Source organism: Myodes glareolus, chromosome X, assembly GCF_982192425.1.
Source record: "Myodes glareolus chromosome X, mMyoGla1.1, whole genome shotgun sequence".
Taxonomy (NCBI): domain Eukaryota; kingdom Metazoa; phylum Chordata; class Mammalia; order Rodentia; family Cricetidae; genus Myodes; species Myodes glareolus.
In genome coordinates, this window is record NC_142053.1 from 26943931 (window position 1) to 27232288 (window position 288358).

General features: G+C 38.7%; 1 protein-coding gene and 1 non-coding gene across 14 annotated transcripts; both read right to left on the bottom strand.

Moving 5' to 3' along the window:
* Positions 1 to 41722: 41722 nt before the first annotated feature.
* Positions 41723 to 238644, bottom strand: Klhl13 (kelch like family member 13). Of its 13 annotated transcripts, XM_087902655.1 has the most exons (10): positions 212014 to 212152; positions 208630 to 208728; positions 135522 to 135593; positions 109995 to 110060; positions 77390 to 77531; positions 61015 to 61147; positions 60236 to 60432; positions 51799 to 52594; positions 45578 to 45691; positions 41723 to 43295 (listed from the first exon to the last, which is right to left on the bottom strand). In XM_087902655.1, exons 3-10 carry the CDS (start codon positions 135569 to 135571, stop codon positions 42808 to 42810), a joined length of 1986 nt encoding a protein of 661 aa, XP_087758781.1. In that variant the 5' UTR covers positions 135572 to 135593; positions 208630 to 208728; positions 212014 to 212152; the 3' UTR covers positions 41723 to 42807. The 13 variants fall into 13 exon arrangements, with proteins under 13 accessions (XP_087758781.1, XP_087758782.1, XP_048306333.1 ...); XM_087902656.1 differs by lacking the exons at positions 208630 to 208728; positions 212014 to 212152 and adding an exon at positions 238397 to 238644; XM_048450376.3 differs by lacking the exon at positions 109995 to 110060.
* Positions 238645 to 266045: 27401 nt separating this feature from the next.
* Trnat-agu (transfer RNA threonine (anticodon AGU)) lies at positions 266046 to 266119 on the bottom strand. The gene has a single exon. It is a non-coding gene; the product is annotated as a tRNA-Thr (tRNA).
* Positions 266120 to 288358: the final 22239 nt, after the last annotated feature.

Genomic DNA, 288358 nt, shown 5'->3' on the forward strand with positions numbered 1-288358 from the left:
CCATGATCCTCTCAATAAATAAATGACTATCTTAAGTGAGTGAAGGAAAGAATGAAAGAGACATAAAAATAAAGGGCAGGGAACTTAGAATACACTAGATTTTAACTTTTGTTCTTTACAAAAGTTTTTTTTGGGCTTTTATGAGCTTTATGGGCTCCAGGCCATAATCTTCTGGAAATAAGCAAGATTAGGACACCTACTACAGGGAGGCTCTCTACCTCATGGAAAAAGTTCTGAGATCTTTCTTCGCTGACTGGTTGACTTTAGCCGAAAATGGTTGTTGGCAATCGACTGTTTGTGCTATATCTATTAGTACAGTATTTTCTTCTTAGTGTGTTAATATAACGAATAATGGGTATGCATATAGAAAAGTTTAAGCTCCCATTGTGATAACAGTCTTAGCATTTATTCACCTTCATTACATAAAGTAACTTTGACATTGGTGGATTCTGCATCCAGAAATTTTCATTCTTGTATTCAGTTGATAAATCGTACTGACCTTAAAGATTGGTTGTTGACTACACCCGGGGAAAGATTTTGTGATGGCACTAATTGAAAGAGATACTTTAAAAGCACCATATCTATTCAGAATTTTTCCTCACAAGCTTATTTCTAGGAAAACTTTCAGAAGATGAGTATAGAGTCTAGTTTTTCATGACAACCAGTTAAACCAAAACCACAGATAACCTGATGTTTTTCATCCCAACTCACTCCAATGACAGCTACTAACTTAAAGCAATAACCCTTCCCAGAGGTGGGAAACAGGGACCCACAGAGACCACTCCTTGACTGACTTAGAGAAAGATGGGAATATTCACTTCCTTATTTGATAAGAAAGAACAAAATGAGCTGAAAACAAACAATAGAGTTTATATTGTCAAGTAAGAAAAAAAAACTCTCATTTTTTTCATCCAGGGTTTAAGCTATACATTTTTCAGATATTTCTATTTCCCAAGAACATTACCACAATATTTATATACAATCCCATTCTTCATGTATACCACTCATATAGTCCAGCTTTCTCCTTGTGATTAGAGTAACCTCAACTCTGAGGCTAAAGGCGTTGTCTCACAGTATTAACGCTATATTCCACAGTAAGGAATTTCCTCCCAGACTTGCAGATTACAAAGCACCTGCTTTCATACATACCCCCAAAGACTTCTTTGCTCCCATTTAGTCTAGGAGTTCATAAGGCTCTTAAAGAGTTACATGCCTCTGAAATTGTATGCACTAAGTATGAACATTATGTAAAGGTACTGACACCCAAAGCCCTGTGCCATACATATCCTTCATGGTTACCTAATTCAAAGTGGGACCTTCCATTGAAAAGGACTTTCCTGCTCTGTTCCTACCTAAAATTCCCGCAAGTGAGAAAGGCATACTCTCAAAAGGAGCAAATGAAACCAATCGGTGCAGCGCCGCACCTTCTATCCCATGGGCTAGGAGCCTTTGCCCAGCTTTCCACATTGACACATTTTCAGCTTGCTTGTTTGTCTAAGAAGAATGCTATCTGCATAATGGACAACAGTTTGGAATTCAATTACTCTATTTCATTATCTCCTTGAGTACATTGGAATTTATCAGCCCATGTGTCCTGACTACCAATTGGAAAACGTCATCCCCACCTCCCATTGTAAGAGAGTTTAAATGGAGCTAGTCAGTTGGGTGTCAAGAGGAATACAGAACGAACACACACCATAAATTAACACTGAGGAGCTAAAAAAGATGCTGAATAAGTTGGGTACTCATCTCAAGAAAATACTTAGATGCATCTTCTCTGATAAGCCATCTATAATGAAGACATTCGCCACACTCAGAAGGGATATCCGTGGGTGGTATGTACAGATTCTGACAGAACTATTTCTTTTTTCCAAAGTCCTCACTCTGCTTCACCACAGTTCTGGCTCAAGGTTGGTTCAACAAGAAGGGAAAGCATCTGGGCCCGCAGGATGGCTTGGTAGGTAATGGCATAGGCCTCTGTGCCTGACAGCCTGAGTTTGAGCCCACATGCTGGAAGGAGATAACTGACTCCGGTACATGTTCCCTGACCTCTGATGCATGCATGTATGCATACACATGATAAAGCAATAAAGACAATCTTTAAATAGAAAAGCAAGCACTTCGATGCTCACAGCTTAGCTCTTTGTTCATATAAAACTGCTGTATGACACACGAGGCTACTTTTGCAAGAAAAGATTAACTAGTAGTTCATGTCAATGAATTTTTCACAGACTTTGTAACAACCAGCAAACATGAGAGGTACTTAGCTGAGCGTCTGTGCGCTGAAAGATAAACAGACAAGCCAATCAATCACCCAAGAAGTGGGAGAAACAAGAGTGGAAAATACAGCAAAAAACAAGAGGAAAAGGACAGTTATACGTAGAGAGGAAATTCTATAAATTTAAATAATATATGGAAATCAAACTTTTAAAAGAGTGCTCATTCACACTTCAGAGTCCTATTCTTCCTTGAAATCTACATCAAGTAGATAATACAAAGAAAAAAAATCTCACAATGGTGATGTTTTTGTGTGTGGGAGGTGGCGGTTTCGAGACAGGGTTTCTCTATAACTTTGGAGCCTGTCCTGGAACTAGCTCTGTAGACCAGGCTGGCCTTGAACTCACAGAGATCTGTCTGACTCTGCCTCCTGAGTGCTAGGATTAAAGGTGTGTGCCTCCACTGCATGGCTCCACAATCGTGATTTTAATACAAGCAGTTGAGAAATAATGTACTGCCTTTTATGATCAGCTTCTTACATTTCTGTTTTCTTTCTTAGGTTTCTAAAATACCATCTCCAGCCCTCCGGTGGAACCTAGCCCAGAGTCACACTCCTGGCTCTTTAACTCATGGATATTGATACAGTGTACTCAAACATGTCACATTCATAGCTCAGACTTTTCTGACTGTGTCTATGGAAGGCTTAAAGAACTGATATTAATAATCCCAGTGCCACAGACACTGAGAGAAACAATTAATAAATGGAACCTCCTGAAACCGAAAAGCTTCTGTAAAACAAAGGACACAGTCAACAAGACAAAATGGCAGCCTACAGAATGGGAAAAGATCTTCACCAACCCTACATTGGACAGAGGGAGAACTTGAGAAATTAGTCATCAAAAGAATAAATAATCCAATAAAAATTGGGTGCAGACCTAAACAGAGAACTCTCAACAGAGGAATCTAAAATGACTGAAAGACACTTAAGGAAATGCTCAACATCCTTAGCCATCAGAGAAATTCGATTCAAAACAACTCTAAGATTTTACCTTTACACGTGTAAGAATTGCCAAGATCAAAAACACTAATAACTTAAGCTGGACAGCAAGTAAAGTAAGGAAAACATTCCTGTATTGCTGGTGGGAGTGCAAACTGGTACAGTGCTTTGGAAATCAGTATGGTGATTTCTCAGAAAATTAGGAAACAAGCTTCTTCAAGACTCAGCAATACCACTTTTTTATACCCAAAAATGCTCAATCATACCACAAGGACATGTGTTCAACTATGTTCATAGCAACATTGTTTGTCATAGCCAGAACCTGGAAACAACCTAGATGCCCCTTAAGAGAAGAATGGATAAGGAAAATGTGGTACATTTACACAATGGAGTACTACACAGTGGAAAAAAATGACATCTTGAAAATTGCAGGCAAATGATTGGATCTAGAAAACATTATATTGAGTGAGGTAACCCAGACTCAGAAAAACAAATACAATAAGTACTCACTCATAAGTGACTTTTAGACAGAAAGCAAAGAAAATCCAGCCTACAATTCACAATCCCAGAGAACCTAGACAACGATGAGGACCCTAAGAGAGACATACATGGATCCAATCTACATAGGAAGTAGAAAAAGACAAGATCTCCTGAATAAGTTGGAAGCATGGGTCATGGGAGAGGGTAGAAGGGGATGGGGGAGGAAGGGAGGGGAATAATTCAATAAAAACAATAAAAAATTGTTATTAAAACACTCACTCTCAGAGAAACAGGGTAATTGACTCAGAAGCATTCACTCCATTCTTTGGATTCCATAGAGCTGGTGACAACATCTGGAAGGATGACAGCTTTAAAGAAAGTCAAGTTTAGATGAACCAAAATACCATATATTTATACATAGACAGGATATCATCCTTTATATATCTATTATATATAAATATATATTATATATATAAAGGATGACAGCTTTAAACAAAGTCAAGTTTAGAACAATCAAAATATCAGATATATGTATATGTGTATATATATATATATATATCAACCAAAATAACATATATTCCAACCAAAATGCCATATATATACATATATATATATATATATATATATATATATATATATATATCAATGACATGTTTCCAGTTAGTGATAGTAAGTTTATATTGCCAGAGTCTGAGAATCTCCAAGGCCTCTGATTCCTGCCATTTGGCAAGAGACACCACACTACAGACCAAACAGAGCCTAAATGATCTTGAAGTTTGGGAGCCCTTTCACCTTTGAAATCACTAAAGGTCTTTTATTTGTGAACCCTCATCTGTATATATGCAAGAGGGGTGAACACCTGTAAGGTACTGTGGTTCAGGGTACCCTCACCATATGCTATTGTAGAATGTTCTGAGAGATAGGTTCCGGTCTCTATAGCTTTTTCAAATGATCTGTTTAAGGAACTAACCTGAATCCTCATGGTTTGAGATATTCAGGACATAAGACCTATGAAAAGATCCCTGGCACACAGTCAAAGGTAGTGGTTACCCCCAAATTCTATAAAGACACAGTGTCACAGATGAATCATGGTTGAAGTTCATTTGGTGAGGGGGGCTGACTGATTAGAAGCTAAGGACTTTTGTTTGTTTTGTTTCGTTTCACAAGGAATGTGTTTTTGTCTAATGTAGTCTACGTTGTTTAAAAGCTGCAGAGTCGCCCAGGCAATTCTCTGCAATTGTCATAAATAGAATCCCAATCAATGTAGTTTTGTGAACACCCAGATCATTGTAAATGGCAGAGATTCAATGTCATCAAAGGCCATGGTTCCTTTAGAACTTAAAATTAGCAGAATCTTCCATAATCCTCATTGTCTTACCTTGTTTAAAAACAAAATTCAATGAGATTTTCTTACTTGGTTTAAAATTTATAAAATTTTAAGGATAAAATTTTATTACAAATGGCCAAAATGCAGACTGACTATGATGCCCAGCCCTAGTTGATATATCTACAGCACAGCTTCTGTACCTAAGGTTCAGGGAACCAAAGAAGCAACAGAAAAATTGTATGACCCAAAGTACTAAGATTTATGCTGTGGTGGCACTCTGTTTCCTAGAAATGACAGGGAAGCTAGACCCATGAAATCTCAACAACATGGCTGCCTACTCAAGACATGAGCAAGGATAACAATAATAATAATAATAATAATAATAATAATAATAATAATAATAATAATGTGCTAAGGTACATGGCGGAAAGTCAAGGAGGCCACAACCCTACACAAAGAACCACAGGTAACCAAGGGATGCTGAGAACAGGAGAAATAATCTTCCCCAGAGATGAACCCCTGAATGGGTTATCCAATAGCACGTCATCATTCCTGAAATCAAATGCATACAAGCAATAATAAACAGACTAAGTGAACCATATTTTAAGCATTTATGTTTATATTGTATATCAAAGAAAAGCTGGCCATGAGTTAAAGAGAAAACAAGGAGTGGGGACATGGGAAGTGATGGGAGAAAAGGGAATGAGGGAAATGATATGATTCTATTTTCAAATAAACACTAAATTAAGTGAAGTAAATATGAAAAAATGTGAAATAATGTATTTTATGCTATCCTAGGCTTTGAATATCCTATTTAATAAAGTATGTTTTAAAGTAAAATAAACTCCTTACCCTAAAGTAACAATACAAGTAACAGTATTACAGCTGTAACATGTATATCCAAGTCTATAAATTCCAGTGAGATTTCTTTTGTAAATATTGAACACAATTCACAGGGTTCCTTTGCCTTCTACACTAAACACAGAGGTGGTAAATCAACCTGGACACAGAATGCTTCAAAAAAGATAAAAACTACAACTGCCCTCTGAGCCTACTGGTTATGGCAGCCTGTATCTAGGCAACTGAATAAGAAGCACGTGTCACCATACTCAATGTTAAACCCCTACTATCCTGGCTCTGCCAACCAATAGAACACAGAAGGAGATATTTGACATTGAAAGGAGAATTCTGTTTACGTCAGTCTTTAAACTGAGTTTTGCTGATCCTATAAACTACACCATTCAGAGTACATTTACTTAGTGTGCTGTAATGAATACAAAACTTGGAGTCAAGTAAACTAAGTTTCAAGTCCATTGTGCCACATAGCAGCTACCACTACCCATTAGAGAAAAAGACTGACTAAGCTATTAAAACAAATGTGGGGAGGCAGGGAAGTGGGGAGGCAGTTATGGTGCTCGCCACCAAGCCTAACAACCTACATTGGATTCTTAGAACCACATGGTGGAATGAAAGAAACAAATACTGAAAGCTAGCATCTGACCCCCACACAGGCACTGTGGTACACACAAGATGTCCTCATCACACCAAAACATACAAGTGAACAACGAAAGCATGACACACATACGCCTGAATCCCCCCCCCCCATCAACAATGAGCATGACGGTACTTGGTGTTGACAACCATTCAAGAAATGATAACTGGTCCTGGAGAGGAGGCTCAGTGGTTAAGAGCATTTACTGTTCTTACAGAGGCCCCAGGTTCAGGGCCTAGTACTCATATCAGGTGGCCCACAACAGCCTGCAACTCCAGTTCTGGGGGATTTGATGACCCACAGCTTCAGCTGGCACCTGCATACATATGATTCATGAAAACATATACACATACACATAGAAATGTGTATTTCTTTTAAAGAAAAGAAAAAATGAATATTCTAAGCAATATTTGAAGTGTTTTCTATACAAAATATATACTGAATAGATATATTTTAAGACAGATTTATATAAATAAAATAGATATATTTATATATCGTATTTATTATATAAGTATAATAAAAAGATTTAATAAATATATAAGTATCTATATATAATAGATGATGGATATATAAAACTCTATAATAAGATAATCAACGTTTGCCAAATGCTCAGTGCCCCTCAGTGTTCTAATAGCATACACTGACGTTTAAAATTTCCTATAACAATTTTATGAAGTGAGTGCTGTTATTCCATTTGGACATGTACAAACTGGGGCTTAAAAAGGTAAGCACTCAGGATCATGAAGCTGAAAAGTAGCATAGCTGGACTCAAAAGCAGACAGTCTGATTTGAGAGCCTTTGGAAGCTCTAGCAATTCACTGTATGCCAGACTTTTATCCATTACAGTGGGGAGGTGGCAAGGAACCATACAGAAGCTCAGGTTAGAAGAACAGAATATCCCTTATTAGGTTTCCATGCTCTTTCTGATTCTGTCCTTGGATGTTGTATATGTGTAATATCGAATCCAAATAACAATAATGCTTGATGTTTTGTGGCTCTATAGACTGAACCTAGTTTCTCTCACAGGCTAGGCAAGTGCTCTTACATGTAGGCACAGTACCCAAATTTTTTTTTCCAGACAGGATCTTGTTAAATTCCCTGAGCTAGTCTTGAAATCACGGTCCTCCTGCCTCATCTTCACAAGTGGCTATGATGACTTGCACTCCCAAGCCTGGATAAAATTGTTTATAGACTATAGCAGTAGTACCCTCCAAATTACCATGGTTATCTTTCCTGTTCTCTATAAATGCAAGTTTCTCTTACTCCAAACTTTGCCTTCTTTGCAATTCTTCCTAGTCATTCCTTAGTGCCCATGCAGACATCCACCTCCTATCCCCAGAATAGATTGCTACACAGAAGAAAATGGGCACATTAATTATTCTCTCAGTATAATCTCTGCATTGAGACATTTTCCCCCAGGGTCCAAATGAATATTTTGTCTGGAAATGATCTTTCTCGTTTTCTTTTAAAAAAGAGTAAATATCAGGACATATTAAATTCCACTCTGAGGGGTTTGTTTCAGACCTGGGAATCAAGGTGCTTTCTTTTCCTCAAAAGAAGAATCATTTATCCTTCATCATCTTGTGAGTTATGACCTAATAGTTTTGCCCTATCATTGTAGATATAATGTTTACTCTCTTTCTCTTGGATCTCCAAACATTAGAGACACACAGACAATGTATATTGGTAGGGGGAATCTTGATATTTCTGAGGATTTGAAATATGGAAAGACACGGGCAGGGAGCAACATCCCTTTGAACAATAACTCCCCCAAATGGTACAAATTGTTCAGAGCAATTGGACAGACTTAATGACAATCTTAAAGACCACTGGGCTTTAGGAGGTACTGAAATAATTTTTTCTTAATTCAACAGAAAATATTTTATGTCAATGGTTAAGAGCATTTGTTGTTCTTACAAAGTACCTGAGTTCTATTCTCAGCACCCACGTGGCAGCTCACAAACATTTATACTCCAGTTACAGGAGATCTGATGCCCACTTCTGACTTCTGTGGGCACCAGGCTCACACAACGTACACATACATACATGCAGGCAAAACATTCATACACACAACATTTTAAACTCTTTAATTTTAAAAAATAAACAGAAACATCATGATAGTGACAGCTGATCTCCCTTGCATTCTTTGGGGAACAGGCAGACAGCAGTTAATAAAGACGAGCACAAGGGGTAAGCGAGGTAGCATAGGTAAAGGTTTTTGCCACCAAACCTGATGGCCTGAGTTCAATCCCTGTTATCCATGTGCTGGAAAGAAAGGATCAGTCACCTCAAGTTGTCCTCCGACCACCATGTGTATGCTGTGGCATGCATGCCTCCCAATACGATAAATAAAAAATGCAATAAAAATTGCACAATGATGACAGTGAGATAACCCATCAAATAATGGTGTTTCTCATCAAAACATATGCCCTGAATTTGGAGTTGAGAAACTGGAATTCACACAGCGGAAAGAGTGAGCCAACTCCTGCAAGTCATCTTCTGAACTCCACATGGTGCATTTGTAAACAAAAATGAACAAGTAAATACAGTTTTTAAAGATGGGCATAATATGAAGGGACTCTTTCCCTGTATAACATGGAAGGACTGACTACTGGGCTCAGTTGATCAAGAACATGGGTATGATGACTATTCTTGATTGTCAACTTGACTACATCTAGAGTGCACTATAATGCAGAAATCGAGGGCACACCTGTGAGATATTTTTTGATTGGTTTAAAGTGGGTGAAACCACTTCGATCTAGTCTGGACCTTTGAGGTAGGAAGACATGTCTTTGTTCCAGATCTTGAGGGGGAATTACACACCTTTAATCTGAACCACACCTTCTGCTGGAAGCCTATATGCTGTATAGTATATCAGGACATGGAAGAATGCCTTTGCTCTTTTTCTGCTTCCTCTTACCTTGCTAGCACATTCGTTCCTTCCCTGCATTAGAACCTACTTCTTCGGGATTCTAGTGTCTACTGAAGCCCAACTGAGGCATCCAGCCTTGTGAACTGAGTAATTTCTGGATTCTTAAACTTTTCATTCATGACCAGCCATGGTTGGATTAATTAAACCCTAGCCTGTAAGTGATTCTGATGAGTTCTACTACTCTGGACAACCCTGACTAATGCAATGGGTCTTGACTGAAAAGTTTGTAAAGGAAGGCAGCATGTTTTACTTCCTTCATGACAGTGCACTTACCAAAGAACAAAAAGCATCTATAATACTCTGAGTAGATATGAATAAACCTATCAGAAGAGGTTGTAGCATTAAGAACCCAATCTAATCATGTTTTTCTTCAAAATTTCTACTGTGCAACTAAAAATGTGTTGAATGACAAATAAAATGAGTGACACAATGAAGCAAAGAAACAATTAACAGGTATTTAGAAAACAGACGCTCAGCAGCTGGAGAGATGACTCTGTGGTTAAGCAAATTGGCTGTTCTCCAGAGGATCCAGAATCAATTCCTAGCACCCACATGGCAGCTCAGAATTGTCTGTAACTCTTGTTCCCTGAGATTGACAGACTCACAGACATACATGCTCCAATTCATATACAACGAAAAATTAATATTAAAACAACAACAACAAAATGCTCTTAAATTTGATGGAGAAAAAATGGTTATAGATTACAAATTTAGAAATTGTAAGTATGGCTCAACTTTGCCAGTTTAGCTGCTAAGCAGGTCACTGGTGTAGGAAGTCCTTCTGTATAGGTGTTGCTTTTATTGGTTACTGAATAAAGAAGGTGCTTTGGCCTGTGATAGAGTAGAATAGAGCTAGGTGGGAAAACTAAACTGAAAGCTGGGAGAAGGTAGGTGGAGTCAATAAGAAGCCATGGAGCCACCGCAGGAGACAGACGCCTGACAGAACCTTACCAGTACACCACAACCACATGATGGTACACAGATTAATAGAAATTGATTAATTTAAGATATGAGAGCTAGCTAGCAATAAATTTAAGGTATTGGTCAAATAGTATTGCAAACAATGTAGTTTCTGTGTGATTATTTTGGGTCTGGTAGCCAGGAACAAACAAAAAACCTCCACCCACAGGTCACAAAATCTTGGGATTTAATAAAACTGATAAATGGAAGTGGTAGAAACATCTACAATATCTATTTCATTTCCTGGCTGCTCATTCACTCATTCATTCATTTTACTGAAAATGATTGAATGTTGACTGTAACTCAGATCCTGGAAAAAGGAACAAGCAAACCCTGAGCTCACTTTCAGGCACAGCCCTTGGAATACTTGCACAAATAGAAGTAACCCCTTGATGATGACTGTTCATCTCCCTTGATAAAACACTATTTACTCAGCACTATTTCTAACAGGTACTGTCCTAGATATTCTTCATAAATTACAAAATCCCTTGGGAAGATTGATCATATGGATCCTCATTTTTGCAGGTGAGAATACTATAGTTCTGAAAGCTTGAGTAGCCCACCCAAGATCGCACACCTTGTTAAGGGGCCAAGCTAAGATTTCAGGCCCAGACTGAATGCGAAACTACAATGTTTTCTACCCTGCCACACTGCCCAGGTGTGATGTTACTATTATCCAGATGGCTTTTGTCCTAATGAGGTACACAAGCAACTGATTATTTTTTCAGTCAAAAATGCAATTTTTGGTACAATCCAGCTTTGGAGCAGGATGACAAAGAGGCTTTGTTGACTCAGGCCTGATACAATGCAATCTGTCTGAATTGTCCCTAAAAAATGAGTGTTGGAAGCGAAGATGACTAATCAATCCAGTGATAGCAGTGATAGGCAAAACCAAAAGGCACGTCAGTCTCCTGGGAGCCAGACGAGATGACACAGGCAGCATTTGTCACCAACAGAGAAAAACTTTTTTTTTTAAAAAAAGAACTTTTTAAATATAAAATGCTAAGATTTCTTTTATGCATACGAATGCTTTGCTTACATACATGTCTATATACCACATGCACACCTGTGTCTGCAGAGGTCGGAAGGAGGCAGCAGATCCCCTGGAGCTACCCTTATGGAAGGTGGGAAGTCACCCATTGGGTGCTAGGAATTGAACACAAGTCCTCTGCAAATATAGTAACTGTTCATATTTGCTGAGCCACCTCTCCAGCCCAGAGAGAAACTTGATGCACATAGTCCCTGGGACTCAATGTCACACCAACTACGGATCAAAGGAAAAAAGTGTTTCCACTTTCCCCTCAGGGATTATCATGAGCATTTAGTATCACTGGGGACAGGGCAGTTGGTCATAATGCAGCCTGAGAAACTGTTCTGGTTTGCTTGTGTTGACTGTGGAATCAGTTTAAATTTTTGCCTTGTCCAAGTTGGAGTCACTACTACAAAGTCAACATTTAAGCATCAACTCATTGATTCGCACATAGACAAAGCAATGATATTTCTAGCACAAGAGCTCGAATAGAAGAATCTAGTACTGTGTCCACGATTATGACTACACTCATTGACAATTAATCATAGGTCAGAGTTGAACAGGAGTTTAGAAAATATCTGACCTAATTCTCACTTTACAGAGAGTCCAAAGGGAGCTCAGGAAGAGAAGTGGCTTGCTCACAGTAACATGGCCATTGCCTACTAGACACTGCAGAAAAACAGCTATCATGGGGTAAAAGGGAAGGGTTAACAGGGGTCAACTGATCTCTTCATTTTTCTGACAAAATCGTTTCACCAAGAGAGTATGTGAGTTACTTTGTGTTAAAGATAGAAGAAACAGAAGAATTGGAAACAAAATATCTTGACATGACAATAAACTAGCCTTGTGACCTTTCATCCACTCCTTTGACCTCCCTTTGGTCATCTATAAAGAAAGAATACTACTGTCAATACAGTTCACTTCCTAGGGCCCTAAGACAAACAACGAGATAGAAGATAAAAGAAATGGGCATGTTCTGAGCCAAAACGGAGAATTGCGCCCAAAATGTTTTCCAGTTAAATTTTTAATCAACTAACTCCAGTAACAGCCCTCAAAAATCTATGCTGGCTTTCTTCCCTAGGATGTCACTCAATACTAAGGCCTACTGTTTTTAGCCAGTGCCTATGAAAACCTAAATCTTTGAGATACAAGTATAATCAGAAAATGTCTAACAAATAAATTCTTTCTCCTAACCTCCCACCAGAGTCCCTTCTCTCTCAGTCAAGATCTTTTTTGGTTGTTACTTGGCTTTCTCTCTGGAGTCTAAAATTCTTTATTGTATAATGACTCACTGTAAAATGGGAAAAATACCCTGTAGTCTGTCACTTTTTAAGGAGGTACTGCGTGGGGTATTAATTAATACAGGACAAATGTATTACATTTTAAAGGGTTTTACTGTCAAGTTGGCAAAGCATCAGAAGGCAGTTGGGGGTCAGAAATTTATCCTAGGGATAATCTTGTGCCATTAAGAAGTAGTAGAAAACATCATATATGCTCCCCTTTCAATATTTATCATTCATGAATCTGAAAAGAAATTGCAAATCTACCCTTCTAATCTCTTTAGTTATATTGTACATATATGCAAACAGACATGCAACATAAGCACATACATACTCTTCCTGGCTTGGTGTGAGGAAAAGCCTGGTTTTAGTGCTTCATGAGAGGCTCCGGCAGTAGCAGATTATGTAGTTCCACCAAGCAAATCAGAGTGATTTTTCTTTTTTTGGGGGGAGGAATGCATAGTTGCTCCAATTTTCCTGTCTAAATTATCCCAAGCCCTTACAGTCTTGATATAGTTCCCTTAAAGATCATTACTCATGTTACCGAGTGGGCTGCAGAGTGATTGTGCCTACGCAAGGTATTCTTCTGGGTGTTTGAAAATGACAGCAGTTAGCTCTGGTACTGAATGTACTGAAATTAACTCAAACTCACAAAGTTTCATCAACACCATTTAAGGAAAGATATTTACCCCGCAACTTAAGTAAGGGTAAGGAAGGTGGAGTGATGGGAAGCATTAAGTAATTTATAACTAAAAATGTTGAACTCAGATGACTGTCTATAACTTCACACAACCCCCCTCCCCCTAGGATGTTTGGCAATTTGCAATACGGCCATTCAAATGTGTGTTTAAGATAAATTACTAATGCAAAATAAGAATTTGAGATAAAAGGATCACCACATTCTCCCAACTCCAATTTGGCACATAAGGATTACCTGCCATGTGTAACTAAGATCAAACAAGAGCCTTTTTAAAAGAAACCAAGGAAATGTTTATCTAAGCACAGAATAGGGCCTTATTATTTTCTAGAGCACAAAAAAAATGTTTAAAGATGGTGTGGTTTATAACACTCCCCAAGAAGTGTCTTGGGTCTTAATTAGCTTTATCCCTTATCTCTGGTAAAACAGGCCCACAAAGTTTTCTGTGTCAGCAAAGGCATTTGAAAAATAGGTGATCAGTCACCTGGAAGATATGTGAGCTCATTTCCCTCCTGTTTGAGGCTTATTATTGGCAATGTGTGTATGTTTGTACGTTTTGACTAATAATTATGCAGAATTATGGGAGATGCAGTGAGAAACACTGGTTCCATTAAATTAGAAAGGAATATTCTCCCAATACTTCTGTCGGCCCAGTATCATCATAAACATGATTTACAAAATGAATTCAAGTCATTTTAATGGAAATAATTCTCTAGATTGGATAATAGACTTCCATTCAGAAGTTGACTCCACTTCAGTGAGTTAACTGAACAAACAACAGTGAGTTAGTTGAAACATTTACTTTAAAATGCATACGTAGAAAGGATCACTTCTTGCAGCATCCCCTCAACAAAAGTATCTGCGAACATTCTGTGTGGCTTCCAGTTTTCATTAGTCAGCTCCAACATTTTGGAATTTTGGTGACTGTATCCATTACCACACTCAGAAACATAATATTATCACTATTAACAGGATCTTGGTGCCAGGTTCTCTACATTAAATATTATTACCTGTATATGAAATGTACATTTTCAAATGTGGGTAATTTAAATGGTCTGAAATATTTTATGTTAAGTATAAATGCTGACAAGGGAGGGGCGTAAATAGGTGTATCTCTGAAGCATGCAGTTCAGCCAGTCTAGCCAATCAGTGAGCTCTAGCTTAGCTAAGGTTCACTTAGTGCAGGGATTCTCAACCTTTCCAATGCTGTGACCCTTTAATACAATTCCTCATGTGATGGTGACCCTACAACCATTCAATTATTTGGTTGCTACTTCATAAATGGAATTTTGCTACTGTTATGAATCATAATATAAATATGTGAAATGTGACCCTCAGGGGGTTGAGAACCACTTAATTAGAGCCTCTGTCTCAAAAGTTAAGGTAAGGAAAGGAGTGGAAGATGCCCACTATCCATCTGTGGCCTCCACATATGCACAAATATGCAACAGCCCCATATATTCACATGTACATACAACTACACAAAACGAATAATACATTAATTAACTAAAAACATTTTGCCCATATTTTACATAGTTCTTGTATGAGTCTGGAGCTAAAAATCAGAAAACAAATCAGTTTGCCTCAGTGCCCTCTTGCTCGAAAAAGTCCTAGCAGCACCATGAGTAGCATATGAGTAGCATATTTGTATTATTGGTGCTCAAGGGATTTATGGTTATCATGCCAGGCAGGGAGTTATTCTTTTGTTGTATTTGTGGCTAAGTGTGTTTTATCAAAGTTCAAGAATATCTTTGAGACAGAAAAAAAGGAACAGAGAATGGGGGGTGCAAAACCCACTCTCACCTTCTGTGTGATCCTCCTTCTCAGAGATATGCCATTTCCTCTGCCCTATAGCATCCTTTTTATATGCCTCAGGATGGTCACCAACCCAGCAGTTTCTCAACATCCTGCTCCTGCCTGTGTACCAGCCTTAACCTTCCCCAGAGACAATTTGAACATGGATCTCTCTCATGCGGAATCAAACACAGGATGAAGTCTATGTACATACCCTCCTTTAGAATTCATAGCTGTGTTTTCTTCCTTCTTTTTATTTTTGCTTTTCTGAGATAGGGTTTCTCTGTAGCTTTGAGGCCTGTCCTGGAACTAGCTCTTGTAGACCAGGATGGCCTTGAATTCAGAGATCCGCCTGCCTCTGCCTCTGCCTCCCAAGTGCTGGGATTAAAGGTGTGTGCCACCACTGCCCAGCTCAAAGCTGGGCTTTCTATAAAACAACTAAGTAGCAGGCCTATTTTGAACATTTCCTCCCTGCTTCGTGGTAAGCCTCTATCCATTTTAAATAGGTCACATTACACATAGATACAACAAGACAGTCCAATAGATTCAAACTGTACCTTTTGCCTAATCTTTAGATAATCAAAAGCAGGCCAGTTTGTAAACAAAGAGGTTAAAAAATTGTTATTGAGCAATAATAGTTAAAAGTATTTAGCATTGTAGTATTAAGGAAAGCCCAGACATCAGCGAGGAGAATATTACATCATCTTAGAAGCACACTACAAAACACCAGACGACATCACATGGATGACTGTGGCGCCGGGGCTGTAGTTGTATCTATGTGTTGTGAAGCTTTGAGCAGTTGACGTTAGCATAACCTTGCCTTCTTACTGAGGATTTTTCCGTCCTATGACTATTGAAATAACTAATGAGCAGGACATTGTGGTGTACACCTTTAATTCTAGAACTCTAGAGGCTAAGGTAGGTGAACCTCTGTGAGTTCTATGTAATGAGTTCCAGGCTGGCTTGGGTTACAAGGTGTGATCCTGTCTCAAAAAATAAAAAATAAATAAAAGTTTAAAAAAGCATAATGATTGATAGAAGTTCAGCACAAGCATAAGTGGGCTATAAAAAGCAACAATTAAAGGTATAATAGCTAACAACACAAAGTTAAAATCAAATAAACATATATGAGATCGAATTCTAGCTCTACCTACAAGAAAAATCTTAGATCATGACCAAGATATATCTCCTTTCTTTAACTTGGTCTCACTGTATGGAAAACAAGGAGAACAGTGAGTTAACAAATAAAATGTGTACAATATTCTGTGTAAAATAACTGGCCTGTAACGTAAGTGTTCTAATTTAATATGTAGGAGTAGGAGGACTAGAAACAGGAGACCTGGATATAGAAACGGATCCATCCCGGACTGGTTCAGGATCAGGAATATTAGTTCTCTGAACATCAAGTTCTTCACCTTATCCATGGACATGGAGATGATCAGCCCCTGGCTTCAATGGTCTTTTAACAGAAATGAAAGTTGAAAAACACTGGTTAAGCATTTGGGTTTTTTTCAATAGATGAGAGAATATGAAAGCAAAGAGTAAGGAGCTGGAGAGATGGCTCAGTAAGGTTAAGAATGCTTGCTCTTCCAGAGGACCCAGGTTCAATTCTCAGCACTCACAACTGTCCTGTAACTCCAGTTGCAGAGTATCTGACACTCCTTTTGGGACTCTGTGGAAACTGCATTCATGTGTGCACAGGCATACATGCAGGGAAAACACACACACATATACAATGAATTTTTTTTTTAAAAAAAGAAAGTACGATCTTGAAATTTGCAGGCAAATGGATGGATCTAGGAAAAATCATATTGAGTGAGGTAACCCAGACCCAGAAAAATAAATATAATAATAAGTTCTCATAAGTGACTTTTAGACATAAAGCAAAGAAAAATCAGCCTACAAATCACAATTCCAGAGAACCTAGACAACAAAGAGAACCCAAAGAGAGACATACATGGATCTAATCTACATGGGAAGTTGACAAAGACAAGATCTCCTGAGGAAATTGGAAGCATGGGGGCCATGAGAGAGGGTTGAAGGGGAGGGGAGAGGAAGGGAGAGGAGCAGAGAGAAATGTAGAGCTCTCTAGCTCAGTAAAATCAATAAAAAGTGATTCACAATATTCCCAGAACCTGGAAACAACTTAAAATCCCCTAGACCAGAGAATGGATTAGGAAAATGTGGTACATTTACAAAATGGAGTACCACAGAGCAGAAAAAAAAATAACATTTTGAAATTTGCAGGCAAATGGATGGAGCTACAACAATGAAGACCCTAAGAGAGATATACCCGGATCGAATTTACATGGGAAGTAGAAAAAGAGAAGATCTCCTGAGTAAATTGGGAGCATGGGGACCTTGGGAGGGGGTTGAAGGGGGAGGAGAGGAAGGAAGGGGAGCAGAGAAAAATGGAGAGCTCAATAAAAACAATTAAAAATAAAAAAGAAAGTAGAGAGTAAGATATAAAGCGAGAATGCGTTGACTCTAAGCTTAGGATTGCGTAACTATTGATGCTGGGCAAGACAAAAGAACATTTAAAGGTAACTTTTGCCAAATCATGAAAATAGGTGATTCTTTTCCTCTTTCACACTAATCTTTAACTTTCTTGGCCAGCCAAAGTGGACAGAAGTTTTCTCTTCCTATTTTCTGTATGGAATTACTGGGGCACAGATTTTATAACTAGAATTGTTCTTAGTATTTTATCTAATCCCAGTTTTCTACAGGAGGATGAAGTTCCGTTATTTGAAAAAGGAGGTAAGAAAATCGAGGGACAGAATGCTAAGGTGGCAGAGAGACAGAGGGACATGTAAAAGTAGAATTCAGATTCCCGAGTCAGTTAGTGCCCTTCCTTATAGGGGAAAATCTCCTAGTCCTTTCTTCTCGTTAGCCTTAGTTCTACCTTGGATTGAATTAAGAAAGAGGTTTATGCTTACAAATTCCCTAGGTATCTCCCTTGATAAGATATTTACCTTTTCATGTCTGATGTAGCCACGTGCACATTCGTGAGCAGTCTCTTGCAAACTGTGCATTATATTTCACAATTGTGCTGAAATTGCAACAGCAGTTGGACTGCATTCATCTCACTGGGTCCGTTTCAATAGACTGCAATACCATTACTCTCACCCCCATAATTGGATTTGAATAAAAGAAAAAAGGAACAAGTGGCTTTATGTATGGTAACAATCATTAAAACCCTCAAGTTGGCCAAATTTCTAGGGAAAAAAATATCCTGCCCAGAAACAACAGAGCATGTTTGAGAGTCAAATGCATTTCTATGGAGAATGTTTGGAGCCACCCTATAAATGCGACTTCTCCTTCTCTTGCTTGGGACTTCTTCTAAAGGCCTGGAAGCACTTAAGTTACCTGAAGGACATTTTTTAATAACAACATACTAGGGGAAAAGGAGGAACTTGGTTTCCCTCAACTGGTTTCCAAGGAGCTCGAGACACAGTACAAAGGGGATGGTATGACAGCATTTCAATTAACAAAGTCTCCCCCGAAGTTCCACTGATACCACTATCACCTGAAAGACTTGGCAGTAATAAGAGACCACTGGAGTGAATGGGTGACAGCTTACCAAGGCCCAAGCTTAAGTTCTCAGAAGAACATTTTGTTTGACTTTCTGGGGATTCAGGATGGGATCAGCTGTTCAAAAGACTGGCAATCTGCAGCAACCCAATGAATCACACTGTGAAATGTTTTCCTGCTGAGGTAGAGCTTGCTTTGAATAGCCAAGGAAAATGTTGATCCTAGCCTGTATGTATGGCACTTCCTTCTGCCTTGGTGGAGTACTTCAGTCTTTGGTGTGCCTTTCAAAGACGGTAGCCACCCCAACCCCCCAAGCAAAGAAAAGAAAGAGAGATAGAAAATTTAAAATTGAGAGAGGGATCCAGTAGACAAATACAACACCCATCATGTCAAATGTGGTAATGATGCTGATCACACTGATAATAGACTGAACTATTTTACTCAGAACAAGGTGCTTTTTAGCAAATCGTTTTAGCATTCATAACGTCCTCAGATTCATACTAGTATATCTTACCTTCACCAGCAATGAAACTGAGACTCAAAAAAGATGGAGCAACTTACTTGAGTTTACAGACCCCCTTAGTGACAAGGAGAAGTAGGCTCCAGCAAATATGAGTGCCAACTTACCTCTTAGAAGCTAAATATATGTTTAATGTTAAAAGCAAGATGATAACTGAAGCTGGGGAGCAAGGTCATGAAACGAAGCATATTAATACAATTCCACGTGCTGAGCCAGGCCTGTGTGCAGGCCTGTAATCCCAGTTATTTAGGAGGATAAAATGGGAGGATAAGCAGTTCAAGGTTTTCTTAAACTACAGATGAGTTCAAGACCAGCTTGAGCAACTATCATGATACTGTCTCAAACAAACAAAAATAAAAAGTAACCGGGCATGGGATGTATGCCTTTAAGAGGCAAGAGAGTCTCCATGAGTTTGAAGGCAGCTTTGTCTACATAGTAGGTTCCAGCATTCCCTGGTCCTGCACAGGTCTGTACCAAATCTTCTGTGCATAAAGTATGGCTTCTGATTTAGCATTTTTATGGGACTCCTGAGCATGTGAATGAGTGGGTCTCTATGCTCTATTCTCTTGGGCTCTTTTCCTTCTGTTGGTTTGTCTTGTTCAACTTCAATGTGATGCTTTTCATTTCATCTTATTATATTTTATTTGTTATATTTTTAAATGAATGAATGAATGTCTAGTCACTAGAGTAAAGGTTAACAACTGAGCTGTCATTTATACCTATTGGGAGAGAGAAAAATCAGTTTTCTCCAATGGAATGATACTGGGTGTATCAACCACTCCAGGACAAGCCTCATGTTCAGGAGTAGTTGACCAACATAAAATGGAATGCCACAGTTTTGTTGTTGTTGTTGTTTTGGATTTGTGTGTGTCTGTGTGTGCATGCACATGTGCGCACACACATACACACACTTTTATTTGGTTACAGTTTGGTGGGGTTTTTAGTTTTGTTTTTTTTTCTTTTTAGATGTGGTTTTATTTTGCTTTTTTGGTTTGGAGGGGTTTGTTGTATTGGGTTTTTGTTTCTTTTTTGAGAAAGAACCTAAAAGTTGGGTGGGTAGAAACAGGGAGGGCATCTGGAGAGACTTGGGAAGGGGAAGAATATGATCAAAATATATTTGAGGCTGAAAATGACTTTAAAGATTAAAACCATAATAATAATAAATAAAATAAAGCAATCTAAATCTCTGATATATGGGGAAGCTCTTTTTTAGCTTAGTAAAGCCAGCTTCAGTGCATAAAGCCTCTAGAGGAGTGATGTGCTCCTTTAGCTTTCTAGAGCTGAGATCATCTCTGCAGCATCCTCGACTTTGCATACAGCTTCTGTTGAGCCTGCCCCTAACAGGGAACTCACTGAGTTCATCTCATTCATCCTGCCATCCTGTGTCCACAGATCTAATTGGCAGAAAGGTATTGATTCTCCTACGTCTATGATTGTTTTCTTGCTTTAAACCTTCTAAAGCTGTTTTATCCAATTCAGCGGCCAGCAGTCAGATGCTGACATTTGAACCTAAAGTCATTCAATCAAATAAAAAATTAAATGTAAATCATAGTACCACAGAAGCTGGAGCTATTTGTCTAGTGCTCAGTATCCATTTGTGGGTTTCACATAGCAGCTTCCTTGTTGAACACTGTAGCCATTGAATGTTTTCATTATCTCAAAAAGTTTTATTAGGCTGGGAGGTGGGGGTGCATGCCTTTAATCCCAGCACTTGGGGAGGCAGAACAGGCAGATCTCTGTGAGTTTGAGGCCAGCTTGGCCTACAGAGTGAGTTCCAGGACAGGACAGCCAGGGCTACACAGAGAAACCCTGTCTCAAAAAAAAAAAGAAAGGAAGAAAAAGAGAGGAGGGAGGGAGGGAAAGAGAGAGAAGAAAGAAAGAAAGGAAGAAAAGAAGAAAGGAAGAAAGGAAGAAGGAAAGAAAGGAAGGAAGGAAGGAAGGAAGAAAGAAAGAAAGAAAGAAAGAAAGAAAGAAAGAAAGAAAGAAAGAAAGAAAATGGTAGCCCAGTTCCTCCAACTTTGGGAGAGTGATCTAGTTCCTATAGCTACGGTGACAAGTTACTAAAATATTAGGATCTTTAGGATCTTCTATAGATAACAAAGACAGACTTTTATTATCTCATGGTTCTAAAGATCGGAGGAGGTCAGATTCAACTGGGCTGCGTGCTCTGCAATTCACAGGGCTGAAATCAATCTGGTCTGGGTTGGCTCTTACAGTCCTCTAGAAACTCAGAACACCTTCTTTGAAAGGCTGGTATAATTATATTGGTCCCATCTGGTAACCACCATGGTTTTAATGCTTCTTACAAAATCTTCTTTGTGGAAATAGTTACAGTCTGTGGGCCACAGTGGGCAGTACTGGAGAACCATTTTAGAATTCAACCTACCACAAAAGATTTCTGCTATTCCAATGTGTCTACAACACTCATGTCTTCCAGAGAACTCTTTGACCCCGGTAATATCTTCCTTTGGGTTTTGCAAAAAGAGGTATCACCTCAGCAGCAAACATTTCCAAAGCATAATTCCAACCAAAACTTGATAAGTCACATAAGAGTAGTTTGAGGCCTTCTAGAGGCAGACACAGGAATAAAGCCAAAACTCAATAATTAACGATCCTCTTTTCCCTCCAATTCATTGGTCAAAGAGACTAGGATAACCACAATTATTTAATGGTATTAGTATGTGCTAAACTTATGTTCAATTAGAAAGTTTAGTCTAAGGAGAGTTTAAATGGGAGCAGCTTTATGTGACTAAACTATAAGGCATCTATCATGCTACGTTTAGTACAATATAAAACGACGGCTTTCCACAACTCTTACCCAATTCTTCCTTTACATTTGCCAAATTTCACACACACCACCACCACCACCACCACCAACAACAACAACAACAACAACAAACCAGCAGCAACAACACCAAAACACTGACCACATTTCCCTCTGTCCTAGCTTGCTTTTGCTGCTGTGATGAAAACCCTGACCGAAACCAACCTGGGGAAGACAGAACCTATTTCTTATTGTTCGTAGTCCATTATAGAAGGAAGTCAGGAACATGGACAAGCTTGAAGCTGAAACCACGGACGACCGCTGCTTACCGGCTTGCTTCCTCTGGCTTGTTTGGCTAACTTTCTTATACAGCTCAGGCCTGTCTGCCCAGGGATGACACTGCCCACAATGGGCTGGGTCTTCCAACAATCAGCATCTAAAAAAGTGCCCCCATAGGTATACTTACAGCCCAGTGTGATGAAGACAATTCCTCGATTGAGAGCCCTTCTTCCCAGGTATGTCTATATGTCAAGGTGACAAAAGCTAATCATGATGCTCTCCTTTGTGATTTCATATATGAAACAGTTATTAAAACTTAGACTACCCTAAGAAGTGTAAGGTGTTGTTCTTTTTACAAAAGCTGGATATGAGACTAGAGAGATAGATGGCTCAGTGGTTAAAAGTACACACTTCTCTTGTGAAGAAAACAAGCTTGATTTCCATACCGACATCAGGCAGTTCACAAGTTCCTGTAACTCCAGTTCTAAGAAGATCCAATGTGGGCACTGCACTGATGGGCACATATTCCCAAGACACACAGAATTTCTCTCTCTCTCTCTCTCTCTCTCTCTCTCTCTCCCTCCCCCCCCCCTCTCTCTCTCTCTCTCTCACACACACACACACATACACACACACACACACATAATAAAAACAAAATTTTAAGAGTGTGCTATGACTTCATGGATGTTCTCTTGTCTGTGTTGGCATAGCAACAACACCGCTGGATGAAGAGCTACTTACTTACTGGTGCTCAGTGGCTGTTGAAGGAGGGCTAAGCAGCAATCAGCTTCCTCCAGAGATGGCTCCAACATGGGTGACTCAAACCTAAGTGGTCAGTCGTGAGCAAATGTACATGTGAGTAATGGTAAAAGAACTCTGTAGATTGTGTGTGTGTGTGTGTGTGTGCATGTAAAACAACAAAAGTAAAGATGGGAGAGACGAAGAGATGGCTCAGTGGTTAAGAGCATCTGCTACTCTTCCAAAGGACCAGAGTTCAGTTCCCATGAGTCATGTCAGGTGATTCCTGTAACTCCAGCTCCAGGAGATCTGAAATCCTCTTCTGGCTCCTGCAGGTACCAGAACCCATACAGATAAACAAACAAACAAATAAATATCAAGAATAAAGAAAATTAGGCCATGAATTTGGAAGGGGGCATGGGAAGATTTGGAGGGTCAGAAAAAAAGAAAGTGTGGGAGAGAAAAAAAACTTCTAAATTGATCTTCCTAATTAAGAAAACATTGAAACGGTAAACCAATGAGAACATTAATGCAGCCAGAATGTCCAGAGGTGATATGTTTAAAAACCACCACTAAACCTCTTCCCTTGGAGAACTCTTGTTCTTCTAGAAGCAAGTCTATGGATCAAGGTTTCATGCTTCCTCCTCTTGGATAAATAACCATATCTATCTTCACCTACTTCAGGATCAGCAGGTCAGTAAGAGAAGAATAAAACAAACAAACAAATAAACCAGCTAACACTGACTTGAATGCCATCTGAATGGCTAAAAGTACTATGCGAATGACGGGCGATGACTGTGTCACCCGGGTCAGAAAGGGAACCTACTTCACTGGATTCTCAGTTTCCTCAGGCAGACGCATGTGGATATATGCTGCACTTTCATCATTGTTCAAAGAATATTGATGTACGATTAATAAAAGCTCACAGACAGTAACTGGGATTCAGTCTGAAGATCAGAAAAGCAAAGCAGCCAGCCACTGTCTCTTACCTCGACCTCAGCCAGAAAATGGTGATCCTGCCTCCAGGAATCTCAGAATGAGATTGTGTCTGAGAACTGTCTCCTCCCGTTTTATAATCCTCTCTAGTTCTGGGATTAAAGGAGTGTACCACTACCGCCTGGTTTCTATGGCAAACTCGTGTGGCTACTGGGATTAAAGGTGGGTGTTATTGCTGCCTGGTCTGTACAGCTGGTCAGTGTGACTGTTTTACTTTTCTGGTCCTCAGGCAAGTTTTATTTATTAAAATACAAGTGAAATGCCACTGCAGAAATACGATTCCAGAATAAAGTGTTAGGTGCCATGAATAATTTTCTACTTTTCTGAACAATATTGCTTTTAGTAAAAATACATCCATCAGCTCTACTAGTAAGTGATACCCAAACAATGAGGGGTTCTTGACTATCATTTCCAGCAGATAATTATAACACCCTGTATTATTCTTTATTCCTTATATCTAAAAGAATGACATATGTGCTGGCAAAGATAATACTTGTGAGACCATCCCTAAATATTTTGCAAATAGCTCTCACAAACCACCACTGTCTCCCGAATTCGTTCCACGTCTTGCTGCCTCTGAGGAAGTTGTTCTTTATTTGCTCTCCTTGGCTCAGGTCTCCCTAGGGTGCCATTTCCTCAATATGGACACTTGTGGTAGAAGTATCGCGTAACATTTCTAAGCTGTAAAGTGTTAACATTAACCAATGTGATTTTTTTCTAAAGAGGTTAGGATAAGAGAACTCAGTCTCACAATCACATTCATCTCTCTGAATCATTCCCCAGCATGGCCTGGGGTTCTCACTAACCATGTGTTCAAATTCCCACAAAAACAGTCTGGTTGCCAAGGCCCAAGAGGAAACACAGGTCAGCGTGTTAAATACTTTTCTTGTCCTTATGGCAAAACACCTAACCTAAACAACCTAAAGGAAGCAGTTCTTATTTTGGCTCACCACTTCAGAGGATTGCAGTCCGTCATGGCAGGGAAAGCCTGTCTGAGCCGCACAGTCTATGGTGTGGAGGCATGTGGAGGTGACTTCTTCACATGGCTCAAACAGGAAGCGAAGACAGAACACAGGGAAGAAACAAATGGCCATAGCTTTCAAGGGCCCATACCTAGCGACCTACTTTTACAAGCCAGGCACCACCTCTCAAATGCCCCACAGCCTTCACAATAGTGCCACCAATTGATAGTGAAGCATTATAAGATATGAGTGTGTGTGTGTGTGTGTTGGGGGTGGACTTTTCAGACTTCATCATTTTCAGCCTTGTAGCAAGGCAAATGCTGAATTTAGCTCCAGTATAATCAGCTTACGCTTTTCAAGTTCTCCAGCAAGCTATATCTGCATGTTTTAACTAACTAGTTCTATAATACTTTTTTTAAATCGCAGAAAATTTACCCAAATAGCCCAGCAGTACCTTTACTACCCTTTCGCTTGATTCCCTTAATGCTAACAGCTTGCAGTACCTTGGCAAAATGGGCAAAGCAAGGACACCACATTGGCTCAGTACAATGAGACGCAGACCTTACTGGTATGTTACAGAGCTTCTTACACTAATCTTCATTTTTTCTTCTCAAATTCAACCCAGTTCCTAGATTGTCATAGTTGTTGCAACACTTTGGCCTTCCCCAGTATGGGACTGACTTTGTCCTCAAATTGACACTTTTGATGAGTATTGTTCAATTATTTTGTTGGATGTTTCTCTATTACCTCAGGTCATTCTATAACTCTCACTAGGCATCTTGGTCAGGTTTATGTTTAACACTTGTCTCTAGTTAAGTACTGCCTACGTATTTGTTTCCACTTATGGCCACTTCCAATTTGTCCCCACTCTTCTGCCAAAATGAGGTTTGCTGTTCTTTGGCTGTCTCTGGAGAATCACTTTGTGATGTGCTGTGAGTAATGAGACTGCAGTCAGGACAGAAACTGGGAAGCTCATTGATATGGTAATCATGCATCTGTGTTAGCTTGCCTAGTTTAATTATGACAGAGGACCATAGCAAAGCTGAACAACAGGGTACAGGGGTGCAGTCAAGAGTCAATAATGTATGCATTACATGAAAAGCCATGGAAATGCAAGGCACAAGATAACCAGACAATGTTAATTTGAGCCAGTCCCATCCGAAGATAAGAGAACCTTCCAAGTTCTGAGAGTGGCTGGGCATATGAAAGGCAGTGGACACTGCCTGTCCCACCATAAAATAGAGAAAAGGCAGTGCCTGGAAAACCAACCTTTAAAAATCTCCTAATACTGGACTTGGGTTCCCTCCCTATAATAGGGGATAACAAAGCCATCTGCACTTACCTCCAAGGTCTGTTGGCAGTGAGCGTGGGGATGCAAACAGGCACAGTACAGCTCAAAGTAAAAGGCACTGGACATTGGAAAAGACTTCGTGCTGCCAAACTCCACAGAATGATTTGATGGCAATATTTAGGTTGCCAAAAAGTCACTCTTCTGATGGATCCACTCAGCAATACAACTGCAAGGCTTCTACTTCAGAGATCATGTTGCCAGTGAAGGCTTGCTCTGTCGTGGGGCTGTGACATTTGGCTCTTCTCTGCTTTCATTGTTCTTTTCGCGATCCCTCTAACACTCTCCCTTTCTAGCTGTGACTTACTTTTTATTTACAATTTTGCTTTTACATACGAGAGAATTTTTATCACATTCTTGCCCTTCTCCCAGCTCCTCACAGATCCTCCTCACCTCCATACCCCATCCAACTCCCTCAACTCCTCTCTGTCTCTGCTAACCGCTACTGGGAGGAGAGAGCCAGGCTGCTGTAGGGACAGCACTTGGTCAGTGCTGGTCAAATGATGGTCATATTGCTTTACTTATCTAATTCAATCCTCCCAATAACCCAGAAAAGTAAGTAGCACAGACATTATTTCCACTTTAATAAGAAAAATAAGACAATTTAAATGGTCTGTTTGAGATCACATGACAGTTGATCTTCACACTGCTAAGCCTGGGGAAGTGAAATTTGTCCCATGCCACACTAAGCCTGGGACAGTGAACTCAAGAGTCTTCAAGGGTATCAGAAGATGGGCAAGCAGAAGGTGTTGGACAACAGCTGTGGTGAAGACAATAGGATAAAGAGGGCAGGTATGGTGCAGGATATAGAAAGGAAATGGCCACTATGACATTTGCAGACCCGGGATGTCATTTCCTTCTGACACCAAGCCACTGAGTTTGCAGATGACACCATTGGAATTTAGATGTGTTGATTGCTGATGAAGAAATGGGGAGCGAAAGGTCTAACATGATCATGTTCCTATCACTTCAGGGTTTTGTCTGGCCTCAGAGTTCTGCACAGAAGGCCAGGCCCTTTTGTCACTGGGAAGAGCAAAAGTCTGCCGGACTGGTTGAGAGGGCTAACCTAAAGAAAGTGTTAAGAGGACAGGCTCAGAATAGCATTCCCTGAAGGACAGTTGAGGAGGAGTCCCTTCTCTGGGAATTTCTGAAAGAGCAAAAGTAAGAAAGACAGAAAGAACATTCTGGAAGAAGCAAAACAGTAGAAGACAGGGTCAGAATGTAATTAATTAAAGGAGAATTCAACTAAATGTTCTCTCCTGGGTGTTTCTCTTCAGGAGAAGGAATGGAAGCAGAAGTTTCTGGAAACGAACCAGTTTATAGAAGGTAGATCCCTCAGGGGCTATTGCTGGATAAAGGAAGAATGATTGTTAGTTTCCATACCAATGAAGATTTAAAGTAGATAAGGGACATACTGCTTTGACTATGTGGGTTTTTCTTGGCTTCTGTTTCAAAGATAAAACTTTATAACTAACTCTTTCCAATTTAAAAAAAAGTATTACCAGGTGGTGGTGGTACATGCTTTTAATCCCAGCACTCGAGAGGCAGAGGCAGGCGGGTCTCTGTGAGTTTAAGGCTAGCCTGGCCTACAAGAGCTAGTTCCAGGACAGCTAAGGCTACACTGAGAAGCCATGTCTCAAAAAAAAAACCCAAAAAATTATTGATGTATATTTCTTTTACAAAATGATGGACTTCATAATATTTTTGTTCAAGTATAGTATGTTCTTTGACCTTACTGCTTCCCCATTAATCTCATCAGCCTCTACTCCCTTAATATTAGTACCCTTCCCCTTCTACGTTCATATATATATATATATATATATAAACATATGCATAACACATACACACATGTATATATAATAAATGTACATGTAGACTTCATAAATGAACAAATATGATACTTTCAACCCATTCCCTTTGGATGGATACTTTGCTCAGCCTAGATACAGTAGGGATGGCCTTGGGCATTCCCCAAAACAATGTGCCTTACCCTCTCTGAGGAGTGAGTGGCAGGTGGGGAATGGGGTAAGAGGAGGGAATGGGAGGAGGGGAGGGAGTGGGAGCTAGGATAGGATATGTATAATGAAAAAAAGATAGTTTGTTTTCTTTTTTAAAAAATAAAACATATGTTATTTTCATTTCAGCTCTTTTTCTCTGATGCTGTGATAAAATATCCTGACAAAGCAACTGGAAGGAGAAAGCGCTGGTTTTGACTCACAGTTCAAGGTACTGTCCTATCGGTGGGGAACTCCTTTCCATGCAGTCAGGGACTCCAGCCAATGGAGTGGTGCTGCCCACGTTGCATGGATTTTCCACCTCTATTAAGCCAATATAGGTAGTCTCTCACAAGCATGCCCAGAGGTTTGCATAATCTATATAATCCTTCTCAGGCATTGACTCCTATAGGATTCTGGAACCTACCAAATTGATAGCTGAGATTACCCAACACACTGGTTAATTTTGCTTAACATGATAATCTATAATTCCAAATCACTTAAGTTTATATATCTTTACGGAATAAAGAAATAATAAATAAATAATAAACATCCGCTTAGTATACTTATCACATTTCCCTTACCTCCTCATCTATTGCTGGATGCTTAGACTGATTACATAAGTTGATCATTGTGAATGGTTCCATAATAAGCACAGATTGCAGGAAATCTGTGGAGTAGGTTGACTTCCAGTCCTTTGAACACATAGGGCTGACTTCTTCGTGCTTTTTAGCCTTCTGATCATTTTTCTTTTTATTTTATAATATGGATTCTGTATGTTCCACTAGCCGCTCTTTGCAACAGATAATTAAGTGACTTATGGGTGTCATATCAAAGAATTGATTCTGCTTGTGATAGAATGAGGAGGCGGGTGGCACAGGGATAGAACAGATATGGGGCTAGAACTAGGGCAAGGTGTGGGGTTGTGACAAAGTAATGAAAGCTAAAGACAGAAATAGCCAGAGAAGTCTTCTGTTCCAGGTCACTACCCAAGTTAATTCAAGCCACAACTTAATCCTGACAGTCATCAATCTGAATAAACATTAGTCTGAAAGACAAGGTAGAAGTTACCCGAAACTATATCCTATTACTAATGTTGGTCAACACATGTAAACACATACATGAAGGAACAAGAGAAAACTGTCGCCAAAACAATAATTCTACTTATTTTTTTCAATCTGGCATCATTTCAGAAGGACTGTCATTGAATCACTATGTGACTCAGCTGATCCACTCTGAACTGGAAATTCAAGAGAATTAAACCAACTGTCCTCATATAGACTTACACAGAAATGATCAAGGAAGCATTATTAGAGAGGAAACATAAGAGCAGAGATAAGGCAAGGATCCATCGAGTGATGAATGGATAAGCAAGATGTGAGAGGAAAAGTATTGGCTCAGAACCCCCAGGACCCCCAGGACTACATTCTCAGTACAAAGGAGATATTTTATTTTGATTTTGGTTTTCCAAGACAAGGTTTCTCTATGTAGCTTTGGAGCCTGTCCTGGAACTTGCTCTGTAGCCCAGGCTGGCCTCGAACTCACAAAGATTCTTCTGACTCTGCCTCCTGAGTGCTTGGGATTAAAGGCATGAGCCACCACTACCCAGTCACAAAGGAGACTTATTTGCCCCAGAGAGACAGAGGGCAGAGAATAAGAGACAAAGACAGGAGATAGAGAATGAGGGAGAAGAGGAAGGGAACAAGGGAGAGGGGCAGGGATATTTGTCCCAGATGACAAATATCTATCTATGTATATATCTATGCATGTAGATAGAGAGGAGATAGATGTAGTCCATAGGAAAATGGTATATAAAGTTTATAGCCGTACAAGGGGAAACCTTGTGTTAGAATGAGGTGTTCATTTTAATTGGGCATGTTACTTAGGTGAGTCAAAAGGAATTTTTGATTGTCTTATTTCAGTACTTTGATAACTGGACGTTGGTAGTCTGCCCTAGGAGGAGGGATTGATCGAAGAAGGGAATGGACCTGGGGGCTAGCTTTAGGAATGTAATCTAATGTTCTTTTAGAAAGGCAGAAGGAATTGGGGAGAATGGCAAGGCCTGCTAAAGTCAAATGCTCAAGTTAGGTCCCTTCAAGATGTATTTTAAGTTGTATAAAAATGGAACACTATGCTACAATGAAAAATTAACTACAGATACGTGGGACAACGTAAGTTTTAAAAGGATGTTAAGTTGGCACACATTATTTGTGTGGTCTTTTTGCAATCCATTTATGTTACATATCCAAAACAGAGGTACCTATACTGAAATAAAACAGAATAATTCTCAGTCAGAGGCTGTGAGTTAAGCTAATGCTAAGTGACTAATCATGAGTAAGGGATTTCTTGAGGGAGTTTTGGAATCACAGAACTCAAAGTCAATTAAGTATGGGGCTCATCTTTAAATTTTTTAAAGTGTAAAATCTGTGATCATCAATGAAGAAATCTCTGAAAGTGAATTCATGCCAGGTGTGTGCTGTAATTAATTGCACGGCACAAGTCTTCATTAAAATACAATTTTCCCTCTCCCTATAAAAAGATGGGAGGGAGGGAAATTGGGCAAGTTTTCATTTACACTTTCCCACAAGTGACATTTTAATTAGTCCCCCAAGAAAAATGTTTTGTTGTTCTTGTATCCCCACCCCCATGCCAAAAGCATCGGTTTCCCCCTGAGGACGAACCATTTGGACAGCTGCTGGAGGATCAGCGTCAGCTCTATCCCCTCATGAGACTCCGCTGGGTCCATGGGACAACTGGGTCTCATTTGTCAGGATTGGCCTCTCAGCCCCCTGAAGGACACATCCTCAGCAGTGCTGCCCATGACTGCCTTCCCCCCAAGAAGATTCTTCTCAATGAGTCTACTCATGTACCAGACTTTGTCACACGTAGGGACTGTGTGTCCTGGTGACCAAGAGCCACTTGCTCCACATCCAAACATGAAAAGACACCTTTCTGTTAATTTCTTTTAAGACAGCACTCGAGAAGCTGAAGCATGAGAATTGCCCTAAAGTTTGAAGCCAGCCTCAGCTACATAGTGAGTTTAGGCCTCTTAAGGGATGCTATTACAGACTTGAGGATCACAGGAGGATTAACAAAATACTTCTTAAAGATGCATGTGGAAGTCTAACTGCCCTGTCAATTACAACCCTCTTCTGCATAGGTGTTTAGCTCAGTCCCAGCCATAGAAGAGTTGCACTACTCATCCTAGAGAACTTACAGAGGGAACAAATGTACCCACACAATGTGCAATAGAAGCTACCAATGCCTTCTCAGCTCAGAGAGGTAACTGAACCTTGACCCTGACCATTTCACACACATGGCACGTGCAAACAGCCAAGATGAAGGACTTCTCAGGTCAGTGACTCCCAAAAGTCTTTCCTTTGGACATTAGGATTTTAACCACTCAGAACTTCTCTAAAAATAGGGGATGTGGTCCAAAGGAAAGTCAGTTAACTGGTCTCAAGTGTCACAGTGTCATGTGACTAAAAACTGCAGTAGCAATAATTGTTAGGAAAGGGGTCTGCTCGTTGGTTACAACATGAGTTTAGGTCATGTTATAAAAAAAATTACTAATGAAAGTAACACAGGTCAGTTAATTTTTGAAATGCCTTCAGCCATATTAAGGACAAACACACAGTCATTTATTCATTTCCTGTTGTCATTTTGTCTTTTTTTATTAATTTATAAAAATTTCCACTTCTGCCCCTCCTCCCACTACCCCCACCCCCACTCCCTCTCCTCCTCCCTCTCCACTCCTAAGAGCAGTCAGGGTTTCCTGCCCTGTGGGAAATTCAAGTTCCTCCCCCCTCCCTCCAGGTCTAGGAAGCTGAGCATCCAAACAGACTAGGATCCCAAAAAGCCAGTACATGCAGTTCAGTCCCAGTCCAGCTGGCCTTGGTGAGCTCTCCACTCTTGATGGCAAGTTCATCTATTTTGCCACACTAGCATTCCTTCACTGCGATTAGGACTTCTTCAGGATTTCAAGGTAGACTTTCAGCAGCTTTCCAGGAATTCTCCAGGCCTTCAGCAACAGAGACATCCAGCCTCATGACTTGACACCCACCAGATTCTTGGCCTTTCCACTTTAAGACAGCATGCTGTAGGCCAGTCTACAGAAATCCCACTACACACACACACACACACACACACACACACACACACATTTTAACAGTTCTGTTCCTTTAGAGATCCCTGACTAATACAGAAGGTAAAGGCTTGTGCCACAAGCCTAACAACCAAGTTTGACCTCCAGGGACCACAGGGTAGAGTGAGAGAACTAACTCCTTCAAGTTGTCTTCCATATGCCCATCTTGGCATGTGCACATCCACACACATACATACTCACACACAAATAAAGTATGTCATTTCCAAATTTAAAACAATGAGGTTTCGGAGTGTGCTGCTGTTGGTGGGAAAATCTAACGAAGCACGTCTTGCTATAAAAGATGATTTACTGTTACAACATACATATCTCCATCAAGGTGGCTCTGCAATTCTTAGTAGCATTTGCAGTCTGCCATGCATTTATTCACAAAGAGGTACAAAGAAGGTGTCAGTAGAGATTGGTGGCTTCCAGAGAATCAAAGAACCAACACTGTTCTCATATTGATGCCTAGGTCAGAACAATGAAAAGAACTTGGGCAAGAGTCCTGAAGAGTACGACCTTTCTAAGGTCTCCCCAGACATAAACATATAACACATCCTCTCTTTCATTCATAGATGAACTGACTCCTAGGCCCTGCTTGCCCTGAGTTCTGCCTCTTAGGCCAAGCAGAGGAGGCAGAAGGGGAACTTACGGTGGAGGTGGATTGGTGAGATTTGCTGGATCACACAGAGAATGCAGGAAGCCAGAACTCCCAGGAAAAGCTTCATATCAATGCCTGGAAGTAGAGAGGATCTAGGGTATGGAAGCTTTGGAAAACAGACAGTATCTACCAAAAAATAGCAACGACCAGGTATGTCTCTCAGGTTTCTGTCCCTGCTGCTTATAGCACTGGAAAAATTCCCTTTACTAAACCCATGGTAAGGTTTTCCTAATCATGCTTCAGAGCTTCAGTGAGACATCAGATATAGATGGTGCCTAATTTCCTTGCCCTCATATTGATCTAGATTAAAAATTGTGCTCTTTGGTGACAAATATTTCATGGGTGTGAGGGTTTGAATGATAAGGAATCCTATATGTCAGGTATTTGAACATTTAGTTACTAGTCACTGGAACTATTTGAGAAGGATTAGGAGGTGTGGCCTTGTTGGAGGAGATTATCACTGAGGGCGGGGGTGTTGAAGTTTCAGAAGCTCATGCTAGGCCATGTGTCTCTTTCTTGCTAAGGCCTGTGGATTAGGATGGAAACAGCAACAGCACTGTGCCTGTCTGCTTCCCATCATGGTAATGATTGACTAACGCTCTAAACCCATAAGAAATTCCCCAATTAGATGCTTTTATAAGAGTTGACTTGGTCCGGGTGTCTCTTCACAGTAATAGAACAGCAATTAAGACAATGGGTATTTAAATGTGCACTGAGTAAGCAATTTTAAATTTTTTTTTAGCGAAGGTGAGGGTTTTAAGAAGGAAAGAAATTATGCTTAAGTATAAATATAAATTCAAATACATTTAGGGAAGAAATGTCATAATGCTTATAATTTTTAAATGCCTTAACATTAGATTATACAAATATAGAAAATGTTTATAATTGTTTCCTGTAAACAGTACATGTAAATGTTTATTAAACTAGTCCCTCTACTTATTGGTATATTTAAATTTTTAATATTCAAAATGAAATGTAAATGAAGTCTTTATTCCATGTAAATAGCTCTCAAGTTGTGACCTTCTTTAAAGAATTCAGGTGAAACAAAATACAATCTTTAGCTTTTGTGTCTGGTTAAAAAAAAAATCATAGTCTGCCTTGCAAATGTCATAATGAAACCCATACAAAAAATCAATAAAAAACTTTATTTACATTGTAACCATGTATGTATATATGTATTTACATGTGCAAAATGCTTTGCTAAGTTTTTCTGTAAGTATACATGTGTGTAGGAATTCACATGTAAGTACATGTGTACACCTAAGTGTGTGTGTGTGTGTGTGTGTGTGTGTGTGTGTGTGTGTGTGAGTGAGTGTATGTCTTAGCTAGGGTTTTCTATTGCTATGAAGAGATCCACCACAGAAACTTTTATAAAAGTTTTAATTGGGGTGACTCATTTACAGTTTCAGAGGTTCAGTTCATTATTATCATGACAAGGAGCATGGCAGTGTGCAGGCAGATGTGGTGTTGAAGCTGAGCGTGCTACATCTTGCAGGCAACAGGAAATCGACTGACTCACTGGGCAGTATCTTGAACATAGGAAACCTCAAAGCCCACCCCCACAGTGACACATTTCCTCCAACAAGGTCATACCCACTCTAACAAAGCCACACCTCCTAATAGTGTCACTCCCTAAGAGATTATGGGGGTCAATTACATTCAAATTACCAGTGTGTGCAAGTGCTTGTGTATGTATACCGGAGTGAATACAAGTGTCTGTAAACACATACATATATATGTTTATATCATCAAAAGAAAGGCCTGCTCCACAGGAAGATATGCATGTCGGATAGTGTAAATATGGGCAAGAATTCATAGTTGAGGATCTCACAGATTGCAGGCGTGACCTTACTGTTATTGTTTGACTAAATAGACATGTTATTAAACTATGGACTAAATTCACATCTCTGAACTCATAGATTAGTGTTGCTCTCAGATCTCATTGAAGATTGTTTTTTGCATGTTGAATGATGGTTGACACCTTCTAAATGGTCTACAACCACTCCAAACAGTCCCAGCAACTGGAGGTTAACAGTTCAAATACCTGAACCTATAGAGTCCATTTGTCATTCAACCCACCACAATGTGAAATCTAGAAAAAGTCCAAGCTTGTTACATACAAATTGAGCCAAGTAAATCTTATTAGATCAATTTTGCTCTCAGAGTGTTTTGTTTCTGATCTCTGAGTGAGAAAGGTACTATTGTTAATTTCACATCAGATAATTAGTCTGAAGCAACCCATGCATACCACTTTCCTAGCGGTTTATCCAGGTGCAGTCAGTGTCCTAAGCTGATCTATTCAGAAAGGACTTCAATTCCTGGTTAAGAGAGATTTGCTTCCTTCCTTCCTTCCTTCCTTCCTTCCTTCCTTCCTCCCTTCCTTCCTTCCTTCCTTCCTTCCTTCCTTCCTTTTTTGTGCTTTGTTTGTTTGTTTTTCAAGACAAATCTTCTCTGTGTAACAGCCCTAGCTGTTCTGGAACACGACGCGTAGACCAGGCTGGCCTTGAACTCAAAGAGATTGACCCACCTTTGCCCCTCAAGTGCAAGGATTAAAGGCTTGTGCCACCACACCCAGAAAGGTTTTCTTTCTTCTGGTACGAATTAGGCAGGCTACTGGCAAAACAATGTATGAAAGGAAGAAATAACAAAAATATTAAAAAATGGGTGTTTCATAACACTGAGCTAATTATGGGGTACCTGGGGCCTCCTTTACCTCCAAAAAAGTTTTGCAGTACTATAAGAAAGAATTTTTCCTTATTGTTACCATTGGATTTCAGTTCTGTGTACTAAAGAAACAAACTTGCACAGTGACATTTGAACGAAGCCTTGTGAAATATTTCATCCTGGGTTGTAATGTATTTTAAAGGGTAAGTTGTGTACGACCCTTTCTGCAAGGAAAAAAAGTGTTTGTGGTTGACGGGGAGTGGTTGTAAGCAATCTGCGTGATGTTCCATCACAGCAGACCGGAACAGCAATAATTTAAAAGATTGGCTGCATTTTTCGCCGTGCTGCTGTCTTTTGACATTTGGAGCCACGGGCTATGTATGTTCTTTAGAAAGGCCCTCGTTTATAGCTCTCCTTTCATCCACTTTGCAAATACCTCCTCTCATGCCACTGTTGAGATGATGCCTCCTTTAGCACACTTCAGTGGCAATGGCTATCACATGATTAACGGAGCTCCAGATTGTTGTATTCATCATTGTAGCCCAGGTCTAGTGGCTTGAATATGAATGGCCCCCACAGGTTCATATATTTAAATGCTTGGTTCCCAATTGGTAGAATGTTTAAGAAGGATTAGGAGGCATGGCATTGTGGGAGAAGGTGAGTGCCACTAGAGGTGGCTTGGAAGGCTCAAAAGACCACGCCTTTCCCAGTTCTAGATCTTTCTCTTTGCCTGAACCTTGGATATCAGCTTTGAGCTCTCAACACCATACCCACCACATCTGCCCAGTTGTCACAGACTTCCCTCTGCTGTGATGGAGGACAACTTAACTCTCTGAGATTGTAAACAAGCCCCAACTAAATGCTTTTCTTTTATTAGATGCCTTGATCATGTTGTCTCTTTACAGCACTAGAACTGTAACCAGGACACCAGAATGTCTAGCCCATGGATATGAAAAAACCATATAATGGTAAGTACTCAGGTAAGGCAGGGGACGGCAAACCTGTGGCCCTTTTTTGCATAGCCTTTGAGTTAAAAAAAATGGCTGTCATGTTTTCAAATTGTTGAAAAAACCAAAGTAAGAGTAATGTTTTACAATACCCCAAATTACATAAAATTCCAATGGTAAATGTCTTTAAATAAAATTGCATCCATGATAAATCATGTGGTTTTGATATATACCCTATAATTCACAAGGACTAAAATACTCACTGGCTCCATACACAACACATATGCCAAACTTCCTAGCATTTTCTGTTCTTTTTTCTTTCCATGGAGGTATGTCCTTTAATCTCACTTTTCTCCATCTCACTTTTATTTTAAGCACATAATCAAATAACACACATAAAATAAATAACTGTGATAATTGGGTAGTGGAGACATTTAGAGATGAAATATCCACTGACTGTAAGAAATGAATCACATGAAATAGAGTCACTAGAAAAATATTTAAATTGTATTGCTATATAGCCCCAAACAATATTAAATAGTTTTTAACTGGCAAAAGCTCAACGTATTTCCTCATCATTAAATCTCACTGAAGATAGGTCAGAAAACATTTTTTTCAAATTCTCATTGACGTGTCATGCTTCAGAAGTTAACCTATTGATATATCAAAAAATTCGTATTAATACTTCAGACCATACTATACATAGGATATGCAAAACTGTACTGATGTTAGAGGTTTTTATACTTTGATGTAATACTTCTTTGTAGTACAGGGAAGATGGATAACTTTTCTTCTTATATTTTTCAATTTTTAAAATACTTTACATTTTTATAATTACCCAAATTTTTAACTACCGAATTATTTGATCAACTTAAAATGGTGGTTTATGAATCCTTCAGACCGCATGAATTTTCTTCACTAAAAGCAATGGGATGTGCAAAGCGCTCAACCTAGAGATGCTGGCAGATAAAAATCTCAGAGGTCTAAAATAAAGAAGAACCAAAACTGAATTTCCACAGAAATGTCTTGAAATGGAAAACAAAAAAGTGCACACGATTCAATAAAACACCATTTCTAGGAGTCATAGCTAGGGTCACTCTCATAGATTACTAGGAGTTTTCATTGCTCTAGGTTTCTAGCTCATCCCAGGGATGCCCCTGACACCAGCTGTCCCTCCCTCCATCCTCTCCCTACTTGACCCCTCCTGTTCCCATGCTGACCCCCCATCTAGAACCCTCCCCATCCACCTGTGACATCTGGTTCTATTTCCCCTTCATAGTGGGATTCATGCCTATTCACCTTGATTCTTCCTTGTTACTTAGCTTCTTTGAGTCTGGTTATCCTTTATGGCTAATATTCACTTATGGGTGAGTATATACCATGTTTGTCTTTCTGGGTCTGGGTTACCTCACTCAGGGTGATTTTTTTTCTAGTTCCATCATTTGCCTGCAAATTTCATGAGGCCATCATGTTTTACAGATGAGTCATGTTCCACTGTACAAATGGACCACATTTTCCTTATCTATTCTTTGGTTGAGAAACATCTAGGTAGGTTCCAATTTCTGGCTATTAGGAATAAAGCTAATATTAACATAGTTGAGCAAGTGTCCTTGTGGTATGATTGAACATCCTTTGGGTATATGCTCAAGAGTGGTATAGCTGGGTGTTGAGGAAGGTCAATTTCCAATTTTCTGAGAAACCAACATAATCAAAATGATTCCTAATGATATTCGGTTATATTCATAGATCATTGCCTAGCCCATTGTCATCAAAGAAGCTTCACCCAGCAACTGATGGAAACAGATGCAGAAACCCACAGCCAAACATTAGGTGAACTTTAGGGAATCCTGGGAAAGAAGGGGAGGAAGAGTTATGTGAACCGGAGGGGCCAAGGGCAACAAAGAAAAACCCACAGAATCAACTAACCTGGACTCGTAGGGGTTTGCAGAGACTCAACTGCCAACCTGAGAGCTTGCATGGGCCTGATCTAGGCCCTCTGCATATGTTATAGCTGTATAGCTTGGTTTTCTTCTTGGGAATCCTAATAGAGGGAACAGGGGCTATCTCTGACTTTGTTACATGCTCTTGAGACCTTTCCTTCTGCTGGGTTGCCTCATCCGGCCTTAACAGGAGAGGAGGTGCCTAGTCTCACTGCAACTTGAAATGCCATGGCTGACTGATCGTCTTGGGAGCCTTGCCCTTTTCTGCGGAGAATGGAGTAGAAGTGGATGTGGGGCGGGGGTTAAGAAGTTGGGGAGGGACTGAAAAGAGAGGAGGGAGGGGAAACTGTGATCAGGCTGGGAATTAATTAATAATAACAAACCACTATTTAACTGCCCTCTAGACTCTGAGAGGTAAGTTCAGAAACACTTTCAAAATGTTATCTACTTTTATTTGGTTTTCACCTCCACCAGCGACTGTAAAATAAGGAAAAGTTTTAAAGACATAATTCTACTTTTTCAGGAAAACACTAATCACATGAATATTTTAAAAATTATAGAAACAAACAACATCTTGCCTTTTAGACCCCAGCTGTTTTGTCCAAGAAGAAAAACATGAGCCTTTTGAAAATTCAAGTATAGCGAGAGCCCAGGAAGATACGGTACGCTGGCTGGTCTCATGTCAACTTGGCACAAGCTAGAGTGACCTGAAAAGAGGCACCCTTGCAATTTCAGTTGAGAAAATGCCTCCATAAGACCCAGATGTGGGGCATGTTCTTAACTAGTGATTGATAGGGAGGGCTCAACCTATTGTGAGTAGGGCCATTCCTGGGCTGGTAGTCCTGGGTTCTACAATAAAGGAGGCTGAGAGAGCCATGGGGAGCAAGCCAGTAAGCAGCACCCCTCCATACCCTCTGTATCAGCTCCTGCCTCCAGGTTCCTGCCCTATTTAGAATTCCTGTCCTGACTTCCACCAAAGATGAGCAGTGTGATGAAGTGTAAGCCAAAGAGACCCTTTCCTCCCCAAGTTGCTTTGTCACAGCAGTATTAACCCTAATTAGGACAACAGTCAAGGGCAAGAAATGCCTGTAAAGTCGACCAATGACCAGTGGCAAAGATTTCTTTTACAAAGGAAAATAGTTAATGTGCGGAGAAAGAAACGTGTAATGATTCCTCAGCTATTTGAACTGTTTAATAATAGCTATTACAGTAAAGTGAGAAATTAATTGCTTCTAAATAACACATGGCATGGATGCAGAAAAGAGAATTGCATATGCTCTACATTAGTCCCTCTGACAGGCTGCTAGGAGATCACCAACCTCACTTCCTCTTCCTTCTTTCCAATTCCCTTTGTGTTTTTATGTAACTAAAGGGCTTTTGGCCAGTAAAATATGTCTAGAAGTGATGCATGCCTCTTTCCAGATGGACCACTGGAGCCACAAGCCTGCTGGTCAGTAGCATGTGAGTAGAAGGGATGCATGCCTCTTCTCAGACTGACCATCCAGCACCCACACCCGTAACGCTCCATTCTCCTCCTAGGACTTCATGGAATCAGGGATGCATAGCCCCAGGATGCAAAGAATCCTCACTTCTTGGAATATAGTGACCCGATCGGGACTACCCACCTGGAATTCTTCAGGATCCTTAGTTGTCTTGTATACAACTCCATTTTCAGGGAGGTATTAGCTAAAATAAATGTCGCAGAATCTGCCCATGTAGAGAAAAACTAAAATCTCCAAAGAAGTTGTGCACACTTAGGAAAAATCTTGCCTGAGGGGAGGAATTTTTCCAATTTATGCTAGGTTCTTCTAACAATATCCAAAAGTATCGCTGATGGGAAATTCGTTTCCTTAAGTATATTTAACTCAAGACGGAAGTGATGAAATCTATGCTACCAATCTATCCCTCTGGTTAAGAAATTAGATGACTCATTAGTTGTGTTTTGGAATAGCCTTAAGGTCTGGGTTCAGTTTACATTCACCCACTTGTAGAGGAAGTAGAAGAGATGGTAATTCTTTTTCGTTAGGACCCTGGGTTAGGAAGAAAATCTTAGAAGTTTTTTTTCCATATAGTGAAAAAAAGATAGTTTGTTTTCTTTTTTTAAATAAAAATAAATAAAAAAGAAGTTGTTTTACAAAATGGATCTTGAGCACCAGAGAGATTCTCCTCAGAAATATAACTGCCCTTTATCCCACTAAGGTAGCATGAGCCTGGGCTTCTAGAATGCGGAAGCAGTAAGATGCCTTGAGAAATAACTTCTCAAGGAAAAAGGAAAGGGATGGGACAGGGGGTGTAGGGAACAAAAGAACCCTGAGAGAGTAAAGTCCTGAGTGAATGCATAGTGTTGATGTGGACACAGCCATGACAAGAATGAAGGCCTCAGAACCATGGGAAATTGGCAAAGCCTTTCCCCATAGGGACCAAGCTTGAAATTGGCAAAGACTTCATCCTCTGGCTCAAGTAAAAGTGTTTATGAACAATTGACCAGTGTTAGTCAAAACTAGCCACTGCAATTCCTTCTTTTCAAATGCTTGCAGCCTGAGCCTGCTCGCCTATAGATAGCACCTACCCAGACTACTCCCCTTTCCCATGCTGGACATACTAACACGCCTGAACTGCAACACAGGCAAACGCCCCTCCACCAGAGTGGCAACACCTCACCAGAAGCCAGCTTTCCTGTGACTGCGTCTGTCATAGCTACTTTTCCCTCACCGCCCCAGTCATGGTTTCTGGACCTAGTTTTGTAGGTCACAGCAGGGAAGGAAGAGAAGGTAAAAGAAAGGGATGGGGCATGTAATTGCTTCTGTAGTTTACTCAGGCATGGCACTGGGGCTGAGTAAAAGCCAATTAGCTTCTTCACAAACTAATTCCTCAAAGGCCACAAGCAGTGTCTTCACAGTGAGGTGAGGCCTGGCCCAAGACTTTCCTCTTTGAATAAATGTCACACACACACAACTTCCTCATTCTCGTCCCTCGCAAGTTTTTTAATAAATGGAAGTCAAATCAGAGAATAACGGGGCAGCACGGAGCAGAGCGACACTGATTTTTTTATTGAATAAAGAAGGGAAAACATGAACATCATAGAGCAAAGGCAGCTTTTCTGGAGAAGCTGTTACACTTTGTGCTAAATAACCTCACGAACCAAGAGTACACAGAATACACTGAACAGGTAAGTTACCGCAACAGCAAAGGAGAAGGAAGAGAATACAGATTTTTAAGATAAAATTTGGTCAAGTGACAAATTTAGTTGCTCAAAATTTCTAGCCCTTATCCACCTAAATTCAGTATGGTTCTGCATATATGCATTCGGTATGGACATACTGAATCCCCATTTTTCATGGAAGCTGCTTTTTAAAAGATTTATTTACTTTTTAATTTCACACTTATTTGATCTGATATTCAATTTTTAAAAATTTGTGTTTGATATAAGTTTGTGTGTGTATATTTATACACACTTAAAAAACCCCTAATTGAGTCTTATAAGCAGAGGGGTCATGCTTCCCTCCCCCAAAATTAGTGTTGTGAATTTCTGTTATTTCTCCTGTGTGTCTAAGAAACTTGGTGTGTTCTCAATGCACCCACGCAGTCAGGAGGGTTGACAGATGTGTCAAAAATACTTTATGAAAAGAGGGAGGTAGCTCATGCGAGTTGGCAACCTTTTGCGGATTGTTTCTTGCTGGAGCAGGCTGCCTCCCTTTGACATCTTACAGTTAAAGATGAAAGGAAAACGTCTTTACTCGGAAGCCTAGTGAGCACAGATGTACAGTGACTATAATCCACCTTTAACTTGGCTTATAATGTAAGATGACGAATACCTTACGCCCAGTACACAGCATGAAGAAAGTACTGAAGAAACATTTTAGAGACAATACTTTTTTTTTTCATGTTAAGCATCAGCTTCTATGGGAGATATTTCCAGGATGGTTTGTTACCACTTTATAAACATTCTAGGCCATACAAACATCACAAGTAACATCAATATCATTTTTTTTCCAATATCTGTATCAATTACTGGAGGCTAATTCTAACAGATACACTACTTAAGGGGGGGAAAAGAAGATAATCGTGACACATTGCAAAGAGAGGAATATAGCGTTTTAACTGCAAGGATAATCAGGGTGCAGAAAGAGGGGACTCTCTAGAAGGTGACGGTGTGGTCTCCTCAGGTGGAAAAACTGTGAGCGTACAAGCTCGAATGCCCCCGAGGGACTCCGGAAGGTCGAAAACCTTATGCCATTCGTCTTTCTCTGGATCATACTTCTGCACTATCTCAACCATACAGCGGTTATTCCACGAATACCCGCCGACCACATAGATCTTATTTTGAAAGACAGCGACCCCAACATCACTCTGCCCTCTTAACATGGCAGCGATTGGGGTCCACTGGTCAAGAATAGGTGAGTAGTATTCACAGCTCAGGACATCGTCATAATCACTGGTTCCCCGGAAATGGTTCCCCCCAATGACATAGAGCCTATCTCCCACTGTACACATGCAGTGGAGACCTCGGACAGTGGTCATTGGTGCCTTCTGGGTCCACTTGTCAGTATCGGGGTCGAAGCACATGAGCTCCTTTTGGAAAGTGTCATGGGTAATACCTCCTGAAGAATGAAAATAACAGGCATGAGGCAAAGAGGTCATTAAAATGTGAAAGCAAGGCTCTCCCATAGATAATTAACTTTTAGCTACCTTTTATGACAGATTGCAGCTTAAAAATAGTGAATTCATAAATATTGTCACTCTATATTCTTTTAACAAAAAATAAAGAAAAGATCATTTTCAAAATTTTCAGACAAATGAAAAAGGTCTTATATTATTACGATAGCTTCCTCAAGTGGAGACTGATCATACTTAAGATGCTTCAATGAATGGAAATATATTTTGGCAACTATTAGAGTTGAGTCAGTAGTAAATCTAACTGAAAAGAATCAGTCTGTTGTGACATTTTAGTGGGGAGGCTAAGCACCGGGCTAGAGCACTTCAAAATCCGGGTACTCATTAATTCCTTTTCCAAATCAGAATACCCATTCTAGTTAACACATTGGAATTAGGAATATGAAGCAAAATATTTACTAAAAAGTGTTGAAAGTCTCATGCCAGTAACACACCAACCAGGAAGACTACACAAAATTGTTGGGTTTGTAGAGTTTGGAATGAGCAGGAAGAAGGTGACATCTGCTATGTGCTTTGTAAAGCTAAAAAATTAGAATTCTGAACATTATGAGAAATTGGTTGTTGGTTGTCGGTATATTAGGTCTTTATAACCTACAAACTGATTAAGATTAAGAAACATAATCCAGCCTATGGAATCAAAGTATCAGTCTCTACCTTCGGCAGACAAGGAGCAGAGATAAACTAATCTTTAGCTGTACCATTTGAAGAGTTATCAAGCGGCAAGGCAACAATCAATGAAGCATCGTTTTCTATGATTTGAAAGCAAATCAGCAAATCATTGTTTTGTGGGGTTTTTTTTGTTGGTTTTCTTTTGGGTTATAAAACTTGCTTGGTTGGTTCCTAGTCTGATATCAACGTGGAAGATGATTTTTTTTTTTGAAACATACACCAGTTATGGCAAAGTGCCCCTGAAACCATTCAAAGGTCAGTTTTGCTCCTGAGAACTGGGAGCTCTTATTATGGCAGTAGAGAACTTATACACATGAAACATGTAGGTCGTGCAATATGATTTCCTTTATGACGCTGTCGATATAAGATGCTCCATGGGCACTCATGAATTGACCCCTGGAAAGCTGCTGATGAAATGTTACCGGCCTTTCACTAACCCCTTTCGACTACAGACGTCACAAGGCAGCGCTCCGTGACTTATCATCCCCTTAACAATTCTGTTCTCTAAGAACATAACTGCTTCCCTGGGGGAGCGGGCTGGCAGAGGCAGACTCAACTAGGGAAGAAAGAAAGAAAGAAAGAAAGAAAGAGAGAGAGAGAGAGAGAGAGAGAGAGAGAGAGAGAGAGAGAGAGAGAGAGAAAGAAGGAAAGAAAGAAAGAAAGAAAGAAAGAAAGAAAGAAAGAAAGAAAGAAAGAAAGAAAGAAAGAAGGAAAGAAGGAAAGAAAGAAGGAAGGGAGGGAGGGAGGAAGGGAGAGAAAGAAGGAAGGAAAGAAGGAAGGAAGAGAGAGAGAGAGAGAGAAAGAGAGAAGGGGAAGGTAAAATTGTCTAAAAACTTAAATGTCAATACCAAAGGTGATCATTATGTTAAAACATATTTCTGAATTCTATAAAAGGCCAATTCAAGCACAAACTATTTGAGAGTGAAAGTTGTCAATTGAATTCTGAACAAACTTGAGCCATTTTAGCATTTTTATAGAAATATATCTCAGCATATAATGGCACCACAGTAGAACTCCATTATAATACCAAGGGAATATTGTGTGTTTATGTAATATATACGTACATGTACATACATATATATATATATACACATATGTGTTTGTAGGTGTGTGTGAGATGGGTTACACTAAAAGAGAGTATTGTGCATGTTTTATGCACAACAGAGCTTATATATTATATAATGAAATATTTCCTAACATGACTTAGGCAAATATTAAGAAAACAAATGACTACATATGAAAGAGAATGACTGATGTTTACTAGAATATAAAGTATTAAGGCTTTAAAAAATGAACTGGCAAGTCTAAAAGCTTTCCGGTTTCTTATAAATTATACATGTATAGCTGAATTGGTTTGCTGCTAGCTTAAAAGTGCTCAGAACGCTCAAAGCATTTACATACAAATGTACACACAAAATTACTCCTAAAATTTAATTATCTTTTGACTATTATTTTCTAAGAAATGTTATTGTTACTGGCACTATATGGAGAGATCATATAGTTAAAAGTATAAATATCATTATGTTATATAATTGTCTACCTGAAATATACATGACTCCTCCATACACGGTTCCAGCATGGCCATAGTGAGGTTCGTTCATTTTGGCAACATAGGTCCATTCATTTGTTCTTGGATTGTAACATTCTACTGTAGCTGTTAAGAAAAAGAGATACAATGATTTTTATTTCAGCTTTTTTTTTTCCTTTTTAGTACGGCAGTAATATACTAATCTCTGAAATGCATAAATCAATGAGAGACCTCAGAGGGGCTCTTATTATTTTTAAGACTATGTTAATATGAAACCTGCTATATTAGGCTATATGATATAATATTTAACACATCATACAACTGTAAAAATCACTAAGGATTCTTTTCTGTCACTTGTTTGTATCTTTTTAATTTGACATTTCTTAAACTTTTTTGCTCTAAAAATACAGAAAAGGATAAAGAAAATCACAAAGAAGGAAAACAAATCAACTCTGAGTACCTATTTTGACATAGTTTACAGGAAGAAACATCAAAATATGAAAAACTAATTTCGCAGTGACTGTCACCTGAACAAGCAAACACACTGATTGTACACTATTCTCTCCCCGCTTTCTGACCCTCTCACACATACACAAGGGAACTTAATGTATTGTGCAGAATGCAACATTAGAAAAGTAATAAATGGACAGATTTCTATGAGAAAGCCATCTAATCTTACAGACTAGCAGGGGTTTTTAAAGACTTCCAGGTATCACCTTCTCCCGACTAGCTATATGATTCTCTTAATGCAACATTTTTTCCCTGAACTTTGAAGCTTCTCCATTATAACCACCCTTTCCTATATCTAACTCCACCTGTCTTGATGCAGTTCCTGTTATTTTCCTCTTATTCTTTGTATGATGGCATTGATGGCATTAGAAATTAAATAGCTAATCTCTGTGGTTGTTAATATTCTCGTACATGATAAGATAATGCTGTTCCTCTGTCCATAAGTTAATTGCATTTTCTAATAGGGGTTGAAAGAATCCATCCATAGTTTCTCATGCAGGAGCTTCTCACTGAATGATGGGAATTCATCTCAGTAACTGGGTAACTGCCCATCAACCCGACATGTCCTTTTTTGTTGTTGTTGTTGAGCCATCAATTTCCTTTATATATTTAAGTTCCCTTAGCTTTACTGTCAACCTTTAATGTTCCTCTGTGTGCAACTGTTTTCATTAGGAAAATCAATAACTGTTCATTAGGAAAATAAAATGCAGCTGATTCAAAATCTGATGTACATTGTCCTCGTTTATGTCTTCCACTTTTGTGCAATAAGTAATTACAGATACTGACCATAAGACTGACAAGCGGAGGACGGCAGAGTTAGTAAAAGGCAAGGGGCCTGAACCATAAAGTAATGGTTACAACCATAAGCACCGGGGAAATGCAAGGTAATTGTCAGCAAAATTCAATCCCTGCCCATTTCTGTATGACCTACAATGCAGCAATGTGAATGACTTTAAAATGTTTTAAAGGTTGGGAGTTGGGTGGTGGTGGTACACACCTTTAATCCCAGAACTCGGGAGGCAGAGGCGGGTGGGTCTCTGTGAGTTCAAGGCCACCCTGGTCTACAGACCTAGTTCCAGAACAGCAAGGCTACAGTGAGAAACCCTATCTTAAAAAAACATAGATAGATAGATAGATAGATAGATAGATAGATAGATAGATAGATAGATAGACAGACAGACAGATAGATATTTTAAAGATTGGAAAAATGAAACAAAGGACTATTTTGTAACATGAAAATGACATGAAATTACAATTTGGTGGTCATAAATAAAGTTTTATTGGAACTGAGGCTCAAATATTTGGTTATAAATTGTCTACATTTGCTTTGCTCTACAAGAGTGGAGCTCATTAGTTGTGACAGAGAATTAATATCCCACAAAGCTATAAATAGAGTTTCTGGGACCTGACAGAAGTGTCCTGACCCCTAAACTAGAAACTCGACTTCATTGGTCTAAATTCTGGTGTATAACTGTAATTGGGATGCTTATTTCCTTTGTCTCAGAGACCCTCATTTTCTGAGATGATTCTCTCAAGATCCAGCGCAAGTCCTAATAGATTCTGGATCCAGAACCTGCGGGTATTGTTTAGTAATCAGGATACAGGGCTCATTCAATAAGTTTTAGTAATTTTACTGCATATTTATTTGAAATTTTAACATGTCTTTCCTGTTAATTCATCATTTGAAAACTTCTTTAAAATATGTAATTGAAGAGAAAGAATCTGAACCATTATAGTCTTCTTCAAAATAGAAAACCTCAATGGAAGGCCAATTTCTTATTGGACATTACATGTTTAAAAGGTGAGAAAAGAAGAAGCAAAGGACTGTTCTGAAAGATGCCAGAAACAAAAGAATCCCTTTTCACTTAAGTGGCAGTCCTATACACTTATCATACTTTCCTACTGCAACCAATATCAGGGAAAGCAGAATGTCCAAGGAATTATAATCCAGCAATACATCAGACATGCAGGTATACAGTCTTTGTTTTGTGTACTACAGGCTTAGATAATTTTCTCCTTAGCCACCCCCTACACACTCCATGGGATAAATTTAAAAGGCCCAGTATATTAAAATGATCGATCATGACTTACAAAGTTTGCCACTGTTTTCAGTTTATAATTATGCATGGGCAATGGATATTGTGTCTATGAAGAATACAAAATGCACTGGCACTAATGAACCCATTAAATGGTTAAGAGACTTTCCCCTTCAATCCCCTAAGTCTTGTCATCCTATTCCCATCACCTTTTCTACTTACATAGTCATGTGAGTGTGCAAACTTAATGAGTTAAAGAGGAGATGCTCATTTACAGGAAGAGATGCTGGCAAGTCTGTGTAAGGGGAATTCCAACAAACAAACAAACAACAACCATAGAACCCATCCAAGTCTCTGTCTGGAATACTCAGAAGCTTATATAAGACTTTCTTTAGACCTCTTTGGTGCAAAACCAATGCTAGCAGCAAGACTAGACAGGGCAATTAATACAAGTTGTATTTGGATTCATATAAAGGGATAATTTGTTAATGGATAGAATTCAGGAGAACTCACTATGTTCACAGGGAAGAGGAAAACCAGTGACAAACAGATGGAGTTTGGCTACCTCAACAGAACGACAGAGGACAAGAGGAGGCAGTCTACTCTCCCTCTCACCTAAAGATTATAGGCGGAGCTCCAAAGGAGTGCTAGTGAGGGGCAGAAAATGAGGAAAATCTTGAGTTTAGCTTTGGAAAATCTTTCTGGCCTGAAGTCTTTTCCAGAACCAAGACTCTCAATTTAAATGCACTTAGTGTGTCAATCATATAATCTTAAAAACTCCAATATACTCTACCTTAAAATATTTAATAAAAAATGTATTTGACAGTGATACTGATTGGGAAATAATCATTTCCTACAAAAGTTTAGGAATAATTTTATAAGTTATAAATGATGTGAGATTTCTCTATCTCCACCCCCCCCATGCCCTGGTTTCCATGTCTGTCCTTTCTCTGTATCCTAGAATTCTCTCTGTAGATCAGGCTAGCCTTGAACTCATAAATATCTACCTGTCTTTGCCTGGGATTGAAGCCATGCACTACTATGCCCAGCTAAGGGAGAGATCTTAAATTACAACTAGAGCAGTCTTGTAACAAGGCAGATTAATACCTGTATTGTAACCAGACAAACAGTTGTTAAAAAATGCAATTTGTGAAATAAGACTAAAATTAATGTATAGCATCTCAGGTAGATAATACAATATAATATATTTTAAAGAATTTATCTATCCTTAGGTTAAGTTTATGAAACCCTTTTAAAGACAGGGTCTCAGCCAGGTGTGGTGGTGCACCCAGCACTTGGAAGGCAGAAGCAGGCAAATCTCTGTGAATTCAAGGCTACCCTGTGCTCTACAAAAGCAAGGTCCACGACAGGCTCCAAAGCTACACAGAGAAACCCTGTTTCGAAAACAAAGAAAGAGACAGGGTCTAACTATGTGATCTAGTTTGGTCTTGACCTCTGGATTATCCTTCCTCAGCATCTCAACCGCAAAGACTTCAAGTACGTGCCATTCGGTCTCGTCATAGTCTAGCAGTACCAATAGGCCTATTTTTAAAATCATTTTTAAAAGTAAATATAATTACATCTTTTTTCTCCCATTTCTTCCTTCCAACCTATCCCACGCACCCCATTTTGCTTTCAAATTCATGGCCTTTATCTCTTTAACTGTTCATCTATGTGTGTGTGTGTCTATATACATATTTATAAATACATAAATGCAACCTTCTCTAATTAGAGGTACAGAACATGTTCAAGGTAGTCTATTCCTATGCCATTTGCCCAATGCATTCACTTATTTCTTGTTACTATCCAGGCACAACATAAGAGAAACAGAACGCAGGATACATGACAAAAAGGAAGCTTCTAGTGTCTTAGTTTTACATAATGATACTCCTTGGCTTACAGAGTATAATTCCCAGAAGAAGAATACTTCTAATTAATAGTAGGGACAATGCAATGAAAATTAAGAGGCTGCATATTCACAGGGATGATCACATTATCAAGAAAATACTAAGAAAGGGACCCATCTCATGTGCAAATAGACTTTTCAAAATGACCACCAATTGCTAGGATTAAGCTATCTAGAGTTCTGTCAACTCTTGATCATAGTTACTTTTCCAATAAATCCCCAAATCAGCACTTGTACTGTCCAGACATTTTCAGATTACATAAACTTACAACACTACAATGAAGATAAGGTGTGTGGTTAAACTATGGAGACCTGACGTGATAGTTCTATACTAAGGGCATGAGGGGCTCCTGCTTTTAGAAGGCTGACAAATGAAATAAATTAGGAAACCGGTACAGTTAATAATCATGCTATCTAGGTCCTCCCAAATCTATAGAGCTTGGTCCTAGAAAAACTATCATAACTCCAAAGGAAAGGAAAAAGCTCAGTAACATTAAGGCCATATCACTAATACGAAAGTGCTCAATACATAGGGAAGTATAAAAGTGAGAGTAGCTGTTCTCTCCAATAAATAGCTTCCTCTATAGACTGCGAAAGTCTTTTATTTCTTACAATACTAGGAAAAAAGATTCTGGTAAGTATTTAAAGCCATGATAGACAATATGGAGCTTGGGATACCTCAAGGACTCTATGGAGAATCAAAGGACTATACCTCACAGTAATACAGTGCTTGGCTACCATATAAAATACTCTGAGTTCGAGATCCCACACTGGGGCAGCAGCAACAACAACTAACAAAACCCAGCAAACGACTTTAAACCAACAAAAACTCTTTGTAGACACTTTTAAAAATAGATATTGTTAGAAAATAAAAAAAGATTAAACAATAACAGTGCTGACAGATAGAAAATGTGGGATCCCTGGCATTCACTATAGGAAAAATTGTATTATTCATATTTAATACAAAGTAAAAATGGGGTTAATTTATATAGACAATATATTTCTGTTAAAATCGACTTGTAACCAATGTGAAGTTAGGAAGACAGAAGAAGGATACAATGGAAACTAGCGGTCACAGATCTTATTTATCAAAGTTAATCAATTTTGCCTAATACTAAATGAACTGTTCATATTTACTCTGAGAAGACTATCATCTTACTATGTGACCTCTACTAGGTATCAATTCTGGAAATGAAAAAATAAGAGCCAGGCCTCAGTAAAAGAACTTGACCTAGTAAGTGCCATAGCTTATGGGCCTTTAAAGGTGGAGAATGAAGAATTAGGCCAAACTTCTGCCCAGACGCTATTAGAATATAAATTAATTAAATATACATTCCAATTGACCTTTCAATATTAAAACTCTGTGTGTTTGTGTGTGTGTGTGTGCGAGTGTGTTAGAGTTGTTGCAACACAGCAAACTACGTATTTGATATAATTTGGGCCTTGGCCAACAGTATGAGCTGAAATAAGATATATAGATGATATCTAATATTTTCTTAGAAAAAATAGTTTACAAATGCAACCCTAGGTATATTTTTGTCTTTAAATTTCTAGAACTGTTTATTTTGTGATCTAAAACAAATTTCTGAGTAAAGAAAAAAATGTATTCTATGTATAAGTAGAAAAAGACAAGATCTCCTGAGTAAACTGGGAGCATGGGAACCTTGGGGGAGGGTTGAAGGGGGAAGGGGAGAGCCAGGGAGGGGAGCAGAGAAAAATGTAGAGCTCAATAAAAATCAATAGAAAAAAGAAATTTAAAAACAGTAAGTACTCAGACTTACGCAATTCACCAGCAGCGTTTCGCCCTCCAACTGCATACAGAAATCCTTTGAGAGCACTTAGGTGGAAGAAGGTGCGCTTCTCATTTAAAGATGCAACTTGTATCCATTTATTGTAGCGAGGATCAAATCTAAACACTGTATCGACAGCCGTTTTTCCTTTTGTGTCGTAATTGCTCTGCCCTCCAACGACATAGAGAAAATTGCCAATGACAGCAATGCCATGCTGGTATCTTGGGGCATCCATGGGGGCTAGAGATTTCCACTCATGGGTCTTTTCATCATACATGCGCAATTCCTTACTGACAACCAGCTGCTGTCTCAGGACTCCACCGAGTGTAACCAAATGAGTGGTGTCAGACCGAATGGCAGTCCTGTCTGACTGCATAACCGGCTGCATAAACGGCATCATTTGGTAATTGCTGGCTTCCAGAAGCAAGTTGACACAAGTATTGTCAGTTCTCATGAAATCTACCGTTTGCACGTAATTAATGAGCTCTTGTGGTGTCATCAGCGGAAATCGTATGTTCTTCATTAACTTGGCGGCACAGTCCATTCTCGGCTCTTCCAGGCGCAGCCAGCGACAGGTGGCTTTGAAGAGCTCTAGTTCAGAGCAATGCTTAAGGCTGTTGCTGGAAAGCACGAAGGCAAGACGCTCAAAGGGGAGTTTCAGGAACTCCCCAGTGCTCAGCAATGCAGGAAAATTCTTCAAGACGAAGCTGTTGACATATTTATCCACTTCTGTCAGATGGTAGGTGTTGGCAATGCGTCCAACTTCAACACAGTTATCCAAGTTAACCTAGGAATCCAATAGGAAAATTAAAATATGGTTGCTTTCTACACAGCTACACTTTGCTCACAGAAATTCTTCTTTCAGAGGAAGAGTGCTTTGTCAAGTCCTTAGAGAAGCAAATAAAGATTCTCATTGAAGTGGATAAAGATGTGAAGGTCCAAATAACCTTCACTTGATTCAGCAAAAAGTTTACTAAGCAAAACTGATCAGTTAACCTAAGAAACATTTCACATTGACTATGTCCAAAATAATTAAGTTTTTCTTCCTCGAAAAGTATCCTTCTCCCAAATGCTGATGAAATTACTACTAGGTAGAAATTTTAGGAAAACCATGTTATTCAATTATAGTCAAGTCAGTTTTTTTTCTTGGTTCTTCCAAGTAGCACACATAATTAGCAGGTCACAAAAATGTCTACAATCCAATTCTTTGATTTCCCTTTTATGCAGAGGCATCATTTGTTACTATCCTTCATATTGATTCTTTTCAAAGTTAGTGTTCATATTCAATGACTTAACAGCACAATTTTTTCTAGCACAGAGTTATTTTACATATATTTATCCAGAAATGTAAGCCAGAGAATTTGTTGAGGGCAGGAGGGACATATCTGTACTAAAACCCATGCAGGATGAGTTTGGGGGGACCTATTTTTAGTATCTTGGCAGGGTAACTTTCCTTAGTTGTTCTGTTAGTACTAGCACACTCTACTAGCTGAGGTAAAAAAGAGTCCAGAATAATTTCCCCAGCATTAACTGTAACATGCCTCAGAGTGGAGAGCAGGCAAAGGGGAGAAGTGAGTGAAGTAGTTCATCCACAGCAGGATCTCTTAGCCATGTTCTAACAACTGATAGGTCAAAGTGGAAATATTGGAAAAGAATATCAGGAAACATAATACAAGAAATAAAACACACAGTTCTAGCATAGCAATAAGACAGCATAAAGAAATCAAGAAGATTCGAATTGGAAAGGAAGAAGTCAAACTTTCATTATTTGCAGATGATACAATAGTGTACATAAGCGACCCCAAAAACTCTACCAGAGAACTCCTACAACTGATCAACACCTTCAGTACTGTGTCAGGATATAAGATCAACTCCAAAAAATCAGTTGCCCTCCTAAACACAAAGAACAAAGATACAGAGAAGGAAATCAGAGAAACATCACCTTTCACGATAGCCACAAATAGCATAAAGTATCTTGGGGTAACTCTAACCAAGGAAGTGAAAGATCTATTTGAAAAGAACTTTAAGGTTTTGAAGAAAGAAATTGAAGAGGATGCCAGAAAATGGAAAGATCTCCCCTGCTCTTGGATTGGGAGGATCAACATAGTAAAAATGGCAATTCTACCAAAAGCAATCTATAGATTCAATTCAATCCCCATTAAAATCTCAGGGAAATTCTTTACAGACCTTGAGAGAACAATAATAAAGTTTATATGCAAAACAAAAAACCCAGGATTGCCAAAACAATCCTATACAATAAAAGTACTTCCGGAGGCATTACCATTCCTGACTTCAAACTCTATTACAGAGCTACAGTAATGAAAATTGCTTGGTATTGGCATAAAAACAGAGATGTTGACCAATGGAATCGAATCGAAGATCCGATCTTAATCCGCAAACCTATGAACACCTGATTTTCGACAAAGGAGCTAAAACTATACAATGGAAGAAAGAAAGCATCTTTAACAAATGGTGCTGGCATAACTGGATGTCAACCTGTAGAAGAATGAAAATAGATCCATATCTATCACCATGCACAAAACTCAAGTCCAAATGGATTAAAGACCTCAATATTAATCTGACCACATTGATCCTGATAGAAGAGAAAGTGGGAAGTAGTCTACAAGACATAGGCACAGGAGACCACTTCCTAGGTAGAACCATAGTAGTACGGACAATAAGACCAACAATGAATAAGTGGGACCTCCTGAAACTGAGAAGAAGCTTCTGTAAAGCAAAGGATACTGTTAGTAAGACAAAAAGGCAACCTACTGATTGGGAGAAGATCTTCACCAACCCCTCATCAGACAAAGGTCTGATCTCCAAAATATACAAAGAACTCAAGAAACTAGACACTAAAACTCTAATTAACCCAATTAAAAAATGGGGTACTTAACTTAACAGAGAATTCACAACAGATGAACTTCGAATGGCCAAAAGACACTTAAGGTCATGCTCAACCTCCTTAGCGATCAGGGAAATGCAAATCAAAACAACTCTAAGATACCATCTTACACCTGTCAGAATAGCTAAAATCAAAAACACCAATGATAACCTATGCTGGAGAGGATGTGGAGTGAGGAAAACACTCATCCATTGTTGGTGGGAATGCAAACTTGTGCAGCCACTTTGGAAATCAGTGTGGCAGTTTCTCAGGAAACTGGGAGTCAACCTACCTCAGGACCCAGCAATTCCACTCTTGGGAATATTCCCAAGAGATGCCCTATCTTACTACAAAAGCATTTGTTCAACTATGTTTATAGCAGCACTATTTGTAATAGCCAAAACCTGGAAACAACCTAGGTGCCCCTCAATAGAAGAATGGTTAAAGAAGGTGTGGAACATATACACATTAGAGTTTTACTCAGCGGTAAAAAACAATGACATCTTGAATTTTGCATACAAATGGATGGAAATAGAAAACGCTTTACTGAGTGAGGTAACCCAGACCCAAAAAGAGGAATATGGTATGTACTCACTCATAAGTGGATTCTAACCATAATTAAAGGACATTGAGCCTATAATTAGTGATCCTAGAGAAGCTAAATAAGAAGGTGAACCCAAAGAAAATCATATAGTTATCCTCCTGGATATTGGAAGTAGACAAGACTGTCAGGCAAAACTTGGGTGCATGGGGGTGTGTGGGGGGTGGATGTAAGGGGAGATGGTTAGAGAGAAGGGAGAAGGGGAGGATTCAGGAGAACTTGGGGGAATGGGATGGGTGGGATGGAGGAAGGGTAGATATGGGAGCAGGGAAGTAAATATCTTAATTAAGGGACCCATTTTAGGATTTGCAAGAGACTTGTATCTAGAGGGGTTCCTAGGTCCAAGGAGAGGTCCTCAGATTGTTCCTTGGGCGGCAGAGGAGAGGGTGCCTGAACTGGCCTTGTCTCATAGCCACACTGATGAATATCTTGCATATCACCATAGAACCTTCATCTGGGGATAGATGGAGATAGAGACAGAGACCCACATTGGAGCACTGGACTTAGCTCCCAAGGTCCAAATGAGGAGCAGAAGGAGGGAGAACATGAGAGCAAGGAAGTTAGGACCACGAGTGGTGCATCCACCCACTATGACAGTGAAACTGATCTAATGGGAGCTCACCAAGTCCAGCTGGACTAGGAATGATGGAGCATGTGATCAAACTGGACACTCTGAATGTGGCTGGCAATGAAGGCTGACTGAGAAACCAAGGACAATGGCACTGGGTTTTGATTCTACTGCATGGACTGACTTTGTGGGAGCCTGGTTTGTTTGGATGCTCACCTTTATAGACCTGTATGGAGCTGGAAGGACCCTGGACTTCCTACAGGGCAGGGAACCCTGACTGCTCTTAAGACTAGAGAGGGAGGGGGAGGTGAGGAGGGGGAGGGAAAAGGGAGGTGGGGAGGAGGTGGAAATTTTTAATAAATAAATAAATAAATAAATTGTGAGGCCCTGTCCTCCCTGTTCCTTGAGGCCAAAACACAGGATGCAAGTAATGTTTACGCTAACCAGCTAAGCTTCCTGCTAAGTTCCATGCTTGCTCTGCTACAGCCTGGTACAATAGCCTGAGGGGTCTATTTTACTTTAAAATGGTAGTTTCTCAACCTGGCTGAAAGAAGCTCAGGCACCAAGACCCATCTACCCCGTCTGGCACTGCCTTGCACCCTCGACCACCTGCCTCAGGAGAAGCTCTCACAGGTGCCAGTTTCCCCAGCCCCCTCTGGGTGGGAGGAGTTTTTCTTTACTGGGGCCAAAAGTATTTAACCCTGGGTTAAGTTGAATAAATGGGGCATTCTCTTCTTGAGGATGACTCGAACTCTGTATCTGTGTGTGCGTCTTGTGTTTTAACCCCTAGGAAATATAGAACTCTGCTGCAGGAGTATCTTCCGCTGCTTTAGTCGCTGAAGCACGAGCCCACGGTGCTGTGGGAGCACCTTCTGCTCCGTCAGCCAATAGCCGCTGAAATACCAGCCCACTGGGGCGTGGTATATTTCTCTTTTAAAAGGAGCCACAGAGCTCGGCTCGGGCCCCTTGGCTCCAGCGCTTGGTCCTGGCTCCTGCTCCCGGCTCCTGCTCCAGCGACTAGGCTCCCTTCCTGACGGTTTATGGTGTATGTAAGTTTTACCCCCCAAAATAAATAACCCCTTAAAACACAACTGGTGTGGGATTGATTCGCCGTTATTTGGTGCCCAGCGTTTGGTTTAAGAACCACCCCACCCCCACCCCCAGCTCGGCCTCTGGCTTGGCGACCTGCCACCAGTTCGGCTTGGCCAGCTTGGCTTGGCACAAGCCCTCCCTCAGCCATAACCTCCACGCCTCCCAGGATACACAGGTCCGGACAGTCTCTGCCGGCCTAATTTGCCCTGTTCTGCACGGATTTTTAAATTTTTCCTTGCAATGTGAGTCAAAGAGCTCACAGCGCAAGCTCCCTTTGAAGTTCCAGCAAGCTGTTTGAAATCCCTGCCATCCACCATAACTGATTGGGAGTGCTGCAAGCAGCTTGACCCTTAATCCCAGCACAGGGACACGGGGCCCAAAGCACTAAGCCTCTTTAGCAACAGCGCAATGGCTGTGTCACGACCCTCTGCATCGGGTTGAACAGAGCAGCAGGGCAGGAGAGCCCGGCCGGGGTAGGCCAGGCTGCCTTGTTTATTGGCCACTAGAAGCTCTCTGACCTTTTGTGATCTGTGAATTTAACCTCTGGATTTGAGTGTATATATTCTAGAGTTTACTTCCTGAATCAACACCATTGCTATGTGGATTCAGGTGCACCCCACCTCCTACTGGCAGGCAACGGTCATTACAGGTGGGTGGCGTGGAACGGTGACCCCCATAAATAATAAAAAATAAATATATAAAAAGTAATTCAAAGACCATGAGAGAGGAGATTGCCACCATAAAAGAATACAGACACATTCTCAGTGAGCAAGATGAAGCATGAACAAGGTAGAATGATGTTCTGAAAAAGATGAATCTCCTAGAAGGTCGCAGAAGAGGATATCTGCAATACAGAGGCAGAAGAATGGAGCGTAGCATAAGGAAACATCGCTACTATCAAGACCCCTCACTGGATATGGTGCAGGGATTCTGCTGAAGATACTAAGAGCAAGAATACAATCCTGGAGACAATATTAGCTGTTTGTGGTAATGAAGGCATTCCTAGGTTAAACGCCTTAGTTATAGCAAGCATTTCAAGCAATTAAAGAAACAACTTCTGAATTATTGGAAAGGTGTAAACATATAAAACCACTATCATCCCATCTTTAAATAAGACTGTTTTTAAATAGAGTAATCTTGAAATGTCCTTCTGCACTAATCTGATAGAAATATACTAACACTAAATACAGTTGATTTAGTTGGGCATTGGTGGTGCATGCCTTTAATACCAGCACTGTGGTGGCATTAGGCAAATAGATCTCTGTGAGTTCAAGGCAAAGTGATTGATCATAATATGTGAAGTTATATATGCCAAACTTCTGTTAGATAATAGGTCAACAATGCTTCTTGATAATCACTATTTCTAATGAAATCATAGCACTTTCCCTAGTTTGTTCCAAGATGAGCTGTTAAGCTCAGAGGAAAGCAATGGCAGAGAGTCTGTCAACATAAGCTTTAAGGGTTACTACTAAATTAATTCTTGAACTTGTGACATTATGAAAATACATTCAATACATCCACAGTTTATTTGAAGTTGTCACATGCTGTTGGTGACAAAACAAACAGAAGAAAAATAGTTGTTAAGAGTATGGGCTTTGTATAGCAGGATTGGAATGAAACTTAATACACAGATTTAGTAATGCTAGCACACAGCAGCATGGGAGACCAATAAACTTCATTTAGACAATTGCGCAGCAGTGATACAAGTCAATAATATAGCACCGCACAGTCATAAAATCTTTAAAATAGCAATTAGCTTCAATTTTACAAGTAATTATGACACTCATTTCAGTACTCCATAATAGAAATGTATTTTAAAAAGCAGATTTTAATAGTATAATTAAATGGGCATTGACTACCTTATCGAAAGTTTCCTTTTTTAAATGTTTTTGTTTAATATGCCTAATTGTTTATCTTATTTTGAATTAACACATAGATTGCTTATTTAAATTTGCTGGTACAATATGATGTTTCAATACATATATGTTATGCAATAATTAGAGGAATTAGCATCGTTTATCTTAATTATTCATCACTTCTTCATTGTAAAGATATTTATAATATTATTTTAAAATTATTTTGAAATATATGAAACATTATTAGAAACAGTCACTCCAATGTGCTGTCGTAGAACACCAGGATATGGCCATGGAACTCTATTTCTGCATCTACTAACCAATTTCTCCATAAACTTCCTTTAGTCCTACAGTCCCTGGGGTCTGGTAATCACTATTTTCCTGTTTCTGTGAGATTCATTTTTCTAGCTTCCACATGTGAGTGTGAACAGGTAGTATTCTTTTTCCTATGTGTGGCTTATTTCACTTAATATATTATATTCTAGGCATATCCTTGTAACTGTGAAGAATAGAAAAGCATTCTTTCCATCATTCCCTTGTGTATTTATATCATTGATTATTGATTCATCTGTTGATAGATAAGAAGCACCTTATTAATAAAATAATTAGGTAAATATTTTCCCCAAACTTAGTGTTTTAAGGAAGTTTTCATGTTCAAAATTTCTAAAAGGCCTAAGAGCAAATTACCAATATTAAGGTGACATTAGTTAAAACCAATTATAGGAAAATATATTATCTATCAAATAATGAATTAGAAAATAAATAAAATTTTACTATCAGTAATTTTATTGACAAAAGAAGAATCCAGGAACTGTAGCAATCTTGTCATCTCTGTGTAAGCCAGGAAATGTTTAAGTTTCCTTGACTAAAATAAAATATCTGTAGGAACACAGTGACTATTAAGTTACTAGTTAAGTTATTAGTTGATTAGAAAAAAACTAACCACTACTCAGTATGCTATGTTCTAAGGAATCAAGATTTACATCTTTTCAAAAGTTAGCATTTAACTGCTAGTTCTTAAGATCAAAGAAGAAAAAAATGTAAAGCTAGTTTCAATAGAATTCTAGAAACTCAGATTATTTTCCAATTTAATTCTATAAAAGACTACTGTGTAAAAGTAAGTCAAATGTTGTATAAAATTACAGAAATGAATAAACCAAAATTAGAGTATACAAAATTATAAAACAAGTTATATTTTCAAATGTATTAGTATTACACATCATTTGACCATATGGAAGCCTTCTGTTAAGTAATTCTACTTTGTAAGATTCACCTGTTTTATTTTCCATTTACTCCCACACCACATGTTATATGACAGCTTCTTCTTCTGACAAGTTTCACATGTCTATACAATTGACGTTATGTGCCCTTCTCGAACGCTCTATGAGCATCTACCACAAGAAAAAGAAGATTTGAAAACATCTTACCCCTGATATGAGAAACACTTTACAGAAGTCTAAAACTGGTAGAATCTGAAGAAAGCTGGCGGCTTCCAGCGTGTCTTGAAGGTTGTCCATGTTGAGAGAAAGTTTCGCAGTATAGATGAAATCAATAATTTTCCTCAGACCCACTTTGCTCACGCCATGAAGCTTGATGCACATTAAATCTTGTTCTTTCATTCCACCTTAAATGAAAAGACAGTCAATTCAGTGAAGGTGGATCTCAGGTCAAACTCACATCTATTGCTAAGACAGTCAAGTCAATGAAAGTGGGTAACTCAGGTCAAACTCACTTCTATTGCTAATTAGATGCAGGAAAATCAAGGGAAAGTCTTACTCCAAGTAAGTATCCATCCCACAGTTAGTATTTGCAAGTTTTTACAGTTCAAAGAGCACTTGAAGAAAATTCTGTCTATACTAATGGAGATCATACATAATACAAGTCCTTTAAAATGGTCTCCTGTCACTTCCTGTCACTTTTGATGGATTAAAGGCCACGTTATAGGCGCATGGAGTCTCTGATATTAAAGAAAGAAAGGCTATGAAGTACAAGGGATGGTACAAAACACGCTTCAATTTCCCTTGCTAGAGCAGCAGCAAACACAACCACACAGACTGGTCAAGATTTTTTTTTTTTTTGAAAGTATTTTTTTAATGACACAGAGTTAAATACTGGATTTTGGGTTAAAAATAATAACAATAAAATAATTAGACAAGGCTTTCTTCTGATGTCCTAATGTGAATGCAGGGTGTCAAAAGCAACCTACCTGTGAACATAGCTTTAAAGTAGTCACTTGCAGATGCCATCATGACTCTGTGCACAGGGTAGGCATCATCTGTATCCCCTGGCATCAGGGTCACGTCACAAAGCAGTCCATCAAGGCGAAGCTGGTCAAAGCCCTATAACAAGCACAAAAATTGAGCCAGGAATCAAGGGGGAAACGAATATCGCAATCTCTGTGTGCTAAGCTTCTGTTTGCATGAAAGCTGCCAAAGGAGTGCTCAGAAAAAATAAAAACTGCGTTGTTCATATGTGTGTATACATTTCACAGCATGAAAAATAGAATATTAAGGCTAATTTACATTAAGAACAAAAAAGGGAAATCTATGAATCTATCTATCTATCTATCTATCTATCTATCTATCTATCTATCTACCCTGCTTGAAGAAAAAAATGATCATTTATACTTCTGTCTTCCCCATATGTAAAAAAGCCCTTCCCATAATCACATGGATAGTACTGCAATAGGACTTTAAGAGAATCTTTTGCATTTTGATGGCTTTTCCCTCCTTGAGACATATAGGAGAGGGTATCTATCTGTATCAAGTGCAAGACTGGAGTTCTTTCTATCACCTGAATTCTTTACCCTCTTTGAGAATGAGGATTACGCTTTAGCTTTAAATATTCCAATACTCAGCTTATTGCTGCTGCTGTTTGGCCAATTATCTTTCAAGTCAGAGATTTAATTATCTTTGATAAAAAGGAATGTACGGAGTCCCAACAGGAGGCTTAATTGTCTCCAAGGGCTTAAAGGATTAGCAGGGGATGAACAGGCTAGCCCCTGCAGGGGAGAGGAGAGACAGGTCCCAGTGAGAAAGTACCTGTTGATTAACTCCTTCCTCTGAACCCCAAACAAGGAGTTCAGGCTTGTCTACTCTTAGGAGAATGAAATGCTTTGAAGAGTACAATGGGCAGATGGAGCGATGTATGTATACCACACAGCATGTTTTACAAGACAAATTATATGATTTACTTTATTAAAATGGAAAAAAGGTCACAATGAGCTTCTAATGGGGAACTACACAGAATTTAATAACGAGGCAAAAAGGAAGAATTTGGCAAGACTCAATCTGTAGTTTCATAGAAACGTTCATTTATAAAACAAATCAGGGGTGGTAGAAACACAGACCACTTTCTAAGATTATAATAAACATAATAAGAGCCAATATAAAGGATTATGCTGTTCCCTTTGTATTTTAATGATCTCCAACATAAAATCATGTTTCACAGATTTAAGAAACAAAGGTATAGGATACACACAGACAGAATATTGTATACATAATAAATAAACAAATAAATAAATATTTTAAAAAAGAAAGAAACAAAGGTATAATTTACTAAGAATGCAATTCTGAAAAGATTCTATACATAAATATAATACAAACCACAATCTAAACTCCCTATCATAATTTTAAGATTGCTTTTAAAAGTAAATATGTGGTTTAATAGAACTAAAATGGCAATGAGATTATCTGATCCAACTACTGTCCCTCTAGGGAGAAAAAAATAGTTTCACATTATACACATACTTTAGGACAGGGTTGTATATTATATTTGTGCATCTTCACCAATGAATGGCATGTATTGTTCATAATTATGAAACTGCTCATAAATGCCCTCATTCCCTTGAAAACACAAATACTCCACACCCTAGCTCTGTAATTCATCCCTTGCCTCTCTTAGTCAGAAAAGCAGATGTAAACGAGGAACAATGCATCTAGCCAAAGCAATGTCAACTTGGAGAAAGTGTTCTCAATACTTAAGACTGTTCCTTATTGCTCATGTAAGGTGTAAAAAGTTCAGTAAGTCTATGGGAGGTACTTTTAAAATTAGGTAAGTATGCATAAGTACTGAATGAGCACACTTCAGTGGGGGTAAGACTGTCAATCATCTGATAAGGAGATGCCCTTGGCTGGCACTGTTCAGGACCAGAACCTTTAAATTGAATTGAGTGCTTTGGCATATACTTTGTAGTAAACGTTCAAGTTAGGATATTCACAAAACTCCCTTTCACTCAGAAGCTGTCAATTAGTACTTTCAAGTCATGTTAGCATGGCAGGGAAAACATTAGCCCTTTGTCATATTAATTAGGAACTAGAAACTTAGCTTCTCCCAAGAATGAAATGGAATAATGTGCTGACAGTGCTTGCTTTTGAAAGAGTGTAAAGGTTGAACATGAGAGTAAAAATGGAATTAAACCCAGTGTTTAGGAAGGAAAGGTTGGATCCAATGGCTTAGCTTGTTTTCCCTTTCATCCACAAAAAAACTTGAGGTTAAAAATTATAGATATATACTTTTTAAAAGTCAAAACACATATGGATAAACGCAGGTGTACTGGCACATGCCTACATAACAATGAATAGCCTTGTATCTCAATGTGTAAAGACAAACTTCATTCTTAGAGGTTGTATACTATCTCATGTGGTGATAGAGCACAGCAATTACAATTGATGCAGCGATGAATTTCCTGTGGACAGATGGGCTCATACCTTCATATATGGACAGTTTGGCTCAGCTCAGCTAAGGTATTAAGAGACTTTATCCTTATCACAAAGTAAATCATTTTGGATCTATTTACACTATGATGGAAAAAGTCAACCCTTTCTCAGTAATTTGGGGTCACGAGGGACATTTGAATCTGCCTTCAATGTATCTACTTTTTGTTCTCATTCTCACACTTCTTTTTTTTAATTTGAGAATTTCATATGCAAGTACCATATTTACATATTGTTTACCCCATTCCTCCTGTTCTCCTCCCACCCACTCTCTCTGAAATTACTGATCTCTTCTTCACACCCCCCCACCCTACTGAGTCCATTTAGAGCAGTTTTTGTGTTTAGGGCTGTACCACTTGGGAGTGGATAATTTATCAGAGGGCTTATCCTTGGAGAAGACTCATTCTCTCTCCCAACAGCCACTGATGATTTGTAGTTCTTCATCTAGTTGTGGGGCCTTGAGAGAATCCCCCATCTACACTGGAATGTCAGCTGATGTCATTACACAGGTCGTGTTTAGGCAATCACACTGTTGAGATTTCATGGTTTGCAGTTTTCATGGCCTATAATAGGAGATACTATTTTAAAGCAGACTTTTGGGTTTTCCAGCTCTTACAATCTCCCCACCCCACTTCTGTGATTTCTCCTGAGCCTTTGTCTTAGGGGTTGCCCTGTAGATGTGTCAAATACGGGTGGTTACCTTACAGTCTCCTCTTACCACTTTACCAGTTTTCTCACCATCTTTCCCCCACACAACTTTAGAAATCATCTTAGAGATCCTGCACAAAGTGTGTCCTTTCTTTATAAAATTAATCTTCTCCCACCAACTTTGTACTTCTTTTCTATAATTTCTATAAACTTATGTTGCCCACCACTCTCCACATAGAGAGTTCTGTTTTATGGACAGTGCTTGGCTTCTAGCTAACTTTTAAGGGTGTCCTTAAAACTGCTTCCATTAATTTAATTTCACCTTTCAGTATTAGCACCTATCTTATTCCTCTACTACTTTATTTCTTCTGGGCCTTGGTTCTGATGTAAGAGGAACTTGCTTGTACTCAGGACCTGAGTATTTACTTTTTCCCCTTCTATAACTCCCCCTACATCTTTTTTTCTATTTCTTCTATATTCTTTAGGAAAAGTCACTAAAATGGTTTTATCTTCTTGAAATTCACCAATGTATCAATTTTTCAAATATTACAAAGAGGCATATACATATATGTGTGTATACACACACACACACACACACACACCCTAAAAGACAAACGCAAATTAACTCAACCTAACAATTTTCAAAATTATTGTATAAGAGGAAAGAATAAGTTGATGTTATAAAATTCTAATATAGAAAAAGCAAAAATAACTTACTTTAAAAGCTGATTGGAGAGTACTGGCATTTAAATGAAATATAATACCATCATGCAGAAAACAACTCTGAGCCGGGCAGTGGTGGCGCACACCTTTATTCCCAGCACTCGGGAGGCAGAGGCAGGCAGATCTCTGTGAGTTCGAGGCCAGCCTGGTCTACAAGAGCTAGTTCCATGACTGTCCAAAGCTACAGAAAAACCCTGTCTCGAAAAACCAAAAAATAAAAATAAAAAAGCAACTGTGATGTATGGTATGGTATTAGAAATAATAAGACAAGTAAATATTTCCACCAACCTCTGCACTGGAAAGAATTTAGTAGTAGTATAATATAACTAATGTGATGACTATAATTTTGCAAAAGCAATGAGCAGAAACAGGAAACTCATCTTGACAAGAACAATAAAAAGATTACCAACAGAAAATAGGTTTTTAAATGCAAGGGTGGAAGCTTTTAAGTATTGAAGAAGAAAGGTCAAGTCATGGGTTTAATCATTAAGTAGACAGCACATATTTGATAAAAATAATATGAGCTTTGTTTTTATGTGGCTGCTCTTCATTTGATTCAGAGAAAAGAGATATATAGACTAGACATAAAATTTTACATTAATATGAAAAACTGTTATCATTATGTATCACGGTTTGCACTTTCAAAACATCTAATAGCTCTCTATCATTGTGCTGTATCATAACTCCTACTTGTCAAAGACTTCTCAAATCTGGCTCTAACCCAACTATACACCCATAAGTTTTATGACCCTGTGTACTGTAACCCATCATATCAGGTTATCCAACCCAGACTTACTCCTTCAAAGCATAATCCAAATTTCACCTCCTTTATAAGACTATTACCAATCAAATCTCCCTAAAACAATTAGGCAATTTTGCTCAATGTCTCAAAATTTAACATTTAAATATAGCTAATAAAATTTTGTTTCCAGAAAAGGTAAAGAAAACATCAGATTTTTTCTTCATTCTACCTCCTGAAATACCTTAAAAACAAGACAAAACAAACAAAAAATATGGTTTTTAAGACCAAAAGAACAGCATTTGTGAAAGATGAGAAAAAATTAGATGAAGTCATAATTGTCACAATACACAGCATAGAAAGAGGTACAATGGGAACCCAGGCAAAATTCAGTTTGAAAAAGACCAAGACAATTATGTTTATAGGACAAGATATCAGGGAGATACGTTTGGAGAGATGCCTTCTCATGCACCCCCTTCCCCAAACCCCACCTGCCAGCAGACCAAGGTGAACAAAACTTGGGCTGTCATGCTTTTTGCAAATAGCCACCTAGCATAGGATGCATGATAGCCCATGTGGTAAATGCTCACTTTTAATTTCTCTATATCTGGATACCACAGCAGGGATTGAAGCCTCAGCTTTTAGATCAAAAAGAGAGCCCTGGTGAGTGGAAAGTATTGGGAAGATGGTCAACGTGAAGTACAGCCAAGAAACAGCACAGAGTCACACTGTGAAACACTGTTTAACAATTAAAAGGGGGCAAACTAAACATAAACGCCAAAGTGAATGGATGTAAAAGACTGGACTATGTAAAAGAAACTAATCTCAATATCTTATAGGTTATATGATACTTTGGAGGTTTTTCTTTTCAAAATAACAGAAACAATGTGACAGAAAATAGATTGTAGCTCCCAAGATTTAGGAGACGGGACTACCAAGAGGTAATAAGAAGTAAGTTGGAGTCACATAATAATTCCATTTCATAATTATGATGATTAAGAGAAATGACATATTTGCAATGCACATACTTGGATTATATCCAAGTAAAAATCACTTTCACTGTATGTTCCAATTTATAAAATAAGAAGTAAGAAGATGGTAAAATATACTGAGTTGACAAAAACTAAAATACAGCTGGCGTAAATACAGTGTCAGACAAAACAGATTTAAGAGCAGAACTATTAACAGGGATAATGTGAGTCATTCTGTGACACAGGCATCAATTAAATTAGAATATAAAATAATTTTTTTTCTATTCTAAAAGCAGAGTTGCAAAATACATGAAGTCAAAACTTGAGTTTTGTAACTAGAAATATCCATGTTGGGGTACAGTGTCAGATATGAATTCCTGGATTTTATACATGCTATCTATAGCATTGTCTTTGGTTTGTTAGTTTTTTTTCTTTACTGTCTTTTTTTCTGTGAAAATGTGTCATGTAGCCTAGGTCTCCAACTACTTACGTGAGTGAGGTTGGTCTTGAACTCATAATTCTCCAGCCTCTATTTCCTGTGTGATAGTATCACAGGCATGTAGTACCTTATCTAGCCCCAGGCATTACCTTAACACTCAAACCAGACAAACATAACTGAAGAAATAAACATTAAAATCCATTAAGACATGTCCATCATGGTGGTACATGACTGTAATCCTAATACTCATGCCCAGGAAGTTGAGGTCAGAGAATTGTGAGTTTGAGGTAAGCTTGAACTGCATAGAGAGACAATGACTCATAAAGAAAGAATAAAAACAAATTCATCAAAATCATAAATATACAAATAAGTCTTAACATGCCAAATTTAACAATATAAAAAGCAGTAGTATAGTATGGCCAATCTCTCCAAGTAAAAGTAGCCTTAGCAATGAAAATCCAATTTTTAAAAAAGTTGCCATATTAATAGACTTGGAAAGAAAGATCATCTTAACAGTTATAAGAAAGCATGGGGAAAGCCCAATATCGAGTTGGGATTAAGGAATAAAACAAATTACTAAAATCTTAATGATCAGTTTCTTAGAAAACTGGGAATCAATCTACCTCAAGATCCAGCAATATCACTCTTGGGCATATACCCAAAGGATGCTCAATCATACCACAAAGATACTAGCTCAATTATGTTCATAGCAGCATTATTCGTAATAGTCAGAATCTGGAAACAACCTAGATGCCCTAAACTGAAGAATGGATAAAGAAAATGTGGTACATTTAAACAACAGAGTATCATCAATGGTTAAAAAACACACAAAAAAACAAAAAACAAAAACAATGACACCATGACATTTGCAGACAAATGAATGAAACCAGAAAAAAAAATCATCCTGAGTGATGTAACCCAGACCCAGAAAGACAAACAGTATGTATTCACTCCTAAGTGGATATTAGATGTAAAGCAAAGGATAACCAGGCTACAATCCACAGCCACAGAAAAGCTATGTATCAAGGAGGACCCTAAGAGGGACATGCATAGCTCACCCTAGGAAAGGGAAATAAATAGACATGAGGGAATGGGATGGTTGAGTTGGAGGAGGGGTGGATAGAGGAAGCAATGAAAGAAACATTTTGATAGAGGTAGCTATTATAGGATTAGGGAGAAACCTGGTGCTAGGGAAACTCCTGGGAACCCACAAGGATGGCCCCAGACAAGACTACTAGCAATAGTGGAGAGGGTGCCTGAAATGGCTTTTTCCTGTAATCAGATTGGTCACTACCCTAATCGTTAGCTCTGAACCTTCATCCAGTAACTTATGGAAGCAGATGCAACGATCTACAGTCAAACACTAGGCCAAGCTCCACCGGGTCCAACTGACGAGGGAGGAGTGATTATATGAGCAAGTGGGGGGGTCAACATCATTATGGGGAAACCCACAGAGACAGCTGACCCAAGTTAGTGGGAGCTCACTGACACTGCACTGACAGCTGAGGAGCCTGCACATGACCTAACTAGGCCCTCTGAATGTGAGTGACAGTTGTGTGACTTGGTCTTTTGTGGGGCCCCTGGCAGTGAAACCAGGATTTATTCCCAGTGCATAACTTTTTTTTGGAGCCTATTCCCTATGGTGGGATAACTTGCTCAGCCTTGATGAAGGGGCGAAGAACTTGGTCCTGCCTGAACTAGATATGCCAAGCTTAGTTTACTCCTCATGGGAGGCATTACCCTCTCCGAGGAGAGGATGGGGGATGGGGAGAATGGGTAGACCAGGGGAAAGGAGGAAAGGGGAAATTGTGCTTGATAGGTAAAAGGAATACAAAATTTAAAGTAAAAAAGAATTGAAAAAGGAAAAAACTATAAACAAAAAACCCAACTAACTGAGAAGTACCAAAATCTTACTACACAACGTCATACCTAACGACTAACAGCTTTCCTTTAAAATCAACAAGACACAATATGGACATGCTAAGAACTTCTGCTCAACATTTTTCTCCAGATCAATAAGCCTGCCAGTGCAATAAGTCATGGGAAGAAATAATCAGGTGGAAGCCCCCACATGGTGGCTCAGAACTTCCTGTCACTCCAGCTCTGACACCTTCTTCTCACCTCCTCAGGCACATGGCAAGTACACAGTGCACATACATGCATGTATGCAGGCAAAACATGGCTATATATAAAATCAATCTAAAAATTAAAGAAAATACTTGAGGGTGAAGAAACCCTATCACAAAAAAAAAAAGAAAACGAAGAAAAGAGAAAAAGAAAAAGGAGGGTTGGATAATAACACAACTGAAAGGGGATGTCTTAGACACAGCTTCAAGATATTTATCAATTGAAAGCATAAGAATGGTTCATTGTACCCTACCCTGGGAGAACTAAGAAGTACTTCCCCCAGGAAAGATACAGAATGAGTTCTTTCTAGTCTAGTTGGCAAGAAGGAACAGAAAATAAATGAAAAGTATGATTTTGATAGAATCTTAATTTGTAATATCTTAATTAGATAGTAATCTAAATTAATAGAACTATTTCATAGCATGTAACTTTTCATTATTTTTATATTAATTTTTTTGAGACAGGGTTTCTCTATGCAACCCTGGCTGTTCCAGAATTTGCTCTGTAGACCAGGCTGGCCTTGAACACAGAGACCCACTCGACTCCTGGGTGCTGGGATTAAAGGTGCTCAGTGACAAACTGGGCTCATCAACACCTTTTTAAAACTGTTCCTTTTATAATTACAAAGTTTTCAAGTGAGATAAAGGTCATCAACATCCCAAGACCAACAACCCAAACATCAACTTTAACATTAACACCCCATGAAGCTAAACCAGGGGAAAGCAAGACACATTAATTTGTCTAAGCTTTCAAACAACCTACTTTTAAACATTCTATTAGATAGGTAATAACTGAAGGCTATAAAATTCTATTAGATAGGAGCTGGAGAGATGGCTCAGAGGTTAAGAGCACTGTCTGCTCTTCCAAAGGTCCTGAGTTCAATTCCTAGCAACCACATGGTGGCTCACAACCATCTGTAATGAGGTCTGGTGCCCTCTTCTGGCCTGCAGGCATACATGCAGACAGAATATTGTATACATAATAAATAAATTTTTAAAAAAAATTCTATTAGATAGGTAATAACTGAAGGCTATAAATTATACCTTACAGTGACGGTAGCACTAAAATTAGGCATAGAAAATAAATAGCTAAAATGGAGAAAAACATGGAAAGATCAGAGTGACAGGCACTAGTTATTAAGATGGGAAAGTGTCAATTACAAGTCTCAATGGAAGAACAGAAAGGTTCTTTAAGTTTCCATGAGTTAAAATAAGTATAGCCAATATTCAAGAAATGGTTTATATGGTTTATATTCAATGACAACTTGCATGCATAGCTACCAGTTGGAGCCTGCTACCCTACCTATGATCTCCTTGTCCTAAACAATGGGACTACCAATGAAATGCCAATTTATATTTTGCCTCTTTGCTTTTGGCTTATTTACTTTTTTTTTGGCAAATATAGAGACGAACAGGCAAAGAAGGAAATAATCTGTGTAATATTACTATTTCTATCAATAATATTATTCATGTAAATTGTTAGCTTCTATTGAGATATTTTTACAATTATGGCTAATGGGCAGTTAATATTTATAGAACTTATATTTTAAAAGGTAGAACGGTTTAGAACAAAATTAGAATATAAATGCACAGAGTCAGAAACCCTGGGTCAAGTCATAGTAAGTGCCATCTAAGTGGTTATATAAATTTTTGCAGGCCTCCTAGCTTCTGAGATAGACAGTCCCAATATATACGGTGGATATAACAATTCTTGCCATCTCTGTCTCATGACATATTTTCAAGTATCAATGAAGGAAGATTATATGTAAATGCATCACATACTGCCATCTAAATTCATTCAATTCCATAAATAATCTTCACAAAAAGAGCAAAGAGCATTGAGCGGTTCCTTTATGGCAAGTATTAGGCTAAGCTCTTCACATGCATTACTTCTTTTAATGGTACTTACAATATTAAAAAACTAAAGCTGGATATTTATGGAGAATACTCTCATACCCCAGCACTAGATAAAAGGCATACAGAACATGCTTAGATTCCAGGTCTAGAAAATCTTTATAAGAGTGAACATTCATTAAGGACTGAATTATGTGGATATAATAGAATCTAATAACCACTTTAGGCATAAAATATCTTACATGGGAGAAATATATCAATGATTGTTAAGCTACAGTTATGTAAGAATGAATACGGCTCTGATATGCTATTGCCTAGAGGAGTGCCTATAGATAAAAAGTATGTATCACAAAGTTTGAAAAGCTAGAAGAAAGGATTTTAAAACTTTTTACCATAAAGAAGTGGTAACTATTTGAGGGGAAAGTATATTTAACTTTATTTAAACATTATACAACCTACCATGTACCAAAACATCACGCCAATCATTAATATGTATACCTTGATGTTTTATGTGTCAGGTAAATATAAATTTAACAAATATCTGCCCAATAGGGAAACAATATGTTACCAAAAGGGACCATTTAAAGTGAGTCATTATTAAAAAATAGGAGACAGATAAAGAAAAGAAAGGGCAGGAGAGGAAAGAGGTGTAAAAACAATGATATGTGAAAGAATGGTGTAACTTTTCAGGATGACGAAAGTCAAAGTCATGTACGCATTTTCTTTGACCCTCTTTTCTATTAACTCTGCTAAGCTAATGCCAAGGAAAGGGGTATGTGGCTGAATGGACAAATGATTAGAAATTAACATAACAGAACAATGAAGGAATATAAAACTGAAGGCATTTTGAGCAATGCCAGCCAACTAATAAGGATTTGTATCTATATTATATAAGAGAACACTTATTGAATATTGAAAAGATAAATAGCCCCATGAAAAACTGGGTCAAAATTCTAAACAGACATTTTGCCAAAGATGGCATACAAATGACCATAAGCACAAATGAAAATCTGTTCAACATAATTTAAAAATTGGAGAAAAGCAAATAAAAACCGTAAGTAGAACTTCATACCTCCTTGGATGGCCATATTTTTAAAAAGCACTAAACAATTGTCAAGGAGAATGTACTATGTGCTTTTTTTGACTGTATTGCATGTCAAAGAGCATGTGCTACATATATTCTTTACTATAAAGAAACCAGAACTGCCCACAATTCAGTGTAAATATAAGATAGTACAGCTACATTAGCACATACCCCAGTAACTCTTCGAAAGATTGAGCATACAATTACCACAGGACCAAGCAACTCTGTTCCTAAACTCATACCAAAAAGAAATAAAAATATTTGTAAATGTATAATCCTAACAGCATTGTTCATAAGCTAAAAGCTGGAAGTCACCAGGTACCCATCAATGAACAAACGGGTAAACAAAATACATCCATGCAAAGTACATCCATGCAATGGGAATACTGTCTGGTCGTAGAAAGAAAGGAAGTATGCTGTATGCTATAACATGGATGAGCCTTGAAAACTTTATAATAAGTAAAGACACTAGTCACAAAGGCCATATATTTGATAACTTCGTGTGTGTGAAATGCTTAGACTAGACAGAATTATGGAGCTAGAGAATTAATGCCTACCTAGGGAAAAGGAGGGGGCTGTCAGCAGAGCGGGAGTACCTGCCAGCAGATACAGGTTTTCTTATTTTGAGATGACAATCTTCCAGGAATAATGATAGCTGCAAAATCCTATGAAGAGTCTAAAGCCCACTTACACACTTTAACTAGGTGAATTATACGGTGTATGAATTGCATCTCAATAAAGCTCTTATTTAAAAATTAAATGTACCTGAAGGCATATGATACCGAGAATTATCATCAAAGGACTGCATAGTAAAAGAGAGGCATTGTCAACCTGGGACAATAAGGAAAAATCAAAGAACCAAAGGCTCTATGAGAAGCAAGCACAGATACAGTAGCAGTCAAGGAATGGGGGAGCAATGAAATTAGCCTCCACTTTGAACAATCACTCCTTAAGTTAATGTTGGGTAATCTTCTTACTTTGCACATGTAATTTGTACTGCTAACTCCATCATGGACTCTCCTGGGATTTGTCTAAGGCTCTAGGAATCCAAGCTGATTACGGATCAAATGTCTTTCTAGGCACTGTGACAGCCTAATTTGTTGCAGCCTATTTAATAAAGCTGACTAATCTCCTAGAGTCACTGAGGCCAACCAGATGGATACTTTATTTGGTGTACCCATCACTTCTGATCAGCTACATTCTTCCCCTGACAACCTCTCTGCTTAGCTTGGGTGGGAGGAAAAGAACCATTTGTCACACACCTTACTTTTCCACAAACTGTGACATTTAATCTTCATATCTTTCACCTAGATTACAAATAAGGAAAGTGGTCCAGAGAGGATAAGTGACTTTCTCAAAGTCACATCACTAGCCAGTAGTACTATAATGAGAATTCTAGTTTGGGCTGAATTGGAAGGCCCAAGTTATTCTCACTACAGTTAGGAAATGGATAATCATTCAGGGTGAGACTTCCTAAAACAGTTGGTTGCTCCCCATGGATCTTTCCCCGTGACGGTACTTTCGATGCCTGTTCAAGCCGGAGTTTGTGTTGTTGCTAATTTTAACACAACGATAACATTTATATATTAAACACTTTTCTGAGTTATTCCCTTGACAACCATGCATCCTAAATTAGAAAAAGGCTCTTCCTGTTAGTGCTTGGTTTAAAAAATCTGTTTGTGGGTATATAATTCTTTACAAATAATATTTTTATTAATTCTTTGAGAATTCCACAGAATATATGCTGATCACATGCAACCCTCTCCAAACTATCCCCACCTCTCTACCCACCTGACTTCCCTTTTTCTTTCTTTTCTTTTTTGCTTTTTTTCCCCTTTAACTCATCAACTTCAATTTGCATTTGCATTGCCCAGGCGGGAAGCCTGCCCTGGAGTGTGGCTGACTTACCCAGGGGTCACTCTCTTCCAGCAGCTATCAAGTGCTAATAGCATCTCAGCTAGGGGTGAGACTTGGTGCTGACCCACCCCACCGCCAGACTGGGATATTGTTTGTCTTAGGTTTGCACCAGTCTTGGGCACAGTGTCACAACTGCTGTAAATTCACATGCGCATTTGTCCTACGGTGTCTGGAAAACACTACTTTATAGTCCATCCACCACATCTGCCTCGCTTTTACACTCCGCCCACATCTTTCAGGATAATCCTTGAAACTCTGGCGGAGTGGTGTGACATAGATTTCCAATTTAGGTCTGAACAGTGTTCAGTCCTCTTTTAGGTGCACACTGACCCCTCGTTAGTCTCTGTGCTAATTGCCAACACTACATAAAGTAGCTTTCTTGGTAAAGATTGAGAGATATACACTAATCTATGAGTATAGCAATGGGCTATTAGAAGTTGCTTTGGTACTAAATTTAGCAGAATAATAGTCAATTTAGCAGAATAATAGTAATATCTCTGTGTATCCCTGACTCTCCTGGAACTCACTAAGTAGACCAGCTGGCCTCGAATTTAGACATCCACTTGCCTCTGCCTCCCGAATGCTGGGATTAAAGGCAGTTTCTGAACAGTTAAATAATATTCCATTGTGCAAATGCACATTTTTTGTGCATTCTATTTCCTGGCAAATGAATAGTGCATTAATGCACACTGATGAGCAAGCATCCCTGTAGTAAGATTACCCAAGAAGAATAGCTGGATTATCTGGTAGACTGACTTGCAGCTTCTTGAGAAATCTCTATACTGTTTCTACAGTGGCTGAGCCAGTCTGTAATCCCACCAGCATCTGCTGCCATTTGTTTTCTTGATCTTGGCCATTTTGACTGGGTTAAGATGAAACCTCAAAGTAGTTTTAATTTGCATTTCACTTATGACTAAAGATGTTGAGTATTTTAAAAATACTCCTCGGACATCTGTATTTATCTTTTGAGAATTTTGTTTAGGGAGCTGAGACAGAACTGGTTGCGTAAATTTAAAGTCAGCTTAGACTACATAGTGAGCTTCAGACCATCCTGGGCTACAGAACAAGATCTTGTCTGAAAACAAATAAACAAACAAAAAAGTAGGATAGATCTGTGTTTTGAGTGCAAGGCGTATACAATTAAATGACAAAAAGGTAATGGAAAACATTTAAGCTATTTTAAAAGTTTCCTTGCTGTAACAATGATTTAAAATGTATCTATCATCTCACCTATTCATCCATGGAGAAAAGAATCCATGGCTGTTGGTGGAAGAAGATTCTAGTCTGTATACAGTGGTGAAACTGTACAATTGACACTCAATATGTTGTGTGGGTCCCTTATCTGAAAATTCAACAACCTGGGATGAAATGTGTAGTTAAGTCTACCCTAGTATGGTTGCAGATATACTGAACATGGCACTTCAGTACTTTCAATCTTGTCGTCTGTCCCTAAATAATTCAATACAGTACCTATGCACATAGTGTTTGTAGTGTATTAAGTCAATAATCTAGAGATGCTTTTAAATATACAGAGGATATATTTAGGTCATAGGGAAACATTATGCTACTTTTTGTAAAGAACATGAGAAGATTTTGGTCGCTGGGATGAGTTCTAGAACCAGCTTCCTGTGGTGGCTAAAGACTGCATTTACTCTCTGGAGTAAAGCATCACCTAGGGACTTGCTGGAAATGGGAATTATTAGGTCACATCCCATATTTTTTGATTCAGTATCTCTAGGTTGGGAGTCAGTGCTCAGTGTTTTAATAAGTCCCTCTGATGATCCTAACACTAAAATTTGACAATCACAGCTACAAACTACAGTAGTGATCACTATTCAGTTTACCGCTTTAAAATAGCAGGTTCACAAGCGCAGTATGGATGCCTCTGGTTTTCTACCCAGAATTTTGTTTGTTCTGAGACAGGGTTTCTTTGGAGCTTTGGAGCCTGTCCTGGAACTAGCTCTTGTAGACCAGGCTGGCCTTGAACTCACAGAGATCCACCTGCCTCTGCCTCCTGAGTGCTGGGATTAAAGGTGTGCGCCACCACCACTCAGCTCCCCCCCCCCAGTATTTTAAAACTGTTATTTACTACAAGGACATTAAAGTAATATGTTACTTTCTTGTATGTTCTTGATATTTACTTAACCCCTTTTATCTCCTGGGAAAAGTCAACATTTACATTATGTATAGAGTGTCAAGATGCCAAAAGACGGAACCCTTATATTTCCACTGAGGACACCCAAAGAACAACAAACTTTAGAACCCATCTCTCAGGATTTATAGATTGGAAAGAAAAGGCAATATAGAGATGCCCTGATCAGTAGTCACATTTTATAGATAAGGAAAATGAAGCCCGGAGACATTACACTAAACAGAGATTCTATAATAATTATAAGCACCATCTTTCATTATAATATGTACTACTTCAGTAGTTGTTCTTGATCAAATAGATTCACAAAATCCACATAGGAAGATTTCATTTTATGATACATTTATATATACATATATAAATATAATACAAAAGCAAAAAGACCAACAGAATTGAAATCTGTCAGAAGGCACTTAAGGCCATCCAGGACTCTACTGTTCTCTAATTCATCAATGACCACAGGATCAGTAAGGTCACTTAGAATGTCAATGTTTGTGAAAAATAGTCCCAGATCCTTGCCCTTTGTGATCCTTTGACTTCCTGTCCCCTCCTTTCATGTGAGTTATTAATTCTTACATTTATCTGTGGGATTGTGTGCAGTAGCCTCCATCCCTACTCCCACACCTACTATGGTCAATGAGAATTAAGATAGCAAATAAATATGATATTTAGGACTATGATTGAAGATGACTACACAACAGATGAGAAACTAGAATATTAACAATAGGAAACCTGTGATGTTTTTTACTCTGGCTGTGACATAATAGACTTTAGAGTCAATATTGGCAAACAGGATGTACTTTATGGAGAAAGGAAAAGAAACAGGAGGAAATAATAAAAAAAAAAGTAGACATATATGAAATTAAAAAAATAAATTAAAAATTAAAGTGACATACTATCAAGATACTCTGTACACAAATAAAACAAAAACAAACTGTGGGAATGGTTTTAAACTCAAGAATGCATTTTTGGTCAAGATTTCTATACTGGTAGGGTTTTATTTGTTTTTCTATGTAACAGATTATATTTCTGAGATATTTTATGTTAACAACAGTAGCTGAGCTGAAAATAGAGATTTGCCATTCACCTTCCCTCTCCCATCCCCACATAATAACAGCCTCCCCAGTTATTGCTATTCTGCACTTCAAAACAACAGCAACGACTACTGAAAGGTTCATAACTGTACAAATCCCGCAAAAGAGGTAGTTGACATTACCTGTAACACCACAGAACTGTGGGTATTGCTGGTAAAGATGCGTGTGTTTCCTGCCTTGGAAGAATGCAAATGGGAAGAGAGCCCCATTTCACAGCTTCCAAGGGACAGTTTCAAATGCTGGTCTTCCTCTTCCACAAGAGATCTGAAAGATGTTTTAAATGAGAAGAAAAGAAAAATGAAAATGTGCATAATTCACAGCAATGAAATTATTTTAGGTAGATAGCTCCTGCTGACAATCATCTGTCTACAGAATACACGGAGGCTCGTTTCACTGCATTCTAATCCTACCCGTCGGTAGCATAGAAGAAATACACATGTTTAAAATGCTTTCCATCCAGGCGGTGGTGGCACACACCTTTAATCCTAGCACTTATGAGGGAGAGAGAGGCAAGCAGATCTCTGTGAGTTCGAGGCCAGCCTGCTCTACAGAGCTATTTCCAAGACAGTCAGGCGTACACAAACACACACACACACACACAAAAAAAAAAAACCCTGTCTTGAACACCAAAAAATAATGCTTTTCAAGAACAGAAAATGTAAATATAAACTGAGAAATCAATCAAAACATAGCTTTAAGGCATAGTCTCAAGGAACTTTTAGAGTGACAATATTTGCTTTGTGTATTTTACTATTTGGATAGCAATGCTATCAAATTATATCCTTCCTGGTTATGTTGAATTTAAGTATCTAATTTTAGAAAGAGAAAACTAACAACTGATGTATTCAATCACTGCTCTCTATCAAGTACTTGCCAAGAACTTTACCCATGTGAGCTCTTTTACTTTAAGACAACCCAATATAAAAGTTCTTATTATTAGCTCTGCTTTCTTTTCTTTTCTTATTTATTGTGTATGAATGTCTGCCTGCATGTACGTCTATATATCACAAGCGTGCCTGGTGCCCACAGAGGTCAGAAGAGGGAGTTAGATCCCCTGCAAAGAAAATTACTATTGGTTGTGGGTTACCATGTGAATACTGGGAACCAAATTTTGGTCCTCTGCAAGAGCAAATAAATGCTCTTAACCATTCAGCTATCTTTGCAACCCCTATCTCTTTTTTAACCTTTCTTTTCACAATTTGAGATTGTTTGGAGAAACAACTGTATCCTACTAGTATTTCCATCTTTTCAAAGACATAGATAACATAAGTAAATAAAATATATTAAAATAATAGCTTTTCCTCAAGGACCATAAGAAAGGAATGCAGAATGTGGAGTCACAAAGACACTTCATTACCAGAAACGATAATGAAACCGTTGATAGTCACAGGACTTTCTTTAGATTATACTAAAAATTGACCACCCTAGAATGATCTGTCATTATTTCTTACAAGGGGCCTTTTGTACCCTTAACTCTACATAGCTAAAGTGGATTCTGGATCATGTGCCTAAGAACAAGGAGTCCTTGGCTCTGAATTGGTTTGGTTTGTGCATTCATGATAGATACTGCTAAATGGATATTAGGAAAAGAAAGAATTTCGATCAGAATTTTCCTTATCTAAAATTTTTGAAATTTAAATTATGTGATTTCTTAGCTGGACTATCTAGTATCAAAGATTTCACCCTTTTCCTGTAATATCTATAACCTGAGCTTCTCAGTTTTCATACGAGTTTTAAGACGATAGCTACTTTATACACAAAGATGTTGCTTTTTGAATACTGGCAGCAATCAAGTGCTTTTAAATCCTGTACTAATTAGCAGGAATTCTTGCCTTAAGGGTGGCATCAATTCTTCTGAACAATATTAGAGCCATAGTATAATGAAAAATGAATTAATAAAATATAACCATGTTTTATTCATCTCTCATAGATATTTAATAGAGAATAATTCAAATAAGATTTTGACAAGCATAAAAGAAAATGAACATAGCCTTCCATTAAAGTTTCAGAAATAGCTTTAAAAGGAATGATATACTATATATATAATTTACATAGTGTGCAAAATACTCATATACATGTTTGTAGACAGGCACTGGAATTTATAGCATCAATTGGGAAAGTCAGAAATAGATGGTGAGGCACGTCTCTACCCAGAATATATCTATCCATCTAAAATTATTTTAATAGAAAATTCAAGCAGACTGTGCTATTAATTTCTATATTCCCTACACACAGCCTGGTATGAGGGGCTTAATTTATGTCCTGTGACTGAATATGGAATCTCATTTCTGTGAATCATTCCAAAGACATCTCTTTATCATGCAGTGCTTAAATGGCCATCAATTATCATTTTCAACAAGGACAGGAGTAAAGTCGCAGCTGCTCTGTCCTTGTGACATACCCTAGAAGTCGTTTCTTTGAATAAACTACAGGTAACAACTTGTTTACTTGTCATTTGTCCCTTGCTCTCAAAATTGAGAAGGTTTATATGAAAATGTAACCCTTTCGTGGCATTAGGAGATAGCTGGCTTTCTAGTTAATTACATAAAAAGCTGGAGAAGCCCTCACACTTGACTTCTGGAATACGGGGGAGACTGATTCTTTAACATTCAAAACACTCCCTATCATTTTTGTGCCAGTAACAGCACATGTCATATCAACCTTCTTTGGAGACTCAATATGCCTGTCTAGCTTCTTTTTATTAAATTTATAGACTGCAAGGAAAGCGCATTGTTCTTCAACACTGAAAGGAACTAATAGCTTTCTCTCTCTGGAAAGCCCAGGCTACAATTACAGCATGTTATTCTATTAAGGAGCTGTTTATCAGAAAAATTTCAGACCAAAAGCTATTTTTTTAAAAAAAAATACTTTCAAGTTAAAACAATATGCATGCCAGCGGTTCTCAATGGGCAGAGGAAAGAATTTTTCTTCCAATCCCTGCCCCTTACCATACACACGTCCCTTGAGAATATTTGTGGACATTTTCCATTGTACTACATGAGGGAGAGGTAGGCAATTACTGTCATCTCTTGGGATGTTGCTAGACATACTACAGTACACAGGACAATTCTGTATGTCAAGGATGTTCTCAGGCAAAAAATGTCAATGGTACTAAAGTTGAGAAACCCTGGTACAGAGGAATTGCATTCACATGAAGTGTTTATCGAGTAATTTCATGTTTTAAATATTTCCCCATCCTTGGATTGACTCCACGAAGTAATGTTAACATTACAAAAACACAGTGGGGATTACTAATTACCACTAAATCTTCTAAAGCCATTTTAACAGAATACCTCAGCTCTCCTCTTTCCTAACACTTTGAAAACTCAAGTGTTTACAACAGACCAGTAGATAATAGCACTGATGTTTATACGATAATTATGTAAAAAAAGACTTTTATATTTTATATAACAAAAACAATATCTTAATTCTGCTTAAAACAACTGTTCACTGGATTTACCTTAACACAGAAAGTTGCAATCTTGTAAATCTTGAGCAAATCCTGTCATTTTATAAATACTAAAAGGTTATTTAGAGGAGACAATGTCTTCATCAGTTTTTCTAAAACTTAAATCTTCCTGCTATAACATTAAAATCTATATGTGACTGACAAACTAACCCTGCACACTGAACACATTTTATTTTCAAAACAGCAGTGAACCACCGAACGTAAAACTAATCTTTCACAAAATGTGCATGAACCAGCCAAATGTGTTTGTGCAAAGAAAATAATCACTGTTTTGTTGTTGTTGCTGCTATTGTTGAAGAGCTGTGGGTTAGAGATGAGGCGCTCTCTATGTCATTTTACTAAGATCTCCACAGACACGAAAAACTAAACATATCACAGTGCATTTACTTACACTGTTGTTTGAAGAAAGAAAAAAAAATCCTAAGCAACTGTTATTTTGCTAAGCAATGCCAACATTGTAATCTTGTCTCAGACTTTCCATATTTTACAAGAACCTCAAGGAAAACATATGTAAATAAATACAAATGTACAAATTCATATAGGCAGATGTATAAATAGTTAACAGATAAAATTGTTCAATTTCTTCAGTATTCAAGAACATGCAAATCAATGCAAAGTGTCTATCTTTTAAGCCTATAAATTATCAAAGACACACTCTCAAATTCACTAGTGCAGACATGCATGAAGTCCCTGGGGTCTACGTGAAGGTGTTCATATAAATGGATATTTGACAAAAGGCATCTAAAAACTACTAGACCAGTTTTTTCTTTTTTTTATGATAATGAAGGATTGTGCACTACATCTGTTCCTAGGAGAATGCCACCCAAAGAAGGCCCTGTGATTCTTGTTAAAATGTTTCCTATACAGAACAGTGACGAGTAAGTTCATTTGCCCAAAGTTCTGTAAATCACAGAGTATTCTTACAAATTACTATACCAATCACATTTGTTGGTATGCTCCATGGGAGGGCACCTCTAATTTACATTTATTTAGTCCAAGTGACAAACTCCCTCTGAAAAGTTCTCAATCTCTACATCCAAAGGACTAACTACTGAAACCAATCCTATTGTGTTGGAAATTGAGGTAACATCTTGGTAAGTTATAAAATTCACATTTCATTCTCCTGGCTTCTATCACTACAAACACAAATCCATTTTAAATGCAAATGTCGAGGAAGGTGACATTTCACTGTCATGTCAAGGAAAAAGAAGAATAGTTTAGTGCCTTTTGAAATTATTATCATGAGAATACATTAAAAGCAGATGCTTTTTCCTGGTATGGAAGTTATATATGCCAACTTATACACTGGTGGCTCACTTTTAACTTACATTGCCTAAAGAACAGTACACTGACATTGGGAGGAAATATCCTGCCTTATACACTCCTGCATCGCTTGGAATTTGTCAGAAAAAAACATGAATCAGAAAAAAATTAAAGTACATGAACAACAGTTTTATTGTTTCTATTCAGTTACTGGTTAGTTTCACAGGGCAACTTTTGGTTTGCCTTCATTTCCTTATACACATAAAATCTAATATGTAATGTAATAACACAGTTTCGTTAAAACAAAGCACTTAATTTGCGATTCAGTTAGTGCCTAAAGTATAACACAAATACCTGAAGTTCCCAGGTCAATAATATTATCATACCCAAAAGTTACTGCATAGAAGAATAGCAACACCAACAAGACCACAACCAAGACAGTCATAAATGTTTTGACACTACCATAAAGCAGACCAGTTAATCAAGTCAACAACTCACCCTTTCAAAACCCAGCCCTCAGGAAAAGAAAAGACAGATTTAAAACTCACAGTTTTAAAAGAAAATCAAGAAAGGGGTTTTCTTCAAAGAAGTACTCTCCTTCCATTTGTTTGTCTGCTCTGAAGTAGAGAAGTGTCTGCTCGCAGCAGCATTTGCTAAATGAAACATTTCTTGTGATAAAGTTGCATGGCAGGTGGAGGAGAAATTTTTGCCACCTGTTCTCATACTCATTTGAATTTGAGAGCTAAATCTGTCAAGGTATTTCCTTCCACCCTTGAGAAATGAATCAAAAACTTAAGATGATAGGATCCATTTCCCACTAGTTTTCAGATAGATTTGAAGTATGAATTGGGTGTTAAAGATATTAATAAATTTTTTCTTCCTCTACCCATCCCAAACAAAAACTAAATAATAAATCAGACATGTTTGGATATTCATACTCATTCATTTTAGCTTTCACCATTATAATAATTAGGGAAGTACAAAATTAAAATCAGAAACAAAAATTTCAGCTTCTGAAATAAAATAAATAAGTCTGATACAGTTGTTTAAAAGGTGAAAAAATCCATACTACTTCAAGAATTGAAATATTAGTCTACTAACTAACATATCATTTACAGTATCATTACATGAGGAAACTACAAATATCATGGCAGTCTGTATGAATAAGGCATACATTAATTGCTGCTAAGAAATGTATGGACAACATATCTCCTTAATAAGGTTAGGCACAAAAGGAACCATAAAAGCAAAACTTTAATGAGTTATTTCTATTTTATGAATACATGTTAGATCTATTATTAATGATCAGAAATGGTTCTACTAAAACTTTTTGCATAGGCAACATTTTCATTTTTATCAATGGTTGCTGTGTTTTCAATATTCTATTTCTGCCATGATAATACAAGCGTCCAGAAAAAGAAAAATAATCAAAGTAATAAGCATATGTGAAAATGGTATTTCAAATTAAAGAGACTATAGTGCAAGTTTCTCACATGCATATATCCATCACATTCAGAATAGAATTACATTAATAAGTAGCTGATGTCCATAATAACACAGGAATAAGATCATTCACTCAGCACCTGCTGTGTACTAGGCACTGTGCCAGGCACATTCTCATATGGTACTTAATCCTCATGACAATCCCACTTTCAAGATTGGGAACTGAAGCTCGGGGAGTTTAATGCTTCACATACATATCATAACTATGAATCCAAACCCATGCCTAAACCTAGAGCCAACATTGTTTCCATTACACAAGGACTAAATGTTAAAAATAGAGAGTAGAGACTGTACAATGATTCATATTTAAGGACTTATTTTATGAATATAAGAAAGGTATCATAAGAGGAAAGGAATTTTCTGGTTTAATTACATGGATCCAAAATCCCCTGCTTTGGGTGTGGGAGAGGATGATGGTGAGAGAACAGTTAACAGGTACAAAATGATCTCTAATACAGGATGACTATGGCTGATGAGGGTTAAGCCATGACTTAAAAATAGCTAGTGAAGTTTTTTTTAATATTCTCAAAATAAAGACACAACAAATATCCAGGTCTAGATATACCAATTCCATTGTGTACAGGGATACCACAGTGAAGCCTACAAATGTGCAAAAATTAGTAATATGCCATTTTATAACACTAAAAATAAACCAACTTCGGTGAAGCATGCTTATAGTCTTAACTACTTGGGATGCTGAAATAGGAGAATGTCTGGAAACTAGGCGTTTGAGAGTAGTCTGGACAACACAGAAAGGTCTCGTTCCCCGCCCACAGAAAAGGTAATAAACAGGGCTAGAGAGATAGCTTAGTAATTAAGAGCATTTGCTGCTCTTCCAGACAACCTGAGTGTGATCCCCAGCATCCACAGGAGATACATCAAAGCTTTCCTATAACTCCAGCTCCAGAGAATTCAACACCCTTTTTTTTGGCCTCCAAGAGCACCTGCACGCGCGCACACACACACACACACACACACACACACACACACACTAACTCATAAATAAGAAAATAAAATAAATCTTTTAAAAGTTAGTAAGGAGTACTACTTCCTGAATCATAATTCTGAACAAGCTTGGGAGATTTTTACATTACTACATTTAAAAGAACATACCAGCATTGAAAAGAACAGATTTTGAATTCCAATGCTGACTATCATAATCCCCAAAATAGCACTATGACACAGATGAGGGAATTGGGCTAGACAAATGGAATGACAAATGATACTCCATTAGATAACTGTAACAGGATGAAAGTTAATTATCCAAACCAAAAAGCATTTGCACTGAATATTTCAATCCTGTCCTTGAACAACTCTAAAATTAATGATTTTGCTCTCAACCTACCATATTTTAAGACTTTGTACTGCTCTTATCATTTAAACCACAAACACTTTTTAAATTACATAATTTCATATACCTTGACAAACACTTCTTCTATTTCAGAAGCTTGGTTTTTATATTATTTTTATTCTTCACATATTTTGTAATATTTTGGAGACAAAAAGATGAGGATAAAGGTCTACAGTGGGTGACTAGGTGGAAAAAGAGATGAATGGGTGGGTGTGGGGGAGGATTGTAGATGATAGGGAATAGGTAGAATTTACTATATATCCTGAAGTAAAGAGAAAACAGGAAGTGAAGAAACAAATTAGTGACTGTTCATCCCATTCCTGACACACAGAAAACATTTCATCCGGAGGGCCCATCAACTTTAGATAGCCACAAAACTGGAGAGATTGCACACAGGGGTTGTGGTGGTTTGAGTAAGAATGGCCGACATAGACACATATGTTTGAATGCTTAGGGAGTGGCACTATTAAGAGATCTGGCCTTGTTGGAGGAAGTGTGTCGCTAGGGTGAGCTTTGAGGTCTGAAGAACCAGATGTAGAACTCTCCTTTCCTTCTCCAAGACCATGTTGGCCTGTGTGTTGTCATGTCCTGCCATGATGATCATGGACTAAACCTCTGAAACTGTAAGTCACTCCAATAAAATGTTTCCCTTATAAGAGCTGCCATGGTCATTGTGTCTCTTCACAGCAGTAGAGACCCTAATTAAGACAGGGGTATGTGTATAAGAAAATGGCAGTATGTACAAGTCAGTTGGGAGAAACAGCAAGTACTCCAATTACCATAAGTTATACAGAGGGCACAGAATTTATTCTCTAGTAATACACAAACCTATTGACAGAATGTTCTAATCTCCAGCCATTTGTCAATCTGGCCTGGCTATCAAAAGGCCTCAGTACACTTGCAACTGTGAACTTAGCTTCTCTTCTATCAATTCCCAATGAAGAAAGTAGAATGTACACTCCAGCTGCTTCAATATCAAGCCAACTTGCTCTGAAACTCTTTTCTTATTGAGGACTGTCAACTAGTGTCATTTTACCCCCATTATTGGTAGCTCGCCAATTCTGAAACTTGACTATCACGTTATGACATATTTAAATAAAAGATCCATACTATGAACAAACTGGGTTTTACCTGCCTAGAATTCCAATTTGTTAAATATTCAAACACTCAAGTTATACAATTTCAATATTTATTGAGAAATTGGACCCCATAAACCAAAATCAAATCGCAACCAATCATCAGTCTAGTAGAAAAAATCAAGTGAAATGTATAACCTAATTTTCTGAATTGTTCAGTTATGTTCAACTTATTTTTATTATTTCATTATTTTATGTGCATAGATCTTTTGCTTGCATGTTGTAAAGTATTAATAAAATACCACCTTAATTTGAGATAATGGGCTAGAATCTTCTTTCACTCCTTTATATACAGAACATTAAACCAGATTTTTATGCAAATTATAATGTATGACTCTCAAAGTAGGTGAAAAGCACACAGAAAGAAACGAGTCGTCAAGGAAGTGGGAATACTAATGAAGGGTTAAAAGTTTGCCCACTGGTTAGAAAATGGTACCTACTACAGTACCTACTACCTTCACTATATCTTCATGAGCTATCCTCTGAAGTAATAGTTTCAAATCTTTTCACATGCCTACAGTATTTTACAAGAAAATGAATTTGACTACATAGTTCCCAATGATCCTTTCTGGAAACCTAGTCAATCAGAACAAATGTCAGAAATCTCAAAAATATCCTGTTATCATGCAACCAAGTGATGCAAGATTAAATATTTTGGATTCTAAAAGGCAACTGCCATCACCAAAACATTTCTGTCATCCCCATTTTCTATATTTATGATGATCAATTTTCATATGTATTGTTGTTTAGTATTTTCACAGATAACTGTTCTTCCAGCTCAGTAAACTATCTCATAGCTCGAAGGTATTATTCAGTTAAGCACAGTTTGTTAAACCAAAACTCACCTCTACATTCTTTACTTCAAGATATCTGGGACTAATCCTCCTTAACTGAGCATCCCAACTAATTCGTAATAAAGATTCTTGATTAGAGATTGAATAACCTTTAAATTTATATATTATAAATTAAGAGATAGTGTGTTTCAGAGTGTGCTGTTTTTATCAGGTACTGCTATGCCTTTCGTCTCCATTTAGCGATGTAGTATGAAAAAACAATCTTTTTTAAAGATTTATTTATTTATTATTATGTATACAGTAGTCTCAGTACTCTGCCTGCATATATGCCTGAAGGTCAGAAGAGGGCACCAGATCTCATTACAGATGGTTGTGAGTCACCATGTGGTTGCTGGGAATTGAACTTGGGACCTTTGGAAGAACAAGCAGTGCACTTAATCACTGAGCCATCTCTCCAGCCCTGGAAAAACAAACTTAAACATTTTAGGAAATAATTCACTTAATTTACAATCTTCAGCATTCCCCACTAGTCTTTCCCATCACATATCCAGGGATAGAGCAGGGAAATGAAAGAAAGAGGGGTAGGACATGGGTTAACCATGAAAGAGATATGAAGAAGCCTTATGAAAACTTACTAGTTTTTTAAATACGTGTATGAGTATTTTGTCTTCCTGTACATCTATATGCAATGAGCATATTCAGTGGTTGTGAAGACCAGATGAAGGCATTACAGATGGTTTTGAGCCACCATGTGGGGGTTAGTAATAGAACCTGGGTCCTTAGCTTCTTAATCAGTAAGTCATCTCTCCAGACCATGAAAATCTATTAGCTTTTAAAGATTATATATATTATATTTATTTAAAAACCTTTCTCCAGAGGTATCCCCCAGGAGTGGATAATGTTCCCACAAAAAAAAATGGGTGATTAAATAAAGGTCTCATTGCCAAGAACAGTTTACTACCCTTTGAGTTATCACAGAGACTCCAGAGGACCCTTAAAACAACACAGGCTATTGCCACTGTTCCTTTTTGCCCACTAGAACTACTGCTACTGAAGATACCACACACTTTGGTTTAAAAAAATCAATCTCAAACTAACCGGGAAATTTCCTTACTTCTGGTTAGATTTTATACTATCATAAGGTGCTTTCGAGGATGCCAGGAGGAGAAAAGACATCAGTGGTCTTACCCAATATTGCAATGCAAACCTGCCAGGAAATATGTGCCCACTGGTGCAATAGTGGCATGACTATTATGGGATAATCAATTTCTCTCTTGATTTGAGGAGCATTTTCCACATGAAGCATTTCATGCCTGGTACTCTAAACCTGATGAAAATTTCAAGGTAAGGGAAATCATAGATTCTAGAGGGGAACCTACTGTTGTTTTAAATGGTAACGTTGTCAAATTATTTTGAAAAGATTTGATGTTTAGACTCATATCCATTTTCATGGTTCTCAACCTTGGTAAAAAAAAGTTTCTTATCACAGTATGGGATGAGTCTGCTCAGAGTGCCAAGAAGAGTGACAAGTTCTCAGCAATGGGGAGGCCACTTAACAACCTCTCCCCCACCCAAGGCTCGGGAAACATTACAGAAGAAGGGATGGGAAGGATGTAAGAGCTGATGGACAGGGAAGAGCGCTGTGAAAGGCTGTCCACTGGCCATGGCATGCTTGCTGCACTCATGAACTCACACCAGCTGCTATTGGCTGCATAAGATCAAGACAAGTAAAATTTCCAGGAAGGATGTGGGAAGGGTTACCAAGGCCTCATCCCTAGTTGCGGAGCTACTGGGAGTTGATAGCAACTAGAGGAGAGACCGTCACTCTTCTTTGAGGGTGTGAGCAGGTAGATTTCCTATATGTCAGTGGAGGGCCCTATACAACACTCAGGCAGTGCATTAGCTGTATTCATTGGGTTATAAAAACATCAATTAAAAAAAGAGAACACAAAGTTGAGAGGGTGATGTGCTGAGAGTGGACCTGGATGCTGGAGGGTGTAGTGAGAAGTGAGGGGTCCATAAGATCAAGATACATTGTGTACATATATGAAGTTTTCTAAGAATACAAGTATTTTAAGAAGAAATTCATTTAATTTCAATCTGGTGTCTGCCAAGCTTCTGTGATTACTATGAAGTTCTTGTGTATAAAATCCATAACATATGGAAATATGGATGACTTCTTAGTATAAAACTATTTTTTCTCTTAAGTATTATTCAGATTCATTTTAACTTCTGGTTAGACACTCCTTTTTCTAGAATGTACACATAAAACAAATCATTATTTAAATGTATGTGCACTAGTACAAAAGTATCAATCTGCCTGAAAAAGTTTTCCCAGTGAAGACAAAGTTATGAAATAGGTCAAATAACCTTTAAAGCTAACAGTACTTGCAATCTTAAAAAGACTATAACCTTATTTTTCTTTTTTCTAACCAAATAACAATCTGATATAGTATGGTAACATATTTTGATCCTTGACTAATTGCATTTATTGAAACTACTATCAATCTGGGTCAGCACCACGGAATTTTCTAGCAATGATGCACAAGAATACAAATTTGTGGGTAGTCTCTTTCCTAGACAAGAGAGCCACAACTTACCATCTAACAAAACAATGATGTAGTACTATATGCTCCAGTGGATATGTTCAACACTATAATGTAAAGAGGAACTATACGGGGTTACAGTCCAAAAACTACTCTCTCTAAGGTCACCCATACATTCAGCATTTATGAAACATCTCCATATTAAGAAATAGAAATACAAATATCAGACAGTGTAGTTTCTTGCAAAGCCATCATAGTCAGACAAATAATTACTAGTTGATAAAATTACATAAAATTATAATAGATGCTTACTATTTTCTACCAATGAATTTTATGTATAATTCACGTAAATCAACACTCAACCTTAGCTGAAATTTGTTCCCTAGTCCCTAAGGGCATCCTTCCCTCCCTTCCTCCCTCCCTTCCTCCCTCTCTTCCTTTCTTCCTTCCCTCAAAAAATCTGTATGGGTGTTTTGCCTACAGGTATGTCTGTGCACTACTTGAGTGCCTGGTGCCTATAGAGGTCAGAAAAGGCATTAGAACACCTTGAACTGGAGTTACAGATGGTTGTAAGCTACCATGTAAATACTCAGAATTTAACTCAGGCCCTCTAGAAGAGCAACAACTGATCTTAACCTATGAGTCTTTTCTCCAGCCCTGTGGGTATTCATTCTTACTTAGCAAATAACACATAATTATTTCTTCTAGATCTGGCCATCTCCAAAGCTACATTGATACATAAATAATAGTAGCTATTAAAAAATGTAACCGGAAATTATAATTACATGAAACAAAGCCCATATTTATAATGATATGACAATATAACACAATATTTCCAAAGCAGCGGTCTCTAACTGCATCAATTTAAATACTCTGACAATATATCTATGGAAAAATATGAGCCAGATTTCCTGTCTATTTAAAATGAAACTTTGGTTACAGGTACACAAACTTCTTTAGAGTCATGAATCTTTCAGAAATGATTATGCATAAACACTCTTATAGGGAATTGTGCTAAGAGATCATGAATGGGATAATCTGTTTACAACTTAGAGCATGCATATATTCTTCAAACTTCATTCTCAATTATCTTGCATTTCCACTCAAAATAAGGTAGAACAACTTAATTGGGACAATATTTTACTATAGCATGAGAGAATACAAGTGAACATACCTATAAAGAGGGATCTATTTGAGGCTTTAATGTTTGCCTTTAACATTAACTGTAATACAGTCAAGAAAATGAGATCTAAAAATTGTAGAAAAAAAATCAGTGATAGGTTAAAGCATTAACAGAAATAGAGTAAAAGTGAGTAGGTATTTTAAAGTATATAGGATAACAAATTACGCAGATTAATGGAGATGGGTTTAAGACATAAGAGCAACCTGTAGTATGAGGGGCCGCCTTGTTGGGGGTATCTGTTCCCGCCCAGTACCCAACAGACCGCGTATCCCAAAGAGAAAATCACATACAGGACTCCATAAGGTTATAAACTGATTGGCCCATTAGGTCAGGCTTCTTGTTAACCCTTGTAACTTAATATAATATATTAATAATAATATAATATTATATTAATATTATATTAATATTATATTAATATTAATATAATATATAAGTAATATATTATATTAATATTAATATAATATATTAATAATATTAACCCATTATTATTATCTATGGTAGCCATAATGGCTTGGTACCTTTTTCAGCTGTCAGCTTACGTGTTGCCTCTTCAGTGGTCTCCGCAGGAGTAGCAGAGGAACCTTCCTGCTTCCCAGAATTCTCCTGTTCTCATTGCATCACCTCTACTTCCTGTCTGGTTTTCCCGCCTATACTTCCTGCCTGGCCAATCAGTGTTTTATTAAAATACATGATTGACAGAATACAGATAATTCTCCCGCACCATTTCCCTCTTTTTTTTTAAACAAAGGAAAATACCCATAATCCATTTGTTGGGAATGTGGGCGTAGTATTTCAAGGTACTTAATGCTGGTTGGGGGCGCTGATGATCTTATGGGGACCTAAAGAAAATTTAGAGTTATAATCAAGTTCTGACTGGAGTATCCTGTGAGTCTTGATCATCTCAGGCAGCAGTCTTGAACCTGTTCTGGATGAAGAACTCAGACATCTGGGCCATCTATTCCTGTCAGAGATTCTTTAGGTGGCCTCCCTTGGTCAAAGGTGATTTTTCTTAACTCTGAATAAATCCAGAGCCTCTCGTTTTCTGTGGAAACAAAAGCAGAATCTCTTCTCCAAAGTAGCACACCTTCTGACTTCAATTTTGAAGCCAAGGTATTTTCAAAATACCTATCTTGGGTTAGTTCAGCAGCATTTATAAACAAAAGTCTTTTAGCAGCTGTTGCTCCTTCCTCAGCATTCAAACAATTCAAAGAGAGCATAATAATAACATACAGTATCAAGATTCTCTGTGTATTTTCCATCTTTATGCGGCTTTATTTTAACCTCTATTTCTTTTATTTTTACTTTTACTTTTTTGAGACAGGTTCTCTGTATATCTTTGACCTGAAATAACTCTGTAGACCAGGCTGTCCTTGAACTCACAGAGATCCCTCTTTCTCTGCCTCCCCAGTGCTGGGCTCAAAGGTTTTTGTTACCACACCTTGAACTCACAGAGAAAGAGGGATAAATAATATAACTCTAATGACTAGCATTTTATGTTCGTATTCTTATCTACATTTTATGTGACTATGTCTACTTGCAAAATTGATGTCATCAATATTTTCCAATGTTTGCAAGAATCAGAACACAAAATAAGTTCTTTTGTAGTGTTCTCATGATGCTTTCCACACAAATCCAGATTTTAAGGCTATCATTGGACAATTCTACGTTTAATAATAATTTCATTGTCTTATTGCAAAGGTTTGAGAGCTGCCTATGTTACATCTAAATTACTGTAATATGCAGGAAGAAAATTATTTACCCAGAGATTAATATAGGTTATTCAGATTAATACAGCTTAGTTGTAAGAATGCAAAGTGCATATCACTTGGGTTAAATGGAATAATTTCTTATAATCCCTATACAAGCCTAGTATGACTATTGATCTAGATGCATTAGAGTAGACACCTGAAAACATTTACATCCCAGAAACTTGTGAACATGTTAAAGATAAAAGGAGGATGTGGACATGTTCAAGGCAAAAAAACTAATATTATGGACCTTGATATATCAAAATTGTCTTGTATTGCTCAGGTGGTCAAATTTAATTACATAGGTACTTAAATGAAGAAACAGAGTAGGTCACAGAGCAATAAAAAAGGAATTCAACTTGTTGACTTTTAAGATGGAGGACAGTCAAAAACAAAGGAATGCCATCCCTCCCCCCCCCAGAAGCTGCAATTGTCCTTATCTATAGCCAGCAAGACAATGGAGATCTTAGCCCTACGCCCACAGAGAACTTCATTTAATCAGTGACAGGAAATGAGCAGGAACAGGTTTCCCCCAGAGTCTCAGCCCTGTTGACACTTGCATTTTAGCCTGCTGAGACCAGTCCCAAACTTATGATCTACTAAACCATAAAATAATACATTTGTGATGCTTGAGGCCACCAGTACACATTAACTCAATACTAAAGCAATAGAAAACTAATAAATGGGGAGTTTTAATTTTTATTGAGTGCTGTATATAACTGAGCAAAAGGATAATATTATCCTCAAGAAAATATTAAACATCCTGAGTAGAGAAGTACGCTTGGAGAGTGCAGAAAGGAGCACGCTAGCTACAGCACTGTCCATGGTAGCTAGTTTCCACGTGGAACTGGGGTAGAACAGCATATTAAGAAATTACACAGGCCAAGTGTGGTGGCACACACCTCAATTCTCAGCACTTGGGAGGCAGAGCTTTGTGAGTTCCAGGCCAATTTGTTCTACATTGTTAAGTTCCAGGCTAACCAGGGCTATACCATGAGACCCTGTCTCAAAAACAAACCAAAACCCAAATGAACAGTCTTAGCCAAGAAATACAAGAGACAATGGTTACTACAGATCAGAATAGCAAGTAGTCGAAGTTTCCTCAATGTTTCCCTACAGCTTCTCTAGCTCGCAATCTGTGGGTAAATCTATTTTTTTACATCTCCATTCACAAGAACAACAACAAAAAACTTCTCTCAGTTACCAGGCTGCTTCTTTCTTTTAATTCTACTAAGGCACTATCCAATTAAAGTATGAAATAAAAGGGGGCAAGCACGTTGTCTGGAGGGGTAGTTAAGTGGTACAGACCTTGCCCAGCACCTTCAAAGCATGGATCCCATACCAAGCACCACAAAGACCATGAAACTTAAGTCAGAAGATGTGAAAGTCTGCACAAAAGCTATGAACTCGGGTATCCCTGGGTTGAAATCATGGCTTCACTTAGCATTTTGATAAATCATACTGAACAAGCTAATTACCTTACTTAAAACTCTGTGTCTCTGACTGTAAGAAGGAGAGAGTACATCTACGCATGCAGTTTAGGAGAAGAGTCATGGAAGGGGTTTTAGCACTTTCAGAGTAGCGCTCAATAAATTCTATTAACCATACTAAACTAGGATTTTTTAAATGGGATAAATTCTCATATGAAATTCCGAGCATCTGATATACATGATAAAGTTTTAAACTATTTTTATTGTCTTAATGAGGGATATTATTTCACTTCTCCAGCGAACCACATTTTACGAGGCACTCTGAAACAAGTTGGGCACGCTCTCACCTTAGTAGACCATAAATGTCAAAATTTGAGTAAAAAATAGATACCTTCATCATAGTGAGTTATGTCAGTAAAAATATTTTACTGTAATTGAAAATGATATAATGTCACTTTAAACAAAAATTCCATTACATAATTTAGACGAAATTATTGCTCCTTGGAAAGGTATGATTACTACCATGTTATAAAAAGCATCTGACCAATAAATTATTTCCTGTCTAACATGAAGGATGGCTTTCCATTTTGTTGTTTAAAATGATAGTATCTGGTTTAAGCATAAATTGATTTATTTTGAATACTATGCAATATGCATCTTAAAATTTGGTACCTATCTCTACTTTGTGCCCCATTAGGCTCATACCTATTTTTCTTCAGTTGTGTTTTTATTGCCTTCAAATCAGTTTATCAAAATTGAAAGCACTTAATGCTTATCTTGGTTCAGATTTTTCATAGACGTAAAACGTGAATAAAAACAGAATGGAAGATGAAGAATCGTCATTCTGATTGACTTCAAGGACTGTATCTGTCTAATTCTCAGCAGTTATTCTTGGCATGCAACACTCAGTGACTGCTGAGTGCTACTAATTTAGAATATGATGGTTCCTGATTTACACACACACACACACACACACACACACACACACACACACACACACACAGAGAGAGAGAGAGAGAGAGAGAGAGAGAGAGAGAGAATATACATTCAGAATCTAACATTCCGAATTTTGACCTTTTCCTATATTAACCACATGCGATATGATTGTCTCTTGGGATGCCTGGAGAATCAAGAGTTACAGCTCATTATAGCAGTAACCAACAGACCTCACAGTGTGCTCTGATGGTAGTCAGAGATGCGAGTTAGCTGTACTGAAATCATTGGTTTTTTACTTGTGATATTTTCAACGTATAAGATGGCTGAAAAAGTCATGTGTACGTTGAATACCTAGAATAACAGCTATATGGCCTTCTGGGGATAGACTTGGAGAAACATACAGTAATACATCGAGTGCCATTTCCGCTGAAAGTATCACCTGCCGTGCTTATCTGTTAACTTTAACTGCAGGACAGTTATTTACACAGATATGTGCCAGTCTCTTACTGCTTTCTCATTCCTCCCTCTCTCACATTTAGTTCTACACACATCTTGCCTAAATATTCTGTCAAGATGAATGGGTGTAACGACCAGTAATGGTGACTTTCCATGACAATGTGGAGATTTTCAATTCTGTCTCTTGCCCCCTTATGGGCAGCCACTTTGCAGGGAGGGGTTCTGGACAGCAGCATCCTTTAAGAATAAAAATAATGAAGCAAAATAAATTCCTGGCAATTAAAATTCTTTGAAACATCTGAAAGTGAAAGAAACATAGCCTTTTATACATTGTTTATGTGTGGTATTTTTCACAAGTTCCTTAAGAGGCTTTGAGAAGTTTCTTTAAAAATCCACAATGGGATTGACAAGAAAATTTTAGTTTTACTGGTACACGCGAGACTAAAATATCTTAAGTAACTAAAAGAATAAATATTGATAAAGAGGAGACGCAGTCCAATCATAAACCTCCAAAAAGAAAAGTTTGTAAACATTAAAGCAGAGGGCGGCCTTCCCCAAGCGGGACTACACGCACTGCATCACGTTCCCAGAACCCACTATTCAGTCTAGCATAGAAATCCTGACAACAACTGGAGCACAAAGTGCCTGGAAACCATGACACACCCGACAGTTTCCAAGCTTGGCTGCATTCAAGAAATACCTTTTAACTCTCCTAGTTCCATGAGGCTCCGCTGGCATGAGGAACTGATTTGTACAATACAAAGAAGAGCTGTCTATGAATGAAGGTGCTGCTCTGGGGGCGATGGTCAAGGAGGACATGGAGGGCCATCTTTGAGAAGTATCACAGGAGGGATTCCTGCACTAATTAAAGGGAGTGTCAGTTCTCCAAATAACCTCAAAGGTCACTGAGATATTCTATTAATAAATGATAAGGTAATCCTTCTGCAAATCAAGACAGTGCAAATCCCTAACAACCACATGACTTACAAAGCAACACAAATTAGTCTAATGCATTAGTTATATTCTTTATTAACATAATTTTGATATGCAGCAAAAACAAATCAAGCAGATACATAAGAAAAGTTTACGTGCTAACTGTGAGAGCCATTAAATAATCTTTCTTAGTTTTCTGGGTTTTAATTTTGTTTTTGAGGCAGGGTTTCTCTGTGTTACTTTGAAGCCTGTCCTAGCTCTTGTAGGCCATGCTGGCCTTGAACTCACAGAGATCCACTTGCCTCTAAATATTCTTTCTTAATTTGAGATTATTTTAAGTATTTCAGTAGCTAAGAAAGAGTCCTCAAACTCCGAGTTTTGGTTCGTATCACAAATTAGTAGAGAACAATCTTAGGGGAAAGAAAAGAAAGAAAATACCAAAAGTATAAAATATATGTTTTTGTTATATCTGTCTTTTGAATCATCCAGAAATGGGGCAAGTTAACATAGCATGTAAACTGTTTACCTCAGGAGATCTAAGGACTGAATTTTATTGATTAAAGAAATTGCTATGAATTACTACAATGTTGGCAATAACTATAAAGTATAGTTTACATATTCAACCAATTTTAAACAGAAATCTAACTAATTACAATTACAGGGACAAAAGGAGGACAAGATTTATTCTTGTTTAAATTAGTTTACTATTATCTGTCACCTTTTATCCTGAGAAAGGTAAAAATCTAAGGAAAAGATCTCTCAGTACCCATCTTGCTAGAATACACTGTTACAATGCACCATCTAATTCTTACCTAATTATTTTCCTCCTTCTGGCCATACTTCTACTACTGATAAAACTTGCTGTTTGTGAAGAAAGGAAGAAAACATTGCTAGAACTAATACTGTTTAAGTGTGCCTTCAGAATCTAACAATGCATTAATCCTCTAACACTGGCCTGAAGGAGCCATTTGCTGTCTTAAAACAATGAATACCAAAACACTGACAAACCCCTTAGATGTGCTTGCTCTTTCAGCTTTAGTAATTTAAGCCAAATGATAGGGGAATTTATATGGTGTGCACCTGTCAAGAGCAGAGTCTCTACTCACGCAGTTTTCACTGACCAGGAGAACCTCCCTGAGGCTAAGGTTGAACTTCAACTTATTGTTGAACAGACGAGTAGCACAAATATGACACCAACGACTCAGTTTCTATTCAGACAATCCCCTCAGAAATCCAGATGTTTGGCATATCACTCTGCACATGTTCAAACCTGAAGCTGGAGGAAGACTATGTCTATTCAGTAAACAGGGCCAGATACTTATCCTAAATCTCTTATCTCCACCCAACACATTACAGCACAGTTGAAAATGTATTTTATGCTACATAAAACATTTCAGCTATCTACAAAAGAGAAAACAAACTCGAACTATAAAACCTACAAGGAATAAAACCAATATTTCTGTTCAATGTTTACAATGAATTAAATGTTATGTACTGTAGCTGATGCTGGCATAGCAGCCTTGACCAGCATCAAAGTAAAGGTGGAGCTGAACAGCACTGATGCTGGGTTTGGAAAGATAATGGTAGAGCCTTCACTTTGTGATCTACTTGCTGAATTCCTATAGTACATTGGTACTGTAACTGAGGACACCTGGTTTTGGCAGTTCAGTCTTTGTGAAAACACTTGTTTCCAATCAAAGTCATGTAAAATGTATTTGACAAATCCCACTACATAATGATAGAACATTGAAAAGCATTGTTTGGGTTGCCAGGCACATGTATGAAAAGACTGTACAACAACTGTGAATAATTCTAGATTCCAGATTAATCAAACTATTACCTGAAATTCTAAGATATGAATTTACAGGTCAATGTCCAATAGATCACAATATACCAATGAGTCAGAACTGAACTATTCCATTGCAATACAAAGACTTTAAAGAGCCACAGCAACAAAACCCAAGATTTAATGCCATTCAAACAAGTCTAAGAACAAATATTGGTATCTGATCCAGTAATCTAACTTATTTTTTTATAATTTGGAGGGTTAAATTTTATGCTAAACTTAAACATCATTTTGTGTACAGAAAAGGTTTTAGAGTATAAAGCACTGATTAAAAAGAACATAGTAACCAAGATGTTTTCTTATTTTGGGCCAAATGAGTCAATGAATTGTGACCTAAAAGTTAAAAGGTAAACAATTAACAGACTTCCCAAGTGAGTCTTTTCCATATCAAACATTGTTTCTCTCTATGTATATTCAGTTAATATGTGGTAGTAATGTATTTATAAAGAAAAGCAAGCTGGGATCAATTTAATAATATTTCCTGGTACCAGTTCAAATAGTTTAGCCTAACCTTTAGCTCTTCAAACATATCATTCCATCCTACCCATATGGACTACTAGTAAATAGCATTCACCATCGTAAGATCACAGTATTTTCTAGCTTTCCTTTCTAAACCAAGTCAAACAGATAAATGAATTCTTAATGGAAAGATGACGTTCATTAAAAATTTTGTATTACTTTGTATCTGAGCTTCTGGATAGTAAGAATAAAATATGGGCATGTATTTCATATATAACATCTCTAAAAAGGGCAAGCCACCTACAAAAGGAAATATAATTTTTTCATCTGAACAGTGAAATAAAGCAAAAATACTATAAACATTAATTACTATCATTCATTGTAACCTAGGGATCTTTGCAGGGTTTTGTTTTGTATATAGTCAAGTTGCTTTTGGTATACATTAAATCATTTCTCATTAGCTAAGATTCTTAAAATCAGGAAGCCATTCTGTTTTCTCAAATAATTGGAAGAAGCTCCACTGTCGCCTCTATTAGTTTGTGCTTTTGCTAAGTATAGCATCTGAAAAGCAAACATAGCTGCTGTCTTTTCATAAGCATCACCTACATGACTTCACTTCACCAAAGGAAAAAGGAGTTTACAATCCAAACCGAGAAAATAATTCAAACACAAACATGGAGGCTCATAAAAAATGATCTAAAAATTATTCTGAACGGTCCTCATTTCTTTCATTGCTTTCTAGGGAAGCATTTCTGGTCCAGGGAAGGCAGGAACGTACTTTCTCAGCAGCTGGGTGTCTTTCCAAAGACCTGGCCACTACGTAGCTATCTGAGTTTCACGAGAAACTAAGTTTAAAAAATGGCAACTCACAACAGCCTTCTAAACACACGTTTCCCCTAAAGCAAGAAGGATTTCCACATTCTGACTGCTAAAAAGATTTTGAAGGGAACTTTCAGAGTTCAAACACCGTTATTAACCAAAAGATTTCTTTCCTCCTCTAGAAGAAAAGAATTCTGAACAATACTCCCAAAGAACACTTCATTATATCTCCTGGATTTTGTTTTTAAGCTACAGCTTAAAGATTTAAAGTATTTTTTAATTCCGAACATATTTTTCAATGCACTTCCCTAGCTATTTAATTAAAGTCCATTTCCAGAGCAGCTGTTTGTAGAATACTCTTTTCAACCTCTGAATGTAAGAGAAACTGCCAGAGAAGCAAGAGCCCCCCAAATTTGAACAACTTGGATGAAAACTGAGAAAGATATAATATCACGCATTCACTAATATTTATACAGAACTACAAAGTAAAAGTCTTGGCTGAAAGACTCATTTGATGAACTATGAATGTTTCAAATTCATCCAAAATAATACACAAAACATTTTCATGCTTAGCAGATCACAAACATCAAACATCAGCAGATTTTAAGCCATCACACAAAAGAAATCACAGTGTTTCAGATATATAAAAATCTCAAATATCGCATGCTAAACATTAGTTTCCTTATACAATCCCTTGGCTATACCTGCATAGCAATGATTAGATTTGCATTTATAACACTTTAAGTAAAAACAAACTCTAGAAAACAAAAACAATGGTAATGTGGGCATGCCAGAACCTTTAAATGCAAGCAAGCTTGAGGGTGGTTTTTTGTTTGTTTGTTTGTTTGTTTTTGTTTGCTTCTTTTTTTGTTTCTCAATCTTGTCAGTTGGGGGATGGTGCTATTTGCAATCCCCCTCCCACGTTTTACCACACGGCAGATTCATGAATGAAATTCCACTTTAACATCCTATTTTCTCTCACTTACATGTATGCTGGAGAAAGTGGAGTTGACCTGGATGTTTTAAGCACAGGAACTGAGAATTTCCAGATAGCAGGAGAGCTCGTTTTCCATTTCAATGGCATGTTGTCACCACGGTACTACAATAACAGTAAACAGCGTTTCCATAACAGACTACCAACTAGGACTTCCATTCCACCGCGTACTGACACGGCAGCCGCGGAGAACAAGCCAAAGATTCTGCCAGTGCCCCTAAACCGACGCTTCCAATCTCTACAATAGGACTGAAAGGTACCTCCTTTAAATCCTCCTGTCCCCTAAAGCAATAAGATGATTCTATCCTTCCAACTCACAATAGTGCCACCTCGTCAGGAAAGTGTTGACTGCAATGTGTGTGTGTGTGTGTGTGTGTGTGTGTGTGTGTGTGTGTGCGCCCTGTACTGTGCATAGTACACAATGCAGCTTTACTTAATAAAAGCAGCTATGGTGCTTTAAAAAAGCTTGCAATACCATTGTTCTACCTTAACAGGGATACTGCAGCATTGTACTATGTTCTGCACCTATTAACCTGATTTCTGACCAATAGTAGCAGGAAAAAAATAGATGGGTTTCATATAAGAATGAAACAACATACCTACTCAGAATACATTTGTCATCCTCTGAACATTCTTCTTTTGAGCTGCAACAATACAAATGGGATATAAACCTCAGCATAGCCTTAGGCCACAGCTAGTAGAGATCAGTGACTAAATTCAGCAGCCTGCTTTCCTTCTGTGCAAGCTCTGAGCACACAATACAAGAATGCCATTATGGGAAAAGCCCAGTTAAAAAATGCCAGGTCCTCTGTTTCCCAGTTAGAAGAAAGCAAAATGTCAGAGCAAATATAAACTGCTGAAGAACTCTGCGCACTCTTCTAGTAGCTTCTGATTCAAGTTGCACTCCTTTCCCTATTTTTATTTCCAAGCCGGGATGAGCAAAACCTCATACATCTACAACATGCTGTGGTAACACGAATATCTCTCTGGCTTCTGCAGCAGAGAAGTACAGAATAGCGCGCTCTTAATAGCAGTCCTCGGAGGGACGCTATCAACAATCTAATTCAATACTGCCCTCCCCTTCTTCCCCTTTTCTCTTCCCGCTCACCCCCCTTACTCCTCCTCCTCCCCCAAACAGCTCACAAATTGTCAAGCGGAAAGACCGACACTGCTGGCCAAGCAGGTGTCCAGCAGGGACCACTCCACAGCTCAGCAGCGGTCCAGTAACCTCTTGGGATTAGCGAGTGTCAAAGAGGTTCCAAAAATTAAAGCTGCTGTAAAAGCAGCTTGAGGTAGTCCATGAAAGCAATGTCAAATAAAGGGTTCATCTACATTGTTTTAAAACACCGCTTGAAAACAGTGTTGTAAATAATCCCAAAGTGACTGGGTATTTTGCGCTTTTAGTGAAAGCAGCAAAATAAATTCACCAATTTTCTATGTAATTTTCAAAAGTAAAAATAGGTTAAATTAACTATGTGCAACTCTTTCTTTACAAGCTGCGAAACATTACTTCTCACATGAGCAAGTTGCTGTCTCTAAATATCTACCTTCCTATCACCCACTTCTACTAAAAATAAAATTATCTTGTCTCTATCAATGCATACTTACTGAAGGCAGACAACCAATAACATAAAAGTCACTACCTTTTAAAAACAATAACCACCACAACAAAGACCTCATATTTATTCTTATACTCACTTCCCAACAAGGAACAACAAACTTATACCTCCAGCCCAAAATTTTGACTTTCAGAGATTCTTTCTAAATTGTCCCTGGTTTCTAAGAACCAAGAATAAGTCCTTTAAAAATATTTTTCTTTTGCATAAAAACAAACAAACAAACCAAAAAGCTACAGATGAATTCTTCTATAATAAAAAACTATTTCCAAAATTCCTAAGCACATCATCTAACACACCAGAAATACAGCATAATATCTACTAGAATCATCACAAGTCCTTTTTAAAATTTAGTTCATTATAGAAGCAAAATCCATTTTCTATGAGGTATAAATACAGACTTAGAAGCGGTATTTACATGCACATTAGTATCTGGAAAGACAAGGTTTATTTTGAAGAACTGACCAGTAATCCATAAACTTTATAAATATTAAATTAACATCAGCCATCACTACCTTCTGTGTAATTTTTATTCTATAACACATTAACTACTTCTCAAAAAGCCAGAAGATTACATTTCCAACTTCTTTTAGAACTCAACACAAAACTCTTTCAGAGAAATCTTTAAATGAATCAAAGAAAAGAATATTCATCAACATCTTAGCAGCCAAAACATACTCGATTTTTAAAAAATTCACAAATACGAATATATCCTAGTCAGTATCTCACACTGGAAAATTTGAAGGTATCTAGCAAAAAGGCCTCAGAAACAGCAATGGCAGTTGTTAGAAAGTGAGGGAAGGGAAAGGACACGGGAAAAACATACACCACACACAGACAAGCATGGGTAGAGACACATATACATGTATACATCCACCTTGGAATGCCGCATTCCAAAATGAGTTTCTAATAAATTTTCAAAATCTGAAGCAGTGCAGACATTTCAAAACATTAAACAAAAATAGCAATATATTAGCTGTATGTAGTTAAGAAAAGTATATTTTAGAAGGGCGATTTGGGATTTTATGCTTATGACAATTCTACAAAGCAATTAATTGCAAATGTGACTTCACTTCTGAGAACAGTTACTCCCAGAATTGTACCAAACCAGTTTTTCAAGTAGTTACCTGCCCAGAGAGACACCTTAAGGTTGCCGAACAGAAAACAAGTGAGAGTTTTACAACTTTCTGAGGTATACAATTGATGATCACTTTCTTACAAATATCCTCGAGGTATCATTCTACTCTCAATAATCAACTGACTAAAAGAAAAACTTAGCAAACAGACACTGTTGTCTAATATCACTAAGTGCCAAGAAACCAATCAAAATCAACTATGTCAATTTTCAATCTAGATTTCTAAGAGACTTGTGTTAAACAGAATTATTTTAATAGTTTTTCAAAGTGAGAAGAACCAACTGAAACTGTTTCCTTACATCCCATTTTTACCATTCTTTAAGACTCTAAACCCACAACGTGTTAGACATGATTGTGAGCATTTATTTGCATTCAATTCTAGGTTTGGGGTTTAATAAGTTGCAATAACCTTTGTAACTGTCACAAGCAAATAAGCATTATCCCAAGGACATAAGAAATGATTACTTTAAGTAGAAATATGGTCTGTGAATTCTTGTCTATTTTAATCTACTAAACAACACCATTCCTCATATATCATTTAGAAATAAACTTCACTCAGGTAAAACTGCCCCATTACAAATTAGCAGTATTAAAATTTACTAGATTTCACTCCCTTAGCAGAGAGTCTAATAGCAAATATTGAGTGTAATTATAATTGGCATTATATCCCAGAACCAAAAAAATATTTGCATCTATATAAAAGAAAATGATTAAATATGCTTTCAAAATATAATTTTACTAAGATTCAGCAAAACATTACTTTAATACTGAGATTCGTAAATGTTCCTCAGTCCTATCACAGGGAGCCTTAATTTCATTTACAGAACACTTGAATGCTATTATATAGCACTGTATAAGACAGAAGGACAATGTATCTAAAGGATATTCCAAGTATTTTATGAACATTAATTACTTAAGTAACTATGAAATGTGCGTCTCAGAGACAAAATAGCCAGAAGACAATGATGGTTCTTAGTCAAGGCCATAGAGAGAAAACATTCTTGGACAACTCCTACATCACAGAATTCTATTGCTTCGAAAGTAGGAAAAGATTTTTTTGTTTGTCTGTTTGCTTTTCTGAGACAGGGTTTCTCTGTGTAGCTTTGGAGCCTGTTCTGGAACTCACTCTGTAGACCAGGCTGGCCTCAAACTCACAGAGAACTGCCTGCGTCTGCCTCACAATTGCTGGAATGAAAAGCATGAGCTACCACTGCCAGGCTGGAAAAGATGATTTTTAGAACTGGTAGATTCCCTAGAAACTATCTTTTCCAGTATTCTCATTACAGAGATTAAAAAATCTGAACTCAGAGAAGTTGATTAATCTACTTTCATAGTGCTGAGTAGTAAAAATTGCTCACTATCTCCCAGTCCAGGGTTACTTCTGTAGTGTTCCTCAACTATTTTCATTTAGAATATCCATTAGATTCATGCTTCCATCCGAAGGGAGCCACATCCTATAATGATCTCAGTATATTCTAAAGAAACAAGGACAACTAAGAGATATTTAATCTTCCTATTGGATGTCCACTGGAAGACAGAAATGAGAAGGAATCACCCAAAGGGAAAGGTATATATACAGAACCACATCTGAACCTTTAAGTCTAGAACATGGAGAAAAACGATCAGATGGAAAATAACCTAAGCACAACTGAAGGCAGTCTTGGTGTAGAACAGAGACAATATAGGTAATCTTCTTGATTCTTATTCTTAGTATAAATATTCTTAAGTAACTTATAAACATGCAAATTTTCTTACTGACTACTACAGGCTGTCGTATGAGTTCATCAATGAATTCACTGATACTTAGGTGCATAATTTTTCTATTTCTCGGTAGGCCTAAGAACACCTCTTTTCCTACCAATTTCTGTTTAACCTTGTGGAAGTTACAGCGAATGACTAATGGCAGTAGACACTGTATACCAAGTTACACACTTCATTTTTGTATGTAAATGTATGTAGATGGCAGCCAAATCTGAAATCTGGCCAAGCAAGAAAAAAATACAACAATGTGAACAACACATCAAAATTCTCTAGGGAAATAATGTTTCACATGTGAAGTTATATACATGTATGCAAATATCTTTCACACAGTAAGATTATATGGACTTGTGTATCTTAATTTGTTTCCATAAACTTGAATACAAAATATGCAATATGTTTTTTCATAGATAACTCACATATAGAGCCTTGTTATAATCCATCTCAAATGTTTCTCACAGGTTACTACATTGGAATATTCTATTTTGAAAATTTCCCTAACGGAACTACATAGATACATATGATCTGACAACAGATCTACAGAGACATGAACAATTACAGCTATGACTACTTCTGACACAGCACCACTGTCTTATGTTCATATTCATATGCAAGTACAGAAAAATCCCTACTCCATGGTAGCATAAGTAATATGAAGGGCAGGATTCTTTAATAGCTCCAGTGGCTGAGAGTAATATGTTATGCAGTGGTAGAACAGTAATGTAAACAGCTAGGGGACTAAAAACTGGAGAACTCGCCAGGCAGTGGTGGCGCACGCCTTCAATCCTGGCACTCGGGAGGCAGAGGCAGGCAGATCTCTGAGTTAGAGGCCAATCATGTCTTCATTGCAAGTTCCAGGACACACAAGGCTACACATAAAAAAAAACCCTGTTTTGAAAAGACATAATGACACGCGACATATGGAACCGAAGATGAAAAAAAGAAATTTGTTGGCAAGGGAGGTAATGGCTGGCAGGGGAATGAAAAGAATGTCCTGATTTTCACATAAAACATTTATAGTTGGAAGTCCTACTTGACTGCCATCTACATACTTTTACTAATTAATTGCTAGAATATATCAAAGAAGCCACAGGTTTAGGACAGGAGTAGGACTGAGTGGACGAAGATACCTAGGGACTATATTAAGCAAAGAAGAAAGTTCCAGTTGTTGAAGAACCAAAGGACCCACAGATTCTGACTGTACTCTGCTGCTAAAGCTAAAAATGATTAATGTTGAATGGTAAGTTTCGAAGCCCTTGCCTTCCCTGCTGCCTACCTTCTGATAGTGTCTACACTGTATCTTTCTTTTTTTTTTTCTACCCTTCAGTATTTTAAAGTATTCCAATCTGTTCAGAATTGCTTTAATTCTAAACTAGAATGTCTTTATTTGCTAGGGGCGAATAGTAGTAGAAAGAAATGATGGAAGGAGGTCACTAAGGTGTGCTCTGGAAAATACACGTTGGGCGCCAGCCTCTCCCCTGCTCTTAGACACTGTGATGTAAGCGGTGTCTATCAGATGCTCCCAGCTCCAAGATAGTCTACCTTGCCTTCGATATACAGGATTCAGCTGACCTTGAACTAAAACATCTGAGATGAAACAGTTTGACTGAGGTATTTGCCACATTGATGAAAAGTTGACCAGCTCAGATACCATCTGGATAAAAGTTGTACATGTTAACTAAAATCACCCATGATATATACTTATGGAACTAAAATAATCTATTGAAAAAGCTGTGTTGTCACCTTAAATAATAATCATTTGTCTGGATAAATAGCTCTCAGCAACTTTCTAAAGATATCCTTAAATTACTTTGAGAGAAATAAGACATTCACCTTCAAAGCTTATCCAAAATAAAAGCCTTTTGAAAATGCACAGCGCGGGATAGGGTGTGGCTCTGTAAGAGAACATTAGCCTGCTCGAGCTGACAAGTTTAATAATTAAAATAAAAATCCATAGTAAATTTGAATGAAAAATTAAGAATATGGCTCTGTTAAATAAAAGTATTTGCACTTTTGATGTTGCAGAACTTTTTTTTTATTTTGGTAACTTTATACAGAAGCAGAACCAACAAAGTTGAATGGAGAAAATACAGCAATCTTTATATTTGTATCATCTGGGTAAAAGTAAAATAATTTATAATAATGATTACTTATGATGTTTGGAAAATTTCAATAATAAGCACACTGTATACCAAATATAAAGTGTGCTAATTAAAGAAAGCCAACACTTTCTATATTCTATATTAGAAATAGCTAGTCATTTATAAAGCCTTTCAAATAGTAGAGTTGCTTCAACATTGCAATTATAATTAATGAACTACTACTACTCCTTTGAAAAAATACTTAAATGCAAAGATTCCCATAAAAAATTGGTGTTTTGGCTAAAACTGAGATTGGAAGATTACCTGGTTATTTCATCTCTTCCTCTCCCTGTTTATTAATCCGGGGTATAGTGCAACTACAAAATTTTGGGGGGTTGTCAGCAGGAAATCCTTTCCTAGTCAGCTGATTCCAATGAGTCATTAAAATTATAAAATACTATATTAAGTTGCAATAAAAGTGCTATGGTTTTCTATTATTGTTTTCTAAATTTATCCATTAAAACTTTAAATTTCCTATACATATATCGATTGAAACTACTACTGTCAAAAACCGAAAGTTCACCTGGCAGTGGTGGCACATGCCTTTAATCCCAGAACTCAGTAGGCAGAGGCAGGTGGATCTTTGGGTTCAAGGCCTGCCTGGTCCATAAAGTTCCAGGACAGCCAGAGATACACAGAGAAACCCTTTCTCGAAAAACAAAAACAAAAAAGGGAAAAGTTCATTTGTGTATAGGGGCATATGCCTCTCTAGTCCTAGACCTCGGGCATCAGAGACAGGAGGATTTGAGGCTAGCTGGGCTAGGGTAACACGACCAGGTCTCTAATAAATAAACAAATAAAAGATTTCATTGTATTAAAAAGAGAAAAAAATTCTTCAACAACAACTCCATCTCAAACTTGAACCCACTGCCCCTGAACCCATAACATGAATCCCAACAGTTCCCATTATTTGCCTTCTATGGAAAGCCCTGAAGACTTTGTAACTTTGTCAAGATCTGAATTTTTGTGACTATTTCTAGAGTCTTCTCATTTTCTAATTTAGAATTCTTCTCTTTTGTGATTTTGAGCACTCCAAAACAGGTAAAGGATACCAAAAAAAATACTGAAATATGACAAATACATGGTGTTTGGTCTAAATTATAGAGGCAGGTTTAGACACTGCATAATTTATTTCTTGTTCTTTATCTCATGTTCTATTATTCATTAAATGCAATTTTGAGTAAAAATAGAATACATCCTCTAAGGTGACCCTACATTTAAGCTAAATGTAATCTAAACTTTGGTTTTCTACTTGTATGTCTAAGTTTGTCTATAGCCACTAATACATTCAGAACTACTTAGTATTTTCAAAGTCAAGTACGTGTCTAAAATAATTGCTTATTCCCCATGGTATTCTGAAGCTATGGACGACTTCACTGAAGCCATTTTCCTATTGACTAGTACTGGCTAGCAGTCAGGATTCCTTCTTCAGTTTGATCTAAGTTAGAGACTGCTGAACGTTTTTATCAGTTATTCACTAAAGGCTTTGAGCAATTTAAGTTCCCATGAAATTGCAACATATTAAAACCAAATATTTATGCTTGGAGGTTTCCAGAGATACAATTTTTCATGATTCAGATTTGTAAAGTATAAAAAACTTGTAAACAACAAAACTTGAAGAAGTAGCCAGACTGATAGGGAAAACATTAGCAAATTTTTTGTTAAGACCATGCATTCATGTCAAATAAATGCATCTTTCTACCATGGCCGCTTTAATATATTAGTCACTGTGCATAGTGTCATATAAAGGCTTTAAAAATCACAAATATCAAAATCAATAATTTACTGTTTAGTCAAAACCCTCTCAAGAGAATCAGCATGATGAATTAGTTGTCATGAGTAAGCACGGAAACTTGGCTAAATGTCTCAAATACACAAAAGAGCACACGTGACCAGACTGTGCATAGCGTTTTCAGTCTCATCCGGCAAATCCAAAGGAAGAGGAATACAGGGATGTGGTAAAGCACACAGCAGTTTGGACAGCCTACTTTTTCAGAGATTCTTTAAAAATATTTTCAAATGAAAAATCTGGCAAAATTTAGCTATTAAAATACCAAAACTTAAGATAATTAAAATACCAAAACTTATTTTTCATCTTAGTGACATTTTCCTCTGCCTTTTACCTTCTTTAAGTTTAAAACAGAGACACAAGCCTTTCTAAAATACCTCAGTCTTCAAAAGTCACAAAAGCCACGGTGATCACTTCAGGCATAGACACAGAAATGTGCACAAATGCTGCCTTTCATTCCTCACCTTTGTCTGCCCCTCGTCCCGACTGTCTTAGTTGATATGCTTTGACATAAAGCATAGATTCTGCTGAGAGAAAGAAAGATGTTCTTCCCTTGGCTCTTCAAGAGTCAATAGCGAGGCACAGCAAACTTTTATACCTTTAAAGCAAACGCTCTCAAACATTAGTGTTTGAAGAATCACCTGGAGTGAATAAAATGTCAAAGTCTGGGGGCGGGGACTCATACTCTGCATTTTAAACAAGTACTCAGACACATTATCACACCAGGTCTACTAGGCTTGGGGAAAGGCTGCCTTAAAATCAAGGTAACTAACCCCTGCCCAAGATGCGCAAGCGACAGTAATATTCAGGTTCCTCTCCATCAATGGACCGACCCCCGTGGCTGCTCACCACTGTCAAACCAGTATTCACAGCCCTTATCATGCCCTTCCACATTCAAGATCCTCTCAGGTGAGGGAGAGTCTGAGAGCAAGGTGCCCAGATGACAGGGGCACACAGACAGATGCACAGTGGCAAAAAGTGTGAAGTACAGGAACTAGAAAACAGTGGGAGTTAGACTGATTATGCAATCCGGTTTCAAAGTTATACACTGGTTTTAAACTTCGTCCGTTAGCAAAATCGGACAGAACAAGAGACCCGTGGACTGGCTGCATCTCTGACACTAGTTAGCTTAATGACCTCACGTGCCACTTTTCTCTTCTGTAAATTAGAGAAAAACGCTACTTCCCTTGTTTGTCTCACAGCAATGATAAGAAAGCCAAATGAACTTAGGTTTGTGAACTGAAATTGAAAACTACAAAGCACAACACAAGGATGCAAATATTATTAACACAATTCTAATCAACACAATGGAATGTTTAATTGATAACTGAATGTCTCCAAATACCTCAGGGTCTCTTATTAAATAAATTCTTATCAGAAAAAAAAAACAGGTACAGAAAAATGTAGACCCTTAGACATACCCTGAAGTTGATTTTTTGAATATATCCTTGAAATCGGCTTGTTTTAAAGACAATTGCCTCCGTCTCCTGAAAGTGGAGTGCAAAAAAAAAATCTGGTTAATTGTGACTTTATTGTATTTGGTTCAAAAATTTCAATGCAAATCTGAAAATATTTAATGTAATTTAATAGGCCATATTTGTAAAATCCAAACACTTAAGGCCATACAGAACAATTTACTACTATATAAATTAGTTTTACAAAATGTAACAGAAAATCATAAGATTCAATTTGTTTTTAGAAGCTTTCTTAATGTTTCAGAAACTATAAAATTCAGATTGGCATTAAGTACTACATTGATTTGCAGCTGATCTACAATGCCAAGCTAATCAAATTAGCATAGAAGGAAACAGGTTTTTTTTTTTCAGTATATATACCCCAGCCTTTGGAATGATTTGTCAGTTTTTTAGCTTTTTACACTTAAAGGTCAGCTCTTTTCTGATACACTGCTTTGTCATAAAGACCAGAAAGCAAATGACAGACATTCTAATCATTCAGAGAACATATGGCTCATGTTCTTCTAGGTTACTTTACTACCTTTTTTCTTATTTCCATACTGCTTATAATTAATTAAAAAAACAGGCAAATAGATGTACAATCTCTTGTACAGTAAATTTCGGGGATTTTTTTCCGTGAAGTTTTCTAATATAGCCAGCTCCTTTGGAATACACACATGCACGCACATGCACGCACACACACAGACACACACACACAGACACACACACACACACACACACACATACACGTATACATATACATCTCAACATTGGACAGACATTCTTCTGGTACTGCCTCAGGAATGCAGTTTTAAAAATAGAGACCACTACCAGAAACACTGCAGTATATGCTGCTGACAGTCAACTCTCCTTAAAAAAAAAAATGACAATTTGCTGGCAGATGTTTGAGGCACTCCAACACAATGCATAATTTATTTGCATTTATTGCATTGATGTTGCTATCAGCTTATACAAAACAAACATTAGCCTTACCTAATATTTTCCTCAAAATAAGCCATCTCGGATCTTTTTTTTCTGGATCATTTCATAAGCATTAGTGCATTATTAAAGTCATAACTAGATCAAAGTCTAGAGAATCTTTACAAAGACCATGACAAAGACATTATCCAAATATTCTCTTAAGTCAAAGGGTTCTCTACAAAAAATGACGGCTGTAGAGAATTTTATTTCTTTGTGAAAATGATATATTAAAGACAGCATCTCTTTAATGGCAATACTATTTCAAAGCTTACATTAAAAATGCTATACACAAAAATATTATGGTTGATTAATAAAAAGGTATAATAGGTTAAATTCACATTTGTCATAACTTCTTATTAAGCCTTGCCAAGCAAATGCCAATTCTATTACTCCTATGCATATAATATACTAAAATATCTTTAAATACATGTTATTTTATATTCTTATTAATATTATTCCTTTTCTTTGTGTATATAAGAACAATCTGGTGTGCCACCTTCTGGTGACGAAGTGAAATTATCTATCTCTACACAAGTCACTATTCTTTATTTTAACTTTTAAAAATATATATTTCTCAACCTGCATTACATTTGTGCTATATAAATAAATCCATTCCACAGTCTGAAGTAAAATAAAAATTCCTTATAGGCTTTGTAAAAAGAGATCAAGCTGTACACACGCACCCTATGATTTTTACATGGTTACCAATATGTCTCCTGAATTCTACAATACATATAAAATTGATTTTTATATACCGTTACACAGACACATTTCAAAATAACAGGCTTGCCATTTTAATGAATAAGTAACAGTGGTAAATAAAGAAAAAGAAAGGTTTCTTACCAATAAGCCCATTTTTCTCTTAAGGTTTGAACTCTCATCATTTGTCATGTTCTTGTGGATCCCTCTCTCATCAAATTCTCTGGAGTTTTAAAGTTAAGAGCGGTGATGCACAGCTAGGCTCTGCTACTACACAGTAGCGCACCCCAGTGCATCTGCCTGGTATAACACTTCAGCTGTGGCTCCCAGAAACAGAAACAAGCCTTGCAAATACAAAAGTCCATGTCCTGCACACCTTGCCTCGATAAAAAATTAGAGTCGGTGAGACTGAACTATTTATATTTCACATCTAATCTCCCGATGAGGAATGAAAATGAGAACTGAGTGAATCCAGAGCTTAGAAAGCAGAAGAGGAAGAAAACGCTCCTCTCCCAGCAGAGGCAGGGTGAGATGCTTACACCAGGAGCTCTGTCTCAGACAAAACATGTTTACCTCGAAATAAGCTTATTTTTGCCAGGATCAGTGTTCATTATTTGTAATATAGTCTTAGATCTTTATTATCTTTCACACGTTCCTCTATATCACAGATAGTATGAAATCCTAGCCAGTCATTAAATACTGTATTTTTTCTCTTACATCAATTTTCCAGGGAATCTACCTCCTATTGGTTTGTCTAAACAAACAAGCTACTTCAAAAGAAACGCATGGAACTGTTCTCCCTGCATCTCCCATTTTAATGCTTCAATCACAGTATTTCTAGCTCACTTGTTTAAATAAAGCTACCAACGATAAAATGTTAGTATTCAGTGAATACTCAAAATTCATTTACTCTTGGAATTACCTGTGTTATATATTATGTGTACTGATACTGATAGACAAGTGAACGAGAGAGACAGTTTTTTTAAATCTCAAGGAGCTCCTGACTGAGGGAGGAAATCAGGCAGAAAAACATGGTGAAGAAGCTTTCGTGGCACAGAACCAGGGTACCAGAGCAGAGGAAGAATGAAAACGGGGCTGCAACTGAGGCTAATACTCACTCACAGCTGGCGGGGGCTGAGTGGCTGCAAAGAAAGTGGTAGTGTTGAGGGACGGGGATTTTAAGGCGTACAAAAGACCACAGAGCAGGAGACAATGCATGACAGTGAAAAGATCTGCATTTTATCCTTTGTGTTCTGAGAAATCATTTGTTGAGTGAGTGGATGGATCAACAGCAGAATTAATCAGGCAGTAAGTGCAGCAAGGATCCAGTACACAGTGGCTGGCTGGTTCTTTCAGCTCACTGCTGTAGCAGCCCAGAGACAGCAGGCTGTCGTTCCCTCCGTCATAACCAGTTTTCTTTGTTCTTTCTTGCTTTTGCTCCACAGGTCCTCCTGGCATGCATTTTTACCCCCTCTATCTCCTTTTCTGAGAGAAACCCATCCTTGTAGATTTACCCTAAATTGTACTCTTTTCTGTAATATCGTCCAATTTTTCTTAAGAGGAGCTTGCGTTATTCTAATGTTTAGCATATAATACATAAGAAATCACTTTGATCCTATGCTCATTACATGAAACAGAATTGATCAAAAGGGTGACAATAAGGGCAGAAGGCAGTGAATGGGGCCACGTGAGCTAAAGAAACCTACTTTTCCAGATTTCAAAGTACACACTACTTCTAGTAACTTCCTAAACCATGCTCAAACCTCCAAGGAGAATATAAGAATGTGGGGGAGATGGGTCCTGTTAGACAGGAGCTTCACTTTATTGCTAGGTACGTCGTACCTCTAGTTCTAAAATTACAGAGGACAGATGAAAGATGCCAACAGAATAGCTGAAAGATGGACAAGTGACCTTTAGAAAACAGCTGTTAAGTTGGGGGAAACTGTGACTATGTTTTATCACTAGCAGTAAAGCAAAAGTATTCACCTTGAAGGCATACAATAAACTAAAGGAATTCATGAGGAGCACAGAAAGAGATGGGAAACAGGGTGAATTATTTGATCCTGGTTCAATATCTTCAGGGACAGGCTGTTAAAGGAGAATACCTACGTGTAAGAAGAAAGTAGTATTTTTTAAAGGGTTAACTGTTTTGCTAGGAGATTAACATAGAAAGAGGTGTCCTTAGGCGTGTGATTATCAGTGTTTTCACTCTCTGGAATCACATCTCATTATGCCCAATGTCAAATACTCAGTAAGTGTTCGAGCTTTGTTTCATCCTGTTTATGGATACATGATATTTTAAGATTTATTCAAGGATGCAAAAACCATGATGTTTTCATTTATGTCAACAATGAAAAATCTTTTCATCATAATCATTGCTTTTATGTTCAAATGAATAAAGAGGAAGAGGCCAATAATTTCAAAAAGTAGCTAATAATTGAAAGTGTATGCTCTCTGACTTAATATTTCCAAGATAAGAGTTGTCTACATACCCTTCTCTTTTATTGAGAGCTTTATACTAATTTGTAAAAAAAAATTAAATACATGGGACAATATAGAGGGTATGTAACTTTAGAAATGTGCCACATCTTCTCAAGTAATCTTCAGAAAGGACTAGTAGTTAGGAGGACATAAAAATTGTTTAATTTGTCTCCAGAATAGTGTCTTAAAACTGCACATTCATGATATCAGGGATTGAAAACAAACTAAGTCAGACCATTCACCCGTTTAGTATAATAGAACACAGTAACTATCCTCGTATTTTCTTTAGACCGGACAGGAAAGACAGATCAAGTTTACATTATCATTTCATTAGAATAGATATTTTACTAAAATTCTTCTAGCTAGATAATTTCAAGGTTGTAAAGGGAATGGGGAAGAGGCGTGATTACAAAAACAACTACCAATGAAAGCCCATTAATAAGTACTGGATATCTGTGATTAGTTGTAACAAGTGTCTACTAGGCTTACTATAATTCACTCCCATTTCACATTAAATATCATCTTCTTATCACATTCATGACTGCTTTCTGGCTGCTGAGATGTAAGATGGCTCAGAACATGGTTGTGGTAGGTTGTTTACAGAGCTTTCTGTCCTTAAGCCTATAGATGGCATATTAGGAAAATCATTGGTATAAAGAATGGTTAGTCAAGAGCAAACAGTTCTAACCAGGGAGCCTGCACCTAGGTCCTGACTGACCCAGGTCCTCTGTGCCCATATTACAGCTCTGTAGCTTGGTCTTCTTGTAGGACTCCTGAGAGTGGGAATAGGAGCTGCCCCTGACTCTTTTACTGGCTTTTTGGAACCCTATTATCGTTTTATATTAAAAGAAATAATTCATATTCCTATAGCTCCCAAGTTCATACATACTACAGGAGAATTACCAGATTTCAGTAGTATTGGCATTCAATACTATGGAGCAAAGGAAAGGGAATGGCTAAGAAGGCTTTTACTGCTACTGATAACTGTTGTCTGTGGATTAGGAGAAAAAATGGGAAAGGAAGCAAAGACTGGCTGGGGTTTTGTAACATCCCAATCCTAAAGAACAAAATCTGAAATTTCTTAGATAGCCTTAGAATAGGCCAAAACTCAGGGCAGTGGGGATGGCTCAGTGGTTAGGAATAATGGCTGTTCTTGCAGAGAACCAGGTTCAGTTTCCTGACTGAACCTGGTGACTCACAACTATCTGTAACTTCAATTCTAGGGGGAGAGATGCTCTCTTCTGGCCTCCATCACTAAACAGGCACATACATGGTGCACACACATTAAGGTGAAACATTCCTATGCGTTGGATAGGTAAATAAATCTTTTTGTTAAAAAAAAATAGTATGGATCCTGCAATCTTTTCTCCCCCTCTTCTAAAAGATTTCCAAAACTCTGCCTAATATTTGGCTATGGGTCTGCATCTGTTTCCACCAGTTGGCCTCTCAATCTGGTCAAATATGATGGCCAGGGGTCAAGGACACCACAGGAAAACTCACAGAATCAACTACCATGGGCTCACAGGGGCTCATAGAGGCTGAACTGACAACCAGGGAGTCTACACGGGACTGACCTAGGTCTGCTGTATATATGTCACAGTCGTGTACCTTGGTCTTCTTGTGGAACTCCTAACAATGGGAGCAGGGGCTGTCTCTGACTCTTTTATTGGCTTTTGGGATCCTACTTCTCATACTCGGTCACCTTGCACACACCCTTAATATGTGGGAAGGTGCTTAGTCTCACTGCAACTTGATATGCCATGGCTGGCTGATGACATGAGAGACCTGCCCTTACTTAAACAGAAGTAGAAGAGGAGTAGATTGGGGTGGGGTGGAAACAAAGGGAGACAGGAGGGATGAACTGGGAGGAGAGAAGGAAGGGAAAACTGTGGCTGGAATGTAAAATAAATAAATTTATTAAAAAATAGTAAGGAACAAAATTCATAGCATATAACTGACTACACAGCAATACAACAGATGGAAATTCACACTACTTAACCAATAATAATTATTCAAAGTTGACCATGAAATATACATATTTTACTAACATTAAGAAAGAACCTAAAAGGGTTTAGAATATATGTGCTAGGATATTGATTAAGTTTAAATTTTTATCATTTTATTTATTTATTTATATTTTATGTCTGAGTTTTCTGCACGTACACCTGCGGGCCAGAAGAGGGCACCAGATCCCATTATAGACAGTTGTGAGCCACCATGTGGGTGCTGGGAATTGAACTCATGTCCTCTGGAAGAGCAGCCAGTGCTCTTAATGGCTGAGCCATCTCTCCATCCCCATTATCATTTTAATTTGAAAAAATAAAAATAAACTAACTGAACTTCCCAAACAAAAGCTCAAACCTTTTAGATTAATAAACAAATAAAAATATCCCATCGGTCAATTACTTATCAATCTGATTTTCCTATCTAGATACTAAGTAAGATATTTAGTTGTGTTAAGTACTAGCTTAATCTCAACCAGAAAAATTCTAGTATTTTATTATACTTCTTAATTCTTAAGTATCTCATTTTCATTTTCATGTTAACCTGGTCCTCAAGAAGGCAATGTTCTCATCATTCTACCAGTGAGAAAACAACGCCGTTAAATGATTCAGCTTGGCAACAGCTGCTGAGATAAATGGAAAACAAGAATCAGGCCTCTGACATCTAATTCAGTGTTTATGAGCGACACACACACACATGCACACACATGCGTACACACACAGTGTTGTTTATTTTAAGAAAAACTGCAAACTACAAATACTAAGCACACTATTCTCCTTAGAGGTTTCCACATAGTGATGGGGAGAAATGGGGAGTAACTCATGAAAGTTACACTATAGCTGCAGACAAAAGTTGCAGAAGTGTCGATCTATACCTGTGCCAGAAATATCTTCCCAATGTCAATTTGAGGTTTCCTTTCACCTATAAATCAGCAATATTTTGGCATACATTTTAAACATTCCATATTCTATTGTGCCCAGTTAGTTTCATAGATGAATTTCATTTGGAATTCCGTGCTCCCTGTCAACCAAAGAAACATCTAGCCATGCTTAAGTATTCATGAATACCCCTTTCATGAAACCCTTCCACAATCCCTTACCAGATGCCGGGTTCTAGTCTCCTGAGGATTATATCTCCTATCTCTTTGGATTACAGCTGCTTGTTTCTTTTCCTTCCCCATCTTTCTACACACACACACACACACACACACACACACACACACACCAAATCCTACTCATTTAAGGTTAGATTTTATGTTTTTATAATCCCTAAATCAGTGCATCACAAATATTAACTCGATAAAAAAATAAATTTTGTAAAACTCATGTCAGCAGAGGTAGGTTCTTCTTTTCTTTCTAATCTTAATTTTTAATAGTTAAATAAAAAATGATTAAAGGGGTTTTATCCTCCCCAAACTAAAATACGAGTCACAAGCCGCAAACAAAAGACCATAATAGCAAGCAGCACACTGAAAGTGGTTCTGTTCGATGCTTGCATGATAGACCCTGTGACTGGCAGCATGCTCAGCACAGCAGATAAGTAACTGTGGGAGAGATGGATGTGGGGGTGACTCACTAAATGACTAATGAAGTGTATTGAGAAAAGGAAACGCTTAGCTAGAATAAAAGCAGTGCTCACTGTCAATTTTCTAAGTAAAGGCAAAATTGGTAAAGCTGAGAGAGTGGAGAACAGTGTTTCATAGGCTTGTCACCACCTAATCTAGTGAATGCTGGAAAAATGAAGCCGCGCCTCCTAAAGCCAGTCATTTCTACAGACTAGTAATTAAAAATGATAGAAGTCTATTCTGTGGATTGCTAGATTCTATTAAATTCTTATTTCAACCAGTGTTGATGAAAGAACACATTTTGAAATCCAATATTGGCAATCAATGCTCCACTAGATGGAGCAAAAATATTAAACAGGAGGCTCAATCAAGCAAGCCGCTGCACATTGCCAATACCCAGTAACACAAATGGTATGGAGGGCAGTCGAGAGGAAACTATACAAGCAAACGAGAGGCTGGGAGGAGGAAGGAGAATGATGGGAAGAAGGAATGCAGCAGCGAGGGGAGTGGTTACAGTCAAAGCACATCATACAATCAGAGGAATCTGTCTTAATGCAACCCAGCAGCATGCACAATTAATACATCCCAATAAACAAAACACGATTAAGTAGAGAACTGAAACCCAGGAAGGCATAATGCTAACATGACCTCAACTTTCAAAATAGAGGAATGCATAATCTTGATTAAAGATCTAAGAAACCTTATCCAATTAGAAACGTATTTAGGTTTACGAATTAATCTCTGTTCTTTATCTCCACATTACCTGTCTCTTCGTTCACACAGACTGGCAGGGAACAAATATCAAGGTTATCAACACAGTGAACAATATAAAAATAAAATACACCTGGATTTCCCAAGAGAAAGAGCCTGTTTGCAAACTGGATTACCATGGAGTATGGGCAGTGAGGGCGGAAGCTGCAGGAGCTATGTGGGCTAACTGATGCGGATCATTAGCCACTATCTCCAGGGTGTCTTGGGAAATGGCTGGGAGGCCTGTTGGCTTTCACTAAGATGAAGAAAAAAGTAGTCTTATAATGTGATCTTTGGATTTTGCTAACATTGAACTCAAATTTGAGGACAGAAATTTAGCATACGAGGCTTTCGAGCCTGGTTGAGAGTATAAGAAACATAAAGGCTGTTAGGAATCTGATCCTAAAGAAAGAGCAGACCAGGAGCCAGCCACACAGAACAATCAGCCAGCCAGAAATGCAGACACTACCAATTAAAGGAAGAAGGTCCTGGACAATGAAATACAGAAGCCAAGATGGGACTCTGCATTAACAAATCATTTGCCAAGGCTGAGGCTGTACACCCTAATGCTTGTAATCTTCAGGAGCCTCTTTTCCTTTATAATTTTATTTAAATAACTTTTTTCATTTATTCTACTTCCAACCAGCTTCCCCTCCCCATCTACTCTTCCTCCCTCCCCATTCAGAAAGGGACAGGCCTACCGTGGCCTTGCACAAAACATGGCACATCAAGTTGAGGCAAAACCGAGTTCCTCCCCTTACATTGAGGCAGGGCCAGGTAATCCAGCATGGGGAACAGGTTACCAAAAGTCAGCTAAGCACCAGGGAGAGGCCCTGCTCTCACTGTTAGAAGTCTTACTAAGAGACCAAGCTACATGATTGTAGGAGCCTCTTTTTCAAGGCAATTCACACAGTGAACTGACCCCCAGTTGTTGTCATTTGACCTCCACAAGTGTGCCATGGTACTCAGACACGCCTACACAGATAAACACAGTTATATATTTAGAAATATACACATATATACACACATGTGTAACAACAATTATAGAAAAGGAAGCCATGAATGTGAAATAGAGCAAGGGGGTAGTATATCTGACAATTTAGAGGAAAGACAAGGATAGAAAGTGTGTTGTAGAACAGGGAAACAGGATGTTCAAAAGGTCATACAAAAACAACACAGCTCAACTTCCTCCACAACTCTGGCTTCTGGTCCAAAGTGAAGCACATCTTTCCTGATGTTGTTTCTACATGGCTCTGAGTCTCGGGCTAGTACTGTCCAAGGGGCACACTGACTACGCACACCGATTAACTATAGTAATTGAAGTTACTGTATCTGGGATACACATTTCACCATCACAGATGTGATATGCAATGGTTAAAAAACTGATTTGAAAGTAAACTTTGAGAAAAATTTCAACAACAACAACAAAAAATCTCTTGCAAAGATTGTGGATGACCTCCTGTTTTCACATAAGTTTTGCCTTTTCTTGAGTTTCAAATATTCAAATCTGGTTATTCTAAAGGTAACCAAATGCCCTTTTATAAACTGCTCCAGCACTCACCATGCATGTATAGCTGCTTCTCCTTATGTGTGCTCACTTCAGCATTAGAAACAAAGACTGTAAGCCAACCACCTACAGGCAGAAGTCCTTAATTCAACTACTCAAGCATTCAATAAGCATCTACTTTGTACCAGGGACTGACTGTGCTTAGGCTGCTACATCAACCCAATAAATTCAGGTCCCCACTTTCAATGTGAGAATGGTCTAAGGGACATGAGATGTGAAGTAAATGCAGTAGTCTTCAGCTGGAATAAATGAGCAAACCACAGATAGCCTTAACTGTACTAGAGCAGGAAATTGGAGAACGCTTGACAGAGATGACATCGAACCTGAGTATTTATAAATACGCAAGAGCATGTAAAGCATCAAGTCAGAGGGGAGCAGAGAGGGAGGAGGATGCAACACTAGTTAGGGCACAATTCCAACTGGGACCAAATCAGGTCAAAATAAGATAGCAGTATTGGAAGACAGTCAAAGAGATTTTTATGGAATAGAATATACAAGTCTCATTAGCTAATATTTATCACTTACTACGTGCCAAAGAATATTAAAAATGTTTCACCTATTTGATCACTGAATTTACTATATTCTTATAATGTAAATTTTGATAATATCCTTTCCAAAATACAAAACTAAGACAGAATAACAAAGCAATATGGCTAGTGTTACACAGTATATAAATACTGAACCTAGAATTTGGAACAAAGCAGTCTAGCTCCAAAAGTCATATATTCTTAAGTCCCTGGTGTATTATCTCCATATGTGAGGGGATAAAGGAAAGGATGAATCTAGATGACATTCAGTTTATTGATAAAGAAACAGGGAGAGGTAGAAGGGGCTTCTAACAGAGATAGCAACAGTGCCTAAGTTAAGCTGAGGTTCTTCGACTTCAGTTTATTTCTCCGTATCGTACTGCTAGCCAAACAGGTACCATATTATGCACCCACTTTGTCCTCTGTTCAAGAACTTGGCACATTGAGATTCTTGGAATTCTTGATAAGTCTGACTTTTCACCTTAGGATGAGAGCTCCAAAGGCAAAAATCATGTCTTTGTTCAACTTTGATGAGCTTAAACTAATGTTCAATATGTACTCATTAAAACTAAATTCCCTTGAGCACAGGAACAGCGTTTCTTGAAGTTTCCATTTCCCAGTCATCTGTGACTCGTCCCCATTTGTCATCTCAGAGGAAACTTTATTGTTTACTTTTGTTTTAAATCAATACTAAAACTGAACACTCATTTTAAAACAAAATGTCCTATGATTGTGACTAGAAAATGCATACAATTTACCTTCGATAAAAACAATTCATCAAAAGAGATAGATGGCTCCTATAACAGGTAATATTTGTGATCAACCTAATATCATTGCACACAGTACCACACACACCACACTACTGGTTAGGCATCTTTGTTGATAGTCGTTTATTTTTTGAGCTAACATTCATATGAAATAAAATTAATGACTTCAGTGAACATTTTAGAGGCATCTAGTGTATTCAGAATGTTGTGGAGTCATTTCACCAAAATTGCTGCAAAATAAGTTTATTCCCCCAGATAAAATTTATAACCATGAAAGACTTGCTTCCCATCACCCCTTTCTACATTTTGGCTATAGTGAATAGGGATGTCCTGCACATGAGCATACATTGGTTTGAGAATGAGTTTTCAATTCTTCCAGAGATATACCTATAAATGGTATTTCTAATTCATAAGGTAACACTACAATGACCTGTAACACCAAGGGCTGGCTTGTTGGGGTATCTGTTCCTGCCCAGTACCCCACAGCCAGCAAGTCCCAGAGAAAATCAATCACACGGAGATCTCTATAAGTTATAAAGATGATTGGCCCATTAGGTCAGGCTACTTATTAGCTCTTATAACTTATGTTACCCCATTATCATTATCTATGTTAGCCACACGGCTTAGTACCTTTCTCAGCTGGGCAGGTTACATCCTGTCTCTTCGGTGGGCTGCGCAGGAGTGGCTGAGGGAGCTTCTGCTTCCAGAATACTCCCAGTCTCTTTGCTCCACTTCTACTTCCTGTCTGGCTTTCCCACCTATCCTGCCTGCCTGGCCAATCAGCGTTTTATTAAAATAAGATTGACAGAATACAGACAATTCTCCCACACCATTTCCCTCTTTTTTTTTAAACAAAGGAAAATACCCATAGTCCATTTGTTGGGAATGTGGGCGAAGTATTTCAGGCTACTTCCTGCTGGTTGGGGGCACTGCTAATCTTATGGGGACCTAAAGAAAATTTAGAGTTATAATCAAGTCCTGACTGGAGTATCCTGGGAGTCTTGATCATCTCAGGCAGCAGTCTTGAATCTGTTCTGGATGTAGAATTCTGTCATCTGGGCCATCTGGTCCTACCGGGGATTTCTCAGGTGGTCTTCCTTTATCGAACCTGATTTTTCTTAACTCAGAATGAATCCACAGCTTCTCATTTTCTGTGGAAACAAAAGCAAAATCTCTTCTCCAAAGTAACATACTTTTTGACTTCAGTTTTGAAGCCAAAGTATTTTCAAAATACCTATCTTGGGTTAGTTCAGCAGCATTTATAAACAAAAGTCTTTTAGCAGCTGTTTCTCCTTCCTCAGCATTCAAACAATTCAAAGAGAGCATAATAGCATACAGTATCAAGATTCTCTGTGCATTTTCCATCTTTATGCAGCTTTATTTCAACCTCTATTTCTTTTATTTTTACTTTTAACTTTGGGCTTTTTGAGACAGGTTCTCTGTATACATCTTTATCCTGGAATAACTCTGTAGACCAGACTGTCCTTGAACTCACAGAGATCCCTCTGTCTCTGCCTGCCCAGCACTGGGCTCAAAGGTGTATGCTACCACACCTTGAACTCACAGAGATCCTTCTGTCTCTACCTCCCAGGCATTGGATTTAAAGGTGTGTGCTATCACACCTTGAAGTCACAGAGGTCAATGTACCTCTGCTCCTTGAAGTCACAGAGGTCAATATGCCTCTGCCTCCCAGGCATTGGGATTAAAGGTGTGTACCACCACACCCAACTATTCCCTTTTTTCTTTTTTACTTCTAAGAACTTTAACCTTTAGGCTGCATATATTTTCAACACATAGTAAACCATTTAGAGGTTTTCCTCATCTTTGAATCTCTCTTTACTGTATATCTCTCTTTTTCTGACTACATGAGTTGTTAAAGAGAATATTAGTGTCATGGCTTTGATAGCTGAATCCAGCCCATTCCTTAGCTTTCCAACCTCATGGTGGAGGTACCATTGGAGCCATTTTTCTTGCCACAACTCTGTGGTGCTTCAAGGTCCTTGCCAGCAAGCAAGCTGCAGCATTCTGCTCACAGACCACACTCAGTCAGACTGCCTGCCTGAAAGAGTCAGAGTTTGCCCTGGCAGGACGGCCGGCATTTTAAAACAGCACAGCTTTTTTCCTGCTAGGGCTGAAAACCGAAAAGCATGCATTCAGCTTTTCACCAACACTGTTTAAGTGTTTCGTGGCAGGACCTCTTAAAAGAGCTGCAGGGTTTTGCAGCTAAAGTTGAGTCAGGAAGCCTCTCTTAGATGAGAGCCTTGTTTGCCTCTAGCAAGCAAAGTAGACCCGAGAAATTGCTGTAGGCATTCGCATTCCATGCACCCGGCTCCACGCCAGCAATCTGGGCTTCTTATCAATTTAAAGTTTGAGAATAGGTTGAGATCGTTTCGGCCCCAAGACCTCTAATCATTCGCTTTACCATATAAAACTGTGTTCACCTACCAAGAAAACATGCTGTACTCTATTCTTTTCCAAGCTTTCTCAAGCTTTCTGTGGATTCAGTTATCCACGTGGGCGCCATATATAACAAGAAGAGCTGGCTTGTTGGGGTATCTGTTCCCACCCGGCACCCCACAACTGGCAAGTCCCAGAGAAAATCAATCACACAGAGATCTCTATAAGTTATAAAGCTGATTGGCCCATTAGGTCAGGCTACTTATTAGCTCTTATAACTTATGTTACCCCATTATCCTTATCTACATTAGCACATGGCTCAGTACCTTTTCCGGGGGGGGGGGCAGCTTACATCTTCCTCTCCGGTGGTCTGGGCAGAACTGGCAGAGGAAGCTTCCTGCTTTCCAGAATACTCCCAGTCTCTTTGCTCAACCTCTACTTCCTGTCTGGCTTTTCCGCCTATCCTGCCTGCCTGTCCAATCAGCGTTTTATTAAAATATGATTGACAGAATACAGACAATTCTCCCACACCAATGACCATTAAAAGACTGAACCTCTTGGATAGGTTTTGGGTAGACTTTTTTGTGTTTTTGTATGTTTCAAAGAAGCACTGTCATGGAAAATTTTCACAACAAAATGTGTTTCTATACATATAACATGCAAAGAAAAAATTATTCCCATTATGCATATAAAACATAAATTTCAAATTATTTCATTGTATTTATAGAATACTTCTTTTGCATAAAATTTATTATTCTATAACAGCAACAAATAATTTGAACACATAACTAATGTTGTCTCCATATACAATCAAATGATACATCACTAAGTTCATTACAACCATTCCTTAATATTACCATAACCCTCACTGCATAGAACTGTTTTTTTTAAATTCAATTTTTATTTACTGAATCATGATGACTTCAAAAAATAAAACAGAAAAAAACCACAGATTACCCACTTCACCATTATGTATATTATAAAGACTTCTTTGTTTCTTCTAATAAAGGAGGGTTTGAAGTATCCATGTAAACAATGCAGAAATACATCCTTGAGCATGCCAGAGCATTGCACTAGTAATGCCCTGGTCTGAAGGAGGTAATGGTATCTGTCCTAGTCTTGATTTAAACAATAACAACCATTAAGTGATAAGTGTGATACAGCATGATTTTCTTTTTCTAGCAATCATTAAAATAAATACTCTATTCAAATTGTGCTTTGTATATCCAGTACAAAACACAGCACCCTCTAGAAATCTCTGACCTAATAGGATCTTATCCTCAGATATTGAATTGCCCCCCCCAAAAAGTTTAAAACTTATCTTCAAACTAGCAATACTAACAATGCATGGATTCCCCCCTCTCTCTGTGTCTCTGTCTATCTCTGTCTCTGTCTCTCTCTCTCTCTCTCTCTCTCTCTCTCTCTCTCTCTTACACACACACACGGGGGGGGGTGCTAAAGAAAGCTTTCTGACAAATGTCCTTAACATCCCCTGAGAAAAGTTAAGTCTGGTGGGCACTGTATATAAAACCAAGCTATAGGCAAATACTAAAGGAAGGATACACATTCATTTAAATTTGTAATAATTTCCACTTAAGAGAATGCAGTCATCCTTTCATTTAACAGGATACTTTGGTTCAAATAATAATCACTACTTTAAACTGTATGCTCCATTTCTTTCTATATATAACCAAGCATGTCATCCTCTAGAATATTCTTCGTCTAATGGCAAGTATAATTTAATTCTTAAGACATACAGACTATCATAAAAATCTTTGCATTTATCCTTCTTCTGAAGTAAAATGATATTTAAAGCACTTTAGGATGCAAGTATCCATTAATACATACAAGTAGTATAAAATTGATAAGCTACATTAAAAGTTAAATTTTCTATGTGAAGATTGTATTGCCAATGATTCACACAACTTAAGTTTGTTCAAAAACAAACACAAATCTGTCCACAAACAAAGTATTTTGAAAATCATCCCAAGAGAATAAAATGATTATAAAATAAATATAAGAGTTAATATGATAATATATGTAAAGTGCCTAGCATAAGTTCCATGAACATCACAGCCATTTAGCAGATAACAGATTAGATCCTTCAAGATCAAGTGGCTCTCCATGTAACTAAACCATGGATCTTGAGGCCATAATTAAATTTTATTTATCAGGTTTACTTTAGTTTGATTTTTCTCACCTATTTTAGCACCCAGTACATTCAACCCCATCTAATAATTCTCTGTATTTTTAATAAGTTTTATTGGGTTATAGGCATCATTGAGTGTACAACAAGGCTTTTAAAATAAATGGTAACTAAAATATTAAGCACATAAAAGGGGAAACCATCTATGTAATAAACAAAATATCATCTTGCCTCTTTATAGCACCCTATTAGTTGCAGACACCTTTATATTTTGTGATTTCATTCATTTGTCATCTATGGTGCCAACAATGGAAGTTGAGACCCATGGAAGTCAAACGATAATTTATTTCTTGTAATTTATTTGGTATCAGAATCTGAGCTGATCTGAACTTAGCTGACAGTGAATCCTGACTTGACCTGGCATGAGGCTAGCCACATGCTTCTCTCAGTGTATGGGGTCCCTAAATCACACCTAGAGACATCACAGTAGCTGATAGGGACACATCATAGCAAACCCTTCCAGGCCTCCTATTATATAGAAGACAGGATATGAATCTTATTAGCTTTCAGAAACCCAAAATGAATTTAGATTTCGAAACAAACCTCAAGTCAAGCATTTTAAACAATGTATATAGATCCGCAAGCATTCATTTCCACGGTTTCACCGAATCAGTAGGTTTTAGGGAGCCACCAAGTAAATATAATTTCAGAAAAAGGCTAGACAATCTTTATAAACACTAAAATTAGATTTCCCAGGAAATATCAAATGGTACATTTTTATACTGTACTACAGACCTTCGTTAACTGGCATGGCAGAGTATTACCACTGAAAAGCATCCTATTGGATGACTGCATTTCAAAGATGACTCTAGGAATCCTTTGTATTCTGAGCAAGACTGGTGTTATGGGACATGAATGAGAAATGACCCTATGACTCCTGTAGACTGTAGATATATTTATGAAGCAAGAGCTAGTGGTCATTTGTAAGCCAACTGACAGCAGACTTTCAGGTTGAACACTGAAATTGTCATTACAGTACAAATTAGAAGGATGCACAAGGCTGAACCAAGTGTCACTGAAGTGTCGTTGATGTTGAAAGAATTGGTTAGATTGAATGAACAGGAATGTAGAAACTCAGAGGTTTCCTAACTGTCAATACCGGGAAAGCTTAAAAGTAGCCACCTTGCCCCAGAAGAACTTTATACTTATTTAAGGCTCTATAATCACTAGTGGCTAATTCTAAGACAGGGTTGGGGCTAGTGTCCAAGAGGATGGGGGTTTGAGGCTTAATTCATTTACTTTTTTGGAAGGTTAGTTGAGCAATCTACGTGCAAACCATAGCTATAGGTATCACAGTGCACAACAAAATCAATAACAGAAGAAAAGCAAAATGAGAAATTATGACATCTGAAACTAGTAACACTTCAAACCTAAAAATTAGTATTAAGAACTTATCTTTACCATGTAATAGTTTAGAACATTTATCTATTTTGTGTACTACAAGATTTAATTGGCATGTGAACATTTTAATGATATTAACTAGGAGATACAGGTACAATATGCAGTATAACAAAACAGTGTTTCTATTATTAAATATTCACTACATGCAGTAATTTAACTGTCTTAGATATATTCTATTTAATCCACACATATGTATGCATGTATGTATGTATATTGTATGTATGTATGTATATATACACATAGATGTACACATATACACATATCCTATACAGTGTGATATTAGTTTAGAGATGAAACAGAATTAGAGAAGTGAAGGCACCTCCCATACTTTACACAGCTAGTAGGAAGTAGGACTTGAGTTGAATGTGGTAATAGCCCCTGCTCCTAATCAATCACTACAACAGACCCCATTCTATTACTATAATTGGGTGACATACAAAAGTGCACCAAAGACTAGAATGAACATACATTGAAGCCTTAATAAAGACTGTCTTAGGCTACTTTGTAGGCCTTGAATATATACGTTTTCCTTTTCCCTGTGTTACATAATATAGTAATAATAAACAATAAATATGTGTTACATAATGCACTCTACCATTCCAAATGATAGAAAGTGAGAATAATAAACTTTTAGCCTGAGATTCAGGAAAAAAAAGCTTAGACATGCTATATGAAGTTATCAACACTCAGACAAAGATGAACAGGATGGCTGCGGACGAGACTGCACAGGATGAATGTGCAGAATATGATCTGAATTATGAATAACGTAAGACATGTAGAAAAAGAGAGGTCTGGCAGCATTTTTTTCTCCTTAGGACAAAAAATTTTGTCCTGGAAAATTTCTCTAGATGATAAAACATGAAACATTCCTAAAATGTACATGCCATTTGTATACAAATATACAGCTTTTCAGTGATGGGAAAATAAAATAATTTGAGTCTATTGTAGGATCTTATGGCAATAATAGAAAATAACCAAAATTCACAAGATTTCTAAATCAAAATGAGCCAACTGTATGAAAAGTGAATGGTCTCAGTATCCCTCCTCTAGGAGAATTCTCTACTTATAATCAAATGCACAAATAAATCTTCATCTGGTTCAGAAACATAATTCATAAAAAAGTAATAGGCCAAATCTTTGTTAAGTAACAACTGTATTAAATCCATTTACTATAAAGTTAATAAAATATGTTTGTATTTAGACTCACTATGTATGAGCTTAAATATATATAGGTATATTTATACATAGGTATGATTCTGAATTTTAACTCAAGAGGGGCTAATATTGCCAGCCTTCATATTTTACAGATGTGCACACTTTGAAGATAATAAATGCTGACTATTTTAAACATCACAGGACTTCATTCCTAGTCCTGTGTTCATCTGACATCATACACTATTACAAAATGATTGTCAACATAGATGTTTCATGCATTAGAAATTTTCTCATATAAAATTTAAAGGAATAGCAAAACATTTCAATATACTGGCCTTGTGAAAAAGGTTCACAAACATAAGAAAAGTCACAAAGCAAAGCTCTAAATTAGAGAGGAGCAACTAACCACTGCTCCTTAATGGACTGATACAAAAATTAAATCTTATCTATAAGGCAATTAAATTCACAAGCTCTATTTGAAAAGGAAATTAGGAACCTGAAAATTAGAAAATTAATATGAAAATATAAATCTCACTAATACTAAAATTTTGTGAGAATTTATAATTTAGGTAAGTTCCTTAAATTCTATTTCCCTACTGTCTCAGTATGTCAGTAAGGCATCCTGGAACCAGGTTTAACTAGACAAAACACTCTAGTTATGGCAATGAAACAGGGTAGGGGAAGAAGTGACTACATAATATACCAGTTAAAAGAGCTGGGACCCATAGCAAAAATTGTGAAAAATAATTGAAAACAGAATAGACAAACAAACAAACAAAAACCAAATCTGGGACCATTTATAGAATCTAAACTAAATTATGTCATCTCATGTCTTAAAATTGCCAGCATCTAGTTTCTTAATTATAATGATGGTTGACTGTAAGAAATACATGAAAACCATCTTAAACTATCTAACCAAACAAATCACTAGCAACAAATGACTGATCATCAGTACTCCAATTTCTGTATTTATTGAGTACCTGCCCACTACTTACTGAGCACAAACCCCACTATAAATGACATAAAATGCATTTGGTAAGTTATCCATGCTGTGAAACCGTTCAATGAACAATTTCATAGGTATCAACAAGCTCAAATTACTCCAATGTGAAAATAAAAACCATATAATAAATGAATTCAACTATTCAGAAGCCAAGAGACTCTCCTGGACCATCTGGCTGATCAGAGAGCATCAAATATGATGTGCATATTGAAAAATAGGTTGCATCCTGACAGAAACAAGTGCCTTAGTGGCACTGCCATGCTATGAATTTCAAAATTATTCTGAGTAGGGTGTGACTAATCCATTGGCTATTGAGTACTTTCTGACTTAGCCGACATATACCATAGTCCATTCCTGCATCTCCACTGCCATCCATTGTCTTCTTTCACTTCCCACTTTGACTGCAACAGTAGGCAGTTGGTCTCACAAAATCTCCAACCCTCCTTCCCCAAATAACTTACACAAGGCGCCAGTTCTCTTTTTGAAAGCTTCAGTAAGTAGTTTGTGGCACATTCATACCCATATAACACAACACAGTGCAATACAGCAATTGCTTCACACATCCCACTTAACTCGGCTTCTGTCCACCTCTTCCACTCCTCTTTTTTCCCTTGACAGCAAAAATCATTAACTTTTTCCCTTATAGCTCCATGAATATGCTTCAGATTTGCATGCTCTCCTGAACAGCAGTGAAAGATGAAAGTAAACAGCAGGCATTTTCCTAAACTTAAGAGAAAGCTACAGAATCTATCCAATGATCTAGGGAGAATTTATATTTAACCAGCAGTTTTAGTCTTCTAATTAGATCATGGCTTGCAACGTAAGTGCTCTGCCTTACTTCTGAGAATTTAAAAATCATGTTCACATAGGTTCTGTGAGTTGTAGCTGAGATTATTGCTAAATATTTATGCTTTGTGGTTATTTTGTGTGAAATGTTGTTTTTCATTGAATCTTTGAAGCAGCCACTACTAATACAAATAAAAGGTATTGTTATTTCAATTTTTATTTATAAATTACTTTTCTAGTTGTTTATTGATTTTTAAAGAATCTTGTATAACTTGGGGCTAAGGAGATGGCACAGTGGTTAAGAGCATTAGTTGTTCTTCCAGAGGTTCCAAGTTCCATTCCCAGCACCCACAGGGTGGAGTAGTCCCATTAAATACAGTATCTTCTTCTGGTATACAAATGTACATGCAGAAAACACTTGTATCCATAAATAAATAAATCTTTTTTAAAAATCTTACATAATTTTTATAGATATATTAATATATGCACTTCGAAAGTTTATTTGATCTTTTATGGTACGCATTTAAGGTATGCATCATGGTGATTTAGTACATGTAGACATAGTGAAACAATTACTAATAGTCAAGTAAATTAACATTTCTGGCACACTCCATATTTGTCATCATTAGTGAAAGCTCCTAAAATCTACTCTCCTGGCAAATTTTCATCAAATACTGCCATATCAATTAGTATGCTCAAGCTGCGCTTCACATCTCCAGATCTTTGCAAATTACCTATGTATAAATCTGTACCCCATGACCTACTTCACCCCATTTTTCCTTCTCCCTGCCCCTGAGACTGGTTGGTTGTTTTTTTTTCCCTTACATCCCATAGTGAGATTGACATTTGACTCATTTCACTTAGCAAAATGTCTCCTGATTCATCCATGTTGTGGCAAATGGCTGTATCCCTTTTAAAAAGGCTGGACACAATTCTACTGAAATTTTGTATAGAATAAGTCATTTCTTCATTATATATTAAAGGTAATTTTTCATCTCTTGGTTAGAGTGAATGATGCTATGATGAATATGGATGTAAAATATTTCCTTCAACAAGTTGCATGTTTCACTTCCTCATATGCCAAACACGAAGATTTCTGAGTCACATGGTAGCTCTGGATTGCTTTTTGAGGAACCTACATACTGTGTTCTGCACTGGCTTATGACTATATATCTTCACCAGTGTAATACACTGGCTTGCTTATAATATCTACATTCTTTCTAAAACTTATCCTTTGTGTATAAATACTTTCTGACAATCTATCTTCCCATTTTGTTGACTCCTTTGTCATACAAATGTGTGTTGCAAAACTATTTCTTTCTTTTTATTTTATGCATATGAGTATTTTTGCTTGCATGCATACATGTATGTGTGCCACATGAATGCCCAGTGCCCTTGAAGGCTTGAAGAAGGTCTTGGATCCCACAGAACTGGGATCCAACTGTTTGGAAGTCACCATATGGATAATGGCAACCAAACCTGGCCCTTCTGCAAGTGCTTTTAACCACTGAGCCATCTTTCTAGCCCCCCATACGGAAGTTTGTAGTGTGGTTCCAACTAGCTTATTTTTGCTTCTGTTGCCTGAGCTTCTAATGTTACATCAAAATCAATGCCAGTGTAAACAATATCACAGAGGGCTTTTTCTACATTTCCATCTAGGAATTTTATTAGCCCACATCTTAAGTTTAGGTCTTTAATCCATCTGGGGTTTATCTTTGTGACTGGCCCAAGATAAGGGCACAGGTTCATTCCTTTGAATATCAACGTCTACTATTTGCATGATTATTTAGCATTCAAAGTCATTTATTGTGAAGGGCCGCATCCACATGCTCCATTACAAGATGGCGCTGGCATCCGGTTTCACCGCCAGGAGAACGCACATGCGCTCGGTAACTTTCACTGCTGTCCCCGCCTACTCCCGAGGCTTCACCTGGGCTAATGGGCAGCAGGCCAATCCAAGGGTGACACGTCCAAAGCAAGGACTGTTTCCTATATAAAGGAGGGGTTCCCTCATTTAGGGGTCCCCGGCCATGCTAGCTGATGCTCTCTCTCTCTCAGGACGCATTAAAGCTTTTCTGCAGAAGAATCCTAGTGTCCCGCGTGGTTCTTGCTGGCGAGACGATAGTGTGGGACAATTTATTTTTTTTTGTCATGCTGGACTAAACTTATAGGTATATATTATATTAAATAATGGTGGTGATGGCCTTTTCTGCTCCTTCTTAAATTGTTATGTTTTACCATCAATGATGTTGGAATTATTTCAGACAAAATAGTTTTATATAATAAAAGGAAAAATTTGTACCTTTATCTTTTTAAGAGTTCTTTTTTCTTAAACATCTGATTTTTTCAAGTATTTTCAGAATTTTATGTTTTTCTCACAAGATAAATGTATAAGATGCATGTTAGTATGAATAATTTTCATATTTTATAAGTTCTATTCAATATTCTAACTTTCTTAATAAAAGGGGTTAACTTCTTCATACATTCCATAGTGTGCCTGGTTTTATTTAGAATTTAAAATTGTTTCATAATTTGCATATGTATAGAAGTCCCTTTTTTCCTTAGGTTTTGATGAGTCTGAATTGCGTACCATTCTGAAATGAGCTGAGGAGCTGTTCATCATTTTCTAGGTTCTGAATGAGTTTTTTTGTAAACAGAATTACCTTTTTTGGTCCAAGTGCTCATATTTATAACAAGAAAAGCTATAAGCTAGAGAAATGAAGTCACTATGTTATCAGCTAGGGATCCTAACATCAGCTTCCCGAGCTCAAGCAGATTTCCCTCACCTTCCCATTCAGGTACCAGGCCAATGACAGCAACACTGATCTGAGAATTGAACTTACAAAATGGTTTCCTCTTATACAGTAGCATTATTAATTAATCAGATTCAACATAAAATTCAGGCCACGTTCATGCCTTTTATGGTATTTACCAGGATCTGCTCAGTCACCTAGTAAGGGGGCAGAACATGAGAAGTCACAAGAGGTAGTCAGTTACAGAGCTGGGAGCGCAACTGAAGGATCGGATGTGGAGGAGAGGAGGGAGAGTGAAGATCTGAAGTGTGCTACCTGGTTAGCTGACATACTGCTTCTTTGGCAGGTTTAGCTGGTAAGTTCCTAGGGAATGCCAGCTGGAGTGGGGGCTGAGCTAACAGGGTGAACTGGTAGGAAGTTTGGAGCAGATCTGTGTGATCCACTGGAGCGGGAGGCAGTGGGAAGAGGAAGGCTGCAACAGGTGGTCTGCTACAGAGTTGGGGGGAGAGTGGCATATGAGATCTGGAGTGAGGAAGGAGCAGTGATGATCCACAGTGCCTGCTGGTTCCCAGGAATACATGCCGGAGCTGGAGGCTGCGATAAAGAATTGAGTGCGGGGTCAGGGAGGAAGTTTGGAGGGGAAGATCTGTTTGATCCACTGAAAATAGGGGAAGAGGATAGAAGGCCGCAGTAGGTGGTCTGCTATAGGGCTGGGGGGGAGCTGGGGGGATTGATTTGGAGGAGGGAAGGGAAAGGTGACATCTGAACTTACCCTACCTGCTTCTTTGGTGGGAGTCTTCTCTGACTTTTCACCAAAGATGACCACAAATTACTTTTATCATTTTACTAATTTCTGCATTATTGAGCAAATATATCTTATAGTCTCCCAGTACCGATTCGTACCACACCCTTCCAAAGATGATAACAGAGCACATCCTGATATATCAGTATCCTTTAAATGATTACTTAATAAGATTGTTATGTAAAACCCATTACATACTATATATCAAATAGCCATGACTTTATATATGATCCACTTCTGCCTTAACCATTCCCATTTTTTGTCTTACAATTCAACTGTATTTTAAAATATCTCAGAATTCAGAATCACAAATTCATTATGACTCACTTAATGACAGGGATATGTTCTGTGAAATAAATCATTAGGTAAGTTTATCACTGTGTACATACATATAGTAACTCCACACATTTACACAAACTTAGATGGCAGATATTAGAGACATTGTAAAAATATTCCACATGAGGTTAATGTCACTGTAACACAGTATACTATTGTATAGCAAACATTTTTATATGAATAAGATCACAATCTAAAATATTAAAAGTATTTAGCATAAGAACACACAATTCAGTAACTTAGTCATTTATTATCATTATTAATTATATCTTCCACACAACTATAAGGTGAACTTGTATACAACATGCAGAAAAATAGGTTCATTTCTATCACTGTCTTCACAAATACACACCTAATGAACTGTCCTGTGTTGCTAGGGTGACTACACAGGGTTTTTCACCTCCATTATAAACTTACAGGACTCCAGTTATATATGCATCTATTATTAATGGAAATGATGTCCACTGTATGACTGTGCCACATTTTAATAACTAAAGTCCCAAACTGAAATTTCAATAATACTAGCACTTCCAGAGCACTTACTACTTGTAAAGCCTGCTGCCAACTGTGCCTTCCCTCTTTTCCCTCACACACATTACAAACATACACATATCATACTACAGCTTGCAATGGAGGCATTACTGGCCCCACTTCACAGAGGATGAAATTGAAGTTAAGAACAGATAAGAACATTCCTCAAGACTCCTACCATGCATAATAACCAGAACACAGAGAACTCTGTGGGACATGCTATTTCCAAAGCTTCACCCAAACTCTGCAGTCAAACTACAAGGAAGGAGAAACGTTCTTTTACACATGCATAAACAAGTCTGTTTTTCTTTAAACCATTAATTTAAATTCTTAACCTGCCTTGGAGCACTCTAATGGCTCACAGTAATTCCCTGGAAAGCATATAACTGGATTTTTAGTGACAGAAATATCTGTATAATCACAGGGAAGTACTATTTAAAAATATTATTGGGATTTTTACTATGAAGCTATGATTGTATTTATTCACAGATAATGCTTTTAAAACTAAAATTTGAAATCATAATCTCCAGTGACTGTATGCCAGCTGTTCACACTTTGTATCCAGTGTGTTTTCTAGGAACGCTATTTATCATTAGCTCAGAACACAGTGTCAACAACACTCCTTATGTATCTGATCACTTAGCTATTCTCTTATTTACTTATTTAAAAATTAATTCCTATTTTAAGCTAGGCACTGAATAAGTATTTATTGAGGACCTTCTATGCTAAGCATATAAAATAGAGAAATCATACAACTTATAAAGTAAATTGTTTCCATAAATACCGGTTGCGGAGTATCGCAGCAACTAATTCTCCTCTGTGTAGAATATCCATCACCTCTCAGAGCTCAATAGACCTATTCAGGAAGAAAAGAAGACAAAATTCACAATAGTGCTATTTTTAAAATTTAGGAAAGTTTTATAATGTAAATCCATGTATCTGGTGTCCATAATACAACATGTGAAAATTATGAAACTGAATCATATTACAAAGTTCAATAGTCAGAATATATTGATAACCCAATGGCAAATCATTAGATAGTTACTGAAAATGTATTGATAATTCCATGTAAAGCCATTAGCGAGCAAGTGTCTATAGACAGTCAATGTATATACAGGAATTGAAGATACATAAAAACAGATTCAGTAGGCTTGAGAAGTCTGTGGGAAGTTAGGTTAGATAAAAGAAATGAAAAGCAAAGGGTGGGGGCAAATATTCGCTATACAAACACAGCATCAATTCCCATGGTGATGTGGACACTCAGAGTCTGAGAAGCACAGGGGTTTGCACAAAATACAGGCCAGAAATTTAGAACATCTTAAATCTTAGGGGTTAAACACTAAGTAGCAATTTTGTTTTTCTTGAAATGAATGGAATTGGTTTCATGGTTATCTTGTTTTAGTAAACTGAATTACACCTAAGTCTGTTTCTTTGTAATAATGTCAATTAGAAAGATAAATATTATATATAATGCTATATAATTTATATATTAATATAAATATACCATTATACACATATTAATTAATATATAACTTGGATTGGTATGTATAATTTTAAAAGATAGTTTGTCTTCTTTTTTAAAAAATTTAAAAAGAAAAATATAGAAATTATATATAATGCTATATAATTTACATATTAATAAGACATTATACATATATTAATATAACATCCTACATGTTATATATTAGCATAGTATATATAACATGTTATACATTAGTATATATAACAATATTATGTATATATAAATTATACTTTCTTTGAGCATATTGGAAAGCAAAATGCATATTTTACTTTAGTGTTCCTTGTTAATAAAGTCAAATTATCACATCAGAAGGATAACAATGTGTTACAAGCAGCTTTCTTTGCAAAAAATGTCTGCTATGAAAATTTACAGAAAAAATGATTACAGAGTGCAAGGGGGCTCTTCATCTATCTCTAGTGCTCTTTCAGTTTATTTTTTTATGGAATAGGAGTGATAGAAAAATATACTGTTAGACATTTTTATATAAATTTGAAAAGGGAAACAAATGAAAAGACTAAATAGTATGTATATTTATGTTCTATCATGCTTTATGCTTATAATCACATTGTTGCATGTAATCAAGGACCTTAAGTGAAACTACAAATTTAAAGCATCTCAAAGCCAAATGACTTTGTATTTACCCTTTATATAAAACCTTTTTATTGTCTGTTTATTTTTATAAATTTATGTATACTTTGACAGTTTAATACATGCATATAATATATTATGTTTCCTCTTATCACTATACTTTTTCTACCCATCTCAAATCTTCATTATACATCATCATCCAACCAAGTCTCCATTGCTTGGCCTGTCTTTGGTGTGTGTGTGTGTGTGTGTGTGTGTGTGTGTGTGTGTCTGTCTGTCTGTCTGTGTGTGTGTGCATGCATGTGTGTGTGCATATGTGTGTGTGCATGTATATGTGTTGCATGTTTAAGTGTGTGCAACTGTGTGTGCCTGTGTGTGTGTCCTACTGAATTAAAAGAGTTCCACTCCTACAGTTATGGACGTGAAGCTATCCACTGCAGCATGAACGATTCACCGGTGCCTACTTCACTAAAGACAAGGACACGCACTCCTCCAGTACCCCTGCAGTGTCATTAGCTGCCCCCCAGTAGTACTTTCCCCATCTGTGACTGAAAGCTTACAGGCCGAGTCTTACCTAGACCCTATATACAGTCAGATGCAGCTCTTGTGATTTCAAGCGCTGCACTTATGTCTTGTCTATCATACATTTCGTGGTTTTCCATATGGCTCTTACACTCTTTCTGCCCTTCAGTAATAATACTGGATCATTGGAAACAGTGTTGTGGATGTTCCTTTTAAGTGGACAGTTAATAATCACCTGTTTTCAGAACCACCAAGCACCCTTTGCCTCACAAGCTGGTATGCAAGGTCCAAAGGATGGAAATACCATGAGAGCTTTTTCTCTCCCAACTTCTGCCACAGCATCTTCTGACACTATGAAAACGAGTCCTGAGAAAAACTTCCTGCCCTTTCCATGATAGTGGCCCTGTATTCAGAAACAAAATATGTCGCGTTTCCAGCTCTAGGATAGGCTCTTGCCACCTGCTGTTACTGTTATTATACTGTTGTTACTGCTATGATAAAACACTGAACATAACTAACTGCAAGAAAGGAAAGGTTTTCTTGGCATACAGGTTATAATCTCTCATAGAGGGAAATCCAGGCAGGAACTCAAGACAAGACCCCAGAAAAGGATACTGAAGCAGAAACCATACAGGAATGTTGTTCTCTGGTTTACTCTTCCACGCTTTCTTAGCTAAATTTCTAATTTCTAGGCAGAGTCCTGGCCTACCTGCCCAGGGATGGCACTGTTCACAGGCTAAATGCTGAGAGGATTTTGAGATGTTCTAATATTGTGGGAACTCCTTCAGCTAATAGCCTTTAAGATCGGTGTGGTCTCATGTACTATAAGTGCAGGTGAAAAGCACGCATGGCCCTTTTAGTCTGCTGGATTCAGCTCCCAGTTCCCAGCGTACAGAGACTGAGGATCGCTACCCTTACTGTGAGCTCATCCCTAAATAAGTAAACCTTTGTTATACTCCATTCTGGGCTATTGTGGAACTCTTTGTTACTACTACATTCTAAGGTTTGTGTTTTGTTCAGGCTCAATGGCATGTTTTAAAGGAGATATGATAAAGCAGTAAAATACTAAATGTACCTAGATTGCTACTAGGACTCTAGAAGGATGAGATGAGTAATAAAGCTCTGCTATACTAATTAAATTAGGCAAAAACTATAGTGTCCTGAAGCTAAGCATTCAAACCTATTTGTAATCCTTCCTGTCACTTGGCAGTGCCCAACTCTGGAACACTATGTTGGAAAACTTTACCCCTACTGTGGCAGTGCTGGGAGGCGTTCAGGTTTATTAGATGTTTGGATCATGGAGACAACACCCTTATTCGTGATCGTCTTGTAGAGTGGGTTCCTATAAAAGGATATGCTTCATTTGTTTGTTTGCTTGTTTTTGAATTTGGTCTCAGGAGAGGCACATGTGATGGTGTGCACACAGAAGTCAGAGGTCAACTTTGTGGGAGTCAGTGCTCTTCTACCCTGTACTACCCATGATTGAATTCACGTCATACAACTTGGCAGCAAGAGCCTTTATCTGCGGGGCAATCTCACCAGCTTTTGGCTTCCTTTTATATGTGTGCACTCACTCTTACGTTCTCTTCTCCTATTCATCGTCTCCCACAGGATGATAAAGCACGAAGAGCCTGGCACCTTGATTCTGAATGTCTACTCTGCAGAATAGAAGTATTTTTCTTTTCTGCATAAATTAACCCTGTTTGGGATTTTGTTAGAACAATTCAAAGTGTGTGATCTACGAAACAATATGAGATCAAACAACAAAGGTTAAATATGATGTCATACAAAAAAGAGGCAGACAGCTCCAGAGTTGCACAAAGTGAAATGTACTAAGGAATTACAGACAGAAACGATCGGGAGCAGCAGCGAGACAAGCGGATCTCCGCACAGCAAAGAAAAAGAGGGGGGCTTATTTGCTCAGCTAGACAAAAGTGGGTTATGGCCCAACCAGTACGTATCAGCCCTTTCCTAAAAACAATTGACACATCCATTGTAAGTCAAGTAAGAAATACTCAGTATCAGTACAACTCATTTGGATGACAGCCTTAGCGACTTTTCCTTGTCGGGCATGGTATGCATGCCAGAGTCACTCAGCACACTAAATAGAGATTGCAATCAAGATATATGTAAGTCACATCCATTTAGGTCCTTGCAGCAGTGTGATGCAGCCCTCCTCCTCCAACCAATACCCTGCTTCACACTAGCACACAGATCTCGGCCTGGGGTTGCCCATTAAAATTCAAAAGCAGACTCTTCCATTTCCTTAAAAGCAGAACTTTGCATGATAGGATATGGAACTCTAGCCACTTACCATAAAGGCTTTTAATAAGCCCATGTTTTAAATCTCTTGATTTGTTCTTGCTTCTCACAGACCAAGGGCTCCCAAGTCCAGAGATATTAGAATTTCCACAGAAAGAATTAGTTCGTTTTTCTCATAAGGAGAGAAAGGGAGTTCATTTAAGCTGTAACTTAATTTGTTCAAAATAGTTTTAACCAGCTCCGTGCATCTACTGTATTCTCTCCGACTTGATTTTTTATTTGCTTTTTATAATTGAATGGGATTAGGAAGGGATAAACACATGCAATCAAATTTACATAGAATTTAACTAAAGCCAGGTTTAAAAATCATATAATTAGCTGGGCAATGGTGTTGCATGCCTTTAATCCCACTACTTAGGAAGCAGAGGCAAGACAATTTCTGTGAGTTCAATGTCAGTCTGGTCTACAGAGTTAGTTCCAGGACAGCTAAGACAGCTGAGAAGCCATGTCATAAATCATATTATTATCTACTAAAAAACAAACCTATAATACACGTAAATCAGTGTATTATATCTATAGAGTTTAAATGAAAAATTTTATCTAGGCTGACAATGCTCCTTCTAAGTGCCCAAATCCACCTAACAAAAACCCCAGTGACTGGCATGAGAAGCCCTCTTTTGAGCTCTTAGGCAGTTGTCCGAGAGACTCCTGAAACATTACAGGCTATTGCTATTGCCCTTCATTATTGCCCAAACCCAGAGGTGGAAGTTAAGTTTCTTGCTGAAGATACTATGCACTTCACACACAAGGCCTAGAATACTTGAGCTAAACCTGACCTGAATGTCTTCTTACTGAAGACCAAATTTCATAGTATTAAGTGGTGCCCTAAAGTTTTCAAAGGAGGGAAGCAACCAAAAGTACTACCCAGCTATGACATCTATGAACCACAACTACTAACATGGCAGCAAACTGCAGTAGTGGGATGCACTGCTTGTTGGTAACCAATAGTCCTCTAACTAGACTTAAAGCCTGCTCAACAAGAGGGAAATCTTGTGATACGGAAACCTAGCCAACTACCCAGGGCCAGTGAAAGTCATGATTCGTGGAGGAAAATTACAACTACTACTTTACTAAAACATTATAATCCTTAAACCCTATTGACTACTCAGAGACCATTTGTAATTATACCAGACAGTAATCTTGAAACTTAACCATAATTTTAGTTTTACAGGATTCCATAGAAAGAGCATCGCTCCCATGACAGCTGGGAGTAATTTTAGAAGACAACATCCCTTCTCCCAACAAAGTTCGTCCTCAGGGTTAAGGATATCATTTGGGGGTTGATTATTACTGGATTAGGGTTGGGGGTTGGGATGGAAATTATGTAGCCTGAAAAAAAGAGGAAAATTGGTGTGGGAGAATTATCTGTATTCTGTCAATCATGTATTTTAATAAAACACTGATTGGTCAGGCAGGAAGTATAGGTGGGTCAACCAGACAGGAAGTAGAGGCAGGGCAATGAGAACAGGAAAAGGCTAGGAAGGAGGAAGCTCCCTCCGCCACTCCTGTGCAGACCACAGAAGAGGCAGGATGTAACCTGCCCAGCTGAGAAAGGTACTGAGCCATGTGGCTAACGTAGATAAGGATAATGGGGTAACATAAGTTATAAGAGCTAATAAGTAGCCTGACCTAATGGTCCAATCAGTTTATAACCTAATGTAGACTTTGTGTGATTTTCTTTGGAACTTGCTGGCTGTGGGGTACCAGGCGGGACAGAAACCCCAACAAGTCGGCCCTCATGTTACAGAAAATTGAATGGGATAATAGGTAGATTAGTGTGAGCTTACTCACACTAATAATAATAGTGAGTAATAATGTGAATACTTGTGAGCTATTATTTATGGACCATTTACATTGGTACAGATTTTGTATATTAATACAAGTTCAAATTATATTTGTTATATTGAATATATTCCTATTTCTGTTTACAATGTTTGTATACCTATGCAAAGTTACCTTGTCAGATTGTATGTTTCTACCTCTGTTTAAGACATTTTGCATACTGATACAATCTTAGGATATATTTATCATATTGCATTATATATTTCTACCTTGGATCAAGATACTTACACATTGTTTACACTTTGAGGTCATTGTTCTCATTTACTGCACAGTTGTTTAAAGACTGTTTAATATTCTAATATGAGGTCTTAGTCTTTAAGATATACAGGTATTAAATATTATAGGTCAGTATTCATTCATGTTTGTCACAGACTAATCAGGTTCTTTAGATACATAGAGATTATATTCTGCAAGGATAAGTAATCTTCAAACACTTCAAGGAACTGTAGAACATAGCATTTAAATAACTTAGGGTTCTGTTGACGTGAGGTATGACTGCTCCTGACAACACTGATCTATTCCCATGAGAATGTTGAACACCAAAGACACTCCACTTGGAGCTTGTTTTCTTCTTGGCAAAACTGGCCTTTAGGCAAGAAACTGCCCTTGCCTTGACCACTGACAAAATACATGGTGTCCAGACTGGACAAGCAGGATACAAGAAAAAAGAGTGCCAAGCTTTGCCAAGACAGGGTAAGATGGCTTTGAAAATCTTTTCTGCCTGTGAAAAAGGTCTGTCAGTTACTTTAGGCCTTAGCCAAAGTTGGTTGTTTCAACATTGCAAATGAGACTTTAGGTGATTGCTCAGGTAGCCAGTTATCTCTGTCATCTACTGCACATTTTGGAAGCAACTTGATTGCACTTCCTGCCTATTTAAGTAATATTATCTCACTTCTCAGACCTTCTATGTGGTTGAAGATTAGATAGTCACAGTTACTGTCCTCTTATGTTCTAGCCAAGCGATTTCTAATATAAGACTTAGACTCCTTAAGATAGAATAATTATTGAAATATTTAGCATATGTTCCTTGCTTAATATTGTTTATGATGGTTATAATTCTAATTTTATACTTAATATCTGTTCTTATTGTATACAGTTTTGTATTGGGTTCTGAACTCTCTTATTTAGACAAAAGGCAGAGGAAGTGGGGAACCTCCTTCAGCCAATGGTCTTTGAGAGGCTGGACAAGGTTGAGGCATGGCTTTGGGGTACTAAAAGGCTGCGCTTCAACCTGGTCCAGCCTCTCAAAGGTCACTGGCTGAAGGGGGTTCCCCATCAATACGCTAAACATTTGTCTTTATACAGAGATAAATGCAGTCATCACCTTTCATCAATAAAACTCTTTGCAACAGAAGGCATAACAGAAAAGCACAACCAAACAAATACAGTCATGGAACCCAGTCCCACTGAATGCATCTACAAAGCAACTCCTGCACCTAAAGTTCAGGGAACACTGTAGAAATAGGGATAGAAAAAATTGTAGGATCCAGGATAACAGGAAGTTTGTTGTAAGACTGTGTATCCTAGGAGTGTTAGAAGCTACACCCATGAAGTCTCACCATAAGCTGAACAAGGACAACAACAAGCAACCAAAATGGACAGGAACAAGTATGAGGCCTCAACCTTACATAAAGAGATACAAGCAACTAAGGAATACTGAGAGTTGAAGGAACAGTCTTCCCCATGGAAGAGTACACCGACTGGTTTTCTAATACCAAAGAGTCACCATGAAAACATACATGCAAGTAACATCATACAGACCAAGCAGGTTACATTTAGGAATATGAATTTCAAAGAGAACAAGGAAGGTTATATGAGAGAGTTTGGAGAGAGAGAAGGGGGAAATGATATAATTGGATTAGAATTTCAAAAATAAAAGAAGAATATTTTTAAAGTAACTTAAAAAAATAAGTGGGAGCAGCATGGAGGAGATGGATCAGCAAGTGAAAGAATTATCTATATAAGCCTGATGATTATGTAAAATGTCAGATGAAAAAACCAAACACTCCTAGGGCAAGATGGGAACTGAAGACAGGACGATCATCTGGAAGCAAGAGAAACCCAGCCTGAAAAAGATAGAAAGAGAGAACTACTCTGCAAAATTGTCCCCTCATCTGCATACATGTACCTATAATAATACAGACCTATCACACACATTATAAATAATAAATAATTTAAACAACACAAATAAATAAAATCTAAATATTATAAAATACATAAATAAAAATGTAGACATGATCACTGCCCTAAAGTACGGGCAATGCTTATGAGCGGGTAAGAAATGATGACTCTGCCTCCAAACTTAAAAAAAGACATGCTCCTATGATTTTGCATATTATAAAAAGAAAGTGTTCAAGAATAAAGAGATGTCTCAGTTAAGAATACTAACTGCTCTTGCAGAGGACTCTGGTTCAATTCCCAGCACCCACATGCTGACTTACAACCTCTGTTAATGCCATTTGCAGGGGAACTGATGCCCTCTTCTGAACTCTGTGGGTACTGCATACATGTGGTGGACATACATGCAGGCAAAACACTCATACACATTAAATAAAAATATATAAATCTCAAAATATTAAACAGTCACTAATTTACTAAACCAGCATAATCTCTAACAACAATCTCTAAAAATCTATAAATACAGGTAGTATGGTCTCCACCCATCATCAAGGAAGCTTCTCTTTATATTAGACAAACACCATTACACAAAATGCAGAGTTGGGGAGCTCAGTCACAATATATCACCAAACACTCCCACACCGGGCTCAGGAAACACTGTAGAAAGGTATGGGGGAGACTGTAAGATCCAGTGGAGTGACAGCTGAAATGTGAGCTGAACAAGGACACCAATGGACACGACAAACTAGATGGTGGAGAGTCAATGAGGCCCCAAGCCCACACAGAGAACTACCAGCAACCGAGTAAAGCTGGGAGCAGGACAGGAGTTTTTCCCAGGGAAAAGCACGTCGATTAGTTAGTTGTCCAGAGCCAAACGGCCATCTCTACACACAAGCAGCATCATATGTAGTGAACAGGTTATATTTAAGAATATATCGAAAGCATACAATAAGAATTAGTGAAGAAAGAGGCCATGAATTTGAAGGAGAGCAGAGAAGGGCATGTGGAAAAGTCTGAAGGGAGAACAGGGAAGGGAGAAATGTTGCAATTAAATTATAATCTCAAAAAATAAAATAAACAAACTTTAAAAAACCTAACCCGACAAGTACTGTAACTAAAAAGACATACTTCAGCTGGTAATGTTGGTATATGCTTTTAATCCCAGGACCCAGAATGCAAAGGATCCTAAGACTGAAGTCAATCTGAGCCACATTATGAAACCATGTCTCAACCTTCATCAACCCTTCGATAAGAAAAGAGAAAAAGACACACTTCTCATTGCCTGTGACACCTGACAAATAAAAAGGGAAATTAATCACTACTCAGAGAACACACCTGACAAAGACCTAATTGTAGCTTGCCTTTTAAATATTCTATTTAGCTCACTAGAAATAAAACTGACAAGACTGCTCCTTATGGTTGAGATATCTTGTATAAGTCAAGGGATTTTACCATAAGCATTTCAGTAACTCACAAATCCAATGTTTGAAGAACCTATCATACTGTTAGCTAGTATTTCAAATTGATTCCTATGACTTTACATTTAATTAAATAGCACCCTATCATTCTATCCATGTCTGTAAAAGAACCAATAACTTTAAAAATAATGAGATTTGAGTTATCCCAGGTTAATTTCATATCATATAAGGTAACCTTTATTTAGGAATTAAATTGATGTTATCTGAAAGAAATTGTAGAAGTTTCTACAACAGTCTATCTTCATGTAAAATTGTGATGAGTCCTGCTATAAGGAAAGGATGCTGACAGGACTGGTGGGAAATGCTCAGCACCGTGAAATCAAAACATTTACAAAATCAAGAAAAATCGAATTTAACTGCATCCCTCTAACTCAAGTTAAATATAGAATCATCACTGAAAATATGAAATTATCTTGAAATCATGAAATCTGAAGTTTAATAATCAGAAACGTGTTCTTTGAGGTTTATTAAATGAAAGGGTACATTTTCCCTCTCTCTTTTCTTTTATTAAAAATGGATTTTTATACAATATACCTAGATTACAGTTTTCCCTCCCTCTACTCCTCCCAGCTCCTCAACACCTCCCTCCCATCCAGATTCACTCCCTTTCTGTCTATTAGAAAACATCAGGCTTCTAAGGGATAATCATAAAATTTAAAAATTACTCAAAAACGAACAAAGCAAATATGACAAAACAACCAAACCAAGAAGAGCAAAAGAAACATTATAAATACAGAGGAATGCCCTGGAGACCCAATACCAGAAGCCATGTATACTTGCAAAGCATACATTTTAAAATGTCACAGAAGAACTGTTAACGTATTCCAGTGGTACATCACTGACTATCATACACAAAGCACTGGGTTCGCTCTTTAGTATCTCAAAAAAGTCACAAAATGATACACTATCTTTTAAGCTCATAGTTCCCTCCTACATGCATCATAGAAGACGTCATAACCCAAACACCTATATGCCAACTATTGCAGTAAGTAGTAACTTCCTTCTCATAGTAAATCTACACTTGAATACTCAAGTGGTATGTTCCCATATAGTCACCCCTTCTAAGCTGAGTAACATAAACTAGAACAGTCACACTAGCCTAAATGTTTCCCCTAAATGCATAATGCATCACTGAAGTCAATGATCAGCTTGTCTGGTTTCCCACTGACCTCTGTTGAGTCAAGTCTCTAGGTCTGAAAAATCTACTGGTGGCTGTCTGTCATCAAGTAGGGCTGTCAATAACCATTCTCATGATGGAGTTGACTTGTTGGTTTTTTTTAATATAACATTCTTTTTTATGGAGCACTAAACCTGGAAAGAGGTGCTCAGGATACATAGTACAAATCCTCTTTCCTCTCACCATAAGTTTACGGATGTTTCAATGATGTCAGCTGATTGTCAACTTCACTGAATTTCCTGGGTCCAGAAAATTACAGTAACAACTATATCTAGATCCAAACTCCTACTTGAATAAAGAGATTCCTATGATTCATCTGATTCTTGCTCTTTCTGGAGGAATGACAACATAGATGACACAAACTTCTCTAGAAATTCAGGTTGCTGTTCTAGTCGCTGCGGTAATATGCTCACGTTTCCACTGTGCACCACCTTGCTGTCCAGTATATGACACATACATTTAATCACGGTGCTTTTTTAGAGCATCACTTTTTCCTTCTCAACAAGGTCACTCATGGTCTCTAATTTTGTCACTCGTAATATATTTAGGAATCCCTTGAAGTCTATGTGGTCTTATGACATCATTTGCCATTCTTGCAAGTAATCGTTATTACTAATGATTATATTGCACTCCTATTTTTAAAATCTCTATTGTTTTCAAATAGTTGGTCTATTATTAAAAGGGCTAAATTTTCTTTAACAAACATTTCTTTAGCGTCAAATTGCCAGGCACAGCTGACTTGATGTCTTGCAATTTTACACTGATACTTTTGCTTACCTGTCATGTCTCACTTTGAATCACACTTACTTCTGCTAATCACCGAAATCAAAACTCTTCCTGATTATTCAAATTAAGGAATTGAAAAATGAGAAAGAATGTGTGTATCCCATAATCCCTACCTCCCTCTTACTCTTGGAAGTTAGTAATTTGTTTCCACTGACTCCTAGTACAAAATCTTACAAGAAAAATACAAGAGGGGAAAAATATAAGTAACAACAGGAAAATTTCTCTGTATCAGTGGTCTACAAGCTTGAGCATCAGAAGCCCCGAGAGAGATATTAAACGCAGATTGCTACAAACAGTTTCTCATTCATTTAGGATGAAATGAGTCCAGAGAACCTGTGTTTCTAACAAGTCCCCATGGGATGCTGCTGCTGCACAATCAAAGAAGACAGTCTAAGACCTAATGATTTCAGCTAATATAACAGTTCTTATGCATTGTGTAGACGGATTATCTGGAAATCTGGAACAGTTAAAGAGGATCAATGTAAGAATGCGGATCCTATAAACAAAGGGACTACTTTTATTCCACAAATGTCACATTCTAAATGTCAAGGAAAAAAAATCACTCATAAGTATCAAAATTTGTAAAAATACCTGAGGAAAACCTCAATATTTATATATATGCATGCTGAAAGGTGTAAGTTTAAAAACTTTACAGAAGTACATAAAATAATAAAGAATCTGAGAAAATAAGTACTGGATGCATATACAACATAGTCAGGGACACACAGACTCAGTTTTATACAGAAGCTGTTTTTTTCTCAGTATAATTTCAATCAAATTACTCAGAGAGAAGAACTGGGAGAATTAAAGGAGATGTCCCCATAGTTTTTGGTATTTGAATGCTAAGTCCTCAGTGGGTGGCACTGTTTGTAGAGGATTAGGAAGTGTGGCTTTGTTGAAGGAAGTGTGTCACTGGAGGCAGGCTTTGAGAGCTCAGAAGCACACACCATTTCTTGCTGGCTTTCTCTGCTTTGTGCTTACAGTTCAAGGTGCAAGCCCACAGCATCTGCTCTCAACATGCAGTTGCTGCCATCTGCTGCCTCCAATACACTGCCACGGACTTTCACCATCTGAAATCGTAAGCCCAAATGAACTCTTCTATAAGTTGCCTTAGTCCTGGTGTTTGATCACAATAGAAAGCACAAATACAGAGGGCATGCATGGGGATTTCAAAAATTGAATCTCTAGATTAGGGGAAAATGAGCAGGTGAAAATCTTTCCAACTGTTATTAAAATGCGCCAAAAATAACATCTGTACCATGTAGTGTGAAATCAAACAAGAATCTTGATAAAATATAAAAAATACAGATTATTTCTTAGCTGTATCATGAATGTGGCAGTTGAAATCAGTTAAGGATCTGATTATTTGATCTGAATATTATTTGATTTGAATATCTGAATATTTCAAATAACAGAACAAAACAGAAAACAGCTTGTAAGGGTAATACCAACACTTGGTAAAAGCAGGCAAGGGGATCATTAGTTGGAAGTCTACCTAGGACAAATGGTGAGTTCGAGACCTTCTCAACAAGACTTTGTTTCAACCCCACCCCAGGCAACTCCCCTTCAAAATAACAATGGTTGGGAAAATGGCTACAGGCAGCTCATATACTAACTGCACTACACACATAAAATATTAATAGATTAAGAATCTGAAGATGACTGAACCAGAGGTCAGAGTAGTCACAGGGACCCTAGGGAAAACAATTGCCCACCACCTGCTGAAAACTCCTTTAAGCCTGTCCAATAACTCCAGATTGCACTTCCTGGGCACCACATTCCCGTCTACTACTTTGGAAGAAGTCTTCATCTTTACCAAAGACCAGGTAGGATCTAGAAATGCCATGTAAGACACCACCCACTGCCAGTAACGTGCCTGAAAATCCACCCAATAACCCCAGACCTTATCCCCTACCCTGAGCTCCATACTAGGGCCCACAGCCCCAGCAGCCTTATGGGTGCTGGTCCCATAAGGCTGGTCTTAGGAACCCCAGGTAAGACATTGCTTACTGCCCACAAAACCCCTTTAAAGCCTGCCCAACAATCCCAGACTGCACACTCCCTGCCCCACCACCCCCTCATCCCCATCGCTATATTCTGGTCCATGACTTCAGGAGACGACTTCTTTACCAGAGACCAGACTGTATCTAAAGACCCCAGAGGTTAGGCCAGATCTAGGGAGCCCAGGTCTATGACTCAGAAACAGACTTCAGCTTACCTGGAGCACAGGTCAGATCTAGGGCCCAGAGTACCTGCAGCTATACTAGAGCCAGGATGGTCCTAGTGATCCCAGAGGCCAGACCAGATCTACAGAACCCAGTCTGTACCTCCTCCACTGGTCTCCATATCCTGGTCTATAACATCAGAAGAAGACTTCAGCTTTACCAGAGGCCAGGCCAGATCTAGGGACCCCTAGGTCCCAAAAAACCTTACTGGACCTGAAGACATGCTAGTCACCAGAACCCTCGGCCATTTAGGCCAGAAGACCAAAGAGAAGTGGAACAAAACCACCATCTAACAAAGACAAAGCAGGAATCAACACCTAGATCTATAATCACCCCAAATCCAGATGCCTAAATGCCAGTATGGGAACAAAATCAATAACAGAAAGGGCAATATGGCATCACCAGAGTTCAGCTGCTCTACAACAGCTAGATCAAAACAATCTAACACAGCTAAAGCACAAGAAAATGGCCTTAAAATGACTTAATGAAAATGATAGAGGCTTTTAAAGAGGATATAAACAAATCCCTAAAAGAAAGTCAAACAACAACAAGTCACAAACAGATAAAGGAAACTGTTCAAAACCTGAAAATGGAAAGGGAAGCAATGAAGAAAAACCCAAATGAAGGGGATCTTAGAAATGGAAAATCTCGGTAAGTGAACAGGAACTACGGTTGCAAGTATCATCTACAGAATGCAAGAGATGGGAGAGAAAATCTCAGGCACTGAAGACACAATAGAGGAAAAAGATTCATCAGTCAAAGAAAATGTTAAATCTAAAAAAATTCCTAACACAAAACATCCAGGAAATCTGGGACACTATGAAAAGATCAAACATAAGAATAATAGGAATAGAAGAAGGAAAAGAAACCTAGCTCAAAAGCTCAGAGAATACATTTAACAAAATCACAGAAGAAAATCTTCCTAACCTAAAGAAGGACATGTCTATAAATGTATAAGAAGCTTTTAGAACACCAAAATAGATTGGAACAGAAAAGAAAATTCTCATGTCACATAATTATCAAAACACTAAACATACAAAACAAAAAAAGAGTATTAAAAGCTTCAAGAGGAAAAGAGCAAGTAACATACAAAGGCAGACCTATTAGAATCACACCTAAACTCCAGACAGGCCTGGACTTATATCTTGCAGTCTCTAAGAGACCATGGATGACAGCCCAGAGTACAATACCCAGCAAAACTGTCAATCACAACAGATGAAGAAAACATGCTATTACAAAGTCAAATTTTAACAATATCTATCCACAAACCCAGCGCTACAAAAGGTACTAGAAGGAAATCTTGAACCCCAGGAAGTTAACTATACCTACAAAACAGACAAGTAATAGATAATCTTACACCAGCAAAACCCAAAGAATTGAAACACACACACACATACATACACACACATACCAGCACCACTACCACCACCAAAATAACAGGAATTAATAATCATTGGTCATTAATATCCCTCAATATTATTAGACTCAACCTGCCAATGAAAAAGCACAGGCTAACAAAATGGAGATAAAATCAAGATCCATCATTCTGCTACACGTAAGAAACACATCTCAACATCAAAGATAGACGTTACCTCAAAGTATAGGGTTAGAAAAAGATTTTCCAATCAAATGGACCTAAGAAGCAATCTAACAAAATAGAATTTCAACCAAAATTATTCAAAAGAGATAAAGAAGGGTATTTCATATTCATCAAAGGACAAATTCACCAAGACGAAGTCACAATTCTAAATATCTATGCTCCAAATAGAAGGGCACCCACATTTGTAAAAGAAACATTACTAAAGCTTAAGTCACACACAGAATCCCACACAATAATATTGGGAAGTTTTAACACCACACTCTCACAAATGGACAAGTCATTCAGGCAGAAACTAAACAAATAAAATAACAGATGTTATGACTCAAATGGAACTAACAGATATCCACAGAACATTTCACCCAAATGCAAAAGAATACACCTTCTCAGCACCACATGGAATCTGCTCCAAAATTAACCATATACTCAGCCACAGAGAAAGTCTCATCACATACAAAAAAATTGAAATAACCTCATGTATCTTACCAGACCACCATGGATTAAAGACTGATTTCAACAACAGAAACAACAGAAAGTCTATAAAATCATGGAAACTAAACAACTCTCTACTGTTATCAAAAAATCTTTTCGTATACTATAAATATGTTTCTTTGCCAAGGTACTTTCTGCTTGGTTTAATAAAAGAACTGACTGGTCAGTAGCTAGGCAGGAGGTATAGGCAGGACAGAAAGACACAAAAGATGCTGGGAAGAATAAGGGCAGAATCTCAGAAGTTGCGAAGCGAAGCAGAGAGAAACAAGATGAGTATGTCATGTTAAAAGAAGGTACTGCCATGTGGAAGAGGGTAGATAAGAAATATGAGTTAATTTAAGATTTAAGAGTTAGCTAATAACAAACCTGAGTTATTTATAATTAATATTAAGTCTTTGTGCATTTATTGGAGGGCCAGAAGTTTAAAAAAAAACCTCTGCCTTTATTTTACTGAATTACAACTGGGGCAAGGAATAAATAAAGAAAAAACTTAAAGACTTCCTAGAATTCATGAAAATTAACGCACAACATACTCAAACTTATGGGACACAACCAAAGTGCCACTAAAAGGAAAGTTTATAGCACTAAGTGCCTTCATGAAGAATTTGGAGAGATCTCATACTAGCAACTTAAGAGCACACCTAAAATAAAAATCTAGAACATAAACAGGCAGGCACACCTAAGAATCAATAAAACAATGAGTTGATTCTTCAAGAAAAACAACAAACTAGACAAACCCTTATCTAAGCTAACTAAAAAGCACAGAGAAAATATCCAAATCAACAAATTCAGAAATGAAAAGTGGATATAACAACAGACTGAGGAAATCCAGATAATCATTAGGTCATATTTCAAAAACCTGAACTCCACAAAAGTGAAAAAAATCTAAAAGAAATGGACAAATTTCTTGACAGATACCACTTACCAGAGTTAAATCAAGACTAGATAAACAATGTAAATAGACCTATAACTCTTAAGGAGATAGAAGCAGTCATCAAAAGTCTCTCAACCAAAAATGGCCTAGGGACAGACAGTTTTAAGGCAGAATTCTACCAGATTTTCAAAGAAGGGATACTGTCAATATTCTTCGTATTACTTCACAAAAAAAGAGACAGAAGGAACATTGCCAAATTCATTTTATGATGCCACTGTCACCCTGATACCCAAACCACACAAAGACTCGACAAAGAAATAGAGACCAATTTCACTCATGAACATTGATACAAAACTCCTCAATAAAATGGAGATTTTGAACCATAAAATGTACACACACACACACACACACATTTGTGTAATTAGGCAGGCAATCTCAGATTGTTTTCCCACCTCATCTTCATGCTAACACGTGTAATTCAGTTTGTCCCCTTGTTCCATAAGGTAAAAGCTTAAATGGTTTTATGCTATATAATCACCTTATTGAAAAGCTTCTTATCCAAACCAATTAAGATATATAAACTATGTAAGCACAACATGCATATCTAATGCAATGGAATATGATTGCATTACAACAGACACTTGAAATTTAGGTGCACTAAGCCATTTTTGCAATCCTTACAGAAAAACACAACCAAATAAAACGCAGGGTTCTGGAATCCATTCTCAGCTGATACATCTAAACACAACTACTACACCTAAGGTTCAGGGATCATTGAAGAAAAGGAGGCAGAAGACTGTAAGAGTCAGAGGAACTGGGAGTCTGCTGTGAGAGTCTGTCTCCTAGGAATGTCAGAAGCTAGACCCAGGAAGTGTCACCAGCATGGCTGCCTACACATGAACAGAACAAGACAACATTAGACATGCTAATGTGGAAAGGGGAAAGCTCAGGGGGCCTCAACCCTACGCAAGGAACTACAGGGAACTAAGGAATACAGAGAATAGGAAAAACACCCAATACCAAATGGTCACTCTTGAAAACATACAATAACATTACATATACTAAGCATGTTATATTTATGTATTTAGGAATATATATGTTATACAATTATTTCATATATTCCTAAATACATTGTTCACATATTTATAATTGTATAACCTGCACATTTGTAGAAATAGTATATTGTTTAGTATATATTTAAAACTATAATTTATATATGATGTATGAATGTGATTTATATATTTATATATAAATATTTATATACACATGATACATATAAATATATAAAAACAAAATGAGGTCAGAAATTTGAAATAGAGCAAGAGGGTTATATGGAAGGATTTGGAGGAAGGAATGAGAAGGACAAAATGATATAATTATATTATAACTTCAAAAATTATTTCACAAAAGGGAAAAGTATTGTTCAATCCCAATTAGGCCAATATGAATGAGGAGCCTTCATATAGCACACAGATATGTATATGCACAATCAATCTTGTTTTAGATTTATTTATTTTTTATGTATACAGTGTTCTGTCTGCATACCAGAAGAGGGAACCAGATCAAATTACAGGTGGTCGAATTACAGATGGTTTTGAGCCACCATGTGGTTGCTGGGAATTGAACTCAGGACCTCTGGAAGAGCAGTCTGTGCTCTTAACCTCAGAGCCACCTCTCCAGCCCCTGCACAATCAATCTTGAGGAAATAATCTATTCGACAGTAAAAAGGCTTCATAAGGCTTATCAAGTCTTCATGTTACATTAAAAAGCAAAAGAAAGGCCTGAAGATGTTTCAGCAGTTAAGAGAACTAGTTGCTCTTCCAGAGGACCTGGGTTCAATTCCCAGTACCCAAACTAGGCCAGTCACAACCATTTGTAACTTCAGTCCCAGGGGCTCTGATGTCCTCCATGGACCCCGCATACATCTGCCATAAAACACACATTCACGCGAAAAAAAAAACCCATAAAATAATAAATAAATATAAATATAAATAAATAATTTTTAAGACAGAATTTTCCTTTTAAAAGACAAAACGTTAAGTAACAGCCCCTTTCAATCATACTACAATAAACTAACTAAATAAAGATGCCAATTAAGATACATTCTGGGACACTATGGTGTGTGCCGGTAGGCCCTGCTACTCAAGAAGCTGAAGCAGGACGTTTGCTTAAGTTCAGAAATTCAATGCCAACCTGAATAAAGAAGTTGGGGCTGAAGAGATGGCTCCTAAGTTAAAAGTACTTGCTGTTCACAAACCACAATCCCAGAGAACCTAGACAACAATGAGGACCCTAAGAGAGACATACATAGCTCTAATCTACATGGGAAGTAGAAAAAGACAAGATCTCCTGAGTAAATTGGGAGCATGGGGACCTTGGGAGAGGGTTGGAGGGGAGGGGAGGGGTAGGGAGGGGAGCAGAGAAAAATGTAGAGCTCAATAAAAATCAATTTTTAAAAAAAGGGTACTTGCTGTTCTTACCGAGAACCTGAGTTCAGCTCCCACTCGCCCCATCAGGTGGCTTATAACCTCCTGTAACTCCAACTCTTGGGGATCCAATACGCCCTTCTGAATATATATATGTATCTACTCACCACGCCCTAGCACACATACATGTATGTAAATGGTTTTCAAATAAATTAAATGAAAAGTCTGTTCTAGTCACAATTACTGAAGTCAATTTAAACTTACTAGGACTTTGTTTCACTTCTTTCTGGCAAGTGGCTATCAAACACAAAGCACTGTTAGTCAGAATAGTTCATCAATAAGAACTCCATGGATAGCCACACTCCGGATACAAAGCTCTCTAACCTAAATCTCCACGGTACTAATAGCTCACTGTGTTTGTACTGTGCAGGGGACTCAAGCATGCCAATCTGAATAAACATCATAGTTCTTCAGAATTGAGAACACAATGTTGACGAATTGATCAAAATGAAATAAGAGGCCTGAAAGGGAACTATATGTAGCACTATCTTTTACTTAATCTTTTAGAAGCACTCAAAAGGTCATCTTCTAGAATACATTCAGTTCCAAATTTTGCCATTGAATTAAAAAATTTAATACAGGAATCCTTTATAATTGCTTTTATACCAAATGTAAAAGAACCCACGAAGCTTTCTTGGCACAAAAGCCTGCTAGATAGTGACATTGTATTTCCTAAACTGACCTTAGCACCTTGACAAAGGTACAAGCTGTGATCTACAGATTTGTTCTTTTTAATAAAGCATAAACAGAATAAAAATACAATCACAGAACAATCTGAATTCAGAATCACAGGACTATGACCTGTGGAATAAAGGAGTAGATTACCTCAGTCTCTAAATTTTAAGGGGTTGTCAAAATTTTCCATAACAAAGATAATTTAAAAAGATGGTGTTATATAAAAGAAAAAAGGAAACCAATTAACATTATTTTTACCAATGAACGACAAAGCTCTTGTCCCCCAAGATCAGGAACGACGTGACTGATATTCCCTCTGATTGCAACTATTCAATATACAATATATTTAATTCCATTAATATATACATGAAATAAACACTCATAGTTTATAGGACATATATATATATATCACACTCAATTGTCTATATGAATTTACATACATATCAATGGAACAGAATTGAGAATTACAAAACTTAATTCTCTTTAGAATTTTTTAATTACTATGAATTTATGTATATAGATATTTTGACTGAATGTATGTCTACACAACATGTACATGCCTAATACCCATAGAGGCCAGAAGAGGGTGCTAGGTCCCCTGGATCTGGAGTTACAGACTGTTGTGGGCTGCACGAAGTGGGTTCAGGGATGGAACACAGAACTTCTGGAAGAATAGCCAGTGGTTCTTAACCACTTAGCCATCTCTCCAGCCCAATCCCCCCACCTCTACCCCAAACTTAATTCTTCTAATTACAAAAAAGAACAAAAAACACGAAATAAACCTGAATATCATCTAATGCTGGGATTATAAGTGCAGATACAGTGTTTTGTCCAGCATGTGCTAGGTCATGCCTGTGTTCAATCACCACAAAAATAAATAAGAAAATGATCATTGCAAAAGCACCCCATATTTGTGAACTGGAGATTTAATGGGAAGATGGAAATACTCCCCAAACTGACCTGTAGTCTTAACATGATGATACAGATCAAAATCCCAAATGAATTCTTAATAGAGACTGATCATTATAAAATTCATATTAAAATACTGAAAACATGCATACAACTATAAGGCAGCACAACATTAACCCTACTGAACGAAAACTCTTAACCTTTAAAAGTTACAATATATGCAGCTTCTCTTTGATTAAACACCCTGTGTAATTTCTTCATGAGAATTTGGCTTGAAAGATTTATTTAATTAACCTCGCTTTCAAGGGAACATGGTAATATATCTTAGAGCACTGTTTCGCAATCTGTGGGTCACAACCCTTTGGGAATGAATAAGCCTTTCACAGGGGCCCCCTAAGATCATTGGTAAACACGCATATTTACATTATGATTCATAATAGTAGCAAAATTACAGTTACAAAGTAGCAACAAAAATAATTTTATGGTTGGGGTCATTACAACATGAGGAACTGTATTAAAGGTTGATAGCATTAGGGAGGTTGAGAACCAGAGTCTTAGAATCCTGATGGTGTGAACTCTACTGTCTCTTAGTAACTTTATAAAGAAATTACTTAAACTCTCCAATTTTCAGAAAGTTACTATGTAAGAGGGAGAGTAACATTTCCAGAAGAACAGAGTACATGAGATTACACACACAAAAAAAACAAAAACAAAAAACAAAAAAACAAGTGTTCAAAATACACAAGTTCCTTGTTTCCTTTATGTCATCTCCCTTCACGAACTTATTTTAAGTACAAGTCTCAGAGCATTTCTTCCTCATCTCCCCATCCAAATAATGTTCTCTATGTCCATTAACCTTGAAGCATTTTCAGCAAGGGCTCATATTTATTTAGTGTCCAACAATTCATTCATCTTTTACGGGTATGTGTAGGTGTGTGTGGGTTCATATATAAGCCTGTCGAGGCCAGAGGTCAACCTTGGTGTTGTTTCTAAGGACCCATCCACTTTGTTTTCGAGAAAAGATCTCTCACCAGTCTGAAGCTTGCCAAGTAGTCATGCTAGGTAGCCAGTGAACCTTAGGGACCCTTCCATTTCCACCTCTCCAGTGCTGGGGTTATAGTCACGCACCACAACAGCTTTTGGGGGGATGGGTGAGTGGGTTGGTTTGGTCTGGTTTTTTGGTGCTGCTGTTATTTGTTGTTCAAACATGGGTTCTAGGTATTGAACTCAGGTCCCCACGGTCGCAGGAAAAGTGCTTTGCTGACTGGGCTATCTTAGCAATCCAATACTATTGTGAATACTAAACTTTCGCTTCAAAACATACCACAAAACAAGGATGATCAAATCAGAATGGTAACTTGCAAAGAACAGACATACAGATCAACGGAACAGACTTGAGAGTCCAGGGGGGAAAAAGCTATGATCTTTTCCACAAAGGTTCCAAAAACCATCTCATGAAAAATGTCAACCTTTCAACATAGGGTCCTGGCAGACATGTGTAAGTACATGCACAAAGTAAATTTATAACCTAATTCATACTACACACAAAATTCTCTGAACTAAAAGAGAAACTTATATGTTAATTTGCATTTCCCTGATGGCTAAGGATGTTAAACACTTTTTAAAAATCAACAACCTTAGTCTCACTGCAGGTTGCATGGCTTCCTAAAGAAAACAAATGACAACAAATGTTGGCAATGATGTAGAGAAAGAAGGAATCTTTAGTCACTATTGGTGGAGATGTAAACCAGTGCAGCCATTTTGAAAATCGATCAGAAGGCTCCTCAAAAACTAAAAATAGAACTCCTATATAACCAGCTATATCATTCCTGGCCTGAGCACATACCCAACAGGCTCTGTATTCAACTACAGAGATACCGGCACATCCATGTTTATAGCAATTCAATTCATAATAATCAGAGAAATCAATTGATTTTCAAGTGATGGAAGGATAATGAAAATGTGGTATGCAACACAGTGGAATTTAATTAAGCTGTAAAGAAAAATAAAATTGGGAAATCTGGAACATATTGTATGAGTGTAATAATCCAGACCCAGAAAGACAAATGTTGCACACACTCTCTAATATGCAAATCCCAACTTTTAAGTTTTATAATGTGCATTTATATAGAAGTGTGTGTGTGTGCGTGTGTGTGTGTATGTGTGTGTGTGTGTGTGTAGAGCACAAGAACCTAGAATGGGACCCAAAAGGGGAATATTTTTATTGGTTTTTGAAATAGGGTTTCTCTGTCAAATAGCCTTGACTGTCCCGGAACTTGCTCTGTAGACCAGGCTGGCCTAAAACATAGGGAGATTCGGCAGTCTCTGCCTTCCAAGTGCTGAGATTAAAGGCATGCACCACCACCTCCTGGTCAAACTTTTTTCCTTATTGAGGTGAAAGGCACAGGAGAAGGTAGAGTAATTTTGAAAGCAAAAGGAAGAATACTTGAGGAAATCAACTGCTTTCTGTTTGAATTTGATGATCTAGTCACAAGAGTACCCAGTCAAAAAATGCTGGTGAGGTCATGGGCCTGAGTGAGGTGCCTATTGATTGCTATTGCTTGGCTAAATGGACACAATGCACCTATGAAACTGACTTCTACAAGACTATATTTATATTCATAGTTTAATGGTAAGAGCAGCACTGATCAGAGAAGCCTCCTTTTGCAGTAGTGACTTCAGAGACACATACTGGTAAAAGTACAGAGAATACATGACTGTAGAATTCCTAGCTATAAAAATGAGACGTCTACATTACCCCTTCCAAGGCTGGAGGAGCAATAGCAGAAGAAGTAGCAGAAAATGTAGGAGCTGAAGGAAGCAGATGAGCTGTGTGGAATGCTGCCTTTAAACCTGACATGTTGTACTCAATCTCACAGCAACTGTGATTACCTGCACAAGCTCTCCTATTGTGGAAGGAGAAGCAGCTCATGGGTCCCTACTGTTTCCTGAAGTTAGACACAGTTAGCAGTTGATGGAGAAGAGAAAGACATGCTCAGCTACTAGTAAGGGATCATGCTCCTATTTAAAAAAAAAATGCTCATTCACGTTCCATCAAAGTGGAAAAGGAACTTAAAAGCTGAATGAGGTAGGACATATTTGGAAACAGGAAAAGGCTAGCATGAACAGAACGTGGACAGGAATGATAACTGGAGGCAAATATGACCCAAGTATACATAGATGTATCTGAAATGTCATAAGGAAACAGACTATTATGTATATTTCATACATGCCAATAAAATATCTAACGAATTTAAATCTAAATATTAGAGCAAATTTACTTAGTAAAAAAAGATGCAAAAATGTATGATCTCAAAACTGAAAGAATGAACACCAAAAGAAAACAAATGAACGGGACTTCATAAAACTTAAAATTTATACAAAAACAGGTATTGCCAAAAATACAAAAACCAAGACTATGGAATGAGAAAATATTTGAAAATCATGTATCTGAGAAGTAAATTAAAATAAATCTACAATAGAAAAAAATAAAATAGACATAAAGCTACCACAGAAATTAACAAAAAGCACATTAATTTTGTAACATGTTATTCATCATTAGAGAACTGCTTATCAAGACTGCAACAAGATCTCTCATTATACCTGTTAGAGTGTCTATTATATTAAAAAGAAAAGAGGTTGACGATGAACACATAATGGGAGTGGAATATAATAGAGCTGATATGGAACAGAGTTCAGTGGCTACTCAGTAAGCTGAACAGAATTCCCAACTAACCAAACGTATCAACTCCTGGTTCCTGGATATATACCCAAAGGAATGAAAACAGCTATGCAAATTATCCCTGTACATGAATGTTTATAGCACTATTTATTTCACAACTCCAGTAGAAACAACCCACTGTCATCGGCAGATGAATAAATTAATAAATCTGTTATGCCCATACAACGGAATAACATTCAATTTAAAAATAGGTACTGAAATATACTACAATAAAAATGATTATTAAGGCAGGCAGTGGTGGTGCATACCTTTAATCCCAGCACTCGAAAGGTAGAGTCAGGCCAGTCTGGTCTACAGAGTGAGTTCCAGGACAACCAGTGCTACATAGAGAAACCCTGTCTCAAAAAGAAAAAAAAATCCTGAAAAGGTGACTTCTAAAAACATTATTTTAACTTCAAGATGCCTGAAAAGGTGACTTCTAAAAACATTAACTTCAAGATGTTCTTCATTAAAAAAAATCACATATGATTACTGCCTTAGTTTGCCTTCTACTGTTGTGATAACACATGACCAAAAGCAATTTGGGAAGGAAAGGATTTATTTGACTTACAAGTTCATCATTGGGGAAGTCAGGACAAGAACTCAAATACGGCAGGAACCTGGAGGCCGGAGCTGATGGAGGCCATGGAAGGGTGCTGTTTACTAGCTTGCTTCTCATAGCTTGTTCAGTCTGCTTTCTTATAGAACTCAGGACCACCAGCCCAGGCATAGCCCCACCCCCCATGGGCTGGGCCCTTCCACATCAATTACTGATTAAGAAAATGAACTACAGACTTGCCCATAGGCCAATATTATGGTAGGGATATTTTCTCAATCGAGGTCCCTCATTCCAAGTGACTCTAGTTTGTAACAAGTAGACAAAAACCAACTTGCACAATTGCATTCATATGAAAAGTTTAGAATAGGGCAATTAATAAAATAGGAATGAAATTAGTGTTGCTAAGTATTCTGTCAGAAATGAGCAGAGGCCGAGAAAACGACAGAGCGGTAACAATGGTTAAAGGACAGAGAGGTGATTTTTCTAGTGACACAAACACACCAAGATCTGCACTGCCCATTGTTGCCTGGGTCTGGGACTAAACTAGCAATTACAAAATTACACACTTTAAATGGGTGGATTCTATGGTGGTGAATTAAACCTCAATCGAGCTGTTAAAAATGCAAAGCATCCATGAACCAAGTATCAATCTTTAAAATAAACAATAAAAATAATGCTGGTTTTCTCACTTGTCCTAGGCTTCAGTATAGCTCAGCTGTTGCAGCTTATTCCAATTCCCAGTGACTGTTATTTTTGTTTGTTTGGTTGGTTTCGCTGGTTTTTTTTTTTTTCCCCACTATTTCCAATGCATTCATCTTGGTTTTCTTATGAGTAACTCTTGTAGAATGGTGGTGGGATGGCCCTGGGAGAGAGGACAACCAGCCTAACAGGAATGAGGAGAGCCTGGAGAAACACTTGGACCTGTGTGTCTCCCTTCAGCTATCACACCACTGAAACAACAGTCCACAGGAATCTCCCTCTGGAGGGAAGAAAACTACTTGTCTTTTGGCAAAAGGTTTACAGAGGTTCAACACCTTCTCAGACCACCCTGTCAGAAACAAAGAGAACCAGATGACAGATAAATGGGTAGATCTACACCCAGACCAAGTTTGCTTATGCATACATACTTCTGGACCTCCATTAAAACCTAAACCTCATGGCAGGTTCTGCTTTTTACTGTTGTTTGCTGAATCAGCCTATCAAGGGCTGGTGGCCGAACCTGGTAATGGATTAGCAGAGATCAGGTTCTGATGCCAGTTCCTCAGGTTCCAATGTCAGTCAGGGGGAAGAAAGCTTGCAGTTACACAGGAGGTGCGCACGTTAAGTGGTCACCATTAAGACAAGTACAGAAGTTGTGTTTCCTTGTAAAAAATATTTTTTAAGTTTTGTTTTGATTTTTATGTATATGCACTCATGTGTCTGTGTACCGCAGGTATGTGAGTATCTTAAGAGACCAAGCAGGGTATCCAGTCCCCTGGGGCTCGAATTGCAGGCAGTTGTGAGCCATCTGACATAGGTGCTGGAAACTGAACTCAGGCCCTCCAGAAAAGCAACAATTCTTAACCACAAAGCCATCAGTCAGGTCCACTACTTGCTTTTCACATGCACACTTCATTGGTGCATATCCATCACAGTGAGTAAGGAAACGGCACGGAAAACTTTGGTACCAAGAGCTTTTCTGCTTTTAAGTAGGGTTACTCAGGACATGTAGTGAGTTAACTTCAAACTTCAATTTAAAAATATGTTTTAGTAGAAGGATGCTCCTGAATATTGTTATTTACCTAAAATCCAAATTTAACTGAGGAGACTAGACTGAATTTGCTAAGCCGGGCAGCCCATATTTGATACAGCAACTCCTAGAAGAGTCGCAAAAACTGAAAAAAAATGCCAAGGACAGTGGCAGCAGAATTGGAAGTCTTTCCTGACACCCAAAGGAAGCATAATGAGACTTCTACTCAAACTGTGTGCACGGTCAGAAAGCAGAACAGGGTTATTTGTATTCAGGTTACTTTCTCCTTTTTCTTCAGTCTGGGACCCAAGTCTCCAAAATGGTGCTACATACTAGTAAACAGCTCTATCTGTTCAACTAATCTAAACTAATAGTTTCTCCCAGGAACTACCAAGGGCTTGTCTCCTAGGTAGTTCTAGATCTTACTTAGCATGGTGACATGTTAACCACTACATTAAGAATACTGATCGCTGACCAGTATATGAAGAAATACTCAAAGTCAACAATTAGCAGGGAAATACATCCTAAAACCACGGTGAGCTATCACAACAGCAGGATAACAAGTATCAGAAGAAGAAGAAAAAAGATGGAAGGTAACAAGCGCCAAGAAGAATGTGCAGAAAAGAGAACCGATTCCCAGGAAATGTAAATTATGACAGTCCTTATGGAAAACCAGATGGGTCTTCCTCACACCTAGGTACGAATCCGAGAGAAGGCAAATCAGTATTCTAGAGAGGAGGCACCTGCATTCCCAGGTCTCCTGGGGGCCCACTCACAAAAAATGGCACTTACTCGACAAAGCAGGTGGGAACACCAAGCACTTCACATCCTCTGCTGCAGTGGAGCCTGAAAGTTAGAGCCTTAATCATACTTAGTTTAGCATTTCCTTCCCAGGCTAATCAAATCATTGTACTTTCAGTATGCTTATGGGCAACTTATAATGTGTCTCAATTTTATTTCTCGTTAATTAAATGAAGCACTACAAAATGCCTAGAGGATTGAAGTTGAGGCCTAACAGATTAAAAGCCATATATAGTGACTTACAGAGTCCTGAAGCATGAAGATACAGAGAGAAAAAAACGAGACTGGTCAAGTATAAAAGAAGGAAATGGTTTTAATTACTGATCCTCTGACTAAACAGCAAAAAGAAACTTTAGCCCAGAAATTAGAAGTCAAGTAGTAAGAAAAATGGAGAAGCGGTTTGGAAGAAAACCAACAATCACCTGTGAATAGGTAAAGCTGATTCGTGCAATGATTCTAGGTCTGAATGTAAGCAGCCACCACTTCAGATCTGAATATGGGGTGTAAGATAGATGATGGGAAGAAAGCCTAATTTGAATTTCAATCCCAAAGTTTGCTAACAAGCCAGTTTTAACTTAGTAGTTCAATTTGTTACATAAAATCTCTGAACCACATAACATTGCTCAAAAAGTCTGCAAGGGCTGGAAAGATGGCTTCCCAATTAACAACACGTATTACCCTTGCAGAGGATTCTCGGCACCCTAGCTGGGCAGCTTATAACCACCTATAATTCAGCTGCATATGATCCAACACTTTCTCTTGCCTCTGTGGCACCTGCACTCATATAAACATGTGTGTGTGTGTGTGTGTGTGTGTGTGTATGTGTGTGTGTGTAATAAATTAAACTAAATTAAATAAATCTTGTAAACATGTCAGAGAGAATTAAATATTAAAGACTTTAATAAAGAATTAAATATTAAAGGCTTCACTCCTGAAGAAAATCCTCCAGTAAGAAGCTTCTGTCTCTGATCCAGGGGTGCCAATGAGAAAGCATGAGAGCTACTGAGAAGAACTACGGGGTGCTCAACCCATTGACTGGAAGTGGGAAGTCACTGTCCCTATGCATAAGCCAGTATCTTGCTTGACCAGTAACTTACGGTTACTTCTGCTTAGGTACTTTTTGAAAAGAAACACTGAGAGCTATTTGGCTCAAACTGCTATCTGATGCATACAGTGTGTCATACTATAATTAGCTTATCCTGTGGGAAAGCAGCCTGTAAAGACACAGCAAAAATTATTTGGGTTTCTCCTTTCTGACCTTGAAAGGACTGCGATCTGAATTCTAGATTATCAAACTCATCTACCACTCCCAGTCACTGCCGTTTAAAATTGACAGTTCTTAGTAAAACATTAGTGAAATTCAATTCGAATCAAACAAGGCTAACTCAGGAGACAGACATTTTACCACACTGTGCAAAGCTGCCCGCAAGCCACCTGTGTCCTCAGAATGGGAAATCAGGTCCTGGAGAGGCTGTTGTCTTCCTGAGCCTTAGCAGCAGTCCCTGCCTAGCTGCCTCCTTGAGACAGCCTGAGCAGACTAAGAACAGCTCCATCAGGACAAGTGAGGCAGCTCAACAAGCAACGGCCTTTGCTCTCAAGTCTAACAAAGTGAGTTCAATCCCTAAGACCCACATGGTGGAAAGAACTGACCCCTCAAGATGTCCTCTGACCTCCACATGTGCACTGTAACGTACCCCAACATGCTATAAACAAACAAACAAGCCGCAAAAAGTTAAAGGCTCAATTTTATATTTTGCTAGAACTTTCATGCATATTCTTCACCACACAGGAAAAAATCAGCAATTTTATGATTTATACCATAATAGTGATTTTAATATTTTCAGATGAAGTCTGAAATACACAAGCCAAGTGATTCATTGAATTGGTCAAGGTTATTTATGCTGATAAATTATAAAACAATCTATCATTAACGCAGATAAAATATGTATGTGAAGGATAGATTTGCTTCTACAGCAACACTAGACAAATTTGTTTTATATAACTGCTAAAAATAATTCACACTACAAATATTGGTCTTCAACAAAAATTTCCAAGGCACACCTTATTTTTCACATTAAAAATATGGTTTTGGAAATACCAAGTTTCAAGTATATAAACACAAAAAAGCTTAAAATACTGCTCCACAAAGTTTAGCCAGTCTTTGCTTTCCTCATTCTGTTTGCTTAGCCTAAAAAAGAAAGGTCACTTTTCCCCTAGTCCCCCAATTCTCAATTTAGCCTGCATTAATGTTTAGAACACATGGACAAAAAAGTCTCTTTCCCAAATGCAGAAGCTCCTGCTATTTTTAAGTATTGATTCATCACTTTAATGAGCCCTGAAAAGCCCAGGTGCTTAGTGGCTACCATTACACTACTGCAACTCCCTCAGTCTGCTCCAGATAAGGAGACGTTGTTGCCACATATTTCCAACAGTGTCAAGTCACAGACAAGAAAACAAGCTGTGGAGTCTTGGCTCTAGGCGCCTCTGAAAAGGGTTTATTCATAAGCTTGTGCATTAGAGACAGTTCAGGAGTTAACACCGCATAGTGATCTTTCACCAGTTCAGGTCCAGCACCCGCATCGGGGAGGCTCACTGTGTATGCGTGCATGCGTACTCATGCACTCATACATACATACGTGCATTTAATTAATTATTAATTAACTAATCAAACTTTTTAAAAAAAAACTCATAATACTTCCTAACAGTAGACTTGGAGAAAAGACTCAAAAATTCCAGACCTGACTTCAAACCTTAGCTTTGTTACATGTTTGCTGGATGTTTTGCCTGTGTTTAATTTCTCTTCCCTGGTTCTGAAATAACAATACTTCTTAAAGGGTGCATGTAAAAGCTGAATGAAATAACATATGCTAAGCAGCTACCTAAACAAAAATTTAGTAATGAGTCTCCAGCATTCTCTTCCCTATTCACAGGTAACTGAATTTTAATGTATTTAAATTACAATTCTTTAAGACATAAGCTTGTAATAAATGTTTACTACTTCAAATATCAATTTGCTTTCATCTCCACTCCTCCTTCCATTGTTGGATGAACATGAGATTCTTTACTGGAAACCTGGCCAGAATCCTTTGGTATAGCAAGCCATAGCCCTGCTACTATTATTTTGCTAAAAGTGCAAACTATCAAACTGCCTTCTAAATACTTGTCATTCGATTGTATTAGTGAAGCTCTCTCTCCTCATCAGAGAAGATTTTAATGCTGAGGACAGTAGCTAATATAGAGATGCATAATTAGTCAAAAAATAGAGATAAGCGAGTGTAAACTTTGAAGTCCTCAACTCTGAATGGGATATCTATATTACCTGTCATCTATATTACCTGCCACCTATATTATGAGTCCTCCACCCAAAGTTCAGGGAACATCTAGGAAGAGGAGGCAGAAAGACTGCAAAAGCCAAAGGTCAAGAAATAATACTGTAAAATAATGTCTCAATGGCCTGACCAGGCTATTGCAATTATGAACTCACAGTAGCTATGGATGCCTGCATGAAATCAACAAGACTTGTACAAGATCACACCAATCAACACCCCAGCACTGAGAGGAAAAGGGTTCTAAGTTCCATCCCTAGCTGAGAACTAGGGGCAGTTGCAAAATAATATAGACCTGAGATTTGTTCAGTTGGCTGCACAGAGTTACTTTTGATGAAACAAAATGATGGTATAAAGGTAGTATGGTTAAGCTTTCTGCTTTGAGCATCCATGTTTCTATATGTCTAAAGTCAGCTGTGGTCCTCACTGAAGGTCAGAGTCAAAGAGGTTAAAAAAATCACTGACAAAGTGATTTTTGCCAAAGTACAAACTGGAGGTTCCAGGTACTATAATTCCACAACACCTTCACTCCATGATTTAAACAAAATGAAAATATGCTGAGAAACTAAGGCTTTAAATTAACTAAAATTGACAGGGAACATACCTAAACATAATAAAGGCAATATACACAAGCCAACAGTCAACACCAAACTAAATGGAAAGAAATTCAATATGATCCCACTGAAAACAGGAATAAGATAAGGTTGTCCACTCTCTCCATATCTATTCAATATAGTACTTGAAATCCTAGCTAAAGCAAAAAGACAACAAAATGAGATAAAGGGGATATAAATCAGAAAAGAAGAAATAAAACTGTCACTATTTGCAGATGATATGATAGTTTACATAAGTGACCCCAAAAACTCTACCAGGAAACTTCTACAACTCACAAACACTTTCAGTAATGTAGCAGGATACAAGAGTACTTAAAAAAAATCAGTAGCCGTCCTTTATACAGATGATAAGTGGGCTGAGAAAGAAATCAGAGAAATATCACCCTTCACAATAGTCACAAATAACATGAAATGTCTTGGGGTAACTCTAACCAAACAAGTGAAACGCCTGTATGACAATAACTTAAAATCTTTGAAGAAAGAAATTGAAGAAGGCACCAGAAAATGGAAAGATCTCTCATGCTCTTGGGTAGGTAGAATTAAAACAGTAAAACTGGCAATCTTACCAAAAGCAATCTACAGATTCAAGGCAATGCCCAACAAAATCCCAGTAAAATTCTTCACATATCTTAGAACAATACTCACCTTCATACAGGGAAAAAAAAACACAGGATAGCCAAAACAATACTGTACAATAAAGGAACTTCTGGAGGCATCACCATGCCTGATGCCAAACTCTACTACAGAGCTACATTAACGAAAACAGCTGGTATTGGCATTAAAAACAGACAGGAAGGTCAATGGAATCAAATTGAAGACCCGGATATCAATCCACACACCTATGAACACCTGATTATTGACAAAGAAGCCAAAAATATAAAACAGAAAAAGGAAAGCATATACAACAAATGGTGCTGGCATAAGTATAAATCAACATGTAGAAAATGAAAATAGATTCATATTTATTGCCATGCACAAAACTCCAGTCCAAATGGATCAAAGACCTCAACATAAAACAAACCACACTGAACCTCATAGAAGAGAAAGTGGGAAATACAATTGAATGCGTTGACACAGGAGACCACTTCCTAAATATATCCCCAGTAGCAGAGATACTGAGAGCAACAATAAACAAATGGGACCTCCTGAAGCTGAGAAGCTTCTGTAAAGCAAAGGACATGGTCAACAAGACAAAATGGCAGGCTACAAAATGGGAAAAGATCTTCACCAACCCCACATCAGACAGAGGGCTGATCTCCAAAATATACAAAGACTCAAGAAACTTGTCATCAAAAGAACAAATAATCCAATTTAAAAAGTGGAGTACAGACCTAAACAAGAACCCTCAACAGTGGAAACTAAAATGGCTGAAAGACACTTTAGAAAATGTTCAACATCCTTAGCCATCAGAAGAAAAGCAAATCAAAACAACTCTGAGATTCCATATTACATTTGCCAAAATGGCCAAGAACAAGAGCACTGATGACAACTTATGCTGGAGAGGATGTAGGGTAAAGGGAACACTCCTGCATTGCTGGTGGGAATGCAATCTGGTACAGCCACTTCAGATATCAATATGGTGACTTCTCAGAAAATTAGGAAACAACCTTCCTCAAGACCTAGTAATACCACTTTTGAGTATATACCCAAAGGATACTCAATCATACCACAAGGACATGTGCTCAGTTATGTTCATAGCAGCATTATTCATAGTAACCAGAACCTGAAAACAACCTAGATGCCCCTCAACTGAAGAATGGATAAAGAAAACGTGGTACATTTACACAATGGAGTACCATACAGTAGAAAAAATGACATCTTGATATTTGTAGGCAAATGGATGGATCTAGAAAAAGACATACTGAGTGAGGTAATCCAGACCCAAAAAGACAAATATAATATATACTCATTCATAAGTGGATTTTAGGCATAACGCAAAGAAAAACCAGCTTACAATCCACAACCCTAGAGAACCTAGACAACAGAGAGGACCCTGAGAGAGCCATACATGGATTTACAAAGAAAGGAGAAAAATACAAGGTCTCTTGAGTAAACTGGGAGCATGGGGGTCACGGGTGAGGGTATAAGGGGAGAGGGGAGAAATGGAGGGAGGGAGGAAGGGAGGGGAACAGAGAAAAATGTACAGGTCAATGAAAACTATAAAAATTAACTAAAATTGATCAAAAACCAAATATAAAAGGCAAAAGTTCCAAATACTTTTAGGAAAATATGAGAGAAAGTATGTGAGATCTTCTGATTTGGATTGTAAGAGTCTTCCAAAGTCCACTGTAGCACTATTGGGAAGACGGAAGAATGTTGGGGAGGTGGGGCTTAGTAGAAGCAAGATTATGGTAGGCATGCCTCTAACGGGGACATAAGGACCTTCCTGAGGCTGCTCTCTTCCTTTTACATTCCCGCCACATTGAGGCAAGCAAACCTTGTCCCACCCATACACTGTACCTTCACAGACCAAATGAAGCGGAGTCAACCCTCAACAGACTAAAACTTCTAAAACCATTAGCAAGGAAATCCCTCCCGATACTGATGAAGACCCTAAGAGGTGGAAAGACTTCTCATGCTCATACATCAGCAGAATTAATACTGTGAAAATGGTGATATTACTAAAAACAATCTACAGATTCAGAGCTCCCCCCACCATTAACATTCCAAACACATTTTTCACAGAAAGAGGAAATCAATTCTAAAATGTATCTGGAAATACAAAAATCCTTGAATAGCCAAAGCTATCCTGAGGGGGATAAACGTAATCCTGGAGGCATCACGATTCCTGAATTCAAATTATATTACACAGTCACAGTGATAAAAACATGCCACTGTCACAAAAGCAGACACACAACGTGTAATCATCTGCTTCTTGACAAAAGTGTCACAAACATACATTGGAGAAACGAGCTCTCTTCGACAAACGATGATGGCAAAACCAACTATCCATATATAAAATAATGAAGTGAAATTCCTGGACAAAGCTCAATTCAATGTGGATTTAAGACATTAATGTAACACCTAACACTTTGAAACAAGTAGAGGAAAACAGAAGAAAAAACTTCAAGATATAGTCACAGGCAACAACATTCTGGATAGTACGACAGTAGCTTGGGCCCTAACGGTTAAGAGTCAACAAATGAGACTCCGTCCAATTCGAAACACCCATGGAACAATTACTAGAGTCAAGACACAGCCTACAGGATGGGAGAATATTTCTGTCTACTCATCTAACAAATTCAATATTCAGAATATATGAAGAACTCAAAAAATTAAGTTCCAAAAGAGTAAGTTATCCAATCAGTTTCTGACAAACAAGTTGAACAGAGTTCTCAAATTCATTACAAATGACCAATAAATACAGGAAAAACTGGTCAGTTTCCACAGCCACCAACAAGATGCAACTTAAAACTGCACTTAGTCTCCTTTTTCCCCTAGTCAGGGTGGTTACAACAATAAAGGACAATACCCGTGACCTAGGATGGAGAGCAGGTTTAAACCGGCATACTCATTATTCTATGGACATCAGTATGGCGGCTGCAATGCAAGTACTATACACTCCTCCTGTGTATACACTCAAAGAATTCCAAGTCAGCACACCACAGAGATATATGTACATCCATGGTTACTGTAGCACAAGTCACAACAGCCATCTTCTGGAACATGCCTAGGTGCCCATCAATAAATTTAGAAGAAAATGTATATGTATACAAATTTTATGCGGCCACAAGAATGAGCTAATGGCATTTTCAAGGAATTGAATGAAAATGTAGATGATTATGTTAAACATAAAAGCCATACTCAGACTAATATCACACGTGATACTAATATAATCGAAAGAGAATTTTATGTACATGGATGGAACTGGCATAAGGAATCCAGTATTCTGTATAAGTAGCATATGTGAACAAAAATAAATGGAAAAGTAAGTATAGCTTTCTTCTGTGTAGGCTGATTTAGCTCAGGTATTTCTCAGTGACAGTGAGCTGATCAGTCTAAATTAGGCAAAGATTTTATTACAAAATGCTACAAAAATCATGACTCATGAAAAAGAAAACAAACAGTCAAAATATTTTGGTCTGACAAAGACACGAGCAGGAGAATGGAAAAGCGGAGCACAAAGCACACATCTGCTGCAGAATTTTGTATCCAGAATCTAAAGAACAATTACACATTGGCTTAACTGGCAACCTAATTGTTTATAATGGGCAAAAGTCGAAATTCTGAAAGATACAATGTCTAAATACATGAAAAGAAGCTGAAAATTATTAGCTATTAGGTACATGCAAATTAGCACAATAAGATAATTCTCCATCCAGTCTCCTTGTTTTATACACATTTTCAAATAACCCCTTGTTATAATAATATTCTATAAATATTCAAATTTATTTGTCTTGCATACATATGAATAAACTTTTACCAGACCCAGTCTTCACACCAGATTCACAAAACAAGGGGCATTTTTATTTTTATTACTTATAAATCTAATTTACTGGGTGTATCTAATGTCCATTTAGTTACAAAAACGTACTTTGTCATTCTTCTCTGAAGTCAAGCACTCACAGTGGGCAACTTCACTCCAAAATATTGCCGACACAAAAGGAATGTCATATTTGTGAAAATCTACACATAAGTGATTGTGGTAGCCTTATTTATAACCCCTCCAGACCAAACTAACCTAACTACTCTTCAAATGATAAACAATGATAACTGTACACCAAAATACTAATTGAAATAAAAGGCACAAACTATGCATTCTTAGCCCCACAAGCTTCCCCCTTCCTAGTCCGACACCGTTGTTCACTAGTCCCTCTGATTCTGACATGCTTTTACACAAATACTCCATCCACACCAAGGTAGTGATTTAAATTCCATACAAAAGTAGGATCAGCCCCAAACTCACCCATATTTCCAAGCAGAGGTCATTACTCTTAGTGAATTTCTAGTTCATTTTTGCTCAGTCTCTCTTAGAGAACTGAGCATACTCCACTTTATGCCATAGATGGCTCTTCCCTTCCGGTCGTACACTCTTTAAGAGCAGGCGCTTAGTCTTGTTCCTCTGGACACTACCACAGCTGGCAGGATGCCATGCTCTATACATACAGTAAGTTCTCCATACTTTCAGTGAACTATGGCAATACCAAGAATGCTGCACAATTCAAGAGAGCAGCAATCCAAAAGGAAGGAGAAAGGCAGACCTGGAAAGCAAAACACTCAGAATAATAAAATAGAAGCATGCTGTTTATCAATATCGGGAATCTGCAGAGAAACAAGTCAATAGGACAGATGTGTGAATGTATGTTTACCCACACATCACAAGCACATACACACATGCAGTAATAAACAGCAGCGAAACAAGACTTGTTCACTGTGAACAAACTGAAAAGAAGGAAAAATCTCTGGTGAAACACTATGACAAGTTCATCTCAGTTCTGAATTGAGGTACCATTTAAATAGAAAGCAAGAAGTATGACTAAAAAATCCTGGTCCTTGTGTGGTCCTGCCCATCACTGACCCTTCATTGTCTGGCTGCTCACTGCTCAGCATGGTGATCTGACAAGTTCTTCCACTGACTAACACCAAGGATTCATTCAGTTTTTCCCTTCCTCCAGCATGATACCTGGGGAACTTCCAAATCCTTCAGGAGCATTGTTTTCATATTCTGATGGACAAGGGCAGTAGCACGACTCTCTCTTCAGAGCATCTTAGGGACCACTCGCAGTAGGAAGAGTCATCTACTCGATCTACTGCTGAAAAGATTAACCTCATCACGGACTATCTGCAATGGCATTTGATGAAACAGCCAAGTTGGCAACTGCAGTTAGTTAGCGCACTCAATTTTCTCTACGCACCATTCTCCATCCCTCTTCATCCCAGTCACTGTCCCCAGTACAGTGGGAGCCACCTCCTTCAAAGGGAAGCAGTTTTCCTTAAGGCAAATTATAAGAGTCCTGCTAGATTCTAGCTAAATGATAAATCCCAATATTCTATGATAATGTATGTTAGTTACACTTGGTTCTTTTACAGTAGTGCAGTCATACTTTAAAACTCTGCTTTACACTGGGACCTGTTTCCTCTGCATATACTGGATTTTGGGGATCCAGTCTGTTTGGATTCTCACCTTCCTGGACCTGGAGGGAGGGGGAAGGAACTGGAACTTCCCACAGGGCAGGAAACCCTGACTGCCCTAAGGGACGAAGAGGGAGGAGGAGAGGGAGTGGGGGGAGTGGGAGGGGGTTGGGAAGAGGGGCGGAAATGGAAACTTTTATAATTTAATAAAATTACTTTCAAAAAAAACCTCTGCTTTAGAATGGATGCTTTCTAACTATGACTGAATTCTCAAGTTTGCCGCATTTTCTCCTTGTCTAAACAAGCTACAAGTAACCGCAACTGACACTGAAATTTCAACACATCAAGAAAGAAGGAACAAACAGAAAGAGGAAAATGTTATAAAATTAAATTCTAAGTACCATAATTACTGATGCTGAAATTCATAGTACTCAAATAAAAACAAAATTAGAAGCTCATCACTATTTTAATATAGCCTTTCCCCCATAAACATACATACAAACAGAATCTAGCAGACTGCTGTAGCCAACAAATAATGAACTTTGGCAAGGCATAAAGAGATGTAAGTTAGATTCCTTACGGAAGTAAGGGAAAGCATAATGAAACATAATGAAAGCAGCAAGTGTCAACTGAGTACTTATTATTACTGTTGGGTTATCCTGACAGTCTCCTATGAAAATGACTGGTATGCCCAACAGTGTAAAACAATGCATTACATTAACTGCTATCATCAATCCAGGTCATCAAGCAACCCGCAAAGCTGAATGCAAGCTAATGCGGATGTGTGGTGTCTTTTCATGTGGCCTCTCTGGAGCTTGATGCCGATGACTAGTCTCCAGGACAGCATCTCTTCCTCAGCTTCTTCCCTAATTCACCACAGCTCTCCTGGCTTCCTCAAACCACTGCTTCAGGTCTCCCTTTCCTCTGTACAACTCGATCTACAATCCGGATGAGTTTTTTTTACCAAGTCTTGAAGTTCTTCCTTTATCACTTTTTATGCACACACCTCGTGCCATTAATTGCATCCATTCTTTTGGTTTCAAACATCTGTTGACTGATTATTTACAGGAATGGCCACTGGGAGTTTAACCATATTCCAGTGAGTGCATGGGCAATACAAAGTGGACTTGGTGTAGCTTTCTCTTTTTTTGAGGGGGACACAAGGATAGAAGTGTGGGCCTGGGAGGAATGGTAGTGTGAGGAGGAATGGGAGGAATGAGTGTGACTGGGTGCATTGTGTGACATTCCCAAATAACCAATAAAAAATTTCTTGATAGATATCACTTACCAAATCTAAATAATGATCAAATAAACAAGTTAAATAAACCTATGATCCCTAAGGAAATAGAAGCAGTCATTAAAAGACTCCCAGTGAAAAAAACTCCCAGGGTCAGACAGCAGAATTCTAACAGACCTTCCAAAGAAGAGCTAACACTTTGGGTAACTCTACCCAGAAACTGGAAACCTAGATGCCCCTCAACAGAAGATTTGGTAAAGAAAATGTGGTTCATTTTACACAATGGAGCATTGCTCAGCTGTTAAAGACAATTACCTCAAGAAATCTGCAGACAAATGGATGGAACCAGAAAAGATCATTGTGAGGTAACCCAAACCCAAAAAGACAAACTTGGTATGTACTCACTTATAAGAGGACATTAGCTGTTATGTAAAGAATAACCCGTGCTGCAACTCACAGACCCAGAGAAGCTAGCTAACAAGGAGGGATCAAAAGGGGACATACTTCCTGGAAAGGGAAGAGAGAATAGATTTTGTAGGTGGAGTGGAAGCAAGTAGACATGGGAACAAGAGGGGTCCAGTGGGGAGGGAGGGATGAAGGGAGAGAATACTGGAAAAGCCAACTGGGATTGAGGGGGCATTTTTGGGGCGATGTGGAAACCTAGTGTAATGGAAACTCCCTGGAATCTGAGCATGGCCCTAGCAAAGCCTCCTAGTAATGGGGGCTATGGAGCCTGAAACAGCCATATTATGAAACCCAGGCAAGACTTCCAGTGATGGGACTGGGACTTCAACCCAGCCACAAGACCTTTGACCTGCAATTTGTCCTACCTACAAGATGTGCTAGGGTAAAAGTGGCGAAGGATTTGTAGGAGTGGCCAACCAATGATTGGGTCAACTCGAGGCTCATATGAGGAGAGAGAGTCCATGCCTGATACTGACTGGAGGGTTAGGAACCAGAAGCCGGATAGCCCAGATGCCAAGGGTAGAACCAAACATGGCTAGCCAAAATAGTCAATGAAATAATTACTAATGATATTCTGTTATAGTCGTAGATTGTGTCTAGTCCAATTGTCATCAGAGAGGCTTCATTCAGCAACTGATGGAAGCAAATGCAGAGATCCACAGACAAACATTAGGCAAAATTGAGGACCCCCGCAGAAAGTTGCGGGGGGCGGAAGACTGTAGATGCCAAAGGGGTCTAGGGAACCACAAGAACATAACCCACAGAATCAACTAACCTGGGCTTGTAGGGATTCACAGAAACTGAGCCAACATTCAGGGAGCTTCAATGGGTCTGAGCTAGTCCCTCTGCATGTATGTGACAGTTGTGTAGCTTGGTGTTCTTGTGGGACTTCTAACAGTGGGATTGAGGGTTGTCTCTGACTCTTTTGCCTGCTCTTGGGACCCCTTTCCTCCTACTGGGTTGCCTCATCCAGCCTTGATATGAGGGCCTGTGCCTAGTCTTATTGTATCATGTTATGGCATGATCAGTTGATATCTCTGGGAGGCATGTTGTTTTCTGAAGGAAAACAGAATATCAGTGAACCTGGGAAAGAGGGGATGTGGGGGATATTGGGAGGAGTGAAGGGAGGAGAAACTGCGATCTAAATATATTGTATGAGAAGAATAAATTTTTAAAAATTAAAAAAGAAATCCCAAAATATCAATAAAAATATTATGTTGAAAAACATTTACTTTAATTAATTTATTATGATAACAAAGCATAATTTTAGATTTTTATTTATTATTTTAAAAGATATATTTTTGTTTTACATACGAGTGTTTTGCCTGTATATATGGAAAGTGCACCACAAACATGCAGTACTTACATCATGCCAGAAGAGGGCACCAAATCCCCTGGAACTGTAGATATAGGCAGTTGTGAGCTGCCATGGAAGGCTCTGGGAACTAAACTTGGGTCTTCTGCAACAGTAGCAAGAGGATTTAACCACTGAGCCACCACTCCAGCGCCACAAAATTTGATTTTAAATCGGTTCTATAATCCGGAACCATCTCTACAACTGTTTACTAGGTTAATTGTGCAGCACACACAACTCGCACAAATTTTCTTCTTGCCTCATTATGAAATTGACCTCTGACAGACTAAGTAAGTGCTCTGTCACTGAGTTACACCCTAAGCCCGGACCCTTAAATGTAACACGACCACATTTTAACTACTCATATTATCTAAGCGCCTTAATCTCCCGTCCCAGCCTCTTGCATCCTTGGGCAGTGGTACAGCACAGTTCTCTCACCAAGGAATGCTTAGTAGAGACCTGTGCTCCCCTCTACTTTCTCGCTCCTTCATCCAGTCCAGGTGTGAAATCTTTGACTGACATTCGGTTCATTTGCCCTTCTATTTCTTTCCTTTATTAGAACTTGATTTGCATTAGTCGGCTAGCCTCCTGGCCTCAAGACTTGCCTCCTTCTAATCTGTCCTACAAATTGCACTCTGATAAATACTGCTATTCTCTTACAAATCACTTCAAGGGCTGGTGCTCTTACACAGGACCTGAGTTCAGTTGCCAGCGTCCATGCCCAGTGGCTCACAACCAGTTCCAGGAGATCCACTGCCCTAGGCGGTGACATCCATGGGGACCTGCACACATGCATGCATATGTGAGTGCATGCATGCATGCAGGTATGCAGGCATACACACACACACACACACACACACACACACACCTTTGAAAAAAGTACACACACAGACATATAGACCACATATATTTATATATTTTATGGAATTTAAATTTCACAATAAGCTGTTTAACAATCCCCACTGGAAAATGCCTGCCCTATTCAGAAACACACTGAAGTGCTTGAAAAAGATGGAAACTTCCCGTATCAGTAATGTGTCCCCACCCAGATCACACACCAAGCAGTGGCATAATCCAAAGAAGCTGAAACTAACACATAAACTGTTCTCGAAGTTTGCATGGTAAGTACACAGAAGATTATTTACTAAGAAACTCGGTGGTGGACCCTCTGCAGCTGGGTATGGTTAACAGTTGTTAAAACTAGTCTGCCAAATCAGGCTCATAAATATGAGCTCAAAGAGATTCTGAATCCACTGAGAACCAGTTTTTCCTCAATCGGCAAGGAATGACAGATTCATGATCAGGCACTTACTCCACAAACAAACCGTTAGTCAGAAGCAGCATTTCAACTGAGGTCATAGTGCCCCTTTATAGCAAGGAGACTCCTAAGAAGGAACAGCTTAACAGCTACATTTGTGCACACAGAGCACTGCAGTTGTCAGAAGAACCCCTAGGAGAAAAACACTAGAGAAATGTGATATGAGAGCCCAAAGGGGGAGAATTCGACTCTGTCAAAACGTAGAAGTGAAAACTTTGGTTCTCCTATGAAGGTGGTTCATCTAAAGTATGTTAAGGATGGGAAGAGGCCACTGAAAACTTCCCCAAGTACTTCAGAGCCTTGAGAGAGTACAGTTTGAACCACAGTGACCTCCTTGACCAATATATCGAGGGCGAAATCGAGATTGGAAAACACAGAAGCTATCAGAAGTGAGTAAAGAGTTTACAGAAAAGCTGAGTTAGATAAAGTCAGAGCAGCAAATCTGGACTAGACACTAGAGAGCATCAGTCATTACTTTCCAACTTGAGTTTTCTCAAAATTCATTTCAGAATTATTTTCTACCTTTTTTCCTGCCTCTTTTATTATTAGAGACCACATTTGGGGAAAACAGAATCACAGATATTGTAGCTTTGTCTCCAAATAGGTTTGTACTCCTAGAGAGTCTACTGTCATTTCCACAGCCAATTCTGTACTGTGTGGCTATTACTGCAGGAGAAAGGGCAACGCTCCCCCTGTCAGTGTGCATCACAAAAATTTCAATTTATCAAGGGTGGGGAATGTGGCTTAGTTAGCAGAGTGTTTGCTTCACATGCACAAAGCCCTGGTCTCCATCCCCAGAAACCAGGTAAACCAGGTGTGATGACACATACCCGCAACCCAAGCACTTGGAAGGTAGAGGCAGGAGGACCACACTTTCCAAACCCTCCACAAAGTGCAAAAGAATCTAGAGTTAGAGTATATTCTGTGTAGTGCGTGTATGTGAGTGTGTGTGTGTTAATCTTCATGTACTAGGATATCCAGATGTGGGCGTGTGTGCACATGTGTGATGCACGTTGAAAACCTCAAGTGTTATTCCTCGGGTGGTATTACTTTTCTCTATAGATATATACGGGGTCTCTCACTGACCTGGAATTTAGCTGGACAGGGAGCCTCAGCAATTCCCAACCTCATCTCCCCAGCCCCGCATCTCCACTTACCCAGTACTGAGAGTACAATTATGTACCACCTCCCCTGTGGGTTTTTAAAACCTTATTCATGATAATCAAATTCAGGTTCCATATACTTGCACTTTAGTAACTGAGCTATCTACTCAGTCTTGAATGTGTTATTTTATGATCGAGCAATTTTGCTAAAGAAAAAAATCAATAATAAATTATAATACCTGTGCCTAGATATTAAACTTGTGAATAACACTGTGTCAAACAAATCAAAAGGGAAATTATAAAATACTCAAGAATTTTCAACAATAATATACCTAGAAAAGTTTGTGGGACTGGCAAGATGCCTGAGCAGGTAAAGGCACCTGCCACCAAGCCTGAGAAGCACCACATTGTGGTGCAAACTGTCCTCTGACCTCCGCACAGGCACCCTGGCACATATGCCTCCACACATGACTACATGCACACACAGGAACACACAAATGTAATTTCAGAAAAATGTGAGGCATACTGAAAGCAAAAATTTTTTTTAAAAAAACTTATAGCCTTAAACATGTCAATATTAAAAAAGAAAAGCTGAAAATGGATGCACTGGGCTTTCTGCTTCAGATGCTAGACAAGGAGCCCAGGGAGATCAGTACACGTATGAATATATGCTAGACACGGTGTAATCCCAGCTACAGAAGGACAGCAGTGTATCACACAATCAGTGCCAGATGGCAACTTAGCAAGAGCCTGTCTGACAATTAAAAAGAAGTTTAACATTTTAAAATGGGATCAAGCTGTAGCTCAGCGATAGAGGATTTTCCTAGCATAAGCAAAACACTACATGTCTAGCATCAGAGAGAATATACAAATAAACGAATTAGAAAACAAAATAACAGGAGCTTGGACTAAATATTACAGAGACTAAAAAGACAATCTTTGTTAAGGTTGTAGGGGAATGGGTACATGAAGCACAGATTGAGGAATGCTTCTTGCAGGTCAATGAGGACACAACTCTCCATCTATACGTTGCAGCAACTCTAACTCTGGACTGTTTTTTCACAACTATACATAGAAATTATGTTGCATCACAGCTTGCAGAAGCAACTGCGAAGTCTAGACAAACTTAACATCCCTAAATCAAAGACTGTCCAGGTATGCTAAGCTGTTACTCATTTCCTAGTAGCCGGCAAAGTAGGAGAATTTATTAAGAATGCGGAAGCACACTACAGAACCAGAAGTACAGTGTCCATGCTGTACGAAGGATGAGAACTTTAACGTCACACAGTGTGGGCTTTCTTGTAGTCACTAAAAGTAGTAAGGTAACTTGCCACACAACTTGTAGAGCAGCGGTTCTCAAGCTTCCGTATGCTGCGACCCTTTAATACAGTTCCTCATGTTGTGCTGACCCCAACCGTAATATTATCATTGCTACTTCATAACTCTAATTTTGCTACTGTTAAGAATAGCAATGTAAGTATCCAATATGCAGGGTATCTGATACGAAATCCCTGGGAAAGAAAGGTCATTTGACCCCCAAAGCAGTCACAATCCACAGGTTGAGAACCAATGTTGCAGACAAACATTCCTAGAAGTGTTCTAAATAATTAGGCAAAGAGAGAAAATAATCCAAACATCCATCTACTGATGAATGAATAAAATGTGTATGAGAAATAAAACATAAGGCAGATATTTCACATATATATGAAAAGTATACAGTATACACTGTTTAAAAGAGGATATATGCATTTGCTTGTAGTTCCATGGGGGGAAAATCTGCAAATGAACAAACAAAAATGGCTTCTACAAAGATGAAGATTTTTCTTAGCTACTTCTTTGTTCTTCCTTAATGTCTTCACATATATGTGAATGACTGCTGTAACCAAAAAAAATCAACCACAATATATATGTATATATTTCTACATATATAATTAGTATATGTACATATATTAGCTTAAACTCTATTTCTATAAAAACTTAGAGAAGTTACAGGGTCAGGCAGTAGGTCAGCCGCTGAAGTAGCTGTGGCAAAGCACTGGGGAGACAGAGACAGGCAGATCCTTTGGCTCACCGGCTAGCATACTTAGCCTCCTTGGTGAGTTCCAGGTCAATGAGAGCCCCTGCCTCGAAAAACAAAAGAAGTGAATGACTTTGAGAAATGATAGCAGATGTTGAGGACACACAAGCACACACCGAAGTCATGAACAGCACTAAACCAAGCACTAGCCAAATTTTTGTTCCAAGAATACGATTTTTCAAAATAAAAATTAATAAATTCAACCCTCCACGAAGCACTGCAAGTAACTGAGTTTCCTCAGCTGGAAACAGAAGTAGTCTTCCCCAGGGAAGAGCACACTAATTGGTTATCCGGTGCCAAAGTCAGCCCTGAAAATAAACATACAAGGAACATTATATAAACTATACAAGCTATAGTTAGGAATATATATGGATATACATATATGCATACAATAACAATTACTGAAGGAGAATGGGGAGAGCTATACAGAAGGGTTTGGAAGAAGAAAAGGGAAAGGAGAATGATCATATCTTAATCTCAAAAATAATAAAAATTAATTTCAGATCTTTTTCTCTATGAATATAGAACTAAGATTGCTGAATTATTTCCTTTCCAGTTCAGCACTGAAGAATATTTTTAAATGGTTGAATAATTAAATTTAAAAACTTTATCTGAGCCCATTTCATAGAAAAGACTACTTTCAGGTATCTTAATGGCTTCCACATGCTGTAACGCATGCCCGAGTACAGACTCTAGGCCTGAGTTTCAACTCACTGTGCAAACTAGTAAAAACCACAGGCTCCCTGGATTCAGGGAATATAAACCCCAGTTGTTCTAAGTAGGCTTGAAACTTAGGTTGAAAACCTCTCTCAGGTACCTTCACACCTCTGGGCTCCATTTCCTCATCTGCTCTGTATGCAATCCTAACGAACTAGCAGGACTACATTTAACTCTGTCCCCTCATTCTTTATTAAGTTTTATGTACGGAATCAATACACCCATACACATACACACGTGTGTGCGCTCACACGCGCTCTCTCGCGCGCGCGTGCTCTCTCTCTCTCTGGTGTGGGAGAATTGTCTGTATTCTGTCAATCATATTTTAATAAAACGCCGATTGGCCAGGCAGGCAGTATAGGCGGGAAAGCCAGACAGGAAGTAGGGGTGAAGCAAAGAGACTGAGAGTATTCTGGAAAAACAGGAAACTCCCTCCACTGCTCCTGCACAGACCACCGAAGAGGCAGCATGTAACATGCCCAGCTGAGAAAGGTACGGAGCTATTACGGCTAACATAGATGAGAATAATGGGTTAATATAAGTTATAAGAGTTAACAAGAAGCCTGACCTAATGGGCCAATCAGTTTATAATCTTATGGAGTCCTGTGTGTGATTTTCTCTTTGGCATTTGCCGGCTGTGGGGTACTGGGTGGGATAGAAACCCCAACAAGCCGGCCCCTTCATGTTACATCTCTCTCTCTCTCTCTCTCTCTCTCTCTCTCTCTCTCACACACACACACACACACACACACACACACACACACACACACACACACACACTTTATCGGAGACCTCTTCTGAATCCTAGCATTGCCTAAGTAGTAAGGCACACGCTCCTAAGTGCCTCACCAGTACTGCAACAGGAAGGACGAAGCATAGTCATAGTATGTCATTTAAGGACTTGGGAAATGTACAGCAGACACACTTTCAACCAGTCCAGTAAGCAAAACTATAGACCAATATAGTATGTCTTTGGAGGACTTGAAGATGTGCTATGTGCTTGCTGGTTAACTGGTGCTATGAGACAGACTTTTCCTGCAGAGATGGAATACATCTACTCATCTCAGATAGGGAGTTCATGACAAAGTGTCATGAATAAAGTGCCAAACACCACCAAATGTTGACTTTCTGAAGCAATGAATTATATTGAGGTTACTTACAGGAATATGGGGGAGGGGATACTTGCAGGAATAGACATGATTCAAGGAAAGTAGCATCACAAAAGCCCATCACAGCATGGATGACAGTTCACAAAAGCCGAGGACCTGGAACACATGGCCCATAGCCTGCAAGCAGCTCAACAAGGTGGAGTGTCCTTTCCAGGTAGTTCAGTTTGCCTGAGCCTTTTTTTAGACAGCTCAGCTGGTCTTTGGTTCATCTAGGCCAGTGTTTCTCAACCTGTGGGTCACAGCCCTTTGGGGTGCAAATGACCCTTTCACAGGGATCACATATCAGATATCCTGAATATCAGATATTTACACTAAAATTCATAACAGTAGCAAGATCACAGGAGCACCTTGGACTTCCCACAGGGCAGGAAACCCTGACTGCTCTTGAGACTGGAGAGGGAGGGAGAGAGGGAATGGGGGGAGGGGGAGGGAAATGGGAGGAGGTGAAAATTTTTAATAAATAAATAAATAAACCTGAAAAATATATTTAATGGGAAAGTTTAATAAATTTGGTAGAACTATTTTTGATACTATACTTTTTGATATGTGGCGTAACACAAAATCTTACCACCACCCATAGATTATTTAAATCATTTTAACAGAAAAAAAAGGTTTAAACTAAAAAAAGAGAGGAATTTTATGACTGCAAGTCAGCACAACATGAGGAACTATATTAAAGCATCACAGCATTAGGAAGGTTGAGAGTTTGCCTGGTCTCTGCTACTTTCAGGCTATTTGGAAGTTCTCTGTTTCTTCTTTGCAACTTGACTCATCTAAGAGTGACTAGTCTTTACTCTTAGTGTATCAACAGGATCCTAGGAAATCTGATCAGTTTCAGGGATTTTCTGAAGCCATTTTGTGTTCTTAACTTCCTGTCTTAAAGAGGTCCCCTGAACTATCCGCTGCCCCTAGAACAACCTTTATTTCACCTACCTGTAAACATCTTGTCTTTGGAATTTCCCCTCCAAGATGGAAGGAAGGTTTTCATCTATGGGCAAACTGCTACCCAAGAACTGGTGCTGCACTAATGTGTACATCTGTGATTGCTTAAGCAGTACATATACCATCACATTAAGTGTAACAATAGTCTGATGTGGGCTTCCCCTCTGTATGCTGTGAATGTGTTTTATTAGTAAAGAAGCTGCTTCAGCCTATGGCAGAGCATAATAAAGCCAGGCAGGAGATCTATAGAGAGAGGAGGTGAGGGGGGGGAACACCATGTAGCTGCTGAAGGAGAAGGATGCCAGAACCTTTCTGCTAAGCCACAGCCTCGTGGCAATACATAGATTAATAGAAATCGGTTAATTTAAGATATAAGAGCTAGCTAGGAATATGTCTAAGCGATCGGCCAAACACTGTTGTAATGAATATAGTTTCTGTGTGATTATTTGGGTCCAGCAGCTGGGAACGAAAGAAGTCTCCATTTCACACTAGTCCCGTTACGGCTTGAACCTTTTTCTCTTTAGGTAATCTATGGCATGTATTAGGCAAACTATGCCATCAATTCTAGCAAGACATTCTTGTTATTTTTATTTCAAAAAGCTTTCTTTTAAAAGGAATAAGTTCTTTCTTCAAGACAGACTCTTATCTAGGTGGTACATGTTTAGGGGAGGGGCTTTTCGTTTCGTTTTGTTTTCTTCACAAATGGGAGGAAATGCCTGTCTAAAGGTAAACTTAAATAATACTGTGAAAATAGCAAACTGTCTCTGCAGTTCACGGTTAAGACAAGGATTAGTCTCCCATTTCAAGCTGAAATGTAATTAAATCATGACAAAAGGCAGGCAAGGCCAAAAATAATTCAAACTTCTGCTTCTGGGAAGATGAAGTAGGTGGAGTTTTTCTCTATTCCTCCTACAGAGTACAGCTAATCACGTAAACTGTAAGAAAAAAATAACACAGTTCTGAAAGTCAGCAAAAAAGGGTAGATTGGCTGAGACCCGGGGACCTAAGAAAGAACACAGTGGTGGCTGCTCTGCGGATGTTTCTTTCTCATCTATTCTAAACATAAAGTCAAAGAAGATAATCTATAAAAGACAGTTAGCAGAGACTAAAGCCAGAATAGAACAAGAAATGAAAAGATGAGGGAGGGAGGGAGGGAGGGACAGGTTTTCCCTGTCCTATCTAGACAAGTAATAAAGAAAAAGACAGAAAAGCGGGAAAATAAACTCTAAGAAACTCTGAGACAATAACAACTTTATACCCAGCTAAACCCAGTAGAAAACAAACTATGGTGTGTCAACTGTATCACCAAAGGGCTATAAGGGAGCCTGGACTCCACATGATTACTAAGGTGACAATGAAAAAGCATAGAGTGCACTGGGATAGTGGCATATGGGACACAGTCACGATTTGGAACTTTCAGCACTGCCTTACAGGTTACATAGAGCTTACCTTTCTCATGGTGTCAGAAGAGACCATGTCAAGGATGATGATATGGTTTTGCCTGGCCTCACAGACAAGGAGGTATCCCTGTGGTGCCACCTTATTAGTAAGGAGGAGCCACCAATTTAGTTATCAGCAGAAGTCAACTGAGGAACCTGAGGCTCCGGACCCATTTGGTATTGAGGCAGCATCTGTCCTTTGGTAGCAGAGAAATATCAGGGGATGCCAGTGCAAACAAAACAATTCAGATCCAGCATCGCATGGCCTGATGTGCAAAATGTCTGGGTTCCCACACCAACGACAAAGCAAAACAAAATCATTTACCATACCAAGAACTAGGAGATCAAGCTACACACAAAAAAGAAATCAACAGTTGCTGATGGCATGATGACAGAGATGTTCAAGCTGACAAAGTTCCGAAGCAGCCGACCTAAAAGTACTTGAAAAAGCAACGATGAGCAAACGTCAAATAAGGCTCATAAAAAACCAGAATGTCTAAGTAATGAAATAGAAGACACAATCATATATTATGACTCAAGCCTGTAATCCCAGCACTGTACAAATTCAAGGTCAGCCTGAACTGCATAGTGATATCCCGCCTTAAAAAGAAAGAACAGAAATTTAAGACATAAAGAAAAACAACATAAAAATTTTAAGTCAAAAAACATAATCATCAAATGAAAATACTCGCTGAAAAAGATAGGTTCAGAGCCACAATGGCAGCAAGAGAGAAAGAAACAAGTGAACTGGAAGACATAGAACCTTACTCGTGGCCATTGAACAATAAAGAAAACATATGCTGAAGTTTTAAAAATCTACTATCAGAAACTTCTGAAAAAGTAGAACAAAAGTTCAAACATCCATGGCAAAAAAAAGCTACAGCAGGAGAGTAGCAGCAGCAAGCTGGCCACAGTCTCCTCCCTTTACAGCAAGAGCCACACTCCAGAGGGTCCCTCAAACTGGCAACCTCCAGAGCATCAAATGCTATATATCCTATGCCTGTTTTAAATACACAAAAATACAGTTTATAAACGAAGTATAGAAAGGAACTAATTAGGAGCTAGGAAGATGGCTCAGCAGTTTAAGGCTCAACAGTTTAACAGTATTTACTGCTCTTGCCAAGGACCCAAGTTCAGTTCCCATCATCCACAGGGCAGCTCACAAGTGGATGTAACTACAGCTTCTAGGGCATTGAAGACTCCCTCCTGTTCTCTGTGGGCATCCGAGCACATGTAGTTCACATACACACATGCAGGTCCACACACATACACATAAAGAAATACACATAAATGAATCTTTAAGAGAAAGGAACCAATAGCTATCAGAGCAATGAGAACAATCTACTGTAGTAGGTTGCATGTGTGTCCTCTCCCACTACAAAGGATAACACGAGTACAAGCAGGAATGGTTAACACCCTAGATAGAAGAGCACATTGCTCAACACAGGCTGCATTTTAAAACATGGATTGTTTATGTCTCAACCTTGTCATGGAACATTTTCAGGTTGAATTTAACCACAAGTTACTAAAACAAAGACAAGTGAATGTGCACATAAGGGAGACTCTTCGATTTAAGGAAATAAGAAATCCACAGTCATGAAGCTGAGCAAATGGGAAATAGTACCCAACTTATGTGGGAAAAACAATCCACATGACTGCAGAAACACTCTCCTCAGAAAGGGTTAAGGCCATAAGGAAAGGAACAGAAGGTTTTACTTTAAGTATTTAAAAAAAAAAAGAATTGCCAACCAAGAACCTGGAATCCAACTAAAGTGCCCTTCAGAAATAAATGGGGGCGAGAAGGCATTCTTGCAGGAGGGAAACCAAGAGTCTCTCATGAACACATATACCCTGCAGGAGCAAGTAAAGGAAGTTGTCTGGTCTGAAAGGAAATGATAAAAGAATCCTGGAGCGCAAAGGAAAAGAACAGCAGTGAGAAAATACAACGCTTGCTTTCCTTCTCTTGAGTTCTTAAAATTACGCTTATAGTAATTAACTAACTCTGCATTTTCATTGTGGAGGCAGCTACGTGAATCTGCCACATGGTAAGTTAAACAAAACTACATACAAACACACACACACATACGCACAGGTGCATGCACCCACATGCACATGTTCACCCCTCTAGACCCCTCCCCACAGTACCAATTCCATTCCTGGGCTTCGATAATGCACTATATTTATATAAACTATAGCCATTGTAAAAAAAAAAAACAGATTGAAGGATATACATGCTCTCTTCTCCAAAGTCGAATGTTAAGTAACTTTTGTAGGTCTAGAGATATAGCTCAATTAGTAAAGTGCCTGTCTATCATGCATAAAGCCCTGGAGGCATGCCTACAATCCCAGCACTTGAGAGGGAGAGGCAGGAGGATCATAAATTCAAGTTCATCATTGCTTATGAAGTAAATTAGAGGCTAGTATAAGATGAATTTATCTCAAATATATATATATATATATATATAACAAAATCTTTAAAATTGTCTGCTACAAATAAGGCTATTTCCTAGTTAAAAAAAAACAAGGTAAGTGTAAAACAAATTCTATTAATACACATTAGAAGTGCCAGGCATTGTGGTATTGTGCTACAATCCCAGCATTCAGAAAGCTTAGTTAGGAGAATTTCAGGTTGGAAGCCACCTTGGGCCTCACGTTTAAGGCCTGCATAGTAACACTGGGATGCACAGAAAGACTGTGTTAAAACAAAATAAAAGACAGCCATTCTTAGTTTTATAGTCAGCTTTTCTCATGTGCTTTCTCAAGTTTTTTTTGTTTTTTTAATGAAACTAGTCTCTGAGCAGAGAAGCAGGTAGGCCAACTGCTGACCTTCACGCCTCCCTCCGTTCCTACACATCCACTGCCTCATCTCATGCCCAGCTCTGAAACAGAACACCTACTGAGACTTCCTATCCCACCTCTGCCTCCATCTTCAGTGGCGCACACAGATCTTCCCCTCCTAACATCCTTCCCCTCCTTGCTTTATCCCAGCCCCCATCTCCAGAAGGCACTCCCTGAGAAGGCACAGGCTACTTACATATCAATTCTCACACAATGATAATAGGGAATTTTAGTGTCCCACTCTTACCAATACACAGGTCATCCAAACCAAGAAAAAAATAGAGACATGCTAGAGCTAACTGGTGACATGAACCAAATGTACCTAACATATATTTACAGGACATTTCTCTCAAACACAAAAGAATAAACCTTCTTCTCATATGCCATATCTCTCATGGAAAGTTCTAAAATTAACCACATACTCAGACACAAAGTAAGTCTCAACAGATACAAGAGATTGAAATATAAGAGATTAAAATAACACCCTGCATCCAATTTGACCAACACAAATTAAAGCTGTATACCAACAACAAAAGAAACAACAGAAAGCTTATAAACTCACGGAAACAGAACAACTTTCTCCTGAAGGAAGAAAGGGATAAGACAGAAATTAAGAAAGAAATGGAGGACTTTCTAGAAATGAACGAAAACAAAGACACAATATGCACAAACTTACGGGGCACAATGACCACTAAGTGCCTACATAAATAACTCTAGAGTCTTCATACTAGTAACTTAACAGCACACCTGAAAGCTCTAGAACAACAACAAAGGAAGGAAGGAAGAAGGAAGGAGGAAGGAAAGAGGAAGGAAGGAAGGAAGAAAAATAAAGGAAAGAAGAAAAAAGAGAAAAATCACACTCAAAGGGAGTACACATCAAGAAATAATCAAACTCAGGGTTGAAATTGATAAAATAGGAAAAAATACAAAGAATCAATGAAACAAAGTGTTAGTTCTTTGAAAGACATCAGTAAAATTGGTAAACCATTTTCAAAATTAACTAAAAGGCAGAGAGAATATCAAAATCAACAAAATTAGAAATGAAAGGGGGGCATAACAACAGACACTAAGGAAATCCAGAGAATCATAAGGCCATACTTTAAAAACCTGTACTCCTCCAAATTGAAAAATCTAAAAGAAATGAATGATCAAAAAATGAAAATCTCAAAGAAATCTACGAGAAAAGAAAATCTAAAAGAATTTGCTCTGTACATTTAACTTACCAAAGTGAAATCAAGATCAGATAAGTAACTTAAACAGACCTATAAGCCCTAGTGAAATAGAAGCAGTCATTAAAAGCTTCCCAACCAAAAATATCCCAGGGCCAGATGGTTTTGGCACAGAATTCTACCAGACTTTCAAAGAAGAGCTAATGCCCATAGTCCTCAAATTATTCTACAAAATAGAAAATGGAAGTAACATTGCCCAGTTCATTTTATGAAGCCACAGTTACCCTGATACCCAAACCACATAAAGACCCAATAAAAAAGAAAATTACAGACCAATTTCCCTTGTGGACATAGATGCAAAAATTCTCAATAAAATACTTGCAATCCAAATCCAAGAACACATCAAAATGATCATCGACCATAATCAAGCAGGCTTCATCCCAGAGATTCAGGGACAGTTCAACATACATAAATCAATAAAGATAATTCACCATATAAACAAACTAGAAGACAAAAACCACATGATTATACCATTAAATGCATAAAAGGCCTTTGACAAACTCCAACACTCCTTCATAATAAAAGTCCTGGAGAGATTGGGAATACAAAGGACTACCTAAACATAATAAAGGCAATTTACAGTAAACCTATAGTCAACATCAAATTAAATGGAGAGAAACACAAACCAATCCCACTGAAATCAGGAACAATACAAGGCAGTCCACTCTCTCCATATCTATTCAATATAGAACTTGAAGCCTTAGCTAGAGCAATAAGACAACAAAAAGATATCAAAGGGATACAAATTGGAAAGGAAGAAATCAAAGTATCTTTATTTGCAGATAATATAATAGTATATATCATACCCCCAAAATTCTACCAGGGAACTACTACAACTGATAAACACCTTTAGTAATGGGGCAAAAATAAGTACCCCTCCTATATACAAATGATAAACAGACTGAGAAAAAAAATAAGGGAAACAACACCTTTCATAGTAGCCTCAAATAATATAAATATCTTGAAATAACTTTAATCAAGCAAATGATAGACTTATATGATGAAAAATCAAGTCTCCAAAGAAAGAAACTGAAGAAGATATCAGAAGACCAAAAGATTTCCCATACTCATCGAGTGGTAGGATTAATATAGTAAAAATTGCTATCCTGCCGAAGCAATATACAAATTCAATGCAATCCCCATCAAAATTCCAACAATTCTTCAGAAATCTTGAAAGGACAATTTTCATCTTCATATGGAAACACACACACACACAAGATAGCTAAAACAATCCTGAATAATAACTGCTGAAGATATCACCATCTCCAATTTCAAGTTGTACTACAGCGCTGCAGGAAAAAGAACAGCATAGTATTGACACAAAAACAGACACATTGGTCAACAGAATCAAATTGAAGGTCCAGCCACAAATCCACACACCTATGGACACCCAATAATTTAGAAAGAAGCCAGATATACAAATTGGAAACAAAAAAAAGACAGCATGTTCAACAAATGGGGCTGGTCAAATTGCATGTCTGCATGTAGAAGAATGAAAATAAATCCATATCCATTGTTCTACACAAAACTCAAGTTCAAATGGATCAAAGGCCTCAACACAAAACCAGACACTGAACCTGAAAGAAGAGCAAGTGAGGAATAGCTGTAAAGGCATTGGCTCAGAAGACAACTTCCTGAACAGAACACCAATAGTTCAGACACTAAGGTCAACAATTAATAAATGGAACCACATGAAACTGAAATGCTTTTGTAAGGCAAAGGGCACTGTCAGAAGGACAAAACGACAGCCTGCAGAATGAGGAAATCTTTTTACTAACTACACATTTGGTAGAGGACTAATATCCAAAATACATAAAGAACTCAAAAAAGATATCAGAAAATCTAGCCCAATTTAAAAATGGGGTACAGATCTAAACAGAGAATTCTCAAAAGAAGAAACCCAAATGACTAAAAGATACATAAGGAAATGTTCAACATCCTTAGCCATCAAGGAAATGCAAATCAAAACTACTTTGAGGTTCCATCTCATACCTGTCAGAATGGCTAAGATCAATAATACAAGTCATGACTCATGTTGGAGAGGATGTAGAGCAAGGGGAACATCCCTCCACTGCTGGTGAGAGTGCAAACTTGGACAGACAGTATGGAAACAAGTATGGCCATTCCTCAGAAAGATGGGAATCAATCTCCCTCAAGCACTTGAGAGGTGGAGGCAGGAAGGTCAGATGTTCAAGTTCATCCTTGGTTATACAGGTTTGATTCTGAGACTTATATAGAAGCACACAGCTGCCTCTAACTCCAGTTCCAAGGGATCCAATGCTCTCTTCTAGCCTCTGTGGGTGCTGCTCACACATGGTGCTCACATGTACATGTGGGCAAAACACACATAGACATATAACACACACATAAACAAATGCAAAAGAAAGAAGATACTAATGCTGACCTCTGGCCTTCACACCTGCACACACATGCAATGCACATGAACCCCCCCAAACATGAACATACGTTGCATACATACACACCAAAAATAAAAATGTTTGTTAAAGATTTTCATGTTGGTGTGCAAAAATAAGAAGTATATTATGGGGTAAAGCTTACTAAATCTTAGGGTAGGAAAAAAAGAGAATCAAAGAGGGAAATTTTACTTTGAAAGTAAAACACATTTAATTTTCAGAAGCATACACAAAGTTGATTAAATAGTGTTAGTATAAAGACAGTATAGAATAGATTTATCTATGTGTCATCTAAACTCATTTGATATAGGTTTCCAAAGAGATTTTTAAAATATGCCAATCTCTGGTTTGGAGAGCCGGCTCAGCAATTAAGAGCACTTGCTTCTTTCATAAGGACCCAGCTTTGATTCCCAGCATCCTCACGGTAGCTCTCAGTGACTGGCAACTCCAGCTCCAGATGATCCAACTTCTTTTTCTGGCTCTGCGGACACATGCAACTACTGGGTACACGTTCATAACTCAGGCACACACAAAAACACAATAAATAATCTTTTAAAAATATGACAGACTGAAGCCAAAGTGAACATTCACTTAAAGCAAATGTTCTTTGCAATTCTTAGGTGAAAAAGAAATGATACAAACTGTTCACATATAGATTTTTTTAAAAAGCTAGTATCATTTTTTTCTGAAAACTTTAAAAAAGAGGGGGGATAAAAATGTGCTGTAAACTTGGATTTTCACAAATCAAAGCTAAAATCATCCAAGTTTCTCCTCCAGAAACATATATTTGTTCCCTTAAAGAAATACACCATGTAGGGGTTGAGAGATGGCTTAGTGGCTGAGAGCACTGGCTGTTCTTCCAGAGGTCCTGAGTTCAATTCCCATCGACCACATGATGGCTCACAGCCATTTGTAATGAGATCTGGCGCCCTCTTCTGGCCGGCAGTCATACATGCAGACAGAACACTATACATAATCAATAAATCTTTTTTTAAAAATAATATGTATCATGCAGGGAATAGGCTAACTTTTCCTTCTAGCACTGTAGAGGCAAAAGCAGAAAAATCAAGTTTTGTCATCCTTCACTACACAGCAAGTTCAAGGCCAGTATGATACATGAGACCCTATACAAAAAAATGTACTCATCACTAACAAGGCAAATTCTGTATAATAGTTATATATTTCACAGTATGTCTGCATTTTTGTTTGTCTGTACAAGGTCAGGATTCAAGGTTCCCCCACATGTTTTTCAATTTCAGAGGAACTATAATATATTGCAGAACTCGGCTCTTATAATAATACATTATATTAGTTTGCTCTAAAACCATTCTTAAAACGGCCTCCAAATGCATAAAGAGGTTCATGCTTCATGCTCCTTTGTCTACTCAAGATGACTGGTAAAATAGCTCAGACTAACGCTGCAGCTGCTACCAAGTTCTCAGTTACTTCAGGGATGTTTACACTTGATTGGCATAACGTGAGAGTTTACGCAATTATCTATGGCATGTCATGACTAATGCATGCACATTACTAATATTACAAATCTGAGGCTTGAGCTTATTTTTTCCATTAAGAAAAATTCTGACACTCTTATGTTAATTATCTTGGGAATTGGTGGTATATCATGTTTTGCCTCTAAGCAAAACAACAAAAAACCAATTAAGTCCCTAATCTTTCAATTGGCCTATTAGACATTGTGCCAGTTTCATGACCCATTCAGTCTAAACTCTGCCCACATATCAGTCAACTAAAACATAAAATTTATTTTCACTAAATCAATTATCTAATTAGAAACTGCCCATGGCTTTCCCCAGTAGCTTCCGAGCCAAGCGCCTCTACTTTCTGGTTCCAATTTTCTGCTTTCCCTCTAACTACTCAAAACCTGTCAAATAGACATGTTTCCCTGACGCTCCCGTACATTTCCGTCGTCCTACCTTTAGACACTCCCCACATCTGGAACATTCATTTCAAAATTCGAACTCCTATCAAGGCTCATTTCACAACTTAATTCTTTGGTTAAATCAACCTTTCATAGAAACCTTTTCTACTCCTTTGACACCTAATTCTTAATTGTCTTTTTCATGTCTATAAATATGATTTATTCTATGACACTGCAAATTCCTTAAAGATAAAGAACCATTTGAACTCTCTTGTTCTCTTTTCCATGTATTATTCATCTTTCTAAAATTAGAGGGATGATACTAAGGGATCCCTGGAAAAGCTCTTAATTCTATAATTTTATCCATCCATCTCTTCTATCTCTTATAACATGGCACTTACTCTAAAGTATCTGATTTTAACCATACCTAACATAAAATTATCCAGTCCTGGCTACTTTAACATTGGTGTTACTTAAAATTTCAAGAGGAAAAGGGATAAACTGTCAGTTGGGACTCAACAAAGTAAGCAAAGTATTCATTTTTTTTTCAGTTAGCAAACATTAAACTTAAATCAAAGGCAGGTACCATAGCAGTCAACAGATCAACTGACTGGCTTTTTCACCTCAATGCATTCACAAGCCAGCGGCAACCACAGAGAAGCAAAAACAATAATAAAAATTGCTATAGAGGATAGCAAATGATGCTATATGAATATGTGAAAAAACCCCAGGCTGGAATTGTGAAGCAGAAGAAATTTAAGGAAATCTTCCCAGAAGAGATGTCATCTAAACTGAACTCTGAGTGACAGGAAATGGTCAGCATTCCAGAAAAGAAACAAGGGCAAATTTGCCAGGCTAAGAGAGCATGGCCAGTTTGAGGAAGTACAAGGAAGCCGAGTAAGGTTCCAAGTTAGACTGCAACATTAGTGGCGGTGAGGTAGAAGTTAAAGGGACAACCAGAAGAGAAATCAGAAAGCCTATTATAGTTTGAGTCTGAGGTGTCCCCCCAAAGCTCACAGGCCAATGCTTGCTTTGGAATGCAGCAACATCCAGATGTTTGGCTTTTAAGAATTAACTGAATCGTGAGAACTCTGATTTATACCTGGGCTAACCCACTGACGAGCTCATAATCAGGTGGGCTACTGGGAAGTGATGGAAACTTAGAAATCAGAAGAGGTGGAAAAAAGGGGTTCTTCTGGTATGCTGCGGGGGGGGCTACATCTTACCCACCTCTCTCTTTTTACTTCCTGGCCGCCATAAGGTAAGCTGCCCCGTTTCCCGTTCAAAGCAATGGAGATACCTCCAACAAACGAATGCCACAGAAACAAGCAAACAGGCGGCCAATGTTAAGAGAGATGGCATCTTCAAATAAGTTACAAAATTGACCAATGATTCCGGGGTTAGGTTAGGAAAGTGTAAACAGACACTGCAGGTCACCCTCCACTATATGTTCTCCCAGTGGGAAAGGGCAGCAGTGTTTCGGCTTCCCTTGAAGCTAGATGCCACCGCAGGTCTAAAACGGCCAGTGAGACAGCTGTGAAAGCATTGTGTGTAAGCAATATCCTTACAAGGAATGCGGATGCTTCTGCCTTGCCCCATTCCGTTGGATAGAATGCCCCGACAGAAGAAAGAGCAAGCAAACACGAATATTGTCACTGGTTCGGAAGATAAACACAGGAGTTGATCTTAGTGACTTCTGTATCCCAGCACTTAAGTCAGAGAACTCACTAATGAATTTATATAAAATACCTCATTTCCTTCCAGAGAAATAAAGTGCTGCCTGCACTGTATATTCAGGCTAATTAAAACCAGAGAGTCATTATCTGAAGAGAAAGCACATCTATCTGTAAAACAGTGGATGGATTGAAGCCACACGAGGGGTCCTTCTCAACCACTTAACACTCCAAACTGGTAAGTACCACTTTAAGCAGAAAATCAGGCTATTTGAAGCATGAGTTAATGAAAATACTGGAATGGGCACTTTTTAAAACCAATAAACATTTAAAGTTATAGAAAATTCAACATTCACATTACTCTAAATCGTTGTTGCTAAACAATATGTATGATACTCTCTCATTCAGAAAGCCCAATTTTGGCTTGTTTTAAATGAACGATGTCTAACCTATTTCCATATACCCCGATAGCATAAAGGCTTAATGAACAAATGCTAGCCATAATAAAGGCAGCAATATGTGTGTGTGTGCACGTGCACGCGCACACACACACACACACCAACCATTATAAACCAAGAATCACCCCCCCCAGAATCTACCCAACAATACCTCTTTATTCCTTCACCCCATGTGATACCAAACACCTAGGTAATAAGGCTGGGTTCCCATCGAGTTCAGTGGTTCTCAACCTCCCTAATGTTGCAACCCGTTAACACAGTCCCTCATGCTGTGGTGAACCCCACCAAAAATGAGTTCATTGCTCCTTCATAACTGCAATTTACTACTGTTCTGAATCATAATATAAATACCTGCGTTTTCTGGTGGTCATAGGTGATCCCTATGAAAGGGTCATGCGACCCCCAACGGGGTCGTGGCAAGCTGCAAATCTCTGATCTATTTAAAGAACGCTGCAGTTGGCTTCCTTCTCCTGGCAAAAGCAGTGTCATCGTGTGGGATCCTATTCTCTCCCCAACTCTGAGCACATGCCTCTGCTGCACAGGGCAAAGCAGACAAGCCACGAAAGCAAGCGAAAGCTGTACTTGACATGCACAGCGAATTCTTTTGAGAATCTGGTGAGTTTAACATCAACTGTCCCTTGAGTAGAAATTCCACCCAAGTATACAGTGAGCATAAACTAAGCAAGGACAGTAACATTTCAAAAATTATTTTGAAAGTCAAAGTTGATAAAATAAAAAACAGGTGCAATAAAACAAAGCAAAAGAGACCAAGCTAAAAATTAACTCCAAACTTACATAGGACAGCTAGCAATCCCCTCCCTGGAAAGTACATTGACTATTATTCACTTAACAAAATCCTGGGAGTGGACCCCCTCCTCCAACACTCTCGCAGATGTCTGGGTGGTAACTGTACTGAACACTACACTAAAGGCAGCACTTGATTCTAATGCTAACTAGAGTTCATCTGAAGGCTGAGTGACTAAAAAGCAAGCGACCAAAAATTTCAAAATTTGCAATTCTTTCATAGTAGCTGTATACAACACCACCACAGTAACCACTGTATTAGACATTTTTCGTGGCACATGACCCCAATACTATCCACCAGCCAAAATTATGTATAGTGTTCTTTTATATTAACAAACTCTCTACAATTAAACTATATCAGGCATAACATTTAAAATATTTTAAAATATCAGTGTTTACCCGTAACATTTCTCAGCTATTTCTAATTATTTTTTATTATAAAGAATGCACACAGCAGAAGACGGCCATTCACACTAGTGGGATTAGCACTTTTGTCTTTAAACACAAGTCTGAGTTACATCTCTTTAGTACTAGTATCACAATTCAATGGCAAACAATTATAGAATCAAATTGAACATCAACAACATCAAATAATCAATTGAATGACTAATCAGTGTCCAAAATGAAATTTAAAGTGTTTTGGCAGCAGCTTGGAACCAGACTGTGGAGGGGAAAGGGTCCCAATGAAGATCTTAGCTACACTGAGAGGGCAAGTCTGGGTATTTTCATAGGTAAAGCAGCAGAGCAAACAGGCAATCTACTTCCATCCTGCCCATGCCTCCTTTGTTTCAAAACACTTGTTTCTCTATTTGCGGGGAGGTGAAACATTCCAAAATTGATTGTTGTAAAGTGAATAGCTGGGCATGGTGCCTCATGCCTTGAATCCCAGCACTTAGTAGGCAGAGGAAGAAACAGGCAGACCTTTGTGAGTTTGAGGCCAGCTCAAACCATAGAATTGTATAATTCAAATAGATTAACTTTATGTGGGGTATCAATTATGTCTTTTTGTTTTGTTTTTTTGTACACGAGGTTTCTCTACACATCCCTGGTTGTCCTAGAACTCACTCTGTAGATAAGGTTGGCCTCAAGCTCACAGAGATCCACCTACCTCTGTCTCTCCAGAGCTGGGACTAAAGGCATGCACTACCACACACCCGGTTGATTGTGTTACTTTTAAGAACAGGATTTGGGGCTGGGAAAGATTGCTCAGTAGTTAGGAACACTTGTTGTTCGTGCAAAGGACCCAAGTTCTTTCTCAGCACCCACATCACATGACTCATAACCATCAGTAACTCCAGCTCCAAGAGATCCAACACCTTCTTCTGGCCCCTGCAGGCACCTCCACACATGTGTACAAATGCTTAAATAAATAATAAAAATAAATCTTAAAAAAGGAACATAAGTCCATAAAGTCAGACACCACAAAACAGATTTCTGACTCTTTATGAAAAACTTGCCATCTCAATTTTCCCTCATTAAAAATATGTACACATGTGAACAGACACGCATGCAAATACATTCAAAACTTTGGGTATTAAAATATGTGTTTACTCACTTTTCAATAAGACCCTGTTCAAAAACAACATCTTAACAATATCCTGGCACAGGACTACATGGATGGCTCAGCAGATAAGAGCACTTGCTGCTCTTCCAAAGGACCCTGATTCAAATCTCAGCCCTACAAGGCAGCTCATAACCATCTGCAGAAAATCTCTTCTGGCTTCTAAGTGTACCACCATGCAAAATATCCGTATGTGTTTAAAAGAAAACTCTCAGCAATCCAGAAGGATGACCCCAGCTAAGATTCCTATCAGAAGTGGAGATAGTGCCTAAATTGGCCATCTCCTGTAATCAGATTGGTTACTACCCTAATTGTCATCAGAGAGCCTCCATCCAGTAACTGAAGAGATGGAGCCAGGTGCAGAGATCCACAGCCAAGCATTAGGCAAGCTCTGGGAGTCCTGTTAAAGAGAGGGAGAAGGAATTGCACGAGCTGATGGGGGGGGTGTTGGAGGGGATCCCAGTTATCGCAAGGTAACCCACAAAAAACAACTACTAACTTGGGTTCATAGGAGCTCACAGATCCTGGACCAACAGCTAGGGAACCTGTATGGGACCTACATAGGCCCTCTGCATATATGTGATAGCTGTATAGCTTGACCTGTTTATGGAGCTCCTACAAGTGGGATCAGGACCTGTCTCTGGCACTTGAGCTGCCTTTTTGAAACCTATTCCCTATGGTGGGACTCCTTACCCAGCCCTGATACAGGGGAACTCTGTCCTACCTCAACTTGATGTGCCATGATTTGCTGACTCCCATAAGATGCTTGTTCTTTTCTGAATGGAGATGGAGGAGTAGATGGGGGTGAGGAGTAGAAGGGAGAGGGAACAGGAGAAGAGGAGAAACTGCGATCAGGATGTAAAATAATAAGAAAAAATTAATTAATAAAAATAAATAAATAAATAAATGTTCTTGCCTCTCCTCTGATCACTCTTCTGCATTTTTCCAAAATATAATTTTATATGCTTTCTTAGATATCCCACTCACCTATGTGTCTTCTTTCACAGATAGAAAGGAAATGGGGCTTAAAAGTAGATTGCATGGATTTTATGGCTAACTATTCTATTTGTTAAAAATGATACTTTGAAAAAATTTATCTCAACTTTTTAATGCATCAATTTCCTCATCTATTAAAGGGGACAATGATGTGGGATTGCCCTCTGAATGCTGTGAATATGTTTTATTGCCATTGGTTAATGAAGAAGCTTCTTTTGGCCAATGGCTTAATAGAGTAAAGACAGGCAGAAAATCCAAACAGAGATGTAGAGAGAGAGTAGGCAGAGTCAAAGAGATGCCATTGTAGCTATCGAAGGAGAAAAATGCCCACCGGAGCTTGTGGAAAACTTGTCGGCAGGCCATGACCTCATGGTGATACACAGAATAATAGAAATGGTCTAATCTAAGACGTAAGAGTTAGCTAGAAATATGCTCACACTATTGGCCAAACAGTGTTGTAATTAATATAGTTTCTGTGTGATTATTTCTGGTCTGGGGTGCCGGGAGACAAGCAAGCAGCCTCCGTCAACAGGACAACAGCCCCTAAAGCATTACACTGCTATGGTTTAAATTGCGTGTACAAATATATAGAAAGTACTTGGAATAAGGTCAGGCTCATTATGTATATTGGAGCAATTCAGTGATTTACATTATCATTAGCATTGGTTGGCATCGAATTCTCAAATTATTTCACATTCTCAGTCCCTGGTTAGCTTGTAAGCTATTTCCAGATAGTGGATGCATTTTATCTCCGCTAGGGCTCTACAAATCATTGTTAAACAAATGCCTGTTCATTGATGTTTAAATGGATAGTGTACCTGTATGAAGCCAAGAGGCACTTGGAAACCCTCTTAGTCTATCCATAACTCAATTTAATAAACAACAAATTGTATAAGAAAGTTTGCGTGTATAGAAGGGTGGCTGGTATCTGGCCAGGCAGTGATGGCACACACCTTTAATACCAGCACTCAGGAGGCAGAGGCAAGTGGATCTCTGTGAGTTCAAGGCCACCCTGGGCTACAGAGCAAGTTTCAGGACAGGCTCCAAAGCTACAGAAAAAACCCTGTCTCAAAAGAAAACAATCAATCAAACAAACAAAAAACAGTGATGCCTGATATTTCTATTATTGCTTCTTTATTTTCACTTTATTGATAAAAGATCCTTTGGGATAAAGTGCAGATGCTTTCTTTTCTGCCACCAACCCCAAATAGCAACACAGAGACTTCTTATTAATTATGAAAGCTTGGTCTTTAGCTTAGATTTGTCTCAAGTAGCTCTTACAACTTAAATTAATCATTTTTATTAATCTATGTTCTATCACAGGACATTACCTCTCTTTCTATCTCGCACCTTGTTTCTTCTCTGCATCTTCTGGCACCTCCTGTGTGCCTTGATTCCTCCTCCTCTCACTCCCTGGAAATCCCACCTATACCTCCTACCTAGCTATTGGGTCCCCAGCTTTTTATTGTATCAATTCCAGCAATATACCTTCACACAGGGTACACATATCTCATCTCACAACACTGGACAGTTTCTTATATCATTAGTGCATTAGTTCTAGGTTAGAAATGAACGATACTCAACTCCTAGCTGGGCCTCACAGCAAGTTATCAACCTCACCATATATATTCTGCAGGGATAAATAAAATCAGGATAATTAACTATGTTTCAAAGTAAAAATGCTGTTACAGGTAGCATTCTGTCTACCTTGCAGCCCTCTGACCCCTTGCAATGCCAATAAACTATTCTTAACAGAAACAAAAGATGATCTGTGATAAAAGGCATTACCTTTTTGTCACATTTAAACTACTCTTCTATAAGAGTATAATAAAACTGATTTTTCCAAAATTACTTTTATTTTGCAGTGGTGGAAATAAAAACCTAGGGCATCACACATAACGATATGCAATGAATACATGCCAATAAAAATTGAGTCCAAAATGGGGGGTGACTGGGAGATAAAAAGATGGCTCAACAGCTAAAAACACATTCCTCTCTCACAGAGGATCCAAGTTCATTTCCCAAAATCCGTATTTGGCAGCTCACTACCACCTGTAACTCCAACACACCACACACACACACACACACACACACACACACACACACACACACCTAAAATCTTTGTAAGAAAAAAAATGGTAGCATATATACATGATGGAGTTTTGTTCCACCACAAGGAAGGATGGAATTATGTGATTAATAAGAAAAACAGATGGAACTTGAAGTGATCATTTTAAGCATGCCATGGGAGCTGGAAAGGCTGCTTAGTGGTTACGAACATTTGCTACTTTTCCAAAAGACAGTTCCATTCCTAGCACCCAAACTGGAGGAGTCAGAACTTCCTGAACCTCCCGTTCCAGGAACCTAGACACTCTTCTGATCTCTGTAGGCGCCCACTACACACGCACATACTTACATGTAGAGACAAGCATACACATAAAGGAAGATAACCCGGAATGTCTCATTTATTCTCTTACGTGAAAACACACACACACACACACACACACACACACACACACACACACACACACAAGTAAAATGGTTGTAAAGGGAAGCAACGTTCCTAAGGAAGGGAAGAGTGAACAAGAAAGAGTAATTGGGGAAAAAATAAATGTCACATATTCTGTCTCACATATAAGACTTAGACTTAATATATCATTAAATCAAAAGTAGGGACCATTTGCGAAGAGGAAGGAGACCAGCAAGAAAGGGAAGAACAGGTAAGAGAGGATAATAGAAGATAAAATAGGAACACAATACAATCACAATACAGTGACATACATGTACAAAAATATCATAAAGAAAGCCATTGTTTTAAAATCTTAATTAAAATATCAGTATAACGACTAAGAAACAAAGAATGACAATGGACCCTTCAAAACTGAAGGAAATCAAAGAGTAATGACAATCATAAAAAATAAAAAAGTGAACAGTAACACATACTTAAATAAGGTATCATATATTTACCATAAACTTCCTATCAGTCAGAGAAAATGTTATTGTAAATATACTAAAATGGTATTTTAGTTAGGATTTACACAAAAGACACACAAATCTCTCACATTTCTGTTCCATGTATGAATAGCCATACATCTGTGTCTGGCCACATTTTCAACTAATTCAGCCACTAATCTAGGAAAAGAGTTAACAGTAATAAAATAGCCAACCATGCAGGGTGGTGCATGTCTAAAACCACAACATTCAGGAGGCTGAGGCGAGAGGACTGTCCCCAAGTTTAAGGACAGCAAGGACTACAGCAAGAATTTCAGGTCCATGTACTCTGCAGAGTGAAAACCTGTCTTGAGAAAATAAAAACAAGTCAAACAAAAGAGTAGCTCTATGCAGTGTCTGCTGTGAGCTGTGCCAAGCACTTATGGTTGAGTTTCTTCATGTAGCCCTGGCTGTCCTGGAACTTGCTTTGTAGACCAGGCTGGCCTCGAACTCACAGAGCTACACCTGCCTTTGCCTCCTGACTGCTGGGATTAAAGGCGTGTGCCACCACTGCTAGGTTTACATTCCTTATTTAACACTTCAACTAACTCAGATACTTCACATGAGAAAAATAAGGTTCAGAGAGATAAAACAATTTACCTCAATGCACAATGCAAATGTGTGATTTTTAGGGTCCAAGCCATTAAGCTGTACTGTTAATTCTCATTCAGCAATGCCCAAGAGTAGAACAGTAAACGCTCAAAATGAACTATTCTTTACTAATGTTTGGTTTTTAAAAGCACGTTCCAAAAAGCACAATTCCCCTACCTTCTTTTACTGGATAGAACATAAAGCACCTGCCTTGTAGACGGCAAGGGCTTTGCCTGAATCACTGCACATCCCCCTCCCCCATGCCCATGTTCTTACAATCTTTCAGCACTAACAACAGCGCAGCAATGGCAGGTCCCAGGAACTGCATCTGGCAGGAGCAAACACTGAAAGTGGGACAGCAATGATGAAAAACAGTTGAAAGATTTAGTGTTTGACTTGTCCCATTTACTTACAACCCCCTTTCTTCACTTGCCTTTTTTTTTAATCTTTCTCATTTGTAGCAAATCAAACTATTGTGCTGTTACGGGCACTGTTGTCCTATTTCCAATACCATCTGAAATTATAGAAAACTTTTCTTAAAAAGTTAAAGATTGCCTTAACTTTGCTCTAGCTTCAACTCTTCCAGGAGTCAGCAATTAACACACTGTATACTTAATGTGCTGTAAAGAAACGACAATTTAAACTTGGAAAGACAACCTCCAATCAGCGAGTGTTCAGATAATAGGGCAAAGCCCTGACCCATCCACTGTGAGGTTCAAGTTCATGATCACTATGTTCTAAGAATCTTTCTTCTGAAGATGCCGGTTCCTTGGCAAAGCCCTCACTGTGAGTCTAGCTCTTACCCACCAATGCTAGGAATTTGAAACATTTTGACATTTTGACCATTCCTGAGCAAACAGTGTGTACCACTAAATTAAAGAACTTGGGCAACAGAGAAAAACACCAGTGACCTTTCCCACAGGTCATAATGAAAATTTAAGGAAATACATGAATGTTTAAATAAAGGAGTCTAGCAATACAACATAGCCTCAATAACCGTTGAGGGGTCATCTCAGACTTACAACTGTCCATGGGGAGACTATGAAAAAATGCAAATTAAAAAATAGTTAATGTTCTGACTCTTTACATAAAATAGATGCTTCATGAAATCTAAACTGTGGCTAGAGAGATGGCTCAGTGGTCAAGGGCTAGAGGGCCCAGATTCAATTCGCAGCACCCACATGGCAGCTCACAATCACCTGTAACTGGAATTAGAGATGATTCAGTGACTTCTTTTGGGCCTCCCCAAGTTCCCTTCTTGTCTCCCCAGTGCCCTCTTCTGGCCTCTATAGGAACCATGCATAAACATATATGCAGGCAAAACACCCATACCCATACACATAAAATAAAAGATAAAGTCTCAAAAGAAATTTAAAATACAAAGTGACTGATCTCCTGTCTTGAGGGCACATCATCACATTACCAGGCTGATTACTCAGTACATCCACTCTGGTCTGAGGGATCTGAGGGATCTGAGGGATGCTGGAGTAGCGGAAGGAGAAATGGATAGCGATTTCGTTAGTCTGGGTTAGACTACAGAGGTTCTTAGGCTTCCTAATGCTTCAACCCTTTAATACAGCTTCTCATGTTACTGCGACTCCCAACTATAAAATTATTTTGTTGCAATTTTTAACTGTAACTTTGCTACTGTTATGAATTGCAATATAAATATCTGATATGCAGGATATCTGATATGATATATAACCCACATGCTGAAAACCACTGGGTTAGAGTAAAGCCTGGGATGTATTACATATACTTCATATATATTAGCTGAATGAATTGACAGAATGGAGCCACTCCAGCCAGAATACCAGAGAGGAAACAGAAACCAAGAGTAAAAACACCCATCCAATAAAGACAAATTCAGAAATCGGCACCTAGACCTGTAATTACCCTAACCCACCCAGATGCTTAGATACCAGTGTAAGAACACAACAACAGCCAGGGCACTATGTCACCACAAGAACCCAGCTTTCCTACTACAGCAAGTCCTGAATATCCCAACACAGCTGAAGCACAAGAAAACCTTAAAAACAACTTTATGAAGATGATAGAGGCCCTTAAAGAGGAAATGAGTAAATCACTAAAAGAAATTAAGGGAAAAGCAAACAAAAAACTGGAGGAAATGAATAAATCCCTTAAGAAAGCCAAAAAAAAAATCAGTTGAAGGAAACAAATAAAACTGTTCAAGATCTGAAAACGGAAAATGAAGCAATAAAGAAATCACAAACGGGAAATTTGGGAAATGGAAAATCTAGGCAAGTGAACAAGAACTACAGACACAAATGTCACCAACAGAACATGAGAGACGGAAGAGAGAATCTCAGGTATGGAAGATAACAACAGAAGACAGTGACATATTAGTCCAAAAAACATTAAATCTAAGCAATTCCTGACACAAAACATCTAGGAAACCTGGAACACTATGAAAAGACCAAACTTAAGAATAATAGGGTGCCAAACTATGTATGGGGGCACATGCTATATAATCCCAGCACTCAAGAGGCAGAGGCAGGAGGATCTCTGAATTCAAGGCCAAACTTGACTACAGAACAAGTTCGAGGACATTCAGGGCAGCTGCACAGAGAAGTCCTGTCTCAAATAAAGCAAAAAGAAAAAACAAATAGGAATTTGAATATGGCTTGAAGGCCTCCATCTTAACTGAAAAAATTTCAGAAAGAAGTCCACTGAGACACAGAATTAGAGACACTTCACAAAAGTGAAAGGATACATAAAATATGCCAATTATGATTGGCAAAATTGGCAAATACTGATGAAGACAATCTTTAAAACTAGGTGGTTTTCTTTTATAGTCAAGTTGGAATAAAATGGCTGCCAAGATATTATGTAATGAGAGAAGGAAGTAATATTAAAGAAATCCATGTAATGGACACCAAAGTCAGTTAAAAGTTGACTCTTATGATATATTTTGCATGTTTTTAATATTATTTTAAAATTAAAGATAAAAAATCAAGAATCATACTGAACAGTCATGATCCTATGTAACTATGAATGGTTCGGGAATTACTAAAGGCTAGGGGTTATGTCTCATTTGTCTGATACCTTCCTTCTGTTTTTAATACAGATTCTTAATATAAATTATGAATTGAATAAATATATACTAATTTCAAAAGTAAGTACATCATCAGAACAAATACCTATTAACTGACTCCCATGGACACCGAAAAGGCTCTCTTGTCATAACAAACCATAGGCAGTTTAAATAGCAAAAGAAACACAAAAATACTCTATAAATATGGTCTTAGAAGACTGAGCACCAAGTACCACTACCGACAGACCAGGGTTTGAGCTAGTTTCCGTTGGTTTTGCCCTGCTCTATCTGCTTTCTTCTGATGTAAGGAGCAGACAGACAGCCCTCTCTATTGAAAGTTGTGTGACAAAATCAGTGTGTATTCATATGGTAACAATTTACATGGTAAGCATTATGAGCTAGGCACTGAGAAGATAAAGTAATTTATTTACCTCCCTAATCTCCGGCACCCACAGCAACAGCTTACTATTAATATGTGCAAAGCCGTGCTTGAAGCACTTTCCTGTGAGGAGGCGAGGGGTACAGTCTCTTATCTCAAAACCTCAGTGCCAGATAGAATCCCAGTTCGGAAGAGTCCAGCCTTTCAGACGGGCCATCGCTTGTATTAGTGGATATTATGTAATGCTCCACGAGGCTCTGTGGCATTATTCCATAAGCATATTAGTAAATTCTACAATAAATACAAATAAAGATGACTACTAAGGAGAAAAAGGACTTTTAATATTTTCAAACTGTATTTTGTTACCACTTGAGTTTTGGTACCTAACTTGCCTGATGAAATTTTTATCAATTTTCAGAGCTTTGGAAGTCTGAATTTTTCAAACTAATTGTGGGTCTAGCCAATTCATTTAAAAGACTAAAAGGGTGAAGTTTACTTTACTTTACTATAATGATGAGGCAATTGCGGTATGTTTATGTTACTCCCTCACTCCACATCCCTCAGCTACTAAGTATCCGAGAGAGAATCAGAACCCAAGCTGCCTAGCTACAGTGTTTATGTTCTCAACGACTATCCTTCATAAATAAACTCCCTCCTAGAATGTTTTAGAATACCAGAGAGATATGTAAAAAGCAAAGCAGTATTAAATGATGCGCTATATTAACATACCAGGAGAATACTCACAGGGCAGCATTTATTCATTATTAAGTAACTAGAAAGGACACATCATGGGCCCACTGCTTGGGATGCCAACAACAGGCACCCAGATGAGGTCCGGGTCACCTTCACAGAACCGGCAGGTTATCACAAACGCTTAAAGATGACCCAATGGGGCAAGTTTGGGACTACTCTTCAGTTTCAAAGGAAAGGAGGCTATTTACAATAGCAGATGGTGCAACAGGGCCTCGTATTTAAGCTGTTCCCTGGATAGTATTGAGATTTGAAAGGATGGAGAAAAAAGATTTAAAAAAAAATAATGAATGACATGACATGGCTTCCTATAGTGGAAATAATGCTAAACCGGAAATAATGCTAAATGGAAAAGTGTAATATTTGAAAAAACCAGGGGAAACCAACAGAAATTTGTACTAGCATAATAAAAATGTTGGAAAAACTCTAGAGTCAAGTCATGAAGATCTGGGCTTGCTCAGTTAAGACCCTGGAATTTGAACCTGCAGGAGGTGCCAGAGGTCATTTGACAAGAAATATCTCCTACAGCACCAGGTTTGGCTCCTAGGAGATGTTAATAACCATACTAAGTCCTACTTGAAACCAAAAATAAAAAATAAAATCTGGATGGCTTTCAACTAAAGGCTCAAAACTTAAGACAATTCTAAACTCAAAGTATAAATCTATGGTGATGCGGAAATGTTAGAGAAGCAACTTCTTAAAGGAAATAAGAAATTTCTTAAGAGTCCAAAAGACATTTCTAAAATCGAAGCGATTCTTCTGTACACAAAAGGAACTTCCAGCCTTCCAAAAGAAGGATATGTATAAGAAATTAACAGATCGGTCCCTGTCAAACAAATTCTTAAACAGATCTGTGCGCTGCGGTGATGTTTTTGTTGTTCTTGGTTTTGTTTTTGGGGTTTTTTTTCCGGCTTCGGCTCCATTTTGTTGTTTTTAGACATCTGCCTGAGTAGCCTTTGCCCTAGAACTCGGGGATCTGTCTGCCTCTGCCTCCCAAATGCTGAAATGAGAGGTATGCGCGCCGCCAGGCCTGGACAAGCTGGGATTCTGCAAAGTTGTTGACAACTTACCTTGCAACACAGGTAACAATTTGCCGGAGGCAAGTGGACTGCTCGGACTGCTTTGAACAGGCTTTGCTCAGGCCCTGGAGTTTCTAGTTCCCTAGTCCCTTTTGTAAACAGAGTAGAAAAACAAAATCACTGCTATTTAGCCGATTTACCAGAGTTTTCATTCTTGGGTATTAATGTAAATGACTGGACCAGGCATTCAGTTTAATGCTCTGTAAAACATGTTTTTTTTTTTCAGCCAATAATTTCAGATTCCCTAATGGCTTCCCATTGTTCTGACAACCAAATTCAAATTCTTTCTGAGGGCTTCCAAACTCTATGTATGTATCTATTATCTCTAACACTCTCTAGTCCAGCCTGCTAAAGACACTGTCTTTTCTGTTCTTCGTGAATCCTATGTCTGAATTTTTCCCGGAGAATGTGTTCCCAACTTTTTTGTTTGTTTGTTTTCCAAGACAGGGTATCTCTCTGTAGCTTTGGTGCCTGTCCCGGAACTAGCTTTTGTAGACCAGGCTGGCCTCGAACTCACTGAGATACACCTGCCTCTGCCTCCCGAGTGCTGGGATTAAAAGCATGGCCACCACCACCTGGCAACCCAGACTTTTTTTTTAAGACCAGATTTTTTTTTTTTTAAGAGACAGAACTCAACAGCATAGCCCTGGCTGTCCTGAAACTCCCTTGCTCTATAGACCAGGCTGGCTTCAAACACACAGGGTTCGGCCTCCTGTTGTCCCCAGAGTGCTGGAATTAAAGGCGTGCACCACCAGGCCCAGTTTGTTCCCAGTTCTTGAGAAACTAAAAGCATTCTCTCTTCTCTTTAGGGCTGTACTCAAAAACCACCTCTTCTCTAAGAAGCGATATAGTTGCCGGAGTTCTCCAGAGGGAGACACAGAACACATAGGGGATTCATGTAATTCTGAGAGGTGAGATATACTACGGGAATTGACTTACCAAATCGCAACAACAGAGACGTCCGACAGCGGTCTGTCTGAAAACTGGATACCCAGGGATGCTGGGGTAGAGCTCAGTCTCCGTCTCAAGGCCTCAGAACTGAGGAAGCCAACGGTGAAACTCTCAGTTTAATGGAGATCAAAAAACCTGAGAACCTAAGGGGCCACTGGTTAAGAGTGGAGCCTCAGTCCAAAGGCAAAGGAGCCCGGAGTTCCGATGTCCAAGGCAGCCGGGGAAAGAGTGTATCTCCTAAGTGTGGGAGAGAGCAACACGCCTTCTGTACGTGTTCTCTGCAGCCAATTGGATGGTACCCACCCACACGGAGGGCAGATCTTCCCTGTGGCGTCCACTCAGATTCATACACTATCTCAGGACCGCCCTCACAGACACACCCAAACTTAGGCTTTACGGACTAGCTAGGTAAATTGCCTACCAGCAGTAACCAGCACATGCCGCCCTTGTGAAACTAGGTGTTTTCTAGTTTTTTACACTCTATGTATTTTATTTCTTGCTCTTCTTACAATCTATAAAAATTCAGACTTACAAGTTTTTACACTATGCCTACTATATAGTGCCTTGGCACATGGGAGACATTAAACGGATTTTATACCATGAAATACTAAATTAATTAGTAATACTTAAAAACATCGCTATAAATATCTCACTCTGAGAAAACCATTTTCTCTACTTTTGAAAAGTTTACTCTAGAGCTGTTTATTTTTTTCACTTTCTATGCTTCTTTAAAATGCGATTTTTGCCAAATCGTTCCACTAGTTTACAGAAGTAAGCAGTAGAATTACACCAGAAACAAACTGCAGAAAAGGCTTTAATAATATATTAAACATCACAAATTAAGCAATTTGAATATATAGGTTAATCTCATTTCAGTACTGCAGATCAAATTAATGAATATAATATAAAAGAAAAAGGTAATAGGAGAAGAACCTGAAGTTAGCTTTAGTAAAATCAGAAATGATCCTTTCAGTCGGAGCTGGTTCTGCAGTATGTAACCCAAGCACTGAGTAGCTGAAGATCAGAGGGTCACAAGTTCTCCCTCAACTACATACCAAGCCAGAGGCCAAGTATGGGCCATCTGAGACCCATTTTTTCAATTTTTTTAAAAGGAAAGAGAAATATTCAGCATGATAATCGTTAAGTATATCAAACAATCTGCCAAATATTGAAAATGCAGAGAAAAAATGCTTATGGCTAACTCACACCCACTAATTTTCTTTATCTTTCAGGCAAAAGAAATGAATAGTTTTTAATTAGAATGCCACATCAGTGATAATCTTAGTTTAGGTTTAGTAATAATAATCTCAAAGGGAAACAAGTAAAACGCATGTCTCAAAAACGGGTTGCAAAAAAATGAACATGGTGGGCCGACTAGGGTAAGTACCCTTTCCTATCACCTTGTAAGTTTTACTAGAACTAAAGTAAGTTCTAGAAATTCATTGCAAAAGGAAGTATCAGTGGCAAGTTACCTAACTAAACTGATTATTGATAGCCTCTACGGCTCTTCTGAAAATTACTTCAAAACATCAACTAAAACCAATAGAACCACACTACACATTTTAAATTTTGCTAATAAAGATGGCAACTTAAGAATACTGAGCATTTGAAGTTCTTGTCTATTTCCAAATGTTTCATTTGATACTGCAGCAGAAGCTCTGCTCATTGCCTCCCGGCCAAACTTAAGTGCCACCAGGAGAGTGAAATGCTGTCACCATCTTCATTGGCAACTTGCTTTGCTTCTGAGACTGTTGCTAATTAGTGAACTGTTGTGGCAAAGCCAGCACCTGGTCACACATTAAGCAAACAAATCAATCACTGGTAAGTGTAAGGGTATTAATAAGGACTTGTGGTTAAACGGGCTAATGTTTTTAGATATAGAGTGATGTCACGGCTCTTTAACTCATTTTGCTCAGTTTTCAAGTTTGAGCACTAGCTAAAACCTATCTCTAAAAAGCACGGTTGCACACGTCAGCATGTGCTCCTTCACTGGGATCTGCCTCCACTTTCAGCTTCTCCATTCAATTTCCCCACACTAATTACAGCATGGAGGTGAGCAAAGGAACCTCGGTGCAGGAACTAACATGGCAACTGCATGGGAAGAAAGCGAAATGGCTTAAAGGGGGGGGGGCTTGGTTTTGTTTGGTTATTTTGAAAGAACCACTGAGGTTCCAAGAGGTACTATATGAAACCGTGGCTTCTCTTTAAAAGGCAGGTCCCCTCCCAACAGAGGTAGCTAGTTTTAAACTCCAAAGCTTCTCGGTGCCCATTCAATGTGCTTAGTGACTAACTTCAGTGACTCGCTCCAAATCTCTATGGTCATCCTCCAACTACACTTAAATGATGAGCATCCTAATTTATAGATGGAGAAATGGAGGCAGGGTTACAAACCCCACAAGGCCTTCTTTAATCTGGCCTGCTCCACTGCCAAGAAGGTTTAGGGCCACGTACAAACATTTCATACAAACATATATACACACATTTTACGGGACTGGTGTTTGGACTGAGTTATTAAAACCTAGAAAGAAACCTCTCAAGTTCCCCAACAGATGCTTATTAAATGATATTTAATAAATAAATTTGTTCCATTTTTTTTCTGTAAATGATAGGCTTGAACCCTGTAAGACTCCAAGAAAATAAATCATCAACTAGGAGTTTTAAAAGGGGGTGAAAAGAGCCAAGGCATTCACAATTGAAGACATTCAGAACTAAGTTAAAAAGCTTGGAGGGGGAAAAAAAGTGTTCTCAACTGGGAAGCAAGCGATGGAGTCTCTCAAGATTATCAAAGCGGGATGGTTTAGGAAGCACAAAGTAGAAACTGTTGGAGGACGAGAGACTGTGAGGTTGAGGTTGACAGAGGAACCCCAGAGGATCACGGCAGCGACAGGGAAAAACCAGAGAAGATCTTGGAAGGATGACAAAGAAGCCCAGGAAAACTGAGTTCTGACTGGGGTCCTAGAAGTACCCACGCTTCTGATAGAGCCAAAGGGACCTGCAAAGTGCAAAGGTGCAGAGCTCTGAGCGCGCAACAGCACGGGGCTGAAAACCCGGGTGGGCAAAGAGAGGAGCTGGTTCCCCGCCCCGCAGTTCCCCGCGCAGATCCCAACTCCTTGCCGCGCCGTGCACCGCGGGTGCAGAGGGTGGGAAAGCCCGTGGAGCCCCTGGGACTTCAGGGTCCTGCCTCACCTTGACTGCCGAGTCCCTGCACCCAGCCGCCCCTCTGCGGGCAGCTGCGCTCCGGAGGGCCAAAGAGGGAGTCGCGCAGCGCAGCCCGGGTCCCCTTCTGCCTCGAGGCACAGACGCCCGCACCGCTGCACCCCCTAGTAGCCCTGGCCACTTCTCCCGATCTTCAGGCAGAGGGAGAGCGCTTACCCTAACCCGAAAGCCGCTCCGGTTATTTGCCAAAGTCCCTGTTCCAGGCTGCCTGGGAATAGGAGCTGAGCTGAGCTGCCGCGGCCGCAGCGGCAGAGCCTCCGCCTGACCTCACCAGGGGGTGAGGGATAAGGGAGGGGAGCGGGAGCCCAGCTGGGGAGGGGAGGGAGAATGGTGGGAGGGGAGTGTGTGGGCGGGGGAAACATGGCGGCAGGGGTGGCCCTGCTGGCGCCTGCGCGGAGGCTGGGGCTAGGACTGTGTGTGGGGTCCGAGTTGAACACTCAGCCAAAGAGAGGCAAGGCTGGGCCCGGAAGCAGGATGACTGCCAAGTGGCCGTGGGGCCTTTGAAACCAGGACACTTGGGTGTGAGCCCGCATGGCTTCTAATGTCCAGGAGGCAGAAGTGAAAACTGTCAAGTATCAAGGGACAGCAGAGCATGGACTTCTCCAAGGAAGTTACCAAGAGCACCCTGCCAGCCATAACTTCAGCCTCTTCGAAGTCACTCCAGAGACTAAGCAAAGGAGATACTGAGAAAGAGATGTCGCATCACATCAGTGGGGCCCAAAACTCAAAATAAACCTGATCTAGGCACACATACAACTAATTGTTTATCAGTCTTATAATGATCTGGAATGTGTGCATTATGTCTCCTTCCTATTAGAGTACAGAATATTAGGAAAGAGGAAGAACAACTACAAACACAGAAGTTAACAAACATTTTACCAACTATTATCCGTGCTGTGCTTTGAACTCGCTGTACCATCAACGCTACTCCATGAGGTCCATGAAGATTATGAACTAGGAAATGGTAAAGCGGGGCCCAATCTCTTCACCACTATGCTACACTAATTTCAAACTGCGGAGACCACTCTTCTAAGTTTTAAATCTTCGTTCTTTCTGCCCAGTTCCATTAACCTAGACCCCAACCAATAAAACAAAATGAAACCGTCAAGTCAGCTTGCCCCTTGCCCATCTTCTGTTAATCATTAGCCTTCCTGACAGTCGAACCTTAAGGTCACCTCCTCCTCTTTCTTCCGTCATTCTTTCTACCTATCACTCTGGACTCCCTCATCATTTCTACTTAAAAGTCTAGTCTCAGGCAGGTAAGGTGGCTCGGCAGGTTAAGGCATCTGCTGCCAAGCCTGAAGGCCCGAGTTTGATCCCCAGGCCTCACAGTCTCATGTGGTGGAAGCTGCCCTCTCACTTCTGCAGGTGCTTTACAGTGCCAATGGCCACCTGCACCCTCACAAACATACAAATATACACTCAATATATTTCTTTTTTGTAAATTTCTAGTTTCTTCCTTGAAAAATACTGGAGCTTTCTTAGCAACCAATCACTGTGGGGGCTTACCCTAGCTTTAGGAGAGTGATGAGACTAGGAACTGGAATGATGTGTGTGTCCCAATACTTCGTTCGCCTACCAGTAAGCCGATCTGGAGTCTGAGATCTCAATATTTCTGTCCTCATATTTAAAGTTCCTTGCACTGAAATTCTGGCACGATAGATTTTAGGCAAATTTAGGACTAACCAGCTACTTAAAAGCATGCTAGAGCTAAAGACAACTCACCACACTTATCAAACTTGCAACATGATAGCAACTCCAAGTACACATGCACACGCACATGTGCTGCGGGAGCTCCTTCCGCTCCTTCAGCCAATCACCGCTGAGTTAACAGCCCATTGGGGCGTGGTCTCTCTCTCTTTAAAAAAAGCAGCGGTTGTCCGCCTCTCCCTCTCTGGCTTCTGACTCCGCTTCCGGCTTCTAGACTCCTTTCCTCTTTGCGCAGAGGGGCTGTTGTCTGGGGCAGTAATCTGTAAGTTTTTTCCCCTTTGAATAAATAACTATTTTATTAATCATAATTCCAAACTGGTGTGGGATTGTCTGTGACTTACGCCTTCATCTGGCACCCAACAGGAGAAGAAAAATTGTGGATACCATCAAAATTAATAAAGGTTCGATTTGAAGAGGAGAAACCTCTTGGAAAAGAGAAATGACAGCTCATCTACAATGATGATATTCATACAGGTGGTAAGAAAAACATATAGAATGGGGGCAGGGTTCTGTTCTTATCTCCACAGGAAAACACTGATCTTTGAAAAGTTCAAGGGACCCTGGATATTTGAATACTGACAGATGGAAAAGTAATTACCCAATAGGGACTATCAAGAAAACTGAACAGGTTCTGTAAGTAAAATATACTAAATCATATTTCTAAATTTATAGAGCTGGTTTTGGAGTTGGACTCTGACTCAGTCCCTCTCTAATTCCAAGCCTGTTGTTAAAAGAAAAACCCAGAGTTTCTGGAGTTTCTGTCTCATGTCAAGAGCCATGATATGGGACAGAAAGAAATATGAGTTTAGAAAACATCTTTACTTTTCTTCATATCTATCATACCTTTCATTGAATATATCTATCATGCCTTTCATTGAATATATGTATGTCTGTATATGTCTATATGATTACTGTTTAACTTTTCCACAATGAACAATGAGTTTTTCCTGCAGTGACATTTGAAGTTTCCAGGAAGAAGATGGGGCCCCATAACAACAACTCCACCTGGTTGAGATGACGTCATGATACTGATAGCGCTACTACAAGACCTGTTTTGGGTACCAGTTGCACAAGATGGTTCCAACGTGGTTAGCTGAAATGGTGCACATTCTGGCCAGACCTCCACAAAATACTCAGAGACTATTTGCAATTTTAAAAGACATTGATCTTGAAATTTAACCATCATTTTACTTTCACAGGATCCCCCAGAAAGAACGTCGCCCCCATGACAGCTGGAAGTAATTCTAGAGAACGACGTCCCCTCTCCCAGTAAAGTTTGTCCTTGGGTTTAGGGACATCATTTAGGGGTTGGTTATAATTAGTATACGGTTGAGGGTTGGGGGAGGAATTTTATAAGTGCAGGAATCTTTAAAAAAAAGGGATAATTGGATTATGGGATAATAGATTTGTACTTGTGAGCTATTGTTTTTAGACAAACATATTGGTATCGATTCTTATATAGTGATACAAAGTTAAATTATGTTGACTATTTTATGCATGCATGCTTCTATCTCTGTTTAAAACATTTTTATGTATTGATATATATTGTATTGATATATGTATATTTATCATATTGCATTGTACACTTCTACCTCTGATTAAGATACTTATATATTGTTTATGTATTGATAAATATATTTACCATATTGCAATGTATACTTGCACATTGTTTATATTTGGAGGTCACATTGTCCTCATTTATTGCACAGTTGTTTATTATCTCAGTCTTTAAGTTAGATAGATATTGAGAATTATATAGATCAATAGTCATCTAAGTTTGTCATTTATAATTAGACTAATCAGGTTCTTTAGATACATAGAGATTATATTCAGTATAGATAGATAATCTTCAACCTCTTCAAAGAGCTGTAGAAAATGGCCTTTAATTTAATTCAGAGCTCTGTGGTAGGGAGACACAATCGCTCCTGGCAACACCGATCTATTCCTGAGAGAATGTTGAGCACCAAAGACACTCCACCTGGAGCCTTTCTTCTTGGCAGAACTGGCCTTTGGGTAAAGAAATGCTCATACCTCAACTACTGAGAGAGTTACAGAATATCCGTAAATGGATAAAACAGGACTGTCATATCCTGCCAAGACAGGATAAAATAGTTTTGAAGTTTCTTACCTCTGAAAATGGTATGTCAGTTACGTCAGGCCTTAGCCAAAGTTGGTTGCTTCAATGTTGCAAACGTGACTTTGGGTGTTTGCCCAGGTAGCCAGTTGTCTCTGTGATTTGTTACATGTTCTGGAAGTTGTTTGATTGCACTTCCTAATTACTCAGGTAACATTATTTCCCTTCTCAGATCTTCGATGGGATTGAAGATTATATAAATGTAGTTACTTTCCTTTCATGACTTGGCCAAGTTATTTGTTATACAGGACTTAAGCTAGTTAGAATAGGTTATTTTTATTTATTGTATATAATTTCGTAGGTTTGTACTTATTGTATATAATTTCGTAGTAGGCTTAGAACTCTCTTACTTAAACAAAAGGGGGAGATGCTGCGGGAGCTCCTTCCGCTCCTTCAGCCAATCGCTGCTGAGTTACCAGCCCATTGGGGCGTGGTCTCTCTCTCTTTAAAAAAAGCAGCGGTTGTCCTCCTCTCGCTCTCTGGCTTCTGGCTCCACTTCCGGCTTCTAGACTCCTTTCCTGTTCACACGGAGGGGCTGTTGTCTGGGACGGTAATCTGTAAGTTTTTTCCCCTTTGAATAAATAACCATTCTATTAATCATAATTCCAAACTGGTGTGGGATTGTCTGTGACTTACGCCTTCACACTACTACCTTTTACCTATCAGTGCATTCAGTCCAGTCCACCTGTGTGTTAACAGTGGTGCATTCCCTGACTTCCCCTCTATGCTTATCCGATAATTATTGTATATGTAACCAGTCAGTCAATGCCCATCAGTGAGACGGCCCCTGCTAGTTTACAGTCTCATCAAGATGCTTCCAAGATAATTAATTTCACTATGTATCAAAAGCCTAGAATACAGTTTAAAATAAACACAGATTCAGTTAATATGTGTCAAAGTTACTGTTTTTCCCTGCCACCAAAAGATTCAAGTATTGTTACTTTAAATTCCTCCACCAGAAATGACAGGAAAATGGGCTAGTTGGGTGTGATCAAACAGTTTTCCCACCCAAGGGGAAAAGTTTTAGTAAGGATGAGGACAGCTCTGGATTCCACATTTGAACTGGGAGTGAGAGGCTACAAGTGTACTTAACCAATGGGAATCTTGCTACTTGGGCTAAGGTGCTTTTTTGACATAGTTAATCCAGCAGATAGAACTCTAGACTTGGAGTCAGAAGACACTGAATGTATGTGATATATACTTTGCCCACTATTCTGTCTTAATGCGCTTTCCTAAGCTTTGGAGATGGTGATAATGCTGGCCTGGTGGACTTCACAAGGTTTTCAGTTTCATATAAGACAATCTATATCAGTCATCAAGAACAAGAAAAGGCCTGAGGTGTAGGTCAATGAAATGTGCATATTTAGCTTCGACAAGGTTCTGGATTCAACCCCAGCCCCCAAACTACTACTACTACTACTACTACTACTACTACTACTACTACTACTACTACAACAACAACAACAACAATGATGACTACTACTACAAAGAGAACAAAAGTCATTTAGAATACCATAGTTTTGTAAAGCAGAATAATGAGCATATGGTAAATTCAAGAGCTAAGAAAAAAGAAGCCAAAGCGAAATATTGTGATGAAAAGAAAACAAAACAAGTTAATGGTCACTGTGGGTTGAATTATGTTAACCTCCCCACCCCAGGACACATTGGGTTCACATGTTCTAGTATACCAGAATTTAACCACACTTGTGTAAAGTCTTTGGAAGATAGATAGACATTCATAGAGGGTTCTTTAGGGTAAGCCTGAGTCCCCTATGACTGAGGTCTTTATAAGAAGTAACTGGGGAGACTGCTCCTCCACCACTGCCGCCCATTGATCATTGTACCCTACAAGACCCACCCAGCCACCCAAACCCACTGAACCCATCACCCTCCCACTGGACAAATACCCCCAACAAGATCAGCAACCCCTAGAGACACAAACAGCACCTGCAACAGTTGGAAGAACAGGTGAGTGACTGGTCTCCCAGATAAACATCCCCAATCTCTAGGCCCTAAGCTCCAGGGCATATTCCTTGCCCTCCCCCTCCCAACTCACCAGTAGCAGACAAACAGCAGTTAAGAGTTCTTCTTGAAGGCTGCTCGACCACTGCCCACCACCCCTTGACCACTATAACTTACAAGCACCACCCAGCTGCCCAAACCCACTGAACCCATCACCCCCCCCCCCCCGGCCAAAACATCCCCTGCAAGATCAGCAGCCCCTAGAGGAAATAGACTCATTGGCCAAAGAAAACGATGAATCCAACAAATTCTTAACACAAAATATCCAGGAAATATGGAACACCATGAAAATACCAAAGCTAAGAGTAATAGGGATAGAAGAAAGAGAAGAATTGCAGCTAGGAGGTACAGAAAATACAGTCAACAAAATCATAGATAGCTTTTCCAACCTAAATAAGGACATGCCTATGAAAATACAAGAAGTTTACAGAACACAAAATAGACTGGAACAAAAAAAAAAGTGTCCTTGCCACGTAACAATCAAAACACTAAACATACAGAATAAGGGAAGAATACTACATGGATGACCCCAACTAAGACTTCCAGCAATAGTGGAGAGGGTGCCTGAACTGGCCATTTACTGGAAGCAGATAGATGACTTTCCTAATTGCCATCACAGATACTCTATCTAGTAACTGATGGAAGCAGAGGCAGAGATCCACAGACAAGCGCTGGGCTGAGCTCTGAGAATCGTGTGGAAGAAAGGGAGGGGGAATTGTACCAGTCAGAGGGGTCATGATGAGGGGGGCACAGAGACAGCTGACCTGAGCTCACAGGAACTCATGGACACTGGACCCACAGTCAGGGAGCCTGCATGGGACCAACCTAGGCCCTCTGCACGTGTGTGACAATTGTGTAGCTTGGTCTCTTAGTAAGGCTTCTAACAGTGAGAGCAGGGCCTCTCCCTGAAGCTTACCTGGCTTTTGGTAACCTATTCCCCATGCTGGATTACCTGGCCCTGCCCCAACATAAGGGGAGGAGCTCAGTCCTGCCTCATCTTGATGTGCCATGTTTTTGTGCAAGCTCATGGAAAGCCTGCCCTTTGCTGAGTGGAGATGAGGGAGGAGTGGTTGGGGAGGGAGGTAGATGGAAAAGGGGAGGAGAAGGGGAGGAACGGGAAACTGGTTGGTATGTAAAATAAATGAAAATAATTTTTTAAATAAAAAATTAAAAATATCAAAAAAGAAGTAATTGGGTCACCACACCAATATGAATGCACATAGAAGTTTGACTATGTGTGAGGACATGGTGAGGTGACCACCTGTAAATCAGGCAACACCTCCATTTACCTTTATATGGTCTTTCATGACTCATGCCCATTCCCTGCATCTGGTTCTTCCTTGCCCCTTATACTTAGCCTTTCTTGCTCTCTTCTATGCGTGTGATACTGAGCTCACATTTACAATTGCTGATATTGTGTTGATCTTTGAGGTTTTTTTTTTATAAGAAAGTTTATAAGATCTGGGGGGAAAGTAGTTTCGAAGTAAGCAGTACAATAATTGTGGCCACAATGCAATAGATCTTTAAACCCCAATCAGACCAAAACTGTCTTTGACCAACATTTCCTTTCTTCCTTGCCTCCTCTGCCTCTCTGCCTAAGGTAAACACCATTTCGTTTCTTATTTCTACAAGTTTCACTTTTTGAGATTCTACATGTGTGAAATAATATAGTATTTGTCTTCTGAAATAAACCTGACTTATTTCACCTAATTTAGGGTCCTCTGGTTCCACCCATGTTGCCACAAAGGACAGAATTTCCTTTCTTTGTAAAGATTATGTAATATCCAGCTCTGTATAAGTACTGAATTCTCTTTATTCATTCATGATTCCTAGTCAATACAAAAGCATATCTGAGCATGCTTTGCATGTAACGTGTCCACTGTTGTAGGACACAAGTTGCTTCCAATCTTGATTATTGTGGATAGCGGTGAAATGAACGAACACAAGAGAATGGATGCCTCTTCAATATACTGATTACTTTTCCTTTGTCTAGACTTGGAAAATTTCTGGGATTGTTTCTGTCTGGATCTTATGAACAACTTACCTCTTTGAAAGAGATACAAACAACAGATAGGTACAAATATTTAATTCTTATCACCAGAAAAGTTGAAACTCAAGCAACAATGTGATGTTTTCAAAACTACTGAAAGAATAGAGTTTTAACATTCTGACCACAAAAAAATAGTAAGTTCACCGGTGAGGTGGTAGATAATTACTTTGACTGAATCCACTACTGAACATATAGATCAAATATTATATTATACCCCACAAATATACACAATTATTGTCCATTTGACAAATTCAGTGAGGAACAACAGCTTTTTCTGTCTGTTTGCTTTATTTTATTTTGTTATGTTTGTTTTAGTTTTGCAGCCCTTGCTGGGCTGGAGTAGAGATTGGCCTACCTCAGCCTCCAAATTTCTGAGACTAAAGGTATACACCACCATGCCAAGCTGAAACAAGTATTCTCTTCAACAGGCATGTCCATGTAAACTAAGGCCCATGCTTCATACATAAAAATTCAGAATGTGGGACTAGAGGCATGGCTTGGCAATTAAGATGGCTTGTTGATCTTCCAGATCACCCAAGTTCAGTTATCAGTACTCATGTTGGTGAACTCACAACTGACTATAACCTTTCCTGGCCTCTATAGGCACAAGCACATATAACACACACACACACACACACACACACACACACACACACACATACACGGGCACATGGGCACACAGGCACATACACATAAATAAAAGTAAACCTTTAAAACTATTAAGAATATAGATATAGCCAGGTGGTGGTGACACATGCCTTTAATCCCAGCACTTGGTAGGCAGAGTCAGGAGGATGTCTGTGAGTTTGAGGCAAGCCTGGCCTAAAAGAGCTAGTTCCAGGATAGGCACCAAAGCTACAGAGAAACCCTGTCTCGAAAAACAACAACAACAACAACAACAACAACAACAAAACTATTAAGAATATCTCTGTGATGGTTATTCCTGGTTGTCAACTTGACTACATCTGGAATGAACTAAAATACAAGTGACTGGATACACCTGTGAGGGATTGTTTTCTTAATTATATCATTTGAATTAGGAAGACCCACTTTTAATACATACATTCTGGGGTGGGAATATCCACCTTTAATCTGAGCCACATCTTCTGCTGGCAGCTATATAAAGGACATGGAAGAAGGAAGTTTGCTCTCTATGCTTGCTTGCTTGCTCTCTATCTCATGGGCAAGTCCATTTGTTCACTAACTACTTCTTCAGGATTCTAGCATGTACTGAAGACAAGCATATTTGGAGTCGGTCAGTTTTATCACTGAGTTCATTGTTGTCTTTCACTGCATTCTGAAATGCTAGAAGTTGGCTAAATTTATTACAGCACTCATTTTCTTCTTTTGTCAGTTCATCCAGAGATACTAGGAGGAACAGACCAGCATCATCAGTCTCCTTATTTTTCCACAAATTGCCTCTAGACCTATAACCAGATTAAAGGCCAGAATGCTCCTAGAGGGGAGACAGAAAGGGTAGTTCACGAGGAGATGCACTACAGAACTAAACAACTTAATGAATTTGCTAATTCACTCAAGTAGAAGTCTGGGGAATATGTGTGGGAATGGACTACCCTGGGTGTTGGGATAATCGTGGAATGAACACAAAACTGGATTAGGCTGAGGTTATTGATATGAGCCTTTTGAGTGGTGATTCCAGGTTTAATGTGGAAGCTTTCACAGTAGAAAAAAAAAAAGGTGTCCAAAGTTTGTTTGAAAGTTTGGCTGAAGCATGTGTAAAAAGATGGCCTACAGAAAAGGAGTTGGAGATGCTTGGTATCCCTTGGCTTAGTGTTGATGGCACTGTGTAAAGCCCAATCCTCCACAATGGGAAGACCCCGAAGATGTGCCCTTTATTAATCCTATAAGATGCAATATATGTGATGAGAGGGACACCAGCACATCTGAAGAGTTCTGTTGTTACTACTTTTCTTTGTGTCAGACCCAGTGCTGGAGATTCTGATGCTCACTTGGATGAATTATATGTAATGGGTTTAATTGGGCCCCAGAGTAGCAGGGGCCAGGTGGCAGCAATGAATCACCAAAGGCAAGGTGATCATAGCTATTGCAATGGGCAGCGTAGACAAAGTAATGTCCATAATGGCCTGACCTGTAATGGTCAGCACAGGCAAAATGAATTTTTATGGTGGCATGACTTGTACGGACCTTTGGTACTGGTTAATAAATCACGGTGCTTCCAGGCATGAAATAGGTAAAAATCTTACTGAATTTTTGTTTGATCGGTATAAGTGGAAACATTCTCAATGAATGAAACAAAGGCTGTATTGGATCATAACTGAAGTGAATCTAAGCCTGAGAGCCAATTTCCAGACTTGAGCCGGTTTTCAGACCCAGAATCCCTTGAACAAAGGGATAGCCGTGTTCCCCTTTGTTCATACAGGAGTTGTATATGGATATCCTTAACAGGTACATTTTCAGGAGGTACCATTTAGTAGATAAATCAATCCAGCTATCCATCAATAGGTGATCAATAAACTGGCAGATACGTGTCCTGCAATAAAAGGAAGGAACAAAATATAATGTAATGCACAGAACAATCTGTATGTATGAATCTCAAAATAATTATTTAGATATGATGTAATGGAGTATACTGTGCTATTCTAGTTATATAAAGTTCTATGAAATTAAAATGAATCTATAGTGATAGCAGATGGCTGGCTATGAATAAGGCCAAATAACAGAAAAGACAAAGAGGACACAGAGAAATGTTGAGTGATGACAGGAATTTGCCTTATGACTTTACAAGAACGGTTTCATAGTTGCATACATATGTCAATATTTAACCAAGTTGTATACTTGAAATATTTGTCATTACCCCTCAATTATACTAAATAATCAGTTGCAAACCTTTAAAATGCTGCATTTTCTTTATTGTGTTTTCTTTTTGTAAAAAGAGAAAAACAGGTATACAATAAAGGCTCAGGAATGGTTTGAAATCAAGGACCAGACAGTGAAGGAAATATTATCTCCATTTTCTTTTTGCATATTACCATATAAGGTATTTTGCTATTCTGTTACAGATTACGATTTTATACTTTGTACCATGATGAAAGACTTGGTCATAAATTTTTTGATTGAATCTACTCCATGCAAATGACTAGTCATGTGAGGCTAGGATGTCTAGTGTGTGCACATGGAAGGGGGGGATGTGCATGTGTGTGTGTGCATGTGTGCATGTGTTCCGGGTGGCAAATGCATACAACTCTTGCCAGTAATAAAAGGAAAAGTTTCATTAGATACTAATCCAATCTCCACGTTTCAGTAGCTTCACCACTCAAGACCTTACTTTTTGTACACTTGTAACATTTGTAGAATAAAAGTGTGATCTAATGGGATTCTCCTGGAGGTTAAATATTATATTTAAATCTAAGCAGGCATAGAAGAATGTATCTGTAATCCTAGCTACTCATCAGACTAAAGTAGGAGGATCATGTAAACCCCAAAATTCCAGACACATACTAATATTTCATCTTTCTTAACTGTTCATGTTAATAAATTAATTATATTTCAGAGCATATATAATTGTGCCGGAAGGGTGACACAAGTTTAAGGACTACTCATCTTACCAAAGCACTGCAAATGTGGGCATTTCTTTCTTTTTTCTGTTTTCTTTTTTAGTTTTTTGAAACAGGGTCTCACTTTGTTTCCATGGCTGTCCTGGAACTGACTCTGTAGACCAGGCTGACCTTGAACTCACAGAGATCCGCCTCTGCCACTGGAGTGCTAGGATTAAAGGTGTGTGCCACTACCTCCCAGCTTTGCAGGCATTTCTTAGGAGTCTACTTCTATCTACATCATCAGATTCCAGGGCCAAGGATGATGAGTTACTTGTCTGACAAAATGTGTTCAATAGATTGACAAACTGTGTCCACAGTAATCCCTATTCTAAACAAACTAGACCCCTCTTCAAAGAAGACTGTTACAAAAACAAACTTAATAAATTAGTCTCTTCTTGTTTATTTCTAACATTTAAAACTTTACAAAACTCCCATAAAACTATTTGATTCTATTAGTCAAGAAAACAAATAACATGGGAATGTACCAGTCTACATACAGCATCTCTTTCAAGATCAACTCAGAACAGTTTTTTTTTTTGCTTTTTCTTTGTCATGATAGTGATTGAACCAGGACTTTGTACATGCTAGGCAAGCCTTGTCCCATTGAGATATACTCCTATCCCTGAACTATTTTTTAAATACTTATATTTAACCTTTTCTACCATGGCAAGTAAGCCAACAACTAATCGATTTGCACAAATCTTTTCCCTCCATTGACTCTTTCCTGACTCATAAAAGAAAACAAAGAACAATCACTAGTCATCATTTAACAGTGTAATTGTAATAGATAGTGAGCTAGTTGAGATTGACAGTGCTATTAAATTACACATTTTTGGGTTTTATGTTTTGTTTTCTATTTTTAACAGACTGATGATCAAACTCCAGGCTCTATGTGAGGCAAACAGTCTACCACTGAGCTATATGGGCAGCCATTATGAAAGGGACTTTTGATGAAGTTCATCTTTCTTATCTTTATTCTTGGTGATTCTATAGGAAGGTTCTCTACAAAGAATCTGAGTTTCTAGTTCTGGATTCTAACTTTCTTCTGATATAATACTACATTTCATTCTCCTGGCCTTGTCTATAGATCCCAGAAATAAATTAAGCAATAGTCAACCCATTGAAAGAATAGTCCTAGATTTATAAGCATATTGTTGTCAAGGATCTTCCTCTTAAAATCAGGTGATGCTTGAAAAGCATCTGATCAGGGCTTGTTTCCCATTGCACCTACAGATGATGACCTGTTTCCCAACAATGATGACTCCTGATGGTCACTGAAAAGCACAGAACTTGTTAGTTTTCTCTTCTGTCCTCAGCCTTTGTTTACACACATAACATAAAGACCAGATCAACACTAATAAGAAGAAATATGTGAGCCATAAATATCGGTTCCAGGTAGCTTTCTAGTAGCTATATGTTGAAAGAGGGCTGGTATATAGCACCAATCACAGAGGACCTGCCTAGTATACATGAAGCCCTATGTTAAACTCCTACTCCTGCTAAGTAAATAAATGATTAGGGCATCATATGTTCAAAATAATGATAACTTTAAATTTTTTAAATATCTTGGAATTAAGCTAATTAAAGAGTAAAAGATTTGTAAAATGAAAATACTAAGACACCAGAAAAGAAATTGAAGAAGATAGCAGAAGACAGAAAGACTTCCAGTGCCCATGGGCTGGTAGGATTAATATTGTGAAAATAGACACAATACTCAAAGCAACCTACAGATTAAATACAATCTCCATCAAAATTCCAACACAATCTTCACAAAAAATTAGAAAAACAATCTTAAAAGACATATGGTAACACAAACGATCCCAGATAGCCCAAATAATTCCAAACAATAAAACCCTGACCAAGGCATCACCATCCCTGATTTCAAGTTGTACTACAGAGCCATAGTAGTAAAAAGAGCAAGACCCTGGTACAAAACAGACATATTGATCAATGGAATAAAATTGAGGATTTAGATAAAACCCCTACAACCACCTGATTTTTGACAAAGACACACACACACACACACACACACACACACACACACACACACCAGATCAAAGACAGTATCATTAACAAACGGTGTGGGGGAAAAAACTGGATGTCCACACATAGACAAATAAAATTTATTCTGTCTCTCTCACCCTGCACAGAGATCAGTTCCAAATGGGTCAAAGATTTTAATGTTAGACCTGAAACTCTGAAACTTCTAGAATGAAGTATACTTTAGATATATGGTTTTCTGAATAAGACTATGGTCATTCAGGAAAATAGAAACATCAGTCAACAAATAGGGTTTCATAAGTTTCTATTATACAAAGAAAGTTGTTAATGAACCGAAGAGGCAGCCTATAGAATCAATGGGAACAAATCTTTGTTAAATATCTGATTGAGTATTAGTGCCTACAATATACATGAAAAAACAGAGAGAGATGGGGGAGAGAGAGAGAGAGAGAGAGAGAGAGAGAGAGAGAGAGAGAGAGAGAGAGAGAACAAACAATTCAATTTAAAGTTGGGTATGAACCTGGAAATAGAATTCTCAGAAGAAACACAAAATGACTAAGGATATTGTCTAATGTGTTCAGCATCCTTATCTATAAGGGAAATGCCAAGAGAGAAAGCCCACCCTTGACACTGTCTGGAGCACCAGGACCCACAGGCTGGATGACACCGAGACCTAGGATAGAACCAAATATGAATGGAAGAAAAAAAGCCAATGTGATGATGCCTAACAATATTCTGTTGCATACATCGATTGATGCCTAGCCCAACGGTCATTAGAGTGGCTTCATCCAGAAACTGATGGAAACTGAGACAGAGACCCACAGACAAACATTAGGCAGAGCTCAGGGAATCCTGCAAAAGAGGAGAAAGTACTATAGGAGTCAAAGGGGCAAATAACAAAGAAAACTCACAGAATCAACTAACCTGTGCTCATAGCAGCTCACAGAGACTGAACTGACAACCAAGGAGCCTGCATGGGGCTGACCTAGGCACTCTGTGCACATGTTACAGTTATACAGTTATAGCTTGATCCTTTTGAGGGACACCTAACAGTGAGAACAGGGATTGTCTCTGATTCTTTTACTGGAATTTGGGACCCTACTCCTCATACTGGGCCACCATGCCCAGCCTTAATACATGGGGAGGTGCTTAGTCTTACTGCAACTTGATATGCCATGTTTTGTTAATACTAATGGGAGACCCGCCCTTTCCTGAACAGAAACGGAGGAGAAGCAGATCTGAGATGTGAAAATGGGTTGGGAGGAGAGACAGAGGAGAAATAGCAGCTGGGATGTAAAACAAATTAATTAATTAATTAAAAAACAGACTCTGAGATTCCATCTTCACATCAATCAGAATGACTAAGATTAAGAAAACAGAAGACAAAAGATATTAAGAAGCCCATGAAGAGCCAGGCATCTGCAATGTTAGCAGAAGTGTAAATTGGTACAGCACTATGGAAAACAAGGGGGTGTTTCCTCAGAAAACTAGAAACAGATCTAAGTCTTCAGAGAAGTTTCTTTGTGTAGTGGGTGGTGCTTAACATGGAAACTCACAACTGGGCAAACTGTGGAAAACAAGCATGACATTGGTGTGCTCAGCCAAAAAAAAAAAAAAAATGGGACATTAACTGCCCTCCTCATACTCAAGTATGTAATGGAAGTGGGAGATTTTAAGAACCAGACATTCGGTAGCAATAAAACAAAATAGTGTCTTCTGGACATGACAGGAGCGCTGTATTGGGAACTCACAGCAGCATGCTAGAAGACCTGAAATCTAGAACGATTAGAAAGAAGGGTAGTGAAACATATCAGCATGGAGCCACGGACAAGGACTGTCTACATAGGACTCCATGGACCAATGGGACCTTGAAATTAAAAGGGATTCTGTACATAATGAAGTGAAGATGTAGCCGACAGAATGGGACAACATCTTTGCCAGCTATACATCTAAGAGAGGGTTAAAATCTAAAATGTACAAAGAACTGAAGAAAACCAAACAACAAAAAATGAAACCACCTCATCAGTCTAATGAAATGGACAATTGTTATGAGATGAAATACAAAAGGAATATCTGACATACATGTGAAAAATGTTCAACCCCACTAGTCGTTAGAGAATGGAAACCCATTATATTGAAATTTCCTCTCACCCCAGTAAGAATGGCAGTTATTAAGATAACAAACAACACGTGCACATCCAAGTATACTGTCAAGCTACTCACAGTAGCTAGAAAATGGTACCAACAGGTGAATGGAGATGGAAAAGATAGTACATATGCACAATAGGATATTACTAAGCTGTAAAGAAAGGCAAAATCATGAAATTTCCTAGCAAAAGGATGGAACCGGAGAAATTCACACTGACTGAGGTAACTTGGGTCCATATAACATGTCCTATCTCATGTGTTGATTCTGGCTTCAATTTTTTTGTTTTCAATGTTTATTTCAGAGCATAAGTATTAGTTAAGAAATCAGAAAGGGGCTACGGCGGAGGGGGGCAGAACAAGTGAGGGGAAGTTGTTAATCATAGGTAAATCCAAAGTAGAGGGGTAGAATACTAGAGGTGATGAGGCGTAAGCAGAGGAGGCATGGGAATATGAAAGAAATTGGGGGATGGTGATGGTTACCCCAAAGGGAAGGCAAATACAAAAAGTCAGATGGAAACCTACTATCTGACAACCCAAGTAAAAATACAACTGGAAGGAGAGTAGAATATGTATGACAAGAAAAAAAGGGGAGAATATTGGGGTTTACAGTATGAAGTGAGGGAGGGGCATGAGTTAGGGAATAGGGTAGTAGGTGGGTTAATCAAAACTAAGGATGCATGAAAAGGCCTTATGACAACCCATTAGTTAGCAACCGAATTTCAAAAATATAACTTAAAGAAAACAAAGTGTTCAAATGAAGGTACCCTGCCTTCATGTTTGGACAATGCTGCTCCAAGAAGACACAGGTTGCTAAACGAAAATAACAATGCAAACTTGGGATACCTCCCTCCTTGTTATTGGTGAAGGAAGCCACAGAGTTCTCCCAAACAATATCAGGTAATGTCATTGCCCTTGCTTATTTTATGATTGGTTTTAATGTGAACTTGCCACAAATTAGAATCACCTGAGTAGGGAGTGGGCCACTTCTCACCTGAAGAAGCATCCTGGTTACCTTGATTGATGTGGGAAAAGACCACCCCAATCATAGACAGAACCTTTCGGTAGCAGCACAAGCAAAAATGGCTATGTGTGTCAGAAAAGACAGCTGACTTTTGCTCGCTTGACCTTCCCTCTTGCCACCAAATTGATTTTCCCTGTTGCTGCTCTTGTTGGTTCTTTCGCTGCTAACAGACCCAGCCTTTCCGAGCTTTCCTCATGCACTAAGGATCAGTGGCTACTCAGGAACCTTCCAGCTTTCTAGTACAAGACTAAGACTATTAGGGAACCCCACCTTGAGGACTGATTTGTTGGCTCGGAGTAGGGGACAAGTATTGAGAGACTACTTCCTAATATTGAGACATTCAACCTCAAGGACCAGTAACTACCAGCGTCTCAGCGTCTCAGGTATGATAAAGATGTTTAGGGGCTGTAACCATCTTAAATCTGACTTAATAAATGCTACTAGAGTTTTGGAGCCCAGTCCTAAGGGATACATCTAGCTACAAAACAACTCCTGTACCTAAGGCTCAGGGAGCACTGCAGAAGAGGGAGCAGAAAAATTGTAGCAATCAGAGGATAGGGGATCTTCTGTGATAGTGTTTCCCCTAGTGTCTTAGGGTTTCTATTGTTGTGAAGAGACACCATGACCACAGCAACTCTTTTTGTTAATTTATTATGTTTAAATATCTTTTCTCATTTTACACACCAATCCCAGTTCCCACTCCCTCCCCTCTTCCCACTCCCTCCATCTTCCCTCCACCACACCCCCATCCACTCCTCAGAGAGAGTAAGGCTTCCCACGGGAAGCCAGCAAAGTCTAGGACATCGCAGAGCAACTCTTAGGCAGGAAAACATTTAATTGAGGTGGCTTGCTAACAGTTTCAGAGGTTCAGTCTATTATCATCATGGTGGGACATGGCAGAATGCAGACAGACATGGTGCTAGAGAAGGACCTGGAGTTTTCCACCTTGATCTGCAGGCAACAGGAAATGAACTGAATCACTGGGCATAGCTTGAGCACAGGAAAACTCAAAGCCCACCCCACAGTAATACACTTCCACCAACAAAGCCACACTTCTTAATAATGTCACTCCCTATGAGCTTATGGGGGCCAGTTATATTTGAACTACCGCATTCCACTCCATAGCTCCCATAAGCCTGTAATATCATAATGCAAAATGCATTTAGTCCAACTTCAAAAATCCCCATAGTCTATCAGAACCTCGACAATATTTAAAAGTTCAAAGTCTCTTCTGAGATTCACGCAATCCCCTTTGAAAATCGAAATAAAAAAACAACAGGTCACATACTTCCAACATATAATATAACAGAACATACATTACCAGTCCAAAACATAGGGAAGGGAGCAAAGTGAGGAAATACTGGACCAAAGTGAGCCAGAAAAACAGTTGGGAAAACTCCATACTCTGCATCTCTATGTCCAATGTCAAAATGCTTTTCAGATCTCCAACTCCTTTCAGCTTCTCTCTCTTGGGTTGGTTCCACCCTCTGTTAGCAGTTCTCCTTGGCAGGTATCCCATGGCTCTGGCATCTCCAACATCTTGGGGTCTCCAAAGCAGTCCAGGCTTCACCTTCATAGCTTCAAGCAATAGTCTTTCTAGACCTCCATTCAGGAACACCCCAGACACATGCCTGGCCTCAATGGCTTTCCTTAGTCATAGAATTAGATTCCATAACTCCTTTCTTCTATCCTTGACTCTAAAGCCAGAACCACATGGCCAAAGCTGCCAAGTTCTGCTGCTTGCTGGGGCTGGAACATGGCCCCCCTTGTTCAGTTACACCTTTACCAACTTTCCGGTTTTGATGGTTACCTTCACTGCCTAAGAGTGGCTGTCCTTGAACTTGCTCCATAGACAATACTAGCCTCAACCTCAGAGATTCACCAGCCTCTGTCTTCTGAGTGCTGAGATTAAAGGAGTACATCACTATAACAAGCTCTAAACTTTTCTTTAATTCCTTTTTGCAAGTTGGAAATTTAGCTAGGTAGGATCTTGAGCTAAGGTCACCATTCCCTTTATTTTATTTATTAATCTGTTTATCTCCTTGAACACAGGATTTGGCTCCATTACACTTCCTGGTGCTCCTTTTCTTTATATTTTTACATTTCATATTTTTCCTTTCCACATGATAGAGTCTATACTAGGCTCTTTTGAGATGGCAGCTGCCAATGGGATTCATCCAAAACTTTAGCCTCAGGAAGACTCTTTGGACAAGGGCAAACAGCAGCAACATTCTTCACCAAAATAACACAAGAACAATTTCTAGGCCACATATTAATATTCTTCTCCTCTGAAATCTCTTGAGCTAGGCCTCCCCAGTTCATCAAATGATACTCAGCACCACTGTCTTTCATGCTCCTAATAGTGTGGCCCATTAAACAGCACTTTAAGTATCCAAGTGCTTTTTCTCTTTCTTTCTTTCTTTCTTTCTTTCTTTCTTTCTTTCTTTCTCTCTTTCTTTCTTTCTTCCTCTCTTTCTTCCTTCCTTCCTTCCTTCCTTTCTTTCTTTCTTTCTTTCTTTCTTCCTTTCTTCCTCTCTTGTTTTTTGAGACAGGGTTTCATCATTCTTCTTTGAGCCCTTGGCCACTACTGGGTTTCTTGTATCCCAATGGATGCCTCATATACATGGGAAGCACTAATTGGATTTAGTGGACATTAAAAAAAGAATACATGAAATTGATAAAGGGACATGCTGTAGAGATATGGTGTTATAGGAACTTCTTCAGCCAATAGCCTTTAAAATACCAGCCTACGTTGGGCGTGGTCTCATGTTCTATAAAGTGCAGATGGAAAGTGTGCACAGCCCTCTTTTTGCTGCTGAATTCAGTTATAGTTCCCAGCGTCTGCAGAGAACTGTGGATTGCTGCCTTTACTGTAAGTTTATCCCACAAATAAATAAATCTTTGTTACACCCAATTCTTGGCTATTATGGAACTCTTTGGCACTACTACAAATTGGCACCCACATGGCCTGAGCCCATGCCATTGTCTGGGTCTGGGTAGACCTACAGCAGCCTCTTCCCACCACATGCAGCTGAGCTACCCCACCAGCGCCTCAGTGCACAGCTTAGCTTGGTTGCCCTGCAGTTTTCTGGCAGGCCCATGCCCATGTGACTCAGTTTAACTGTGTGGCCCTACTATGCAGCTAAGTTACCCACCTCCCGTGGCTTCCTGCTGCAACTACCCCCAGGGCTTTCAGGACACCCAGAAATAGTCACACAAAAGCTATATTAATTACAACACTGTTTGACCAATAGCTTAGGCATATTTCTAGATAGCTCTTACATCTTAAATTAACCCATTTCTATTAATCTGTGTATCTCCATGAGACTGTGGCCTACTGGTAAGGTTTTGACCTCTGTCTCCTTTGCCAGCTACGTGACGTCTCTTTGACTCTGTCTACTCTCTCTATATATATCTCTTCCAGCCTGGCTATATTCTGCCCTTCCATAGGTCAAAGCAGCTTCCTTACTAATAAACAGGAATAAAACATATTCATAGCACACAGAGGGGAATCCCACATCAATATGGGAAAAGTTGGAGTGGGAAAATGGGAGAGTGGATATAGTCATATTTTATTGTATACAAGTATGAAATTCTGAAAGATAAAATAATTTTAAAAAAAACAAACAGCAACAAATGCGGGCAAGGATGTGGACAAAAGGGAATGCTCACACACTTCTGGGGGTGATATGTGGTACTGTGAATGACAATGGCCCCTATAGACTAATCTATTAGATTGCTTCGTTCCCAGTTGTGGACAATTCAGGAAGGATTAGGAAGTGTGGCTTTGTTGGGGGTGTTTCACTGTGGGCATACTTTGAGGTTTCAAAAGCTCACACCAGTCTAGTCTGATGCTACCTGTGGATCAAGATCTAAGCTCTTGGCTACTGCTCCAGTGCCATGCCTACCTGCCTGCTGTCATACTCACTGCTGGGATGATCATGGACTCACCCTCTGAAACTTTACGCAAGTCAACAGTTAAAAGCTTTATTTTACAGGTCGCCTTGGTCATGTTATCTCTTCACAGTAATAGAACAATAACTAAAATATGACGTAAACTAGGCCAGCTACTATGGAAGTCAGTATGGTGGTTTCTCAAAAAAACAAAAACAGATCTATATGACCCAACTATACTCTTCCTGGGTTTTGCTCAAAGTACTCCAAGTCAAGACACCAGAGATACTCACAATCAATGTTTATTGTAGTATTCTTCATAAAAGCTAAGTTTTGGAACCAACACAGGTGACCAATAACAAAAATGGATAAGAAAAGTATTATATATATTATATATAATTATGTAAAACATATATAAAATACTACATAAACATGATATATAATGGAATTTTTCAGTCATAAAGAAGAAAAAAGTTGATTAAAGGAAATTAGAACTTACTGAGATATTCATATTGACTGAGTTAAACCAGTCTCAAAGTGATAAGTAAGTTTTTTCACATCTGAGGGTTCCTAGATTTCATAAAGAGATACTAAATTATGGCTTAAAAGTAGAAGTGAAACTTGGTGCTGCTAGGGGAACAAAGCATACTAACTAGGGACATGAGGGGTAAAAAAGGGAAGAAGCAGAGGAAAATGTGCTCAGGGTAGAATATATTCTTCTAGGGATGTTTCTAAAAGTAAATGTTAACAGATTAAAAAAACAATTTAATAAAGTAGGTGTTATTATTATTATCCCTTTTACACAGACGTAAGCTCTGAATCACAGGGGCTTGAATGATGTCCCTATACCTCCACAGCTACCATGAGACAGACATGGGCTTTGATCCCAAGCAGGGAAGCTTTTGAGTCTATACATATGACTTTGATGATACTCTGGTTTCACTTAAGCAAAAACTTCATCCTGCCTTCCTCTGTCCTTATCAGTGGCACATAGCCAGAAATAAAATAATATCTACTAACTTTTTCAGTTTAAATTACACCACAATCTCTCTTTCTCTCTCTCTCTCTCTCTCTGTGTGTGTGTGTGTGTGTGTGTCCATCTTTTTTTGTTTGTTTGTTTCTCGAGACAGAGTTTCTCTGTTTTGGATCCTGTCCTAGACTAGCTCTTATAGACCAGGCTGGCTTTGAACTCACAGAGATCCACCTGCCTCTGCCTCCCGAGAGCTGAGATTAAAGGCATGCGTCACCACTGCCTGGCACACCACAATATTTTTATCCCAAACTATCTACATGTAATGCATTTGAAAACCACTATAGACAATTTTATTTCAAACATAAAACAGTTATACATTCATCCACATTCATTGCTGTTAACATCTTTATCATCTGGTGGAATTTCATTGAAATTATATGAATGGAAAGCATAAAGTTTGAGTGGAAAAGGCCTGAAAGACAATCTAACATCTCCATCCTAGGGGTGAAGACCTCTTATTTAAGTTTTGAGTAGACCAGGCTTTGAGTTATTGGTTAGTTCTGTCAGTGTCTATTGAGTACTTCCCATGTGTTCTTGACAGTACAGAGACAAATTTATGCATATGAGAACCATATGTTATAGTATGAGGAGCATAATAATCAAGTAATAATGGAATAGGTTAATCGTAGGTTAATTTCAGGTGAAAATGAAATAGGTAAATTTCAGGCAATGCTCAGTGCTACAAAGGGAAGAAGCAAATGGTTTATAAGGAGTACAGATAGCACATGATAAAAGGTAGAAGAGACTACTTCAGAAAGGGTGCTCAAGAAAGACTTCTTTAGAAGTAAAAAGTTAAATGGAATCCTCAATGATGAGACTTCATCCAAACAAATATCAGAGAGAACAGTCACATCAGAAAAGACAAGCAAAAATCCCCAAAGTGAACAACTATTACAGATGAAGGATAGTAAATTTGGAGAAAAAGATAAATCACAGGATCATAAAGGCAGAAAGAACCAAAATCACTTATGACTGCTGAGTGAAGAAATTTTGATGGCTATTCTAATTGTAAGACGATTTGCACTAAAGCAGTGATATGTCATCTTGATAGTATAAATGGTGATACTAAGTAGTATTAAATTCTTAAATTGTAGAACAGCAACACCTGTGCCTAGAATTTGCCTTCAGGTGTCCATATATTTCTAGTCGTGAGTTGAATTTGTGTCTTACCAATGCTTTTAGAGAAAAATCCAAATTGTTAGAAATTTTAAAACTGATTGATATAATTTTGGCTACCACTAATCATTGCTCCCCTTATCCGCAGTCAGTCCTCCTACAGTGACTTAGTGACTTACTTCAGTCATGAGCCTGAGCATGAACAGCCTCAAACAGGTCGTACGCAGAAAGCACTTTTCATTTAGAGCTTGTTCCGCTTGCTTTTGGTTGAACCCAGTAATCATGGGACGTAGTTCAGGTTAACCTGCTCCAATGTAAATGTCACTTCTCTCATTCACTGCCATTATCCCTGCTGATAGCTAGTTAGCCACCATTATGCATATAAATAAGCCCAGCCATGTGAGTGATGCCACCTTCAACAGAGATAAGTCACCGAATCTACACTCCCGCCAGACTGCTAGATCCTAGAACAGTAAGAAATCAAGGATTGTTCTTTTGGTCGTTTTAATTTTTATGATAGCAGCTAACATTTTATTCCACATGAAATTCCAGAGCCAGTATGCAACTGTCCCCTGTGTCTCCTGCCTCCACCTTTTGTCCTGACTGCCATCTTTCTACTTTTCGTCTTATATTTGTTCTTCTGTTACTAACATTTCACTTGGCACAAAGTCATCAAAGTTCATTTATGTTATAGTTGGTCAATTTCTTATGTTTATTGCCCACTTTGGTAAAACATTCCCATTCCCTGAGCATGTGGACAAGTGAGTTTCTTGAACCACTGGCTTTTGTTTTATGCTGCGGTTGTTATTGTCACTGAAGATGATGCTGTTGTGGTAAAGCCTTACTCTGTAGTCTAGGCTAGCCTTGGACTCACTACCCTCCTATCTCAGTTTCCTAAGTTCTGGGACTAAATTCATAGACCACTATTCTTGCCTGTAAAAAGTCTTAATATTTTAGAAGCAGAAGTTGTGATTTCATTTAGTAGTTAAGAGTTAAGCTTGTACCCGCCTAAGATCTGCACGGGGGTTGGTTTTGCCAACATTTCATAATAGAAAGGGGAAGGGCTATTGACAGTTAATGGTGGATGAAGGAAGGAGTGTCCCTTTCTGCAATGATGCTAAGCTGTTCGTGTTCCAGTAAATGACCTCCCACCCATTAAAAAATAGTTATGTTTGGATTTTTATAAGCCTGAGCTGAAATAAGGCTTTACCTTATACCATATATGTTGCAGACTATTAATTGAAGATGTGTTACATTTGTTTATGTTGTAGAATGTGTGCTTAATGGTGCAAAGATGTTGCATTCTTTTATGTTGCATTTGTTTAACTCTGTAAAGTTATGTTATTCCGATTGGTCTAATAAAGAGGTGAATGATCGATAGCAAGGCAGGAGAAAGGCTAGGTTAGGCTGGCAGACAGAGAGAATACATAGAAGGAATCTTGGAAGAGCTGAGGAAGTGAGAAAAGGAGAAAGAGAGGAGGACTCCAGAGGTCCAGCCGCCCAGCTACACAGCAAGCTCCGGAGTAACAAGGTATATAGGATAAAGATAAAAGCCCAGAGGCAAGAGGTAGATGGAATAATTCAAGAAAAGCTGACTAGGAATAAGCCAAGCTAAGGCATTCATAAGAAAGAATAAGCCTCCATGTGTGCATTTATTTGGGAGCTGGATAGTGGACCCCTCCCCAAAGAGCCAAAAGAGTAAAGAGGAATAAAACAATAGCACATAGCCTCAGAAGTATTACTGAACTTTTCAAAGCCTCAGCTTTCTCGTACATGGTATAGAAAAGGAAAGTAGCAATACCGCCTTTAACAAGGAATAGGGAAGGTTCAATGAAATGAACTACAGCGCTTACTCTTTATCTAAAATCCACAAGTACTCAAGGCCGATGCAATAACTACACAATAATTCACAAATATCACTAGTATTTTGTGCCCCTCCTTCATTAAATCTCTATAATTTCTTCCATTATCACTTCTGAGAAAAACTCCCTGTAATTTGAGAACCAAGTTTTCTCCACTGTATACTGTTACTGTAGGTTTAACTACCTTTTCCTGGCAAAGGAATGGCAGTTATCACCTCAGGTAGCCAACCAGATAGATTCAGGCTTTGAATCTTAAACTAAGTCATCCAAACAGAAAGAGAAAACACAGAAAAAGAAGAAACAACCGCACCCTTAGTCTCTGTGTTCTCACTAAAGAATTCAACCAAACTATAACCCTGAGGGTACAATAGGGGTATGCATATCTTGACAGTAACCAACAGCTCTCTAGCTGGAATTAAGCCCTGCTTAATAAGAGGGAAATTGTGCCTGGTACTGGAAACTAGCCAACTACCCAGGGCTAGTAAGATCATGGAGGATAACACACAAACACCATCACTTTATTAAACTAGCGTCATTCTTAACTGCATTCTAAATATTTGTCCTAATAACCACAGTTAACTGTAGCTCTCATACCCAAACAAAGGAGCTTCTCTTCGCAACAGATGGAGCCCATTACAGGAAAACTCAGCTGACGAAAACTCTACAAGTGACTCTACAGTGCCTGGCCCCAACTGAAACGTCTACCACATAACTTCTGTACCTAAAGCTCAGGAGACCTCCCAGAAGGGAGGACAGCCTTAAGAACCCAAGGAAGAATATAAGAGATTCAAGAAAGCAAGATGGAAGTCACCAGGTGCTGCGTAACCTAGCCTAAAAAGTTGAGTCATCCCTACTTAAGGTGCAAAGGTACACAAGGGTAGGAGTAGAGTCAGAGGTCACTAACAACTACCAGAGGCTAGCTGCCCCTCAAGAAGCTTAGAAGACTTTAGGGGTCTTGTACCCAATCACCATCCTTTCACTGTAGCTACTCCTAGCTACCTAAAACCCCGAGAAGGCATCTTATTTCAGGAATCTAAAAACCAACAACTTACAAGTAATTGTGGAAAGGAAGGATGGGACCGTGACTACTATCAACACAAGTGTGGACCTTGGCACATCAGTAACTTATGATCACCAAGGAAAACTGGGGATCTAGTTGAGCCCTGCTTGTATGGGTCATCTGTGACTATTTCACTCCAAGTTATTCCCAAGAACTGAAGATCTCTGGGTTCCACTGGGAGCAGCACCTACTACTACCCTAAGACCACATTCTGAACGTAAGGCCTTTAAAGAGGAACTATGCTAAAATGAAGCTGTTAGGTGAGCTCTAATCTAATCTAACTAACGTCCCTGAAAGAGATTAGAACACAGGAAGATAAAGAAACCAAGGACACTAACAGGAAAGATCCTGGGAGTGCACAGGAAGAAATGGTTCTTTGCAAGCCAAGAAGAAAGGCCAACCTTTTGGACATTTCATCGTGGATGTCCAGCCTCCAAAATGATGAGAAAATATTTTTCTGTTGGTTATGCCAGACATTTCTGGGGCATTTCCATAATGGTGTCACTAACGAGCAAACAGTGTCCCCAGAACAGTTTGGAGATACTGACTTCTTTGTGCTCCAACCCCTAACCTCTACTCCTGTGTGTGGTGTGAAAAAACAGACACACAAACATCCTTCCTAGAGTCTAAGGGAAGAGAGGTAAGAGAAGAGAGCTCCCTGGTCAGCTGAGAAGGTCAGCCCTGCTATGAAGCCATAAAAGTAATGAGTCCAGAGATTCTGTTTACACTCCAGGTTCCTTCCACGAGTTTCCTGATAGGCCCCAGACATCCTGTAATCCTCCTGAGGCAGTTTCCACACGTACAGCAGCCTAGGGCCACAGTCACTGATATGCTAATCTTCTCACTTGCTGCAAAGCCTCTTCTGAGCTCCTTTTTTTTTTTTTTAGTTCCAAGGACATGGTCAACTCACCTACAAGGGGTCCTGACAACCGTCCACCGCGGGCCGCTCAGAGGAGTTTCATCCTGTTACTGGTGCCTTGTGCCTTCCAGACCTTCGTCCACCGCCTTTAGCTCTCTGTTCAGCACGCCTGAGTCAAGCTTGAGCGGGCGAACTGAAAACCACAGCGTGTGCTCGGCAAGCTCATCCAGGTGCTCTGAGTCAGCATCCAGCTATGCTCAACCCACAGCAGGGTAATCCATAGGTTCAACGGGGAGAACAAATTACGCATGCTGCAGATGTGGCCCTTCTGCAGCAGAATGATTCTCCCCTCTCTGTGTAGGCTGGGTCAAGGGCAAGGCCTCTATCTCGCAGCTGGTGATTGAATGCCTCTTCCACAGGATCTGTGGCTTCCTCACCAGCTGGCACCTCTGAACCTCACTACTCACTAGCCAACAAAGATAGGGCCCACTAGAGAGATCAAGTGAATTACTGTTTAAAGGCATTAAATGACAGAGTAGCTTATTACAAACAATTAGCCAAAGCAGATATTTTATTTCAGGATGGGGGAGCTTGAACTCAGGGTCTCAAATTCATTAGTATATAGAAATTGAGCTATTCTAACTGTAATGAAGTCTCATTTTAATAAGGTTTAAGATCTAACAAAATTTGTGTAATATCATATATAAACTACTTAAAGTTATATTTTGTAAAATGATTAAGTATGCTTCAGTAGTTCCTATGAATACCTAAAATGATAGGTTCAAAAATGTGAAAAACACAGTTATAAAAAACAGTCCCAGCCAGGCCTAGTGGCATATACATTTAATTCCAGCATTTATGAGACAGAGGCAGGTGGATCTCTGTATTATGCCAGCTGAATCTAGAAAACAAGTTTCTACCCAAGCAAAGCTATAAAATTGGGACTGTGTCTCAAAAAACCAAAAAAACCTAAGTCTCAGCTTATTAGTATTAATCTCATAAAGGTTTCCAAATCCACTTAGCATATATAAAAACCACTTCAAAAAAGTGATGCATATATATTCAGTTAGCAACTATTTCTAGGGAAGAGCTATTTCACACCACATCTTTTTTCCTCTCTTGTTTTTTTTTTCAAGCCACTCCAATTTCCAGCGTGGGGAGGGGAGGAGCTCCAGAGGCCTAGACCTGAGGAGCTATGGGCAATTGGTGGCTACCGAGGGAGGAACAATCACTTTTCTTTGGAGAAGCAGCCACTGTTAGGTTGCCCATGACTCGGTGGATGTCCCCCCAAACCATTCACATGTGATCAACATAAATTGTTCTAGAAGATGATGACAATATTGATAGAAAAGAAGTCAAGAGGAATACAGGCTGGTGAGTGCTGGTGGGAGTTGGAAGGAGGTAGTAGAGGGCCAATAGAATCAAAATATATTGTATGCAAGTAACAAAATTTCAAAGAACAAAAATATTCTTAAAACAATAGAATAACAAGTCAGACAGGGTCCAAGCACTATAAAAGGGGAAATGGAGATGGGGCCCCCTGTCACCAAGAAGCTATTTGATATTGATTACCTGCTGGCAAAGGGAAAATCAGCTTACTCCAATGGAGTGTCTGGGTATCTCAGCTGCATTCCAGGACAGGTCCCATGGCTAGGAGTGCCACATACAAAGAACTCCATGTTTTATGCATGTAAAGGAGGGGAACAACATTTTGTTTTAAATTTTTGTCTTTTTTTTTGAGGGAGAGAGAGGGGGAACATGAAGTTGGGTGGGAGGAGAGGAGAGCTAGGGCGGGTTGAGAGGAACATATTCAAGCATATTGTATAAAAACAATAAAAAAGGAAGGGGGGTGGGGAAATCTATAGCTCAATTAAAAACAATAAACAAAATATAAAAATAATTTTAATAAAACTAGAACGAAATGTAGTTTGCTATAAAGATTTCCATATATTCTTTTCCCCTTATTTTCTATTATCTTTATGGCAGAATCACGAGAGTAGAAAGGTAGAGATTAATGAAATACTTAGGAAGAAAGTACAACATAAACAAGTGATACCTCCAGTATGGTGAAATTCTGGCAAATGTCTCTTATTAGACATTTTTATTAGTGAGGGTTCTCCACAGAAACCGAACCAAAAATAGAGACACATTATTTTCTCAGTTAGCTTTCCATTAATATAACAAAATACTTCAAGTGATATAAATAAAATTAAGAAAGGTCTATTTTCATTCCCAGTTGTAGAGGCACGCAAGCCAGGGGAGGCTGTCATGTTGCTTTTCAGCCTTTGGGAAAACATTATATCACAATAGAATTTTGTGGGAGAGGAATCTTCTGACCTTATGGCAGGTTGGAAACAAAAGAGACAGCAAAGAATTGGGGTGGAGAGAGGAAGTAGCTGGGGTTCCCGACATACTCAACAAGGTCATGCCTTCTGTAACCTTACTTCTTAACAACGCTATACCTTTTAAGAGTTCTACCACCTACTAATAATGCCATGGGTTGTAAATCAAGACCTTTAACACACGAACCTTTAGAGGACACTTTTTCCCAGCCATAGTGCTTACACACACACACACACACACACACACACACACACACACACACAAATTAAAATAAACATTTATCCCCCCCAAAATTCTATTGGTATTTTGATAGGAACTGAAGTGAATTGTACATTGTTTTGCTTCAGCTGGTATGAACATGTCAACAACATTAATTCTTCTAGTCCATGAACATAGATTCCACTTACTTGCACGTTCTTCTGAATTTATTTTGTCGGTGCTTTTCTTTACCGTTTTGATTATGTAGCACTTTTTTTTACCTAGGTATTCTCTTTGAATTATTGTTAATAGGATTGTTTTCTTGGCTTCTATATCAACTAATTAATAATTGCTGTAAAGAAATACTACTAGATTTTATATATTTGCCTTGTATGCTACAAATGGACTGGACCTGTCAGTTAACAGTCTAGTGTTCAGTTTCTGTGTGTGTGTGCAGAGTCTTGAGGGTTTTCTAGATATGAAATCCTACTATCTGCAAACACTGAGAGTTTAACTTCCTCATTTTAAATTTGGATGCCCTTCTTTTAATTCTCTTGGCTATTTGCTCTAGCTAGGACTCCCTTCTCTAAACTGAATCAAAATAGAAGTGGGCATACATGGCCTTTTTCCATATCTCAGAGGAAACATGCTGCCATGGTAAACAAAACAACATAATGTTGATATCAAAATAAACATAGAAGCAGTCGGACAGAAGAAAGTACTAAGAAATAAGTGGACATATTTATAGTCATTTTTTTAAACAAAGACACCAAGAACATAGCAGTTCCTCCAATGAATGTTGCTGGGGAAATTGGATACCCAAATTCAGAAGAATGAAATTAGACCTCATTCTCTCTCAAGTCACAAAAATCACATGAAATGGATTGACTTGAATGTATGTTCCAAACTATGAAATTACTACTAGAAAGCATAAGGTAAACATTTCAAGCTGTTGCTCTGCACAAAGATTTTTAAACACAGTCCTACAAACACAGACAAGAGTAAACACTTGCAAATGAGAGGACAACAAACTAAAATTTTCTACACAGCAAAGGAAACACTAAAGATGAAACACACGTAATGGGAGAAAATAGTTGGAAACTCAATAATCCAACACTGTATTAATATTCAGGCAGGAAACATACATTATAAAAGTGGGCAAGCTAGGAATGGTGGCACGTAACTGTAGTGACATAGGCTCACAAAGGAATGGGAGGATCACAACTAGAGACCAGCCCGGTCAATTATCCAAATCTTGTCTCCCCAAACAAACACAGACAAACGTGAATTAGTCTAAAAGTACATTTCTCAGACATCCGCCAAGCATATGAAAAGTGCTCAGCATCATTATCAGGGAACTGCAAAGCCAAACCATTATGAGATTTCACATCACCCACTCAACAGTGGATATTAGCAAAAACGGATGCAAAGGAAGGCACATTCTCATTTAATGTTGGTAGGAATATAACTTAGTACAACCACTGTAGAAAACAGCCTAGACTCTTAGCAAAAGAAAGGAAGAAAGAAAGAAAGAAAGAAAGAAAGAAAGAAAGAAAGAAAGAAAGAAAGAAAAAGATAGAAGAACAAGATGATCTAGTAACCCCACTATTTGTTTTATAGGCAAAGAAAATGAAATCTGTATATTGAAGAGATAGCAACATGCCCATGTCAACTGCAGCACCATTCACAATAGCTACAATATAGAGTTGACTTAGCTATCCTTCACCAGATTAATTGATAGAGAAAACATGCTATATATGTACCGTTGAATATAATTCAGCTATAAAAAGAACAAATATGTTATTGATGGCAACACAGATGACACTGGAGAACATTCTCTGAAAAAATTTACTCATGGAGAAATACTACACATTCCCTCTTGTATGTACAAACTAAAAACATATTGATCCCATAGGATGAAAGGATGGAATGGTAGTTAGCAGAGGCTAGGAATACTGAGGTACCAGGAATGGATGGAGAGACCATAATTAAGAGGTGAAGAAATTTAGTTGACTAGGAGGAAAACTTGTAATGTTTTAAGGCACAGTAGTGTGACTATAATTGACAACGTTTGCCTGTATATTTCTAAACAGCAAGAGACAATTTTTAGTGTTACCAATACAAATAATGTTTTAGGTCATGGGTATGCTAGTTGCCTTAATCTGATCATACACTATGTACATGTATTATCATATTGCACTCTATCCCGTAAATATTTACAATTACATGCCAAATTTTGTTATTAAAATTTTAGATTTATTTATGTTAGATTATATGTATGATTATTTTATCTGCATATATGTCAGTGTATCACATGCATGTCTGGAGGCCATAATGGAGTATTGGATCCACTGGAGCTGGAGTTATAGACAGTTGTAAACTGCCATGTGGGTGCTGGATGAAACTACAACTATCTTCAAGAAAAGCATGTGCTCTTAACCACTCAACCATCTCTCGAACCCCCTCAAAATTTTATTTTTTAAAAATATAATGTTTATGCTTAAATGTTAGAAAAGTTCTAATATTGTTAAACATACATAACATGTTTTATATGTTGTCTATAACATATATATATGTGTGTTCTCAAAATAACCATTTTAATTGTACAGTTCATTAAGTATGTGCATATTGTTACACAACCCATATCCATAAACTAGTCATCTTAGAAAACTGAAACTCCATTATCTACTGACAAGCAGCTCTTTCTCCTCTTCTCTCAGTTCCTCCAATCAAAATCTAACTTTCTGTTTCTATGATTTTGATTATTCTAGAGCAGTGGTTCTCAACCTTCCTAATGCTGCAACCCTTCATACAGTTCCCCATGTTGTGCTCACCCCCACCATAATATTTTTGTTACTACTTTATAACTGTAATTTCAGCATTCTTGTAAATTTTAATATAAATATCTGATATGCAGGATATTCAATACCTATGAAAGTGTCTCTTGACCCCCAAAGAGGCCATGTCCCAAAGGTTGAGAACAACAGCTCTAGATACTTCATGTATGTAGTAGAATCAATCATATTTGTCTTTGTGTGACTAGCTGAGCATACTTACCATAGTATCTTCATGTTCTTCTCAAGTTGTTGCAAATAATAAGATTTCCTGTGTTTTTAGGTATGAATAATATTCCCCCGTGTGTCTACCAAATTTTCTTTATTTACTTATCTGATGATGAAGATTTGGGTTTGTTCCACCTATTAGACATTGGAAACAGCTAGCATAATCATGGAAGGTACAAATGCCTCTTTAAGAGCTCCTTTTTCTTATTCTCCTCCAACTCCTGGAACAATGTTTCTCTGTAGTCCTATTGTCCAGGAACTCATTCTGTAGACTATGTTGGCCTCAAACTCACAGAGATCTGCATGTCTCAAGCTTCTGAGCGTTGGAGTTAAAGGCATGCACCACCACACCTGGGTAGAGAGCTTAATTTTAATATTTTTCCTTATAAACCCAGTAAGTGGGATTCTTAATCATAGTACTTATATTTTTTAGTTTATTTGATGAACCATCATGCCATTTCCTGATGGTATTTCCCACTAAGCTACCTTATTTTACATTCTCAAGAATACACAAAGTCCAATTTCTCCACATCATCACCAATATTTGTTACTTCCATTTCACAAGTAGCCATCCTTTGTGGATATGAACTAGTATCTCAGTTTGGTTTTGATTTGCAATTTTCTAATGATTTGTGATGTTGAGCCTCTTTAAATATGTTAATGGCCACTTATGCCTTCTTGGAAAAATGCCTATTCATATCATTTATTCATTTTATAATTGGATTGTTTTCTTGTTGTTGAGCTTTAGGAGGTATCTTGATATATTCTGAATAATAGCCCTTTGTTCAATATAGAATTTGCAAATATATTCTTCCATTTTGTAGGGTGCATTTTCACTTTTGAGTTTTGCTTTTTCATTTTGATAAACAAAAAGCCTTTTATAATTTGATACAGTCTCATCTGTCAATTTTTCCTTTTATTCCCTGTGTTTCTAGTGCTATATCTAGGAATCAATGACAAATGCACGCAATATCATGAAGCTTTGTATTTTTCTCAGAGTTTCATACTTTCAGATGTAATCATTATTCCTTGAGTCGATTTTGAGCTGATGTTTATACATGGATTGAGTTGAAACTTCATTCTTTATTAGGTGGATATCTGGTTTTCCTTGAACTTTTTTTTAGATGGATCCTTGTCAATATAATTTGACCATATTCTTGGTGCTTTTGCCTTGATTCTCAATTCTATTTCATTGTGCTATGCATTTCTCTGCATTAGAAATGTATTTTAGCTTCATAATATGTCTTGAACTCAGAAAACAAGGTGTTGTTAAATTAACATTCAGTTTACTTCCTGCTGTCTTTAGGAAATTCTGAAACTAAAAGGGTTTAGGAACAGTGATCATTTCACTACATTCAATAATATAAATGCCATGTCCTTCAATCACTATGTGACTTAACCTTTTCTGAGCACTGGGAAACCAAGTACTGAATACTCTGTCCTTCACAACCAGAATTCTTTTTGCCATTCCTCATTCCCTATTCTCAAACCTGAAGTAACTGAAGTAACAGAAACATATATAACTAGGTAACACTGGGGCCTACCAACTTCAATTCCAGATAATAAATCCCTGGTGCTATTTTTCCTTTTAGATTTTTTTTGATAGAATGAAGCATGTAGCCTAGCTTTGTATTAGAATCTTTCCACATTCAAAATTCATCATTTTAAAGCCAAAGCACATTCTCCCTTCTCATCCCAGCTTCTTCTACCCCTGACTCCTCTTGCATTAGATCACGATTGAATCTGGAGCCCCCTATACGTACAAGCCCTGAGCTGCATTTCCAGTCCACACCACCATTTTTGAACTGCCTATTCCTAGGACTTAGATTCAGTCCATAAGTGCTTTGAAAACAGCTTTCATTTGTCTCTTGTACAAAATTTCTGTTTGCATCCTACTAGCTTACTCTGCCAACATAATTTTGTGACTCCATGGTGGTGCAGCAAAGGAATTTTCATTCCATAGTTTGAGACATTATTGCATTTCTGAATCAATTTAAAGGCCCCAGTGAATACAATCAATTGAGTGAAATTGAATAGGAAAGAAAATAATCAGAGTTTATTCTCAATTCAACTGTGAATATTCATTGGATTATGAAATAAAATATACCTTGTTCAAGCTCTAATATCACAAAATATATAGAAAGACACATACACAATATACAAAACCAAGTATTTATATAGTAACACAAATATACATTGCTATTAAAATGTTCATATTTAAATGTATCCATTCTAGCTGATGTGTGATAATATCTCATTGAGCCATGTATAAAAATGCTTGGAAGGCACCTGTTTAGTCTGATTATCTACTCTAAATAAGTGCTACCTCACTATATTAGGATCTATAGGGCCAGAAAAGGACATGCATTCTTCTTCAAGGTGTTTAGTATTTTAGCTCTTATATTACAACTCAGATAGAAGATCATCAGTAATAAGGGCCATAAATGAGCCATTAATGAAGTTTACAAATAATAAATGATGATTCAATCATTTATTTACTGCATCTGTGGTCAAAAAAACCCATGCTAAGTACTTAACATTGATATTTCAATACGCAGGACAACTCTATGAAACAGATCCATCTGAGTCTCCATGCTAGAGAAGAGTAAGTAAAGGCTTGGAGACACAGGTGTTTTGTTCTGATTCTCAAAATGAGTTAATGGCAGAGCTATTTGATTCCAACACTCCTGTTCTTGTATCACAAGCTGTTAATACTGTAACCAGTTTGTAATCCCTGTAATCAGTAAATTAACCCTCTTCTATTGTTTTATTAATATTTCTATTTCAATTACTTCTAATAAAACCAATACATATTTGTAGTCTGTTCTTACTGTTGCCGATGGTATGCATTCAAGTTATTACATCACAGAAATTTGTTGGAAAAAGGTCCCCTGACCACCTGCCAAACACTAAATCAATCATATAGCTCATGAAAATAGTTTATCTTGTTATAATCTGCCAAATAAACAGTGAAATTAAAAGAAAAGGCAAAGATCATTTTCTAGTATGTCCACAGCGTCGCATAGAATTCACTACTTTGTTGTTTATATCTTGAGACCCATAAACGTAGGCAGATGGATATTAATATTTTTCAAAGGCAATCAACCAAATCCTACATACATTTTCTTTTGCTTCTGGGCAGACCACTGTAAATATAAATGGTGTTGAGGATTAAGTATGAACATGCTTGTTTCATTAAACCTTCTTAGAAATAATTTGTTGACATAGGAAGATTTATTAACACCCATATGTCCATCTTTATGTCTCCTAGGGCCATTTGTGCTGCCTGAAGAAACAGTGTATAAATCTTAACTAGAGCATAGCCTGGGTAAAAATATTGCTAAGTGCAGCATCTGTGGATAGGTTGAGACAGGCTGTCCTAACTGGGGGAACACCCAAAAGCACGGTGGACAAGCTTCATGAAAGAAATTGCCTAAACCGTCGCAAAAACAAAGGGGAAAGGGGAAGCATTGGTTAAAACGCAGGTTATTCTTACACAATATTCTTATTTTTCACAATACATCCAAATTACTTTAAATTATAGTAATCAAATATTACATATTAAGAGGGAATTTGATTATATATATATATATATATATATATATATAAATTATAACCTCAGCACCTATAAATGTATCAAATAGTACAAGGGAATTTGGTTTGGTCCTACCTATTTATGTTAAACCTTTAATTTGATTTTTGATTTGGACTAAAGTTTCGAAAAATGAAATAGCTACTGGTGACACCAATATCATTTTGACTTCCCTGAATTTGTACATGATCAGGGCATGACAATTTTAATTATTATTAATATCTATATATTAGTTTCTGTAGAGGTAAGCATTCTAGATAATTATTCCACATAATTGCTTTAATGTTATCTACATGTGAACATTTTCAACCACTTGAACCATAAATACACTTTTATTATTGCATAAATTCCGATAAATTTCTGAAATCATGATTATGTATAGTCATATATACATAGTCATATGTATATATGCTAAATTTCCGATAATCATGACTATGTATAGTCATATATACATAGTGACATAGTTAAATAAACAGTATAATAGATTAAGCACCAATATAAATATTAAAAATATGTTCACTATTTATATGTATGGAGAATACATACTTTTTGTAATAATGTTTATTAAAATAAACAATACTGCCAGCCCAAATAATGTAGATTAAAATATAACGTTATCAAATAGCGTTTAGTTATTTGACATACTTATATGCTTCTAAACTAAAATAAGATCATATTTAAGTGTTCAATTTCATCTTAGAAATTTAATTTCATTTAGGCTATAAATAAGTCTTTTCATAAAATGGCCTGAGTTGAGGGTGTAGCTCAGTTTAGTGGTCAAGTGTTTTTGTAGTGTATGTAAATGCTGAGCTTAAACTCAGCACTGCAAGAAAACAAAAGGCTTCTTGTCAATAAAAAGGAGTCACAGCATTTGTCTATCATGTTTATGATCCTGTGTTCAGTCTTCAAAACCTTATGTACAGAAAAAAAAGGCAAATTCCATTGGAAATTTATGCTATTTGGGGTGGAGGTGGGTTAAGTGTATTATTAGCCTTTGAATATCACTGTGTCAAAAGTTTCAAAAACTTGAAAATCAGCTATAATCATAGTATATTAGTCAATATTCCATTATAGTGTGAATGCATGACAGAGAAAAACCACTCAGCACAGAGCCAGGAAATATGAAAAATGAAGAGACTACAGTCTTACAACCCCATTTGGGGACATCCCTCCAACAACTTAAAGACTTCCCACTAGGACCCACTGCTAAAAGCACCACCATCTCCCAAGTGTTACAGCGCTGGAGATCAATCCATTATCACGTGTGTCTTGAGAGGACATGTTAGGTGCAAACTGTAACTTATCCACGAAGTTGCATCATTAATGCCATATATAGTAGAAAATACAATGAATATAATTAGAAAGAAAATGTTTTCAAAAATTGAGGCATCTTCAAAACAGCTTATTATTGTATATTGGTATATTATTTGTGTTATAATAAATAAAGCTTGCCTGAAGATCATAGGGCAAAGCAACCATACTAGTCAGCCATACAGGCAAAGGAGTGGTGGCACACACCTTTAATCCCAGAATTTGGGAGACAGAGGCTAACAGACCTCTTTGAGTTCAAGTCCACCCTGGGCTACACAAGATTGAATCTGTCTAAAAGCAAGATGGAGCTCACAGGCCTTTAATCCCAGCACTAGGGAGGTGGAGATAGGAGCAATATGTCTGGGCAGAGAGAGGAATATAAAGGGAAAGACACAGGAACTTAGTGGAGTGCGGAGTTTGAGGATTCGTAGAGACAGGATCTTGTCCTTTTGTTCTGAAGATTTGGTAGAGGCAAAAGGTCTCTGTAGTGGTTGGCTCCTTTGCTTTTCTGATCTTCAGGTTGAACCCCATTATCTTCCTCTGGGTTTCTATTATTTGCGTTACCTTATTGTACTGTTTTTTGTCAACTGTGGGTAACTAATTTAGTCATATACCCTTATAATTGATTGTCTACAGGAACAATCCAGAAGTTGACAGTGTTAAAAATAATAGTCTTTTATAACAGAACAGAAGAATCTACAATTGTTGAATGCTAAAATGTTTCATAATGCAAGTATGGTAATAATTAAACTTTAAAATAAACTATTAGACTTGTTCTTATAACTCAATTCTGTAATGGGAATATCTGGCTTTGAGCATTAATGCAGCATTAGGTCTTTCGGTAGTTTGTAGTTGTCAAACACTTAGTATTTATTGCATTCCCATATATCTCTCGTATGTTTGCGCATAATTAAAATTTCTCCAGATGGTATCATATTAAACTTATTCTCTGTTCTTTATCACTGAGTGTCAACTCCACTGGTGTACAAATTCCCTGGGAACTCAGACTTGGACTGTACCTGCCTTGTCCTGTGTGCTCTCCCAGCATCTAGCACAGTACTGGTCACAGAGCAGAGTCTCAACCAACAGCTGTGAGAGGAATTAAGACTAGTGGTAACTTTTTGTCCTGAAACATTTCCAGTTTACAAAGGGCCACTATTTAGATCTTTATACCTGATCTTGTCAAGTCCTTCTCATACAATCGAAACAGATGGGTGGGAATGGAAGCTGAAATGGCAAGCATGGAAAGACTGATAATAAACAGTAAATAAAAATATTCCTATAGCCATTTCTATTTACTGAATTTGTTCTTTGACAATTTCATACATGTATATGGCCTATTCTCTACTCTTTTTCTACATTCTAAAGGTTTTCTTTTTAACTTTATTTTTACAGTTTACAATTTGTGTATATGTTAATGTGGCTTGGGGTTTTTAAACTTTTTACCTATTCTTTTTGGTTTTCACATCATGAATCTCAATCTCATTCATCCCCCCCATCCCTTCGTATCTGCCCTCTGCCCTTGCAACATTTCACACACGATAAAATAAAATTGAAAAGAAAAGAAAAAAGAAGAAAAATGGCACCATGGAAGCTGTAGCGTGACAGTGAGTCACACAGCTTACCCTTTGTCCACACATCTTTACTTGCAAGTGTTCACAGCAATGAGTCATTGGTCGGATTCAAGGCCTCTGGTTTCTGCTCCACTATCCCTTATAGGGACTCCTTTTGGATATCCTCGTTATTGCCCTGTGTCGTAGAGATCCTGCAGCTTTGGATCTGAAAGACGGGCCCCTTCAGATGCTCCAGCAGATTACAGATGGGGGAAATGTTGGGATGGGTCAACTCATAGCCCTGATTCTGGGCTTGGGTGATTACAGCGCACCAGCTGTCCCTCAGCCTCACCACCTGGTTGACTTTCCAGCACTGCCCCGAGGCTAGTTCACTCTACGTGGCAAAGAGCAAGGAGTGGAGCCCCCCCCCCCCCTTCTCCTCCTTTCATGCCCCCAGGGCCAGCTCACCCACAATTACACCACCAGGACCAGCTCTACTGTGTTGCCCATGCTCAGGTGCTATTCTCCTGAGTGCGGCAGCTGGTTCAGGGCAGGGACAGCTCACTTGCTCTCACAAGCTCAGGGCCAGCTCTTTCACCTGCCACAGGTGGTGAGGGGCGGCGTGGGAGTGGGTGGGGGTCATCTCTCCCTTGCCCACCAGACCATGGGAGAGATGAGAGGCGGGGACAGATCTTCCGCACTTTGGTTCTAAGGGCCGGCTCACCCACATTCCTTTTGACAGAGTCAGCTTGCCTGTGTTGCCTAGGTGAGATACAGGGCCCATTCTCCCAAGTGCTGCAGCCGGTGAGCGGTGAGCGGTGAGCGGTGAGCGGTGAGCGGTGAGCGGTGAGCGGTGAGCGGTGAGTGGTGAGCGGTGAGCGGCTGGGTCAGTTCTCTCTGGTGTTGCAGCCAGGGAGGGGTAGGGCCGACTCTCTGCACCCTATTCTCTTGACCTTCAATGGTAAGAGGAGCCAAGGACGTCAAGGCAGACCATAACAGCTGCAGGGCCACGGATCCAGACCCACCTGTGCCACCAGGCCCTGGGTGGCCGTGTTTTCTCCTCATCACCAGACAGATCACTCAGAGCTGGCGTGTGTATCCCGTACTCTTAATTCCCATCCTGTCTTATATTCCTTCTGTCCTACAGCATTCTTTCCCTCACTCATATGTTTTTGTCTTGTGGGCCATTGCTTTTAATGAGGCCTATCTTTGAACCTATCCATTAGAGCTTTGGGGGCTCCTCATAGAGCACAAATCGAAGGCAATGACTGTCCTTCCCCCAGAATCCATCAGCTAGGAACAGCTCAGCAAAGATAGGTAGGAAGCCATGAGGCCTGTCCCAGGTCATGATTAGCTGGTGACAGGCCAGGACTTGCGAAGGCCAAGAGCAGAGGATTGCAGCTGCAATGGAATCATACTTGCTGTGGAACCATGTTTGCTGTGGAACCATGTTTGCTGTGGAACCATGTTTGCTGTGGAATCGTGTTTGCTGTGGAATCGTGTTTGCAAACATTCCCATCATAACTGCATAAAATCTCATCTTCAGGGTGAAAGATGTGTTCCACTCATGGTTTTGGAGGTTTCAGTGCACAGTTACTTGGCTATGTAGCTTTGGGTAAAACATGACACCATGGCAGGAACACATGGCAAAGGAGACATTAACCTCACAGCAGGCAGGAAAGGAAACAGAAGACAGAGACAGGAAAGGGCAAGGTTCCAAATATCTCCTTTAAGGGCCTGATGCCCAGTGGCCTAACTTCCTCCAAACAGGCCTTGTTTCTTAAAACTTTCACCACCTCCTCCTACTCACGTTGGCAACTCAGCCTTTAATATACAGGCCTTCAGGGCCGGTATATTACAAACCACAGCATGCTGCCTCTGACCCCCCTAAAAGCCTCTACCCACTTCGTGAGGTAAAATGTATTTAGTCTTTCTCCCAAAGTCACCACAGTCTTAACAATTCCAGTGTTTCTCAAAAGCCCAGCTGCAAACGGCCTTCTGAGACTTACGGCAACCTCTTAGCTGGGAGCCCTGTCGGATCAAAACCAAGGTCCATACATCCAAGGATCAAAGGCATAGCATAAACCTTTCCAGTCCCGAGGGAGGAGTAGGAAAACAAAGACTAAAACCAAAGCACGACTGAAGACCAGTCAGAAAAGCAAACACTGAATCCTACACCTCCAGGCCTGGCACCCAGGGCACAGGGCAGTATAATGTGAGCTCCAGCAGGCACACACCAGCCTTTAGTGTTCCTTATTGCCAAAATATCTACCTCCCATCCGTATGTGGCACTCCCTTCCATATGATGGCCCTGCCCATTTAGCTTGTATGTATTCAAGAAATCAGAAGACGGACATAGAACTGATTGCCATGAGAAATCAATGCCTGCTACTTTCTATTTTTATCACGACAATGAATGCCGGATTGTTGGGTCTGGTCACAAGAAGGGGAGTTATTCATGTAGAAGAAATCGGCCACGAGACAAAGAACAGTTCTGTGGGAAGAGCGGGGAGGAACATTTTCCAGCTGCTTCAGAATCACTGCTTGAGGTGCCTCTTCAAGTTTCCCTCCCTATTTTAGTTTCCAAGAAGCTACCCTCCTGCCTCAGAGCTGCTTTTTAGAACAACTGATCTCTATCTTGATAATGACCAAGCAGCTGTAAGAACTTTCAAAGGGGCAGGTGGTGTGAAGGCCTGGTGCCATTCTTGCCTTCTGAGAGTAAACAGTGGCCTTTGGGCAGATAGCTTATCTCAGGACCAGGGCTCGCCATCACCTACCTAATCACAGTGAAACTCTAGCTCTCCCATAAGGGTCAAAAATCAGCAGATGAGGTGAAAGGGGGAGAGCTAAGACTGCCACAGTCTTGGAATGTTCCATCAGGTACTACATAGGTAGTCTGTGAGTACTGCCTTGTATATGAATACATTGTATTCACAGAGTACACTGTATAGCCTAGGTTATATAAATACCATGTAACTTCATAGGTTATACAGGCAAAATATTCAATTAAATTGAATATTTTAATTCCATAAAAAGGAAAATGTTCATAATGGCAACTCCAGGAGTATACTTTTTACGACTGTTCATTGGCGTAGTTATTTGGTGCCTATCGTTCTCATTGGCTTTTAACCTCCATAAAAGGGAGAACATACCTCAATTTCATATTTCTTTAGAGGCCTAGCTCTGTTCTGTGTAATGAGTAGCTGTCTACTCATAAAGTCTAGGATAAGAAGGAAAGGGAGAGACAGGATAAGAGATTTGTTAAAGAGCAGCCTGAATGAAAGAGATATTTTGACATAGGGAGCCATTTTGGGGTTAGGGAGAAACCTGGGGCCAGGGAAACTCCCAGGATTCCATTAGGATGACCCCAGCTAAGACTCCTAGCAATAGTGGAGAGGGAGCCTGAACTGGTCTTCCCTTGTAATTAGATTGATGACCACCCTAGTTGTCATCATAGAACCTTCATCCAGTAACTGAGGGAAGCAGATGCAGAGATCCACAATTAAGCACTGGACCGAACTTCTGGAGTCCAGTCAGAGAGGCAGAGGAGGGATTATATGAGCAAGTTGGGGGGGGCTCAAGATCATGATGGGGAAGCCCACAGAGACAGCTGACCCAAGCTAGTCGGAGATCACTGACTCTGTTGGGGAGCCTGCACATGACCTAAATGGGCCCTCTGAATGTGGGTAACAGTTGTGTGCCTTGGGCAGTTTGTGGGGCCACTGGCAGTGGAACCAGGATTCGTCCCTGGGGCATGAAGTCCATTTTTGGAGCCTATTCCCTATGGTGGAATACCTCTACAGGGGGAAGGGGCTTGGCCTGCCTCAACTTGGTATGCACAGCTTTGCTGACTCTTCATGGGAGGCTTTGCTCTCTCCGAGTAGTCAATGGGGAACAGGGACTGTGGGTTGAGGGGGGAAGAGGGAAGGGAAGGGAGACAGTGGTTGCTATGTAAAATGAATAAAAAAATTAAGAAAAGATCATTTTCCTTTTCTCGTATCCAGTAAGATTTTAGTATTATCCATTTCAGCTCCGTCCAATGCAGCTATTTGAATAGAATGTCTATTTCTATTACAGAAAAGAAGCTGCCTACTCTGCTGCAGCTCAGCCTCAGTGATGACAATGTATCATGTGGGCCATGAAGCCCTAAAGATTGCCTAAGTGACCAGCAACTCTCTAGCTGGTTGCTCTGGCACTGCGCTTCTTCTTTGCCTGTTTGGGGTGTGGGACAGAAGGAGACCTGGGATGGGTAACTCGCATACTTTAAATGCAAAGCACAGCCATGCAGCTCTCATTAATTGACCGTTTTACCTTGTGACGTTAAGTCGTGTTTTGACTTTCTGGACTTCTCCTTACACTTTTAGAGGAAACACTTTCATATGAGGCTTTCACTATTAAAAAGCAGATACCGTGGGAAGAGGCTATGGCTCAGCAATAGGATACTTGGGCTGGAAAGATAGCTCAATGATGGAAAACACTTTCCTGGGTTCAGTTCTTAGCATCAAACACACACACAAGGGAATGAGATTGTGATGGATTTTATTTTTCTTTTGGTATTTTCTAATCTTCTAAAAGTGGTCTACAATGATTATACATTTTAATAAATTTTTGGTTTTCCGAAACAAGGTTTTAATATATTAGATATCACATAATCTAATTCCTAATTTAAGGTCTTTCTAACTCCTTTTGCAATTACAAACATTTAGTACCACTCAGTTCAAGATTGTGGTAAAAATTGAGACACTGAAAAAGTAAATGATTATACTAAAACTCTTATCTTTAGCTGGATGGTATTTAATTGTTCCCAATTTGGTGGCATCCTTAATAAAATTTGGTCTCATTCTACTAGAATAGTGGTTCTTAACCTGTGGGTCACCACCCCTTTGACAAACCTCTATTTCCAAAAATATTTACATTATGACTCATAACAGTAGCAAAATTACAGTTACGAAGCAGCAGTGAAAATAACTTTATAGTTGGGGCCACCACAACATGAGGAAATTTATTAAAAGGTCTCAGCATTAGGAAGGTGATGAAGGAGGGTTATCTGTCTACTGTGTTATTTTCATTGGTCAATAAAGAGACTGCCTTGGCCCCTTGATAGGACAGAAAATTAGGTAGGCAGAGTAAACAGAACAGAATGCTGGGAAGAGGGTTATGAGGCAGACGCCATGGAGCCAGCCACCAGGTCAGACATGCTAAATCTTTTCCGGTAAGCCACCACCTCGTGGTACTACACAGATTTTTAGAAATGGGTTAATCAAGATGTGAGAGTTAGCTAGTAACTAACTTCCTAGAGATAATGGGCCAGGCAGTATTTAAATGAATACAGCTTATGTGCTATTATTTCCGGGGCTAAGCTAGCCATGTGGGAGCCAGGCGGGATGAAAAGCAGGCCTGCTCACAACCCCCCAAATATTGTTTGTAAATGTTCTTTTACATTTAAAGGGGGATATGATATAGATACGAATAATTTCATTGGTATGAATTTTAAGGTCAATTTTGTTATATGTATATATATTTCTGATCTTGATTGATGTATTGTGATTGTATAGTTCATTTAAAAATACAATGTATAATTAAAAATATAGGTTGTTAATGGATAATCATTGATAATAGTCAAGCTTGTAGTAATGTTAGTTTGATTTTATAGATGTGCATAGATATATTTCAGAGAGACATTCTTCATATCTTTCAAAGACTACAAAACATAGCATTTAATGTTTTAATAATTTAGGACAATGAGACATGTCTGCTCCTGGCAGCACCAATCTACTTCAAGAGAAAGATGGGCATCAAAGAGGCTCCTTATGGAGTTGGTTAGCCATTTGGGCAGGAAACTGCTCTTGCCTGGACTGTTATATAAACTGGACACAGAGAACCCACAGAGAGAGGACTGCTAAACTTGCCTAAAGGTGAGATGATCTTTCGGGGTTCTTGATTCATGAAAGAGTCTGTGAGACATTCTGCAGGACACAGCAGATAGTGACTAAACTGCCTTTAAAATTTCCTGCTTCATGAAAATGTCTGCTGGATATTATGGGCCTGAAGGCCAAAAATGGATGCCCCAACGATACAGAGGAACTTTGGATGACTGTCCAGGCAGCGAGATGTCTCTGTCATTTCTAGAGTTTTGGAAGTTGCTTACTTCTTGTTTACTTAGGTAATATATCCTTCTGGAGTCTTTGATGGAGTTAAAGAATGGATAGTCATAGTTATAGTTTTCCATTATTATGATAAAAATATAGTTATAAATATTATGACTGTAATTCTTGCTTGATAACTGTTTTGTTATATGTAATTTTACTATGTTAAAATGAAAGCCTTTCTTTTTTGTTTAAACAGAAAAAGGGGAAATGATGAAGGAGGGTTATCTGTCTATTATGTTATTTTCATTAGTCAATAAAGAAACTGCCTTGGCCCCTTAATAGGACAAAAAATTAGGTAGGCGGGGTAAACAAAACAGAATGCTGGAAAGAGGGCTATGAGGCAGACGCCATGGAGCCAGCCACCAGGTCAGACATGCTAAATCTTTTCCGGTAAGCCACCACCTCGTGGTGCTACACAGATTTTTAGAAATGGGTTAATCAAGATGTGAGAGTTAGCCAGTAACTAACTTTCTAGAGATAATGGGCCAGGCAGTGCTTAAATGAATACAGCTTATGTGCTATTATTTCCGGGGCTAAGCTAGCCATGTGGGAGCCAGGTGGGATGAAAAGCAGGCCTGCCCACAACCCCTGTTACAGGAAGGTTGAGAACAATGGCTCTAGAAGTTAAAATTTAACATTCAAAGTCGACTGGTGATAGTGCACATCTTTAATCCCAGCACTCGGGAGGCAGAGGTAGGCAAATCCCTGTGAGTTTGAGGCCAGCTTGGTCTGCAACAGCTAGTTCCAGGACAGGCACCAAAGCTACAGAGAAACCCCATCTCGAAAAATGAAAAAAAAATTAAAATTTAAAATGTCTCAAATTCAGAATGAAAAATTCTGTAATATATTACTTTCAGGCTGTGTATATGAAGTATATATGAAACATAAAAACATTTCTTGTTTAAATTTGGGTGGGTTCCACCCTCAAGGTATCTTATTAAACACATAACTATGTCGAATACTAGAAAAATTTGAAATCCCAAATACTTCTGGTCCCCAGCATTTTTAAATAAGGAATATTCAATCTGTTGCAGGCTTTTTGAGATAAAATTACAAATTGTACTTTCATGCCAAGAACATCTTTTAAGTTTGTCTGGATCTTGAGATTCATTTACCAATTTGAAGTAGATGCCATTTCTAAAATGTTATAAATGAGATGCTTGGCAGGGATACAGAGGGAACAAGAAAAATGGCCACACTGTGTAAGTTTCCATACACCCCAACTGTAATTACCAACTTTGTAACAAACACTGCTTAAACTTTTAGGTCTGTAACATTCTAACATAGATCATTTTCTTGCATGTCTAGTTATCAGATCCACATTGCACAAGTATAGTCTATGTATGCAAATATATTTGAGGAAAAACAAAGAAGTGCATGAACCACAAACATAAAAGAGTGGGGTGTAGTGATGAGCTGCAGGCAGGCCTGCTTTTCGTCCCACCCAGCTCCCGCAGGGCTAGCTTAGCCCCGGAAATAACAACACACAAGCTGTATTCATTTAAACACTGCCTGGCCCATTATCTCTAGAGAGTTAGTTACTGGCTAACTCTCACATCTTGATTAACCCATTTCTAATAATCTGTGTAGCACCACGAGGTGGTGGCTTACCGGGAAAGATTCAGCATGTCTGACCTGGTGGCTGGCTCCATGGCATCTGCTTCATTGCCCTCTTCCCAGGATTCTGTTCTGTTTACTCTGCCTACCTAATTTTCTGTCCTATCAGAGGGCCAAGGCAGTCTCTTTACTAACCAATGAAAATAACACATAACAGAAGGCCCACCTACATCAGTGGGGCAGAATTTCAACTTACTGATCTTACCTCAGATCAGTAAGCATTTACACACACACACACACACTTGCGTGCACACATGCTTTAACAGGTAAAGTTAATTTTCCTTCTGTGTGTCAAATTCCCTTGATTTAGAAGATCGAACACAATAGTTTAAAATTTGAGTGGAATTATACAAAAAACTGTCATGTCACAGGAAGGATACTGGCATTACTTAAATTCTGAACTCTATATCAAATATGACTTAGGATTGAATGTTGGAACTAGTAGAACTATATGGGCTGAGTTCTAAAATTCCATCACTTTTCAGTTTCAAAATTGTATACATATCAAATTATGTTAGGTAAAAGATCTCTGTGAGCATATAGTCCATTTTCTTTATTCATTCTGCACTACAGGCATAATTTATTTCTCTCTGGTATATATTCTTACTGATAAAAATAAAAACCTTTGTAGTCTATGACAGATTTAGAACATGTGATTCGCCTGCAGCTGCTTAATTACACAGGTGAAGTTGAATGAGTGCTTGACATGAATCTTTCAATACCCACCAAGTTTGATTCCAAAATTATACTGGGAAGCCCTGACTACCTGTAATATCAATTCACTGTCTGTAAAAGACCAAGAAACCAAGTTACTTCACACCTTTAATCCCAGTGCAAAGGAGGCAGAGACAAGAGGATCACTGAGTCTGAAGCCAGCCTGGTCTAGGAGTGAGTTTCAGGACAGCCAAGGGCTATACAGTGAAACCCTGAATTGAAAACCCAAACAAAGAGGCAAAACATTTTTTTTTCAGTTGGCATCATGAAGTCATTTGAGACAAAGAGTACTGACACACACACACACACACACACACACACACACACACACATACATATTTGCATGTAATAACAATTAATGAAATAAGAGGCCATACATTTGAAAGGAAAACGGTATATGGAGGTGTTTGGAGGGAGGAAAGGAAGAAATGTAATTATATTATAATCTCAAAAAGAAAAAAGAAAAAATCTACCTTTATTAATGGTTTGTATCATAAATTTGTGGGCTTTATTCTAGTTGGATCACCCCCAAATATCTAAGTCAAAAAAACTTATCTATTACAGACATGTATCTCTAACTACTAATTGGTTGTTTGTCTCTATCAAAGAATACATCTATCTATCTATCTATCTATCTATCTATCTATCTATCTATCTATCTAAGACCAAGTCTATCTCTCCCATTTCTGTCAAATAAAATTTCCAAAAACACAGATCAAGCATTTATATTTCTCTATCCCAAAATGTTCAAAGCCCCCCAATTCCCTAACTTTGCTTTTAACATTTTAAAATATTTTTTCAAAAACAGACAGATTCTTTCCCAAAAGAAAACATGACACAGAATCCTGGTGTATAAAACAGGCAAAATTACATTAACGTGAATTTATTTTCAAGTTCAAATAATTATATTTATGTGTTATAAAATTAATCAGTGAGGAAAATGAGGTTCTTCTGCTAAATATACAAATCTGCAATCAAGGATTAGGGTGCTGCATATTGAAATTGTGTTGTTTAATTTTCAGTTCTATTCTCTTTGTAAAGTATAGAGAGAATTCTTACAGATGAATAGCTGCAAAGACAGCTTTAATCGTTCCTCTTGCACCCATGCACACAGAAGGCAAAGCAACTTCACTAAAGTTATGAGCAAAAATAGTGGCAGCATAATTTCAATGTCTCCACTGTAATAATTTTTATAGTTTACCCACCTAATGTGTAATTTACTTAGTTCTAAAATATGTGCTTTTATAATGAGTATTTTATACAGAAAATTAATTCCAGGCTCCATGGAATGAAGAACACTCACTGCCTCTTAAAGTTCATGACACATAGTTTGAAATTCTCAATGTGACAGTGCTTAATAACTTAGTTATGATCTGGTTTTGTGATTTTAGTGTCTTCCACTTCCTTTCAGACATTCTTTAAAAGGCAGGAAATTTTGTTATGTTTTCCCTAATTACTAGTGTAAGAATCTTTATAGAATAGTGACAAATTACTCATAATCCCTCAGCAAGAGGGTAACTATCATAAAAGGCTTTATATGATTTCTTTCACTATTTTGTCTTTGTTGGTCATGCTGACAGGTAAGAGAGAATTGGGCCAAATCCTTCAGTAGAACTGTACCAAAACCTAGGTATTACATCATTAAATACAAATATCATATGATGCAACTATTTTATCTTTTCCATTTTCCATGGAGGAAACGGGATAAAGTGGGTTGAATAACTTGCCCAAAGTCACAGAGTAAATTGCAGGTGTAGGCTTCAAAGGAATATCAGTCTGGCTCCAGAGGATATTTAACTCCAGCACTGCATGACCTCCATTTTCAGACACTTCCACTTTCTTTAAGTCTGCCCAGTTTAATTTACTATTCCCTAGAGATATCTCCCTTTGCTCATGCTGTTTCCCTTATTAGGATTAGCTCCTTCCCTATTTCGGCCTAGCCAAATCCACCTCATTATTCAAAGGCCATCTACTGCTCAGAGTCCTTAACTGTACTTCTCCCTTTGAGAATGCCCAAAAATACCCTTTCCTGAAGAATGGCTTTGGCGGGCAGTGGGAGGGGTATGAGAAGGAGCAATGAGTTGTGGAAATGAACAAAATATATTATATACATATATGCATTTGTCAAAGAAAATAAATAAATAAAATACTATTTCCTGTACTTTATCAACATCCTTTTCCTGTCTGACCTCCTCTTCTTCCCCACCTCCTGCACTCCAGACAGCATGATATTTGTTTGCGCTGACTGACTAGTGGCCTTGTTCCAGTTCCCATGCTTTGAACCCGGGACGGTGCAGTTCCTCTAGGGTCCGGCTACTTGAATACAGGGAGGGAAGTTACTCGTCTGGCATTAACTGACACTGAAGGCCTGGGCATGAAAACATCCTCCTCTGGTTGAGGCAAAGCTGCTTTACACCCCTCCTCCCAGAGTTGCCTGTTGCTTTTTGGCTTCTTTTCCTCTCCTAACTGCCCCGAACATTCCTTTGAAGAGGATTTCCTCTTGATAAAGTCATTTACAATGTGGGCTAATGCCAGCTTTGTGTTGAGCCCTTGGTTCTGTAAAGGCAGTCTTGGTGGCCAAACAAATTTTCTTTGCTTTATCCCAAAGTTTTTTTGGCCCTCTAAAGAGGTCATTACAATTAAAATCCAATGTTCTGGATCCAAGATTATGAAATTTAGTTCTGTGGAACGATATTTCCCACTTTCATAAGTCATCCCTAAGGGCTCTTGAAAGAAACTGTGAACATGTTTATCTATCCCACTTGGTGAAGGGTGAAATCAAGGGAGTTTCGATGCCAGCTCGAAAGGGGTCTTAAGTGATTGGGACAGGAAGCTACAAACCGTCTGGGTGTGTGCCTTCTTTACAAAGATAATTCTCTGATGGATTTCTGACATACCACATATCTACTACAAGAGCATGGGAGAATGCAAATTTTCAGACTCAACTTTGTCCAGACTTCAATATGCACGCATCCAAATGCTTAGCAGACATATTTATCTGGCTTTGTGACAGATACCTCAAGTTGTTGATACTCTCTCTACTCACCCAACCCCACCTATTCCACCCTCAGACATAAACCCTTCTAATCCCTCACTCTTCCCATTTTAGTTCATTGAAGACCTGAGATCAAAACCATGTCTCTGATGTCACTGCTGTCTTTTCTATCCTCCCCCCTGTCTCTGTCTCTGTCTGTCTCTGTCTGTCTGTCTCTCTCCCCGTGTGTGTGTGTGTGTGTGTGTGTGTGTGTGTGTGTGTGTGTGTGTGTGTCTTTCTCCTCACCTGCTCCAGAACAATTCTGGTTGGCTCTCCTATAGAAGAACAACAATAACATCCCAGTGTTGCCATTTTGTCCCAAGCCATTCTATTGCCCTTCTGGATTATTGCAGAAACCTAACTTGTTCAGGACATTCTGGTTCATGACTATAATCCCAGTGACTTGGGAGGCTGAGACAGCAGGATCGCAAGTTCAAATCCAGCATGAGCTATATAGCAAGACTTTGACTCGAGAAAGCAAGGGTGGAAATTTAGGGACTAAGGCTTAGTGGTAGAGCTTTTGCCTGGCATACACAAGGCCCTGGGTTCAGTGATCATCACTGGGGAAAAACGAGCAGGTCACTCTGCTCTATTCTCACCTCTAGCCAATCTATTGTCCACTTAGAAGCCCAGGAGATATTGTTGGAAACAACATTGCAAACTCAAAACTCTCCATTAACATTTGATTTTGACCCATAGCAAAAACCTAGCTCTTCTTGAAATGTGTTAGGATGCAGTCCCACCTCCAAGTTTTGAATGTGTTACTCTTTCACCGACTCTCCACAGGCTGAGTGCCCCCATTTCCTTCAAAGCTTCACTCCAAACTTCCCTTAGAGATACTTTTCATGGCCACACTTTCTGAAATTGCAAAGCAAATATCCAGGCTCTTCCAACACCCTTTCACCATTTTATTGTTCACCTTACAACCACAGTTAGTTAGCAAACTATGCCTTCTTCTTCTAGAGCATGTTAGTTGGCCCTTCACTAAGTGTTCTACTACGATTTCCTTCTTAAATGTCTTCCAAAGATCCACATGTTAAAGGCTTTATGCTCAGTTAGTTGGTGCTATTGAGAGATGATGGAACATTTAGAAGGGACACCCTGGTAAATGAGATTTGGATAATTAGAATATGTCCAGGAAGGGACTATTGGGACCTTCCTCCACCCCCACTCCATGTGTCTGTGTGTGTCTTTGTCTGTCTCTCTGTCTCTATCTCTCTATCTCCCATTTTGTGTCTCTCTCTTTGTCTCTATCCTCTCTTTGCTTTATATCTGAGGTGAGTCATTTGGTTGGTGGTGGTGGTGTTTTCTGTCATGTGCCCCTAGCCGTGATAATTAGCCTCAGGACAGGCTAAGAAACTACAGGACAAACAACCAGGCAGTGCAGTTCCAGAGCTATGAAGGAAAACAAACATTTCTGCCCCTGTCAGGTGGATTGTGTAAGGTGTTTGAGAAAAGAAGACTGAGGAGAACACACTTCAGTTTGATCATGGCAGGGAGGTATGTCTGCTCTACTCACCACTGTGTTCCGCAGCAGGGTCAAAAGCAGGTCCCGGCACGCATGGTCACTCATACATGTTGAGTGGGTGTATGGAGAGCGGACGAAAGGTGGCGAATGCCGATGGCCATGTGCTAGGGGAAAGATTTTGCAACTTCTTTCCTAAGCCCCAGAGCTCCTGCGCCTAACCTTGGAAACTCCAATTCCCTGCTCTGACAAAGCATTGTTCTTACACATTGGTTTTCCATTTCAGCTTTGGTTTAAAGAAAATGTTACTTGAAAGGGATTTTTTGAAACTATATGAAAGGTACTACCTTAAACTTATAAAAGGAAAGGGGCCACACCTTCTCTGAGCTAAGAATGATGACTTTGTTTCAAGGGGCCAGATATATCGGTTTCAATTTCCTCAAGCGGGTCTCCTATAATATGACCTGGATATCCCAGAGAATGCCATAGAAAATAAACAAAGTCCATGAGTCTGAGCAGGAGTTTGAGACAAAAATTGGTAGTAAGTAATTTTCCTTTGTAACATGGGTTAGGTATAATTTTTAAATTCTCATAAATTCTTAAATTACCACTTAAGCTATAACAGAAGTTTTCTATTCTCACAAAGTACCATCAGAGGACTCCTTGACTTAGTTAAGGGTCTGTGTATATTTTCTGTTTCCATTAGCAACAGTAGGATTGTTTGAGATACTCTACATTCAGTGTTTCCTGGGTCCTGTAGGAAGAACAGAAGAGCTTCAGAATAAATAGCCAAAAAAAACCCACTCCTGCTTACCTAGGTAGGCTTCTTATGGTGATGCTTTACTTTGGATTGACCTGGAATATTTTACTGATCAGATGTCATCTGGTAAGTCCTCTCTGTACACTATACAGATGCCATTAGAGAAATACGTCATTGTCAGAGCCCTTTGCTTTTACTTCTTCCCATCAGATCTGAACAGCATCGGATTTCCCAAAGCTAAGGGCATGTGGACAGAACTGCTTCCCCTGGGGAGCCGAGGCCGAAGGGCAGCACAGCAAAACTGAGACTTGCGATGACGCATTTATTCAGTACAGTAGTTCCTGGCCGAGGACTGAAAATCAGTGGTAGAGTGCTAGCCTGTATGTGCTAGGCCGTGGGTTCTAGCCTCAGCACCACGAAAAGAAAGAGGAGATCAGTAAACGACCAAGTAAGCATCCAGGGAAAGCCTCGTGAAACAGGCCCTGTCCTCTGTTCTTTTTGGAAGGCCTGAGTATGTGTTCAAAGTACAAAAATGAGCAGGATCTCATCCCACCTCACATCCCACTACAATGCAAGTTTAACCTTTGAAATCTTAAAAATATCAACTCAGGAAGTATTAATAAATTCAAATTCAATTCCACCTGGCTTGTTAGTGGATAAAGAAAACCACCAAGAAGAGTGAGCATTCATTATTAAAGTCTTCATTCAATAGGATCTGGATCTCAGTATTTCTTGATGAATATCAGTCTACGAACGTTAGGGAAGGATTGGACTGACACAGGTTCAGAGAGTCCACATGAAGGTCTGCCCCCATCCTTAGTTTCTCTTCAGGTTATTTTTCTCAGAGCAGAAGCCTTTCTTTCTAGATGTTGTCTGGCCACACGCCCACTTGACCTCCTTTTGGGGATTTAAAGTATTTAGCTTTCAGGTTGGGTTTTTAAAGAACAAGCAAACAATGAAAGGTCAGAGCTGGAGGGCTTCAGAAAGGAACTAGGCCAAAGCCCCTGCTGGTAACAAGCACGGCTAATCCAGCACACATGTTGTGAGGCCAGCGTACATCCTCAATCTCTCCCGTTCTCAAGTTAGCTACCACTCTCAGACTTTAACTGGGATGCCTGGCCCCCAAACACTTTGGGAGCTGAGACTTAGAAAACAGACTCCAGGACACTCCTACTGCCTTCTTTACCCTCCTCTGTTAGCAACCACCAGCCTGGTCTCCAATAGTTGTCCAAGATGGAACGACTCCTAAGCAGAAATAGCTAGACCATTCTCTGAGAAGTCTTTTGATTTCAGCTGAACCAAGCTTCCCTCTGCACTTTCTCCTATAAGTCAGCATAGCCCAAGGACATCCAATACAGGAAAGCACACTGAAGGGGACTGTGTCTTAATCCCTAGGGCCTTCCTCCCCATCACAGACAGGGATCTAGGACAAGGTGGAGCCAGCCAGGTCCTTGGCTCTCTGAAAAGGCAGAACTGAAAGTTTAGGGAGTCACAGCAAACCCCACAGTGCCTATACATGTACAATCCACAATCAGGCAGGTCCATCTGGGGGCTTTCAGTTAGCAACGTATTGGCATCCATAAGCACAGAAAGTTCTTGGAGTAGGGGTGTGAGGACTGTCGTGTAGACAGAAGGTTAGAGAGTGTCGTTAAGCCCGTCATTTCTGTTATCATGTGTCCCGTGTGTTCCAGGCTGTCCTGGACATTCTCACATTCAGCTTCTTAATCTCACCGTCAGATCATATATCCTGGTTTGTTGTTTTAGGTGAAAGATACACCCTGGAAATATTTACGTGGCAACACGTAGACACAGCATCTTGGTTCTTTTTTTTTTTTTTTTTTTTTAGTGATGGGAAGAGCATTCTTAAAGAAATTACTGATAAAAGGTAAAAGGGAATAACAAAGGCACCACTGGGATTCGAACACAGGATCTCCTGTTTACTAGACAGGCGCTTTAACCAACTAAGCTACAGCGCCTTCTCAGTTCTTTTCTTTCTTTTTGTCCTCTTTATTTCCCTTTCTTTCATCTCATTATTTACCCACAATGCGAGTCTGAATTGTATTCCCATGCTTGCTTTAGATGAAGACATTTGAATTTGGCCTTGGCGGTGACCAAAGATAAAGAAAAAAAAATGAGACTCACTAAATTATTATTTAAATAAAATAATGCAATGCTAATGCCTACACTCACAATTTAGAAGCCCACTCAGTACCTAGTAATTAAAAAAAACCCTAATCTTTAAAATGGAGGTGGAGTCACCTTTAAATATCTGTATTTCCGTCTTTTCTTGAAAACGCGAGGTCACAAATGGTATAGTGGCAGCATCTGTAATCCCAGCCAAGGCGGCAGAGGTAAGGGTGTGGAGGGTATCAGACCAGACTGGGCTATCTAATGAATGCAGGAGCATCCTTGGCTATGCAGTAAGACTCTACCACAATTGTCCTGGTTTTTTTTCCCCTGAAACTACAGCAGTTCTAGAGGAGTGTTCCCCTATGGTGGTAATTGACCACACAGCTGAGTAGAAGTAGTCCTCCTTAGAACGGGCATGAATTCTGTAGATAGTCACATTTCACACCATTTCCTATTGACTCCCCAACACTGTAGGGGCCATCACCACGGCATTAGGGGCCGTTTATCACGGCATTTGTCCTAGTGTTTCTTATTCTACCGAGGATGATAAAACATTCATCCTGTCCACGGCTGGAAAAGTAGAACAAAGGTAAAATATAGATCATATAACTCAAGCGATAATGTGGAAGAACATTCTCCCCCCAAAGCAAAGAATGTTGTCATATGAAATACAGTTGTGTCGTTCGATAAAATACAATCTGGTTTGTTTCCCTCATTTTAACCACTTGTTTATCCCTGTAAGCGTCTTGTGGTCACCTGCATTTCTTGACTAATAACCCCTTGTTCCTTCAAGGCACATAATTCCAACCTCTACATCATCATACAGTCTTTTCCCCTTCTGTGTTTTCTTGCCTCATCCTACAGACTTTAATGATAACACCAGTTTCATTCAGATAATTCAGAACAAAAGCCATAAGCTATCTACACATGGACTTGACTGTTTTGCCATGTAAACTAACAGTCAGTTACCAAGGAACAGGGCATGGGCATGTTGAGAATGAACATTATTCAGCATCCAATAATAAATAGATGGAAGTATTAAGATTCAGAAAGTGTAATGATCAAGGCCAGGTCACATTCTTAGCTCATAGCAGGCAGACAGAGGATGGGTCTTAGGGCCCTGGGCTTTCTGGCCACCATACAGCAAATCTCCTGAGAGTTAAGCTATTTATGCATTCCAAGGTAACAATCAACAAATCTTATAAGCATTAACATGGCTAAAAATGGTCAACAGGGTTCTTTTTTATTTGTTTACTTTATTTATTCAGTCATTTAGAGAATTTCGTAACATAACCCCATACCCAAGGCTCAGGCTATAACATGGAAGGGGGAAGGAAGACTTTAAGAGGCAGAGGAGCAGGCAGACTGCTATGATTTGGTGTCACTTTGGACATGATGAGGATATTTCACCCATGACCTCTCAATAATACGATTGCCTGAATAAGTCATGCAAAATATCACACCGGCCAAAACTCTTTTTTTTTTTTCCTTTTCCGTATGAAATCTGTTTAGTTTAGCACGGTTTTTCAGCATCACTTTAGTAGAGAGAATTTCAGAGCAGATCAAAAAGTAAGGGTCAACTTGTCCCTGTGGTAACATCTGTATAACTGCTTACTCAGAAGACCGAGGCAGAAAGAGCATTTGAACCGACTTTAAAGTCACTCTGGGTAACATCAGGAGATCCTGTCTCCAGAAGAACAAGTGTGGCTAGGAATGCCGTAGAGAGAGTGGTTGTGGGCCAAACTAGAGTTCTCAAGGTGATCCCAAAGGATAGACACGGATCCTATTAGCAGAAATAGAAGGTCCTATTAAGAATTCTGAAAATTACACAGGCAAAATATGGGTGTATAAATACCGAATTTAAGTGAATTCATTAAAATTACATAATTTCTTCTACTGGTATTTGTGAAATATCTGAGGAAATCATATATCAGCAGGAAGAAATTAGCGTATAAATAAATGGCTACAAAATATACTGTTAGCCAATGAATCAACTTGCTATAATTAAGTTACTATGAAAACAGATGAATTTCTCTTGTGTTTAATGGGAACTTCTGAAGGCTGGAACTAGACTGAACACACTATTTCTAAATAATTTCCATCATACTTAAGCATATATTTCTTACTTATAATACCTTGAATTCTATGCTTCCTAGCCTGGCTAAAAATGACTGTAACGTTTCCGAACACATAGACAGAATCCTGAAAATCTTCCTTGTCCATTTATCCTGGTTACAGCATAGAAACCATAAAGTTCTATTTACAATAAAGAGCCATGACAAAGAAGCACTCAATCTTTTGGTCACAGTTAAATTCACACTAAATATAAAATTATTGATTATAGCCTAGATGTAAGTTACAAAGAATAGCCTTAAAGATCAATGAATTTAAATGGTGTCAACTACAGTGAACATCAAATCAGTCAATAAATTTATTATAATGCATCCCTAAAGGGGAATTATCATCAGATTCAATACTTTATCTCCACAGGCAAATGTATCTGTATAAATATGTCACATTTCTCTCTACAGAAATCCAGTTTATGTATCCAAATGCTGACAAAAAATACACAATGGAAATAAAAAATTATTATTTCGAGAAATGATGGGGTCTCCAAAGAAAACGAGGCAAAACAAATTTGATATATTTGCAAATAAGTTAAATTCCCAATCATGAGAATCTTGTTTACCCCCCCCCCAAGTTAATCAGCTACTACCTCTAGTCACTGGAGACACCCAGGCTTTTTCTTGAGGACTTTGTGGTCAATCCTTGTTTCAAATCCAAGAAATATTCCCTTCAGTTAATTCAGTCTCAACCTACTATGGTCTCTGCAGCTTCCAGCATCTTTTTTAAAACAAACTTCCTGTCTCTTGCTGTGTAGGTAATGACCCCATCTTCTCTAGGGCTTCATTTTATGTAAAAATGGGAGAGAGAAAACAATAAATAGTTCATAGATTCATAGATTCAGTGTGTGAATCGAAGATGTAATTTACACAAAGGACTTGATTGACTGATTGCCACAGAATAAGCAATTGTAAAAATAAGAATGAATCCATCCGGACATGGTGGCATACTCCTTTAACCTCAGCACCCAGGAGGCAGAGGCAGAAGAATCTGTGAGTTCAAGGCCAGCCTGGTCTACAGAGTGAGTTCCAGGGCTGTTACACAGAGAAACCTTGTCTTGAAAAACCAAAAAGCAAAACCAAAAAGAACAGAGTCAATAATACTGATCACTGGGAGTTTTGTTAACATATCGCTTCCCTCAACAGACGAGAACCATACACTTGCTGTGTTTCCATCAACTTAGACACAATCAGCCCTTTCTAATTCCAGCGATCTCTGCAAATGGCAACACTTTCCGCTCCATCTGCCCTAAACAAACTTTATAAAAAGAGTGCCACTAATCTTTGTAGAGGCTGAAATTAATGCATTTAAAGTTCGCATTGACGCTGACACAGAAACCATGGACATTTAGAACTGAAAGACTGCAGATTGTCGTCCATCTCAGAATTTTCTAACGCAGGCTGTACTCTGGCCCGTGGTAGTGTCGAATTTTTTCATTGTGAACAGTAGGAATAAAGTTAAGTGCCCAAAAGCAAGACAGGAGTCAGAAGTCGATTTCAATTGCTGCCTCGCATGAGTATAGATTGATCTTTTAGCCGAAACTTCCTTTTATAACAGAGGCTGAATGGAAAAGTCTGGAGAGGCTCTATAATTTGCTGCAAATCATAGAAAATGTTTGTAACAGCTATTGAATTAGCACCCGGACTGCCTTGCGCCCAACCCAGGGCTCTTTCTCCTTCACTGTGCAGCCTACCTGCTGTCTTTTGACTTAAGAAGACGCCACTGAGTTCATGACTGCAAAATGCCTTGGTACATCTTCCCTAATTATTTTAACTAGGTATTCACACTTAGGGTCTTTTAAAAAGCCAGAACCTCCCCCACAAGGATACATTTCCACTGTCGGCCTTATCTGTATTAGGATTCTAGCCTGGCCTGCTCTAAATTCTGCTGGCTCTACTACTTCTTCCTCTTTATACTTTGCCTAAGACTTTTTCACCCACACAATATTTCATTCACAGTAATAACATGTTTTTCTCTTCAGATACACATAATATAAGATGTGGCCCTCAGTGAAGAAGGAAGACTAACTAACCTTAAAAGAATAACTACAAAGTCACGTCTCCATATTCCAAATGGAATTTCATGTCTCCTCGGAAAAGAACCAACCTAGACTGACCCAGTCCACAGAAACATTCTTATCTGGGCAAAGACAGGGTCTGGAGAGATGAAACTCAGGAGTTTATTGCCCAGGACACAAAGGAAAATTCCCTAAGTCAATGATTGGCAGTGAGTGACACAACTTGTTTTTGAGCCTAAGGAATTGACACACTGTGACCCGGTGACCTTTGGACGAGTCTTTTCCCAGGTTTAACTTCTACCAAATTTCTTCCATAGTCAACTTTCTTCACTGGATATCATTAGCAAAATACTTGAAAAATGGCAGGCAAGTACTCTAGTTTAATTAACAAGCACTTCCTCCTGCTGATTAAAATCTGTTTCTGAAGCCCATTGATCACATGGAAATAAGGCATATAAAATCCACTTATCCCTAACTTGAAATAAAAAGAAAAATATCCTTGCCATTGCTACCTTTAGTACTTGGTGGTTAGCAACACTAAGATTGAATGTTTTCTTTGTTGTCTTGTTAATTTTCTTTGTTCCCATTTTTTAGTATGTATAACGGTGGTTCCCAACCTTCCTAACTCTGTGACACTTTGATACAGTTCTTCATGCTTTGGTGACCCCACATTCTCACAATTATTTTCATTTTTACTTCATAACTGTAGTTTCTCTACAGGTATGAATCATAATGTAAATACCTGTGTTTTCTGATGGTTTTAGGTGACCCTGTGAAAGGGTCGTTCTATCCCCTAAGGGTTTGCAATACCCAGGTTGAGAACCACTGCTCTAGGCCTTCCCTGAAGTCCTTGGAAATGTGACTACTTCATTAGGCAATCTACCTGGTTCATTTGGCTGCAGTTTCCAATTCCCCTTTTGTGGGCGGGCTTCAGTTCTAACTTTCGTCCAAGTTCACAAACCTTTGCATTGCTCTTGAGATCTCCCCCAAGATGTGCCACTCAGTCATCAGCTTGGTCCCTGCATCTGGACCTAGCTAGTAGCTCAGTTTCTAAAGGTTTTGGCATGATTCACTAGAACCAGGGTGATTACAACCAAATCTATGCTCGGCTATGAACTTAAAAGTTACCACTGTGGGTGGGGGAGGGTGGCCCACAGGTTGAGAACCACCTTGCCTATTCGAACCATTGCATGTATTTGGAGTTGCCAGAGTTTTAGCACTCTTTCCATCCAATCTGTACACATGCACGCACACACATGCACACACACAAAGTGGGGGAAGGGAGGAAGGAAGGGAAGGAGGAAGGGAGGAAGGAAGGGAAGGAGGAAGAGAGGGAATACAGGCAGGAATAGTAGTAGCTAAGCGCACTTGACAGCAGCCACGCTTGGGTTCAATTCTTGGGAGGACCACTCACTTCCCAACTCTGTGGCCTTCAGCAAATCACTTCAGCTCCATGTATCCAAGACTCACTGTCTGTAAAATAAAAATGATAAGAAAGATTTACCATTGATATCACGAAGAATATATTTTATCTCATATCCCTGGCTCCTAGCCCAGAGTCCCTAAAGCTCATAGTATTTCTTCAATGGTAGGAGTGACTACTCGCTATAACAAGTCTCTTTTGATCCAACCTGAGTGTATGCTGTTGAGCTAAAGATGCTAGAGCCCCTAGCTAACTTCTAGATGCTAGCTGATCACGGGAAGTGCTCAATGTGATTGTAGAACTGAGGTTTTCAGTCCCCCTCACAGATCTCTAGAGAAAAGATAAGTACTAGGAAATAAGTTATATAAAAATTCTGGCAAACAGAGACTTGGGGAGAGTCCAGGTTAGTGCATAAACATGTTGACTAGAAGAAAATTTATATAACCTGTTTATCTATCTCCTGTGTCTTAGCCTGTGCGTTTCCTCCACTGGTTACAACTTTCTTGTTTAATATAACAATGCATATTCAAAAGAATAGTGTCTTCATGATGTCTGTGAACTTACCAAACTATCAGATCTGAGGAGAGTGACGGAAATTTCTATATTGATAATAAGCTGGCCATAAATTATGTCACCTAAGGAGCCTATTTGAGGTTGAAAAGGCCCTATACCCTGTGAAGTCAGGCTAACTCCAAGTAAATAGTATTAGAGTTGACCTAAATTACGGGATATTTGCTACACAAAAATGAAGACCTGAGTGTAAATCAACAGCTCCCCCATAAAAACCTGGGTGTGGTAGTGTCTTTGCAATCCCAGCCCTGGGGAAGCAATATAAAAGAAGCCCTGGGTCTCCCTGGGCAGCCATTCTAGCCAATACAGTAAGATCCAGATTCATTAAGAAACCTTGCCTTAAAAAGGTGAAACGTGAGAAAGATGCCTGCTATAGATGTCTGCTTTCCACATACACATACACACGTGGACAAGTCTACCCACCTGCCACATATACACGGATATATCCGCACAAATACACAAACACATGGCCAGAAAGGACAATACACATTTAGTGTAAACGAAAGCAACGGACTCTCTCGTGGATATGCTACAAAGACTAAACAAAATGTGCGATAAGTATAAATGATACTAGTATTTGCAGGACTGGGTGTGTTTGTCAGATTTCCATCACTGTGACACATATCTGATAAAATTAAGCTAAAAGGGCAGAGTTTATTTTGATTCACAGTTTCAGACAGCTTTGTTCAAGCTAGATTCATAACTTTTAGTCGAGCGTACCGTAGAACACCATGCCAAAGAGGGCATGAAACCACCTCACAGCAGGCTGGAGGTAGCTTAGCACAAAGCGTATCTTTCTATAGACTGGCCCCAGTGATCTACTTTCCCCAACTAGGAAGTAGTTAATGTTGAATTGGTGGCTCTTCAATTTTCTCACCCTCTCAATAATGCCATCAAATTTTTAAATACATTTGTCACACCAGATGTCTCAGGAGTCAATCACTTCCCAAAAGTCCATCAGCTAACAACCAAAGGCTTAACATATGAAACTTCGGAGGACATTTCAGACTGAAGCTACACCGCCGAGTTTCTTCTATAATTCTTCAATCTCAGCCATTATCTTCTGCTTGGGTTCCCAATTAGCTTGGCTATGAGCATTTAAGTCCCCATCTGTGATAGTTAATCTTGACTGTCGACTTGATGAGATTTAGAATCATCACTAAAACATACCTCAAGGACATGTTCGTGAAAGTAATTCCAGGAAGTTTTAACCAAACAAGGAAAAGCCACCCTCAATAAAGGCAGTCCAACCCCCTTAATTTGGGTCCCGGACTAAATATAAAGGAAGAAGCCAGGTGAGCCTTTATCTCTCCACTTTCTGACTATGTTCACAAGATGACCAGTTGCTTCAGGCTCTCGCTGTCTTCACTGCCCCACCACGATTCACCATTCCCTCCAACTGTAAGGTCAAATAAATCCTTTTTCCCTCAAGTGACCTTAGTTTGGTAGCTGATCATAGTAACTACTAGACCATCTCGCCCTACTTATTTGCTTGTGTTTCTTGAACTATGCCATTCCTTTGCCCCTAGCTTCTCAAAGAAATCCTGCTAAAACAAGACAGACATCCATATTCACCCAGCTATACCAAAGAATATTATGGTCCTGTGTCTCACTCTGTTTCTTCTGTACTCTGAGGCCCACTTCATCAACGGAAAGCCTCTAAACAAGATCCCTACTGCATTCTAAGTGAAATGTACCACATGCCTTTGGATGCTAGGATTTGGATAGCAGGTCACCCTTCTTGAGTAAAATCCTTAACTCTGGGTACACACCAGTCTCTGACCCCCTCTCTTTGCCTCCCATATCCCTGCATGCCTGGCTGTTTATGACGTAGAAGTTTGACTTAAAAGGTATAACATGATATAAAAGTCACGTTGGTCTTATGGTTTTCAGAGTAACCTATGCTTTGAGAGGTCTTAACACTAACTACAGAAAGAATTTAAGACTGTACTAGTTTTCTTGGGCTAACAATTAGGGTCACCTTTTCCTAAAAAGCCCACAGATTATTTTCTATATGATTCACGTATTACCAGAAATTTATGACCTCTTTTTGGAAACTGGCATAGAAAGGCTAACAAAAAAAATTAAATACCACAGTTTTAGCTAACACCCTTAGGGAAGAAGTGCATAGAAAGGACCATTGACCATTAAAACTCCCTTGCAACAAGAATCTAGTTGTCTGAGACCACCATGGCAGGAGGCAGAATGAATGGTACCTCTCTGTTGACTTTTTTTTTTTTAAAAAAAAAAAGATCCTAATCCAATTACCTTCAGCTCCCAAAGTCAAAATAAGACTTTCCTGGACAAAGATAGAAGTGAATTCATTTGGACAAGTGGACTCTCTGTTAGATCCCAAACCAAACATTAAGCCATGATTTAAATGTACCACCATTCTTCATTTAGCAGACGGTTCTAAGTGTACTGCATGAAGTGAAAAGGCTTTTCTTTCTCTGGATTTTTCAACTGACCCCTATATTAAGCATCCCAGGGGAGTTTGCTACTTAAAATAATCTCTGTGAGTTGTTTTGCAGACTAAATAACCAATTAACTTTTTCACAAATCTGAATAACCATATGTTCCTTTAAGAGAAAATGTGTAGTATAGTTTACTGATTCCCAGAATCATGGTATCATAATTAATTTTAAAAATCCTACCAGAATCTAGCAATTTCTATATCATACTTACAATCGGCACACTATTATAAATAATCTCAAAATATCTTGGCACTCAGGATCGCACTCTATCACATATTTAAAATGAACCTCCATCTCAGGGCCAAAATCATGAAAAATAACACAGCTGACCATGAACATATTTTATTCCTACTTTCAAATGCACAGGTTCACTATCATATACCTGAAAAGGGTGTATGTTCTAATCCAGTCTGTAAAATTCTGAACACACATGGAAAAGGTGTGATCCAAGATGGCACCTTTTAACAGCACGTGAGCAGGAAACCATACACAAAAATCTTGAACCTGAATCCTAATTGTACCCAGCAAGTGTCCCGCAGCCATGAAAGAGGGGAAGCAACCTGATTTACAGTTACTGAGGTGGGGGACCATGGGAAGGCACAAAATAAATGGAGAGAGATTTCCCCCTTTCTAGGCAGACAGCATCTTGTCCCATACGCTTCCCTAGGCTTTTCTACAAGTTCTGTATTTATACTCTTGATGCTTCAGAAGCCATAGGCATCCAAAAGCCCACAGTTCTTAACAACTATCCTGCCTCTTCTAGCACATCGCTCAAGCAAAACCTTCCGATTTCCTCATCTTTCTTAACAAACACAGGATTCAATTTATGAGACCATGTTGCCTACTTTCACTAGGAATTCCTTTTGGATATTTACATATGTGTTTGCCCCTTATTTATGTATAATTCATTCCTTCCATCAAAGATTTAACTTTCACTTAAAACTACAAAGTGACAAAAGGAACATAAAACCACAAGCTAGCATTTGTGGGGAAACAAAATTCGATAATGCTGTTGTGAGGGAGTGGAGTGAGTTGGGGGAGGAGAACCAAGTAAAATAGCTCAGTTACATGCCTTTCAACGGGGCATCAGACTGGATATGGAGATACAATTGAAAGGGCCATGGGCAATAAACAGTTAATTTATGACTTCAACTCTCCCTCTCAAATATCAACTGTCTCACTCAGGACTTTGTTGGGAGAACAGGGGTATACTTTGAGTGGGCTATAATTGGGGAGGGAGATTTTACCTTAGGCAGTGTATAATTAAGTGCCAAACTGAGTGGCAGTCTGTGCTCTGGAGATCAGAGGCAGAGAGGATCAGTGGGGGCTGAGCAACTGTGAAAGGTTTCCTGGAGCAAGCCAGGAAAGAGGCTGGCACTCTCAAGGACCTGTTTCCAACTACTCCTCGTCAGTCAACATGCCCACCCTTCTTGAAGCATGGCAAAAGTGTGTGTGTGTGTGTGTGTGTGCGTGTGTGTTGGGGGGGGATCTGCTTCCCATTTACCCAAGGAATACATGAATATTTTCTCTCATAAAAACAAACTGCAGGGAATTAAATACAATATAATCTGCATGCATGAAAAGTGCAAATGCTTGACATTTGGAGTCCACAGAAACACTATTCTGTTATGCAATTTGGGGGACTATAATTATATAACAGTCACAAGATGGAAGCCACCTTCCCTGAAATGCTGAAGCCCAGCATGCCTATAGTTCGCTTAGAGCTATCGACTCTTGGAAGAAGGGCTATTCAGGAGTTCTGACATATATGTGGGATCAAAGGTAGGACCCTGCATGATGTATGTATCTGACCAATACCCTAGTTTTCACTCTATCTGCTCTTACTTCCCCCAAAAACACTCATGTCGGACACAGCCCTCTATGGACATTCTAAGTAGAACACTGCCAATATTAAAAGGCAAACTTTCACAGCGTTTACTGTGTACTGTAAGCACTAGTGTGAAGTTAATAAATATATCAATCATTTAATCTTCATATGAAGTGATGGCTACTATGATTACCCATTTCAAAAGGATGAAACTGAGGCACAGAGGACTAAAGAGCTTGCCTTGGGTTATATAGTCAGTACACGGCAAAGCTATAATTATAACCCAAGCTGTCAGGCTCCGAAGTCTTTGTTTTTAACAACTATGACACACTGCTTCATCTGCCAAGCAAGAGGCAAAAGAATCTTCTGAATCACCCACTTCAGCTCAGAGAGCATAAATACTATAGTCTGCTCTCAGAACACAGCCCAAGCTGCCATGTGTATGCTGTGATTTGAAAATAACTAGGCGGAGGCTCCTGCCCCCAAGTATCTCTCACACCCTACAAAATACCCAGAATTCCAAGTAATTTCTCTATGTATTAGAGCCTTTCTGAGTTTCAAGAATGCCAGTGAAAAATAAATAGTACCAGCAAAGCGTAACTCCTAAAATCATTATCAATATCCACAATGTTAGTTTTTAACAAAGAGTAAATTGAACTTGCATCCAGAAAAGGGGATCCTCGTTCTGGCTGTCAACTATTACCTATATGACTTTGGAGTTCTGTTTTATTACCCGTTAACTGACTATGATAGCACCTTCTGCAATGCCCTCGTGAAACTGCTTGCGGTTGGACTGTGAGGAATACCAAAGAATCTTGTAGACTCTAAAAAACTGTGAAATTGTACGGTAATATTATGATAAACAAAACATCTAGTAAGACGAGATAATTTAGTTGACCATCAGATAAATGTATGCAGCCAGTTTAAGACAGATTCACAGCTGATAGCTTAGGAACAAATGGCCTCCACGTAACTGCGTCTCTTTTAGAGTGGGTCGGAGCTTCCTAAGAATCTCTCCTGCTTGTCACTGTCCTACTTTTGCTTTTGTGTCTGTGACTGAACACTATGAATGGGCATTTAAGACCCCAGGGCCCCAGGCTGGGCTTTAGTTCCTGGGTCCACTTTTGAGCTGTTTCTTCTCTTGTGTTGTTCCTGGCATCAGCCCCTAAAGCCGTCTGACAAACCTTCTTGGTGCCTGGCTTACTGGACACACTTATCCCTTCAGTTCCAACAAGCGCCCTGGAGCCTTGCTTCCCTCCCTGGATCAACAAGTCTCTACAAAATGCAAGATTTCTAAGTGGCACAGTGTTTCCGCAGAAGAAAAGCTGTTTTTATGGCCACAAGAGCAGGCAACTGTCGGTGACAAGCAGAGCTCACAGGCCCCAAGATGGAATGGATGAACACAGAAAATTAGGAGATAAGAAGGTAATTATCGCCTGCTTTATTCTTTTGCAGAAAAGAGTACAATTATTGTAGAAGCAACCGTTGCCAGGGAACTCGCTCTACACACTTGGCACAGGTAGATGTAAGACAACCTCCATGGCTGTCCAAGATTTCCACTGCACTGGGAGGAAAGAAGACAGTTGCAATAGTCTCTCCAAAAGCCTAACTATACCTAATAAAATATCATTTTGTAAGGATTTTGGTTTACTTTGATCACCAGTTTGTCTGCTAACGTGGCAAAAGCTGGAAAACCCTTAAATAAAACATAATTATGACATAGAAATCTGCATTTGCCAATATTATGATTGAAATATAAATTATGTGTTGTTACTATGACTGAACAGTTACAGGCACTTGAGGCCAAGTCTGATGACCAGATTGAAATCCCTGGGAACCACATGGAGGAAGGTGAGAACTAATTCACACAACTTATTCTCTGACCCTCACACAGTCATCTTATCACACACACACACACACACACACACACACACACACACACACACACAAAAATGGAGCTATAAAAAATAAAAACACCAAACTGTGGCAGATTGCTTTCTTCTGATGTATTTTATTTAACTTTTTTGAGCTATAACTCATAGGCTGTGAAGTCTAAAAATCAAAGTGAACCATGATAAAAATTTTATTTTTGCTTACATCCATGGAATTATCATCTAGACCAATATAAGCTATTTCAGCAGGTCAAAAAGCTTTCTTAATGCCACACTCTCAGGTTTACTCCATACCTAATGAGGCAGCCGCTACTTTCAGAGATGGGTGAAGGTGCTTCGGTGGTGGTGCTTCTGTTGTCTGCAGTACTAGAAACAGGAACCAGCCTCCCTCGTGACAGGCAAGTACTCTACCACTGAACTGTGTCCCCAGCCCAGAAAATGGAGGATTTGGTATTTTTTAAAACTGTATATGTTTTAAGCCTTGAGAGTTTATTCTTTTCTGGAGTGCTTCTGATCCTAATATGGATCCTCTTTTAGAGTGCTTGAGCAGACAATCTCTTTGGCATCTTCAGTGTATGTAAGTGGCCGATATTCAACCTACCCTGCTACCTTTCCTTTTTCTGTAACAATTGGGAGAGTATTCAGCGGTCACAAACACAGAGAGCGACAGAGTCAGAAGGGCACATGTAAGTCTCATAGCAAGGATGGACCCCACTGATAAGGTGGCATTGCTTTGTTAGATGGCCAAGAGAAGTCTTAGCTTTGTTGAGCACCTATGCACTTTTAGGAAAGCTTTGCTTTATTTTTTATTCTGTTAACAGCAGTCCTCACCAGAAGTTTTTTTAAAAAAAATGACACCCTCATTCCTAATTTCACTTAAGGAATGAAAATCCACTGGAGGCTGGGCAAAGGTGGTGCACGCCTTTAATCCCAGCACTCAGGAGGCTGAGGCAGGCAGATCTCTGTGAGTTCAAGGCCAGCCTGGTCTACAAGAGCTAGTTCCAGGACAGGCTCCAAAGCTACAAAGAAACCCTGTCTTGAAAAAACAAAACAAAAGCAAAGAAAGAAAGAAAGAGAGAGAAAGAGAAAGAAAGAAAGAAAGAAAGAAAGAAAGAAAGAAAGAAAGAAAGAAAGGCCATTGGAATGTAGGAGAAATGAGAGTATTAGTAAAATTTTCGCATGCTCTAGCCATAGGTTGTGAGTCCTAGTCTTGCTTTAAAGGTTCACCCATCCCATAAGCTTCCTCCTTGCTTTACCTTTGGAGCTAATATGAGTATTTAGTAAAACCAAATCACAATGGAAGCAATTATTAGGTAATGCTAACTACAATGAAGGTTGATATGGGATGTAATGAAAGGATTAGATCAAGAAGAGTGACTCAAGAAAGACTTCCAAGGATGCTATGACCTGAAATAGAACAGCACAGGCAAAGTTGTATATATGAAATGATATGACATTACCAGGAAGTTCAGTGTTGCTACATACAATACAGCATAACAGGATTGGTATTCAGGGAGATAAACACTGAAAAAAAGTAAAAGCCTGCTCATAAAAGACCTTAGATGCTCCATGAAGAAGTTTAAATTTACACTACAGGCAAGGGAGAAGCAGCACAAATTTTGAACTGAAGAATGACCCAAACATATTTACATTGAAAATTGACACTGTCGACAATATAGAGGACTAAAGAGAATGGAATGCAACTGGTGGTTACTGCCCCGATCCTGGTAGGGCATGGGAAATGCATATGAGGTATTTGATAGTCAATTAAATCTGCCATCTTGGAGCACAGAGGGAGAAATTTGTGATGAAGGTTAGTTTGGGAGTTACGTGCACAAGATGATGATTTCGACATCTCAGAAGACAGTGTAGTGCAGAGCCTGTGATAAGCTTATAGCCTTGGGAAACAGTACTGAAGGTTCCAGATGAGGAAATGGAGCCAAAGAATGAGGTAAGAGGTAGACATAAACAACCTCTAGCCAAAGAAGGTACCGTTTTCAAGAAGAGGAGGCTAATGTTTCAAATGCTCTAATGCACTGGCAAGATGAGAGTACTAGCCTCTGATTCAGCAATACAATCATTGCTAACCTTGGGAAAAATATTGTCACTACACTGAAGAATGAACAGAAAGAGAGGAGCCTGAGGCAAGCAGTTTAGAAACAGCTAAAGTAGGAAAAACAGCAATAAAGTGACTGGAGGAGAAATCATACTGATGAGAGGCAATATATGAAGAAAACCAGAAAATGCCGTTATCCTACTTCAAGTGTTGGAAAAGGAGAGGCACCAGTGATGAGCAATTAGCCAGAATAAGTGCTAGGGCCTACTTCACTCAGAGAGGTGTATGATTCCTGCTGACCAGGAATGGGGCTTCCAGTAGGATAAAAGTTTTCTCTGTTTACAGGAGCTTCTTAAACTGTGCTAGTGAAAAAGAAGAAAAGTAAAGCCTAAACAATTCACTGCTCTTTTTCAGGAATAAATAGAAATGAATGTAAATTAAGAATGTGACCAGAGCTATTTTTAAGTCTTTGATTTTTATATATACAAGGAGTTTAAACAAAAATCATACAACATATGCTAAAGTAGAGTATAAGTTATTACTTCCTGTTGAATTTTCCCCACTTGCATGTAGATCACATTTTAAAAGTCTTCATGATGGGAATACAGCTCTGTTCTAGCATGTAGGAGACCTCGGGTTCAGTCTCTAGAGTCAATTCATCATCCTGTGATATTAATTTATTGACAGATAAGCAGTAAGACAAAATGTTACAGGGCAAATCTAACAAAAAATGTCCAAGTTTAGTGCAGTACTGTTCAGAATAGCTAAGATATAGAATTAGCTTAAGTGTCCATAAATATAATAATGGAAAATAATGTGGTGCATCTATAAATAGGGTATTAGGCATCCACAAAGAAGAATAAATTTCTGCCATTTGTAGCAAGACAAATTGTCAAGTAAAATAAGGCAAGGATGAAAATGCAAGTGTCACAAATTCTGTCTCCTGTGTGGAAAGCAAACGAACACCGACCTAAAAGTCAAAGAATAGTTACTAGGGATGAGAGAGTGAAGGCAAGGTTAGGAAAAGGGGCACTCAACACAATCAAACCATGCCATTGCGTGCATGGAAATACTATGCAGAAATTTCTTAATATGGACAATATGATATATTAATAAAAACAAACTTGTTTCAAAGGAAAATTAAATAGGATCTGGAGTGATAGCTCAGAGGTTAAGAGCACTGGCTACCCTTCTAGAGTACCTGGGTTCAATTTCTAGCATCCACATGGTTGCTTACAGTGGTTTCTAACTGCAGGCTCAGGGAATCCAATAACACCTTCTTCTGGACTCTGTGTACACAGGCATGCACATAATGTACAGACATGCATGATGACATACATGTGCTGGTTGGTCTCACGTCAATTTGACACACGATAGAGTTATCAGACAGGAGGGAACCTCAATTGAGAAAATGCCTCCATAAGATCTGGATGTAGGGCATTTTCTTAATTAGTGATTGATTGGGAAAGTCCCAGCTCATTGTGGGTGCCACTTCAGGGCTGGAGCTCCTGGGTTCAATAAGAAAGCAGGCTGAGCAAGCCATGGGGAGCAAGTCAGTACGCAGCATCCTCCACGGCCTCTGCATCAGCTCCTGCCTCCAGGTTCCTGGCCTGTTTGAGTTCCTGTCCTGATTTCCTTCCGTGATGGACAGTAACATACAAGTGTAAGCCGAATAAACCCTTCCCTCCTGATTTGCTTTTAGTCATGGTGTTTCATCACAGAAACTGTAACCATAACTAAGACACAGGCAAAAATCCCTATACCAACATCCATACAAAGAAAAACACTCATCTTTTGAAAAGTAAAATAAATAAAACTAGAAGCTCAAATATTTTTGTTGGATCAGCCAAGAAAGGCTTTTTTTTTTTTAAACCATATATTCCGAGTTACTCTTTTCTCTAGTCATTAAACATTGACAAAAACCAATAAATCCACACTGTCACTTGTTGCCATTTGTATTCTTGATGCTGGCTAGTCTGACTGCAACAAGATGGAATCTTAAAGCAGTTTTAATCTGCACTCCTTTTATGGATAAGGCTATTGACTATTTTTCCAAGCATTTACAAGTCATTTGGATTTCTTCAAGAGCTAATTTTTAAGTTGAGTTGTTTATTTTGATGATTGTAGTTATTCTTCTTTTGGGGGGACAAGGTTTCTTTGTAGCTTTGGAGCCTATCCTGGAACTAGCTCTTGTAGACCAGGCTGGCCTCGAACTCACAGATACCCACATGTCTCTGCCTCCTGAGTTCTGGGATTAAAGGCGTACACCACCACTACCTGGCGATTGTAGTTATTCCTAGCTTTCTGTATATTAGAGACAGAATTCCTCGTGTAATATGACCAGCTCTCTGCTGCTGTGACTTCCCTTAACACGATAGACTGACAGCTCAGCTGTGAGACAGAATAAAACCTTTCTTTCTGTAAAAAAAAAAGTGCACACATGGGAGTGCATCTGATTGTCTGTCTGTCTTTATGATTAGCAACTTCAATAGATATACTATCATTTCCTAAATATTTGTGTTTGTGTTGGACATGGTAACACATGCCTTTAATTCCAGCACTTGGGAGGATATACAGAGGCAGGCAAATTTCTGAGTTCAAGGCTAGACTGGTCTGCAGAGAGAGTTCCAGGACAGCCAAGGCTACACAGAGAAACCCTATCTTGGGGTAAAAAAAAGTGTATATATTTGTGATTGTAGTAATTTCTGTTCCAAAACCATATACACTTTACTATAATAAAATCGTGTCCCCTGATATGAAAAACCCTCTTGTGTTTGGTCTCCAGCACTGGAGCAACAACAACAAAAAAAAGCAAAGAAGATCATAGCACATTAGAGCCTGGGAGTCCGAGCCTGTCTTACTGTTTCGCAGATGGCCAAGCTGAAGTGAGATGTTTAAAATGAAATCATTAGGACCAATGTGCTGCTCACACAGTAAAAGTGCACACTGCAAAAGCTCAGCAACGTAAGTTTGATCCTTGAAACACACACAAAGGTAGAATGAAAGAACCAACCCCACAATGTTGTCTTCTGGCCTCCATACCTGTGGCACGCATGCCCCCACAAATCAGGCATGCACACACATCGACAAAATAATAACAACGATAAATTAAAACTCCAAAGTGCAGCTACAACTATTACAGCTGGAGCTAGAACCCTGAATTCTATCTCAGTAATTGCTCTACGCATGAAAATCCCATCAGTACAATCATGTCTCTCTCCCTAACCCTTACTTGCCTCCATTTCTTATCACTGATTTCTAAACATTCAGGCCAGTGATTTTTGCTAAAATAAACAGTAATGTGTCTACAATTCCTTTAGCACTTGACCTATATTAAAACACAGAGCATAGCAAACCTCTCTCCCCGACGCCTCTCTTATTGGATGTAAGGTAGAGGGAGCTGGCGGAGATCATCTACCTTAGGGCATTCATTTGAAATGTCCCAAATCCCAGAAAGCAACCAGGGATATTTCCTCTCCATTGTTGGGCTCCTAGGAAGGAAACTGTGTTGACATGAAATTTCTATTCAGAATTTTAATTAAATTGTGGCCCGTGGCAAAATAGAAAGACATTAAAATCAAATGCTGGTGTCTCTTTGTTTATTTTATGGGTTCTCATCTCTGACTAACTCTTGCTGAAATAATTAAATGTCTTTTCAGCAAATGGACTGTTCAGGCTGTTTAGTTTAATGTTTCCTATATCCTGGCAAGTATGAGCTTTACAACTCAGTTAATTTCTGCTTCCCTACCCCCATCCCCATCACACAATTTTCCCCTTTCCCAGCACACTCTGGCCTGAAGGATTCTGCAGATCAGAATCATATGAAGGCATCTGAAGGCTAAAGACTTTTTACGAAAACTAGTGGGGACTGTTGGAAGCTGAATGTATTGCATGTGACGTTAATGGGTCAGACACTCATCTTAATTGAAATTGGTGGAAGTGGAGTGGACTCACAATTTAGTCAATGAGTGCTCTTGGTCTCAGAATGAAGCATCAAATGTCTTCACTTATTTACTGTAGTGTGTGTGTGTGTGTGTGTGTGTGTGTGTGTGTGTAAAATTCACCTGGAATAAAGTACAACAGAACATGCCTAAAGGATATAAGAAAGGTGCTACTTTTCTGTCTATTATAAGCATTACAGATCTCTTTATAAAAAAAACAAACAAAGGCCCAGAATAGTGTCTGCAATGGGGAGATTGAGTCAAAGGGATTCAATTTCCTGCATAATAAAGCAAAGAAAAAAAGCACAGGTCTATCCAGGTATAAGTAGACTTTTCTTGTGCAAAATTATTTCTACTTTCTCTAAACAGAGTCCAAACACAGAATTCAAGAAGAGATGCTGAAAATGATGAAAAGAAAATTGCAATTGCAGTTACTAATTTGTATTGCATATTGTTATGTCATCTTGTCACTAGGCTAAGTATCAACTATGATTTGAGTGACCACTCCAGAATTCATGCTTTAAATGTGTCACCGTGGAGAAGACTAGGCAGCCTGCCCACAGACCTCCACTTTCTCTAATCCACAGGCTGACCCAGTCCCTCAGACTCATCCCTAGGGCTAATAGAGCACCAGCTACAGCCATCTTCCACAGTCCACCTCCCCTGTGGATCCCACAGACCAGGCCCTCTTGTCCTCCTCCCTCCCCACACTTGTCCCTATATTCCAACCTCCATCACACGCAGGTATTCCCTGTGAACATACTAGCCCAGCAGGCCAGTAAGACAGGCAACACGCAACCATTACACTCTGAAAATCCAGAGAGGAAACAGAAACTAAGGAACAAAACACAAACCCAATGAAGACAAACCACGAAATTAGCACCCAGACCTACAATCACCCCAAACACAGATGCCTCGACACCAGGAAAAGAACATAGTCAATAACATCCAGGAAAATGTGCCTCCACTAGAGAACAGCTATTCTACACAGCAGCCCCCCCAAAAAATATTTCAAAATAGCTGAAGCACAAGAAAAAGACCTTAAAATCAACCATATCAAGATTATAGAAATACTTAAAGTGGAAATGAATAAATTCCTTAGTGAAATCTAGGAAAACTCAAACAATTAGAAGACATAAGTAAATCCCTTAAAGAAAGCCAAGCGAAAACAAACAGTTGAAGGAAAAAACAAAACTGTTCAATATCTGAAAATGGATATTAGAAGCAATAAAGAAAATAGAAACTAAAGAAACCCTGGAAATAAAAAATTTAGGAATTTGAACAGGAACAGGCAAGCTTCATCAACAGAATACAAGTGATGGAAGAAGAATCTCAATCGTTGACGATATGACAGAAGATATTGATACAATGGACAAAGAAAATGTTAAATCTAAAAAGCCCCAGACACAAAACATCCAGAAAATATGGGACATTATGAAAAGACAAAACTAAACAGTATTAGGAATAGAGGAAGAGGAAGAATCCCAACTCAAAGGCCCAGAAATTATTTTCAACAAAATAACAAGAAAAATTTTCTTTCTTTTTTTTAATTAAAAATTTTCACCTCCTCCCATTTCCCTCCCCCTCCCTCCACTCCCCCTCCCCCTCCCTCTCCAACTCAAAGAGCAGTCAGGGTTCCCTGCCCTGTGGGAAGTCCAAGGTCCTCCCCCCACCATCCAGTACTAGGAAGGTGAGCATCCAAACAGACTAGGCTCCCACAAAGCCAATACATGCAGTAGAATCAAAACCCAGTGCCATTGTCCTTGGCTTCTCAGTCAGCCCTCATTGTCAGCCACATTTAGAGAGTCTGGTTTGATCACATGCTCCATCAGTCCCAGTCCAGCTGGCCTTGGTGAGCTCCCATTAGATCAGTTCCATTGTCTCAGTTGGTTGGTGGGCACACCCCTCGTGGTCCTGACTTCCTTGCTCTTGTTCTCCCTCCTTCTGCTCCTCATTTGGACCTTGGGAGCTCAGTCCAGTGCTCCAATGTGGGTCTCTGTCTCTATCTCCATCCATCGCCAGATGAAGGTTCTATGGTGATATGCAAGATATTCATCAGTGTGGCTATAGAATAGGGCCAGTTCAGGCACCCTCTCCTCAGCTGCCCAAGGAAAAATTTTCTAATCTAAAGAAGGGCATGTTTATCAAGGAACAAGAAGCATACAGAACACCAAATAGATTGGATCAGGAAAAAAGGGATTAAAAATGAATATTGACAACAAGAAACACAATAGAAAGTGTAGTGTACCACGACCGTCTATGCTCTATGTGCTACCATACAGTTTGTGAACCAGGCAAAAGGCTGGAGATTGAAACACACCAAGACTCACAGACAGAGATACGGGTCATCCTTGATGCCAGAATGCCCCCTTTATTGTATCCAGGGGCAGCTTATATAGGGATCCTTAACTGATAACCACACCCCAGCCAAATCCACAAGAACCCATCCCCTGCCATCAGGAACTCCCGAGGGCCTCGTGCTCAGAGCAGCTGCAAGAATTACAAGTTGTTTACCAGAAATTCAGGATCTGGGGGTTTCATAGCTCCCAACAAGAAAGCTGACAAATACATGAAAACTGAATAACTCTTTACAGAATGGAAAATATGTCAAGATAGAAATAAGAAATAAATTTAAAGACTTTCTAGAATTCAATGAAAATAAATACATATGCAAGATGTTGATCAGTGTGGCTATAGAATAGGGTCAGTTCAGGTGCCCTCTCCTCAGCTGCTCAAGGAACAAGCTGGGGACATCTCCTTGGACACCTGGGAACCCCTCTAGAGTCCAGTCTTTTGCCAACCCTAAAATGGCCCCCTTAATTAAGATCTATAGTTCCCTGCTCCCATATCCACTCTTCCTCCATCCCAACCATCCCATTCCCCTAAGCTCTCCCCATCTTCCCCTTCTCACTTCTCTCTAACCATCTCCCCTTACCCCCACCCAACCCCCACTCCCAAGGCTCTCAATTTTTGACTAGCAATCTTGTCTACTTCCAATATCCAGGAGGATAACTACATGTTTTTTCTTTGGATTCACCTTCCTATTTAGCTTCTTTAGGATCACGAATTATAGGCTCAATGTCCTTTATTAATGTCTAGAATCCACTAATGAGAGAGTACATACCATATTCATCTTTCTGGGTGTGGGTTACCTCACTCAGGATAGTGTTTTCTATTTCCATCCATTTGCACGCAAAATTCAAGATGTCATTGTTTTTTACCACTGAGTAGTACTCTAATGAGTATATATTCCACACTTTCTTTATCAGTTCTTCCATTGAGGGGCATCTAGGTTGTTTCCAGATTCTGGCTATTGCAAATGATGCTGCTATGAACATAGTTGAACAAATGCTTTTGTAGTATGATAGGATATCTCTTGGGATGGAGATAGAGACAGAGATCCACATTGGAGCACTGGACTGAGCTCCCAAGGTCCAAATGAAGAGCAGAGGAGGGAGAACATGAGCAAGGAAGTCAGGACCATGAGGGTTGTGTCCACCCACTGAGACAGTGGGACTGATCTAATGGGAGCTCACCAAGGCCAGCTGGACTGGGACTGATGGAGCATGTGATCAAACCAGACTCTCTAAATGTGGCTGACAATGAGGGCTGACTGAGAAGCCAAGGACAATGGCACTGGGTTTTGATTCTACTGTATGAACTGGCTTTGTGGGAGCCTAGTCTGTTTGGATGCTCACCTTCCTAGTACTGGATGGTGGGGGGAGGAACTTGGATTTCCCACAGGGCAGGGAACCCTGAC

Bases quoted from the DNA above. Each gene is read 5' to 3' on its own strand.
- Klhl13 (XM_087902656.1), bottom strand. From the start codon at position 135,571: ATGGATATTCTACACAGAGGAGAATTAGTTGCTGCGATACTCCGCAAC. The intron at 60,433-61,014 runs GTAGGTTGCTTT...TTTTCATTTAAG, and splicing joins CTTTAAAGCTATGTTCACAG to GTGGAATGAAAGAACAAGAT. The intron at 45,692-51,798 runs GTAAGTCTGAGT...TTTTCTTAACAG, and splicing joins AAACGCTGCTGGTGAATTGC to CTACAGTAGAATGTTACAAT.